Here is a 273,219-nt window from a genome sequence, read left to right on the forward strand (position 1 = left end):
AGTTAATGCCAGTCTCCTCGCCTCAACGACGGTAAAAAGACTGCTGCTGAAGAGGGCCCCGATATGCAGCCTGACAAAAGCACTTATCAGATCCAGCAAGGCTTGAAAATGCTGACGTGCAGACAAGATGTTGAAATGAAGTCAACTGGAAGGCACTGGATGCAATGTGTCACAGAATGTTTTATTCTCATTTGTTACTCATAGTAGAAATTGGTGCCTTCATCATGCACATTCTAATTAATGATAAAATAACAATGAAAAAATGATGTCTGCCTTACAAAACATTCCCTTTTATGTTCTGTTTTTTAATCTGCGAGTAAATACATCATCAAAACAACATGACTAAACCCTGAAATTACATGTTAACGCAGTTCTCTTTTGAAAGACATTTGGTTCATGCTGCACAGATACAGCCGCTGTTAAAAATCCAAAACTGGAGCTGGTGAGGATTAAGTGTGTTGCTCAAGGACACTTAAGAAGGACGGATGCTTTTTTGAATTCCTCAAGTGCATTAACTCAAGTACAGAATTTAAACACAAAATTGATGTACTTGAGCATTTTGATAAATTAATATACTTATAGGTCAGAGGGAAATGCTCTACTTCCACTATAATTATTACTAATAATCTAATCTAATGATTTTTTCATAGATTCCACCAACCTAAAGTACATAAAATTAGGGTTTAAATGATCAGTTGATATGTCAATTAGACAATCTAATCACGTTTTTATTGCTGAACATTTTCAACAGAACAGCTGCTCTAATGTAATAATTTATTTACAGTATTAACAGATACGAGATATGGACTTCTGGTTAGACAGAAGAAGCAGTTTAAAGATGTCACATTGGCCTCTGAGTAACAATAAGTTATCTTTGTTTTAAAACTAAATGATTAATTAACCAACAAAATAATCTGCAGTTTAATCTATTATGAAAATGATCAATAATTGTAGCCCGATGAAATAAAATGCAACTACTATTAAAAACAAGCTGGTAATGCATTAGCAAAAAATATCTGATATATATAGTAAAAATCGAAATCCATTATACTACCAACTCACTTTGCTGTGTCAATGTTAAAAAATAAAGAAATTAAGAGTCTCATAAGGAATTTGCAAAAACACCATAAACAAAGTGACAGAATTGGACGAGAAGGAGCAGCTGCAGAGAAAAAGTTAAGGTGGTGTCAAAATTGGCAGGAGAAAAGAGAGAAGAACAGAGAGCCAGAGGGAAGAACATATGAGGAGGAGTAAAGGATGGGGAAAGGAGGACGAAATAAATGTATTGATTGGCAGTCTTGAGTTGTTATAAAGCCTCCTTTTTCTGTTCACAGTTAACATTTGACATTTGAGGGGTTTGTTTACAAAGGGTAACTGAGTCAACTCTCAGTGCTAACAGTGAGTAAATCCCACTTGTGAAGGGAGATTAGCCGGAGATTTTCTCCTCCATTTATGTACAAGAGACTCTGATCTACTGGCCAGTGCGTTTAATACTGGAGATTATATGACTGGTCTTGAGATATCGAAGGCTTTACTGAAGGTTACGCTGATTCAAAGGACTAAAGAGAGCTTTTATTTGTTTTGTTAGCTTGTAAATGACCCACATATAGCACACATACACTGCCAGACCTCTTTCATGGAGTATCTCAGCAGAAATAAACCTGACCAGCAGATGTCCCTGTTGGCCTACAATACACAAACACGGTCTGCCATGTTGCAAGCCTTGCAATGGAAAGGAGGAGAAGAGAAATTGGATAATATATTTTTTCTCTCATAGAAAAACAAACACTTAAAGCATGTTAATGCTCACAGAAAATGTTTATGGTCCAATCCCAATAGCTGCGGTGTTAGAGGCACATAGATATTGAGTTTTGGCAAATTATTTTTGAAAATCAGGCACAAAATAATAACACTGATGACTGTGGGCAGTCATTTACTTCCATTAGAAGCATCTGGCTTAATTTGAAAGATAAAATTAACCCACACAACAATGCGCTGTAACTGGTCTGTTTTTTTTCTTCCACTCTGTAATTACGGGCTATTATGGGCTCCAATAGTACAGACTGGCCCTAATCAAATTAGGAAGACCTGTGACTCATTCACACACATCCTCACGTCAATGCGTGTATTCACAGGCACTACAATCAAGTGAGCACAAAATAAACACAAAATAAATCAAATTACTCACAAAGCTTTTGAGCATGAATAGAATAAATCTTGTCACTATACTGCACATTCATATCAGTCACATTTGTGTGCAGTTTGGATCAGGGTTTTACATTTTACTCCAAGTTTTGTATGAATTATAGATTATACATATTGATCAACCCATATGAAATCCCTTGCTGCTCAATTAACCTATCAACCCTTGATGATGTCCTTGTCCAATCTAACCAAGTTTTAATCTTAAAACCCTCAGGCAGTTTGTCAGCACCGGTTGGCTTCCTGTTTTCATGAATCCATTCAAGCTCTTTGGCACAGAGCAGCTCTACTCGACTTGATGGTGTTTGTCAAAATGAAGGTTTTCTCAAAGGGCATCCAGCAGTCATAAGGACACTTCTGTCACCATCCTCTGTTCCTTTAGTGACACATTTTTTCTATTTTGGTAACTGTTTCCTTCTCGCCTTATCCTCTCCTCAATAAAGACACAAACACACAGACACTAGTCCCTTTCTTGAAACCTTCCTTCCTTTTTATCTAATCTTCCATTTCTCCCTTTAACTACACACTCCCTCCCTCCCTTTCTTCCTTCCTCCCTTTCTTTTTCACCTCTTCCCCCTCCGTTTTCTTCAGTAGGGTTTGAACAGGAATGTTAGCAACACTATATCCATCTCCACAGTAATTCAAAAATAATTGTGCAAGTGCGTGGAGCTATTCATATAGATTCAAGATTCAGAGGTTTTATAAGCTACAGTGTATAAATTGCAATGAAATTCTTCTGACCCGAGCTATTAATATAGATTACCTATATTAATGTAAATAATATTGTTACGACTCCTTGACGATTAAAATGATACATAAAAGTATTTTTTACCAGTTATCTGCAGTGTTTAGTCAAATAATAGCTACACTTCCATGTTCTAGTTATCAATGCAGCCATCTACAGCAGCTGCAAGACACTTTTATGCAATTAAAAGTGACTGGAAGGGGTCTGAAGCCGACTCTCAGCTGCTCATGTTTGGTGTTAGCTATGGTCATTAAACTTAGGACTTCTGAAAGGGTAATTTGTCCTAAATACTAGTGTATATTTGATTTATTTCATAAATGAGCATGTGATAGCCAAAAGGCTCATTTGCAAATGTTGCCTCCTGATCAGAGTACATTGCAAATCGAACAACAAATAAAGCAAACAACATGTAACATTAGAACAACAGAGTGCAGCCAAGTAGCATGTTGAAGGAGATAGAAAGCATAGAGGTTTGAGGCAAGCGACATGCAAATTAAGGCATGTACAATGCAAGGAATTGAATCAAAACAATGCTGAGCAGACAATAAGCGCAAGCAGATGTGACATAATATAATCACATTATATTATTTTGTTGTACAATCACATTACACAACAACAGAAGTTCATTTGGAACCTCAAAGAACATTATGCATAGCAAAAACGGCCGGTTGCTAAATATTTGGCTAAACAAACAACAGCATGCACAATTTGATCAAAGTTTACAATTTAACATTTAATTCAGTCAGGGGAAGAAAAAAAATACAGTATAAAAACATACTGTGCTCAATTGTACACATAATGTCAACATTGTTTTCCCTTGTTTGAAAGTCTTATATATTTTCTTCCACAGGGTTTTACACATTTGACACCATCAGGCAAAGAAGTCATTTGTTATATCAGGATAATGAAAATATTAAAGGGGACCTATCATGCAAAATGCACTTTTTGATGTATTTTATATAAATATGTGTCCCCGGTGTGTCAGGGAACTCACGCAGCGTCATAAAATAAAACCCTCTCTCTTTTCCTCCGTAAACAAATCTCTAAAAACGGGGGTACAACGGAGCTGATCCAGATTTGCGTCCGATATGACGTAATATTGGAAATGCCCTGACTTTTTTGGACGTAATATGGTCGGTGTTTACATTAGCATCGCTAACACTCAGAGCTAACCTGTACTGGAGAGCATGTGTGTGAAGAAGCTGGATATAAAAAGGAACTCACTTGTGGTATAACCGGCAAGAGAGAAAGCTTTTTTTTATCAATTTCCTTTTCTTTTTTTTTTTAAAGCTTTATACCCCAAATCAGCACTTTTGAAACAGGAAGTGAAATAGAGGGATATGAGGCATGGCTAGAATGGGGGATCTGTTTGGTATTTTGAGCAAAACACTTCATAGACATGTTTTTTATATATTTGTATATATCTGAGACCTATGCTATTGCCTAAAAATAGCATGATAGGTGCACTTTAAGTCTGGTCTCCAACTAATAGGCTGAGACAGAATTGTGACGGATTACAGCTGCACTCAGGCGACTTGCTGCTCTGCATCATTGGGTTTCAAGGTTTTTATTTGTCATATACTGAACATGAAGTGCAGTGGAATACTTTTCCTCCTCAGGTAAAGTGCTCTTGAAATGAATATAAAAATACAATATGCCTATAAACTGGAGAGAGGGTGAGACACATTTGACTTGGGAGGAAATAAGACAACTGCTGAGCCATATAAAGACCGTGGCTCTTCAGGTGAGGAATCCAATAAAATAAAATGCAAAATGCACAACCCCAAATCACGTCATGCTTTAATATTAGGCTTGCTGGGTAAACTTGATGACATTTACAGCAGTGTGTTTTGAAATTATTATTGGATAAACATCAAGAAGGCCACTGCTGGGCACACTGAGTGCTGAGGTTCCTCATTATTTTATAAACCAAACGTAAAATACAGATTCTAAAATGAATGTTAGCCTTGATCAATGATTACACCCCAACAATGGAAATACATATCTTTTAATCCCCTTTTAAGCTTTATGTATGCCAAACCCACAAACATCTCTTAAATCATGGTCACACTAATGTCTTTAAATAAGACCTCTGTACCCAGTGTGAAAGTGGATTTGTTTTAGCTCTATGAATATTCCCATAATGTTATAAAAAAAAGGATATCAAATGATTACTTTCATAGCATGACATTTAAAAAAATACATATTTCAAAAATGTATATGCTCAATCTTACAAGGCTTCTTAATAATATGTATTGAATAGTTTTTTAATAAGACTATTGCATTTATAGTTGTATTAAGGATGAAGAGCACGCTTCCAAACAGTAAGATACAGGTATGTAAGGAAGAATGAGTGAGCAATTCATCCCACTGACTTGTACCTTACACATAAGTAATGTAGATAACACTATGGTTCATGAACAAGGGAAGTTACAACCGCAGCTCACAGTCTGGGTGTATCTGTCCAGTGAATCATACACAGACAGAGGAAGCATAACGTCATAAGGTAAAAACCCATTTTAGTGATAAGTTATTTTTTATGGCTGCAGTGTTTACCAGGATATCATGTGGACTCCAAAGTCTGTGAGAGAGGAGGGAGAGAGGAGAGGAGAGAGAGAGAGAGGAGAAGAGAGAGAGGAGAGAGAGAGGAGAGAGAGAGAGAGGAAGAGGAGGAGAGAGAGAGAGAGAGAGAGAGAGAGAGGAGAGAGAGAGAGAGAAAAAAAAAGAGGGAAAGTCTCACTCGTTTTCTGTTTTTCACCCGGAATACAAGCTGGAATAACACTGACTTTCCTGGAAATTCATGCATGATTGGTAAGTCTAGAAATAGTCTACCTTCGCTGGCCAGAAGCATTAACTTACAGTTTTGGATTTTTCACAATAGTAAGTTAACTGAAAAAAACATTTCATTATCAGCATTGTAACAAGATATGGACGTGTTTGTCGATTGAGCTGAAAGCCTAAAGTTTTTCGGCAGCCCGCGGCTCAACAGGTTGGTTGGTTTAATTCCATTATTCATTGTGATAAAGCGGCTCCAGGTTTCATAATATGAATGTGTGTTCCCGCTCTTTAGCAATGAAATCAGGGAGGCAAGGGTCATTACAGATAATTATATTGAACAATTAGCGTTGGATAAATAGCCTGTCCTATTCTGGTGCGATAAGGAGAGGTGTTCTGCTCAAATGCAGGGAAAACACGCAACAGTATTCCGTGAGTAGGCTAATATATTCCATAAATGTTAGTGTTGCGGAGACAGTTATAGTGTACATTTCAGAGGATATGAAACCAGTGAGAGAATATGTTTCCAATCACACATTTCAGCTCAGATCCATATTCAACGACAAAGAGATTCATCCAAGCTAATGATAAATAACGTTTCTACTTCTTGGGTGGATTCATTTCACACACATTTCTAGTATATGCTTAAAATATTATGCATAAATGTATAATACCGTATGTACAGGAGTTTCAGTTGTGCCTTCACGGTAATTGGTTCAAATGTGGCATAACAACTTCTTTATCACCACTCTAAAGCTTTGAGTGTTGGAATATATCAGTGTCTCTACCTGATTTAATTACATCTGTAAGGCTACTCAACATTCATCAACATCCACAGGATAGTGCCATAGTTTGTTAACTGCCTCCATTATGATCAGTCTCCCTGGCTTAGTTACATGTAATTATTGAATTTCGTGGAGCCACAAGATGTAAACACAGGGGATTGATGGGAGCAAGGAAATGTTAATACTCATTTTAATATCAATGATGACAGTTAGAGTGAGTCATACTCTGAGGATGCTCTAATAAAAAAAAACCTTGGATGGGAGGTGTTTTTTCAGACTAAGAACTCAACACTTTCTGTTTTTTATGAGTCATCTGTGAGTAAGCAGGCACACAAGAAAATTCATATCCTCTGGATAAATAGTGATGAAGTAGAGAATGGGGTTTTAATTTTTCGTTGGAGTTCTGTTCTAATCAATAAGGAAGGTGTTTCCTTCCTCCGTTCCCCTCCTTGAATTATCAAGATTTTGATTAGATATTTACATTTCAGTACATTTGCTTATTCATGACATGCCAAACCTACATGTCCATAATCTGTATTTTTCATTTATTTATCCATTCTGCAGGATGGCTTTTGCTGTCTACCGTGACGTGAGTTTGTTGTTGTTGTCAGAATTCAATATGAGAGGATGCTGGTGTTCTTCAAAAATCAGACATTTTTTGTCTTTGTTGGTCATGTTTCATACTTAGGTTTGAGTTAGTGTCCTTAAGAGACCAAATGACGTATTTTAAGGCAACGATTATCATAAAGTGAAGAGTCTATAGAAAAAAACCCAGCTGCCTCCATGGCAACAGGCTTATTTCACTCTTTTTAAATCAATACCCCAAAAGTTGAGATGATTGATCAGCTAAAGGTAGCTTATTGATATGTTCTAAAATGAGACTTTCTGCTGTGCTTTACAGATTTAAATATGTTATCAAATGTGGTTATTGCCTCCTTTCCTCCAAACAGACAGTGTGTCTGCTGTGTCGCTTATGCGCTCTGCCATCCTCCCCTTTGTGTGAGTGTTAAAGAAAGCCAGCTGGACAGCGAAAGAGAAAGAGCAAGAGCAAGAGATATTGGGGCCAATAAATACTGTACATACCAACAAAGGGAATAGGTTAACAGGATGTGACAAGCTGTATTTTTAACATTTATTAATTTGAGATAAGTTATTATAGGCGCAAATTACCCAGATTGTCTCTGTCTCGTTTCATACATTTGGCTGATAATGCTTTTACTTAGGCAGTATATTGAATACATTAATGTGTTGGTACTTTAATATTTCTTCCACTATTACAATAACATCTACTCTGTCTACCTCGCTGAAATGTTCAGAACCTATTAATGCACACATATTTTTCATTTCAAATCTTTACCTGCTTGACACAAGATGACACAAGATGTCAACACTTCCAAATGTGTGAGCAATGGGAATTTCCAGTTTGCACATCACACTTTAATAAGTTGTATATTAGACTATGATTGGCCTCCAAACACAGTTATTTATTCCAAAATCATGCTCACATTTGCATGTCTTATACAATCTTAAACTTTATGTTAATAGATATGATGTGAGACAAAGGGGTATCTGGAGTGCGTACTGTACCTACAGTACCAACACTGTTATACCTACCAGCCCACAAACTGTGAAGCTAAGACAGTAAACCGGTCTATTGAGGCAGACATCATGAGACTGGCTAAAATGAATGTGTGTTTTGAACATAACAGCAACTGTACCTTTACATTTTGTGTGAATAGGGACTTTAATTTTCAGTAGGAAGACAAATATATATGACACATTTGAATGTTCTTTGCTTTATGTTTTCCAGGTGCAATTTGGAATGAACTACAGATCAAGACCACAATGATTAACGCCTTAAACTGGATGATATCCCTCCTTTGACCAAACATATGAACTGGTAGTGAGGCTGTCAGTGAATGATCCAAACTGAGACATGAGTATGTTTTGGTGGACGGTTTAAAACACACTCTTCTACGATTATACAGGATATGACTGGATCTATAGGTGACAGTCTCACCTACCATGATGGAGTCCGGTCTGTCCCCTTCCACAGACCCTCTCCACCCTAACACACTAAGATATGTCAATAACAGCAACAGCAGCTGGAGTGGCCTCCTCGATGCAGAGGATCTGAGGAGCAATCACACCCTGACCCTCCATGGCCGCTTTCATAATGCCTTGCTGGGGGTCAGCCTGGGGTTTCTTTCCCTCCTCACCATCTTGATGAACTTGCTCGTCCTCTACGCAGTGAAGAAAGAGAAGAGCCTCCACACTGTCGGGAACCTCTACATTGTCAGCCTTTCTGTGGCAGATCTGATCGTAGGGACCACAGTCATGCCTCTAAACCTTGTGTATTTGTTGGAGGATGAATGGAAGTTGGGGCGGGCAGTCTGCCAATTTTGGCTTATTATGGACTATGTGGCTAGCACAGCATCAATTTTCAGCTTGTTTATTCTGTGTTTGGATCGGTACCGCTCTGTAAGACAGCCGCTTAAGTACCTGAAATATCGAACGCGAGGCAAAGCCACTGTGATGATTTCTGGAGCGTGGTTGCTGTCCATGATGTGGATTATTCCAATTTTAGGATGGAGGTCTTTCAGTCATGTAGACCTTAAACCTGAGGAGGAGAACAAGTGTGACACTGACTTCCGCTTTGTCACGTGGTTTAAGGTTGTAACTGCCGTCTTTAACTTCTACGTACCATCAATTTTGATGTTGTGGTTTTACACGCACATTTACTTGGCAGTACGGCAACATCTCAGAGACAGAGAGAGAATCATTAATCCGACTGACTCGTTTGGGGAAAATGAGAATGGACAAAATGCCCAGACGCCAGTAAAAAATGACCTCGAATTACCAAAGAGGGAATGTAACGTTCCAATGAAACTCTCTAAAAAACATCGCTTGTTGGACCAGAACACTCTAGATCAGCCATATTCCCTCGAAGATCTCGAAAGAACTAAAATATCTTTATCCAGAGCACACAGAAAAATTGGTGTCAAGTGCCAGCATACGTCGTTGCTAGCCATGACAACCAAACGATTCAGAATGGGAAAAAAGGTCAAAGGTTGCTCGTTGTCTCCTGAGGAGAAGCAGTCAGACACTGAGATTCCTCTGAATCAACCTGCAGTGCCACAGGACATTAACTGCCCAGAGGGGAATAATGAGAACAAAATTCAAGCGTCTTTAAATGAATGTCACGTGACAGTGACAAAGTCAGTGAGTGGTGTCTGTGATATCAACCAGGTTTCAGATGTGCAAAGATACACCTCTGGTCTCTACAACAACTACGACCCCAATCACACTCTGCCCTGGACCAAAGAAGAGGCTGAAGATGCCACATTGGAATCAGCAAATGCAGTGACTCTGAGACAGACGTGGCAAAGGTTTATTGACCAATCACGTCAGCGTATCCAAAGCCTGAGGATCCACAAGGAGCACAAGGCAGCCAAGCAATTGGGCTTTATAATTGCTGCTTTCTTGTTGTGTTGGATACCATACTTCATAGCTTTCATGGTCATGGCGTTCTGCAGAGAGTGTGTGCACCATGACCTTCACATGTTCACAATATGGCTAGGTTACATCAACTCCACTCTCAACCCTTTTATATACCCACTGTGCAATGGGAACTTCAAGCGAGTCTTCAAAAGTATTCTCAATATTTGATTGTGACTGATAGTTACATAATGAAGAAGTAGAATAGAATCATGGGGGTCAATGTGCTGCTGATATACACAGATACAGTATAGAGAAAACATCTGTTGCATCAATTCAATGTAGTAATCACCCATGGATACATGAGCTTTGTAAGTGCAGATGAAAACAATGTATTTTTCAGTTATTTTTGTTTGTTGTGAATCTTATTTTTTACAACTTTATTCCCCTTCAATTCCAACCCATGGCAACAGCTCGGGGAGATGTCTAACGTTAATGTTATTTATTTTGTCTATGTTGTGCTTATGATAACAAAGCATGTCTAAGACCAGAAATGCTAAATATCAAAATAATCTGATCTCTCACCCTTGGTGAAAAGGAATGTGAATCTAGTGTGTTTGCTCTGTGGTCCAGAGCGGAGGAAAACTGTGTACAAAAATGCATTTTTGAAGAAAAACATTTTATTTATTTGTATGCACTATAAATGGTACAGAGATGTAACATTATACATTCTATATTTAACATTTTACAAACATGCATTTGTGAGCAGTTTTTACACTGTTTCCTCATCATTAAAAAAGGATTTGGAACATTAATTTCCTTTCAAATCATCTGTTGAGCTGTTAGCAGGGAGGTTGATTTGGGATCTTCTCAGTTGAGTCTTTATTTTACCCTTTTTTATTAAACCTAAAAAAGATTTCATTGTGTTTTCACACATTAAAATAACGATGTTCATGATAATCTGTTAAAATCTTCTGGTCTTGTTTTATTTTGTCTGTGCTTTGTCAACTCTTTACTATTTTTGAGTCAAATGAGACTGAATGCCAAAGCGTTAACTTGAGATGTATATTTGCATTTACAGTATACACTATTTATACTCATACTGGCTTAATAGTGGGTTCGTCATACAGAACATTTTCACAGTCAACAAAAACCACTCTTACCAAAGAGGAACAAACAGGCCTTTTCAACTAATTGCTAACCTTTTTACACGCGTCTACTTGATGATGTGATTCAGCCGCTCTTTTCATGTCATTAGCCAAAGAACACCTCATGTCATTCCACAATGCTGAGGAAAAGCCACCATAAATGTAAGTCTCAGATATTGCATTTGTATTGATTCAAGCTTTACACCACAATTATGTCAGGCATTAGAAAAGGCTATGCCTGCAATCTTGTTGTGAATACAAAATCTAATGATGCTACACAAACATGTTACCACTCCCATAATGTTAAATCAATGTTTTCAGATTGTCTACCATGAGAGGCACACTCTGTATTTCAACTTGTGTGAATCAAAATAAGGCTGTAATACGTTAACATGCAACTCCAAGAAAATCTAGATCAAGAGAAAAAAATATATATCACCATATTCAGTGAACACAGATGGGTTGTGAGTCACTACTAAGCAAAATCAAACAAATCAGAGGGGGGTGGAACTGAGCTGGAAGAAGTGCGATTGCAATCTGTCATCTTTCCCATACATCTATATCAACAAGATGGAGCCACTAACTTTATCTCTATCTATTCTAACATTAGTTGTGAAATTCTACTATTACAAAATAACTTCTCACATATTCTTCTAAGATAGCTCAACTGCATATCCTGTCCCAGTCCCACAGTGCTCTCAACATGAGGCTGCTGAATGTTATGATGTACAATATTATGGGCATTTCTGCAAGAATGGTTTTTCCATTTGAAGACTTGTCACGATAAATTCCAGCTGCTATTCCGTTCCCACAGAGTTTCATTCCTGGCAAAATAGTGAAAATGTCTTGTCTGTAGTTTATAATAATCACATTCTCTTTTCATAACCCTCCTTGTTATGACTACCAAGGCATTTGAAGGATAGCAGTCACTTACAAAAGCTACAATTTAAATTGGGGCAATACTTAAGTCTTGTGCTGTGTTTTGAATATTGAATGATGTACACTGAATATATGAAGGTGACAAACATTGCACTATTAATTTTTCTGGGGGTCTTGGGGTCCCTGCTGCAGCAGTTACCATCCATTTCAGACTATAGAGCACAGCTTCATTGTTTTTTGTTGTTGTTGCTTTATGACGCAAAAAAAACATTATCTAACTGGCCTTAGGTTTTGTTCATGTCAACAAGTCAATGCTTTGATTAAACATACCTTAATTTAGGAATATGATCCATGTGAGTGCAATATAAAATGTTGCACCTTCAAAATGGGACATATCATTTTGTTAAAATGCTGGAGGTAAGGGGAAGTCGCCTGCATTGTCCAGTTGGTAATCCATCCTCGAATACATACACCTTTATATTCCTTAGGCAGCCTTCATTCGATCTGCAGTGAAATCACTCTGCACCGGCTGTGCCCTTGTTTCAATAATGGGGGTAACGGTGATGACTGGCTGGGCGTGGGCGCTACCCTGATAGATACTACACTGTAGGTTGCAAAAATGGCTAAGCATTGATTGAATTGTGCAAACATAGCAAGCACTTTAAGATTTGCCAAAACCAACACTAATGGTAAGAAAAGATGTAGAAAGGTGAATGGTAATGTAAAATATGGGCTGTTTGTTCAGTTGTACAAAAACCTTTTTCATTCTTACAAGTAGAAAGCTTGATTTGGGGGGCATGTCAAGCCTACAAGTGTAATAGCACTGGGCATATGGATGACATATCTTTAGATCTTCCTTCATTTGAGTGCTTAGAGGCACAGGCTGGCGTTAAAATAAAAGTTATTACATCATACCAAATCTTCTAGTATATTAGTGCAGAGCATAGGTGCTTTTCTTCTGTTGCTGTTATTCCAAGAAAGCCTGCCAAGCTATGATTAATGAGAAATTAAATGATCACCTTCAGTGTCCTCCTTCATTTATTTGAAAAGGAAACATAAGGAAGGACCTTTGCACCTTTTCCTAACAGGAAGAAATGTGTTACGTTTTATTTTGTGTCTGATCTATGGAGGGGGATTTACAGTTTATTGTCTGCCAAAAAACAAAGGTGCAGAGGGTCCAGTGTGCCACATTGAGGGTGTTAAAGACGTTACATTTATAACACTTGTTATAGAGATGGCCATTTTTAAAATGCATCATAGTAAATATTTACCCCTGTATTGTAGTGGGTATGGGTTTATAAGGTGTTTATTTATCTTGAGTACAGTTGCTTGATTCCACAGGATTTGTGGAATAAATGTTTATTTTATGTGATATGTAATAGCAGGAGTAGATTGCAGCTGATTTCACCACCAAATTAAAAAGCCCTTCCTACCTCCCCTTTAACTTCTGCAGGAAAACATGTATCTGTGACTTGTGCAAGTGTGTACTTAAATTAAATCATTCAATATGAAAAAGTGGCTTTTCTACTGTAAGTGAAATGAAGAGCAATCACAAAGGTAAGTGTGAAGGAGAGACTGACAATCAACTTTATCATATGAGCAACGGGAGAAAAGAAGATACCATATATTTTTGGATATGTATATGACAAATTCCAAATTATCTACAGAAATTGATCATAACATTAATTGAATTATAAGTATGTTTCTTTATTTTACTCAGATGTCTTTGATAAATATACAGGGAATAAATATTCATATTTTACTTACGTAAAAATACTTGTACCATAATGTGAAAATACTATATTACAATTGTACAGTTACATTTTTATTTGAAAATAGTACAAATATGCAAACATCAGGAAAATATAGTTAAAGTATTAAAGTCAAAAGTACTTAAAGGAGAAAACCCTCATCTTTGAGATGCTGTTACATTTTTTAAAGGAATACTGACTGAAATGATTGTCAACCAACTCATAGTCAAATAATTGTAATTATTACAAACCCTCATTTTCAAGTGTTTATATATTATATATAAGTATTAGCTTTCAAATAAATGTTGTAAAAAAAGTGCAATATCTCCCTCTGAAATGTTGTTGAGTAGAAGTAGTCACATTAAACAAAACACTCAGTACAACTTTGAACTTTATTTGTGTTTTGTAGCAATAACTAGTATATCAAATAAGTACTTAAGTACAGTGCTTGATACATTTCACCAGTGTAGTGACAACTAAACTGGACCAGATGGGACCGACATCATTTTCTGCCTCGACCAGCAGCTCCCAGTCTACTTCACTGTTAGATCATGGTTACATTCAACCTAATACAGCTCACACAATGTCACTGAACTTAAAACAACCAAACTGAATGTGCACATTAAAGGCTTTGAAAAAGCAGTCCATCATGGTGGGAAAGAAAATGTACATAGATTATAAGATTGAGATTGGATGTGATCATTTGAGATGTGGCTGAGTTCTGGATGCTTTGATTTAAGATTACTGGAAGGTGGAGATTGTTTAATAAGGAGTTGAGACCAGTGTTTAGACATTTACGATTCTGAGGGAGGATGACGGTGTGGGATCAAGGAGAGACAATAGCAATCTGGTATCAAAGGGGGCTGTATGTGTATTTGTTTTACACATTGTTATTTGTTTTATAATAGGAGTCTTGCTATGCTACCGTATTGCATTAATGAACCTCAAAATGGGAGGCCAACTGTCAAAAGAGAGTAAGGGGGACAGCGATAACCTGGATTGGATAGGAAGCATGAGGAGGTTAGATTTTTTTAAGGATCAGGTGATGTTGTTGGCTTTTACTGGCAATAGTCATAACGTGACTGATAGTATAACATAAAGTCTGAGAAAATGTACGCAAGTCTAGATGCAGAAAGGATATTTTCAAGTGGTGTAGGTGTTACCAGGATAGGTGAGCAGCAGCTGAGAGAGAAGGGGCATTCATGAGTTCAGTTATTAATATTTAATTGTGCTGGAGATTATAGTTGTAATCCAGTAGTTGGCAGTAATGCAGCATTTTGCAGGACGCCTTTATAACCCAGAGAAGAAGAACTACAACAACTAAAACTAGAATAGTGCGTTTTTGTGCAACTGTGTAGTTTGGAGACGGCCCCTAATGTCTCATAGTCCGGGGTCCAGGTGAAGCCTTTTACCGGTGGCTATTCTCAAGTAAAATGAGCTAGTAACTATTAGCTGATTTAACAACATGTTTGGCATCTGCACTTATTTCTTTAAGAATACATTACCGTTTCGTTTGTGACTTTTTTAAACCGGTTGTACTGGTGTAACGCCTGAGACACTTTCCTCCCGTGGCTCGCACCCAGTCTATGCTCACACCCTAACCTCACGAATACATCTGTTCAGTCCGACATGAAAAGAAACGGCGCGTATAAGGTTTTGTCCGTATTGTCGTTTTTCGTCGTGCTGCTGTTTATGTTTCTATTTTGGTTTTTTATATTTTACTCAATTACTCTTGCACCATAAGAAAGACTCAAGAGGTACACACACTGACGTTAGCATATGCTACACTGTGAGGCTACTTACCCACAATGCACAGCTCTGTTGACAAGTCCCGCGATCACATGATCACCTTCACCAGGAAGTAAGGATTTCTGGTAAGTGCACACACCTCAGCTAGTTATAGTTTCATAGATGAATTCATGTAAGCCAATGCATCTGGTTTGAGTTACAGGTATTTCGCATTGTGATTCGTGTCTTCATAGATAATCGTCGTGTGTACAACAAAACAAAAAACCCGTTAGAGCAGTTTAAGTTATCCCATCTTCTGCTTTCACTGGGGTCTGTTACAAACTGTGTAAAACTACAAATATATAATTTGTTTCTCAAGAGAAGATTATTTTAATGTGCTGGCAGTAGATTGCAATCAATAATGCCAGCTGCTACAGTTTGACAATAGCTATGTTTAGGGTTATAATATAACTGTCAAATCGAGTTAGCTTTACATGCGAAGTTCAAAATCACACATTCACCTACAAAGGCATTACAATGTATGTCACCCTACATCCTTATGCATCCTTGTCCTGTTGTGATTGATTTAAGCATTTATATATATTATATATATATAGCGTTTTGTAATCAATAGTAAGAGATGCATGGCATAACAAAAGCCAACCTTTCTTAAAACCAATGCACTGGTTGAGACATATATTATTTTTTTCAGTGCTATACCAATAGACTGTTTGCTGAATTGACTTAATTAGCTCACCATTTTATCTACACAAGTGAATACATTTGCGGTTTACTTCACTGGGTTGTATATTAAAACTGCACTATCAGAGGTCAGGATTATAATATGTTCTTGTTTTGTGCATGTGTTAAGCCCGTTAGTTTAATCATCAGAGGGAAATGCAACCGTTCTGAAAGTTTGTTGAGGTCACAACAGCTTATAGAGCCTGCAACTATTTTGTAACCGAAGACTGTTTAATTTCACAGATTGTCGTACTTGGCTGCTCAAACTGTTATTGAAGTGATGGCATCTGACACCAGTGAAGCAGCGTCCTCCACTCCAGACCTCAAGCTGCAGTTTGCTCCCTTCAGCAGCGCTCTGGAGGCCGGCTTCTGGCACCAGCTGACTCAGAAGAAACTCAACGACTACAGATTGGACGAAAGCCCCAAGTGTATCAAAGGATATTACTACAATGGTGATTAATCAGATCAGTTTTCGATGACTTTTATCTGGCTGTTGTTTTACTTTGACAATTTAAACAGTTCCGGAGGAATTTCGTAACCTGGATTAGTGAATTTTAAATAACAACTTTGAAAAATGGATGACTAATTTATTCACATTTCTGTCATATAGGTGACCCACTTGGTTTGCCCACTCGCCTGACATTGGAGTTCAGTGCATTTGAAGTGTAAGTATGATGAAGTATAGTGCGTATAAACCATGTAAGCTGTATCCTAACCCTAAGTTTAATGAATGTTTCAAATGTAAGTAAAAGTAATAAAAAAATAAAAGTTTTAAACACAATTTGGAACCTGCTACCACTCTCAAATTGACTGATGCCTATTTGAATTGAGTTGACAACAAGTTATTTAAGCTATGAATGGTTTCTCTTTCATATATCATTTTTAACTCTGCAATGGTTCAGAAATAAAGACACGTTTGCCTTCATCGTTTCAAGTCAAAATTGAATTTAGGTCAAATGATTCAATCTAATATTACTCAATCTTTTTAGCTTTCATAAAAGTTGAGTAATGTTTTTATTGGTACAGAATTATGAATTGGTCTACATTTTGGGTCCAAATCTATTTGGAACAGCTCTCCCCTTCCTGTTAATTGAAAACCTTAAATTAAGCTATATGTAGCATGTCAAAACAAACTTGTACAGTTAGTACTAACAATTGAATGCAAATATTCTGATGTGTTTTCCTGTCAGGGACGGTCCCACACCATCCCGTTGCTGTCCAACTGTTGGAACGCTGTATAACACCAACACACTTGATGCCTTTAAGACCTCCGATAAGAAGGCTCTGCTGGAGAAAGAGGCCAAGGAGGTAAAAGAAAAACATTGGGATTTTCACCCAGACATTCGCATACCAACATCTGTTAAGGAATTTTGGTAAAATAAAGACTAAATCACTAAGTTGTGCATTTGTTTACTTCCTTTTGCTTTGTAGATATGGGATGCTATACAGTCCGGGGCTGCATTGAAGGACCCGTCCATCCTCTGCAAATTCATCCTGCTGACCTTTGCAGTTAGTATAAACAGCATCTTATACATGTTTTGTTTTATATATTAATTACTTTGTGTTTGACTCTTTTAGCCATTTTTTTTATTTCTTTTTTTTCCCTCCAGGATTTGAAGAAGTACCACTTCTACTACTGGTTCTGCTTCCCTGCTCTTTGTTTCCCAGAGGGAATAAAGATTGTGAAACAGCCCGCTGCCCTAGAACAAGTTTTCTCAGCAAAACAGGTTGGCCTTTTTTAAAGATCGTTATACAATAACGGGAATGAACATTATCTCGTATTTTATCTTCCTCTTTTCTGAAATTGTAAAATATTTAAAAAAAAAAAAATTCTTGACACAACACGCACAAATGTTAATGCTCTTTACAAATTATAGATCTAATGTGTGAACTACTGTATAGTTAGGAGTTAATACTGTTGGCTGTTTTCCATAGAATACAAAAAAAAAACGTATTGGCCCTGAAATTCCAATATTATTTCCACTTGTCCAATTTTTTTACCAAATACCGCACGTTATTGCTAAAAAACTTTCTTAAGAAAATGAAATGGAGGCAGCTCCTAACAGTCTTGTTTAAATCTGCTTGGTCTGTCTAATAGTGTGTGGGTTATAGAATAGTATAATGATGTGAAATGAATGCTATTTCTCAGGTCAGTGGATCCAAGAAGTGAAAAGCCTCATTAAGAAAGTCTTAGAATGACTCATGAACAGCATGACTCCAACTGCAAGAGTCTGGTATACAGTACATGGGTAGAAACACCAAACAGTTACAGTGTATGTGTTCACTAAAACTCTTACCAAAGCCATGGCTGCCGTGTAATGAGAGCTATAATATCCTTTAAACCATGCTTTACTTTATATTACCAGTCAAATATGTCAGAATGTATGCTTTAGGAAATTATAATTATTTTGGGACTGCAGTGCCAGGTTCAGCGTAGATAAGTTCCTACCTGTTCCTGCTGCTTGGCTGACAATACATGTCTAACCCCTGAGCTGGGGGGCAGCTGTGGTCTTGATAGGCATTATGATTGCCATTCAAAAGCTCTCTCTCTATATGCATGTCAGTGTTTCCCCTAGGTTTACTGCTTTCGGGGGGTGCTGCCTGAGCGGGGGGGGTGGCGGCATTGGGATATATGTTTTTAAAATCCTCTGGAGCAGAGAGAGGCGCTGTGGATTATTGTTATTGATTAATGCATCAGCGTTTCTTAGGGTCAAAAACACTAAACTCACAACTTAAAATGAAAGCGTTTAGTTTATTTAATAAAAGAGCACATGTTCAATGTGAAAAATGACAGTAGACAGTAACACATTTTTTTTTAAACACCTTGAATTTCAGGGGGGGTGCGGGGCTCCGTTGGCGGGGCTCCGTTGGCGGGGCTCCGTTGGCGGGGCGCAGCGCCCTCCAAGACAATGGTAGGGGAAACACTGCATGTACAGCACCGATCTTATACTTTTAGCTGACTGCCTATGCTCTGTCTCAGATCACAGCCTTGCAGGATGCCTATGACTCAATGTGTATCAAAAAAGAGACCACTGCAGTGCCTTACTTCCTAATGAAGTACACAGAAGACACGGTTCAGATGGCTGCACTCAGTGACTGGGACACGTTCTTCACTGATACTAAGAAGGTACTACTTCATTTTGTGTTGTGGATAAATATTTTATGCAAGAGTATCATTTTTTTTATATAGGGACATTTTTTCCCAGCTTTCAAAGATGTCTGCTTTGTTGGATTGTTTTATACAGTACTTTATTTGACTGTATTTTTACAACACTCTCTCTCTCTCTCTCTCTCTCTCTCTCTCTCTCTCTCTCTCACTCACACACACAGACATACAGAATCCCTATTTGGTAAAGTAAACACACCTTGTTTGTTTTTTCTAGGTTACTGTGGGCGTCTACGATCCGTGTACTCTGTCTCAACATCCGGGCTGGCCTTTGAGAAATCTGCTGGTCCTCTTAGCTTACCAATGGTAATTCCCTTCTTTCTTGTGTGTGTGTTTTTTATGCTGGTAAAAGAAGAGGAAGTTCTCTAAAGGATTTTCTTTTTTTATAAACACATGCTGAGTTTGTGAATTTCACTGAGTGTTTTTCTGATTACATCGACTATTTTATTTAGGCACAACGCCACAGAAAGACAGGAAATGCCTGCTTAACTAATTTCCTGACTCTCAAGTGTAGTAAGCTGGTCTGATTTAAGATGTGATCTTCCAAAGTGAATGGCGATACTTGCATAGCTTTGTATCATTACAGAAAACTAAAATAACAGCTTCACTGGCACACTTATTCCTAACGGTGTTGTTGTTAGAGTTTCACACTTATGAGAATAATCAAAGCTGTACGATTGTGATGGTCCATTTTGCGCAATATCTTACATGTTGCTAAGTCATAGTTTTAAAACAAAAGTAATTCTTTCCAGACTATTATTTTGTGAAATGTTTAACCTTGCCTTTAGACATTTCAACATGACATGTCTAAAGGCAAGGTTAAACATTTCACAAAAACTATTTTATCCACCCAAAGATTAAGAATATTACTCAAAGATGGACAACTACATAGCACATTACGGCGCATACATGTATGTACGTCACCAAGGCTTTGTGCTTGTGATCATTGCAACAAGTAGTTAATCAAATGTCTGCCTTGTTAACACATGCCAGACCGATCTATGACACCTACAGTAGCACACAGCAGCTGCTGTCAATGGACACCATACTGTAGGCTTCCTAGTGGAAACACACAAACATAGCATGCAAAATGCATGGCATGGGAAGGCCATGCATTTTGGGATTCTTGAAACTCCTGATACTCACAAAGTATTTAGCCACTTAATGCTACACATTTTCTAAAATATTTGTTTCTATCAACTGAAGTTGTTATAAATGTTTCTGTCTGAACCACTGTTGTTTTGAAAGCAGGAGTGGTCTAGTAGCTGGAATCTGAGAGGGCATTTTGTACAACTCCAGCTGAACACACATGAGCCATCTTGTTTTGTGAACAGGAGTAACAGATTTTAATGCATTCTGTTACAGCTCATAAATTACTACAGTTGCTTACAGACTCAAGTGGTCGTGCACATGATGGTGGTATGTGGAAGCTTGTGTGGGCTTTGCAAAGCAATATATTTTTACTGAAGTATTTACAGAGAAGAAATGTGAGCACACCACGGATGAGTGAGTGCAAGTGCTTGGATCAAATGTTAAGTAATACATCTAAGAAAGAAATGTCTGAGCATTTCTTAAAATGTGTACACAGATGATTTAAACCAAATGGCATGCACTGTTGGTGTCATGCAGGCATTTTAATATCGTACTTTAGAGTTTATTTTGTGCAATGTTTTCTCAAGGTAATTCTATAGTTTAAAGGCTGCATGAAAGAAAAATCGAAAATTGGTCAAATTGCATCTGAGATTGTAAGAAACTATTTGAAAACATGACAGATGCAATATTAGGAAAGTAAAATTGTTCTGTTCGCCAATGGTGGGATCACTTAGACATCTAAAATACCCAACATGGTATTCTGTTTGTAACAAATGATGCGGCCTACTTGCATATATAATTTATTGTTGATTTATACAAGGCTTTCCTTAAAGGGTTTATTGCCCATCACATCTCATATTATCATTTGAGACAGTTCCTTATGTTGTTGCAAAACATATTATATCTGCTTTCTAGTACCATTAGAGAAGCCTGTAGTCAAGGCTTCTCTAATGGCCATCTATGACAAATCAATTATATCTCATATTAGTGTCCTCTATTACCAATAAATGCTGTGCTGTGCTTTTTTGTTATTAAGCATGTTTCTTTCCTAGACCCTGGGTTAATATCATTTATTTTTTCCGGTTTATAAGTGGAAAACAATCTTAATGCGCTTTACAGAGTTAGACATGCACACCGACAGACAAAAAGTAAAGGACCAACTAAATACATTTTCAAAAAAAAAGTTCATTCTTTAAATGTCCAATTGATATACAACAGAAGAGTATGTCACAATGTGATAACTATGATGTATTTCTAATCTTAAACAAGACCAAACTAGATATATCTCCAGATTGATCTTAAATATGTCTACATTACTTGATCATATAGCATCATCATCTGAGGTTGACAATAAATGATCAGTCGCTTCACATTTCATGACTGCCATTTCAATGAAGTTTAAAAATGTACATCATTTTTTTCCTTAGGGAGTTTGTTTTTTCCTGGCACTTGTGTTGCTTTGTTAGTGATATTTTTATTGCATAATTATTTTACATTTAAACAAAGAACTCCCACTGGGAGCAGTTTAGCAATAGTATGCCTTGCTACTAGTAGCTTATCAGCAGCAAATACAGATAAGCGCTTGTGCTCAGTATTGAGCTGCAGATTTGATCAAATACAAAACTTCATCAATCTTTTTTCTGTCAGTGTTAAACATAAACTGTTGATGTTGGCTGAGGTGGGTGAAGAAAGAATTATGATGTAGCCGCAAAGTCTCGCTTATTCAGTCTTTCCGCTGCAGTCTGATTGTGTAATGTGACTGGTCATTTAGTACCATATTAGGGGAAATGTGTTGTGTGGATTTGTGTTGATCATATTTGTGTGAGTGCTCAGTTATCAGTGTTGTGTCTTGCATTAGCAAGGGGAAACAGCATATTCAGTTATTAAGTTGTTTTTGTGAGATTTTTCTCATTTCTTGTTTACACTATAGATTCTAATTTGTGCATGCTGTGTTTTTTTTGTTGTTTGACTTTTGCATATCCCTTATTTTGGTTTGTTTGTGTGTTTTTCAGGGGCTCTAAGCTGGACACAGTGGAGGTGCTGTGTTTCAGGGACAGAACTCTGCAGGGCAGCCGCTCCATTCAGCACAGTGTCATCTTCCAGATAAAACTACCTGGGTTTCCCCTCAACTCAGGTAATTGTATTTCTTTAATGTTTGTGTGGTTTTATCCGTAGCAATGAATGTTTATTGCCAAGAAGATAATCACCCTAATTTACCAAAGTTACTCATTTATTTTCAGGTAAAAATCCTTTTTATCAAACAAAGCCCTGATTTCAATTTCACACTGCTCTACATTTCATCTAATGAACACATCTTTACATCAAGAATATGATTCAGGGAATTACATTTCCGCCTGTTTGCACTTTTTTGTTTGTATCCCTTCCACTCTGGATGGTAGCCACATTTAGGGATGTTTCACTGGCTGCTGCTGTAGGGTACAGACTTAGGCAAAGTCCCCCAAAGTAAAGCCAAAACATCTCGAGCGCCCCCTGGTGGCTGGCTGTTAGTTTAGGGAGCGCTTGATTTGACATGCAGCAGGTTTTCTATAGATAGAGCATGCATGTTAAATTCACTGTCACAATAACATGAATATACTTGTCAAATGCCGTGATCACAATGAATGTTTAATTATTGTGCAGCCCTAATCCGTCCATACTATGCTTCTGTGTTCTTCATAGCTTATTTTGCACTGACACTTTTTGCATCCTTTTGAAACCACACTAATCTCACACAGCCTTTCTATTATTCCTTTATCCTGTGAATAAGGCATGAAAGTAATTTTAAATGGTAATAGCAGCAAAGGGGGTGGAGGTTGTTGAGATCAGACGGCGTGTCTTTGTATACTTCGGTCTACCTCTTCAACACAGCGTTGCCTTTAATTGACTCACTGAGGACGTATTCATCCTACAACAAAATGATTCAGCCTTATTGTTTGATTGTGCATGGACAGATTTGGTATTGTTTCCAAATGGCTTAATAAGGATACCTCAGACACAACATGGTCAGTACTTGCCACGACCAAAAGTGGCTTACTATTTGGCAAGATTAAATACATTTCAAGTTAATTTACATTCACAATCCCATATGGTATAATTCAACACTATTTCATTTGTACAATCACACAGTAGAGAGAAATCAATTCTCATCCGCCCTCTTACTGTTGAAATGCTGTCAATACTTTTTTTAAATGAACTTTTCCTTCTTGAAAAATAATCTTCAAAGATGACAGAATAACAAGACACACAGCCGTGACATTTTCTTTAAGTGTTTTCAGATAACACAGGCATAAATGTCAGGGCTGCACACATCAAAACTTGAAAAAGAAAACAAACATTTTAGCAATTTTGTAATGTGGGCGATTATGGTTTTTCTTTTGTTTAAAACTGTCTCCACAACTCTCACTGTGTAATAGGTATTGTTATGCCTAATCAACTTGATCAATGTTCTGTTTTCACAGCGTGTCCCAAGAGCGTAGGTTGGGAGAAGAACCCAAAGGGGGCCATGGGTCCAAGGATGGTCAACCTCAGCGAATGCATGGACCCTAAAAGGTAATAACTACAAACAAAAAAATGTGTGAAAGGTGCAACAAAATGGACACTCATTACTTTGTGAACAAATGTCTTCCTTGGCTCTCTCCAGGCTTGCAGAGTCCTCAGTGGACCTGAACCTGAAGCTGATGAGATGGAGGCTGGTTCCTACCCTGGACCTGGACAAGGTGGTCTCCACAAAGTGCCTCCTGCTGGGGGCCGGGACTCTGGGCTGCAATGTAGCCAGGGCTCTCATGGTAAGAGTGGGAGGATAAAACTCAGATATATAGATTTTTGGATTCAAGCATGCAGGAATTTGACTGTGTGTTTCTAGAGCTGTGTTTGCTATGCTTTCTATGTGACATACTCATCAGAATCAATGCAATGGTGCAAATGAATGTCTGTGGTTATACCTGCAGATTGGAGTTTTACAGAATTGTTTTGTCGCTTGAATATTCTACCCTCCACAAAACTCCTCCAGAGTCTATTTTCAGTGAGCTAGCTCGACCTGAACCAATTAAATAGGATTGTATTGGATGACTAACTCTGAAAGACTTTTTTATTTCTCCCAGAATCTGTAAAAGTGAACACGATTTAAGTGGCAGCCTAACTTGTTGGAATAAAACAAAATCTCTTTAAAGATCAAAACATTCCTAACTAAAAAAACAACATTTTCAGATGATATACGACCAAGTCCAAGTCACTTTAATAGACTCCACTATCAAAAATACAAAGACAACTATAATATATTGCTTTCAAGGCTGCACCGGAAAAATAAGCGACATTTTTCTTTTTGTGCTCTCACTCTTCTGTTCTGTGGGCACTTATTATTACCCTCTGTCACTCAATGTGAACATGATGAATACCCTGGTGCAACTTAATTGATATGGTGGCTAGACCTTGTAACAATAGAGAGTGATTTTAATCAGAAAGCTAGAATAATTTAAGTCTGTGCTACCTGCACACTGATTTATTCATTATTCCAAAATGAATGGAAGCATTCATTTCTAAATGCACACTGAGAACATAACCTCCCGCTCATTGTCACTGAAGCTGCTAACAAAGTGTCAATAAATAGAGGTTCAAAATGATGTGATTAAAATATGAATGTTTTTTCTCCAGGGATGGGGAGTGAGACACATCACATTTGTAGACAACGCGAATATTTCATACTCCAATCCAGTCCGGCAGCCGCTCTATGAGTTTGAGGACTGTCTCGGAGGAGGGAAGTCCAAAGCCCTTGCAGCTGTGGACCGCCTCACCAAGATCTTTCCTGGTGTGGTGAGTACTTGAAGTCAAATACTAATGGCCAGGCTGTGGAATATGATCTCACATCATGTGGGGATCAATCATCCAAAATCCTACCCATCTGTCTTTGTTGGTTTAATACCTTCATTTGACAAGTGCTATGTTTCTATTTTTTGAATTTGTTGCAACAGCTCCTTTTTATATATATATCAGCATTGCCATTATAACAATCAAAATGTTGGTTGGGCTTATAATCCAATTCCCGTATAATCATATTCCTTTTTGATTAGTCATGGCTGTGATGTGCTCCTTGTATATTAATGCTGCAGTCTCATTCGTTTGTTGATTAATTAGTGGGTTCTCTGGGGGAGATGTTTTGCTACATTACTAAATGAAAAAACAGCCAAACACTCGAAACAGGGCTCCGTTTTAGTGCAAAACCATCACTTATTAAGCTACTTGTAAAAACAATGACGGATGCATATTTATGATGTGAATTATGGGAACATTTGTGTGAGGATGCATTCATGTTTATCAGAAGATGTAGGCAAGGCAAGGCACGGCAAGTTTATTTATATAGCACTTTTCAACACAAGGCAATTCAAAGTGCTTTACAAGAAATGAAAGAGATTAAGAAAATGGCATTTAAAATCAGTCATTAAAAAGAAAAGCTAATAAAATAAACATTAAAAGAAAAAATACATGGATAAAAGTTACAGTGCAGTCAATTAAACATTAAAAGAAAAAAGTACATGGATCAAAGTTACAGTGCAGTCTAAGATATGAATAGTTCAATTAAAAGCAGCGACAAAAAGAAAAGTCTTCAGCCTGGATTTAAAAGTAGTCAGAGTTGTAGCGGACCTGCAGGTTTCTGGGAGTTTGTTCCAGATGTTTGGAGCATAATAACTGAACGCTGCTTTACCATGTTTAGTTCTGACTCTGGGGACAGAAAGCTGACCAGTCCCTGAAGACCTGAGAGATCTGGATGGTTCATAATTTAGCAGGAGGTCAGAAATGTATTTTGGGCCTAAACCATTCAGTGCTTTATAAACCAGCAGCATGTAGGCAGTTCATAAGAGGTTGATTCGCTTACATTTTGCCTGCACTCAAATGTTATGTCATTCTGTGATTCAGTAAACCATTTGCTCAGTTGTAACAGCTTCTTGTGTAGCAGTTATTACACATGTTGATACTCTGGTACTTTAAATACACTTTGCCAAATACTTCTATACTTCTACTGAAGTATATATTTCCATCCAGAAATGGTACCTGTCATTGAGTATATTTAAAGGAGTGTATTGGTACTGCTAATACGCTAATGTAAATGATCTAAGTTCTCTTTCCCATACTGTTGTGATACCAGGAGGTGTTCCTATATATTGCCATACATTCAGTCAGCAGTTTTAGTTTTTTATAATGTTTTGAAGCATCACTTTGAAGTGTTGCAAACTCAAACATTTGGTATGCAATGTAGAGCTCAGTCTGAGGAACTGAACATTTTAACTCTGAGGCGCCTTGTGCCAGTCAAGCAGACGGCAGTTAGAAAACACCTGGTTAATCTTTATGTGAAAGCACTTAGAGACTCACTCACTGTCTGACCGGTAAACTATTATCGGATTTCCCTTGATCTTAGAAAGACTAAAGCCTCATATAAAAGTTGTACACCCTGCAGACTGTGACATCTCTGTAATAGGTTGTTCCTGAACATGATACAATGGGTCTGGATAATAGTCAGCAACAAGAATATGTCTTATGTCTTCCTTACGGCCCATTTACACACACGCACAAATAATTGGCATGTCATCAAATCTATATCCCTGTTACTTTGCTGCCCTTGTAATTTGTTCCTCTCCTTTTCTTCTGGGAATGACATGAAGTGAAGAACAGAAGGTTTAACACTTGATTGATGGCTCTGCTCTCATGATGTTTGTCTCGACAGTTCGTTTGTCCACAGGCAATACAAGCTGCACCCATACCTGCCCTTCTATTTTTCTGTGTGTGTGTGTGTGTGTGTGTGTGTGTGTGTGTGTGTGTGTGTGTGTGTGTGTGTGTGTGTGTGGTGTGTGTGTGTGTGTGTGTGTGTGTGTGTGTGTGTGTGTGTGTGTGTGTGTGTGTGTGTGTGTGTGTGTGTGTGTGTGTGTGTGTGTGTGTGTGTGTGTGTGTGTGTGTGTGTGTGTGTGTGTGTGTGTGTGTGTGTGTGTGTGTGTGTGTGTGTGTGTGTGTGTGTGGTGTGTGTGTGTGGTGTGTGTGTGTGTAGTGTGTTGTAGGGCTGTAGTGTGTGTGTGTGTGGTTGTGTGTGTTGTGTGTGATTGTGGTGTGTGTTGTGTGTGTGTGTGTGTTGTGTGTGTGTGTGTGTGTGTGTGTGTAGTGCTGTGTGTGTGTGCTGTTGTGTGTGTGTGTGTTCCTGCCTTGTTTTGCTACAAACAAGTGGCACCAGGGTGTGAAAGAAAGATACAAACTATGGACTCTGATAGCAGAGAGCACCCGATTGAACCGAGAGGAGTCGGTTCACACAAGGTCAAAATGTTGAAAAGGTCGTAAGCAGATTAATATTTTGTCTGCGGACAAATACCTGAATACCCTGACATTTAAAGGGTATTTTGTCGTGTTGGCACCAACCCCTTTTTTCCTCTTTTTACATGTTATCAACAGTGAGGTCAGAGCTGGTTGAAGTATCATTACATTACATTGCATTTAGCTGACGCTTTTGTCCAAAGCGACTTACAATAAGTACATTCGACCAGGAAGACACAACCTATCATCAACAGTGGCATCGTTGGATTATCATTGAGTGTTTTTTCTCCTTGGAGGGAGATATTTTTCCACAATGGGAATGATTTCTTTTTTTATTTCTTTGACTTGAAGTGTTTGTAGTGGAACTATGAATATGATTAACATCACTGCTCTACAACAAACTACCTACGCAATGCTTAGCAACACTTGCGTCAGAGTGCAATGTAAATTCCAGCCCGAGTTAACACTCCCACTCTTGACACATTTACAGCGAAGGCAGTGTGTAAATTCCTCTGATTCGGTAAAAGTGGCATTCCTTCTTGTTAAGATCTCACACCTCGTCTTTGCCCTTTTCTCTCCCTCTCTTCACTGTTCATTTACTCTTGACATTTAGTTTGCTCTGATGTCATTCCTGCAATCCCTGGAGATAATTATATATATATATATATTGAGGTTTGGCAATTGACAATAAAAGTAATTTCAGATTTCTTGTGGAGATTCAAGGTTTCCTTTTATACTTTCCTATCGACTTATACAGGAGAGTACATGTATGTGGACTCAGGTGTGTTATGGCCATGAGGTGAACAAATATTCCCCAGAGGGACAGTTCAGTGACTGCACCTGCTCTGCCATCACGTATCTGTCTAGACTAGCATCTCACTCAGCAGAGGCACATCAAAAGACCATTTTGGCTCTGCTCACTTTTTAGCTTCTGACCTGCTCACTAACAGCAGCTGATCCATTTTCTTTCCATAAAAAGACCCTATAGGACATCAAATGTTGAAGTACATTTTTGACACAATGTAGGTTTTTTTTGTTATCACTGTCAATAAGTAAGCAAGAGTGTTTTCAAAACCTTCCCAAACTTAACAATTTTGATTTCTAGATGCAACACTGTGGAATGTAAATGCTTGAGTGATTTTTAAATGTACTGTATGTATAATTCAAATACTTCAGATGTGGCATTTTGAATGGTTGATAATGTACAGCTATTGCAAATATAAAACCAAAAAGAACACATTATCTTCCATGGAAAAAAATAGTTGAATGCAAAAAGGACTACATTTGCACATGGAGCATTAATCTTCTAAGTGATGAGATCCGTTTCTAATTCCTTGTCTCCTTGTTTTTCCTCTTTGTCTCTGTCTACTTCCTCAGAATGCAGAGGGATTCAACATGAGCATCCCTATGCCTGGTCACCCAGTGAATTTCTCTGAGGCCACTCTTTCCCAGGCCCAGAAGGATGTCGAGCACCTGGAGAAGCTCATTTCAGAACACGACGTGATCTTCTTACTAATGGATACGAGGGAGAGCCGCTGGCTGCCCACAGTGATAGGTGCAAGCAAGAGGAAGGTAAGAACAACAGAACAGCCACACACACATTGACCAGCTTGGGGAGGAGCGAAATAACGTTTAAAAGTATTTTGGAGAGGGAAAAACTGTCATGATCATATTCTCAGGGGACAGATAATATCTTGTCCTAACAAAATGCACTTAGCCCACACAAATGCTTTTCCATCTTGCTTGTCAGTGCTTTTGTATTGGAGCCTCATTATCTCTAATAATGTGCTGTCCACCACCAAATGACAAATAGACAAACATTTGCAACTGACAATGATGGGGAACAACGATGACTCATCTATCACCTTAAGAATATTCAATTTACACTAATCATGTGGCCAGAAGCAGGATGTCAAATGCGTTGTTTCCTGTTAAGTGAATTGTTTCTAATTGTCTAGACAAAAACACAGCATTTAGTGTTAGAAAAAGATTTAGTTGATCCCCATCAATTGTGTCTGTTATTGTACTTTGATTTAAAAAATGCACATTAGTTTGATGGTGGTGCTTATGTTAATTCAATGGATCAGGACGGAGTCTTTCAACACTTTGCTCTAAGGATCAATGCAGCACTGTAACAGGAATCATGTATGACTTAGTAAACATTGTTCTTGTTTTCCTTACTTGAAGCTGGAAGTTGAACTTCACTTTTCTTCCAGGAAATTGAAATAGCTCGATACCTGTTTACCAGTTGAAATGATATTAGCTGCCAGGCAACGTGAAATAATGGAACTTTTTGTCATTCATTTGTAAAGCCCCTAGTGCTATCACGCTGCTATATTGCTAAATGCAGTGTTCTTTGGACCGCTGATTAGGTTTTCTCTCTGGCCAGCCCCGCTGAGAGGTTATTTGGCCATTTGTGCTGCGGGGCTGTCTCAGACTTCTCCGCAAATTGGCCTCATCATTTATTTCCGTTGCTTCCCCAAAAGTCTAGATGCTTTCAACATTGTAAAGAGCCTATTAATGTTTTGTATAATTTCTTTCTGAAACCATTGAACACATCACAACCATTTTAAATTGTATAAAACGACACATTTAGTTCATTTAATTTGGCTGAAATGTGTAGTGTGAGAGTTTGGGAGAAATATTAAGTATTCCTAATAAATCCAAAGCTATTCGTGACTTTTTTTTTTGTATTCATCGTGACTTGGTGTGATTGTTGTGTTTCCCCCTTTCAGCTTGTGATGAACGCCGCTCTAGGCTTTGACACATTTGTCGTGATGCGCCACGGCCTGAAGAAACCCCCCGTCAGTCAAAGTGTTTCTGCAGGGGCCGACTCCTCCACTTCCTGTTCTTCTGCCTCCTCTTCATCCTCCACACCCGCCGGCACAGCACCTACTGTCCCAGGATCCTCTCTGTTCTCCAACATCCCAGGGCACAAGCTGGGCTGCTACTTCTGCAACGATGTGGTGGCACCAGGAGATGTAAGGAGAACACATTGATACCAAGCATGCACTCAACTCACGTCACGAACAAACACACAGCCAAAACATTTGACACAAAAAAGGGAGAATTGTTTGACATGTTTTCTCCAATCAACACTCTTGGCAGTTTTCAGCAAAAGGTTCTGATAAACCATTTGAATGTTACCTCACCAGCACCCAATACTTTACTGATGCAGTTAGCAACTAGCTGGTAAACATAGTAGAGCCTTTAGCAGCTAAAGAGTCAGATATTTGTTTCAGTAGTTGGAGAAGATTCAAAACAGAGCTCAAAGGAGGGTGAATATTGTGTACTTACATTTTTCCACCGCCCAGAAGCACAAATTAAAGTAATGCAAATGTTGTGCTGTGCTAACACAGGATTAATATATTACATTTAGAATGTTGATGTTTGAGTTTAAAGCTTGATCTGTTCCCCAAACTATATTTGTATACTAACTATAATCTAAATAAGTATGCAGTTTGAAATTGCAAGGTTTATGGTATTTTTCTTTATTGTGAATACAGTTAAAACATTTCTGATATTCATTGTCATAAGCTGAACAACTGTACAATTTTAAAGTGCTATGTGAAATTGCAGGAAGGTGCCTGACACAGCCTTTCCTTTTTTCTTGCCACCCTGTGTACCATTTTTGTACCTTTTGACACTCTTTGTTTCTCTCTGTGGTCTTTTTCCCCTTCATGGCCTTTTGATTTGAGAGCATGAAAGCAATTCATCAGCTATTTAAGGACAGAGCAATTGGTTGGAAGCTGTGCTATTCAGCTCTGATTCCCATATAAATGCCGATGGCCGCAGCCCGCTGTCACAGGTCAGAGTAATATTAACATTTGAGTCAGAGTCACAGCCTGCTCTCGCTAAAGCTGAGCATGCTGAATGAATAGGAACTTATGGATAATGTCCCGAGAGTTGTCTGTGGATTGAAGTATAATGGTACAACAATGGAGGTTATCTATCACTGCTGTGTCTTTGATCAGTTCCTATTACAAAGTGAGACATGCTGTGAAGGAAACAAGCTAACATGCGTTTCTGTCTTAGTGTTTGTAGCCATGCTCGTGTTGTAGCTCTTTGGATCTTAGTTAGCCAAAAGTGGTCCACAGTGTAAAATCCAGACATTTAGTTTATGAGGTGTGATGCAATTTAGTTCAGAAATTGCACCCATTTATGCGAATAGCATGCATATTTAAAAGGCTACTTCACTGAAAGGACTCCATTACCAGTCATTTTGAAATAATTGCTCACTCAACCTCAGCCACTTTGGATAACAGCATCATCTATATCTGTTAGACATACATTTCAATGATTTCCTGCGTTCCAAAACACTTTATTTGTGATAAGCTAATTGCCCAAACTTTTTTCCTCCATTCCTTATTTTCGCCAAGCTCTTTCAGGATAAGTGGAAGGAACGTGGTGTCATGACTGCTCTTCTCACTGTTTATTGACTGTTGTTTACTTCTACCACTTGTTTTTTTGTAACCAGTCAACCAGGGATCGGACTCTGGATCAGCAGTGCACGGTCAGTAGACCAGGCCTGGCCATGATAGCTGGAGCCCTCGCTGTGGAGATGATGGTGTCCATACTGCAACACACTGAAGGGTAAGCACAGCACACTTATTTGTATTAGTAGTGATAGTAGTAGTACAACCATAGTATGGAGTCTCGAGTTGTACAATATGACCTAAAGCTTGCTTTGATTCAACAAGAAATAAAGACGTAAGGTAAGAAAGAGATATCAAACACTGTTTAAAACAAGTGTAGAAAATATATGTTCAATAGCTTAAACGCTTTACAGAGAACTACATTCAAAGTCTAGAGAATAAACCGAAACATACTTGATCATCCCTGTTTGCTTTATTGAAAATGTAAATGATGCACTTTTATTGATGGTTTCCTGTCTACTATCTCTGCGACAATCCAATGTTAGATTTAATGTACATTTAAAACAAGACCAATTGTATATGGCGAGTCACTGCCTTTCCTATTGCAACTCCTTAGTAAATAGAACTTGGTTCCAAAAGATTTTGTATCTAGTTTTGATTTATTTCTGAATAAAACTCTTAAAAAAGATCCTTGCTAACACAAACAGTCACTTTCTTTAGTGAGTCACCAGTAGGAGGTTAAAAGCAAAAAAGACTGCATTTATAAAGGGCTTCCTACTCTTAGCAAGAACTCAAAACACTTTTCAGCACAAGCCAATGCATACACTGGTGGCAGAGGCTACCATACAACTTGCCACCTGCTCCTCAGCGAATAACATTTACACGCACTAAAGCACCAATGGATGTGCCACTGGGAGAAAATATGGGGTTCAGTATTTTGCCCAAGGATAAAACCGCTCCCCTTCCGATTGGTGGACTTCCTCCTTTTGCCTTTGAGGTTGTGCTTCTAAAACGTTCAGCAAGCTTTACTTTGCTTTTTGATGGTGCCACCCTGCAGCTGAGGTCTTATATAATGCAGTTGTAGCACAGCTCCCTAAATGTACTCGAGGCCAACAACTTGTGTACACTGTAGAAGCTTTGTTGCCATTTATAATCAATCTTTCACTTTCATGCTCCAAAAGCTTGAACACTGATTCAGTCTGCTCTCAAGTTCACTTGTCAATCTGTAATTGCTCGATTTTCCCTACTCGTAAAAGTGCTTCTTTTTTCAAACACTGATGGGGATGTTTTCATGCTTATTAAATGTGCACAGAATGTGTCATTGTGGGAATGTAATTGTGTGTGCATGTGTCGGTGGAAGTCGTATGCTTGCTGGGGCTGATAAGACAGCTATTTTCTCTGAGTGTTTTGAGATGTTATAAGCCGTTGCAGAGCTACGCTGCCTATGCTGCATACAAAGCTTACAAAGCAATGAAGCGAAGGAGAAAATGTATGTAACTGTACCTCTATGGTTGTTTAACGCCTTCCTTTACATCAGGGGTGTCCAAACTACGGCCCGGGGGCCAGATACGCCCCGTTGTCCATTTCTAATTGGCTCAGCAAATTCTTAAAGTATAACGGTATATGGCCTCCACCTGAAACTCGTGCTTGTCTTATATTATACTTCTTAAATATATATGTGAGCCTATATTACACAGTAGTTTTCATGTGTTAATAAGCCCACTACTCAAAGACATTCAGTCAAGAGCTGACAACATGTTCTAACAAATCTTAGTTTTATTTCCATAACAAGCTTTAAATAGACCCTTCATATTTCCCCTTATTATAAGCAATCTGAGGCTTCTGTTTTAAGGGATGAGCTGCAACAGGATAACTGAAACCCTATGGAGAGCTGTGATGTTTCTTAAATCATATTCAAGTAGAAATATAATAATAATTGACCTACATTTGATTGATTTGGCTGAATTATAATTTAACCTATGAGGCAGTATACCTCACCTCTAGTGAGGGGCCCAGCCCTTTCTATGTTTTTCTGTATGTGGCCCTCAGTGAAAAGAGTTTAGGACACCCCTGCCTTACATGAAGATCTCCTCCTGCAACTGCCCTCTGTGTCCTTGTTTTTATTTCATAGCTGTTCTATTCCTTTCTTTCTTTTCCTTCATCTCTTTCTCCCTTTTAAAGCCATTACGGCAGCCTTATAAGAGCAACCATGGCCTTTAGAAATTGTCACTTAAGGATTCATTTTGTATCAATACGATGGCCACTTTGCAAAAACATTCTGAGGCCATTGTGTTGTTATCCTTGAGTCACATCTTTTAAGCCTGGGTAGATTTACTGGCAATCAGTTGCTCCCAGATCAAATCATGTTAAACTGTTTTTGGGCTTTCTTGGATCTCAATATTGGTCAAATTCACATCTTTTTTTTGGTATATAATGTAGATATACTACACCCCATGGATTATAAATAAAACCGTATGCATTAGTTTAAATGCTAGGCCAATACCTTTCATACAATATGATATGTAATGTTTAGGATTATTTTATTTTTTAAACAAGTTGATATAAGTATATAATGTACTCCCTCTTTTTCTCTATCCTCAGAGGCTATGCAATAGCCAGCAGCAGTGATGACAGGATGAATGAACCTCCCACCTCTCTGGGTCTAGTGCCACATCAGGTCAGACACACACACACACACACACACACACACACACACACACACACACACACACACACACACACACACACACACACACACACACACACACAAACACACATTAAAGCAGTGGCCACATATAGTACAGCGGATAAGCACAACAATTGTGCATTTTATGAGAAAAGCATGACATTTCTAGCATAGTTAGTGCATACCATAAGGTTTATTTTCAGATGTGGAGGGAAGTCAGATTTGACCTGTGAGGACCGTGAGAGGTCAAATCCAAGATGGCCGCCAGTCTCTCGGGTCAAATGTTCAAACACGCTTAATTTTGGAACCAAACATTGTAGAAAAACATTTAAGGTGTCATATCCAACTAAATTAGGGATGCCCAATCATTTGGTGATACTTTTGAGGTTGCCAGAAGAGCTGTATCTTCTCTCAATTGTGAAGGTTTTTCGGGTAGGTGGAGCATCTTCATTTAGAATATCATTTTTGAGTGACCATTACAATATATATATATTTATTTTTTTCAACTGAAGACAATGTCAGTGATTTGTTGACGTCTAAAAGGCTTAGCAAGGGGGATGGACTTTGAGATGTATCACATACTTGTTCTATGCATAAACTGACTGCAGTACAAACACAGTCAAAGCACAAAGCTATTTATTATTAAGTCTACAGTTAACAGTCCTACAATCAGTAAACACGACAGTGGGAAAAACAAAATAATAGGTGCTGTGACTGTGGAAGATGCTAATGCTAGGCTAACTGTAAACTGAAGCTAAAGGATGCTAATGCTTAGTTGAAGTGGGTGCCAGGACTGAGATAATCGGAAATGGTAAGCAGACTTCAGAAGCATTAGAGATCCTGCTTTAAAATATATCTCTTAAGAAAGCTGATAATTCTTAAAGGGAAAGTAGATGGCATAGCACAGAAAAGTCTCTCTCTGTAGGTCCTAGATACAGTATTTATAGCTTGTATTACTCATAGACTTAACCTACTAGAGTAGCAAAGCAACAAAGTATAACCACTAATAGTAATGTAGTGAAGTAGAAGCATAAAGCCTCTTTTACTTACAAGAACAAGTATCTATGTGTTTGAATGTATGCAATGTAGTTAAATACATCCAATGCAGCTTTTACATGTTCAGTCATGTTGTACTGAGTGCATGTGGTTTCTTACTGAGGTATTATTCTGCTACTATATTTGTGTACATCAGGTAAGTAGGTTCAATAGAATGCAGCCCTGATAAAGCATCACCACGAAGTGCATCTTGAAATGTACCACAGATTTGCGTTGCCACACCAACGACTTTAGTCAATGCGTCAGATAATCATTTGAAATAAGTTATATATATATTGCAGGGCTGTTATATTGCGCAGCACTATCTTTTATTTATTCAGTTCACATAATAGCAAAAACTGACCTTTACTCTTTAATACCACTCTTGGTTCAATGCAGCTTGTTCATAATGAAACAAGACTTGTAACCAAGGCCATGATTGACAGGACGTTCACTTTTTTAATTATTCAAAAAGGCAACAAGCAACAGCGCTCAACCCGGCATCGCTCAGCAACACTTTCAGTTTCCATCCGAGAGGCAAATCTTTCAGTAAATCTCCATTTAAACGTAACCGTTTCAATGCATGTTGCTAAAGATGCCACTGCTTGTCTAAGTACTTTTTTGTCAAAAATACCTTTATATGTTATTTTAAGTTAAACAGTGCATTTTATTGTAGGAACTGGTGTACACACAATAGAAGGCACACAATATTCTGAGAAGACGTAAAAGGAAACAGCTGTGAAAGGATAGGCAACCTTAAGAAATACATGGCATGTGATTGGACGAATGATCTGTCAATCGAACTATTGGAAAAAGCCAGTCTGACACGTGAATAGTTACACAACCCTGATTGTTCAATACAAATTGTAGTTTGGAAACAAAGGCATTACTTGATGCCTTAAACGATTGACTTTTGAGTGATCTCCAGCTAGGAAAGGTCTATTAGTACAGCAGATAAGCTCTCATATTATAACAATTGTGCATTTTATGAGAAAAGCATGACATTTCTAGCATAGTTAGTGCATACCATAAGGTTTATTTTCAGATGTGGAGGGAAGTCAGATTTGACCTGTGAGGACCGTGAGAGGTCAAATCCAAGATGGCCGCCAGTCTCTCGGGTCAAATGTTCAAACACGCTTAATTTTGGAACCAAACATTGTAGAAAAACATTTAAGGGTGTCATATCCAACTAAATTAGGGATGCCCAATCATTTGGTGATACTTTTGAGGTTGCCAGAATTCAAGAAAATGCATTTAGGTGAAAATAAAGGTAGAAATTGACCAAAAATAAGCTGTCAATCAGTTGAAATTTGCAAAATTGCAAATTATTTAGTGTGTGTGTGTGTGTGATATGAACTTATCATCAGCTAGATACATGACATCAAAGTAACAGTCAAATCCAAGATGGCCGCCAGTCCTCTGTGTTTAATGTCCACGTTTTTTTAAATGTTGGAACCAAACGATGTAGAAAATAATGTGTCATTTAATGTGTCATTTCCACCTAAATTGGGGATGCCCATTCATCTGATGATACTTTTGAGATCGCCAGAATTAAAGACAATTCATTTAGATCAAGGACAAGGTCAAATTACATAAAAAACTTTTGGATTCGACCTATGCAATATAGTGAAATGTGCTTCAATTTTTAAACTATAGGGATAATAATACAAAATAATAGATCCATGGTGCTAGTCTATTTTAATGATGATAATAATACAGATCTAAATCTAACAGTCTCCAGAACAGAAACATAGTGCAGTGCACTTCAGTGCAGCTTTGGCACACTTGCATCGTCCAGTGCCCCCTTTCTGGCAGCGACAGTGGATCAATTCATGGCACGATTTTTGATGCTTCAGGTAGAGTGGTCCAAAGTGGCTGCCACCCAGTTGTTTCCTCTGTCCAGCCCCAGTCAGACGGCTCTGGCATCTCTGGATCCAGGACCAATGCCTGGTTCCAACAGTTGGCCTGGTAGCAAGTGCGTTTGATGTGCTGCTTCAGTGCTGCCTGGGTTGGAGGAATGTTCTCTAGAGATCTAGACTTCTGTGTGAAGAGCTGTTTCCTGGCATCATTCACCTCCATGCTTTCACTGGTTCGGTCGTACATCAGCACCACAAATCGCTCCAGAAGTAACATTGATCCTTCACTGACCTCACTTGGCATGCATAGGAAGTGTCATGTGTGTGTGTGTGTGTGTGTGTGTGTGTGATGTGTGTGTGTGGTGTGTGTGGTGTGTGTGTGGTGTGTGTGTGTTGTTGTGTGTGTGATGTGTTGGTGTTGTGTGTGCTAGGTGTGTGTGGGTGGGTGTGGGTGTGTGTGTGTGGTGTGTGTGTGTGTGTGTGTGTGTGTGTGGTGTGTGTGTGTGTGTGATGTGTGTGATGTGTGTGATGTGTATGATGTGTATGATGTGTATGATGTGTGTGATGTGTGTGTGTGTGTGTGTGTGTGTGTGTGTGTGTGTGTTGTGTGGGCTGTGTGTGTTGTGTGTGATGGTGTGTGTGTGTGTGTAGTGTGTCTGTGTGGTGTTCGTGTCGCTGATGTTGGGTGTGTGTGTGTGTGGTGTGCTGGGTTGCTGTGTGTGGTGGTGTGGTGTTGTGGTGGTGCTGGTGTGGTGTGGTGGTGTGGTGTGGTGGGTGTCAGCCCCTGTGCCGCCGTTCTGTCTTGTGTATATCCCTGCTTCCAACTAACTGGGTATAGATGCATTCTCTGTAGAGTTCTATCTGATCGTGGTGTCCTAGTGATTGGTCAGGGTGGCTCTTCCACCAAGTCAGTGACACCTCTGCCATCAGCCTACACCAGGGGTCGGCAACCCCTGCCAATGTTGGCACGCGGCACCGTAACCAGTGGCACACTAGGAATAAGTGTGCAAAATATTTAAATTGTATTTTCGGATCATGAACGAGACCGCCGCCAGAGCGCGTGTCCCCGTTACCTGCAGAAGGAAGCCATGCACGCAGCACCGCCCCGCTCTCTTTCACTCCAGGCGACTTTCTGCCGCTTTTCTCCGTGGTGCAGTGCTGATCGTTTCACCACGGAGCACTTCACAAATTGCAGTAGGCCTACCCATAAGGAGCTGTACACATGCCGCAGTTTTTGCGTGGCTGTGTCTTTAAAGCCCAGTGGCGATCTACTCATCTCTCATCCAAATAATATGCTACAAAGGGGCGGACTGGCCATCTGTGTGTTGAACTTTCCTGTCGGCTCCCAGACCGTAGTCGAGGAGGGCAGAAGCAACAAGCTCAACAAGTTCAATAACCCACTTTAGCATAAATGACTGGAGAGAGGCGAGCTCTTCTTGGGAGGCCGTTGCATTTATTTAGCTGTTCTTCTGTTTCACAAAATACATCACAGACCTCTGTTTTTCTGCTTCCTCGTTTCACTTCCAGAAACATACACACGTTCCCTCACTGTCGCTCTACCATCCACACACACACATGCACAAGCCACACCTCTCTCTCTCTCTCTCTCTTGAAGGGACAGCGATCTCATCTCACTCTGCATGACCCTAAAATCACAACATGTGTCTTCTGGAGAATCACAGAACGGACGATCGTCCTTATTATTATGCCGTTTAAAGCAATTATTTAAATGTTATTGTTCAATTCGGCATAATACGTTGCGCTGACAGTTCCAGACACTGCTTCCCCGCAGCGAGGCTCCCCCCGCCCTCCTGCTGATAGTTCACGAGTGTCAAGCTCCTCAACCGCCCCTCCCCCCGTTGATAATTCTCGATCTCGTTGGCACGCTGATAAAAAATTTTTTTTAAAATGGCACTTCATATCAAAAAGGTTGCCGACCCCTGGCCTACACAATTGTGCCACCAGCAGCCCTAAAGACAAAGGTCTTCAGTGCGCTGGCTGTACAAGGTCCTGTGAGATCTCTCAACCTCCTGACTGCTGCAGCTGCCAAAGAAGATATGTATGCATGGCTCAGCAAAGTCAAGACAGCTGTTGAAAAGTCTACCATGGATGGCTGGATATTGTGGTCTGCCTACCACGCTGATGCGCACCAAGCTGTCTTCCCACCTGCAGCAATAACCGCACTATTGTCTCTGTTTCTTGACAATGCACACTCAGTGGCAATGATACGTCACTCCATGGACATCGTCAAGGCAGCAGTTCAGCACGTGAACCCTGGTCAGATTCCTGTCCTTGCAGCTGACCAACCACTGTATGCTCTTGCTAAGGAAGTCCAGTGGACCTGGCCAGCCACTTATGGAGAGGATCACTTTGTGATCATGTTCGGTGGTCTACACATTGAGATGGCCATGTTGAAGTTGCTGGGAGACTGGCTGGAAGACAGTGGCTGGACGAACACCCTGGTACAGGCTGACATTGCAAGTTCCGGAACAGCAAATTCCTTCATACATGCCAGCCATGTCACCAAGACCCGCCATGCGCACCAGCTCACAGCTGAAAGCCTTTATACACTCCTCCAACAAGCTTGCAGTGAAGACTGCACACCTGATGACTCTAATGCCATGCAACCTGATAGTCCGCCTTTTGAGGAGTGGTGCATACAGCGAGCAAAGGCCAGTGTCCACTTTGACTACTGGCTAAAGACCCTGTCATTTGAGCTTCTCTTGCTGCGGTACATCAGGTCACTTTGTGAAGGTAACTTCCAGCAGTACGTGGAATCCCTGACACAGATCATGCCCTGGATATTTGCCCTAGATCACACACACTACTCCAGATGGCTTTCCGTACACATCCGTGACATGATGACTCTCGCTGAAAAACATCCACATGTCACAGAATTCAAGTCTGGACAGTTTGTGGTGCACAAAACCAGCAACAAGTTCTCTGCCATGGCACTCGACCAGTGCCATGAGCAGAACAATGCAATGGTGAAAGGTTCTGGTGGGGCTATTGGACTGACTGGCAATCCAGGAGCACTTAGACGCTGGATGGTAGCAGGGCCAGAAATGTCCAGGATCACTACAGAGTTTGAGCAACAGCATAGTGCTAGTGACACTGGGCACCGTCATCACGAACAGCAACCTGGCGTACAAGCAGCATTTCTGAAGGAAGTTAAAGCACTTGTGACAGTGCTGGAAGAGATGGGAAATCCATTCCTAGAACACAGCCAAGATTTAGTCATTGACACAAGGGACATCATGGACATCAAAGTGGCTGAAACTGTGAGAAGGATTGAGACCCTTGGTGAGGAGCAGTACACCACGTTTGTGAAAGAGAGGCTAGAACAGTGTACAACACCTGTCACACAAACAATTCCAAAGAACAAGTTGCCACTGTTCAGTAGGCCACCGGTCAAGATGAAGTCGAAACAAAAGGCACAGCTTGCAGCACTGAAGAGTGACTGTGGTCTCTTTTCGAGGCTGTACATCTCCTGTCAAACACGAGATGGAGACATCGACAATTTCTTCTCCCATGAAAACCAGGGATCCCCACCAGCTCTGTCAACTGGAGGCAAAATTCGGATTGGGGTTAAAGCAGATCTACTTCGCTGCCTAGAATCAGATCTGCTTGAAAACAGTAGTGTACCTATGGCTGATGCAACAATTTTCGATGGTGCAGCTGTGGTTCAAATGTTAAATCCTGCAACATCAAGAACATTTCAAGAGTATGGAGATAGAGTGTTTGCACCAGTGGCGAACCGTGTCTATCACAACTGGACCTTCTGTAGACACACACACCTTCCTTCACCCTTTCACCGGGTGTGACACCATCTCTGCCTTCGCTGGCAGAGGGAAGAAGACTGCCTGGGAAACGTGGAAGTCTTTCCCAGAGGTGACTGGTGCTTTCAATGAACTCCTATGCATGCCAAGTGAGGTCAGTGAAGGATCAATGTTACTTCTGGAGCGATTTGTGGTGCTGATGTACGACCGAACCAGTGAAAGCATGGAGGTGAATGATGCCAGGAAACAGCTCTTCACACAGAAGTCTAGATCTCTAGAGAACATTCCTCCAACCCAGGCAGCACTGAAGCAGCACATCAAACGCACTTGCTACCAGGCCAACTGTTGGAACCAGGCATTGGTCCTGGATCCAGAGATGCCAGAGCCGTCTGACTGGGGCTGGACAGAGGAAACAACTGGGGTGGCAGCCACTTTGGACCACTCTACCTGAAGCATCAAAAATCGTGCCATGAATTGATCCACTGTCGCTGCCAGAAAGGGGGCACTGGACGATGCAAGTGTGCCAAAGCTGCACTGAAGTGCACTGCACTATGTTTCTGTTCTGGAGACTGTTAGATTTAGATCTGTATTATTATCATCATTAAAATAGACTAGCACCATGGATCTATTATTTTGTATTATTATCCCTATAGTTTAAAAATTGAAGCACATTTCACTATATTGCATAGGTCGAATCCAAAAGTTTTTTATGTAATTTGACCTTGTCCTTGATCTAAATGAATTGTCTTTAATTCTGGCGATCTCAAAAGTATCATCAGATGAATGGGCATCCCCAATTTAGGTGGAAATGACACATTAAATGACACATTATTTTCTACATCGTTTGGTTCCAACATTTAAAAAAACGTGGACATTAAACACAGAGGACTGGCGGCCATCTTGGATTTGACTGTTACTTTGATGTCATGTATCTAGCTGATGATAAGTTCATATCACACACACACACACACTAAATAATTTGCAATTTTGCAAATTTCAACTGATTGACAGCTTATTTTTGGTCAATTTCTACCTTTATTTTCACCTAAATGCATTTTCTTGAATTCTGGCAACCTCAAAAGTATCACCAAATGATTGGGCATCCCTAATTTAGTTGGATATGACACCTTAAATGTTTTTCTACAATGTTTGGTTCCAAAATTAAGCGTGTTTGAACATTTGACCCGAGAGACTGGCGGCCATCTTGGATTTGACCTCTCACGGTCCTCACAGGTCAAATCTGACTTCCCTCCACATCTGAAAATAAACCTTATGGTATGCACTAACTATGCTAGAAATGTCATGCTTTTCTCATAAAATGCACAATTGTTATAATATGAGAGCTTATCCGCTGTACTAATAGACCTTTCCTAGCTGGAGATCACTCAAAAGTCAATCGTTTAAGGCATCAAGTAATGCCTTTGTTTCCAAACTACAATTTGTATTGAACAATCAGGGTTGTGTAACTATTCACGTGTCAGACTGGCTTTTTCCAATAGTTCGATTGACAGATCATTCGTCCAATCACATGCCATGTATTTCTTAAGGTTGCCTATCCTTTCACAGCTGTTTCGTTTTACGTCTTCTCAGAATATTGTGTGCCTTCTATTGTGTGTACACCAGTTCCTACAATAAAATGCACTGTTTAACTTAAAATAACATATAAAGGTATTTTTGACAAAAAAGTACTTAGACAAGCAGTGGCATCTTTAGCAACATGCATTGAAACGGTTACGTTTAAATGGAGATTTACTGAAAGATTTGCCTCTCGGATGGAAACTGAAAGTGTTGCTGAGCGATGCCGGGTTGAGCGCTGTTGCTTGTTGCCTTTTTGAATAATTAAAAAAGTGAACGTCCTGTCAATCATGGCCTTGGTTACAAGTCTTGTTTCATTATGAACAAGCTGCATTGAACCAAGAGTGGTATTAAAGAGTAAAGGTCAGTTTTTGCTATTATGTGAACTGAATAAATAAAAGATAGTGCTGCGCAATATAACAGCCCTGCAATATATATATAACTTATTTCAAATGATTATCTGACGCATTGACTAAGTCGTTGGTGTGGCAACGCAAATCTGTGGTACATTTCAAGATGCACTTCGTGGTGATGCTTTATCAGGGCTGCATTCTATTGAACCTACTTACCTGATGTACACAAATATAGTAGCAGAATAATACCTCAGTAAGAAACCACATGCACTCAGTACAACATGACTGAACATGTAAAAGCTGCATTGGATGTATTTAACTACATTGCATACATTCAAACACATAGATACTTGTTCTTGTAAGTAAAAGAGGCTTTATGCTTCTACTTCACTACATTACTATTAGTGGTTATACTTTGTTGCTTTGCTACTCTAGTAGGTTAAGTCTATGAGTAATACAAGCTATAAATACTGTATCTAGGACCTACAGAGAGAGACTTTTCTGTGCTATGCCATCTACTTTCCCTTTAAGAATTATCAGCTTTCTTAAGAGATATATTTTAAAGCAGGATCTCTAATGCTTCTGAAGTCTGCTTACCATTTCCGATTATCTCAGTCCTGGCACCCACTTCAACTAAGCATTAGCATCCTTTAGCTTCAGTTTACAGTTAGCCTAGCATTAGCATCTTCCACAGTCACAGCACCTATTATTTTGTTTTTCCCACTGTCGTGTTTACTGATTGTAGGACTGTTAACTGTAGACTTAATAATAAATAGCTTTGTGCTTTGACTGTGTTTGTACTGCAGTCAGTTTATGCATAGAACAAGTATGTGATACATCTCAAAGTCCATCCCCCTTGCTAAGCCTTTTAGACGTCAACAAATCACTGACATTGTCTTCAGTTGAAAAAAAGAAATATATATATATTGTAATGGTCACTCAAAAATGATATTCTAAATGAAGATGCTCCACCTACCCGAAAAACCTTCACAATTGAGAGAAGATACAGCTCTGTGTTATATGACCAGAAACATGAATAGCCTACTATTAACTGTGAGAGGAAGACATTTTATAACATGCACTGTTGCTTTGCTTGTTTCTGTGTATTATCTATTAGAATGTATTCCATCCTATGAATTATGAAATTTGAAAGTAGAAATGGACCAAAGATAAGGTCGAGTGGCTCACCATAACTAGATTTTAAGCTGATGCCGCTGTTGCGGAGAGCAAAATTAAGTCAGTTTTTATAGATCGAGGAGCACTGGACGTCAGACCAGATTCAGCTGGAAGGAGTGGGTCAGGCTGCACTTTATTGAAGAAAACATAGCTCAATACATACACATGGTACATAGTGGACATCAGTGAGTTAGTTTGCTAAAACCTGAAGGGCTAGCCTGAATGTCTCGCCTCGTGTAGCCATTTTTCCATGGTCTGTCTTTTGGCCATTGTTTTTGTGTGTAGATTTTTAGATTGAAATAGGAACAGTCAATTATGTGGCGTGACTACTGCGTGTCAAGCACCAGATGGTTTACACAAAACCATCTGAGAAGCTGTGATTGGAAACAGTGTGGAAAAGGGAAGGCCTTTTAAAAATAAATTGGCAGGTGGCTGGATGAACCATCTGTCAATCAAACTCACACCCAAAGCCAGCAGTGTTAAGAGTGAAAACATATTTTCCATAGAGAGAAAAGCCTTGTTCTACTTTCAATGAAGACATGCTCTTCAGGTCTGATATAACTGATGCCATTGCAGCATCTACGCTAACTTCTTCAGCCGGTCAAAGTCACTAGTCTGTATATTTCTTTCACAAATACATTTTTATTTGGTTTGACAAAAAAACTGGTGCAAACTCAACTGTGACCAGTAGTATAAGACAACATACATGTGATTATAAAGACCCAAAAGGCGAATACATTATAATATTAAACACTGGAGTTAGTGGTAGCCAACAACTTTAGCTTGAAAAATGAATTGTCCAAGAATGCTTTTCTGTGTCCAAATACAAAATGAGTCGATAATATGCAGCTATCCAAGCTGTGCCCTTTTGCTAACTGACTGTTGCCACATACTCGAGTATCTCATCACCTCCATTTGCATCATCATCCATATTCATCAATCTGAAAATCTGAATATCTGCCATTTGTCACCTCCGCTGCTCGAGCTGCGTGTGCACGTGCATGAAGACGGCAAAGGCAAGGGAATAATATCATGATGACCACAGAGAGATAAATACTGGGTGGATAATATGCAGGAGGGTGTACATGCTTGGGTGTGTGTCTATTTTTCTATATAGCCGTCTTCAGTTCATACAACACTCTGCAGATGAATTATGTAGGCTTTCTTTTCCGTGGTGCCACACTGACAACTCGTGGTTATTTACAGAAACTACATGTAACGACATGGCATTTATCAAGTGTTGAAGATAAGAGTTCCAAATACAGGCTGAATAAAATTGTATTGATGCCACCACCTTGACCCATTTGTTATGTGTCTTTAAACTACCGGTATTCATCGCCATTCCTAAAACTAACAAAGCATTGTTTTGACCCTCTCTGCTGCCATATAATTCCTTTGTGCTTGCTTGGGTAAATTGGTGGATATAAGCACAAGTCAGATCACAATATCTGCATTATACATGCATCATTCTATAATTTGATGTTAAGAAAAATCTGTGGCTGATAATACTCGACCCTAACTGAAATCAAGTCAATTAATCTAATATAGAGCCTCAATTTAGATACAGAAAAATGATTTAGTGGGGGAAAAAATGGCAACAAGACAGACAGACATGCCAAATCTGCTATGTACCTAATAGACAAAAGTAACAAAAACACAATCAATAATAACAATAAAAAGATTGTAGTAACATGTATAAATAATGTTATTTCTGGAAGATGTCTAGCAACTTCCAGGTGCCGCCCATCATACACACATTCAGGATACTTTTTTAAAACTATGTATGCTTATTGTCACAGCTCAGGTCTTTATTCCAGTGCTCTCAATCAGTGAGGCAGTGAAGCTTATAAAGTCTTTTGAAAGTATGAATGTCACAAGTCCAACAGTGCACCTTGCAATACATTCATACTGTACCTGAACTCCTGAACTCAATGTAGTATATAAAGACAGTTTTATGTAGAGCGATTAGTTTGTTCTGGTCCATCTCACTTGCCCACTCTCGCCCCCTTGGTCTGACTCATCCATCCATTCAGCCCTCCATTTGTTCATTCATCCACTGGACATGTGCGCAGGCAGTTGTCCTCTCACATTAATGTTATATTTGTAATGCCTGCTACTGCAGATCATCTTTCAAGCCTTTTTATTCCTCCTGTATACCCCTAGATTTGGCCTTTTTGTAAGTTGAAATAATCAGTACAGAAATGGGAAGATGTAAAAAGACTAAAACAAATTAATAAAAACGTGGCAAAATGAAATAAGCCTCACTAACTGGAGCTCCTAAATCAATTTGAAATCTCTTGTAAGATGAACACTGTGTACACATTGTATTTTATTATCAGTCCCAGAGTTAGAGATGAACATCTTAACCTGATATCCTGAGATTACCATCCAGCCTGGGGGGAGTGTACATTTAGCCCCATGATGAGTTATTGAAATGGGGGTGCGTAAAGATTCATAGAGCACCCAGATCTCCTTTCCAAAAAGTCAAAGCTTTTCATTTCCTGTTAACTTTTCTCACAAATGTAAAAAATGTGTGTCTACTTCACCACCAGAGGGTGAGCTATTTCATGCTTCGGGCTGAGTGCGTCACCAGAAAACAGAATTTGAAAGATGTATTTAAAGAACACGTATGAATAGGGGAGAAGGAATGAGGCGCATTAAGAGATTTTTGGTGTTTAGTGGGATTTCAATGTGTTGCTAAACAGTTGTTAGTGTATGTACATGTGTAGAGGGGTTCTTTAGACAGTAATCACAGTAAATAACCATAATTACGGTAGCCATAAATTGGAGAGAAAGCTTTCAGCAGTGAGATGTGCTGAACATGTTTAACTGAAAATATGCACCAGAGGGCGCTCTCAGCATCATTTTGAAATACAAAAAATAGGAAAACTCAAACTGCCTCCAAACTTTTTAAGCACTTCAATGTTGATCTTTATACAGTTGCGTTCACTTTTTCTTACACGGAATAAATAACAAGAGTACTTTATTCTCAAAAAGAAGGACAGTTTCTGTCTGAAAGGCACATTCAATTCACTCAAATACTACATATTATCTTTCTCCTGATTTACCTTGTGTTTTCATCTCTTTATGGCTACAGGAACGTTTTTATGTTTACATAATGTCAATTAATGTGTGTATGAATGTGGTTTTGGAAAGAGATCGGCTCCGCTATTTTGCTCCTCAGTTTCATGTCAGTTTTTGACCTGTTGATTTCTCTTCCACAGATCCGGGGCTTTCTTTCAAGGTTTGACAATGTCCTGCCTGCAAGCATGGCCTTTGACAAATGCACCGCCTGCTCACCCATTGTAAGTACTAAGTAGCATACATTGTAACTGAATAGTTAAAATTATGTCTCATAATATCAATTTTATAAACAAGAATATGATTGAACAGTATAAGGAAGATTGACACCGATGCAAATAAGCTGGTTCTGATTTACTTATCCGATTCAATTCTGTTACTATGTAACAACATTGTTTTGAAACACAAATTGCAGCCTTAGCAGAAATATGGGGGAATCCCGTCTCTACCATTCAGTCAGTGGAGCTGTGTTGAAATGTTGTTCCTTGAGGAATACTGAAGAGACACACACACACACACACGCACACAAGCTGGTAAAACCATATGGTAACAATTAGGCAGCAGTTGCTCATTGATGTCAGTGACTGTCGTATGAGTGGAATTACCTCCCACCACTGCTGTGTGTCTGTGTGTGTGTGGGTGGGTGCATGCACATGTGAAGACGGCTTGTTGAAGGGTCCACATAACCCAAATCAGCCATGCAGGGTGGGAGAAATAGCCGTCGTGTCTTTTTACCGCGTTGTCATTGGTCCACGGCCAACTGGCAAATCATTGCCACAGGTGGCCTAGTGGTTAGCAGCGTCCAGTGCTGTGATTGGTTGGGCAATACTAGTGTAAGACCAGGGAGGGTCCCAAGTTAGAGAGGGAGAAAGTTAAAATAAAGAGGGGTGGGGGGGATTAGGAGAGGAAGTGCAGGGCTGAAGAAAGGGTGTTGTGATGAGTAGAGGGCTGGGTCTCTCTCTCTCTTTCTCTCCTGATCTCAATGCAGTCTTTGTGTCTATAAAGAGGTCATAAAGCCCCAGATCTATCACTTTCATGTGAAGACTGAGAAAGAGAGATAGAGAGGGGGAGGGAGCTGGCTAGCTTGTCCTCTAAAAGTTTTAAGTTTTTCTCCACCTACGCTGCTCCTGAAAAAGAAAGAAAGAAGTCTAAAGTTCCACTCCATCTTTAGGTGTCATGTTTCTGCCCGTGTGACTGATGAGATTATTCAGTCAGTGCAGAGGGTTCATGAAGTTTAATAGGGATTGGGCTAAAGCCTGTGTAGTCCGAAACAATGAACAACATGAGTAAGGAAAGACGATCCTCTGCCGAGGCAGGGATACAGGTTATGTAGTGAAATGTGTGAATATGTTTGATTTAGTTAATCCCACCCACACATATTCCCGCTCTGTTGTGCATTCGCTTATCACTCTTTTTCTTTTCTAAACAGCCTACTTTTTCTCCTACCCTCTCTTCCTCTCCTCTGTCTCACCTTCCTGCTCTCCCTCCCCCATATCTTTCCTCCCTTTGTGCGTCCCATCAGTCCGGTCATTGTAATGTGTGTGTGTGCGGCCTGTCTTTGGCGTGTGTGTGAGCCAGTGCATGTCTGTCTGTGTGTATTCCTGCTGCAGTCAGCTGTGTGCTGCCAGGTCACTATGGAAACAAAACAATTCAGCCCCTGTCTGGACTGGAGCGGTTCCTGTAGAGCTGGGGCTTTTTACTGTGTGTGTGCGTGTGTGGGTGTATGTGTGTGTGTCTTTGCATGTGTGTGTTTCCTAACTCTTTCTGGGGCTGCAAGCCAATAAAACAACACGCCACAAAGTAAATCACAGCTGACGTGGCTTTGTCTTAAACCATGCCAGACACCTCTTACTACAAATACTTGTACTAACACAACCAAATATTCTACCAGTATTAATAGCAAAACATTTTTTACATTTGTAATGACGCATATTGAACTGGTAACTGAAACATCTCAGGGTTTCTCTGTAAAGTTATTTTGAGCTTTAATATCTAGAGCTACTTAACATTAATCATCCTCATGTCACAGTTTGTCAAAAATGTAAACCTGATTTAAATGGGGAATGTCTTTTTCTATTGTTTTTTGGTTACATTTTGTATCCAGCATCTATCCCATTTAAATGTTATGGAAGTAAAAAACATTGTCAAAAAACCAAACCCTTTAAATAGATAGATGGATAGATGTATACGGCAGTGTCAAGTAATAAACAGTACAAATATTTAAAAAAAATACAAATATAATACAAATTTACATGCAAGTACATTTATTAAGAATAACAATAATTAAAAATGTAAAAAAATTAACATTAGCAGCAAGTATAACCGAACTACACTGAAACCGGCTATGAAATAGGTCTGCTCTTCAGTGTGTCCAAGTAAAGTGGCCCCCTTATGCTGCCTAATAATACATTTTAAATCGGAAACAAAGATGAATATAATTAGTTAGTTTATCAACCGAAAATGTTGATAAATGAAATCTATTCATTGTTAAAGTCTATGATAAAGCAAAATTATAAACGCTTTGTTCTTTAAACTTGCCAGATTTTAGGATTTCCTTTCCTCCTTCTAGATAATTGTAAATTAAATGTGTTACATTTTCAGATTGTTAGTCCATCAAAAAAAGCAATCTGAAAAGCTCAACCTGGGCTGTGGGAAATAATTGATATTAACCTTTGTACCAGCACACCTTTCACACTAGGTGCAATTCCTTCAAATGTCATAACTCATTTTAAATAAATTACCTGGTTGTACGGTAACTACAGAAATAACTACACATGCTTTCTCCTGTGAGATGGGCTAATTCTCCGGAATACCAAAAGGCCTAAGTGGTTACTCAATGAGTCAATAGAGAGTTTGTGCGTTTTAAAGACGAGGAGTTTAACCATACATGTTAATGGGGCTAGTCAAAGTCGTTGAATCACCAGGAAATGTTTACTCATAGTGTCACTTCATGGAAAAACCACTAACCACGAACATTTAAGCTTTTACATCATGCACTGATTTGCATTGACTATGTGACCGTTCATTGTAAAGCGGTTAAATACTTTGAAATATAAGAGTCAACTCCTGTGTTTCCTTTACGTTTACATTTCAAGTTCAAGCCTGTCTGAGCCATGAGGACCACCCAATGAATGTTTGATATGGATTCTACACCCCCACTCCGGCAAGCTCACACATATACAGCCTATAGTGTGGGATACTTCATATCCACAGTATGGATCCAGAAGCAACTTCAAAAATAATTCATCGCTACTGTCGAACAACGCCCTAGGGTAGAGATGTATGGGTCTCCATAAGGAAGGAAGCTTTAGGACAAGTGTATACATGTGTGTATACATGTGTGTAGCATTACATGTCATCTGTTGATGATTTTAAGTGTTGTGTATCTTGGATTAATCGGGGCTATCCGTGAACCGCATTTAATCCCTACTGAAACCCATCAGCGCCTGATTAACACATAGCAACATCTTGTGAAGTCACATACCGTATGTTCATGTTGTTATGGTATATTTCGCACAATGCTTTTCCAAAGTATGAATTATACAGATATAAGATACTGAAATCTAACCCTCTTAAGAAAAACTGCAAATAGTTTCAGTTCTGCATCAAAGTAAAGGTGCGAAACACCAAATGATGCCAATTTGAAAATATCTAAATAAATACAGCTTTTGAAAAAGGCAAAGTAATCTGCTTCAAATTCAACCAACCCCAACAGTTTTGAGTTGGAACATTTGATATTGTTTTTTATAATTATCTGAAACTTATATTGTAGTCACATTGTTAAGGTATGAAAAGTTAGTGGTCGCTTATGTATACTTGCGATATTGACATAAGCAAATGGTGTAACTTTGTGTCTGTGTGCGTTGCTTAGAGAACGTTTAATAACCTTATCACAAGACCATCACAGTTATCAAGTTGCATTCTGTGTCGCGAGGGTCTACGCATATTTCAACAAAGTGCATGTTGGCCGTTGGCGTCTCATGTAACGGATCCCGTGGATGGAAGTGGAAAATCAAAGAAATGAAAGAGGAAGAAGGAAAGAAAAGAGAGGTTGAAAAGATGATCGAGGGACACGTCAGTGTGTATTGTGTGCGGTGTGTCTGGCTCCGAGACTAGACGCCAGGTCAGTCTGCGAACACATACACAAACGCGCGCACACACACACATGCACAGACATTGATGCACACTGTGTGTTGATGTCTGAGGCAAAGGTAACCCTACACCTGCAGAGGAGGGTCTGTGTGCGTCCATGAAAGGATCGGCCAAGCTTAGAAAGGTAGTCGAGAGGTTAGAGCATCTGTGTGTGTGTTTTTGTGTGTGTGTGTGTTTTGGACAGAAGGTGTGGGTATTTGAAGTCAGATCTGGTAGGAGATCAAGGTAAACATGTCGGCTTGTCTTCAGAGGTGCTGAGTTGTGGTGATGGACCAGAGCAACAAGGCTGCATTTTTATTCTGAAACCAATAAAATATTTGTATCATTATCTGCTTTTGAGAGAGTGTTGCTCTTTGCCCTCTCATAATGTTTTAGTGGTTGTGTCGTGATGCATTAGCAAGACTCAGCCCTCCACTCAGAATAAACACATCAGGCTCAAAAAGGACTTTCACCAACTAAAAGCATACACTGTTTAGAAAGGAAAAAAACACATTGAAATGTCTTGTGCAATATGTAATGTTCTACTTGAAAATGCAGTAAACGGTGCTTTTATGCTTGATAAACCTCGCCTTCTTATCAGAGCCTTCGGGTAAATAACGTTAATGCCTTAAGCATCCGAATTTGCTGTTATGTAAATGTATAGCATTTAACAGGAAGATGCCTCATTAACAAAAACAACACTACATGTTTCAATTACTCTGTATGTTACAAATCCTTATGTTCATGCTTTTCTTTTTTCTCCAGGTCCTTGAGCACTATGAGAAGGAAGGTTTCAACTTCCTGTCCAATGTGTTTAATTCATCCCACTCCTTCCTGGAGGACCTGACAGGGCTAACCCTGCTGCACCAGGAGACACAGGCTGCAGAGGTAACACACACTCACACACCTGCACAGGTACACACACACACACACACACACACACACACACACACACACACACACACACACACACACACACACACACACACACACACATACATACATACATACCATACATACACACATAACCTGCTGCACTGAGACTCAGGCAGGTGTGTCAAAATGAACATGGATAAGGAAATAATGGCAGACATCATATTTAGTTACCTTTTTCTTAACCAAGTTTTACAACAGAATGTCAAAACATGTTTAGCTGTCTCGTCTAACTTTATGTATTTTGGTAGTGTTGATGGTTTGTTTGGTGTTTTGGGGAAAAATATATTTAGAGCAACTTCTAAACCTGACCGTAACACGAACAAATAAAACTCTGGGGAATTGATTTTCTGTCAGAGGTCACTAATAAATACAAATGCACCACAGAGGAAATGCACCAGGACAGATGCTGAGCTTCTCGAGATATTTTAATCTTAGTTACCACTTTTAAAACAAAGCGGAAGAGGTTGTGCTCCACTTTTCACACAATCACACTCTGCTTTTTGAAGTTTATGAAGGTAGGGATCGTGTAACCAAATAGATGAGTTCATCTCCAATTCCCAGATATTTGTATAGTGATATAATGAGATAACTTAAAAGTCTTAGTGGGTTTTTATCCCAGGCCTTCAAGTTCCTGAATTCTTCACAAGAGAGGGTTAAACAAAGTATTACAAGTGAGTTGGTGTAGCATCTGCAATATACGTTTAAGGGTTAAGGGTTTCAATGCGTGAAAATGCTTAGCGTGATGGAACTATGAGCTAGACCAGAAAAAGGGTCAGAAAGTGCACGGCTAGATGGAGCTTACCATGGAGTTTAATGTCCCTGGAAAGAACGAAACACAAAATCTTCAACCTGTTTTTCATCTTGTGAGAACTGAAACCTATTGAAAGGATTTAATTAGTAGTATTTTGCCTGTTAAATGTTTAATAGGAGCACTGTTTTTCTTTAAAGGCAGAGATATTTTTATCCTGTAACCTTGGTTTAATTATCCTGTTGCCATAGCAGCACAACGTTTATGTCTATGGAACAACTAGCAGCAAAAAGTTCCAACAAACATCCAGAAAACTTGGTGGTGGAATATGGGTGGTTTTCCTCAAGACTCCCCTCTGACATGAGACAGAAGGAGAGGTGTGTGTGTGTGTGTGTGTGTGTGTGTGTGTGTGTGTGTGTGTGTGTGTGTGTGTGTGTGTGTGTGTGTGTGTGTGTGTGTGTGTGTGTGTGTGTGTGTGTGTGTGTGTGTGTGTGTGTGTGTGTGTGTGTGTGTGTGTGTGTGTGTGTGTGTGTGTGTGTGTGTGTGTGTGTGATGTGTGTGTGTGTGTGTGTGTGTGTGTGTGTGTGTGTGTGTGTGTGTGTGTGTGTGTGTGTGTGTGTGTGTGTGTGTGTGTGTGTGTGTGTGTGTGTGTGTGTGTGTGTGTGTGTGTGTGTGTGGGGGGGGGGTTCTGCTGTTGCCGAGCTGTGGGAAAATCCCACGTACTTTCTCCCCAACTCCTTCTCATAACACACAGATGGAGGAGGGGAAAGCAGAGGAAAGCATGGACACGAGGGAAAAGAGGGGAAAAGGAGTGTAGATAACAGAAACATTTAAGGGAAAAATACGAGAAAATGGGAAAGAAAATAGGACAGGAGATTATAGAAGAAAGAAAGTAAGAGTTAGTAAAGAATATTTTGTCTTTAAATCCCTCATTTCCTCTCCTGATATCAATGGTTACCTCACCTCTATCATTCTCTTCATCTCTTGCAACCGTCCCTTCCCTCTCTCCCACCTCCCTCCCCTCACTCTCTCTCTGTTGATGAAGTGTGTTGAAGACTCTGGCGTAGTTTTCTTTCTCCTCGATCAGAAGATGGAGAGATTGTTTTGATTGCTCAGCCCACTAGCGCCAGAAGTCTTAGCGCCTGTTTCCTGTACACAGATTAGCTATTCCAAAAACTACTGCGCTTGGAGGACGTCCCTTTTTTTTTCCTATTCCAGGAAGGGACAGACGTTCTGCTCCTGCTCCTGAAAGCATATTATTACTTATGTCATGTGGGAGCCCACTAGAAACAGGCCTGTGGCTCATTTCGGAGCTTGATGCATATTTTCAGAAGAACCGACCTGAAATAATGATAATTCTTAATGTACAACAATTAAGGGTTTAAAGGGTCCTTGTGGGATACCTTGTGTACATGTTTGAATTGTATGCAGCTATGAGTCATCATCGTATGATGAATATCAGGCGTTTAGGAGGCTTTTCCTGTGTCCTTTAGTCCGGACTTTAAACTGTGTGTCAGCCTTATCACTTATGAGAAACACAATACAGTTTGTCATGTATAACCAAATGTTAGTGCATGCATGTATTACAGTGGATTTAAATGACTTTATTTGCATAATTTGTTATTTTTACGATGCTCTCTTCTTTAAAGAGCGTGCACTGAATTCATTATGTGTGTGTTTTTCACCATGCTAAACCATAATCTATGTCACCAGATAGCAGTACTATGTACTTATGGTCTATTTTGGGCGAGTTTGTAACCTGAGAACTACTTTTTATGTTGTCACCACAGGGTTTTGGGGTAGTTCAAGTTCGCTAAAAGTTTAGACTGACGAAAGCTGTGTGTGTGTGTGTGTGTGTGTGTGTGTGTGTGTGTGTGTGTGTGTGTGTGTGTGTGTGTGTGTGTGTGTGTGTGTGTGTGTGTGTGTGTGTGTGTGTGTCTGTGTGTGTGTGGTGTGTGTGTGGTGTGTGTGTGTGTGTGTGTGTGTGTGTGTGTGTGTGTGTGTGTGTGTGTGTGTGTGTGTGTGTGTGTGTGTGTGTGTGTGTGTGTGTGTGTGTGTGTGTGTGTGTGTGTGTGTGTGTGTGTGTGTGTGTGTGTGTGTGTGTGTTGTGTGTGTGGTGTGTGTGTGTGTGTGTGTGTGTGTGTGTGTGTGTGTGTGTGTGTGTGTGGTGTGTGTGTGTGTGTGTGTGTGTGTGTGTGTGTGTGTGTGTGTGTGGTGTGTGTGTGTGTGTGTGTGTGGTGTGTGTGTGTGTGTGTGTGTGGTGTGTGTGTGTGTGTGTGTGTGTGTGTGTGTGTGTGTGTGTGTGTGTGTGTAAATTAGTGTGAATGGTTTCTTTGTCAGATCGGCCCGATTGGGATTTCAAACTCTGGTTGGAGCTTGGCATTGTGGAAAGTGTACTATGAATCTGGCATCTGGCACATTAGTTGCATGTATTTTAGAGTCTAGCATGAAATGCTGTATCTTAGGTTTCACGAGTGTGGCAAGGAAAAACAAACATGACGAAATATTTCTAAATATTCATGGGATGATCTGTACGTGTACTGGCCCCTTTTATTCTACAATTTAGTATGGCCTGTTTCTGTGGTATACTTCAGTCCTTGTAACTGTTGCCTCCGCTCCACTGTCAGCCCCCACAGTTTAAAACCTCAGTATTCTGCAAACAAAGAGCCTGTCGGATCATCAACTGAAGCGTCCTTACCGGCGTCATTTGATTTTGTAAACGGAATAAAACAGACAATGTGAGTCATCCCTAAAACAACGTCAGACCAAAACAAACGCCCCAGAAAAATGTTTAAGTGACACAGCATTCTAGTATCTGTTATAATTATGGCTTTTAAAATATTTTAAAAGGATCTTGAAAAGCAGAGACAAATAATGTTGTCCTGCCAATAGTCGTTTTGTTCAGGCAAGAGGAGGCTATGATGACAAGTTCAGAATGTGGCCATTTGGTATAATTGTGTCCATCCATCCATCTTCTCCCGCTTATCCGTGGTCGGGTCGCGGGGGTAGCAGTTCCAGCAGAGAGCCCCAAACTTTCTTTTCCCTGGCGACATCAACCAGCTCTGACTGGGGGATCCCAAGGCGCTCCCAGGCCAGCGAAGAGATATAATCCCTCCACCTGGTCCTAGGTCTACCCCTTGGTCTCTTCCCAGCTGGACGTGCCTGGAACACCTCCCTAGGGAGGCGCCCAGGTGGCATCCTAACAATTGTGTAATTGTGTGAGGTTAGATATTTTTCTTCACTTTGGTTTGACAATTCAGATAGTTGGTCAAATGTTGTTAAGCATATACAACATTTAACAAATTAACCATCCAGAATGTAAACGCCAAAGCTAAGTGGTGTACCATATCTGAGTTCAGTTAACCCATTTAGATCAACCTCCAAAAGTGGTATTGGGGATTACCTCAACTGACCTCGGTAACCATTCAAACCAATGTTGAAGCATTATCTGAGTCGTAGTGCTGAGTGTTGTGTTGGTTGACTAGCCTTCCTGAGTGTGACCTCACTGTAGAGGTGTGGGTCAAACAAATCAACACACAAACCACTCAAATAGCCTGAAAGGAAGTGAGAGTCTGTACAGGATGAACCTCTCCTCTAACGCACCCACCCGTTGTCTTTTTTCTTTTCTTTGGCAGTTTAAATTATAAAAAAATACTGTATGTATTATCGATGTAGGCACATATAGGTGTTTGGCTAATCCTCATCATAAGAGGACAGAGGGCAAAGGAGAAGGATTTATAATACAAACACAATATATGGCAGTATTCACATAATAATGACGTATAATCTTTGCTTCATGTTTGCCGTAGTAATATAGCTATTGTAATGAGGGAAATTGTTATCTTTAATGTACTGTATATTTTTAACATAAGTACAATTTAGTGGCCATCACTTGGTTACATTTTTTTTAAAATATTACTGAGATTTCAGCCTTCAGAAAAAACCTACCACAGAACCATGCTGTTTAATCACTGCGTGGTGATCACTTTCCCGGTGCCGCTTTACTTGCTCATTCACATTATTTCCAAAAAAAGCCCATCATCGTTGGTCATATTACATATTCCTAATATTATTTTCAGTAAGCGATGCCATTTGCTCGTGTGTGTTCCCGCACATATGAATCTGTCTCATGTGAATTCTTCCTACAGAGGATGTGTGACCCCCTCAGCACAAAGGGTCTTTCTGCGGAGTTCATGTTCCACTCCCTTCCACCTACTCAAACTGAGCGCTGCCAGTAAGTCACAAGATAAAGACGTTTGCGTTGAACTCTGAGAAGAATGTGTCACTTGTCACACATTTGACACATGTTGAGTCACAGATCTGTAATTATGTTGTCCCATAGCTTCAGTAGAACACAGAGAGGGCTCCTATTGTGGATTTGAGTTGTTGAGGGTGTAACCTCTGTTTGTCCAACATGATCCTTTCGCTGTCGTATTTTGAAATGAAATCATTGTTAAATTACCTCAATCCTCGACTTTATAATAGGGGACCTTCCTGGAAGTGTCCAGGTCAAAGACTCCTTTGGGTATGGGGCCCCCAATTTGTTTATTATCTGATGCTCCAGATATCCAGGGCAACTTATCATGAGATCAAGGTCTTGCTCAAGAACTGTTCAACAAGACACATACAGCTGGGAGTATCGTTGCACATGGTGATTTAGTTTAAGGGCAATCTTTCCGCCAAGATTGTGTTACGAGATGATGCCCTAAGTTTGAACCGTACTTGACTTCCAAGTAACATTTTAAAGATAACCTGCGTCTTTGGTTAAAATCCAAGGTCCTCTGTTTGGCCTGATTCCAGTACACAGACGCAGCTCTTAGTCAAATATAGACCACTCTTTACTCCAGATGTGTGCGTTTGGCTTTTTGAAAGCAGTCTGTGCGCCATCAGATGCCACAAATCATCACCTTGAGTCACGCTAATGGCCCGGAGGAGCAGAGGTTACCCTGCTCTCTGCTCTACGTAAAACAGTGTGCTGATGATAAAGTTGATTTAGTTGTGTTGGCTCATCACCCGGCAGCTTGGAAAACAGACAGGCGCGAGCATGTCGACACACACACACACACACACACACACACACACACACACACACACACACACACACACACACACTTGAGCGTCAGAGGGCCTCATGTATGTCAGAGCTTTATCCAAACACAGCTACGGTTGCTACATGCTACAATTATTACCAGATGGACTCGGGGAAAAATATGAAGTCTGCTTTTTCATTAGCACACTGCGCACCCTCCTGTGGGAATCGGATTGAGAGGGAGAAAGAGAGAGTGGGGAGAGAGTGAGGGAGACATTTCAAAAATGGTTATTCATTTAATGCGCAATTGACCCTCGTTGACCACTTTCCCTCAATGGTTGTATATTTTAATTTTTTATTTCCTTCCATTACTTTCAAGGCCCCGTGTTTTTTTGTGTGTTGCTATGTTTTCATAACATGCAGTTTAATGTTAATGTCTGTTTGTGTCAAGGTCCCACCCTTTTTGTAATCTTACACTCGGGGGAGTATTAACATTGATTAAATGATCAAATAAAAAGTGATGACAGAATGAGGTCTAACCATCTCCCTAGGGCTGGGCGATATGGGGGAAATCTAATTTCACAATATTTTTGATCAAATACCCCTATAGATATTTTGACAATAGAAATGTTGACTCTTGGTGCTTTTTTCACAAAAATATTTACACATAAATAGTCATTAGTCAAGTTGATATATTGAGTAAAAAAGCCAATAATTTATCCACCAGGACTGTCTGATAAGTTCAGAGTATAACATCACTTACTTATACACATCATTAAGTGATTTTACAATATTACAATATCCAACCTCAAAGATTACATCAAAGCGTTTAAATTAAATCAACTTCTGCTTGGAGGAAACAAGAAAAAGCAAGTCACCTTGGCTGCCTTTTCTTCAATATTTGATGGTGTTTTATATATGAATAAACTCATCAAAATCATCAATAATCATCATATTCCTTCCTATTATACAGCATCAAATATGCAGTATGTGGCACTACACATGCATGAGATATAAACACGCCTTCTTTGCCTTGCCTTCTTTCTCTGTAAATGGGGTTGATGTCAAAAGCTAGTGTCACTCTGAAGTCTTAAACTTTAGCATTTCCAAAATGTAGTCCCTCTCAGTACCAACATCTTGTTTCAAGCAGAATGACCAGAGGACGTTGTTCCTTATCTTTTACCCACAGATATGTGAAATATGTGTACAGCTAAGCCCCACAACTAACTATTACATTTAATTAATAAATTACAGTCTGCAATAATATTAAATAATGTAAATGTAAACAACAACTACTAAAAAACAAATGGATTTTTCTAGTAAAATAATATCAATTGGGGAATTACCTTACATCATTTTCCTGTTTCTTCTCACGCTCTTTCAGTTAAATATACTGATGACCAAAGTAAAGTACACCTGTTTGCCAGTGCCATCTCTTAATACTGGTACTAAGCATGTGTGCATTTGTGTCCTGTATATATGCCAGCTATGCCTGCTTGATCTATCTATTTCCCTGCTAATAATACATGGGTGCTCTACTTGCAGGGATGCATGTCAGCTATGTAAAGACACATCACACCTCCCATGTTTCTGTAAATACATCCTCTCTCACTTCCTCTGGATGGCTGTCTGTCTCTCACACACACATGCACATACATGTTCAGCTGCACTATACATAGTTGGTCCAAATCTCCCTGGTTCTTACAGGCTAATTTCAGAAGCTTTATGTCAGTCTGTGGTTTGACTTACAACCCCACTTGCTAACCTTCCTAACCCATTTCTAAAAGTGTTTGAAGGTTTTCTCCATTACGGACGTGTGTGTATTTGGGTGAACAGATTCCTGGAGTCTTCACATTTTAACTTACCTCTCATGGTGTCCTCCCGTATTACAAATGACTTCTCCTGTTACAGAGAAACATTATATGAAATCTCTGGGACTCCCAAAGATGGCATGTATCACATCATTCTGTATTTACTGCACAGTATATAATGACAGTCATTGAAGATATTTTCTTCAGGTTCTTTTTCTGTGTTGTCCTTCTCATCTTGACCTCTTCACCCTGCTTTTCCCACATTTTTAGAGCACAACTGTCACATGAGCTTTCTGTGCTGTCCAGCTTCTGGCTAGAGTCACACGTACAATGTACATGTACAAAAAGCTAAATTGAATTTGGCTCAGGTAGACCAGCTATGTCATTATTCCTTTAATCACCGCCCTCCCGTTTCAGTTCCTGCAGCTGAGGTAATCTGAGTCTAGCATAGCTGTGCAGTGTTCCCCTCATTACAGGGTGCTATCTTAAGCCAAATACCAGTCACATATAAATACTCGATACATGCAGTACATCAAAAATAACAAATATTTAGACAGACGGTCAGTGTTAAGCTCCTCCGTAGGAAGATACAAATCTTACTATTTATTGCTCTCACAATTATCTTGAAGAGATTGAATAGCTGAAGAGGGTAGCGTGAAGATAAGCAGGTGATAAGTTCTGTTTGACCAGCACATTACTTCCCTACAGAGGGATGCTACTTTGGTGGGCGGTATATTATTAACGCACAGGCTGAAGCCGCTAAAGAAGTCTACTGTAGGTGGGGGGGCATGGGGGGGGAAAAGGGGACCCATGGCACCCAGGACAGCTGCCTTTTATCTTAAGCCCAAAGTGACCCATTCAGAATAACCAATCATTAATCATAGGGGAGTTATTTTCACAAGTCATATATTTGGACCTATAAAGCAGGCTTTTCCGTCACTACGTGGGAAAGTTGCAGCGGCCGCTCCTAAACACGGCCCCTCGTCCTGGCGCCACTCAGTCCAGAGTGATGCTGCTTCTGGCCTGGCAGCTGGCTGTGTGCACAGACAGACAGACAGACAGACAGACAGACAGACAGACAGACAGACAGACAGACAGACAGACAGACAGACAGACAGACAGACAGACAGACAGACAGACAGACAATTGAGGAGTAGTCAGAACGTCCCTGTTTAGCTCCCACTCTTCTTTCTCTTCAGTAGCTTTTATCAACTATTTCTGTCTCTGAGGCGGCTTTGCACTTTTAGAGTGGACTTACACTCCCTCCCTCCCTCACTCGCTCACTCACTCGCTCGCTCACTCATTCACTCGCTCACTCACTCACCTACTAATTCACTAGTTGTGATATTTTTACTGAGTGACAAAGGCCTATATTCTAGTATGATGCTCTTTATAAAAATCCATTATTATCACATGTTATATAATCCTCATTTTATATACCGTTTCTCTCCACCTTTATTAAAACAATGTTATACTTATACTAAGAACATGTTTTGGTGATGCCTTCAAACAGGGTCATGCTCACCTTGTTTACAAAAGAGCCCTGTTGAACAACTCATTGATAGTTCAAAAAAGAAGTTTGATAGTGTGAATCAATGGCTGATAGTTTAAAGTCTTCTTTAAATATGTTTGTTGTCTACCATTTTCTTGTTCTCTGTACTTATACCATTGTAATACAGAAGAAAACCCCAAATCATTTAATATTATTGAAAATTAGAACAAGTCTAGATTGAATTTCAGTTTGAAAGTTGTACAACAACTGACTTTATGCATTTTTGAATCTTGCATAGCCTGTTTCTAGCCTGCCTAGCTGGTCATAGGTAATCTGCCCTAGAGCTCTGGCCTGAAAAAGAATACATACACACACACACACACACACACACACACACACACACACACACACACACACACACACACACACACTTACATACACACATACACTCACTAATGCACGCACGCACGCGCGCACACACACACACACACACACACACACACACGCATGTACACACACACACACACACACACACTTACATACACACATACACTCACTAATGCACGCACGCACGCGCGCGCACACACACACACACACACACACACACACACACACACACACACACACACACACACACACACACACACACACACACACGCATGTACATCTGGCCACAATGCCAATTATCTTTTCCCCACATGGAAGACAGTGATAGCATCAAGCCTCTGGTTAATTACTCAACACAAACAGAAATGATATGGATACACGTACGCACATATGCACATTAATACCCCATTTCTCTGACTGACTAACACTTTTGCTCGTTAGACTGGCATAACTTCCTATTAAGACATTTACAAATCCACTGTATTGACGCACTATGGTATAAATATATAATAATAAATTAGTTGACAATAGTATGGTCTATTGAGCCTCATAGTACCCAATATGAAGTTCAAAACCTGGTGGCTGAATGCTTTTTACCCAAACTGTTGTAAATAGTTTGGGCTCGTTTGATCAACTAATCAACAGGTTTTGCATTCTCCAAATTATCTGCAACGGTTATCATTCCTGAAGTGTTCGGTTTCATTCTGAAAAAAAAATAGAAATGTGTCTTTGGTTTTTCAGAGGAAAGAAGTGTAATGAAAGACTGTGACTTCTGCTGCTCTGAGCATCAGATCAAAACATTGCCTTGACTGGTTTACTGGGCACTTTGCCGTCTTACCTCCTGTGAACTCCTCTGTCAAGTCACGTCAAGTCAGTTTAATCACAAAGCCCAATGTTACAAATCACACATTTCCCTCAGGGGACATTACAATCTGTACTGCATACAACACCATCTATCCTTTTCAACCCTGTCCTTGGATAAGTGAAAAAACAGCGTGAGTTCGTATGATAGTGTGTTTCAGGGCATGTTGCTTCATAGAGATTGGTTCATTTATGTTATTCACTCAGCCCCTAGAGAACTGACATTTTTACAAACAACAGATAACAAAGCAACACATTATTTTCATTTCAAAATGGTTATTCTCTCGAAGGGTGTTTATTACATTTGAGATGGAGAGTGTATGCATGTGTGTGCGTGTGTCTGCATATGCCCACGGGGCCCAACTAGCGTTTGATTGCGTCTCTGACCGCACGTGGCTTTGACTTTGACTCACGGCTCTAATTAAACCTAGGGCAGGTCTCAACTGGCAACACACACACACAAACACACACGCACACACAGGCACATACACACACACAAAACAACTCTGAAGTTGATCTGTTATTGCCATTTGGTTAGTTGCATGCTCAAAACAGTTCATTAGGTAGAGTTTATACACACACACACACACAGTAATGGGGCAACAGAACTAAATGCAGGCTTTGAAGAACACTTTTACAGCAATTGTGATACAAAGAGACAAGTCAGCGTCTTCATTGTGGTCATAAATAAGAGTAGATGATACAAAAATGTGCCGTCATTTGGAAACACTTCCAAAGCTACATGCTATGTTTCAGTATGTTATCAATTGTGTGTTTTTTTTTTTTACTTGTATGATAAATTGGTGTTATGAAACACTTGTATGACTCAGAAAATGTGTTGATAACCTTCCCTACTATACAGGAAATGTGTCAGAGGGAAATGGGGCCAGGAAGGGTTTCAGTGGGACAAAGGAAGAGGGAAGGGAAGAGAGCGATGGGGACTGACAGATTAAGTGAGAGAAAGAGCAGGAAAGCAGAACGAGAGAAAATCTAAACTTGTGAGGAGTGAAGAGGAGTCGGGGATGTGTAAGTTGACAGTTTAAGAGCAGTACATGAAAAGTGTGGGTCTCAGTCAAGGAAAAGAAGTGACCAGTTGAGAGAGAGTACTTACAAAAGACAGTAAGCCCGAGACATTAAAAACAGGCTACATGTTCAAGGAAAAGTTAAGGACACAGGGGGAGAGCTGTCCTAAAAAAGAGGGCGAACAGTCAGTCTTCGTCTCGGGAGAGCGACAGGACCCAGCTGTTGCTCTGCAGGCCACCACACCCAGCCGGGAGAGGCTCCATTTGTTTTTGTAGCTGGTCTTTATGACTCTGAGAGAAAAGAGGGAGAAAGGGGAGGTGGAGGCAGCAGCAGAGTCTGAAAGAGTACAGTTCCCTTAATGTAGTAATATGAGTGAGTGTTCACCTTTTATTAGGACATAGGAAGAGCTGGGAAAGGAAAGGAGGATGCTGCATCACTTCCTGGTTTGGCGTGTCTCTGTTTTGAGGTGTGGTTCCAAGGTTTTTGCTATCTGGGTCGGGTGCTGGTGCTTTGTTTGATCACCCTGAGACTCAGGAGTTTATGAAAACACAGCCAGGGGACGTGACCTCAGCTGGGACCTACAAACTAACTCTGTTCCCACCATATCTCCTCTAACCCATCTCTCTCCTCTTCTGTCAAATCACTTTCTCCCCCGGCCCCCCTAAAACCTTCCCTTTCCCTCTGAGGTCCCCTCTCTATCTTCAACCTCCTGCCCCTCTCAGGCTTCAGCTCCCTTCTCCCCTGTCAATCCCCATTTCTCTTATCTCCTCTCTTACCTGCCCTCTGCTCCTGATTTTAAAAACTAAAGGAGATGGAAGAACTTACTTTTAGAATATTCTTTTTAGTTTCTTAGATCAACAGTCTACATTATATTACGTGGCTGCCTCATACCATGAAGCGCATTGCTGTCAATTTGTAAAGTTAATAACAGTTTTGCCTCCCTGTTTAGCTGATGAGTTTACCTTTTGGCCCACATTGATAGCTGGAACAGCTGGAAAGTTATTTAGATGCTATATAAACAGTGCCTTTAAAAAAAAGTATTGTATTGTCTGTAGCAAAGCTAATATATATCTCATGCATCAGGGCAGGGGTTCCCAACCTTTTTTCCCAAGAGCCCCCCCAAATGACTCCTGTTGGAAGTTGCGCCCCCCCCCACCCCCACACACACACAAGGGGGGGGAAACAGCGGTAATTAAAGTTTAAAAGTCTCAAAAATGCTACAACTACTGTCACAAAGTATTTTGTTAAAGGAGGATGAAAGCGTAATTAAGGAGCACTATTGGAGTGACTTTGATGGTTATTGGACTCAGGATTAATTAATTTGGATTCCCGCTGTATGAAGAAATTAAAGGACGGCGCAGGTGGAAACAATTCACAAAGGGATTAAACTGTTTAAAACACATGCTCAAAGTAAGCCGGATTTTGCCGATGTGTTTATGTGGATTCAAAAGTCGTAAATAATCTACAAAATGGAGGAGACCGATCTGATCGGAGCAACTGTGACAAATAATCTGAAGCCGGCATGGACAATGACTATGTTTTAAAAATGCGCAAAGCCCGGTTTGGACACTTTACGGGCAGAAGAAACATTTCTATTAAAGAAACAATCATGTATTGCGTTACAATTATATGTAAAAAAAAATTTAAAAAAATAAAAAGTCTAAATATGATATTTGGCCTCAAATCATCTGAGGCCTGGTGCCTCCCCTGCAATCTTTGGGAACCACTGCATCAGGGCACTAGATCTCAATTGATAGCTCCATTTAAAAACACATTGAGCACTGGGTGACATATTCCTTAATTACTTTGGACTGTAGTTCATTTTGCCTCAATCCCAAAAACATGGTGCTGATATTGTAAATATCGGCAAGAGCAACACATGCCTGATCCTCAGCTTAAAAAATGGCCTCCAAATAGCGTGATACAGTATTTTTGAGACTATTTAATAAAGGCTTCACTGCACAACTGTTAAGGGACATTACCAAGTCTTTTTGGAGACTATATCCATCTCCATCTTCTTCCGCTTATCCGTGGTCGGGTCGCGGGGGTAGCAGTTCCAGCAGAGAGCCCCAAACTTTCTTTTCCCTGGTGACATCAACCAGCTCTGACTGGGGGATCCCAAGGCGCTCCCAGGCCAGCGAAGAGATATAATCCCTCCACCTGGTCCTAGGTCTACCCCTTGGTCTCTTCCCAGCTGGACGTGCCTGGAACACCTCCCTAGGGAGGCGCCCAGGTGGCATCCTAACTAGGTGCCCGAACCACCTCAACTGGCTCCTTTCGACGCGAAGGAGGAGCGGCTCAACTCCGAGTCCCTCCCTGATGACCGAACTTCTCACCTTATCCCTAAGGGAGACACCAGCCACCCTGCGGAGAAAACCCATCTCGGCCGCTTGTATCCACGATCTCGTTCTTTCGGTCATGACCCATCCTTCATGACCATAGGTGAGGGTAGGAACGAAAATGGCCCGGTAGACAGAGAGCTTTGCCTTCTGGCTCAGCTCCCTTTTCGTCACAACGGTGCGGTAAAGCGACTGCAGTACCGCTCCCGCTGCTCCGATTCTCCGGCCCATCTCACGCTCCATTGTTCCCTCACTCGAGAACAAGACCCCGAGATACTTGAACTCCTTCACTTGGGGTAAGGACTCATTCCCTACTTGAAGTGGACAGTCCATCGGTTTCCTGCTGAGAACCATGGCCTCAGATTTGGAGGTGCTGATCCTCATCCCAGCCGCTTCACACTCGGTTGCGAACCGATCCAGTGAGTGCTGAAGGTCGCAGACCGATGAAGCCATTAGAACCACATCATCTACAAAAAGCAGTGGTGCAATCCTTAGTCCACCGAACTGCAGACCACCTCCCCCATGACTACGCCTCGAAATCCGATCCATGTATATTACAAACAGGATTGGTGACAAAGCGCAGCCCTGGCGGAGGCCAACCCTCACCGGAAATGGGTCCGACTTACTGCCGAGGACCCGGACACAGCTCTCGCTTTGGGAGTACAGAGATTGGATGGCCCTGAGTAGAGACCCCCTCACCCCATACTCCCGCAGCACCTCCCACAGTAACTCCCTGGGAACTCGGTCATACGCCTTCTCCAAGTCTACAAAACACATGTAGACCGGATAAGCGTATTCCCAGGCCCCCTCCAGGATCCTTGCGAGAGTAAAAAGCTGATCCGTCGTTCCACGACCAGGACGGAATCCGCATTGTTCCTCCTCAATCTGAGGTTCGACAATCGGCCTGACCCTCCTTTCGAGTACCTTAGAGTAAACTTTCCCGGGGAGGCTGAGTAGTGTGATGCCTCTGTAATTGGCACACACCCTCTGATCCCCCTTTTTAAAAAGGGGGACCACCACCCCGGTCTGCCACTCCTTCGGTACTGTTTCCGACTTCCACGCAACGTTGATGAGACGTGTCAACCATGACAGTCCCTCAACACCCAGAGCCTTCAGCATTTCCGGGCGGATCTCATCCACCCCCGGGGCTTTGCCACTGTGGAGTTGTTTGACGACCTCAGTGACCTCCCCCCGGGAGATTGGTGTTGATCCCCCGTCATACTCCAGCTCTGCCTCTAACATAGAGGGCGGAGTTGTCGGGTTCAGGAGTTCCTCAAAGTGTTCCTTCCAACGCCCTAACACTCCATCAGTTGAGGTCAACAACGTCCCATCCTTACTGTACACAGCTTGGATGGTTCCCTGCTTCCCCCTCCTGAGGTGTCGGACAGTTTTCCAGAACAACTTTGGTGCCGCCCGAAAGTCCTTCTCCATGTCTTCTCCGAACTTCTCCCACACCCGCTGCTTTGCCTCGGCCACGGATGAGGCTGCTGCCCTTCGGGCCTGTCGGTACCTTGCAACTGCCTCGGGAGTCCCCCGGGATAACAAATCCCTGAAGGCCTCCTTCTTCAGTCGGACGGCTTCCCTGACCACCGGTGTCCACCAGGAGGTTCGAGGGTTACCGCCCCTTGAGGCACCTAGGACCTTGAGACCACAGCTCCCCGCCGCGGCTTCGGCAATAGAGGCTTTGAACACCGACCACTCTGGTTCAATGTCCCCAACCTCCACAGGAATGCCCGAAAAGCTCCGCCGGAGGTGTGAGTTGAAGGCCTCCTGAACTTGGGCCTCCTCCAGACGTTCCCAGTTCACCCGAACTACACGTTTGGGCTTACCAGGTCTATCCAGAGGCTTCCCCCGCCACTCGACCCAACTCACCACCAGATGGTGATCAGTTGACAACTCCGCCCCTCTCTTTACCCGAGTGTCCAAAACATACGGCCTCAGGTCCGATGATACGATAACGAAATCGATCATGGACCTTCTGCCTAGGGTGCTCTGGTACCACGTACACTTATGAGCATCCTTATGTTCGAACATGGTGTTTGTTATGGCCAATTCATGACTAGCACAGAAGTCCAGTAACAAACCACCACTCCGGTTCAGATCAGGGGGGCCGTTCCTCCCAATCACGCCCCTCCAAGTGTCTCCATCATTGCCCACATGTGCGTTGAAGTCTCCCAGCAAGATTAAAGAGTCCCCTTCAGGAGCCCCATACAGGACTCTTTCCAGGGTCTCCAAGAAGGCCGTATACTCTGAACTGCTGTTGGGTGCATAAGCACACACAACAGTCAGAGTTTTCCCCCCCATAACCCGCAGGCGTAGGGAGGCGACCCTCTCGTCCACTGGGGTAAACTCCAACAACGAAGCACCTAACCGGGGACTTGTGAGTATCCCCACACCCGCCCGGCGCCTCACACCTTGAGCAACTCCGGAGAAGAATAGAGTCCAACCCCTATCCAGAAGTAAGGTTCCAGAGCCGACGCTGTGCGTAGAGGTGAGCCCAACCAGATCCAACTGGTAACGCTCCACCTCCCGCACAAGCTCCGGCTCCTTCCCCCCCAGAGAGGTGACGTTCCACGTCCCCAAAGCCAGCTTCTGTCGCCCGGGTCTGGTCCGTCGAGACCCTCCGCTTTCACTGCCACCCTTCTGGCAGCGCACCCGACCCCATCGATGTTTCCCGTAGGTGGTGGGCCCGCGGGACGGAGAAGCGGAGGTGTTGCCCACGTTGCCTTTTCGGGCTGGGCCCGGCCGGGCTCCGTGGCAAGCCCGGCCACCAGACGCTCGCCGACGAGTCCTCCTTCTGGGCCTGGCTCCAGAAGGGGACCCCGGGCTTCCTCCGGGCCGGGTATCCTCACTTCTTAGTTTTTCTTTCATGAGGTCTTTTGAACCAATCTTAGTCTGGCCCCTTGCCTGAGACCAATTTGCCATGGGAGACCCTACCAGGAACACAAGGTTCCAGACAACACAGCCCCCAGGTTCATCAGGGCACACAAACCTCTCTACCACGGTAAGGTGCTGGTTCTTCAGAGAGGGGAGACTATATGCATTTGTAATATGTTTTTAAAAAATGACATATTTCTTAGGAACCAATGAGCTTGAGGCTGAGAGCCAGAGATTTGGTAGTGAAGCCTGAAACTGTTGAGGGATTGACAGGCTTTTTCCCCCCGACTTTGAAGTACAGAATAGCCATAAACACTTTTCATTTCCGACCCCATGCTCACATCCGTTTTCCATATGTGTCTACAGCCCATATCTACCATACTGTACAGCACATTTCCGTCACATCATAAAAAGTAACAGAAAAAAAACAGGTGTCTAATATGTGAAACACAAGTACGCAGAGTGATAACGTGTGATCAAACACTTTTTATGACACACATGAAGTCCATTAAGTTTAGATGTGGGTGTATGAATCAGTTTTGTATTTAACCCAGAGAACAGGACATAAAGTGATGAGAGAGCATATTAGTAAGGTGACCCTCCTCTTCCTGTTTCCACCCATCTCCTCTTCCTCTTCCTGCCTCCAGTCTCAGTGAATACAACGCGGACTCATACGCACACACATACGCACACAGGACCGACTCAGCTGTGGCCGGTTCACTGTGTTCCCCCCCGAGAGCTGTGGGCTGGAACAAAGAGGGCACAAGGGAGAACACACAAGGCTGCTGCAGGAAATGGAAGAACACACTATGTTTATTTGAAACACAGGAGGGGGAGAAAAGCTACCTTAAACTTTGTAATCTCAGTACAGACAAACTTTAATAGGTAGGAACATTTTAACGTGGGAAAAAGTCTAGATTTGGCTTAGTTTTCCTCAACGTAAGGAATAGCTTGTGTGGTGCAATGTGACAGGCTGCTATGTTATGTTGGGGTTTGAGTTATGGAGGCCTTGAGTAATTGAACTCGGATTACAATGTTTTTTTGGCAGAAAAGGCATCATAAATTGCAATTTCGGGCTCTACACGATCAGCTGTATAGTAGACTAGCTGCCCTTCCTGCGAGGACACACTTTATGATTGTTGAACACATCATAAAGTAGTTATTTTTCATGTGTTACGACCAAGAGCCTATTTTTCTGAAAACTTGATCACAGACTTTCTGAATCTCAACACTTGGAAATAGTGTGTGTGTGTCTTGGAAGTCTAGATTTTAAAGGCTTAAACAACCTTAAGGTCTGTTACCAGTTTCAGTCGACTCCCTCTACGTCCAAAATCAGACAAACCTACAGCTTGGAGTGTGGATCACACAGTCAGTCCCGACATATTGTATCCACTGAGGCATCTGGAACTACTTTATCAAATTAGTGTTTTTACTGCCAAGCAATATTGGCCAAAGCTCTGCGTATTGTGTGGAATTGTATACGCTGCCTGGAGACATTACTTTATTAAACAGAAGGCATTAGGAGCTTTAGAGTTCTTCAGTAGTATGTTTTTACTGTTGGATGGGTTTATATAGCCTCAAGTGGTAATGGGTAGAAAAAGAAAGCCTGAAAAAGCAACATGGAAAAAAGAATGACGGCCCTGTCACATGGACCTGTGTGACATAAAAGGTTTCACAGTGAGAATAATAAAAACAGAGATGACATAAACCACAACGGTCATTAATTAACTTTATTAACATTGATATCCTGGGTGGGATTGTACCATCTGCCTGTAAAATGCATTTCATTTGGCATCAAATCATATTCAATTGCTTTAATTGCACTCCATTACTAACAGCAGTATGTTTGTTAGGCCTGCATAACGTAACATACATTTAAAATCTTATTATGTATCCTATTCTTATTTACTGTACTGTGGCCTATTCTTTAGTAAACATGTGGTGCTTCCTCTCACCTCTATTTTCAAACAAGATTAGAATCTGATGTGGTTGATTTCAATCATTTCAGTGTACAGAGAAACGCCTAAAACCGAGTCCAAGTGCCTGCAGAGGACACATCAATTAGGACAACTTTTCAAGGCAATCTGTTTTAAGAATTGTACTCAAGACACTGTCTTTGAATCAGTGTGAGACGATGATTACTATGATACACTACAATACTAAGATTCTACAAGATAATACATGATTGTTCTTTGTCTCCACATGTATGAATGCTTTGTGCTTATGTTTGCTGCATAAAGCCATGACAAATGAAAGGGACAGAGTGGAGAAACAACAAGTGTAGCTGCCTCCATACAGGGGCCGAATGATTTGTTATAGTATTTTATTTTCTGTACGTTTCTCCCTTTTCTTCTCAATGGGGCAACGTCTGAGACACAGAGACTCAGGTTGCAGCTTCTATTCTTTTTCTAACTTGGTAAGTGATTTGACCTCTTGACCTTTCACCTTTGCTTTAAAAAGCCTCTGAATCCGGTGAAACCACCACGCTGTAGATTCCCGCCACGTTGTGCAGGAATGTTTGAGGGAAATTCAGGAATGTAGTGGGGAATGCAGCGTGCTTCAGCAGCAGTTGGAGTTACGTTGGGCCGCATGAGGTCATCTTCTCTGCCAAAAGTCTGTATGCAAATGCACTCATCAGTGTTTGTGTGTTACTGGAAGACAAATTAGGGTTTAACTTTAAAATCTTACTTAATCCTAGTGTGGGAAAACAGTGTGTCATGTTCCCGTAAAAATATCTGAATATTTATTTAACCAATTACATCACCTGCAAGGTTTCCTATCAATTGTGCAAGAGCCACAATAGATATGAAATGGAAGGCTACTGAATAATGAGGGCCTTTGGATAGACTTGTTTCCAGCTTGTTGTGAAACCCAAAATGACAAAACGACTGTTCCTGTCATTTTAGAATGACCCAGGTCCCAGAAACGATGTTACAGCTCATTGCCTTCCCAAGCTTTTTGTAAAGGTCATTGTGCCCTCCATCAGTTCTAATGAATAGTATATCCTTTTCTTTAGTTACTACTAGACTGCTGCATAGCTTACTGCAAGACATGCACTTCAGAAGATGAATAACAGAATCTACATATGAATAAAAACCAAAGATTCATCTCCAGCACAATGCAATATTTGTAGAGGTTCAGTAGAGATGCCAGTACCAGGGCACATGTGAGGATGCCAAGATATTGAATGAATGAATGAATGAAAACTTTATTACAGACTCAGGGTCCAGATAAAAGACAAGACATTACATATAATAAATTACATACACAGCATACAAATAATTAATAGTTTAAGAATAATTTAAATCAGTGTCCTACAAAGAGACGACTATACCAATGTCTCCACAGCTGCGATTGGTAGCGTGTAGTACTAAACCTTATGTTCGATAAGGCCAAGAGGATTTCATTATCAGAGTCATTAAGCCGGCAAATACATTTATACATGAGTTTTCTTAAAACAGCTTGTAGAGTATTGACTCCTGCAGCCACAAACATTTCACTTGCACTAGACCATCGAGGTCTCTTCAGCAATATTCTCATGGCATCATTATAAGCTACTTGAAGTTTCCGTAAACTTGCTTTTCTGTAGTTTGACCACAAATGTGCCGTATAGGGTGGTGTGCAATATGCTCTGAACAGAGACATCTTCACTCCATCTGTACACGCACTAAACTTACGTAGGGGAATGTTTGCTTGTGCATACATCATGCGGCATTGCCTATAAATATCTTCATCATCTGTCATTTGTTCTGTAATAAATTGTTCTATATTATATCAATGAGATTGAGAGTCTACGCCCATGATAGCAACTTTTTGGGACTGTACTCTATCTCAGTGATGCTTCGAGCTAACATGCTAACAGGCCTACAACGATAAGGATATTGATATTTGATGATTTTTAGCAGGTGTTATGTATACCATTTCAGTTGAGCTTGTCGGCATGCTTACATTTGCTAGTTACCACTGAACACAAAATACAGCAGACAGAAAGTAATTAATAGTTGTAATGGTGTTTGGTTACAAACATAGCATTCGATTAACAAACCTAATTAAAAGTGCTCAATATGAAAGGACAGGGCATCAGTGAAAGCCACACAATTGGATAACAAAGGTTTTCTACCGCATTAAAATGACAAAAGTGGCAAATTCTCATTAAATCCAATCTCTAGTGAACACACACCTGTTATCCTCAGGGCTCACCTTCAATAGATCAAACTCAAGCAATTCATTTTTTTCTATCTTCATTTGCCCACTCAAGCGTGTTCAGGTTCCAGCTAAACCAGAGAAAGAATTGTCCCTCAGACGCCCCTCAGGTGATAGAAGACCTTATCACGTCTTTTGTTCTTCAAAGAGCTGCCGTTTAACAGCTGAATACTCCTCCATACCGGAAACTGAATCCTCAGAAAGGCTACACCCAAACTACATTATTTATTCACCTCCCTGTGTGTGTGTGTGTGTGTGTGTGTGTGTGTGTGTGTGTGTGTGTGTGTGTGTGTGTGTGTGTGTGTGTGTGTGTGTGTGTGTGTGTGTGTGTGTGTGTGTGTGTGTGTGTGTGTGTGTGTGTGTGTGTGTGTGTGTGTGTGTGTGTGTGGTGTGTGTGTGTGTGTGTGTGTGTGTGTGTGTGTGTGTGTGTGTGTGTGTGTGTGTGTGTGTGTGTGTGTGTGTGTGTGTGTGTGTGTGTGTGTGTGTGTGTGTGTGTGTGTGTGTGTGTGTGTGTGTGTGTGGTGTGTGTGTGTGTGTGTGTGTGTGTGTGTGTGTGTGTGTGTGTGTGTGTGTGTGTGTGTGTGTGTGTGTGTGTGTGTGTGTGTGTGTGTGTGTGTGTGTGTGTGTGTGTGTGGTGTACAGGTGGATGAGTCATCATTTCATCGAAGTGTTTGAGTTTAACTTTACAATTTAAAATACATTATAAATTAAAAAAAGCCTGATCCTAAATAATGTTAACATTTCAAGGGAATAAAATATACAGAATTTTATTTTATGAAACCATCCGTCGTGTTTGAGCTGTATTGGTTAGGCAGGGTAAAAAGGAGTCAAGAGGAAAGATTAAGGAAGAAGAAGATGTGGAGGAAATACACATTTTTGTTTTCCCTAAGCTTGAATTGTCAGTGATTAACGTACATGGAGATCTGAAGAATGAACAACTCTGTTGTATCTCAAATGTCATTAACTTCAGAACAAGTTCCTCTCGTTGTGATGTAGCTGGGTGGGTCTTCCTCCCCCTTCAGGGCGTTAAGCCTGCCCTTGGGGGCTCTCATGAGAGGGGATGAAAGGGGAAATATGCCATCTCATTAACATAAATCCTCAAATGCATCCCCCTGGCTAACAGATGTCAGGTCATTTGTTAGAGGAAACAAACATTTCCGTAGCTGACACCCCTTGTGAAGTTTGCAGTAATTGCCCCGTGTTGATGTTTCAACAAGCTGATGATCATCAGGTTTCATCTGAAGATCAGACAGGAAGCACTTACACAGTTTAAGCTTTTCTGGATGTTAAAGGATCAGACTGTAAAGCTGTGGTGTGAAAGATCCCTACTAACCCCTGTGACAACTATTTACAATGTTCATGATTTGCATATATCTTGAGTGAGCCATCTTAAAAACATTTAGAAAGACTGAATACCATCAACTCTCTGCCACATATCCAATTTGTGATATTAAAAATCAACCATTTCTGAACAAAGGGTTTTATTTACTGTAGTGCTGAATAAATAACTTTTTCAGACATCTTAATGTCCCGAAATGTGAAGCCAGGTTTTGAATTAAGAAGTCACAAAGGCAGACCTACTGCTATTGAAAGCTTCCACATTACTTAAAAGGCTACAGAAGTTCAAGGTTGAGTATGCATAAAGACAGATTTATTATCTTTATTGAATTAATTAAAATAAATGTATGTGAAATGTTTGGAAGAAATATTGTTTCTTTGCAGTGCTGGGCCAATAAGAGATATCAACCCTCATACACCAACCATTAGTCAGACCCACACTCCCCTGCTACAGTACATTTTATTTTTTTAATCACTTAACTGAATGAATGTCCAGCAACACACTTGACATCCAGCCTAAAAGCAACTTATAAAGTGAACTTGAATTGGACTAAAATAACAATGCCGCACAAAAATGATGATTGGTGAGAACATGTTTTAGAAGTGTCACTGTAAAAACATAAGCAACTGTGCGACTTTAATATATGTAATTCAAATCAGTTTAAAAATCCATCAGTGATGCTGCCTCTGAAAACTGATCACTCATGACACTTAATGTCGTTTGCTTTTTTTTAACTCACAAACAGAATTATAGCATGACTGGATTTCTTCCTTTTTTCTTCAAACAGCAGCGGTGGGTTTATCCAGCAGCCATAAACCACGTCCCTCTGTGTGGTCCACTAATTGCACATCAGATGGAGCCGGCCTCCATGATGAAAGCTTGACTTTGCTCTTTGTGCTTTGGTGTCAGTTCTAATATGTGAAGCAGATGTGTGTTTAATATCAAAGCCCATCAGTGGTGGTGCTGCCTGGTTGAATGGCTTCAGGGGGAAGATCCCCACTGGGGCCACCCACACTTAGGATGTGTTCCTGTAAGTAGGCTCAGTATTTTGAATTTACTCGCCTCAAAGAAAACAATGTGCTTGCAAACTGCCTGAAAGGTTGCTTCTTGTTAAACTCTGATGCCGGAGCAAGTTTATTGTGGTTCTGCTGTCGGAAGCAGTGCTTTGACTCGAGCTTGCAGAATGATAAATATTACTGAGGACCCTCCTGCTGAGGCGTGTGTTGTGTTTTTGGGGGAACAATTATCAGAGGCAGCAGAGAGTTGGCTGACTGCACCCGCTAACCTCCTCTATCTGATCAGATCCCAGCCTTGTTTCAACCACTAGCCCGGATTATAGTTGTCATATCAGCCGGAGCCCAACTGATTACAAACACAAACACATTCACACAATGATTACATGCAGCTTACTGCGGGACTTTATGAAACATCCAGCAATCCTCTTTTTAACCTGCAGTGACTCAAGGTCCCGGAGTGATAAGGCTGCTTCAAAGTTAAAGATGTGTGTCCTCGATTGTGTGTCTGCCAATCCCTTTGAGGTGCTGTCATGGTGTGTGTGTGTGTTTGTGTGTCTGATTATGTGTGTGTGTGTGTGGCGTGGGGGTCCACCAGTAAGGACAGATACTGCATAATTCAAGCTAGGGTTGCAACTAACAATCAGTTTGGTGGTTTGTAATCTGTCAATGTTTTGTTTTTGTTTTTTTAAATAGTGAGAATGTACTGAGTTACAGTCCTCTGCACCCCCCCATGGTTCCTGTGCCGTTTACAACAATAACGGAAGATTTACCATTTGAATGTTTAATTTGTTATATTATGTCTTTGATTTCAGACAGAGGTAGAGCTGATTATATGTTACTTTTATTTTTGTTGGCTGAGAGGCCATTTCAGATAACCTTTTTTAGAAGCCATGAACAGTTGGCGATTTATGTGAAAGTCGTTCTCACAAACAGAGAGACAGACAGACAGAGCGATTGCTTGTCTTGTAGTTAGATTAGATTACTTGCACTACTATGACCCTATACTGTACCAAACCATGACCGTTTATGACTTTTTTATGACATGACGACATTGAGATTACTTGTTTCTACTGAGATTAAATTATATTACATTACATGTCATTTCTATTGACGCTTTTATCCAAAGCGACTTACATACATTCAATACTGTGGACAATCCCCACAGGAGCAATTTGGGGTGACGTGTCTTGCCCAGGGACACAACGACATGCTGACTGCAGTGGGACTCGAACTTGCTACCTCCTGATTCCAAGTCCAACACACACACACTGCCCACTGAGCCACAGCCTCCCGCTATATGCCGTACTTTGATTTTATTGACATCTTTTGTTGCATACTTTATTTTTACGACACAATATTTGCTTGTTGTCTCATGACTTTAAACATATTGTTTGCACGGCCTTGCAGAAATCAGCGTATGCATCACAGCATGAAAGGTTAATGGTTGAAAACATCCCAAGTACTCAGTCGTGCTTGAAAGAGTGTAGTAAAGTTTGTTGGCTTCAGTTTGCCCGAGCTATTCACGTTACATAAGGTCTTTCCCCCCTCTATACCCCCCCTCACCCCCTCTTTCATTTTGCACAAAAGATTTCTCAAAACACACACACACACACACACACACACACACACACACACACACACACACACACACAGCATCAGCGCGGCATGGCAGCCGTCCAGAGAGGGGCTCCAGTGTCGCTCTGTTTCAAAGAGCTCTTTGCTGTCCTTTTGAAGCTGGATCCCCGGCAGCAGTGGAGCAGAAACGGCCAGCTCTGATATGAGTTTGTGCCTCAGTCTCCACACTGTGAGAAAAGGCCTGCAGAAGTTCCAATAAAGATAACAACAACACAAAACAACACAGCCTGTTAAACTGTAGACTATTCAGGTTAACATGCAGAACAGGTGCAACAACTTTTTGAAGAGATTCTTCTCACGCTGAGGTTATAGCTCAAAGAATTTGGAACAGGAAGCCTTGTTGTTGCAACCTCCCTGGGGAAAGCAGATATTCATACTCGTAAGCTTCTGACAAAAACAATGACGAACCCAACTTGGTACCAAAAGCCCAGTTGAAAAACTGGATGAACTTCACACATTTCAATCAAATCAAATACAGTAATGGCGGCTCTTGGAAAGAAAGAAAATGAGCGTATTACCCTTAACTATTTCTAAAACCACACATTGTGAAAGTGACCATATTTCAAGTTTCACATAGGCTGTACTGGAGTCTTGTATAAAAGAAACTGTTTCAGATTACTGACCCATTTTCTTTTCAATTCAAAGAGCAGGATGTTTTGCTGTAATGCATCATCCCAAAGCTCAATCTGTTTCAGAATGGATAATGTGTTCATCGCTGTGTTGATGAGGCACACATTCAGTGAGGTTTGTACTGTTTATACTCAATTGAAGTCTCACATTGATTGCTCTGCATGAATCTGCCAAATGTGTTTCCACTGTTTCAATAACTGAGAGCTCTCCATGTGTGCAGAGACGGAGACACAGAGCAGAAACACAAAGTGTAAGAACGATCAGTCTTGGAAATCAGGGCAATGTTTTATTTTACAGTTCTGTTGTTCTCGGATGTTTTTTGAAGTATTCAGGAAAACACATATCTTCTACACATATCTCCTGAACTTCCCCACTCAATCCATCAAGACCCGAGCAGTTATATTATAAGTCCAAGGTAAGGCACGGGCCGGCGCATGTCGCTCAAAGGAATCCCTCGCCATATGAACTTTGACCCTTAGAAAGTAAAAACGAAGAGGCACAATGTGTCAACTCCCTTAGGATAGGTCTGAGGAACAGGGGTAGGAAAAGAGAAGTAAGAAACAGAGGAAGAGAGGCACAACGTGTCCACGTACATGCACTCTCCTAAAATAGTTTGAGGGAAAGGGGTGAAGAAATACAAAGTAAGAAACTGAAATGAAAAGGCACCACATTGCGTAAATGCTTCCCCTTAGAATAGGGTGGAAATTATGAGACAGGGACACAAGTGAAGAGGGACAAAAGAGAACCTTGACGTAATTGCACTCCCCAAAGGGAAATAAAGTAAAAAGTATAAGCAGAGAGGTCCAACGTGTCTACGTAAAAGCACTCTCCTGAAATAGTTTGAGGGAAAAGGGGTGAAAAAAGTTAAAATAAAAACAGAAATAGATAGTAAGACGTATAGGTAGAGAGGCACCACGTGTCTACGTAAATGCACTCTCCTAGAATAGTTTGAGTAAACGGGGTAGTAAGAAAGCAGTAAGAAACATTTTTGTAATTTTCTACCTATTTTAGAGGCTTTCCCTGAGAGAATGGGTCCATCTCAAACTATGTCAATATTTATTATTTGTTTTTTATTGAGAACTTGCTTTTCCTTACATGACGCGATATATAAATACACATCATGCTCACCTGTAGACATATTTAAACTTTAGCATGTTTACCTCACATGCTGCTCAATAACCAGGAAAGTTGGCTCTGGAAAGTTGAGATTTGTATTTCTAATTATTGAGGCAAATAACCTTCTTATTAAATGGCGACAATTATTGTCAGTTGCAGCCCCTTTTTTAGTTGTTTGTCTACATGGTTTGTGAATTTTTCTCTAATGATTTAATATGTTCTTTGTAAAGGCCTGTCAAAGAGAAACGCAACACTTTGTCTTGGTTTCTTTAAGTACGAGCTCCTAACAATACACCTGTCTCTGCATGCGTATTACCTGTGGAACGCACACAAACAAAACAAGTTGAAGTTAATGACACTGGTATTTCAGCTCTTTGAGTTGCGAAGCAGCACAATCAAAGGAATGCAGCATGTATGTGTCAAACTGTGTGTGTGTGTGTGTGTGTGTGTGTGTGTGTGTGTGTGTGTGTGTGTGTGTGTGTGTGTGTGTGTGTGTGTGTGTGTGTGTGTGTGTGTGTGTGTGTGTGTGTGTGTGTGTGTGTGTGTGTGTGTGTGTGTGTGTGTGTGTGTGTGTGTGTGTGTGTGTGTGTGTGTGTGTGTGTGTGTGTACACACTCAGAGCCATGAGTGTGTAACATTCCAGGCAGTATTAGAGGTATGTGAATTACGTCTTACAGAGAGAGAATGTGAGGAATCTGCTGCCATGAGAAGGCCGCTGTTGTTTACTGACACAGTAGTGAAAAGGAGTTGTGTGTGTGTGTCTCTGTGGGGGTGAGAGAGAGTCACATGCTGCTGTCACTTCCTGGTAAGAAACTTCTTAGCACTGATTGTGAGTAATTATTATCAAAGCTTTACTGTTGCGACTTACAAGCCACTTGTTTAGACCGGTCTGTGTGGTTATCTGTCGCCTCCTGTTTTTAAAATCAAATCAAACATGGTGTCTATTAGTAATCGTGTATTACATCAGTGCAGCCACGTTGACGTAAAGCAGTGGCTCACTCCATTCTGAGCCTGTGTTGGTCTGCATTGTATCGTATTACGATGTTGGAGATTTGTACTTAATATTTCTGGTTACTTATTTGTAGTTTTTATTAATGCATAGAAATGAAGTCAAAACAGCTGTTATTGCCATGCTTATGATGAATTATGACTGTTACATTCATACTGTACATACATCAGACATCTGAAGGTCACCTATTATGCAAAATCCACTTTTTCATGTCTTTTATACATAAACATGTATCTGTGTAAAGAGATTTGGAACGTTTTAGCAAAAAATATTCTCTCTCTTTCTCTCCTGATCCATTTATATAAAAGCTGGTCTGAAAATCAGCAGATTTTGGACATTTTGTGATGTCACAATGTTTTTGTTGGGTTGTGTAACCAGCCAATCACCAACCAAGTTAACACCCCCCCCCCACCTTATCACCTGAATCTCCTCCTAGAGCACCATTGTGTTTTATGAAACCAAACATCTTGAGAGATGAATTTAAAGGTACAGATACATAATTAGCACTTTTGAAACAGAGGGGTTTATGGGATGCTACAATGCATGATCTGTTTGGTGTTTTAAGCCAAACATTTCAGAGACATGTTTTTTGTATATCTGAGACCTATAATATATTGTAGAAAAATACTATAATATGGGACCTTTACTCACTGAGCAAATTGCACTGAAGACTGTAAGATGCAGCTAAAAGCCCCAGAAAGAACCTTGAGTTAGGACTGTAGAGTCGAACATTGTTTAGACAAAACTTCCATTAATTTGTTTCTTTCTCTGTTGTGTCTTTCCTCCTTAGATTTGGGATATGAGCGACGATGAGAGCATCTGAAGGACTGGAGAAACAAACCCCCCCCGATCCTTCAGCTTCTGTCTGATTTGGGTTTTTTAAGGATATGTACAAATGAAAAGGGCTTTGCGGGTGACAGTAGATTCACAGATACAACTCAAACCAAGCTAAACTACCAGGAATGCAGCTAAAATAAAAGCTATACAATTCCTATTAGCTCATTTGGATTCACGAGTAATATGGTTACAATTATAAACAATAAAAGTTTAACTGCTAAAGTATTCAGTGAATTTCTGTTTTCACTTTTACGTCAGTTCATTTTTCACTTTGTGAGTATTAAGCTGTTGTATTTAAGGGAGAATGTAGTTCCTATCTCTTCATGGTGTGTTATCAGTCACATTCACTCAATGTTTACCTGAGACAAAACACAACAAAACACTTGTATTAATGGGCTTTATTTTTGTCTTTAAAAAAAATCTCACCGACTAGACCCAGATTCAATCCCCCCCACCGTCTCTCCATCAACACATTTAATGGGTTTGCTGTGTCCTTTGGCAAGACGTTGACTAACAACATCTGTTCGCTCACTCGGAGTGCTTCAGATTGATTATTAAATTACAAAAACACAGTTGACAACTCAGCAAATCCATCCATCTCCCTGTGTGTTTACCGGAGACTGTGATACATACAGTGCAGTTAATAATAAAACTAGCTCATACTGTGCAACTGATGTGGAAATTTTTTACTGTTGCTATAGACAACCTGGAAGCTAAAACTGCACGGTTTAATATAAAAGAGCCGACGGACAAACTGAAGGTCTTTATGGTCTGTTAGTGGTGACGCTTGCATGTCTTTATCTGTTGCTTTTCTTACTGCTGTGTGATATTTCTCTGTACTGATTATATGTATGATACTTTCAGTGTGACGACATGTCAACAGCCGCCTTCATATGTATGGAAGATAATAAGTGCAACGTGAGAAAAATGGAACCTTCGTTTCAGAATTTGAAAAGTGATGTCAGAATTGTGAGAAATACAATTCCGGGATCATCCTGACCTCAGACTTGTTCCCGTTATGAATTTCTCAAAATTGAGATGGCATTTATAATTCTGACTTGGTTTTCAATGTTCTATTCTCAGTTGTTTTTGTCATGCTTTTTTTCTTCTGTAAGTATAACCAATGAATAAACGGTCTCTTTACTATTTGTTCTTCTGTGAGTGAGTTGCAATGAAAATATTGATTTGTGTGAAATTAATTATATTTGCTCATTGTAGCTGCATCTTCCACCCATTGTCTTTCAACACACACACACACACACACAGTGACGGGGGCCCACACAGTCAGACAGTGGTTTAAAAGCACTTTATTGTTCATCAAGGCTACTTTACGTACAAAAAAAGGTGGCCTGCCAAAACCTTTTTAGTAGAGACACAGAGCCACAAATCGACTGTAGTTTACTTGATACCATTTTTTTTTTACAGTTCAGAGTATTACTACCACTAAGTACATGCTACTTCCACTTCAAAAAGGACCAGGAAATTGTGGTACAGCCAAAGTAAAGACCAACTCCGCTTTGATTTATCTGCACAATTTTCATGTTGTTCACTTGGTTACAGATCAAAATGGCCTCCAGATGGGAAATGTCACATCAGATACAAGGGTGATGAACCAAAGCCTATTTTCAGACATGCAGACGATGAACTTGAGCACAACAAAAAGTATGAAAATGCAGTCAGGATTTTCACCAGTTCAGAATTCTGATTTCAGTGAAAAGCCAATCTGTTATCAAATGGACTGATGGTTCTCATTTGTAGCTCAGTTCCCATCTAAAACATCAAAATACCTTCAAAACCCAACATTTATAACCCTTACCCGCACATGTGGAAAACGTACTCGCCTGCTAGCCCATCACAATGTTGTTGTTATTATCTTTTCAATAGTTAAATGGAAATGGCCGGCAAGGCTCAATGGGCTAGTGGCAGGGTTATGTTCAATAGGCCTCTAAAAGGACAGACTCTTTTGTTCGGATGTCTCTGGAGTCACATGATCGAACACAAGTTAAATGATTGCAGGACATTGCAATGGAAGTAGCGATTGTCCCCGACACACCAGTGGCCTTATTGTGGTTTCATACGTTTGCTGTGTTCCTGCACTTGAACCTTTACTCTAACAAGACAAACTCTATAAACAAAAAAGATCAACTTTTTTCACAAAAAAGAAAATGCAATGATTACAATATAAGGACAGGAAAAAAACAATTAAATAGCTACATATCATTAACAAATTAATTGTTCCTCAAAAAATACCTACGATTTTTTTCTCTGTACATTCCTTACGCACAGCGTAATGATGGTCTTATAGTTACCTATTATAAAAAAGTATTTTTGTATTAAGTGATTTTCCTACAGCGTGTAGGGAGTGTGTGCCGAAGCAAAGAGAGAGCCTCCTACCTACAGGGTGGTAGTGAAATAATAAGGAGAAAGAAAAATAGAAAAACAAAATCCTCTGGACACTGAGCCCTTTTCCCTCGTGTTTTCTCACATGTTGCTTTCTACATCAAATATAAATCTGCTGAATCTGAGGGGGGAGGGCTGTGAGACCCTCAGTGGCAGCCGAACATCTCCTGGCTCACAGGTCGTGCTTACAGAAGCTCAGCTCCTGAAGCCCTGCTCCTCCCCGCTAAACATCTCCATCCAAACTCTGAAGCTGTCACAGAAAGCACATTTAGACTAAGAGTACTTATTCGTTTTGGAAATGATTCCACTGGGAGTGTCATTCTGATCGAACATGCTGTAAATCTCAATCTGATTCTACAACTGTCATTGTCAGTTTGCTTCAGTCTAGGATGGAATGTGTGGTCATTCTAGAACATGGGAGAAAGAGTACTTAACTGTGGTTACGGTCATTTTGATAAAGGATGAGTACATCCATCACAAACACATATGAACCGCGTCACCTTTCAGCCTCAGCGCAGAGACATGAAATCATTCTGTTCTTTGCTGCAGTATGACTCCCATCACTGTCTATTGTTACGGCCTCAGTATATTCTATGCTCCCAATGTTCTCAAAAAGGTGGTCTGTTTTTAAAAAGAAAGCTTATTTCTCCTTTTATTATCACATCAATTGTAACTCCGGGAAAGTGTCAGAAACCCAGTTGGCCGTGGCTGTTATGAGCTCTGTCTGTTGATAAGGAGAAACTGAGGCCTGTACTAAATTCCCTATAGGAGGAATGTATGCCACCTTGGCGCAGGCTCTTCAACAGTAAAAGGATTTGTGTCTCAACTGCAGCAGTCTAGCTTAACTGCAGATACAATACAAGGTTGTTCAAAAATGAAAGCATTGAATTAAAAAAGATCTGGACACCAAGTCAGGACAGAAAAGAGTCAACTGGTGAAGTATTAGAGCTGTGAGATCCGAATGTATCTAATTAACGTTTGTTTTAGCTCTTAAACATTAATAAGCTTACTATACAATACCCTGTTACTTGAAAGCATCATCGCATGCTAGACTATTCTATATTAAGTACTTTTAGTAATGCAGCAGTAATGGGAGTTAAGGCTGGTACCGAGGTGGTGACTTTAAGATGACACAGACTCATAAGAGTACATTTGATCTCAGGCTGCAGATGCTTTTCAGGAGAACAAGGCCTAGTTGACTATTTTTTGCTAATTTGGTGTCTCAGATCAGTCATGCTGAAGGTTGTAGCGTCCTGTACCACCGATGGATCAACATCTTAAGAAAACCTTTATGGGCTGCGTATCCCGAAAGCCATCTCAACACCAGGAAGATCTCCGCTCTGCTGCGGGAGCGACTGGTCGGTAGCGGCGCTGAGAAAGTTTTCGAGAAACGCAGCTCTCATCGTTACACAGAGCCTGTCCGGAGGCTGTCCCGCTATAGATGATTGTTACCATACTGATATTAATGGAAAACAAAATAATACAAAATTGTCATAATAACAATAATAATATGGAGTACGACTGACCCAGCAGTGAGTGTATAGTGTCTATGTCCGTTACTGACATCGAAAGAAGTAACAACTAACGTCTGAATGAAAAGGCTAATAGTAGTTAGGATTGAAATGCGGCTTAAAAACATTAATAGATACCAGCTATTAAAAAACAAAACAATAAAAAACATGCATCCGTAAAAAGCATTTTTTTCAAACCTTTGTAGAAATAGACCAAACCACAGTGTGTAGGAGAGGGAGGGGTAGCAGGGCGTATGTCAAATATAATTACAACACCCGTGTTCAAAGAGACACAAAAACCAAGGTGTGTGTGAAGAGATCGAAATAATCTTCTCTCCCCCGGTCCAGAAACCAGACTATTCCTCCCCCCCCAACCACAAAGTGACATGCAGCGTCACCTATCCCCTCATCACTGTCAGCAGTTAAGCCAGTGGAATACATCAAAGCTCATTGTTCAGCTACACTGACTCTGGTACAGCTGTGTTTCAGCCCTGAGCTGCTCTCATAATGCCTGTGATGTCCATCCACACTGCAGTTAACTGATCCCATAACCTGCCTGTGCTTGCAACTATTTGGCACCATTACCAATAATAAGCATGAAGCAGTTTACACCTGACGTTGTTCCTTAACTTCTCTTACTATGCAAGCGTGTGTTTGTAGTTAACAGCTATACTTAACATGCTGTGATGTGACCACATGTGCTTCATATTGAAGCGTGGGGTACCCACATGTGTGTTACGAAGGACATCTCTAACATGTTATACTGCCCAACCCCACTACTATGCATTTTTCATTAAACAAAAGCATAACAATGCTACTTTAAATGTCGTGCCAGGCCCAGGGTGAGAATATTCCCAGCTAGTCTTCAGATGAACTGTTGTTGAAATCTAATGGAGTTTTCTACTTGGGCAGGATGACAGCAGACTGTGTCAAATCAGCGTTATCAGCCCCATTAAAACCTTGATGTGTCACTCGTTACCCTCTATGGCAGCAGTGCAAGCTAAATGGATCAGCTAAGTATTCATACAGTAACAACACCAGCACAACACACACAGGGCAGAGGGAGAGAAGGATAGTGAGAGGATGAAAAGAGATACAAAACCGAGGGAGATCACATGATGGCTTCTTGTTGTTTTGTTTTCGAGGTGGGCGTTCATAAACATCGTCGAGGTTTCTTTGGTAGCACAGTGGGGTGGTTTGTGATGACTTTTCTCCAAAGTGTTCTCTTTTTCCAAAAGTCGGGCATCTCATAACGCAAAAAGCAGTACACAAAACTACTGTTAAAGAAACAAACAAACAGGATAAAGAAGAAAATTAATAATTAAAACATCGCCTTTCTCCTCTCTTTATGTACATAAAACTACAGACTCTTCGCTCAGCTCCAAGCTCGACATGCAGGGATGATGAATGATTGGACGGAGCAGCTTGATGCTCCGGTCGAGTCCCAAAGTCCAACCTCATCACTCATTATAGTCTGGCGTTACCACCAGAAGACAGAAGGGGGGGGAAACGTCCGTGTTGTTATTGCTTGATTCTCTATGAGTGCAGACTTGAGTTTTTTTTTGATGTTTTTAGCAGACCAGCAGGCAGGCATTCCCTCTGGGATGCTGGTGACAGAACAAAGTGACGAGGGCATGGGTTTTGGAGCCGAGATGATCGGGGGAGAGAAGGACAAATCCCTCTGAAACCCCGCCTCCTTCAGGAGACCACAGAAGGGGAGTGGTTGTGATTGACCATGTGGCTGTCGGGGGAGGAGTTTGGGCTGCTGCCGGACGACGAGGGGCTCCCCTTGTTTTTAATCTGCAGCCAGGTCTCGCCCAGCGCCTTGGCGAAGTGGTCGTCCACCGAGCCGGTGATGGACACAGAGTTGGAGGCGGTGGGCTCGGGCTCCTTGTAGTTCTTACCCAGACTGCGGCGGAAGTGCTCCTCAATCACCGGGTCGCAGGCTGTATTGGCTGAAACAGAGAGGAAAGGAAAGAGTGTTTAGTTCCCATAATCAAAACAGAAACATCTCTTAAACTCACTAATATAAAGTTCAGTGGGAGTTTTCTTTTGCCAAGCATCAGTTCAAACACTTCTAATGAGCATTTGAAGTCAACGGAAAACTCAGACACTCGGCTCCACTTTCTCATTGCGTTTTTATTTATTTTAAATCACCGTTTTAAATGTCATTGTTAACCTCAATGAGATCATAGGGATTTCACTAAGATCATAAAAATGGCCACAGTCGAGTGAAGCCACGGGAAACATGACCGACACACACAGGCGGGACGAATAAAAACAGACGTGTTTGGCTGAAGCCTCGAGTGACGAGATAACAGACGAGGTGATAAATAAAGAGTGTTGAAGCCTCTGAGACTCGCTGACCGAGAGCTGGGGGGATTTTTTTTTAGCATCACTAATTTTAGCAAGTCCGTCTGAATGTTAGGAGTATAAGCGGTTGTGTTTTGTCTGGAGGCTGATTTGCACTTGTGAAAAGGATTCCAACAAAGTGCACTTTATGGAAAACTATGATTTTAGGGACATATGTGGCCAGTACTTCATAACAATGGATTACAGAGGTTTGTCCACCCATCATGGTCTTTCTACAATAAACCTAAGTACTGAATCAATGAATACACTAGAATTTAGAGACGTAGGACGTGTCTGTCTTTCTGCTGTGTCTGGACTCACTGTTGATTCTTCTGTAGTTGTTAGCCAGGCTTGAGCAGCCGTTGTGGGACAGGTTGCAGTTGCGGTTGTTGGCTGGGGCGCATGTGATCACTGAAGGACGATTCTGAAACACAAAGTGTTGGGACATATTCAAGCAAAGAAAACGGACCAAAGGGAGGTGGAATGATAAATTGACCACAAGGGTTTGAAAATAGAACATCTATCCTCCCCACCATCCAAGGAGACTGGCTAATGAAAGCACACTGCTTAAATCTAGGGGGGGTTCTACATGGGTTGAGGTTTTACCCAACAATTTGAAAAAGATGTAGTCTGGTGCTCGAACCAGAGAAACAGGAAGTGCGGGTTACCTGCTGGCGTTCCACGGCGCTGACTGCGTGCGGCACTGTTGCCATAGCTGCCGTGCTGCTGCGTGCAGACTCCACCATGCTGTTTTTGGTGAGCGCCAGCGGCTGGTCCATCCCGGCTAAGCTAGCCAGATGGTGGTGGTGGTGGTGGTGGTGGTGGGCATGGCTGTAAAGGTGGTTGCCGTGGACTCCCAGAGCGCTGGGCACCATCACGCGCTCGATGGGGCTCCGGCTCTGGTCCTTGGACATGGGAGAGCTGCGGTAGTCTCCATTGGGTTTCCTGGAGGACAGAGGGACAGAAAGAGGAACATTATTGAACTGCTTTTTTTTCCTCTCACTCAGATTTGATTAGAAATGCACATTTAAAATATTTGTAGTTTACTGAGATGGCCCCTTATCAAATGTTTTTAAAACAGAAATCTGTGTGTTAGGGATGAGCGCAATACAAAAATAAAACAGCAGGCTGGTGGCAGATCGTGTATCTAATGGAAAAGATGAGCAGTGTGAAGAAAGGAATAAAGGCAGGTAGAAAGGGGCTCCGAGAAAGGGTTGAGGGCAAAGAGAGGTAAGCTAAACAAAAGACTGATTGTAGTACACACACAGACACACAGACACACACACACACACACACACACACACACACACACACACACACACACACACACACACACACACACACACACACACACTCTCTTTTCAGAATGCTGTAGGGTCTGATAAGACTATTTTGTACAAGCACATGCTCTCTCTCACGCACACACAATGTTTGCTGTTAATGAAGGAGGAAGGAACTCTAACTGTATCCAACATGGATGGGCTCCAAACGTCTCCCTGCACAGAGGGGCAAACAGGCACAAAGTTCAAAGCTGTGGAGTGGTTTCCTCAGAACAGCGTATCAACTGTATCTCCCCAGTGAGCCTGAAACCAGCTGCAATCACTGCTGTCCAATGGAAAAATCCAGCAGGGCTCCTACAGCACAGACACATGCAGAGGAGCTGCCTCTATCTGCATCTCAACACACTTTCATTTGCTAAAGTTGATCCATTCGTTTTTTACTCTACAACCATGAACTGAATACTAAAAGTAAAAAAAAAGTTAGGCTGCCACAGTTTCCATATGAAAGAGTTGTATTTCCCACCACAACAAAATCCCCCTCTCCAATCTGTGAGCTCACATTTTAATCATTGAAAAAGCAGCGATAAGGGGCAAGAGATTAAAGTAACGACAGTTGGACAAAACACAGATTTCAGCCTCTTTTTTCTCCAGCTCTAATGAAAAAGACTTGTTTGATTTGTAGAGAACTGGCGGCGCCTGATACCGTGCGCCATTGCTTCCAGTTTAACAGTAGCAATTATTTTTGCTCAGTGCATCAAATGTGGTCTGTGTTCTGTATGTGTTCAACTGTGTATTACACCCTGACTGCAGCTCCACGCCCCTCCTACAGTTTGAGGCCCAGTTTCAGGGAGCAAGATTTATTGCCTCTTACTATCTCTCCTTTTCTCCAACCTCAAAGCCACATGCATAACGACACAGCCATTCACAAATTAGAACTCACTGACTTCCTACTTCCTACACCGACATAAACACTTTACATACACACAAAAGCCTCCATTTGGAAAACAAAACAACGGTACATTGTACTATAAATAATAAGCTGCACTCAAAAATACAGGAAATTCCTTCGTTGTGCTTCAACAGATACTGTGCGGGAGCTTTTCTCCGGGAAAAGCCTGAATGTGAAGAGCGAAAAAGCTGCAGCTTATTTTAATTTTTTTGTTTCGATGCAAGACAAGAATTCAGGCAAACAGTTGTAGATCCATGTGACCAGGCAACCTGACTGCTGGGTCAAGCATCTGGAACCCACAGCAGCGTCCTCCACAAATAAATAGTCTCCACAGAATACAGAGAGGGAGAGAGGAAGAGCTGCCGAGAGGCGGGGGGGGGGGGCTGCATGTGAATGGTCCGGACCTCTACTATAAGAAAGAGTGAGGTCGATAGTTTCCTTCGTTTGTGCCGAGCTTACATTAGCAGAGACCCCCCTTTTCTTTTTACTCTCTTTGTCATTCTTTCTCTTTTCTCCTCACAATCCGCAGCAAACTTCCCGAGGGTTAAAGAGGGAGAGACTTGGCAGCGCTTTTAGAAACCCTGGCCAACCGCTCGCCAACGGGCTCCAATGTTTTCTCATAGTAGCATCAGTTATCTGTGTCGAAAAGTCAATAAATAACGGCCTTGTGGAGTACAGGTAAATATAATGAATTTGTTGTTTTAAATATTTGTATAGAACAAATTAACTTTTGTAACCTCCTGTAAAACTCTCTTATCGTCAAATATAAACAACCGGCAGATTACTTTAGAGGCAAACGGATAATAAAGCTCTCCCTCTCAGCAGCTGGGTATTGAGTTAGATTGTGGAAGTTGTTCCAAACTTTAATCATTGCCAAGGAGCAGGCATGCCCACATCCTCACACAAGAGGGGCCGTTGCAGGAGCCAGTGAACAGGATCAACAAATCCGACCAATGAATGGCGTAGCTGTCGAATCCACTGCCGTCCCCGCCCCTCCTCGCCTGATTGCCCACCAAACCCCGGACCGCAAGTCCATGCCAGGAATCGGGCATTCAAAACCGACCCTGAGTCTTTGTCTCTCATACTCACCTCTCAATTATGGTTAGGGTCGCAGCTGGGGAGAGAGGGAGAGGGCGGACAGCGAGGGAGACGCATGCGGGTGGTAACAAGGCTAGAGCTGAAGGGAGAGGGGTGCCATGTCTGGGGCTGGAGGAGAGGATGAGAGCTACAAGTGGGACAGGCAGAGAGAGGGGGCAAGACCCACGCTGAGGAGGGGGCAGACCGAGAGAAGCTCAGATATAAATGATGCTGGTATAGATTTTAGAGAAATGACTCAAATATACAGAAACCACCAGCACTCTGACTGCAGGCACAGTACAACTCCTATTTGTCCTTTAGCCTACAAAAAACGTAAAACCTCGCTTTGGTCCGTCTTCTTTACTTGAATATTTGCAAGGTTTTTCCCACCGGTTTGTTTTCATAATGAGAACCGTGTGACTGACATCAGAATAGATATTTTATTTCATTTCAAAGTTAGAGAGTCCAACCCTCAATACATAAATGATGGTCATATATCTTAAACAATCTTACAGCACACTGATCTGTCATTAAGGCCAGCCTTTTGAGTAACCCTTCACAATGACACCCTGTCTTTAAGTTAACCTCAAGTCAAAGATCATGACTGCGACCATGTTTGAGTGACTTGAGTGAACAAAGCACATAGTCAGCCCTGTGAAGTGTTTCTTAAAACAAGCCGCTTTCTTTGAGCTAACTTGTCCAATTGTCAAAATGGAAAGTGAATCAAACAAATAAACCCATAATGTTTAGCTTTATAGTAGACTGCCAATTTAGTGAGTTAGCTATATTTTACATTGAGGCAAAGATACAGGAGCTATAAAAGTTCCACGCCTTTTCTCACAATTGTCCTCTAGTCTTTTAGAGAAAACCTCACTGTAAATCTTGAGAGAGAGAGAGAGAGAGAGAGAGAGAGAGAGAGAGAGAGAGAGAGAGAGAGAGAGAGAGAGAGAGAGAGAGAGGAGAGAGAGAGAGAGAGAGAGAGAGAGAGAGAGAGAGAGAGAGAGAGAGAGAGAGAGAGACACACAGGAAACATCTGGGAAGAATCAGGGCGTAGAGAGGAGAAGACGACAAAAACTCAACCGCAGGTTACAACCAGGCCCGAGCTCTGCTGAAACCCACAAAATGGATATACACACAGAAAGTGAGCCACAGAGCCTACCCAAGCTATGTATATAAAGTATACAAACATTTCAGCACAGTTCACTCTGCTCAGTTCAAGTTTGAGTTGCGGGACTGAGCGGAAGTTAGCAATAATATTTGTATCCTTTAAAATAGAAGAGTCAAAAACCAGAGAAAATACACCTTACAGATGTGATTTACAGAGTAGTGTTGGAATAAATTGGTAATCGTTCTCGACATGGAACATGAAATGGAAATTATTCTTACAAAGAATTCTTGAAAACGGTTTGGTAAATCAGGCCAAACATCTACAACAAGCCAGATTCACACAGCCATTTCAAATCTTTTAGACTTCCACTCACGCAGCAATGCTGATAGAAGTCTAGCACATAATGGACGGTAAAGTGACTGCAGAGAAAGAGAACTGAAGAAAATCCTTTGTTATTAAAGCTGGAACAGATCGGATATGGGAACAACCATAACAAGCAGGCAAAGAAAACAACATGAGAACACACACACACACACACACACACACACAGGAAGAAAAAACACACGCTGTATGATACCCCTTTTTTTCTCACATGCTCCTACACTAAATAGTCCAGTACCATCAAGCGAGTAGCAATGACCTCACCTGGCTTGACCACACTCACACAAACCAAACGCAACTATACACACACACACACACACAGACTCCTCCTCTCTTATTTTCCCCCCAATTTGGCCTTTGGGGAAACTTCCATGAGAACAATTTACTGATGAAGTTCCCAGTAGAAGGCAGCTGCACGTTCTGTATGCTACAGTACTTACTGCAGCAAACTGGCTACACTGACTAAATGTAGCTTTCAGGGCCATTTTTAACAGAATTACGTTTGAGAGAATCATAAAATAAAAGCAAGGCAGAGAGAAAGATGAACAAAGTCGTGGTCAGTATGTCTTTTTGGAAATGCAGCCAGTAAGAGCATGAACAAAACATGAGAAAGAGGAAAAAAAGAACATTTGCTCCAAGCAATCCCCAGGTCAACTTGTCAGGTTCATCAAAGTCTGACTTAATGGTTTTTAAAATGTAATTCAGCTAAGCAACTTACTATACAGAAAATATACACAATACACTTGGTATATTATAATTGAAAAAAAAAATACACTTAGTTTCGATAAACATCAAAGACCTGAGAAAATCAACAGTGAGTCACATGTAACCAGGCTGCTGCATACACTTTCCTGCAGTCATATTCCCCAATTAAAACCCTATAAAAAGCCTTGCTCTGGGACCGGCTCCTATTCCTAAGGAGGAATGAAACAGCTGAGCTAGAGGACTCTTATTCTGGCGGCTCTACAACTGCAGAGCGGCGGGCAGGCAGCAGCAGGCTTCCAGCCCGCAGGCTCCAGTGGACAGGATAAGGCTTCTTTGTTCAAGACTCCTCCTACTCCTCAGAGAAAATGAGAAAGTATTGCCTCTGCTGCCTGACAAGGAGCCCTCTCACACACATGCACACACACAGATTATCACAGATGGGCAAGCACACATGCATGTACGGACAGCGCACACAACAACACGTGTGCATACCTGCAGTGGCTGCAGAAGGCCTCTGCAGACTCAGTACAAAGAGATTGTTTCCACATATCAGCCTGCAACTATAGGCCTATCGATGTGTTCAGACTTTTCTATGTAGAATTTACCATGCTATAAACTTTGTATTTATATTACAATAGTGACTTCACCATAAAACACTAAGATGGCTGAGAAGAATAAACTCAACCACATTTAATTCACAGCCGTTCGACAATATCAAAATCCCCTCATTTATCGTGCCCGTATCCAAGAGAAAAGCCTTGAGAGGGTTCAGAAAGTTTTGTTTTCCCCAGTCTATGCCTACGCTGACTCCAGCTTGTTATGATTGGCAGTAACCTGAGCTTCCTGCCGCTTAGCCCCGCCTCAAGTCTAAGGTGTCAGGTGCCTGTCTGAAATATGACTGAATTGAAAAGACAAAAGAACGCCTACTATAAGCCTTGTGACAGAAACGCACATCATTTAGCAACCTATGTTGTCAGCACAAGGGAAAACTGCCATTTAAGCAAAACAAAGGTGTTTCTTTTAAAGAGGAGAATGAACACAAAAGCTCCTGAACATGCAATAACAGTCTGAGCAGAGCAATCAGTGCAGACAAAAAAACAAGCTACACAGGCAGAAGCAGCCAGCAAAATCCAACAGCTAGAATGGTGTCAGATAACCATCTCTGGACATTTGAACTGAGTGTGTGCGTGTGCGTGCGTACGTGTGTGTGTGTGTGTGTACACATTTGGTGTGGTGAGGGGTGGCCTGGGTTTTTTCTCTAGCTTGTTGGCAAGCTGTTTCCAAAGAACTAAGTCCATCATTTTCAAATGAAACCTAATCACTGTTCCTACTATTGACAGCTGAGTTAAATGAAGCGGACGGCTCATGTATTTTAAATAAAGACAGCAAAGTACCCACCAGTGTTTTCTATAAAAGGCTGTTTTCACCACATTATTTTTAGCTTGACTTTTCCTGTAACAATAACCCATCATTCTCCAATTTGGTGTAATCACTGTTCTTTGGAAAGGCAGAAAAACAAGGAGGAAAAGTTTGTCAGAGGCCGCCTGACTGCAGGTTTAAACAAGTCTCTCAGAAGTTCCCTTTGCCAGGGAAAGCATGCCCTCAGAGAAACCTCAAATGAAATGACAAAAAAAGCGATGCATTTAGGATGGACCCGAGGCAAATGTTCTGCAACTACATCGTGATGAAGCTTCAGAAAAACCCCAGGGTTTAACTTCAAGTTGCAGCAAGTCAACAAGCAATTGACTTTTCTTGTGAAGAGAGTAACCAACAGTACCTGGAGCCAAATGACTTCCAAGGTCATAATTAAATTAAGATGAAATAAAGGGATTAAGGGTAATCACAGGTTAATTCTAGTAAATAATCATGCTACAATGAGCAGTTTGGAAAGCCATAAACATAGAGTTTTGAGTTCAGTTTTCCTTTGACAGAACCTACGTTTTACTCAACAAAATGGATGCATTTAGAAGCTGTGGCCAGGAGTTGCAACACCAACTGAAAGCTGATATGACAATAAGTCCCATTGTACTTTAGCAGACCAACTTATGAAATAAAACTCCAACTCGTGATACACGAGTTGGAGAAATTTGCTTATCAATGTATGCAGAAGTGAACCGCATCGTAAAGAGAGTGGAAAAACAACTAACACAACAGAAAGAACTCCAAGTGGGAAGATGGATTTACTGCCTGGTTAGAGTGTATAATGCTAATTCTCCCACCACTGACACATCCATAACAGACACAAGAAGTCAAGATGACTGCACTAATGTCAAGAAGACACACAAGCTAATCCTTTGTTACGTGAGGCCAGACAGTCACGAGATGAAGGAACAAAGACCCTCTCCCTGTGCCACTACAAGACTTCAATCAAAAGTCATAGAATTGCTACCTTTAACACAAGCCGTTGACAACAAATGGTGACAATAAACAACTGTTGCAATGACTTTGATGAGAATCACTGTAAAGCCCAGGATGATATCAGATGTATTGCAGACTATTGCTTCACCAATGAACTGCACATTTGCTATGACTGGCAGAGCTTTTGAGTTATGACTGCGCGATAGGAAAGAAGAGAATTTAGCTACGTGTTTGGAACATGTCAGCATAAAGAATATTTAGTCATGATTGGATTATTGTGCATGAGTGACTTGGGTACGTACTATGTCTGTGATTCGCTATTTTTTTTGTAATTGCTATGAAAAACAAAAACTGACTACAGACGCATATTTAACATAACAGTCTGAACGTGATCGAAACAAAAAAGGATGTTGGATGTTCCTTCAGACACTTGCTTAGTGTGCAAATGTGCAGCAAGTGTTTGTCCAAGCTCTCATGCATACATCTCTTAATCCAGGGCTTCCAGTATATCCATATCATCTCCCATTGTGCCACCTCCCAGCCATGTTGACTGACACACCTAACAATGCAATGAAAGTAGCAACATAAAAACAACAGCTGATCATTCCTCAAATTGCTTGTATTTCCAGCAACAGGACCTATTGAGGAATTAGCATGCATGCAGAACTGCACAGTTCCACATAACATCTCTGCAATAAATAGCATGGCCGGAGTCCCATGACTGACTCAGTCAAACCGAGAAAGAGAGTGTTGGGGGGGGGGGGGGGCTGCTGTGACTCCATTGACCCGGCCCCAGCAGTCCTTCACAGCCAATCAGCACACCAGAATCTGTGGAATCTCTGGAAGTGGGAATGTGGGAACGCTGGAGATGTGAGTAATCTCCCTGTTTTCAAGCTTCCAGAGATCTGCGGCTATAAGGAGAACTCTGTGGAGCCGGCTAAACCTGGCATAGCACCCCGGAGTCCAAACTGGGACTTCTGAGACAGCCTGCATGGGCAAAGTTTTACCTAGCGAGGAGCCCGCAAAACACGTGGCCAACAGAAACACTGAAGTTGGATTGACTTTAAAAACAGTGGGTCTAGTATGTGTGTAAATGTAGCTTCTAGACAGCAAGGTGGCCTTCTCAATGTTTGTGTGAGTGTCAGATAGACCGGGTGAAGGGATAGAAATATATATAAATAATTTCACTAGGGCCTCAGGAAATGAGCATCTATAAATAACGTTATTTTAAGCTCCTCATAATGGATTTTGTTAGATAGCGTATAAGTGCCAGTTGAGTGTGTGTACTCACAGCTGAGTGGCAAACAGGCGGCTCATCTTTGCCACATGCTCGTTGTCGTCCATGTCGCTGTCGCCCTGGTCCCCGCTTAGCTTCCTCTTGGTGGGGCTGATGGGAGGAGGACCCGTCCTGTGGTTGGAGATGGAGGAGGAAGAGGAGGAGGACGACGATGAGGAGGAGGATGAGGAAGAGGACAGGGACAGGGACTGGAGTCTGGGGTCGCCCCTCAGAGCTGCTTCACCTGAGGAGGGAGGGAGACAAGAGGTAGAAAGTTAATAATGACGTATGAGGCAGTACAACCATTATAAAAGATGAAAAGAAATGACAAAACCAGACTGAATTCAAAGTATAGCACCAACTACAGTTGACTTTACTGTGGTCACTTCAAACATGACTGAGTATGAACTGACAGTTAAGTCTGTCTACTGACATGCTTACGCTGCCAAAATGGCGCCTCGCCGTGGGTGTAAATGATGATAATTAGTTTAAAATGATGGTATTTTCAAGTAGAAGGCAACTGTTTTATTGCCACTTTAAACAAGCAACCACAAAAACGACTTCATGACAGCGTTACTATATACATGCTGTGTTCCAGCTCAAACTTTGGGTTTTGTTGATTTATACAGTTTGCTGAGTGAGGCACAAACCTCTGGCATACGCAGGAGAGTAAATAGTTGTGGATGGGTTCTGCATGCACGTCTGTGTGTGGTGCGAACTATTTCTCTGTGTGTGTCTGACTCTTTCTGCAAACCTCCAGTCTTGTCCTGGTACAGAAGCCTTACACAGCCGTCAGTGAGTGGGAGTAAGAGCAAAAGAGAATCAGGAAAACTACCACTGGCTCCGTCTCAGCGCGGGGACTTTCCACTGCTTCTGTCTCATGTGTGAGTCTGACTTTGCCCCAACAGAAACATAAAGCTCAGACTAGAACGCTGATTCCCATGTGCAGCTTTCTCTACAACTACTCCCTAAAAGAAACACGTTGTCCTGTTTTCATTTTCATACTACAAACATTACTCAAATGCAATGTTGATTATCTTAACGTAGAGTCAACTAAAAACTCCTACACAGCACAGTGGGAATTTAATTTACATATGAATACAAATGATATGACTTTATTTAAAGAGACGGAGCAAATATTTTCTGAGCCGTCTCAATTGCCATAGGACAACAATTAAATCATCCAGAAACCAACACACACACACACACACACACACACACACACACACACACACACACACACACACACACACACACACACACACACACACACACACACACACACACACACACACACACACACACACACACACACACACACACACACACACACACACACACACACACACACACACACACACACACACACACACACACACACACACACTCTCTCTCTCTCTCTGAAAGGCTTTGTACTGTTATAAAGTGTGCTCTCTGTTCCTCCACTCTTCCTATATGTATGTTTAGTTTTAGCATGGCCTCCCAAACACAGCAGCAGCTCCTCCCCTTTCTCTCTATCTCTGGCATGTTCCTGCTCGCCCCACTGTGAACCATAGCAACAAGGGTGACATCATTGTTTTTGGCAGGACAGAGGGTTGGCAATAAAAGAAGGGAGCCTGTGATACCACACTGGCCAATGAAAATCCAGGACACATAATAGCTTAGCAGAGGTTCAGAAGTGAAATGCTCAACAATAGGTGAATCTGTGAGTGCTTCCCCTGTGAAAAAACAAGACATGTGTCCTATAGAGTGACCTTGAGACCTTACGCCTGCAGCACCCCAATTATGGATTGGAAGTAACCAACCAACCATGATTCTCCTTACAGGAATAACTTTAGTTTTCTAACTAACTATCTTGGAAGAGAGGTGACAAAAAAAGCCTTCATGTAAGAACATCATGTAAGAAAAGTTCTTTGTTTAAAAAGCTACTTATAAACTAAGCAAACTGACCTGCTTAGGCATGCCTCCTAAACCATGGCAGAAGTGAATAGTAAAAGATAATCCAATTATAATGTGCACAGCAACAGGCAACATCAAATACAGAGATAGGCAAAAGCACCAAATGGCAATGCTTGAAATAATTCACGTCATTATTTTCTCTATCAATTCTATAGTTGTTTGGTAGAACAATAATATTGTACTCTTACAGGTAAACACTGTTTGTTGTTTTAAGCCAGCAGACTGCCTGGGGAAGGAGGACTGTAGCACAGAATTACAACTCCACTTTCCTTTCCCCTCTGCTCTCTCGGTTCATTTGGTCCACATGATCAAAGCCTGTTTCTCTTGACAGAACTTCAAACAGCTTGGAATCAGGATGAGATTGGATTACAAACAGAGGTACCCCTCTATCTCTTTATTCCCCTCTGGCTTTCTCCCTCTCTCCTTTCCCCCTTAAGACAGGATGAGTTCAAGCATGCCCTCTTCTCTCTCTGCGAAGCCGCAAAATGATTATTTTTGGCCGAGGTCCTCATGAACTTGGCCCTCTGTCCGTGGAGGTTTTAGGCTTTAAATACTCAAAAAGGACACACGAAAAAAGCTGTTGCATAAAAGCTCTTGTCTGCAGAGCTGAACTTTTAAACCGGATGTTGGATTGGTTTGATCTCTGACAGAGAAAGGAAAGGGGAGCAAGATAGAGGGACGAAGAGGGAAAGAAGTTGACGAAAGGACATGGCTTTGAGGAGGTTTTCAACCTTGTTTATTTGTTACTGCTCAGCAGCAAAAAGGGACAGTCAGCAGCATTCCCCTGCCTGCACCGCTCCCAGCCAGGCCTACGACTGATAGCAGCTTTACAGAAAGAGAAAGGGAGAGTGGGGAGAGAGACAACAGACAGACACAGAGAGAGAGAGGCGCAAAGTGATAAAGAGTTGCATAATGCATAAATCCTCCAATTCAGTCTGATCACACAACTGGCAAAACACAATCATTTCCAAAAACAGAATCAAGAGCACAGCTTGGTTGGAAAATGAAAGGATTTGGAATCAAATGGGGGCAAGCTTTGCTTTGCAGGAAATTGGAGCAGTTGTTTACAATGCTGAAGGCAACTTGGTATTGTAACAATGTGATTCTTTGTATATACACAGGGAAAGACAAGTCTAACAAGTAACATGTAATAATGTAATAATATCAGCATGACTACATGGTTTGAGTCCAGTCCTCCTTTCATGCTACCTGGCACCAGCACACTGATGGTCAGCACCTCAAAGCCAACTACAATAACTTCATTTCTTATATCCTGCAACTTGCTCCCAATTACCCTACATTATGCAAACCAAACCTATCTATCCACCCACCAACTGCAACAGAAGAAGGCAAGACTGGATGTGATTTTCTTAACACCTTCATTTACAGCAAACTGGGTCATAACATTGCATAACATGGACATTGTTACATCATGTAAACAAGCCGCGTATCTGTCAGTTTTGTACAAACGACTGCCACACGTTGCATAACTGGATACTGGAAAGGACATTAAATATAGCCAGCAACAGCAAGTAGGCCATTTTCAGCCCCCTGCGTTATTTGTTCAGCCACACAAAGACATCACCGAATTCTGATGTGTTTAGGTGTGTTGTAGAATTGATATGGTGCACCTGTTTTCTTCTAGCACTGTAAATCATGCTGTATGCCACTTTGCATCAGGATAGTGAAAATATTCAACACTTTATTTAAACTATTAATATGGTTATTCAAGTGTAGCATGAGCATTTATGTATGCATCTGTCCGGGAATGTATTTTGAGTGTGTGCTGATGCAATAACAAGTCAGAACACCCACCATATCACAAAGCTCCTCCGAACCCCTTCTTGGCTCAACATGTTTGAACATGAAGGGCTTTTCTTTCACTCTTTTTACTGGTTGGCTCTTTTCCCTCTCTTTCTATCTTTGTTTTCTTATCTTGAGGCACATGATGGAGTCCGTGTTTGGCGTAGTCAGCTAAAAGAACACACACGAAAACAATAGATGGGTAAACCGGAACCCTGAAGATATGTTCTTCCAAAGATAGAAAGAGAGCATTGTGTCTAAACACATCACACATAAGAGACACCCTGAGGATACAAGTATACAAATACCACTGGAAAGAAGTGTCCTGCCCACTTCACTCCTGTCATTTTCTTCACTAACAGACAGGATGAAATCTGAGAAAGGTGAATCTCTGTAGTGACACAGAGAAGCTTTCTGATTGGCTTCTGTCCCAGGCCAGGGGCCGCCTTCTCTGATGCACCATCATCGCACTGTGAGCTGCTGCTTCAGGGACATTTCACAAGTGCCTGAACCACTGAGTAAAACAAAAAAAAGCCACATGCCTGAAAGTAATCATTTTTCGTCAAACAGCTTGTCGAACAGGAATTACAGCCACACAACATTCTTGTTTCCCACACAGCATTGAAAACAGGAAAAAACAACAACTCCAAAGAGACCATAACCACATGCTCAAACACTTAACAAACATGTTCGCTGTTCCTGCTATACAATGTGACTCGTACACCTGGTAAACTGCTAAATGGTTTTCAGTTGTACGTCTTAGGAGTGCTATTAATCGTTCCTTATGACATTTAGAGAGGAGATGCTAACTGTGGCAGAGGAGCAGTGGGGGAAGACTAGGGTAATGAACAGAGGGAGAGAAGAGATGAATAAAAAGCTGATCAGTTAAAGGTGTTCCTCTGTGATGCTAGAACTTCTGTTTTTGGTATAAACCACCTTGTGTAGGGACTTAGAATTAGATTTAAAAGATATATAATTAGTTGCCGTGTATGTCAATAATGGACCATTTTAAGTGGTCCTTTTTGCTTTTCAATTCTGGAGTTGATTCTGCATGTTCAGAATCAGGGGCAGAGGAAGGAGGTCTTGTTTAGCCCCCGGAAAGACTGGATGATATTACAACGCCTGACATGTGAGCAGTAACTGCAGAGGACAGAAGTTACACTACTATTCCTGCGAGAAAATAAGTTGCAGTCCACACTGGGAAACTACAGCAAAATGAATAAGAGGTCAATCCAAACCATCTCACAAAAAGACAATGAGACAAATAAGTAAACAACACACAATCTGATTCAACTAAAGCCAGAATGATCATACAGTTAGATTGCCAAAGGTAGTTGTGAATGATAGAGAGCAGAAAGTCTGAATAACTGAGCAAATAGTAATACAGAGTGAGCCAGTGAGAGGACATCCATGAAATGCACACTTGTAGTCCATTAGTCCGCCTCTGATCTCAATCAATAGCCAGGTCTTCCTTTCGGGAAGCAGCCAATAGCTCAGAAATGAAAACACTGGCTTGAAGTAAGTTCAGTGAAACTTGAACAAAGTCTCGGACGGTAACTCACAGCGTTAACTGAGTTTAAAAACAAAGCAGCACAAACTTTTCACTCCACTTTACCTTCGTAGCAGAGAATGCCGATGTTGTTGTTCATTTTGTCCAGGTACTGGTAGTTTAACAGATCCATTTTCGTTAGTAGCATTTATCGAGTTTTTACCACAAAAAGACCAGCTTTTTTCTTCTTCTTCTCCTCTCAAGCTACGGTCAACAAGCTAAAGGCCCAGCCTCCAACTTTAGTTTAATTTATTTGTAAAACTTGAATAAAATAAACCCACAGAGAGACACCGAGTTGACACTTTTTTCGAAATATGTGTAAATGTATCGCGGTGATAAAGAGCAAACAAAAAGCGCCAGTTGTCCTCACAGCCAGCTGTAAGTCGACTGCACTGACACGCAGGCTATGCTCGGTATGACTGCTGGGCTGCAGCAGCAGCGGTTCCTCTGCTGTGAGAGAGGGGTACACTGCGCATGCGCACCAAATCCCTGGAGCGCCTCAAATATCAGGGATGTTTTACGCACAAGATCAGCCCCTCCAAACACATGCGGAGACCATGCAGTAATCCCATATCAAATGTATATGGGGGTATTACAAAGAAAAACCAGTACCAATGCACTGGTTACTCAAAGTTGAGATGCAGCAAGGAGTTCCTCTAGTAAAAAAAGTGAAAACAGACAAGATAAAAAAAAGTGCAATACAAGTAGGTTACGATGGCTAGAATCTTATCACTAAATGTACGTCCTTATAGGAATATTAGGCTATACTGATAGCAAAGAAGCTGTAAAGTCTGATAAATCGGTGTGAACTTGTCTGTATGGGAATAATGAAGGGATTGTTTTGCACGGTGAGAGGAAAAGGATTCCTGGAATCTATGCTTCTGCTTATTGTTTTTTTTTCCTAGGAAGTCTATTACTTTGGATTCTCCTCAATTAATATTGTTTTTTTTGTGTCAGGCTTGCAGAGGAAAATATACTTTGTGACCATCTGTTAAATATATTGATATTTAGTCTACATGATAAGATAACATAATTAATGAAGCATTATGTTATTATGTCATTATGTTATGTTATTATGTCAATATGTTATATGTGCGGTATGAAAACAAACATGTTTAAATTGCCAAGTCATTTTAACTATCTGGATATCAAAAGGGACCAAGGTCCAGTAAAGTCTCCTCAGTGCCACAGCGGTTCTCTCCTGCCCCCTGGTGCCTAACATCGGCTATACCCAGGTTTTGTTTTTAAAAAAGGGGACTGAGGTGAAAAAAGCAGGAGGCAAATGGGATGAAAAGAGGAACTATGAAATGTCATCATAGATCAGATGTGGAAAGAATTGAAGAACAGTTTACTCTAAGTATTTTAAAGACAACTTGAGAGCATGAGTTCATACAGAGAAACACATTTGCCATGTACGTGTTTTTGTGTGACATATAGCCAAAAAACACACAGAGCGGGAAATGAGAGGCGTTGTGACACGCTCTGATAACACACTAAAGTCAATGCAAACTCAATTTTGAGAAACCTAAACGAAAAGATAATTTTTCAAGCAGGTGTATTTACTTTGATATCCTGTGTGTTAAATCAAACCCAAAGATAGACAGACTGTTGGCCTCTAACATTCTCATACATCTAACCTACCTTCCCCTTCCCATCTTAATACCTCCCCCTTTCTTTCTCAAACACCCACAAGCACACGAATACACACAAAAGGCCTCGCCCCCTCCCCCACTAACTAACGGTGGCTCAGAACTAAGGAACATGGGTCTTGTCTCATTGGTTACCCATTGTTTCCAGTTTTGCACACAAAACACGGCTCAGTGCAGACAGAGAGTCCATTCACTGCCTGCTCCTGCTACAGCTGGTGCTGCAGCTTACAATTAATAACTCACAGCCTTAAACTCATAGCACTGCATCTAAGGAAGTAAGTGGCCAAAGCCGACATTTGTTGATCAACTCATTTTGCATTGTGTGATCAAATAAATAAATAGTGTTACAATGAAGTACGTCATTGTTTAGTGTTGCAACTTTCCAGGAAGAATAAACCACACATTTCTGATATCATAGCTGAAATGGATCAGGTGGCAAACATTGTGCATACATGCACACACAAAGCAGATTGTCACCTGAACAAATATTCCTGCAGTGGAGGACAGAAGACAGGCCCAGACCAGTGCCCCATATACATTTGAAGACAGATAATGGATCTGTTAAATGTTCTCAGACTAAAAATCTGCTAGTTAAAACAAAAAAGAAAGGCTTTCATTTCATGATGATCAATATGATACAACCCAGAGGGAATTCAAGTTAAGACTAAGAGTCAAGCCCGAAATATTCATTCATTATTATGATTTGACATTTGTACCTTTTATTGTAGGGTCATTCATTCTTTATATGTTTTATCAGTCAAAAAGGAACATACCAAATGTTTTTTAAGACATAGAAACAATTGAATCCTAATAAACCTTAAGACATTTCTGAAACTGAGAGCCAATGATATAACATTTCTCAGCAGCGAACCAACTACACCTCTTTTATTCCATATTGACAACAAAGGGAATGCTAGTAAAAATAAGAATACTGACTTTAAAAATTAAACATCAAGCAATGTTTCCATTATACATGTAAGTAAAATTTAACCATACTAAAACATACTTGTTATACATGTCAATTAACAATTAATTGACGGTTGCTTTTGTAAACCTTTGTATATCAAGAAGCTTAGTCTTGCTGCTGTGTGTTTCCCTATTTGCTTTACTGTACTAATTTGTTCTGCAATTATCACTAACACTTGACATCAAATGTACTTAAAAAGGAAACGCTCTCTAACACAGTGTCTTTGTTCTGGCCTGGCATGCTGTAAGGAGATTAATGGTTACACAAGAAGTTGGAGAAATTCCACCTCTTCTTTCCATAGGGATAAGTTGTTACACATGCTGTGGTAATAACCTTTTCTCCTCACTGTTTCCCTAGTCTTCTTTTCTTCATGACTCAGAAGTAAAGAGCTCACAGTGGGGCTGATGACCTATACTGATGTCCGCTATAGGACAAGGCAGGCTGTGGCATCACTGCTGTTTGAAAAACGTTGAGTATACACGTGAATGAATGCAAACGTTGTGGAAAAGGATAACTGCTGTACTAAACTTCATTTGACAAATAAACTCAAATGACCAAGGCAAAAGGTGCATTCACATGTGTCTCTTTGGTCCCATTTTCCAGAGTTGGGAAGTTGTTCTGCTTTCTTATGTGTGCTCATGACCTTTAATAATTAACATTCATTTGTAATGTGGAAATAACAAGAACACTAAAAGGAATACGTGTTGTATTTTATTGCTCTGAGTGTTCAAACGTGTTGATATCTGTTTCTGAGTTGCTGTTCAGACTTGATAAACTGATGACATGAATTTTCCCTGTATGAAACCGTTTTTTTCCGATTATTGCGACACCACATGAATGCAGCACAAATTCAATGAAACTTCAACAAAAATTCAGATGTTGAGAACAGACAAACAGATCAAGCCAAAAACATTACCTTCTTGGTGAACTAACAACAAAATAAGCTCATCTCTGTCCTTAAAACAAGTTATTCTTGGAGTTATAAATCAGGTTTGATCTTTACTCTAGAGCAGTGCTTCTCAAACTGTTTTCAGTAATGTACCCCCTTTGAAACATTTTCTCAGCCAAGTACCCCCTGACCGATCCCGATCATTTTTGATCGAAAAAGCCTATATAAATAATTACAATATAGTGATGTTCCCTCAGTGTGTGATGTATTAACTCCTTCGTGGTATGCATTACAACAAACTAAGGATATTTTCATTTTATGCATGAAAAAAAATAACATAACACTTTTTCCAAGGAGTTTTTCAATTTAAGTAATATGTTATTGTGAAAAACTATAAAAATACAATACACACATTTGACATGTTTATATGAGGACCCCCTTGGTGGTTCTAGGAATGTTTTATATAAAATTGTGTTTTCTATTTTACTTATTTTACTAAGATTATTTTTTTAATTAACCTTTTTTTAATTTTTTTTATCTCACGTACCCCCAGAGGTCCGCATACCCCCATTTGAGAATCACTGCTCTAGAGTACTTCTTTACTTTACTTTCAAAATGAATAGAGGATCTTTCAATGCCACCACCCATTCATTCATCTTTCATTTAGTTGTGTGGGTATACACCAGTCATCCATCTACAGCAGAGTATTCCTGCCTTCCTGTCATTATCCCCCTTACTTCCTGCCTGTCTATTTATCTAATCTATCATGCCAAGGTGCTACCACACCTACTGAATCTCCTGTAGTGTTGTGTGTCTCTCTGAACAGGTCTGGGCTTCTCCAGGGAGTGGGCGTGTCTTTATAACAACACCGCACAGGCCAGGTGGTGAATCATCCTAATGCTTTATTAACACGCTCCAATGTTGTGACACAAACATTGACAGGATAACACACCTTAGGATGATGGTAGAGTGTTACAAAACTAAAATGATTCTGACTTTCTCATCTTCTTTCAGTTTCATTCAGTGTTTCCTTTTCTCTACTTAACCATCTTTCTGCCATTTAAAAATGAATATAAGAGTCAAAACTTTTCTCTTAGGTTTTTCAAGTTGACCTAAAGGTTTATTATAAACAGGGTCAAAGAAGAAACACTTTCACACTGTTGCATATCGAAGGTCAAATCTTCAAACGTTATGGCACCCTCTGCTGAAATACTACCACACCATTACAGGCTTTGTTTACATGGTGACATCATGCATTGAAGACATGTATCCCCTCTGAAATGTGTTACCTGAGCTTTTGCTATCAGGGTGGACACTGAACTGTAGATTCTAAACAAACCTTGAGGGTATAAAAGGTTTGTTTGGACATATAAAGTCTACAAACAAAGACAGACCTGTATTACAAGTTATGGTACTTTAGGTTGCCGTTCCATGAACTTGAACTGTCTATTTTTAACCGTCTACAAGTCAAACGTTGAACGAAACCTGTACTGATTAATGATTGCACCTTTAAATGTCTATGCCTCTCAAATAGACTGGCATTACTTCTTAATGCAGTTTTGCGAAAGTGCTCTTACTTATTGATGGACATGTTTGAGTTACGTTTATGAGCACGTAGCCTAAGACACTTATACCATTATGTGATAGTCAAAACAGTTCTTGAATGGAGAGAACATCCATTACAAAGGGCTCCTGAGTGATTGGATAAAAACATCCACAGCAAACACTCCCTGAAGAGGAAATATCAGGTTGCTACACCGAAACAATGACAATGACAAGTGAAGCTATTCGTCATTTCCCATCTTTGTGTATAATATTTACATAAGTGCATTGTTAAGATAACCAGAGAGACCATTTTATTAACTGCGTAGGATGTGTGTTTTGTCTTATTTATTTTATATATTTAATTTGTTTTCACCTTACATTATTACTTTTTTTCACAAAACAATTCCAATGTCTGAACATTACAAAAAAGCTAAGATAATTTTTCTTTAACAGAGTGTACTTGCATTTCATGCTATTCTATCATTATTATATGATCGGCATACAATCTTGTCTTGACAACAATGTGTGTTACCGCAATGATTTGGTATTACAACACAGACTGACAAGTGTTTTTTAGCTAAGCGGTGATCGGTGTACAGCAGCATTCAGTCCACACAGATTGTCAGCTGGAATGTGGACCGCATGGTAAAGTGTTGTCAAGACATCGAAGTCATCCATGTCCTACTCTCCCTTATGGCCCATCTGTCTACAGAGAAAACTGTCTCACTCTTCTCTCAAACTGATCTGCTGTCTATCCTCGTAATTTCTGATCCCTGTTACGCTAATCTATCAATTTAACAAAGCACATATCTCACAATATATTATCAGAACATGACGCCTTTGTTAAATGTCCCTGTTTATTCACTTGTTTTCTCCAAATCTCTCCCTCTTTCCAGCCCCCTTTCCCAACTAGATTACTACATTTTTTTACAACCCAACCAAAACAAACATGAGGCAGACAGCTCTCACACTTGGGAGATACAGGGCCAGATATTTGCTGTGTGTTATTACAAGAATGCAACGGCCCGGAACGCTACTCAGATCTAAATGGGAGATGCAAATCTTTTTCTGAGCCGCAAGCTGACACTCAGATGGAGGGTTGCAAATGACAATCTCTTTCATTATCAATTCATCTGATGACTATTTTCTTGATTACTTGTTTGGTGTATTAAATGTCTATTGGTGTAAAAATAGACAAATTAAATCCAGTTTCTTGTGGTTAAACTTTAGAATAACTTCCATTTCTGCATATTATCTCCATTATAGGTGTAAAAATATATTGTGCGCAGCAGTGATGCCTGTTTTTAACAAAACACAATGAAAACAACAATATATTGTCTAACTTTGACATACAACAAATAAATGTTTCACTGGTCAATGTTTGTTTTGTTGCTAATTAAATGTAGAATTAGGCCTTTCAAATATAGCACCAAACAGATTTGATTTCATAATGAAAATGTATTTGTGCTTTTAAAGGCCAATGACAACGTTCTTGCTGAGCTACCAATTGGCTGATAACAAACTGACCCCAGGCAGGGGCTTGTCATTTATTGGCCAAGACAGCTCCTACGTAGGACAGCGGGCTCTGTGCCATTACCACTCATGTTCAGCTGTGCCTGGATCACAGCCTCGGCATGCTTAGATGTCGTCAACACAACCTTATCACTGGATGCCCATAATACAAATACTACACATACTTTTGTGATAGGAGTATGTTCACAGAGCACGCTCACGTCCTGTCCTTTTTTAAATAATTTATGATCTTGGAAAAAAATAATACCTTGAAACAAATTAATACTCTGAATCTCTTTTATACTGCATGCTTACGTTAATTTTTGAATACCTACCCATATGGGATAATAAAGACATTAATCAAATGAAATTGCTTCACAAATCACAAAGAAAACTCATTATGTCTCAGCAGGAATACTTTTGCTAGCATTATAAAAAGGTGAACTTTTCTTTGTGAGAGGCTTGCAATCCTGTTTCATTTCATTCTCAGTAACTATGGCAAATTCTATCAAAAAGAGAGGAATGTAAAGTATGTGTGGTCAGCTCAGCTCTGAGAAAAAGGTTCTCTCTAAGACAGCAGAGCTGGTATGGGACCGGCAAGCGTGGCATTTACTGAGAGCAAATGAGTTCTTTGACATTTTAGCCAATATTAAAAAAGTAGCCAGAGCGACCTCAAATACAAGAAAATATGAAGAGCACCCATAGAAATCTGAGCCGATGACAGTTTGACTCTGCTTAGGATGTTAGATGTACAGGTGGGAGAGAGAAGAAACATGTATGTATAACTTGGCATGTTTAGAGCGGTAGGCAACCCAGTTCTAGACTAAAAGATCAGATATCCACCTCAATACCTAACAGTGATACTTAACTTCAGATGAAAAGCATCAGCTGGGTGAAGAATGTGCACTACAGGAGACATACTGTATGGATTTCTGCACCCTCTTCAGGCCAATAATGGAGTTTGCAGAGACATTACAAGGTAGTTTACCATATCAAATTCTGGGCCAAAAATCACTTATATAGACATTCTGTAGATGGAACAACGAACAGCTGGTTAAAGCACATTTTCCAGCTCAACAGTAGTTTTTCAAAAGTATTAGTAGTATTTTAGCAAAGAAAATGCTCTTATCACACAGAAAAACAGCTAAATCTAACTGCTTTAGTCACAGTCCAAAAGAAAAATGCTTAGCAAACAAGGGTTGATTGTATTTAACCTTGTGATTGCAGCTGTGACCCTTTGACACTTGACCTTTGACCCATGGTGGCCCCTTGCCCCTACAATTCTTAATGGCCGCCCACTGAACCACAACGCTGACAAAGCAGTGACAATGACGTAAAGAGTGGTGTGTGTGTGTGTGTGTGTGTGTGTGTGTGTGTGTGTGTGTGTGTGTGTGTGTGTGTGTGTGTGTGTGTGTGTGTGTGTGTGTGTGTGTGTGTGTGTGTGTGTGTGTGTGTGTGTGTGTGTGTGGGTTAACAGACCAGTAACTAGAACTGCAGGGGGAAGTGTATGGAGAGGCAGAGAGGGTGAATGTTGGAGGAGGGTAAGACAACGAACGAGAGATAGACTGATGGTAAGTGAGGTGACTGGGAAGGCGTCACTTTCCATAAACATATTTGTATTCATGTCAAAGAGGCACTAAACTGCACTACAGTTTACATTTAGCATATAATCTGGAAACAGGTATAGGCTTTCTCCAAAAGTAATAAAATCCACCTACCAGCATCTCCAAAGCTCACTAATTATAAAAAAAATGTAATGACAGTGTTTCTTGGGCCAGTGAAGTGACTTCTTGGAGTCTTGCCATCAGTGTGATGTTGCCAGGCAACCAGCAGAATCATGCTAGCTGCAGCTCAATATTGAACAGACAGACGTGGGGATTGTTATCAATCGTCATCCAAAGATGTCAAACTCTTGCTTTAATACCTGTACGCAACAGTCCAGGATGATGCAAAGGCAAAACATTTCTATTGTATGCCAAAATGTGTAAACACTCACTGATAATATAATGAAAAGCTTATTACTTTGTCTAACATCATGGTGAAGTCAAAAGTCCACAAAATGAGCAAATTGACCAATATTCAACTGCTCAAGTTCAGGAAAAGTAGCTGCTGAATTTAATATGTTCTTACAAAAATCAAATGTGATATTGTTAGAACTGGCAATAAGTCAAATCCCCCTCCCCAGCAGAAGAAATGAAAGATAACCTGCCTTGTTAAAGTATTTTGTCATCTCTAACCATCACAAGAGAATTACAGCGCAACCACTGTGCCTCAGAAAGAGGAAAATATTCCTGCAGTAGTATCTCACTTACTGTAAATGATTCTGTGGTGACACAAAAAGATAAAGCAGGTCTGAGAGAACAAGAGCAGGGGTGTAACAATGAAGTCAGTGTTAAAGTGTTACCCTGCATATCGTCTAGGGGTGTAACGGTATCCGTATTCGTCCCGTACCGTCACGGTTCGGACGTCACGGTTCGGCACACGCAGTCACACGACGAATACGCCTTTTTTTTATGAGTGGGAAAAAAGTGTCATTCAGGGCAGTATCCATTACACTATATATAATCCAGGGGGCGGTATTGCGCCTAAAAGCTGTTTGCCAGCCGCCCTTAAACAACAAATGAAGAACAAGAAGAAACACAACAACAAAACGAACAAAATACAAGAAGAAGAAAAGTTAGTATGGCGATTTCAGATAACACACAGGAGCTAGAACCCACCTGCTTCTTTTAAATCAGCTGTGTGGGAACATTTCGGGTTCCCTGTGGACTACAATAACGATGGACTGTACGAGTGGTGGATCGGACGAGGACGGTGTGTCGGCGTTGTTCTACAGTGGTGCGGTATGCTAATGGTAACACACGCCAAACATGCTAAATCATATCAGAAGGCATCAGCCAGATTTGCCAATCACCGGAGCCCGGCCAAAGACAACAGCAGTTCAGCAGCTGATCCCCGCTGTTTTTATAAACCAATAGACATGAAAGCCGTGAGACCAAAATAAATAACTGAAGCTTTTGGCATATGTTTTTCAACGACTTTGCGCTCTTGAAACACTTTCTTATTATTTATGATGTCATATTTTCAAGACATTCTTTTTAGCTTTACAGCTTGATGAAACCTTTTTGTTTGACATCAGCCATTATAGATAATATGGCCATCTGAGTGTACTGTGTATGGTTTGTTTTTAACTGTTTAATACAGTTCATTATTAAAAAAAAGAGTTCTTTATTTTTAAACTGAAACTTGCACGACTGTTCAATCATAAATAACAACAAACCTGGAATTATGCATTTGGGACTTTTTTTTGCTTTTTCTTGTTGTACCGAACCGTACCGAACCGTGATCTCCAAACCGAGGTACAAACCGAACCGTGACTTCTGTGAACCGTTACACCCCTAATATCGTCTGTACATCACTTTGACCAACGCATCGATGACACCGTTAAAGCACTCGTAAAAATGTTGCTGATAACCAAGTTGTATATACTGCAGACGCCTTGAGCCCCTCCAAAAGATAACTCAAACACTGTCAACAGTTAATGACATCATACCTCATTTATCAATAAAACAGCAACAGGCACTGACTGGGGAGCTGATAGGGAAATGAGCAATAAAACACGGTGGAGTGAGACAATGGAGTGTGTAGCCTCCATTTTCATCTTTTATTGCATATCCATACACATTTGATGCCACACACACAAACTACAGCACGCATACACAACCATACTGAATGTCAGTGTGCTCTACAATGTCACTAATTATTTTTGATTCATGATGACAAAATACAGAACTGAGGACGTTAAAAGGACTGATAAGTAGTCCAGCTGTGCCATGGGACTAACCTTGCAGATGCAGAAGGACGTGCTGCTGACATTTCAATTCAATATGTTTTATTATCTATTTGTCATTAAGTGCCAGATGCAACACATATTACAAGTATTAATAACATGAGGGAGCTGTAGTAGATTTCTTCTCAGGCATTGTCAGTGCGATCAAAGAAGCTTGTATTTTTACTGCAAAAGAAAGACTGTTAAAAAATAAAGTTCATTTTAATTTTGTGTAAAAAACTGACAAGACTTCCCTACTTACACTTGCACAAGACAAGTGATAATAAGTCTGAATGGATCACTTTGCTTCAAATGTTTGTATACTTTTTAGAGCTGCTTACAGCTGCTACTATTAATGTCTGTCTTTAAGTGTTAACAGTACCACATGTGCTAAGCCTGACAGAAAGGGAATGACGTGAGACTGGATTGGACTTAAAAGTGAATTACTTGACTTGACCAAGCAAATCAAATTGTTCCTACAATAACATTGTTTAAGCGATGGCTAAATAGACAAATTCTATAAATCTTCAATCCTATAAAAACAGGAGTTTAGGCTGTTTAAATTGCATCAAAGCTCACCTTGTTATTGTTATTACTAGATTGGTAACTAATACCACACCATATGTTAAAGTGTAGGCCCTCTCAACTTCAAAACGCCTCAACAAGCCCTGCAGGGAGGATGATGAGTTACAGAGAAGGTGTTCTTACGCCATTATGTCTAGTTCCTTAACACCTGTGTTATGTTACCCTAAAAGCAATGGGAAATATCTGTCTGAAACGTGGACATGCTGGAGGGCTAACCCACTCCTTGTAGGAAAAGCTCCAAACACACCCAAAAAAAACAACCCATCACACCCACATGCATGAGTCCTTGGTCAAATTACCTCCCACTGAGAATACTGCTAGCCTCCAGCAAGGTTTTGACAAAATGCCATGATGCAAGCTCTCCAATTACACTTTCAGTGTTGATCTGACTATACACTAACACTACCGAGCATCAACAAGCTCTGACTAGTTTCTACTGCTGCCTAACACCACCCTTAAATACTAAACATCTGATTATCCAAGCTTGCAGTGATCCATATCCATACAAAACTTACATTGAGGATATCCATGATTGCATGGATATGCAATTACTTTTGAGATATTTGGCAGAGAAAATGTAAAACAAAATTGGCCTACTGATGTCACGAGAGTCAGATTCAGAGGAACATCAGAGAAAAAAGGTATACTATAATCTCGTGGCAACCATCAATCTCTGCACAGATTATCATCAGTCAAATCATTGTTGAGATAACACAGTTCCGGGCCAAAGTGGTGGATAAACAAACAGACCGAAATTACCAACCCAGATGCCAATCTTGAAATAAGCAATGCAATCCAAGACACACATCACACAACCAATACAGCCTTACAAAGAATTACATTTTAAGCTCAGGATGTGCCAACTTTCTAAAATAGATGTTGAATAAGGCTTGTTTGAATGTTTCACAGATGTACTCTATGGCGTTGTTGCATCACAAAGTAATTACTGTAAGGGGTTTCTATTATTTTGTTCACTATATGCAATACACAACTAAAAGTGTTCTTCAGCACAAGGTTGTGACAGAATATTGTAAAATGGTATGTTTTAATAGACGGCTTCCCTTCAACAAGAGCAAGGAAATAAACCATGGAAACCGTAACAATGGGGGGATTCTGTAAAGTGTGTGTATGTTTTCTCCAAACAAACAAGCAGGATTTAGCAGCATGTGTGTCTCTGCATGTGCCGAAGTAGAGCAGAGGGTACTGTACACATCTTAGCCAACCTTCTTCTCTTGGCACCGGTGACTCTTTACTGTAGTTCCTGTCAGAAACAAAGGTCCATATTCCATCTACAGTCCGGCCCCATTTGGAAAGACTGGCTTTGATCTCACATCCAAGACCCAACAAGCAGAGTTACGGTAAGATCACTGGTCATGTCTCTAAATGTATATTCAAAACAAATAAATGACTCTAAAACTGCTTTATTCAACAACAACAAAATAGAGTTGTAAACAAAGACACAACAGGCTCTGAGCTTGGCTGCAGTGCAACCCAGACTGTTTGAAATTTGATCTCAAATACAGGTTTGCTTCCAGGAAGGGTGGAGCGCACTGCAAGATCTTCCAAATATCCACCAAAATTGCTATGAAGGGGTGGCAGAAGGTATTAAGCATTTTCCACATTCACCATTAAATATAAGGCAAGGACTACTTCACTGCTTTTTTAGTTTGTGTGTAATTACTATGTATTCAAGGTCAGGACAATTTGACTTAAGACCTGTGATTACTGTTGTTCACCGACCTCCGACTGGAAGCTCACAGACAGCAGTATGTGTGTGTAAATGTGTGTGTGTGCAAAACGGCGTTAGTATGAAGTGGAGGGTGCTCAACTATCTAATACAAAATAAACTGACAAAGAACTGGCTGATACTGTAGTCTTTGTAGGAGAATATTAAATGTGAAATACAAATATTTCTTATATTATTTCATTACCTGAAAATTGTGCACATGAAGTGACGAGGTCTTTTCATCCCTGATTCTTGTGTATCAATCAATCAATGTTTATTTATATAGCCCAATATCACAAATGTTACATTTGTCTCAGTGGACTTCACAGTTTGTACAAAATATCAGTATGACAATACGACACCCTCTGTCCTTAGACCCTCACATCGTACAAGGAAAAACTTCCGGAGAAAACCCACAGTTGAAACTAGACTGTAAAGTAATGAGGCATACCTTGTAAAGTATTGTGTTTGCTTCGCTATGTTAAAACTGAAAAAATCCAGAAGGTTTTAAAAAGTACAAACTCTAATAAACACAGACAGAGTTTTTATTAAAGATAAGCAGTCTCAATGTATCCGGGCTGAGGCTAACAATTCTATTTTGGTAGAGTACTGTTTTCCACTTTAAAGCCAAGATGAGCGACTTTGGCGTATCAATCCATTATTCATGAACTGTAATTCAATTTCCCTCAAGACAGAATTTGTGTAATTTTCTGAGAAATTAATTTCCAATTTATAGTGATGGGTTATCTGCAGTAGTGCGTCTCAAGCTCTAAGTGTTTGTGAGTGCCGGCCCTTGGTCTTCCTGAGTTTGAGCGGCTGTTATGAAGGCAGGCCCGAGCCTCTCCCTGTTCTTGCTCTGGTATAAAGAGCTGCACAGGCAATCCAGAGGCTGCTCATAATGCAGACAGGTAGGCAGAGGTTATTGACTCAACAGCCTGTTGGCCTGGTTGCTAGTTTGGCAGACTAGCAGGTTGGTTAGTAGGTTGGTGCTCACCCATTTGTCCCGCACTATTGTGGAAACAGGTCGAGTGCATTGTCTTTGGACAAAGAGGCCATGCACGACCCACAACAAAAAGTGACATCAGCACAGAGGAAAAAACAATAACACTGCAGGGGAGCGAGGGAGCAGGGGAGGAGGGGAGGAGAGATCCCATGCCATTCCGCTCAAAAGTGCAAGGAAGCTGATATTCAGCTCATTTAAGCTGAAGTATTATGGGAACAAAACGATGACATGGGAGACGTTACAGCTGGAGCCCTTTCTTCATTTTCCCACTCTATTATTAAACAAGCAATTTTCCAACACGTTGCTCTTTTAAACACTGAATATCCCATGGTAATCAATTATCATGCAACTCCGAAAAGACAGACAACTTTAAATGAGGGACTTAAAGAAATGGTAGAAATGCACAGCTGTTAATATTAATTTCTCTTTTTAAAGTTCAGTACATGAATTGAGTTTTCTTTAAAAAACTCTAATGGTACTCTCTGACGCTTTTGTAGCTTCAAATTCTATCATTACAAACAAATCCACTTAAAAATAACACAAATGTTCCTAAATCAAAAAAAAAAATAAAGTAATGCACAGCCAGATAGCAATGACACACAATCTGCTAAGATCAGACAATACTATAAAGAAAGAAAACTCAACTGCGATTATCTTTGGCATAAACTAAGTGTTTTACTCTGCCAGCTATGGAGAGGCCCGCTGATAAGGGTTGGCCATTTCTTCTTAATCTAGGAAGGAATTTTTTTTCAAGCAAGTCCATAGACATGATTTAAGAGAGAATAAATGAAAAGCCAGAAGAAGACAGAGACAGGAGGTCTGAGAAGAAAATAAGAGAAAAGATTGAGCGGGATCAACCAGACAGCGCCACAGACACAATGTCAGAGACACAGAGTTGGAGACAGATAATGAGACAGAGATCCACCCAACCCTGATTCCAGTGAAAGCAGGTTAACACAAGCAAGCCGCTGAGTTAAAGCTAATGGCAGTTGAGGGCGGTTGGTCTTATTTGCCTGTGTATCTGCAACTGCAAGCTTGCACAGCACAAAGACGCCTATTGTCTAATGTCAGAAAACAGAGCCGAGGCTTATGGGTGAACATAATGTTGCACTTTATCAATAGCAACTCTAATCTCAGAAATCATTTGTCCACAGGGTAGCTTTTACACAGCGAGACAGAATGGGAGTAAAACTGCAGACACACAAACATAGGAGGAAGTGATAAAACTGATAAAACTTACTTTCCTCTTCATTGGCATGAACAAATGATGCTGCTCTTGACAGAACATCCAGTGGTGTCTCCATGCTTGGATGCCTATGGGACAGAGGGGAGGGCACTGTCAACATGTGTGGCTTTCATCTCTTAAACAACTAAAAAGTTAATATCTGATAGAGGCCAGTTTATTAAGAGCTCGAGTTGTAACATTTTAAACACATTCAGACACCAGAATCAATCAATATCTGAGTGTTGGTAGACACCAAATTGTTTGAGAAATAGCCTTTTTTTAATGAAAAAACATTTAACGAAATACGGTCAACCGATCAGTTCTTAATGTCTAAGGTCTAAGTAGAAGTCTTCCCTGATTTGCACAAACTAAATAACTGACTAAAACATTTGAAACAATTATTTTCACAGAGATATTTTACCAATGTATTTCTCAGTCGATTCATCCGTTAGAAAAATGTCATAACCATAATAGTTTTCCAGAGCCAATGTGACAAGAGGCTGGAATCAGTAGGCTACATGTTGGCTTTTAAAAATGGACTTTCACAATAATCAAAAATAGTTGTGGATAAGTATTCTGTTGAACAACCAATGGATTAATAAACTAAACTTGTTATACTTATTACACCTTGGCATAATGCTTCTCCAATTGTACTTTAGTTAAGTTTGAATGAAGAACTTATTCGTAGTAATGCTCCCTTTAAATTGTATGAATACTAGTTAATTGTTACTGTATAGTTTGTTTTAATAATTGTGACCTTCCTGTGAAAGTTAGACAGTCTGTCCTCCAAATAGTGTTAGCACTTTTGGGGATTTGTTTGTCCTTCAGTGCTGAGCCTTCAGTGTAGCTGTGCTATGAGGCATTTGTGGAGAAAACGCTTCAGCGCGCTTCTCTTCCCTCTTTCTGCATTCCTGAGATACCTTTCCCTCATTTCTACAGGAAAAAAGCGTTTTGAGAACGATAGCAATACGAACTTACTACTATTGCACATTCAGACTTAACTGCAAACGTTCCAGGTTTGTTGTCCTGTATCTCGTCACAACACGGCACGGTTTACTTGGTGCGCGCGAAGAAACGCCACAAACTGTTATAGGACCATGACTCGGGCAAAAATGAAAGCGATTATTATTATTAGCAGCAAGTGCGTCCACTTTTATTCCCACCAGTGCTGTAGGCTATCTATATCAGCCTGACTCAGTGCTTCCTCATCGGTCTTTTGAGATCTATCCAAAGAAACCTATCGCTTCTTAATTCAGTGATTAGTTTGACTCCTCTCCACAACAACCACAGAAGGGACACAAATCCCCAGATCCCTGGAGAAAAGCATGCTGTTTCCTGACATGAGAAAGTTAGGGAACCCGCAAATCTGCTCCACGTCGTGAATGAAATTTCAACCTTCGTAAAACGAGGCGGATATTATCCCAGCCATGTGTTTACAACGCTGTCTCCATACACATGCTGACTATTTCACAAACATAAACGGACTGAATTCGTAGCGTTGGACTCAAGAAAAAGAGCGCACTATCACCCTACAAACCCGAAACAAGTCAGTCAGACTTCATGTTAAGCAGCACATACCTCCTTCAAACGCCACTTTGGTATCGTCCAGTATGATAGTATCCACACAGGAAAACAAAAACAAGACGTATATTCCAACGACACAAAACAAAAAGCGGCGGTTACACGGGGCAGTACGAGGGGAGACAATAGTAGCAGAGCTGTCGGGACAAACTTGGTTGTAGGCTAAACGAGGAAGAGGAGGAGGTGGTGGAGGAGGGAGGAAGAGGAGGGAGGAAGAGGAGGGAGCAGGGCAGGAATGCCTGGAATGATGGAATTCAGTTCCTAGCAGGTGGTGAAAGTAAAGCGCGCTGATTGGTGGAGCACTGCAGCGATGATATCAGCATATATTATGTTAATGACGCATTGCATCACGTCCCCTGAAGGTTAGGCTGCTGTCACTGTTTACCCCTCAGGAGTCTGGTGAAACATTTAGCAGGTGATTAAGGAGAGCTCCCTCCCTTAACAGCCACGTTATAAGTCACTTATGTAGGCTATAAGCCAGTCAGTTAACCATCAACCTTTCAGTTTATTGTTTTAATCTTCCTTAGTTGTAATTCTTAAACTACATAGGCCTATTCTATTATAAATGATTGTGTCAATGTTAACATTTACACCACACATATATTCAGCCCCATACTTAGCTTTTATAATTAATATGAAATGGATAAGTAATAACACTATATTGTAGTTGTATGCAGTCATGTAATGGTGCTAATTAAGAAGTAATATCTGCTCACAACTACATTTATATTATAGTGCCGACTTATTTTGAATGTTTGATGACTTTATTTCACATTCTAGAGTGGTCATAATAGAGGTTGAATGATCCCATTCAGTGTTTAAGTGGAATATTAATCATGCATCACTGAGGTATTTTATCTTATGTTATAGGTTGTTTGGCCTAGTAAATACACAGAGATTCATTAAAAAGTGCAGTGAAAGAGAGAAGGACACAATCATTTAAGGGAATGTACCTGAAAGTTGGTGTCCGCAACTGAAGTCAGTTGTGAAGCATGACTCATGCAGAAGTTTCTAATTAAAAGGTGGAAAAAAAGAAAACAAGTAACAGGAAGTGGTGCTGTTTGTGTGATGGGATGAAGCAGGCCAGTGTATAAGTATGACAACACTGATTAAAAGAACATATTTTTTAATGGCCAATTTAATGGCCATTTTCGACATACATTAGGAGACCTGTCTTGTATTCAAAGCAACGAGTTATGACAATGATAGCTTTTTTCCAGTTTGAGACCATGCAGGGAATTATGCCTAAATTGCACTAAATTCAATACAGTGATTAGTATTGTCATTAATTACATCTGTGCTTTTCTTGCTATGAATTCTAAATATCTGTAGTAAAAAACGTCTATGAATATGATCAATTTTGACCAATTAATTGTTACCTTTTTTATTATAGTCAGAAAATACTAAAATAATGTTCTCAAAATAAATTTATAAAATGGTTGTTCACTTCAAATATGTCACTCTAGTTAGCTCTAAATTAATAACAGCAGGAATCCAAAATGAGTAATTCAAGAGAATCTAATGAGGAATAGGAATAATATATGACAGGCAATCCTTATGAAGTAGATGTTGATGACGTTTCAAAACATACAAGATATGATGTTCAGAATTGAAGCCACAAACCCTCTGTAACTAGTCCTTGCAATGTGCTTTAATACATTAAAATAAAACACTAAAACCTACTAAGAACAGAGTCATGCTAATTGATATCTAATAAATGTTTTATTAAATTCATATTTCAAAGACCACAGCAAGTTATCAGGAGGGAAAGTAATCAGAATTTCCGCATTAAAGACCTCCTGTTGTCTTAATGCCCTGCTTATAGCAAGGTGGCAGTGAAGTAATGAAAGATTGGAGGTCTTTGGAGTTAGTTTAGGATAAAAAGTGAGTGCCCACATCTGTAGACAGTTCAATAAAGCCCTCTCTCTGCAAAAGATGAAAGTGACCCACATAAATATCTTTTTAATCTCCAAGCTGCCCGTCATATGGCTGTCCACACAGAAAATGGATCTTAAACTATACCATAATTCAAAAGTGTCATTATGCGGAAAGGTTCGATCTGTAGAAACATTAAATGTCAGCCCTAATTCAGACAGGCTCTTGAAATGTCACCCTTTGTTCATACAACTTCTATGTATTGCATGATAAAGGGCAGTTAGTCTACACTTTTCAAACACAGACCCGCTCAGTGATCCCCTTCATGGAGGCTATAAGGTGATATAACAGGAGGTAAGTGTGTGATTCTTTCAGCAGTGTGTCAGGGTAAAAATGGAAGGATGGAAGTTCGTTGTTATGCGGACAGTTTATAGAGAAACAGCTGGTGAACAGACAGTATCAGGACATCTGTGAGACTGAAGGCTTCCTTCTCCAGCCCTTCCACATCTTCATCAGCTTCTTGGAGCTGTACGACACCGTCTTCCATAAGCCTGTGGAGGACATGCAGTACACTTAACTTTAACAAACACATTAAAGTAACACTATATTAAAACTATTCTTAATACATAGTGGAAGGCATCTTGATATTATAAATGTTTTCTTGCCGAGAGTTGGATGCTTAGATTGACAACCTTCTTGTATCTGTACAGCAGATATTAAGCTAGCCTGCAACCTGTTGGCTTAGCACAAAGACTGTGTAAAGGGGTACAAAACTAGCCTAATTCTGTCCAAACTTAATAAAATACACTTTCCATCACCTATTAAAACTATTAATTGTTACTTGAACACATTTTACATATTAAACAAATGTTTGTGCTGTTAAAGTGAATTTGTTACCTTTCGACAGAGCCAGGTGTGCTGTCTTTATTCTAAGCTAAGTGTTTTAGCTCCAATGTTAGCATACAAATATGAGAGTACTATTTATCTTCTTCTGTAACTCTGGGCATGCAAATAAATAAGTGTATTCCTTAAACTATGAGTGCTTACCAGCTGTAGCAATCCCTTTGATACTCTGTGTTATACTAGAGGTTTTCACTATAGATGAGATACCTGAGAAGAAGCAAAAACATTATTCATTTAAATCATTTGTAGCCTAATCCTACCTTATTTAATATTCACCGCACACGATATCACCCTTTATCTGTAGCATTTAGTGAATTTTAATGAAACATCCTAAGTATAATTCTCCTACTTTCTCTGCCTGCCTGCCCCTCTTTCTTTTCTACATCCATAACTGATTCTTTAGTCCGAACCTTGTTGAACGACAGCTCCGCAGTCCGGGTCCTGAGCCACCTGCAGCAGGATCTCCTCCACATCTCGGTTTTTCCCCGGAGGATCCACCAGCTTTGTAATCCTTTGCTGAAGGGTCCGAGGCAATGCCATCAGCTGGATAAACTGACCCTCTGGGCTTTTGTCAACCTGCAGGCACAAAAAAAAAGAAAGAAGAATAAACTTGAATGGCAGCCAGAGAGTTCAGACCACCATCGAGACCAGCGTGGTGCATTCAAATTCTCCTCAGAATGTCCCCATTTTCTTGAGTTGGGAACAACTTTGGTCTTCGTGAGCAAAGTGGATACAACAGGAATGTTCCAAAGGTTTTTTTTTGTATTCTATTGCTTGGAGCGTTTAAACAACGTGTTATTATTGTAGTTGTAAACTTGAGGGGTTTGTGCACAACACAACATGAAAGCAGCACAAATCCCCTACCAACAAATGAAACATAATAAATGCACCTGTCAAGTTATTCACATCCGCTCCAAAAGGTTATTGGTTTTTCCTTTGACTGTGCTACACCTTTTTAGCAAGTTTAATTAAAATATGGCCAGTAGTTTTCTTAATCCTACTGACAGTAGCTTGATAAATCAGCCACACAACGTTACTTCTTGGCGGTATAAATTAACACTGGCAGCACAATCCCAACTATCAGATCCACAGGTCTCTTGTGAGGAGTCAACAAAAATGTAGACCGATAACCAGAGTGCATTGTTATTGCAGATATTAATGCACATCAAGATAATCCAACTACTATGTTTAGTAGAAATTATTGTAGTGGGAGAAACTTTAAATACTCAACAATTAAAACATCACAGCCTTGCAACAAGATGCATGACTGAGAGAAATATTTGAGATAATACACTGCCAGTAGTCGGAAACATCATTGTACAAATTTAGAGTTGGTTTGTAATAAAATACACTTTCCATCACCTATTAAAACTATTAATTGTTACTTGAACACATTTGTATACATATTAAACAAATGTTTGTGTTCACTGTGCAAGTTGTGTTACTCACACACTTTACACCCTCCTAACCACTCATTCCTGTTTTTCCAGGCTAGTGTGATCAGTATGTACTTGGTAAAACGAGGAGTGGTGGAAAACTTAAAAAAAATTATGAAAATAAGATTAAACCTTACACCAATAACATGAAGAGAAATATGTACTCATGCCAATAAATGTGCAAACAGACACGTACACACATCTCCCATGTAATACTCATTAACACAGTAAGTCCCGCAGGTTATACCCTATTTAGAGTTTACTGCCAAGTCTTTGACAACACCTTGTACAACTCAGGTCAAAGCTTTGTTCCTATTTTCCCTGAAAAGGCAGGAATAATGTATTTTTTAAGTTAGTAAAGGGAAGCATTTTATGACAATGACAGCTTGTATGTTTTTGCAAATAGTTCTGTAACAGATCAGCAAGAGTTTCTAAAATATCACATTATTACATTTGAAATGCATTCTGTCAAGTTGGTCTTAAATCTCGGTTTATACATCAAATGCCTTGAAAATTCACAAAAGATTATTATGAAGAATTAACCGTAAGAGTAGCTATTCACATGGATATTTGAGACAGGCATTTTGAACAAGGAACAACTGAAGACAAAGCACATTGTTGCTCACATATCAGGAGAGATGATTAAAGTGTGATAGGTCAGCGCATTCGTGTGTGACATTCTTTACCTCCAGTTGCCCTTGTTGAGATTTGTACACCACTTGAGGGCAGTCCCGTAGGATGTTGCTGTACAGAATCCGGAAGTGCTGAATGTTGTCTTTGACGATATTAGCCACCTTGGATTTATCTTCTCCGATCACCATTCTAAAATCCCCTGAGAAGGCACAGACAAAATGTTTTCCCTTAATCGTTAAATACTTTACAGTTTTAATCTACTCTACGCTGTACTAAGATGAGATAAGATACGCTTTTATTGATCCCCAGAGGGTGTTTCAGGAGCATGGCTGTAACACACGCTGAGATATTAAACATCTGGTGTTCAGTTTCCAGTTTAAAAGAAATTAGTGATCCACGTTCATTACTTTACCTTCTGCTTCTGTAACTCATGAATCTATATGGTAACACTCCCTTTGTAAGCACATTCTTAGCATGTCAATATTTTATAGGAGCAACATTAACTGTCACATTATCTGTACAAATCAACCACATTAGTTGTGGGAAATAGAACCATCAGTCTTATAAATGTTATAGATACACCAGTCAACTGATTCAGAACCCTGCTGAGGGCACTGTACTTGCATTAATATCAAAAAGCCAAAAGAAACCGGATATAATTATCAGTTCTTTTTATAACAACAGTAATAAGTGTGTGTGCAAGTGGGAGAGAATTAGAAAAGTTAACTTAGTTTCACATCTCTGTCTGGACTCCTCTTCTCTGTAGAAGTAATACAACTGATTTGGTCATCTTGTGTTGAAGCCTGTATGCATCTTATGAATGTGTTTGATCTTCTTCCAGCTTTTGTCGTAGTACGAGCAAGTTACCAGCATAAGAGAGCCCAGCTATCTGCATGAAGAGGTCCTCCTCAGTGAAGCTCTCTGGCAGCATGAGGAAGGAGGCTGTCACAGCACTCTTCAGGTTGGCCACCAGAGCAGCACGGAGCTTTCCATTCTCATTCTGCAGCAGCATTTTCACCTGCGTGGGTACACAAAGATACACATGTTCATGGATGCAAACATCAACACACGTATGCAACACCTGAAGATTCAACTGAATAGGTATTGAAATGTGAAAATGTCTGTCAGGTATTCTTTAATGAAATGAACATTTAACTGTTATTTTGATTAACTTTTGTCAAAGAAAATGATTCATGATACTGACTGGTTTGTGAAGTCGTCCAGCAACATACATGGTCTTCCAGTGAATCAGGTCATCTATGAGGCACTCTGTACCTATCACACCATATTTGATGATCTAAAAGGGAGAGGAGAAGTTTATTAAAGTTAACAAAGTCTAGCTAGACAACAACAACAACAACACAACAACCTTGAATATAGTTTCAGGATGTGGAGGAAAAGGAAATGCATGTTATTTTTATGTATTCTTTCCTGATATGCTTTTATACTCAGCCGATTTCAGTTAGATTATTTATTCATGAAGATTGTACAAAGCTTTGGCAATACTGTATGTCATTATGGTCATGCTAATAAAGCTATTTGAAATAAAAAATAGAAGATCATTATTTCTGCTAAAAACCTTCTGCTGCTTAAATCAAACACTTAAATCCGACCAAACACAAGAACATGACTGCTTATGACACACATATGGAGAAATTATTATTAACAACATCTCGACAGCTTCTACATGAGAAAAAAAAGTCATTGTGGACTGTAGCGTTGGTGCAGAAAAAAGCATTAAATGTATAAAGCTAGAGAAGTCCTTTACCCTCCCGTCCACAGGCACCAGTGTGTTGTAGTATACAGACGCCCCATGGTCGTTTTGCACGGAGCTGATGGTTGTTGGCCCCAGCAGCTTGAGGATGGAGTAGTGTTTGCGATTCTGCAGCAGATTCATGGTGTGCCATGTCACTGGATCGTCCACAGCAAATACAAAATCAAGCATGTTTTTCTGAAAGCATTAAAACGTAAACACAACTGTATCACATTTTGTTGTTCAAGTAATTAAGATACATCTCTAACATTAACTGTAGTTTATCATCTTTCATTGGAATCATATTGAGATCCAATCATGTTCTGTTTTGCAAATTAATAAAACTGAGCAAATTCTACCACCACCAATGTTTATCACTTCATACACTTGGTACATATACTAAGCCTCAAATGTAAATGCCTTTCCCCTAAACATATGTACATTTCACTGTGTGTGTGTGTGTGTGTGTGTGTGTGTGTGTGTGGGGGGGGGGGGCTAAAACCCCACAAAGCCCTGTAACATGGGACAACAACAACAACAACAACAACGGAGTGCTGGAAATACATCACAAGAGATAAGTATCTCCTTCACTGAAAATGGACCATTAGTCGGACATGTATTTAAGCATTGGTATGCTAGATAGCCTGTAGTTCACTGTTGTACAATTAACTTACAGTGCAAGTTTAATGTTGTGATCAGAGTTCACAGTAATGTCACTTACCCCCATTTGACCTTGGTTGGTGCCTTGTTGTTTGAAAACGCCAGATCCATAAGCAAAAGCTAAACTGAAGTCTTGTGGAAACTGTGATAAGATCCGTCTGTAGACCACGCCGGTGTTATTTAGAGCTGGAATACTCATGTTGAACTAGTTGTAGATAGCTTTCCAGCAACAACACAAGCTCGTCTAAAAGCGGAGTAATCGACTAGATGAAGAGTAAAAAGAAGCTTCGGCCACATAAACTAAGAGATACATTTCAGACTGAAAGTATCAGTGCCAGTAAATACGACTGCATGCCTGAGAAGCACTCAAATTGAGACTTTTATCGTGCATCAGGTCAGTTTGTCAGCTGTGCGCTTGACAGTCGACTTAAATTGACGTCACTGTTCACGCTCCCGCCTGGAGGCTCATGGGAAATCGAGTTCGACATGGAAGGTAAGCAAACTGAGCCGTTAAACTGCGAAAATACCGACTATTTTTCGTGTTATTTTGCATGTAGTTGCGTTTATGATCGATTACACTTGCGATGTATATGCTGGGCAACACACTGCATCTTTTTACAACAGTTTTAGTACATTTTAACAGCTCTATATTCAACCAGCAGAGGGAGGTTTTCGACCAAGTTTAGCTAGGTGGAAATGAGGTAATGCTGATTTATATGGAGGGCCGTGTGCACTCAGATCAGAAGGTACCTGCAGCAGCCAGGGTCTGCTGTGTTGTGTTATGTGAAGTTCCACCAAAAGGAATAGTTAAAAAGGAGTTTTACTGAACTCTAGGAAGATTTGAAACCACATGGATTGTATTTCCTTCTCTTTTTACTTTTTGCTAACCTTTGTTGCACTTTGAATCGCCACGTGCTGAAATGTGGGGCAACAAAGTATTTAGTCAGCCACCAATTGTGCAAGTTCTCCCACTTAAAAAGATGAGAGAGGCCTGTAATTTTCATCCTAGGTATACCTCAACTATGAGAGACAAAATAAGAAAAAAAAATCCAGAAAATCACATGGTCTGATTTTTAAAGAATGTATTTGCAAATTATGGTGGAAAATAAGTATTTGGTCAATAACAAAAGTTAATCTCAATACTTTGTTATATACCCTTTGTTGGCAATGACAGAGATCAAACGTTTTCTGTAAGTCTTCACAAGGTTTTCACACACTGTTGCTGGTATTTTGGCCCATTCCTCCATGCAGATCTCCTCTAGAGCAGTGATGTTTTGGGGCTGTCGCTGGGCAACACAGACTTTCAACTCCCTCCAAAGATTTTCTATGGGGTTGAGATCTGGAGACTGGCTAGGCCACTCCAGGACCTTGAAATGCTTCTTACGAAGCCACTCCTTCGTTCCCCGGGCGGTGTGTTTGGGATCATTGTCATGCTGAAAGACCCAGCCCCATTTCATCTTCAATGCCCTTGCTGATGGAAGGAGGTTGTCACTCAAAATCTCACGATACATGGCCCCATTCATTCTTTCCTTTACACGGCTCAGTCGTCCTGGTCCCTTTGCAGAAAAACAGCCCCAAAGCATGATGTTTCCACCCCCATGTTTCATAGTAGGTATGGTGTTCTTTGGATGCAACTCAGCATTCTTTCTCCTCCAAACTCTAGTTGAGTTTTTACCAAAAAGTTCTATTTTGGTTTTATCTGACCATATGACATTCTCCCAATCCTCTTCTGGATCATCTAAATGCTCTCTAGCAAACTTCAGACGGGCCTGGACATGTACTGGCTTAAGCAGGGGGACACGTCTGACACCGAAGGGTTTGAGTCCCTGGCGGCATAGTGTGTTACTGATGGTAGCCTTTGTTACTCTGGTCCCAGCTCTCTGCAGGTCATTGACTAGGTCCCCCCGTGTGGTTCTGGGATTTTTGCTCACCGTTCTTGTGATCATTTTGACCCCACGGGGTGAGATCTTGCGTGGAGCCCCAGATCGAGGGAGATTATCAGTGGTCTTGTATGTCTTCCATTTTCTAATAATTGCTCCCACAGTTGATTTATTCACACCAAGCTGCTTACCTATTGCAGATTCAGTCTTCCCAGCCTGGTGCAGGTCTACAATTTAGTTTCTGGTGTCCTTTGACAGCTCTTTGGTCTTGGCCATAGTGGAGTTTGTAGGTGACCAAATACTTATTTTACAGAGGAATTTACCAATTAATTCATTAAAAATCCTACAATGTGATTTCCTGGATTCTTTCCCCCCATTCTGTCTCTCATAGTTGAAGTGTACCTAGGATGAAAATTACAGGCCTCTCTCATCTTTTTAAGTAGGAGAACTTGCACAATTAGTGGCTGACTAAATACTTGTTTGCCCCACTGTAAATAAAATTGCCTTGCCTTGCCTTTGTTATCTCATATAATAAATCACAATAGCTACATGTAAGGCGTTAACTTGACATTTTTAAAAGCCGGTTTTTGTTTGGGCTTTTCATTTAATTTCTATCCTCGAGTTTCATTTTCTTTAGAGTGTAAATGTTGTATTCCACTGTACATTTGATAAAAATCTATCTTCATGTATTTAATCATTATCACTTGATGGTAGTTATTGCTCTTGTTAAGATCACATTTTAGAGCAGTGTGTGGGGCTTGAAGTACTTTATTGTAAATCCTGTGAAACAATGAAAGCAAATACTGCGTTTAAACCTAGTGTGAAAAAACTATTCCTTTTATTTGACAACTTAAAAGATTGAACTTTGCCTAGAACCAAATAGCAGCTTTAAATCAAAAGACAGCAAGCACATCTTTGAAAGTTAAATCAATCTGGACTGAGTGTGAGATTCATCTGACTACTACTGCAGCCTTGCAATTCAAACAGGCTATAATCATTCTTCCCCCCTTCATAAACCGCCCATGTTAACATGTATTTGGATGAATTAATATTGAATGTAGTCTAATGACATTTAGCGATATGTCCGCAGAGCCTAATGGGATTGTCAAGAGTTGGACAAATATTATCTTCTCAGTCAATACTGTGAGCCAATGTTTCAGCTAAATGAATAATGATAAGGTCATGTCACTGAATCCTGACTAACACGCTCACTCTGTGAAAGTGCCTTCATTCAGCGACAGTGAAGCACCAGTGCAATTACAAATAAACATTTGTAAAATAGTTCATTATACTACATCCTCTTAATGTGGCATTAATGGTTATGCTCAGACAAGTACATGAATCCATATAAGCCTTGTGCTAGCTAGCCTACTGTCATTTCCTCCTCCCTGTATCTTCAAATTAATGTTGCTGTTATTTTGTGAATCTAGATCATCATCCTTATATGAGACATGATTTCATTTATGTTAAAGGAGTCAAACACTTTTTCAGTTTTCCGTTATTTTTGTGTGTGCAATTTGTGTTGTAACAGTAGTAGCATGTTGAAAAGTAAACTGACATGGCTGATTTAAAGCTGCAAAAACTGAATTTGGTTATTAATGAGTGACGTTGACATATAGCGTTATTAAGTTAATAAAGATGATATATTGACAAACAACTAGCACTCATTTATAGAGAGCAACATTATCGATCATTGGCAGTTTCTTGATGAGGTCCAATATTTACCCTTCTTTAGTTGGTTTAGGACTAACAGCTCCTGAGGGGAATATCAGGCTCTTTGGCTGCTTAATGCTACAAGGTGTTCACCAGCTGGTTGCTAACCTGTGTCTGCTCAGCTGCTTGCTGCTGAGCAGGTTGTGTTCAGAGGGTTTAAGGCTTTTTCCTTGATAACAGCTGCCTGCTGTGACTATGTACTATGCTTTAAGAGTGGTGGGAGGAACATAAAACAGCAAAGTTGTGGGCTGTAAAGCCACTGTAAACAGCATGCTGAATTCTGCTATAAGGCTCATTGGCCCCTTTCAAATGATCCATTGTATCATGGGTATTTTCCACAAAAAAAAAATTAAAGCTTTAACGAAACCACACACCATAGCCAACTGTGTTAATATAAGTGTAAATACCTTTCATATACAGTTTTGCAGCAATTCACTTATTTATGCACATGGGGTAATGGTCATAAACTCAGATAATGAGGCAAAATAAGTACAATACACATTTTCACAGATTTGACAGTTTTTTTAAGACATGTAATACAAAGTCCACCTCTATTATACTTTTGTAAAGCTGGTTCAGCGTCAACAAACTGGTTGCAAGAAAATTGACAAGAACAGAGGCTTTATTATAAATATCGTGAGAATCCTACCATCACACCTCAATCTTTCCTCACAGTGTTTGTGTGGGCCAGTGCGAAAAATGAAACTGAAGAGACCGGACTGAAAGAGAAGGTTGTCTTGTATCTTATCAAACTGAATAAATGTTTATGGTGATCGCGCTCGCGCATTGATTTTCTTATTTGAAGTGCTTTGGCCAATGTTTCCTTTCTGTAGATTAGTTGGAAAGTGGAACATGATTTACAGCTTACAGCCCCTCTCCTTGAGTTAGACTCGCCTCCACAGGAGCAGCTAATTTGGCTTGGCTTGGCAAAGACCCAGAAGGTAGTTTACTGCTGCTGTTACTACATAAATATCAGTCAGCCTCTTTAGAGGATTTTCAGAAGGCATAATGGAGGGTGCAGAGCAGACCTCTGCCAAAGGTGATTTCACATGTTCTTTGGATGGTCCCACATCATGAGTTTGGAAGAGGTTCTTCTGACTTTGGTTTGTTTCTGACATTTTAAGTAGTAACGTAGAAACGCTACAAAGAAGATGTGTTGTAGTTTTGTACTCAGGGTGTTTAAACTACACCTTGATATATGTATGAAAAATGTTCCGACTTAAGGGGGCATTCACGACAGTTTGCCTAGTTGGGAACTATTTTTGTTATACGTATCACAAGAATCTAGCACGCCTGCAAAGTTAACGAAAATAAAACATAATCTTTGTATCCTTGGTCCAGGCTTTTTCAACACATTTCATAACATTGGGGTAAACAGGTTTTCTGTTATCCTCCTGGTAGTCAAACTGAGCCGAAAACATGAACTCCTTGGCAGAGGTACAAGAAGATGAATACAGATTGAAGTGAATGCTGCTAATCCTCTGAGGCAATTAAACCGTCACCTGATAGTAAAGCCATAGTGAAGCACCATCTTGCTTACACACATGTCCGATGTGTGAATACAAACGTGTACACACATGCACTATAGGGGAATATTTTACGCCAGTTGCCATGGAGATTGCCCTTGCTTCTGATGCCTTGTTCTTGAACATCAAAAGAAATGCACCATTAACCACACACATCTTCTTTAGATACACAGCTGCTCCAGGCCCAGCAGAAGACACAAACACAAGCGGACACTCTTATCTTACTCCACTGAAGCAATCGGTCAGTGTGATTCATAATAAGAACGTCTGAAGCTAACACGCATGAGAGAGGACAATTAGACTTATAGTTTGTTACCATGATCTCCGATTGTTATGCACAAATGCTTAAAGTATTGTAAAGATCAGATTTGATGAGAAAACTTTGATACAGACTAATGCAATCATTGCTTATCTTTCATTTGCGTGGAGTAATCTGTTATATTTATGGTATGGACCATTGTGGTGTCGCATTGAAAAAGAATGGTGGAATCCAAATGTGTGTGATGTTGCGTGTAATATCATTGGTCGTGTTGTAGATATGCCAATCCCTTTTGAAAAATGCTGTTGTGTTTAATCTCTGCCTCGCCTGCTGCTGCACCGCTGACCTGAAAGCTTTGCTGTTACACCCCTAACTCCACCCCAGCATCCATCTAGTTGGGTGCCTGAAAACTAGCATGGCTTTTTTTTACCTTACATTGCTTGTGGTATAAAGTACGCTGATTCAACAGTCCATCAGTGACTTATTTTATTGTGCTTCCCGAACCAACTTGTATTGTCGCCATGGTCGTTTTCACTCTTGAATTTTGTGTTGTGTAAAAAGGCACCCTTCAAATATGTCTATAGCTCAAATCAGTCAGTCTATATTCAGCACTGCAACACAGAAGTCCATTTTGCTGTGTGTACAGGTGTTTTGGGGATTTGCTGCAGATATCTGAGTCGTGCGTGGGTGTTTTTAATCTTGTAACTCCATCAATCCATCCATCCATCCAACCAGCCAGCGGTGCTAAGGTTCATTCAGAGAGCCATCTTTCATAATAGCTCGGATGGTTCTACATCATTCCCTAAAGTAGCTTCAAAGGCTGGATAGATATTTAAATCCATGTTTTTTCTTCTTGTTTTTCAACTGAGTCATAGCGTAATCACTGATTTAATTTGAAATGCAAGAGGCACCGGGAGTTGACCTCTGTAATGGCCTAGCATAGCAAGAGCTTGTGTGAAGACAGGACTAGACTGTGAGTTTACATCATTATATAACCCTGTCGCTTCCTGGGTTGACTCCCCTGGGTTTTCATCAACCTGCGGTGTATCTGAGATGCCTCCCTGCCAGTTAGACTCCTATCCATTCTTCTTTACTCTTCTTTATTAACTGCCATACATATCAGAGTTATTTACCAATCGATAACATTTGGATTGAGTTGGAATTGAATTCATTCATTATTGTCAATGTTTGAATTTGCAATTACATGTGTGCCCCTGTACTGAGATTGTAGCATGTACTACAACATGTCACAAGCATTGACAGATGATGCCAGATGTTCACATAACCCAATAATATCAGATTGTTCTAAATCTCAAATCATCCAGTGAAGCCACAGGAGGTTGATCCCTGTCATACTGAACCACACACACACACACACACACTTGGGTATTTGCAGCAAATCCCCACGAGGCAGCATTTACCCAGGCCTGTGCACACACACACACACACACACACACACACACACACACACACACACACACACACACACACACACACACACACACACACAGGAATGAGAAATCATTAAATATAGTGTTGTATTTCTAAAATACTCATCCCATCTGCTGATCACATTCGTTTCTGAATAAATTAGTGTTTTTATAATGAGTCAACTCACTTGTTTGTGCAGAACGCTTAAAACGTAGTGAGGGCTGGATGTGTTTGTATGTCAGCATCTGTGTTTTTGTGTACACGACTACACGGCAGTGTGTGTATACGACACACATTTATTTGATGACGGCAGATTGAATATGTGTTATGAAGTGTCGTGTTTGTGTCCTGAAACATGTAGGGCAGGATGAGCTTAGTGTGTCGCTACAATTCACACTGCAGCGCTGTGACTCACTCGGCTCTCTGCTGGTTGACTGAACACACACACACACCCCCCCCACCACTCGCTGGGCTTGACTCATTGTGACTACAAATGTGCATCCTGCATGTTGTGCAAAAATATATAACAACACAGGTTTGTTTTTTGCAATATTCGACAGCATTGTATTTCGCTTTACCACTCTCTCACTTGAGTCCGATGGACGATTCATGTTCTGACACGTCTCTGGAGATTTCGTTTTCTATGACAAGAAAAGTGGGTTCACCTTTTTTCTGTCATCAGCACATTTTGTGTCACAAAGCATACATTTTGAAGCACCCTTAAAGAATGGTCTCACATAGATTTAAGAGCACAGTTCATCTCTGTCACAGTTTGATGTTCACCTGTTAAACCTTTCACATAAAGGGGTGAATAGAAAGAGTGTAGTTGCTGATGGAATACCGTGCCATTTTGTGCAGTCATCTGTACGCCACTCCCTCCTCTTCTGCGTGTAACAAACCCCAATGTGTGAGTCACTCAAAAATAGCTGAGGTTTGGAAGAGATAAGAGTGTTTTTCAGTAAAAACTGAAAGCAGCCTTTCAATGTCATAAAGGTCAAGGAATTCATCATTTCCATCAATTGAGATGGTGTCAGTGTAGAAAGTGGTTTGCTTCGAGGAATCTCAATGCTTGACGCTCTATGAGCAGTCAAATCTGATAAAGTGGTCGGAGAAAATGTCTTAATTAGTTAACACATATTTAAGAAGTCAAGATGGATCTACTGTAGCGCTGTATCATTTCTTCTCCTGCAGTCTTTCTGTTCTTCTTCATTTGTGGGATTTCTTCCTACTTGAATAATCCCCCTTCTTCCTCTTTTCTCCTCATCTTCTGTCTTTTTGTTACGCTTGGAGCTGTGTAGACACTACTGCTGCTGCTGCTGCTGGCATTTAGAAGAAGTGCTTTTCTCCTGCTCTGAAAGACTGACTGCGTAATGAAGCCAGGCATAGGAAGGAGATGTTTGTTTAAGAGTAATAAGTGAAATAGACAGATAAGCAAATAGCCCAAGCTGTAGAGTATTTCCTCTGAAGCTAGAAGGCATTTATGTATTTGAGCATGTGATTCGACATCCATGTCTCTAATTGTGTTCTGCTTGGGAGAGGACGTTTGCCAACAAAGTGACTCACTAGTTTAACAGATTTAGCCATTTTTAGCAATCTACCTCCCTACCTCAAGGAACTCCTCACCCCCCATACCTCCTTGCGGACCACCCGCTCCAGCAACTCCAACTTCCTCAAACCCCCCAGGACTAAGCTCCGTACTATGGGAGACCGGGCCTTCTGCTCGGCTGCTCCCAGTCTGTGGAACGCTCTCCCCGACCAAGTGAGAGCACCACAGACCGTGGAGGCTTTTAAAAAAGGCCTCAAAACCCATCTCTTCAAAAGAGCCTTTGCCTAGACCTTTTTATCACCCTTTTATTTATTTTTATTTTTGTATTGCTTTTTATTAATTCTACCGTGTTGTGTAATGTTTATTTATACTGTTCATGCTCACTACTTGTAGCACTTTGGGATTTTAAATCAAATATGAAGTGCTTTATAAATGGAACCCATTATTATTATTACCATTTTAATATCTGTGGATTATTTGCCACCATACATCCATTTCAGAGATCACATACTTGTCGCTACAGGGTCCTCGCTAGCATTGCTTCTATCCATGCCACCATTACCTCCATGTGCTGCTTTTTTAGAGCAATGCACATTATTGAGGAGCATCACGTTCCACTGGAGGGAATCATTAAGCCGCTGCAGAGGAATGAATCTGTGTCCCTGTCCCCTCTTCCTTTCTCCGTTTCCTGTTAATCTCTACTATGCTTCAGTGGTTTCATATCTGCCCTCCATTACTCCACATGCTTTGAATGACAACATATTGGCATAAGCGCATCCTCAGAAGGGGGATATGTGTTCAGCTCTATGAGAATGAATCCACTAAAAAACGTGTCAGCAGTGCCACAATGGCGGGAAAATGGACAAAGGAAAGACAGGTTGAGGAGGAGAGTAGAAAGATGGAGGGAAGGATGGTGGGAGAGGGAGGTGTGGTTTTCAGAGCAGGGTATCCATCCCTGAACTCCACCTTATGCGCGCTAGGAAACCCCCTTCCAGTGGCTGCACACGGCACGCAACGCTACAAGGCTGCAGCACGACACACTTACGCAGCCTATGATGTAGGAGGATGATGACAGAAGAGAGGAGTAGGCGAGGGGGGAGGGGGAGGCATCCAGTGAGTGTGGCAAGTGAGGGAGAGAGTGAGGGAAAGGGCAGAGTGAGAGGGTGAGATAAGCAGAGAGAGCAGCATCTCTGAGCACATTCAGCTCGCAGCAGCTCAGGAGGCAGGACGGCAGAGCAGAGGGGGGAGAACACCTGCCTAACCAAAGGGGGCGACAACACACCTCTCTCTCTCTCTTGGACACACCGCTCGAACGTCACAGACACGCATTTGTGAGGAGGCGTGAGGCTCAGAAGGAAGAACACTACACACACGCACGCTGTTTGCTGGCTTAGCTGTGCTGGGGAGAGCTGTCTCTTGAAGACTGGACCAGAGCTTTATCCATCGCTTCATCCATCTTCCTCTTCCTGCTTCCCATTCCTCCAACTCAGAAGCAGCTCTCCGTTACACACACCTCAATCATTTGGACTGATTTGCTCGCTGTCATTCATCCAACCTCTGGTCAGGGTCTCTCTCTGTAACCATCTCCGCCCCGTTTCACTCCAATCAGCCAAGAAATCAAGACACAGTGAGAAGCCGACCCTTCAACCGCAATCATGAACTTCCTCCGACGCCGTCTCTCTGACAGCAGCTTCATGTCCAACCTGCCCAATGGCTACATGTCAGACCTGCAGAGGGCAGACCCACCTGCCACCCCTCCGCCCACCGCCACCTCCCCTTCCCAGCCAGGTGGACCAGCAGCAGCGGTGCCAGCCCTGTCTCCTACCAAATCTCCATCCCCATCCCAGGCTCCAGCCAGCCCTGCTGTCCAGGAGCGCCGTATGAGCCAGGCGGCTCCGCAGCCCCAACAGGCCCCGTCTTCCTCCTCTTCCTCTGGCTTCTTCAGCTCCTTCAGCTCCATCAGCTCCATCACCAACGTGGTCAAACAGACGGCTGCGTCCGCCGCCGGGTTTGTGGAGCAGTCTGCTCCTTCTCCCTCACTCTCCAAGAAGTTCAAGATCCTGTTGGTCATCGATGAGCCGCAGCATGAGTGGTAAGTGACTTCACTGAGGGGTTATGGGAGTTGACTGATGGGAAGTTGGGTGGTTGTGCTAGCTGGCTTTTTATTTTACTGTTCAGATTTGGTGTGAAGAAATGTTTGGGTTATAGTCAGCCAGGAATATATTTTAAAAAATTGGAACACAAGTGCATTGGCTAAACGTTGACAGATACGTGAAATTGATATTAATCTTCCATTAATCCTTAAATAATGATCACATCCTTTTTGTTTGTGTGTCTTTGTATTTAAATGTTTTCCATCCTCTCCTTAAATAGAAAGTGTTTTATGTGAACCTTTCTGACGTCATGACTCATGTGCCTGCATGCTTATGTCTGTGAGCGAGTGTTAGGAGAGCTAGGAGTTATTGTTTCTATCCCTCGACAGCACACGTTGGATATGATCCTTATATCAACTCATACATCATTCAGAGTCGTAAAAGAGCAGATAGCTCTGAATAAAACATCACAAACACAAGCGAAATGTAAGCGCTTGGCAGTGTAATCATGTTTGCTCTCTTACTCACTGCCTGCTGTTTCTGCAAATCACTTTTTCAGGCTACAAAGGTTTTCCTGAGTCGATGTTGATCATGGATTTTACAGCCATTCATTGCTGTCATTATCTCAGTGTAGTTTCATTTCCTGTATCCCTGTATGTGTGATCAAGTGGCGACACGCGTGACCTTTCCATTTTGAATGGACCTTCTGGACCGTTGTAATGTTGCAATTATATTTGACTGTCCCACAAACGTATGTGATATGGTCAAAAGCAAAGCAGACAAGTAAGCAAGTGAACATTGAGTTGTGATTTCCCTTCTTTTTTATGTGAACTTGAGCCTGTGTGGAACGCTGGTTGGCCATATAATGTTGGAAGCTGACTCTACTTGCTGACTTCTACTGTTTAAAAAGGACTTTTTGTAGTGTGGATTGATTGTAAAATAATTTCCAACTCTACTTCAGTAAATGTTTGACACACAAATGTATTGAAACATGTTTGACTGCCCATAAAAAAATATATTAACAAATCCTTCTTTGGGAATTTGCCATTGTAGGTATCTGATCCTGAGATTTAAGTGTCAGCAAAATGTAAAATGCAAATGCCACTAACTGCATTCCCACTGCTACCCATTCTGGCTCCAAGTTCCATTCTCTTTAAATTGAGTATTGAAAGTCCACAATACTATCTATCTATAATCCTATTTGTATTACTGGCATTTGTTTTGGAATAAGGCGGTGCCATGCTTAATTGATGAAGCACTGTCTGAGTTACAGACACTGGTACACGAAACGGACTGAAAGCTTTTCACTGTAGTCAATATGACTTCCAACACAATCAGACCAGGATTAGCTCTATAATGCTACATCATGTGTGGACACATGCATGAGTGCTGAGGTTCCACGACACAGTACCTACTGAATGTAACTGGCAGCTCTGCATTATGGTAATCCTGTGTCTCTTGCTGAAAGTGTTTTGGTGGCTTATGGTTGGATGGCTGCCACCATCAGGATGTGTCTGCAGCTTACATTTAGAAAAGATGCAGTTGAATGCTTTGACTTTACTTAACAAAGTCCCCCTTGTAATAAATATGGAGGGGGCACTCATCAGAATTGCATAATCAGTATGTCTGATGTATAATGAGCTTTTTCAGGCTCTGATCATTTGAATTGTAAACTGTCAATGCTGAGAGGAGGGGCTAAGAGAGGTTTGTGTTTACTAACTCTTTTCACCTGCTAAACACATGAGCAACAGCAAACTACCGTACTGTGCCAGAGAAAAAACGTTTGAGAGTTTACTTTTAATAGCAGACCATGGTAATGATGACACCAATACCCCTAGGACGTAACTACCAATGGACTCCCAAGTCAGATGGGCCATCATTGTTTGTTTTTTAATTCTTACTCTGACTACTTGTCTTTTTTTTTATATAGCTTATTACTCCGTAGTTAGCTGCCTTTTTATATGGTTGTCATAAAAAAAATCTAAGTTAAAATAGTTCCTGTATCCTGTTGTTATTGAACCCGTTAATGGTCTAAGACCTTAAACAAAGTGATTGTAAGCACCACTAACAATGCTGTCACACAGGCTAAACAAAGAAAGATCAGATTTCTCAATTTGTTGTGACATACAGAATCCATATAGGTTTCATGTTTGCGGTGAATTCATGTGACAATGCAAACGTCTGTCAAGTGACTGCTGTAAAATAGAAACATGTTCAGGTTCTTGCAAAAGGACTCCAACATATGTTTCTACATTGCTGTCCTGGTCCGAACCAGATGCATTCATAAATATTAATGTAGATTCTTTGGGAGGAGGCAGACAGAGCTTCCTTAAAGCATCTGGGCCAGAGAGGTATTCTGCTAAATGATATTGATTTTCCACTCAGTTAAGAACAGGGCCTGACCCCCTGATCCCACCGGAAGCGTCTGCGCTGCGGCTGCGCCGCGCTGCGACCTCCTCCTGCGTCCTAACCCACCAGGCGCGTTTCAAAACGTTGCGGAAGCGGAGCGTCGTGTGTGCAGCCTCGCAGTTGTTGGATGAACATTCCACTTCCTGCCTGCGCTGCGCTGCGTCAAAAACAGGATTCATCCTATATTTTAGAAATTCCTTGCGGGGAGGAGCTTCTGGGATGCTTCGACCTGCGCTGCGCTGCGTTGCGTTGCGCTGCGTTGCGTTGCGTTGCGCTGCGTTGCGCTGCGTTGCGCTGCGCTGCGTTGCGCTGCGCTGCGTTGCGCTGCGCTGCGTTGCGCTGCGCTGCGCTGCGGCGTTTTTAGCGATCGCGGCCACTCTAGTCAATGGGTGCTATTCCACCAGACACGCTGCGCCGCGCTGCGCCGCGCTGCGCCGCGCTGCGCCGCGCTGCGCCGCGGCTCGAAGCGTCCCAGAAGCTCCTCGCCGCAAGGAATTTCTAAAATATAGGATGAATCCTATTTTTGACGCGGCGCAGCGCGCGCAGGCAGGAAGTGGAATGTTCATCCAACAACTGCGAGGCTGCACACACGACGCTCCGCTTCCGCAACGTTTTGAAACGCGCCTGGTGGGTTGGGACGCAGGAGGAGGTCGCAGCGCGGCGCAGCCGCAGCGCAGACGCTTCCAGTGGGATCAGGGGGTAACAGAAATGACCCTTCTGTAATGATTCTGTATGTCGTGCACATCAAGGCTAAACTTAGAAATATGGGAACCTCTCTGGTTTTCTGCACACACCAAAATAAGTACTTTGATGGATAGCATCAGCCTGAATGTATTTTTTGTTTAGAAACCAAACATAGACATACCATAACTGAATGTATCTCAGTTTACTGTACTGCTGGACCACACATCATCAGAATCGTATTACAAACAGTCATTTTACACCCAGACTAAGAAATTACAATCAGATTACACCTGTCAATTATGAACTAAAACATCATAATAAATGTTCCGTCACAGTGGTTGTGTTGATACATTTGCAGTGGATGATAGTGATAAGCAGAAATAGGATATTGTTTTCTCCTCATGTGTCTTCTTCTCCTTTAGTCCTGTGTAACTGCATTTGCCTTTTGCCAAAATAAAGCTCTTGTTTTTCCTTATTTAAAATTCCCTTTCTAAATATATCTATGCATCTTGAAATAGCCAGATAAAAAATACACATTCATGCAGTAAGAAACGTGTTTGTTCTCGATGAAACTGGCATCCCCTTTATTGTAGAAAGTAAGCAGTACACAATCACGTCTCTCTACATCTAATGGCTTATTCTCCGTGCTCTCAAATATCGTCTGTGCTGATATGACGGCTTACTCTGACTGTGCCACAAAAAGAGACCACAATGGAAGTCCAGCAAAAAAGGCCGTAAGATTTTTTTTTTTCCAGGCAATTCAGAGTGTGAGTGTGCATGTGTGTGTTCTAGCAGCCTCATGTAGTCCTTATGTAACAAACCCATGTTGGCGGGTGAGGGGATAGACAGTGTCCTCCAGGGCTTCTCAAGGTTACATCTGCACATAGCGGAGGATAAAGAAAGATAGAGATCTGTCTTAATCCTCCCCTCTCTGTCGTCAATATGAGACAATCTGGGAATCTCCATTATTTTTTTCGGGCGTCTAGGTGACGCTCTTTCCTGTTTATCTCGCCCTCTCTCTGTGTGTTTTTCTTCGCCTCTTTGCTTCCCGGCTCTCTGCCTTTCATCATGACACTGTTTCTGTGTGTGGCTCCAGAGAAAGTGCTCAGGGCTCCTGATGTGAGGAAGTAATGAGAAGAGACATGATGATTCAGCAGTTTCAGCCCAAAGGCCACATCTGCTCTCTCTCTCTCTCTTTTCCTCTCACTGCTCTCCCTCTCTTTATCCTTCTCTTTTGAATGTGCAGTTTTGTGCCCGAGTTCCAGTGAGCACATTTACCACCTATATTGCATAACTACCCATCAGAGCAGATTATTTGGGACTTTTTGATGACTCATGGTGGAGGGTTGTGTTGGTTTGACTGCAGGTTGACGCACAGTCCTCTGACGAGCAGGGTTCATGCTGAATGTCACATAATCTGCCTGCCGTTAAAGTTTTAACTGGCTGGTTTCTGAGCGCCTACTAATTAGCAAACGAGTGAAAACATTGAAATTGCTTCACAGAAGTGGTGGTGGTATAACCATTATGTTAATCAGTTATTCTCACTGCATAGTTTTTCCAAAAAGTGACTATAAAGCATATTAACTAGGGCCGGGACTTTAACGCGTTAATTAAGATTAATTAATTACACAAAAATTAACGCGTTAAAAAAATTAACGCATTTTAATCGCACTTATTTTTGCACCGCGGAACGTTTCTCACTGGATGAGTTTCAGGCGTACCGATTATACTGGAGCACCAACTAACGTTCATGACTTCAGACAACAACAAACCACAGTGAACAACAGTGGGAAATGTTGTTTTAAAAAACGGACGGATGGAAGCGTCGATAAGAGCACGGTTGTGTGCAAATTATGCAAAAAGGAATTCGCATATCACCGCAGCACATCAAGCCTCAAGTATCACCTCAATGCAAAACATATAGCAGCTAGCGTGGAAGCTAGCGTGGACGTTAGCCTCTTTTATCGCGTTCACACCAAAAAGAGCCGGTACTAAAATTAGTTCACCCCACGAAAGTCCCTGCTAGAGAGCAGGGACTTTCGTACGGCTCTCTTGTGAGAAGAGAGCTATATGTCTGATTGGCTGGGCGGATTGCAAATCACGCCCCGTAAAACTCCCAAAAAGTTTGTGAAGCCGCCATTGTCGCCATATCCTCGCATTAGCATTATTAGCATTAGCCCAGCGCAGAAACGCAGAGAGACTAACTTATGGCAACACAAAATAAAACATGGGAGCGGTGGAGATGAGGAGGTGTCGGCGTTCTGGCGATTTACTCGGAAGTCCCCAACTCCGGGGACTTCCGGCCGGGGACTTTGGGCGGCAGTATACGCCGTGAAGTGGTTTGCGGCCTGCCAGTAAACCCAAAGCAGAAGAAGAAGAAGTGACGTCAGCGGCTACATTTGCCTAATCCACCCCCAGGTTCAAAGAGTTCTCATGAACTAAATTCTCATGAACCTTTGTGGGAAAAGTACTGCGGTGTGAATACGCCTAATGGTATACTAAAATCCATGTGAAAAAAATTGCTTCTCACTGTTCTCAGGTCAAATATTTATATGTGATTAAAAATGCGATTAATTTCGATTAATTAATTACAAAGCCTCTAATTAATTAGATTAATTTTTTTAATCGAGTCCCGGCCCTAATATTAACTACAAAATAAAAAAGACATTGCTTTTATTGAATGATTTTAATTGGGATGTCAACGACCTGTATTTAATTTTAAAGAGCATTACATTTTGTTAGTTTGCTTGCATTCGTGCATGCACATCATTGTAATTTTCTCCATCGCTAGTGGAGACCAGAGTACACAGTGGGAGCAGGTGGGGAGGTGGAGCCACATATATCTCCATCAGTATCAAACACACACACACACGCACACACACACTGACTCTATTTCATCTTTCGTCATCAAATGATGAACAATGTTTTCCCACAGAGTTCAGCCTGCTGTAGCAATATGCTGCTTCTCATTTCCACTGACAGTTTACTATAGTACTCTGGTTTGTGAATAAAGCAGTTCATTGTTAAAGGTTACTTTCCTTCCTACAACAAACTCACACAAAGTTCATAAAAAGCAAAAAGGTAAAGATATTTTCAGGGTTGCTTGTGATTTGTGCTGGATGTAGTTTTTGACTTCATAGCAGTTACTAGGCATTATCGGTGGTTAACAAAATATATTATAGTTCTTTACTGCACACACACACACACACACACACACACACACACACACACACACACACACACACACACACACACACATACCATGTATACATCACTTCAGGGGACATTACATTGACTTACATGCATTTCCTGGAGACTTATCCTAACCTTAACCATAACCAACACATGCCTAACCCTTAACCTTACCCTAACCCTAATCCTAAACCTAACCAAGTCTTCACCCTAAAATTAATGATTCCCCTCATGGGGACCTCCAATTTGTCCCCATAAGGGAAGCCAGTCCCCACACGTGACTATGTAAACGGATGTAGGTCCCCACAAGTATAGTAATGCTAGACCACACACACACACACACACACACACACACACACACACACACACACACACACATGACCTTATTACATCTGGTGGCAATGACTTTATGGGGCCTTTTGGTTCACCCTCCTGAAGTCGTATACCTCTCAGCTGTTAACTAGACTGGTGTTATTTTCAACCCAAGGCAAGAGACCGAAACAACTCCAGGGTCAAATGTGTAAACTTGTAACTTTCAAAATAGGACTTGATGAATATAAGAATGTATATTTTAAGCCTGTATTGTGGTTGAAACTCCCTTTCAGGAATAATGAAAGCATTTATTATTTGTTCAATTGGTTATCATAATAGATGTTCCTTTTATATACCTTTTTAACTGACAGAAACCTTATTTAAGTAATGTATTACTAAGTGTTTCATTGAAATCATCACACAATTTATCCTTAACTTTAACTTTTGGTAATCAGAACCAGAATTCCTCACCTAACGGACCATGTTGTACCCAACCCTGACCAAACCTAAACATAGTGGTGGCAGATCAGAAAACTGTGATATTCGACTGTTTTGCCTATATTTGGATCAAAGTAGTTTGCCACTAAGAAACAACATTTGTCTTTTAGTTAAAACTGTGTTTTATCAGCTTTTTTTAACAAACATTGGAAAATAAATCATTCGCGTTTCAAGCAGATCCTATTGCCACGGTCATTTATTAACAGAACATGTTTTTGTAAATGAAATAATGTATTTGTCTTTGAACACTTGTATAGTCTTGTTTGCATGGTTGAACTATACACTGGTTTTATTGCAAGCTTTCATGATTAGCACTTTAATTAATGAGCTGTGTTGGGAGTACCTGATCAACAGAAGGCTTGGGTGACTGCAGATTTGTGGCACTGCCTGTATCAAAAGCGACTGACTAATAACCAGCATTAGGACTAATCTCTTAGGCTGTTTAGGACTAAAGATCACCCCGTCGTGTCGAGAAAAGCAGTGACCCTTTTAGCTCATTTAAATGCAAGAGGAAGCAAAAAATCCCCTCTGTGAATTGGTAATTAACATTTTGTCTTTATCATGACTGTGCTGTTTTGTTCCCGCTCTCCACTGTGGCAGAAATGTTAGGCAATTAGATATGCACATCAGTTACTGCCTGTGCTCCAAACACCTCAACAGGATGTTTAAGCGCTAAATTAATTTTGTTTGTAAAAATATTATTTGTCAAATAAACCACAGGCAGCTGCGTAGTCTGAATGAATTATGACTAATGAATTAAGGTTGGGCGAATGACACCACAAAGCTAACAAGGAGCAAAGCACATGACATTTAGAGGGATTTACACTGATCTTCCACCATAAATAAAGTTTTCTTCAATGACATGTAAGTGAACTGTAATAGAAAGGAACATATACAGTCTGATCCAAATGCAGACTGAGGACAGTACAGGTCCAGGTTTGTGTTAATAACAGTTGCTCAATGAGACGCTCAAAAATATGCTGTATGGACGACAAAATGAGCAGCAAAAGGCAGACATTGTGACTGACAGTCGTATACTGACTTACACACTACTTGTTCTACTATTTACGAGGGCTGTTATGCTATATATTTTAATCAAGATTGTCATAGTTCCATTACCGGCTGTAAATAAAATATATACTGAGTTAATGTATGTAAGCGCTTCATTTTGAAGTGCATTTCATGCTCATTAGTCATGTATAAATGATAAGGGCGTCGGGTGAAAGATTAAAGCCAGATATTTCAGTTTTGTATTTCTTTTCTAATCCAGCATGTTGACCTTGAAACAGACCTCTTCAGTCCTCTCCTTTTTAGAAAGCCTCTTCAGTGGGATGAAGAGCCACTTGTAATGAGCTAGGGCAGATCGGTCCAGAGGCAACTATCGGCGCTACACTAAAGCTTTCAACTTCGTCATAATATACTTGTTTTGCATTGAAGATATAGTTCATTTTAAAGTCACCAAAGAAAAATAGATTTCAGTAGAATTCATGACTTTTGTAATATTGCTTAAGATAAAAATGATGACACAGTCTGGCTCATTGAGATGTATTAAACAAACAGAGTGAGCTGTACTATCTGCGGTTTTGTTAAGGCTGTACAAAGGCGTGGAATTAAATGCACAATTCAGAGACAAACAAAGTATCAAAATAAAGTGTTTTAATGTAATCAGGTAACAACACATTGAATACATAAAGTAACAAAACAAACACTGAATAAACTGTCTAACCTATACTATCAAAAAACGACTTACTTAACCTAACTCTCTATGGACGATAACTCTGAGGACAATGACAAAAGATCTTAACGCTGGAATGCTTGGAACACACAAGACAATCTGGCAACGAAACAGGGGAAGACGAGAACTATATATACTAGACAGACAACACCAGGTGAAGACAATTTAGACAATCACAACAGCGGGAAAACAGACAAGTCAGGAAACGTACTTTAGACACATGAGGGTAGACTATCAAGACTATCAAAATAAAACAGGAACCTATCTAAACATAAAACCTAAACTAGGGAAGAATCTTTAGCAGAGCCGTCTACGCACAACAGGTTTGCAATAAAAAAATTATTTTGAACAATAATACAAAGAAACATGATTGTATTGATCGTGCCCTTAGTTCAGCTCATTGTTTTGGGTTTGGTGCTTCTCTGAGTCCTCTGCATTGTCCCAGTGATGATCCTGTTACTGTGCATGAGCCCCACAGATACCTAATAGAGCCATAAAAGAGACCAATCAGCAGAAATAGTCCACCGTTGCTATGGCAACAGGTAATCCTCAATTGAGAAATGTGTGGTAGAAAAGAGGCATTGATGTGATGTTACTATATACAAACGGTTTGCCTTGTACTTGTAGTTGTTCTCTGAGATGGACAAATAAATGTTACAATTATTAATTACATTTCTTAGCCGCATGCCAAAACTTGTACTTCTTAAACTGGTTATTAAAATCTTGCTTTCTTGCTATCTCTCTACAGCTCAAAGGTATATACATCAATAAGTTCAAAACATACATGCGTTGCCAGAAATGGAAGGACAATCATAAACTGACACGGCTGAATTTAATATGTTCAATGGCCAATATAGCTCTAATTTGAGTGTTTTATGAGGCTCTTTTTATTTTATTTATTGATAGCGTTTTATTTATTTTTGGGTCAGTAAACACCATGCAAAGAGCTATGGGGGGGCTATTCTATCAAAGTAGTCTATATGAAGCCTTGTCTATCCACACCAATGGTGTCTCTACTGGAACCATTTCCTACACCCTTGTGGAAGATGTAAAGCCTGTCATCATAAAAGAAGGCAAGATAAGATAACCATTTAAATATGGTGATAAAGTGTTACATTTCGAGAAAGGAGGGTTTATGAGAGTTACAACTTTGCCACAAAAATACAAATAAAATATATAACCCAATCACAAAATGTATCATAGAATAAAACAAAATGTCTACATGCTCATTGCCAAGGAGGTGAAAGGATTTTGCATTGGTGTTTGGTGCATGAAATATTATTTTGAACATTGACAAAGTCAAGCAAAAAGTAGAAGATGTCTAATGAAAGTATACAAATGAAACGCATTTTCTCCAATGTTGCGTAGGATCTGCAAAAATATTGATAGAACTTGAAATGCCTGTAGACAATGCTCCAACAAGAGCATTTGGGGAACAGATTAAAGATACTTGTTAATGAAAACATACTGCCAGTAGTAGAAAATATCCATCTCCATGACAACTGGATAACCATTCATCTGCTCATCGGCTACGTGCAATACGTTTGAAAGCCTCCAGAAATATTCCTTGAACTTGAGTTGTGATTGTTTTGTACATTTATTATTGTTTTAGTTGCGATGATGCAGGAGCGAGTGCGTCAAATATGAATATCCTCCTCTTCAAATGTTGTTTCTCTTTGTAGCCTACAGTTGGCTTTGACAAAACACGTAATATCTGGCATCTCATTCACAAACTCACACCTTTGACTGGCTGTAGGTTCTCTGCGAGATTGATTTATGTAGCACTTAAGAACTGTAGCTTTGACACAATCTCTACTGTGCACTTTGCTTTGAATCAGCGGCTACAATGCAGGCACTCTTATGTTTGCAGTCTCAAGTTGTGTATAAATATAACATTTTATATATAAAAATGGCAATTCCGTACGCGTCTTCCTGCTCCTACTGAAAATGAATTATTCTTTAGAAATAGCTTCTAAATTCCTTAATAAGTATTGTAGAAGTATATTGTGCCCATGGGGTTCAGAAGATGAATGACTATCCTCAGGACTTTAGGCATGGCTTTACTACCTGATTAATCACACATTTCTGATACAGTTCCTGCACAATATTACAGTAGAGGAGGCATCATTGACGTCACACACAGGGCATGATGTTGTTATTGTTTCCTTGTTATATGGACAGTTGTGTGTCAAGTGCTTGTTAACTCGACCACATAGTGCCACAGTGACGCGTCCTAAAACCCGGAAGTAAACTCCTTCCAGTTCCTTCGACAAAAACCAATGCAATTTCTCCATAGGATCTATAAATCATAAATCTATCGAAAATTATAAAAGTAGGGTACACATGTGGATATTATCCGGCTGAACAAAACGTGATCCGTCTCTTCAATTTGTGTCAACCACAGACCTTATTTCTAGCTATTTACCAAAATCCTATGGAGAAATTGCATTATTTTTTGTCGAAGGAACCAGAAGTGGTAAAATGCTAACTTATTTCCGGGTTTTAGGACGCGTCACTGTGGCACTCTATTGATCACAGGTCATGAGGGACAGCATCTTGTTTACAGCGTTCAGCATATTTTGTTTCTAACAAACACACACATCTATACCTAGAATGGAAAACGGGACTTGAAACAATGGTTTGGCAGTGTTACATAACTTCTTCCCAAAAAGGTGTTCATCTCAGATCTAACAGCCTCACACAGACACACACAGTCCAGCTTGTCGGTCATAGTTGCCATGGAAACACTAATTCGATTTTTTTCCATTGTACAGGCTGACACTGACACACAATATGTTCGGTATTGTTGTCTTCATTAGTATTGTGTTGCAGCCTCTTAAAAGTGTTCATAGTGCACCTCACAATAGCAAATTCTCTCAAAGGATAACCAGGGAAATTAAGTCAACCTTTCTTATGACATAGTGAATCTTTTTCCCTCTAATACCTGACCATTTGCTGTTTAGTAGTAACATCACCTGCATAATCCAAACCCCTCAAGCAAATGGAAATAGAGACAACGAAAAGTAAAGCAGTGTCAATGGTTGTGAAATTATTAGGTGAATAATGAGAGTACGGCTGTCAACAACTTGTCATAAGAGCAGGGTAGTGTTGTGACATTGATAAGAAGGGAATAGTTTGACGTTGAGTTAAATGGTAAAAGATTGCTTCAAAAAGTTGTCCATTATTAATATGAGCGTTGATGAGGGGGGGTTTGACAATCACAGAGAGGAGAGAATATGAAGGATACAGATGATGTTACAGCTGTCGAGTTGAGGCTAATATGCCAATATAAATATATAAAACCACTCTGTGAATTTGCAACCAAATATGATCGTGATCTGGTAAACACAACAATCTTTTTTCCTTTAATTCTTTTCGAAATTCATTGAGATGTTATGTTTTCAGTGAGTTTTCTGTAATATATTTAAACCCTAATTCAGATTAAAGTGCACCTATCATGCTATTTTTAGGCAATAGCATAGGTCTCAGATATATGAAAATATATAAAAAACATGTCTATGAAGTGTTTTGCTCAAAATAGCAAACAGATCACCCATTCTAGCCATGCCTCATATCCCTCTATTTCACCTCCTGTTTCAAAAGTGCTGATTTGGGGTATAAAGCTTCTTTTTTTTTAAATAAAGATTGATTAAAAAAAAATGAGGGGTCTGAGCTCATGCGGGAGATTCTACCGGCAGATACTGCCGTGATGAAACGCCATATCAAGGATTATCAAGGATTATTTCTGAAACAGTATGGGGCTCAAAGGCTTTCTCTCTTGCCGGTTATACCACAAGGTGAGTTCCTTTTTTATTTCCTGCTTCTTCACACACATGCTCAGTACAGGTTAGCTCTGAGTGTTAGCGATGCTAATGTAAACATGCACCGACCATATCATGTCCAAAACAGTCGGGCATTGTTTCTGATAGCAACGTTTCACATAGGGCCGTGGGTGTAAAGCCAGCCTACATTTCCGATATCACGTCGTATCGGACGCAAATCTGGATCAGCTCCGTTGCAGCCCCGTGTTTAGAGATTTGGGTACGGAGGAAAAGAGAGAGGGTTTTATTTTCTTCCCTGACACACCGGGGACACATATTTATGTATAAAAGACATACAAAAGTGCATTTTTTATGATAGGTCCCCTTTAAAACAAGAGCCCGTGTCATGCTTTTCCGGTTATTACCCGTCCCCTTGTGTGTTATGAAGGTTTTTATGCATGTAAACGGTCTGCAGAGTCAAAAGCCCTCAAAGTAAACCCTGTAGCGAGTAAAACTCTAACACAGTCTATGCTGCCCCAAAACGCCTCGTTGGAGATTTCTCATTTTCCATTGTTTACTTCCTGGGTACTCTGACGTGGGGATACCCAGAGGCCACACCCTCTGCCAGCATTTCACGAAGCAAAGCTTCCCAAACCTTTCAGCGATTCATGCCGGATATGTACAGCGTAGGGCACAGAAGAACGATGCTGTTCCTACTTTGTTTGGACCAGCGGGAGATTCGGGTCCACAACCTGTAAGTATTCATTGTTGTTTGTGTATTTATGATTTTTAAAACAAACAAGGTATCTACCACGACTGTTTAAATGGGTAAACGTTTTTCGGACTACTACGTTGTGATCGTGGAGAAATGCTCTCCGCAGACCCATGCTCACAGCGTTATAAACCTTTTTTTTTACTCAATATCAAGCCACACTTATTGTTTTTACTTCGGCTGTGAGTGTTTGTGTGTGCTCAGGATGAGTTTCGCTTGTTCTCGCTGTATCGCCGACCCGGAAACCTGTCCGCTCCTCGCAGCAGATCGCAGCAACGATCCTCTCAACGTCCCGACCAATCAGAGCACACTGGGCTCACAGAGAGGGGGGGGGCAGGAGCTCGAACAAGCCTTTTAGGACAGAGAGTGAATACCGGTGAATACACATACTTTACGGAGATGCTGTATGAAAAACCAATGTGAGTTTGGAAAATTGCACAGTATAAATCTATATATTTAATATTTTAGTATACCTCAACAATAGAATTATGATCAGTAGAAATGGCCATGACATGGGCCCTTTACGTCAAATGAATGTGTACCCCTTCTGTGGAAACACGACTGTATGAAAGGTCTTGACCACTGAATTTGTTTCAAACCTTAAAGAAAAAGTAGAAGAGAAAAGGTGAATAGATCTCTCCTTCGTGCCACCACTCTCTTTGTACGAGTGCTTCTTACATGAGGCCCAGTGTTCCCTGTGTCTAGCAGCTTATGACATTAAGTTACACTCTAATTGTACTGAAAGTACACATAATTTGATCAGCTCAGGAGTAGTGCAATACAATGAGATGACTTGGCTACGGCTTTTCCCCTTGAGCCAGCCCCATACCTAGAGCAGTGTCCTAAAATAAACTAAAAACGAAAGGCAAATGAGTCTGCTCTGTGATTAAACACAGAAATGAGGGCTACCCAAAGTAATTCGGAGTGAATCCCCTGTAGCAACATCTAGATGGATTCATTCTGCTCTGTGTATCCCTTTTGTCTGCTGGCTGCGAGAAAAGTAGCTTAGCCAGTTTCCCTCCATTAGGAAAGGGTCGATGTGAAGCAATGTTAGTTTGGGAAGTCAGCAGGGAATCTGGGGGTATCTGACATATAGAGGAAGCAAGAGTAATAGGGGGAAATAGAGAGAAAAGAAAGCAGACGGGAGAACAGAGGTAATGAGAAGCTGGTTACAAAGGAAGGGGCAGACATGAAAGAGAGGAGATCGGGGCTCTATGCTTTACATATTTCCCAGGAGTACAAATAAATCACAAAGGTTATTAAAACAATGTTTAACATACAGTGTGTGTGCATGTACTACTATCCTTGTGCGTGGAAGAAGACCCTAGTTAGTATTTCGATAGGAGCATCATGTGCTAACGTTGTTCTTAGCCGCCATGTTTACATTTAGTAAGCCGCCTTTGCAAGTTAGTGCAAAGTGCAAGGCCTGGTTAGTTGAACCTTGAGAATCCCCTACTCTCCTTGTCTGTTTTTAAATAATGGACTTATTTTTAGCGATGTCTTCAAGTTAAAAGTATCATACATGTTTGGTTGTTGTTTTTGCTTTACCTCACACTAACTGGATCATCACAGAAAACACTACTGTCATTGCGATTTGTGGAATTATAGGAGTTGTTTTAAGGATTAGCAGCAGGTGTGTGTACATTTATTTTTCTTTACCGAAATGATCAAATCTGAACTTGCACATACTGCTCTGGTTTCTATTTTTGGGGGCAAATGTGAGTTAAATACTGGCACAGTATAGCCCTAAAGACAGAGGGGAAGTGAGGTTATCAGGAAGGAAAGATCCCTGTTTCCCATCCATAACCATGAGCTGCTAATGGTGTAGAACAAGTAGCTGCATCAAGTAGGGCTCCAGGCGGTTCTCCTCTGGTAACCATCTCTCAGTTGCTTCTTCCCTCATTGCTGTCTCCTGCTGTCTCATTTCAATACATTGAGAGGCTTCCATCCATCATTGATCATATGGATTTAAATCCAGTCTGAGCCCCTGGCTGCTTGTTTCACTCCTGTTCCTGTTGCCCATACATTAGCTGCTCAGCGGGAACTTGTTTTGCAACAAAAATGTGATATATTCTTGAATTTATATGTGCATTTGCAATTTCATCCCACAGCCCATAAGACTGTTAAACACCTGAACTTCTGAAAGAACATACATAACATTCATCTGTTTGCAACTCATATATATCAATATTCCAATTACTGTATATAGACTATTCTGCAGTTTCGATTTTATTCCGTTTCTATTATATTCTATTTTGTTGTATTTACTTGTACTATTTTATCTGTTTATTGTGTTGGACTGTTGGAGGAGCCGGACCTAAGATGTTCATTGTCATAACTACACTAGATGCACACATGACAATAAAAGCCTTGAAACTTGAGCAATCATGACCAAAGAGTGTCTTGAATGATCTCGTTTCCACCTGGCCCCAGCAGCATAGAATAATCAACATAGTCACATAAAAACACACATCATTAATTAACAGCATTCACAATTTAAATGGGGAATGATTAAAAGAGAATATAATTAAAATAATTACATTTGTATTATAAAGGCATAGTGTTAATTGCTGTGTATGAATGTGTGCATTCAAAACACATTTTTTGCCAAGTCCAATACATGCTCCATGCAGGGATGAAGGAGATTATCCACATAAAAACATGTTGTATCCTCTAAAATCTCTCTTTAACTTTAGATTCCAAAACGGTTCTGCCAGTATATATATATGGAAAATATGGCAATTTCCTACAAGACTGCATTTTTTAGAAAACAATATGGGAATATTTGCTTTCGGCGAATGCACACACTTAAATCCATCTTCATCATTTTGATGCAAAACCACTATCATCAATATTGTCATATAGTGTCTGCACGTTGACTCACAGTTCACCTTCTTATAACGACTCGCTACCCAACCTCGCTGACATCAGTGGCGGGAAATGATACGCTTTAGCATTTCTGCACTGTAATATTAATCAGATAAAGTGTTTTCTGGAAGATGAAGTGGTTTAGGTAATGAGACAGCTCTGACCTTGGTTCTTCAGTGTTTTGTCATCACTGTCTGCAGCTGGCTATATAACACCAACACAGTACCACACAGCAGCAAGGACACTGCAGAGCTTACACTTACTATACAATACAGGAGCAGAACATGTCCACCATTAGTTTCGCAGCATTCACCATGAGTAGATGCTGCCTGAAACACGTTCCTCTCTCTCCAAATGCCACATTGTCAAGAAGCAGATTTCAGCTGATGGGGAGAAACAGGTTCTCAACCTCGTAAAAATATATTTAATGGGAGAAACATCTCACACATGCCTACAATAAAATGACACATTAATTTGAAAATAAAACATTCTAAATATAATAGAATGCATCTTCAATAATAATGAAATGTCTCTTAGAAAATGAGGAGCAGTATATGAAAGGGGTTTCAAATTCAAATAAACCAGCAGAGAAAATCTTGCTTGCGGGCATCAAGTTACCATTTAGCTAACATAAACCCTTGCAAATTAACAAAATGGCAGGTTAACCAAGTGTGTATCTGTTTTAATTTAATATTCACACAGCAAATTAGTTTCAAAAGGTCCTAAGACAGTTTCTGTCAGACTTCTAAAGTGAGGTTTGAAATGAAGTCGAGGGAAGGGTCAGACTGCTGACCTCTCTTATGCCCTAAACAAGGGCTGGCTCCACATCCTGTATGCCAAGAGGGGAAATGCACCGAGCTGCTGTCATAAGTCATCAAGGGTCAACCAGTGGTCTAAATAACCATCAACTCAGGGGAATTGTGACATTCAGCTAAACATGCATTTGGAAAAGGGAAACATCAAATAGAACAAAAAAATAAGGCACTGCTGATATGAAAAGAAATAGGATTTTTACAGCAAGATTAAAGACAGCTATAAGCAGGACTACGTGAATCTAGCTGTGACTTTAAATTCAGTGGCGGCTGAGTCGCTAGTCCGCCTGTAAGGGTTTAAGCAGCTGCAGCAGAGCGTCAAATAGTAATTCTCCAAGGTCTGAAATGATTCAGTTGACCAAAGTGCAGTGGTGCAATCTGGAAGGAAATAAAGCAAAGATAACACAGACTAAACATATTTTGTGCACTTCTACTCTTGCAAGGTCCTTAGACAAAATGAAAAGTGAAAAGCACATGACAATTTGCCTCACTTCCTTAAGGGAATCCACTGATTGCTACAATACCACTGAAATATCTTGATTTAATCCCAGATGGCCTTTTTTTTTTAAAGAGAACTGGAAAAAATGTCTACACTTACCCATAATGCCTCCGACCGTAACTGCAATTTGATCCTCATAAACATACAAACACATGATAAGCGTATTTGATTCCCTGTTTGTCTTTCATTTGCATGCACACACCACATATGGTGCATAGCTTGGTTATGACGTCCAGCACTGTGGTAGGTGTTGGTGTCAATATGGAGACATTAGAAACTGCAAAGAGACCGAGCAGGAGGCTGCTTCCTCTCAGCGCTCTGTATGAACACACACACACACACACACACACACACACACACACACACACACACACACACACACACACACACACACACACACACACACACACACACACACACACACACACACACACACACACACACACACACACACGTGAACACAGTAACATGCACATACTCACAGTAGCTGTAATGGGATGATGTTGTATCAGCTGAGTAAGTGTCAAGCCAAAATCTGCTTTCTGATGAATACAGTAACAAATTGCAACCCCTGCAGCCATGATCTGCAAATATAGTATTGTATAAATTATAGGGCTGCACAATATGAGGAAATATAAGTTGCAGTTTATCTTTACTTGTGATAAATAAATGAATATAATGTGTACTCAGTTCTGGCATTCTACAGTATAATAAAGAAAAACTGAAATTATTTTCAACATTGTTGCATTGGAAAATGAAATATTTTTAAACGGACACAAAAAGCTACCAAAAATAAATAAATAAATGACGATACATTTTAAAGTGCTGTTTGCTACTGATAGTATCTTTCATTTATCTAAAGAAAATCCACGAGTGTAATATCGCAGTCTTTCACCATGTGTTCATTGCTAAAGTTGACATAAAAGAACCGATATATTGTGCAGCCCAAGTATAAGTAAATATAGAATAAATAAGTGACATATTATGTAAGTATACTCTCTACATAATAAAATATTAAAGTATAAAGTGTTTACATTTATTTTTTCAATATTTTCCATAGACTAAAACACCTCAAACCATTTCGTCTCCCTGCTTCTTTTCACCGATGTTTCTAATTGAGAGTCTTGTCTACAAAAACATGCCTTTTATAAATCAATGGTTAAGTAATTAAACTACTGTATGTGATAGCTGGAAGCGGGTTTCACCACACCTCACCTAAGCTCTAAAAGAATAATTAACGCTACGCTAAACAAATCAGAAGAGAAATGGAAGAGGTTCTCGCCAAAGATGCCTTTTTTTTAATCTGCATTGTGAGGGCGGCTTCCTGTTCCCTGTAGATAAGTGTGTATGTACGTGTGTGGGTTTCCATATGTGCATGCACTGTAGGTGTGGACGTGTGTGGGTGGGTTTGCAGAGACATGCTGTGTGAGCTGAATGCTGCCTTCTGCATGTACATCCACCATTCACATGCCTGCGTTTCACACGACCTCAGGGGCGGTCACATGACCTGTCTCGGCAAGCACTTTTCTAAAATGGCTTAAAGAATTATGGCAGGAACGCGTCAACCTTTAGATAAATGTGTTTGTGTGTGCTGCATGAGTTGTGAACAGCAAACAAATCCTCTTTCCTGAGCTCGCCTCTAACTCCCACATTGAGGTTCTGCTGCTGCCGGCGGGGGGGTTGCAGTGTGTGCTGTGCTGAGCATGTATTTGCTTGCCGTTAGCGGGAGTAAAGAGCAGTGAAGAAGCTGTGGTGAAGTAGTGTCTAACTCTTTCCAACACTGCAGGAATCCTTAAAGCATTGACTTCAAACTAGCAGAGCCCCCCCCCCCCGTCTTAAGGCAGTAGTAAAGACCTCGACTCGATCATCTGCTTACTGCTTCAGCAGCTGCTGTTGGGTTTTCTGGAGTGATGCTGCTGTCTATTAGAAACCCCCGCAGTAACCCACTAGAGTTTGTTAGTTAGAGTGCAATAACAAGTCCATATATCATCCAAGAAACTGCTGTGAAGTGGTTCTCTCCTCAGGGTCATACTGAGATCCAGCCTCATCACAGATCTACGTTTGACTCTATTGACTTTTAGCCACAGGACCTGGATACTTTCTCTTAAATACCATTTCTCTCAAACCTGCTTGGTTTGCCCTTGTTTTAAAATGCACACCAATCTTTATCCTTCTCAACCCAGTGGCTATAAAGTGTCACACATTGTTGCCCCACGCAGTTCCCTGTGACAAAGAGCTATAATAAAAAGAGGAATGAGGCGGCCCAGAGGAGGAAATCATCTTCAAGCTAAATCGTTTTTTTCTCAAGTGCAGGAGAGTGTATTGCATTCCTAAAAATCCTCTTGAAGGGTCCGCATCTCTGCTCCTCACCTTTTACTAGAAAAGAGCAACCTGTACTGCATACCATTTTCTTTTTTAGATCTTTGGTTGCATTTCAAGGAATACAAGGGCAGGTTCTGAATAATGCTTCTCTTCTTTTATTTAATGAAGACTAACAAATGACTAATTTGCAGTTATTAAAGGTGAATCATTTAAGTAATGCTAAGCAGTCATATAACTGATTTACAGATGTAATGATTATATACAATTATTGTTCATATTATAAGGGGCTGAGAGGCAGGGTAGTGGGAGGCACCTACATTCCCAAGAGGTGGCTCCACACCCTCTCCCAATTAGCAGTATTGGGAGCAGGTGTGGAGACCCACACACCTGGTGCTAATCACTCCCTCGAGGGAGACAAAGCACACAGGCCGTTTCTCAATGTCGAGGAGGCTTGCTTGGTAGCACATGTATGCTGGGCATTTAAACAGTGATTCGGCGCCACTCGATGGCGTAGTATGCTTGAAATAGTGGCTCTGGAGCAGCCTTCCTCGACATTGAGAAACACCCACAGTAGAGTTGTTCAGTTGTGTGTGGCACATGGAGGGAGCAGGAGGCTCCCAGTGTAAGAAGACGTTTTGGTAAGCTGGTAAGTCGGTTAGTGGCCCGGCTACGTTAGCCTTTCTGTTTTGGAAGCAATTAAGCCTTTTTTGGATTTAAACACTGCCTCTGTCGTGATTGCTGCACTACCACTTTTCTCTTTTATCAGCCCAGTCCTGTTACAATATACAACAAACTAACATGATTAAAAAGGCAATTAAAAGAGCTACAAGTCCCAAAGATAGCAGAGTTTGGGGGGGAACATTCATCTTGTTTTATCCACTGGGACACTTACTCACACAGTGCCTGAATAATAATATTTTGCAGTTATCCCACATACACATTTGCCATTTATATTCATCTAATTCAATTTTTGTAATAATGCGCATTGATATAGTTTATCATAAATGTCTCACCCTACAAGTAATCCTCCCAGTTGACAGCTGATAATTGTCTTATTATTTGCACGCGGGAATTAAGTGTTACCATTTTGCATTGCCATGATAAAAGTAGAATTCCCGGCTTCGTAATTTTGAGATAATTCCTTATTAGTGACATACAGCCCAGAGGAAACATATGCTGGAATGAGGAGATGCAATTTATTTGTTGAAGCCCTTTGTTTCTAAACAGGAGTGAGCACTGAATATTTAGCATCAATGCCTAGTGGCCAATAAGTATGCAGGAAGTCTAATTACACGTCAAGCTTTAACAGAGAGGGGAGACAGAGGAGAGGAAAGGCAGAGGAGAAGATCATCTGTGTGTAGAGGCCAGGATTCAGGAGAGAAAAATAAAAAACATGATGAGAGGAGGCTGGACTGTGATGTCAGGTGTTTGTAAAATGGGAGTAAAGGATCATTTCTAGTGAATATAGGACATTAGGACTGCACATGTTTTAGAGTGGATCGTTGAATTCAGGCGTTAAAAAGATGGATAGACAGAATAATAGAAATAACAAAAGAAGGTAGAGGCGGGGGGAGATGCTCAGAAAGCAGCAAAGAGCATAAAAAGGCTCAGAAGGGGAAACTAATGGAGTTGGTTTAAAAGAGAAAGCCAGGTTAGTTCCAAATGGTAAATGGGAGGATTTGCGGCACGTGTCTCTGTCGTCTGACTGGGCACATGGCTGCCCCGGGGCACCGCTGCACTCAGCCGTGCCATGGCTCAAAGATCTCATACACACACGCACACACACACTATTCACAGACATATAAACACAGTGTGAGAGACTGACAGGAGGATGAGGGAGGAGATAGAGAGTGGACAGATGAATATTACGGTGTGGAAAGATGTCAAGTGAGGTAAGTAAGATAAAGCGTGAACGCCAGAGAGACGGAGGTAGATAGGAAGGCAGCAGGAAAATAGAGAGTAAGATACTCCAGCTGTACTGTATGTGTGCAGCAGATTCTGCAGCTTTGTTTTCATTGTTATTTATGCACAGGTGAGCCTTAGTACCCTGATTATTCAAAGCTCACATATATTTAATAGAGTGTGAGACAGTCTATTGGTCTCTAATGTAAGGCCACTAAATCTCAGAGGGACTAATACTGCCTCTGGCTTGTTGGGCTATAAAAGACTCACTATGTTTACACATAGCTTTACTGGCAGTCTACCAAGGTACTCTTATACTTACTCTTATTTATATGTATATTACCTATAACAACGTATCATTGACATTCTTTACATTCAGTGTGATACTCTTTTTTCTTTGAAACCCTTGCTGTCTATCTCTACCACACACACACACACACACACACACACACACACACACACACACACACACACACACACACACACACACAGTGCGGCCTCTCAGGGTGCAATTAATAATTTGCAGTGAACCGCAGAGGTCCTTGGTATAGCCATCATGTGAGAAGCCATTATGCAGAACAATGACAGAAGGAACCCACATTGAGGGGCTGAGCTGAACACCCCCAGTATGTCTTATGTCCTTTTTATTTATCCTCGGGATCCTGCAGTGTCCCTACGGATCAGGAGGACCTTAGATTGTTTCCATACTGTCAGTTTCGAGCTTCATAGCCATTTTCCAGTACCGAAGTGTGCTGGCCAGTTTTATTTTCAATTTAGCAGGAATGCTTCTTACTAATAATCAATAACATAAAGGTGGGGTAGGTAAGTTTGAGAAACCGGCTCTAGATACACTTTTTGTTATATTCCATGGAATGCTCTCAACATCCCGATAGCAATGAATATCTTAAGTGCTTTGACACAAAATCCATAAAAAAATGTCATCTGTGGAAGCCGTGACGCAGTAAAAAGCACGACCAATCATTTTAGCCGATGGGCTACCTGCCTGTCAACCTTCCATCTGTGCGCAAACTTATCTCGTGCCCTCATTAGTCATGTGCGCGTTTGTGTGTGTTGGAGTAGGGGCTATGTTACGTCCCCAGCTCGCTTAGGGTAAAAGGGAAGCAACACGAGACCAGGTGTTCTTGGTAAGAGGTTGATTTTAATAATAAACTCAAAATAAAGATGATATAACAAAAAATACAGGCTCTTAAAACCAGCTATCTGTTCAACATAACGCTCTACAAAAAGATGCAAATATGTTACGTCTCCAGCTCGCTTAGGGTAAAAGGGAAGCAACACGAGACCAGGTGTTCTTGGTAAGAGGTTGATTTTAATAATAAACTCCAAATAAAGATGATATAACAAAAAATACAGGCTCTTAAAACCAGCTATCTGTTCAACATAACGCTCCACAAAAAGAAGGCCACAGATTATCACAGTCATGGGCACTTAAGTCTAAAATAGTGAGGCGCCTCGCACAAGTTCGACGCCGTCACAACTCACAGAATACACACAAAACACACATCCTAACTAACCACTATAACAGAACTAACACAAAGCTACACAGAACATAAGGCGAGCACCGAGAGACGTCTGACACAGATTCAGACCTCTCCCGTCTAACTGAGATGCACACACTCTTGTAAGAGTCCCCGGAAGGTGTGGGCAGGGATTGGTGAGTCGGGCCCGACCTGCTCCAATCCAGATCTTCGGTCACGCCTACCGGAGGAGGGACAGGAAACTGGCATCCAATGGCGTCCGGGCAACGGCGGATCTCATATACATATTACATACACAGCTGAAAACAATCCTAGACAGGTTAACGAGCAGACAGCAGCAGCAGCCTGTAAGGAAGTGGCAGATTTTTTCCGGCTGTGTATTTTCAAATTCTAGCGCACTCGAGCTGGTTTTTCCAAAAGTACCTACCCCACCTTTAAAGTTAAGCATAATCAAAATATTGACATTTCAGTCTAATTGATTATTCGGTCGCTCACAGCGGTTGCCTGGAATAGACTCCAGAGTCTCATTCATGAGGTTAAATGTTTTCAATCTTTAATTTATACAGCCATGGCGTAGAGCAGTTTATGGTCAATTTTGGACCCAATCATACTAGTTACATTAGAATAATCTGTGTGTCCCTGCAAATCAGTGTTTCTCAAACTTTTTCATACCAAGGACCACTTAACCAATAAAAAAACACTCGCGGACCACCTAACTCCACAAATATCTAAAAACACATCGTTTTTTACAAATCGCCTGAAAATGGTACAAACAAGTGGCAACATGTGTGATGAAGGTGTTAAGCTCGCTCCATTCCTGAGATATTCCTGCGAGAGTGCGGAAAACTTAAATAAATAAATGTATTTCAAATGTGAAATGTTACCAATATACTCACGGACCACTAGGGGGCGCTCACGGACCACCAGTGGTCCACGGACCACACTTTGAGAATTACTGCTGCAAATGTACTATGACTGAAAGTGTTCTGTACTACTACTGTATATGCAGGGGTCCATGTTTACTTGTTGTGGCCTCTCAGGTTGCACCTGAGTGTTAGTGTGTGTAAAGTTATCAATTTCAGCTTAATACATTATACACTAAAGCAGGGTTGCAATGTCTTCAAATGTATGTGCCTATATTTTTGTTTTTATGTGTGCTTGTGTGGGTGTAATGTTTTTATTATCATGCAGTGATGAATGGTAACTTGCAGTTCCGGTTTAATCTCTATTAACCTCAACCACGCACCGGTTCAACACACTAAACTCATTAATCCATTAGAAATTGAAAGACAGCTCTTTCATGGTTTCCTTTCATATACTGTAACTCCCTCTCTCTGCTAACACTCTCTCTTGTCTTCTTTGTTCTCCACTCTCTCTCTGAAGCTTAAAAAGAATCAGGGAAGGGAAACAGAATGTAACTTAATCATCCATGTGGAGGCTATATTGTATAACCTTTAAAACTTGTTTGGATATGGATCTAGCATTTCACCAGTTTGATAGAGTATGAATCGCTGCAGATGCCCTGTAGTACTGTCTTTAAAGTGTTATCACTTACAGCCGCTGTACAACATGACCTGCGATGCATACAGACACTAAGACTGATCTTACATTACCTTTAGGAAGGTGGAGGTTATTATTAGCTGTAGAATTGGACTGCAGTATTTTAATCTAGGTGTTTGGTTACTGAGCTTAAAGATGTTGTTGATATCATCCTCATATACAGTATGTGTTTATTAAATGATATTGCAGTCATAGGTAACATAAATAAATTAAGATTTCTGAGGTCTGTAATTGCCGGATTGTGTGATTTAGGAATACATTATTGGCCTCCCCAACACTCGCCATTATTACTGGGCTGCTAATATTCGCTGCCTCACCTTCTGGCGCCACTTCTACCTTCAACCCAACAGGCCAGCGTGGACATCCTTGGAACTGGAGTCATGTGGTGATGTCTCACTTCCAGCACTCCTTGGGTCACCACTCAGTCAATTTTCGTCTAAGTTGATAGCTAATCCAGTTGTTCGGCATACCCTGAAAGTGTGGGTCCAGTTTAGGAGGTCTTTTGGTCACAAAGATTTCTCACTTCTGAGCCCTGTGGCTTCCAACCATCTTTTCGTTCCATCGAGACATGACTCCACCTTTCAGGACTGGCATGGGAAGGGTATCAGTCAATTTAAGGATATGTTTACAAATGGTAATTTCATGTCTTTCGACCAACTTTCAGAGAAATACAATCTACCTAAGACACATTTCTTTCGATATCTACAGGCTAGGCACTATGTGCGTTCTGTCTTGCCGTGTTTTTCTAAGGAACCGGATAGTAACCCTGTTGATATGTTCCTCTCCTTTAACCCAATGTCAGTATTAAGCTGGCTTGGGAACATGACCTGGGGCAGTCCCTGGATGATGACCTATGGGACACAATCCTCACATCAATTCATAAATCTTCACTCTGTGCAAGACACTGCCTTATACAGTTTAAGATAGTACACAGGGCGCATTTTTCAAAGGCTAAATTGTCCAGCTTCTTCCCAGATGTGAACCCTACTTGCGATAAATGTAAAAACAATGTTGCTACTCTCTTTCATATGTACTGGCTATGCCCCCGCCTATAGGAATTCTGGGTAGACGTTTTCCTTACCTTGCCCAACATCCTAAATCAAAAACTAGACCCGGACCCCCTGGTGGCTATGTTTGGTACAACCACTGTAGGTGTGCTGCACTTGACACCCTCGGAACGCCGCATGATTGCCTTTTCCTTGCTTCTGGCCAGACGTGCAATTCTACTTAAATGGAAGGACGCTACCCCGCCCACATGCAATCAATGGCTTCGGGACATAATGTCCTGCCTTAACTTAGAGAAGCTGCGCTTCTCAATCAGAGGCTCTGATGAGAAATTCTATAAGCCCTGGGGTCCCTTCTTGGCTTACTTTAATAATACCAAAGTAACTTGATGTGGTTACTTGGCCCTTGACATGAAAACAGTGTGACTCCATTTTAATATACAATAACATATAGTAATTATATTCTCTACTCTGGACAATGTGCTATATAATTAGTTTGATCATCCACTGGAACGGGGAGGGATGGGGAGTTTTTGGTTTTTGTTTTTTTTTCTATAAAATGTCTTCATTTTTTCTATGTAATGCTACATGTTTGCACAACTCACTGCATTGTGACACTGTTTTGGCCAATTTGTGGGATTTCTGTGTTGAACAAGAAAATTAATACAAATATTTTTAAGGAATACATTATTACTGTTATTAAGTAATAATCACGGATCTGCACTAAGAGAGCTCAGACTTGCAAAGGCATGACCTATCTTGCAATATTAACGAAAGTAACACATTTCCTATATCCGCCTCAAAAATGTAATGAGGTTTTTTTTGCCCATGCTACGGCCTTCCACCAACTTTCATGGAAAGGGGCCTGAAGACTTTTTTGTAACCGTAATGACCGACAACAAAACATGACCTCCTTGGTGTAGGTATTAACAGATCCAGATTAAAGAGCATTGCTTCACTACCATTCATCTGCATTATAAACATTACATGTCTTAACGGGATTGGGGGTGTTCTCTGTAAAACTGAGACACGGTTACAAAAAATGGTAGGGAAAATGTTCCTATCATTTTAGAAAGGATTATCGTTTCATCACGGAAGAGGTCTGCTGCCTCGAGCAGTAATCCATCAGTACATTTTTTCCTGGCACATACACGGTACACTACTAAGCCTTGCAAATTGCATCTGGGAGATGGTTGGCACATTAAGTAATCGGAGACACTTGAGATCCTGCAGATTTATATTGTGGACACGCACAGCAGCGATTCATGAGCAATATGCAAAATAAACAAAAGACTCAGGATAGTAGAGAGTGTATTTTGATTCGGGTCATAATGCTTAGTGGTACAGTAGTATCAACTAATTATTTAGGGAATACTTTCATTATAATATGGTTAACTTCAATAGCACTTAGATATATGAGTTTAAAGGTCCCCTATTACACTGTTGTTCATCAATATGTAATAGGTCTCAGATATATACAAAACATGTCTCTGAAATGTTTGGCTCCAAATACAAAACAGATCATGCATTGAAGCATCCCATAAACCCCTCTGTTTGAGCCCTGTTTCAAAAGTGCTGATTCTCTGTCTGTTACTTTAGATGAAAATAAGGTGCCACTCCCAACACCCCTCTGCGAGATATTTGGTTAAAAAGAACACAATAGGCGCTTTCATACCGGAGTACTTTTCCCCGTACTTTTCCCGTTTAGTTCCGATGGTTCCTGGGATTTTGCGTTCACACCAAAAAGAGAACTTAGTTCATGAGAACTTGTACCCCCTTTTTAGTGCCTGCTAGAGAGGTGGTACTTTCCTGGGAAGAAAAAAGTTCCAATTTCTGATTGGCTCGGCGAATTGCAAACCACGCCCCGTAAAACTCGGGAAAGTTTTTTTAAGCCGTATTTGCTGGCATTAGCATTATTAGCATTAGCATTAGCCCCGCGCACCAACGGAGAGAGAATAACTTATGGCAAGGCAAGTTAAGTTTATTTATATATCACTTTTCTGTACGCGACAATTCAAAGTGCTTTACAAAACAAATTAAAATTCTTTTTAGGAATAAATACATTAGAGCAACACAAAAAAACATGGGAGCGGTGGAGTGATGAGGAGGTTTCGGCGTTCTGGCGATTTACTCGGAACTCGGGACTCCCAGCAGCTTCTACTGAAGCCAGTCCCCAACTCCGGAGACTTCTGGCCGGGGACTTCGGGTGGCAGTATACGCCGTGAAGTTGTTTGCGGCCTGCCAGTAAACCCAAAGCAGAAGAAGAAGTGGCTTCATTTGCGTAATCTTCCCTTAGGGAACTTATTCCAGTGTGAACGCGATCAGCTCTTAGTTCCATGGGGGTACTAAGTGCTGGCAACTAAGTGCTGGGAACTAAGTACGGCAAAGTACTTGGTGTGAAAGTGGCTTATGGTGCTCTAGGAGGAGATCTAGGTGATAAGATGTGGGGGTGTTACCTTGGTTGTTTATTGGCTAATGGTTACACAAGCCAAAAAATCGTTATGACATCATAAAGTGGCCAAAATCTGCAGGTTTTTATATAAATGGATCAGGACAAAAAGTGAGTGAATATTTTTTCCTGAAACTTTCAGAATCTCTTTACACATAGGGGACACATGTTTATGTATAAAAGACATGGCAAAGTAGATTTTGCATAATAGGTGACCTTTTAATATGAGCACCATATTGGTAACGGAATTGTATACAGAGCCAAGTGGCTTATTAATCCCAGCCCCAACAGCACTGCAGCCATATTCCCATTTTTTACAGTTATTTGTGCGACCCTTCTGATCGTTCCGGTAAGGTGGAAAAGGTTTCACTTTGTGTTTCTCCAGCAATTGAAGAATCGACCGGAAAATGTCAAAGTCCTGGTTTACCCCCCAAACAACATATTGATAGCTTTATGTGCAATGGAGCAGTAAATTACCAAAGCTTGTAAGTTGTAACATTAATTTTCTTTTACTAGTATATCAATTTATGAGGTCTTTGCAATATAATATTTAAGTCAGTAGCAGAGGTTATTTGAGAGCTTTACTTTTGTTTGTTTTGATAATGTAGTTGGGTTTCGGTCTGATGAGTAACAGGGCAGGAAGACAACATGGGTAACAAGTTCAAATTGCAACGACAAGTAACAGCGGGAACCATTTAGTTTGTGCAGGTGCGGAACTGGTAATGCACATTAATGAGCAATAACACTTCTCATTTTGGTAATTTTATTTTGTTTGGTTGTTTTGTACTGTCGCTTATTTTTGTCAGGTTGGGTGTCCTAACTATACTCATTATGTGTTTATGTTGGTCAGGTGGTGAAGTATCGTTTTGGTTTTCCTCTGCATCAATCTCAATTCTGTGAAAGCACATTTGTGGATTTGTTTGGTGGCTGCGTGCACTGACCCCTCCAAAATCACAAATATGCTTTTGATGAATGGTGGGTTTTGTTTCCTTCTATTGATTTGACGTTTTTATCTTGAAGGTTTAAATGCATGTACAACTTTGTGGATAATATGAATGAGGAGTCCTGAGACCTAATTCAGTGTGTACTATTTGGAAATGTACTAGCAACATCATATGTTTTCTATTTGTGCTGTGGGACTGTGCACCTTCTTGACGAAGACAGGTTTTGCTGAGGCATTGCCAACTGGACTTCCCAAATGGCCCATTAGTCAAATGATTGCTGCTTCTAAAGATGGAGCCGACGTCACGAGGCATTGTTGGTGTCTGTCCAAGCTCCTCTTGGTGATAATGCATCCCCTCCTCCCACCATGTAAAGCATTCATCTGGCTCCAGCCACTCTTCAGATTGCACCATACTGTGTCAAGTAACAATGCTCTCGTTTTTATGATCGGCAAAATAGAAAAATAAGGCATGTCCCTTTCTAAAATAGTAGAGCCCTTCTCCTTCACATCAGGAATACAACATGTTTTTCCTAAAACAAGGTTGAAATCAGTCGGATAACAAGAGCATACTTGTCGTTTCCCAATTTCACAGCTTGTGTGATGACTAACTTGGATGGTTCAGGCATTATAGCGTATCGTTAGAATTTTTTAGACCATGAATGAGCTTTATAATGTTGTCTCTTGCCTTTTGGTTTCTACCTAACCATAAGGGAATTCTCTGTCTCTTTTAGCTTTTACCACAACTAAATTAGCCACATGTTACAGTAAAACAGCAATACCTTCACACAAGGGACTCATGTCTGACACACATGGTTGCCATTTCATGGGCCCATTAGTGTCTGAATAATTCTCATTGCAATAAGCACATGCTGTCATGCTTGAAATAGAGTGATGGCTACCTCTGTTAATTTTGTTTTCATTCACCTGGGCAATGTAACTTGAACATTTGTGTTTGGTGCTCTGACTATTAAGCAGGGCTAATGCGGTCAACTGTCTGTCCCTCTCTCTGTCTCTATGTCCCTCACAAAAAGGCAGTTTGGGGATTGGATGAACATGTGCGCACACACATGAAACCACACAAAGCAGTGCTACGCAGACTTTCTAAACAAAAGCAGAACAATAAGTGAGGTGATGACGACTCTCCAAACAGTCTATGTCAATTAGATAGTGATGAGTGTTTGAAGGCGTGTGCCATTTTAATTTGTATGTGTTAATATGTATGTGAGAAAAAGGGGGGAAGGCTTTACCTCATAAGGCGGTTGTTGTACATATGCTGAAAATAGATGCAACCCAGTAAATGAGCTTTGGATATCCACTGGGTGAATTTATGTAAAACAACTCAGTTTGCAATGGTTGAAGAGTGTTTATCTGCAGTGTATTTGGGGCAGCTGACTCCGATTTCTTTAAAACTCTAATCCTTAATTTGGCTACCGTGGTAACAGCAAGTGTTGTCTATTGTGTGAGTCGCAGATCTTAAGGAGTAACAAATACTTTGAGAAGCTACTCTTTCAGAAATACAACAAAGGAGCAACAGGTGTATTTGTGAACAGTGCAGCCAAACAAACTCATGCTGTTTTAATAAAGAAGTGGTGAGTTTTCATGCTATGAGAAAACACCATCTAGTTTGAGCTCACACAGAGCGATTATCTTTCCATACAACATCAGAGCAAAGGAAGGTGCTGGTGACCTTGCCGACGAGTTGGAGTCGTGCTCTCTGCTCGTTCTTGTTCCATTACATGCAATTATTACAGAACTGATCCTACGTCACAGATTGGTTTGGTGGTCTCTAGCAACTTTTCATGTCTGTAACAATGTCCTGATTAATCGGGATATCCAGACACCTGACTCACAACAGTTTTCATTAAGAACTATTTTCTTCTGATATATGGCACTAATTGTCTCGCTGTGCAGGAAGATGCCCCACTTCTCCTGTGACACCACATGAGGGCTCATCTTACCACCAAACAGAGTAGCAACATGAAAACCTGAATCAAGATAAAAATCCAGTTTTTATTCAAATGACATGTAAATGCTCCACAACGAGCCGACAGCAGATACAAACCCAACCTCGTTGCCAAGCGATGTTTCACTGACACCATTTGGGAGCTGACTTTTTGTCCAAGGTCTAATAGTCTGTATTGGTGTCAGTTTAAAATAGTTTTTTGAGTGCCAGTGTGTCCACCAGACAGAGCAGGACCAAAAAGGGCAACAGCTTAGAAGGACATCTGGACAAATTGCACATGAAGGGTCATTTATTCCAAGTCAGGACCAGGTTGTCTTCAGTCATTTATCTTCACTCCATTTTACTGCAGACAGACTTTGTATTAAACCACCATTACACCAGGAAGATCACTCACCTCAGTTCAGACTTGAATGGGAGATTATTCAGACTTTCACCGCCATCTTATCTCAAAGATCAGAGGCAATACTTTCGTGCTTGAAAATATATCACTCTTACTGTAAGCTTAAACATCTCCCTGCTACCGTGGGATCAAATTGTCGAACTGGTACAATTGAGGAATAGGATGTATGAGTCTGTGCAAGAGATATAATTGTTTTACTATTTAAAAGCCAGGTTTCACAGCTTTTCCAACACAAATGATCTGTGGAGAGTCCTTAGATTTAAACACCTATCTCCTAAGCTCTGAATCCACCTCAGCCTTTATGTTAAGAAATAATACATTCAGCAGGAATGGAAAGCCCAATCTTTCAAACTGAGAAAACCACTCACTTTTAATAGCCAACAACGACCGGAGGGTCTGTATCCTGGCAGTGCATGTATCTTACTTTTGTGAAGAAACAGATAAAAGGCAGACTTTGAGTTGACTTTGAGTTCAGCCTTTGAAATGTAAGACTGTGGTAGACGAGCTTTCTCTTGAGCATATCCTGTTGTGCATGATCACTTCTGTCAAATCCTTTGTTGTTGTTGCTTTGTGCTTAAATTAAATGTCAAACACACATCAGCAGATCCTGTGGCACAACTTTTAGTTGAAAGAGTAGAAATGTCAAATAAATAAGCAATAACCTTGGTCATGTCAATGCCTGGTGAAATAATTGTTGAGTTACAGGTATAGATTCGAGAACCCTCTCAACCCATCTCAAAACTGATGCATTGTTGAAATGTGCAATCTGACAGGGTCATCTGCATTTCAGCTGTTGAATATGCGTTACTAAAAATAATCTTATATAGAGCTGAAACAATTAGCCAATTATTCAAATTAGTCGTAAACAGTAACTCAATTTCCTATCTATTCTGATAATTGACCAATCGTTATTCTTACTCAGGGCTATGTAGGGAAGGCAATGTCGATCAGTCCGCCTCTTTCGTCCGGACTAATTTATTAAAAAAATTATTTAAAAGCATTAGCATATTGGTGTTAGCATTTAGCTCATAGCACCACTGTCTCTGTACAACCTGCACTGCAGCATGGCCATATATTGTTGTTCAGTTAAATCTTACTTTTAATCAAATAAAAACGATTTTGTATCATGAGAAACTATGAAAAACATTGACATTTACTAGAGGCAGAAATATTAGGCCATTAATCAGGAAGAAAATTGGCAGAAAAATTGATAATAAATATGTTTGGCCGTAATCTAATGTGTGTGCTTAAATGAAAATCCATCATAAATTCCCTGGCATGTATTTTAATAATAATAATACATTTCATTTCCAAGCGCTTTTTCAGGTGCTCAAAGACGCTTTACAGTGGTGATAAAACAAGATATAATAGAATACAAATGTTAAAACAGCAACACAACATAATTCACATATTAAAAGCCAGTCTGAAGAGGTGTGTTTTGGTCAGTGTTTTGAAGGTGGGGGGTGTATTGGTGTATTAGATGGTGTATTTCTGACTTCATTAGAGATGACAGAACTGAAACAGGCCTGCCTAATCAGGCAATTGTTTTTACCAGTCACAGAGGGTTTTCTGACCTAGCCAACAATTTGCATTAATGAGGAGGTTGGTTTTTCTTCTGCCTGGTGAACCCGTTTTGAAAGCATTCATGACCCACGTTTGCATGAAATTGTTCGGCTATGTCCCTCCTGCTTTCAAATTCAAAAGCTTTCATTGTCATTGTACAGAATACAACGAGATGTATAGTTACTGCTCCAGCGAGTGCTTTAAAAACAGACATGTTTAGATTAAAAGGTCTGACAGTTACGACCAGCAAGTAGTGCACACCGTTTTGGATCGTCATGTAGATGACCAGGATTAATAAATAAATGATTAAAATAGAATTATGATCAAATATATATGATACATATTACAGTATATACATAGAGACAGACCATGATTATTGCACGGTGGGGATATGGGGAGTTATTTTTGTGTGTTTAATGTCCTAATTGTGAAGGTAAACTTCTGTTGTTGCAATGTTGAGGTAGAATGAAGGAGTCTGGAACCGTTGTTAGCCAAAAGCACCGAGAGTTTATTGATCACAGTACATTAATTACATACGGCCGGGGAGATCACTTAGTTGCACACCGTCCCGTGTTTCACCAGCGATCTCTGAACCAAAAGACACAAAACATCTAACCAACACGAGGAGAGGCGGGCTTCCAGAAAGCCCGCGTATAATCAATAGCCGATGCGAGACAATGGTCTGCTTGTCTCAAAGAGATGCTGCCAGGTCTCAAACCCCCCACGGATATAGGAGAAGCGTTTGACCTGTGACCTCAACCTACAGAGGAGTCTTTGAGTGACTACAAGCAGATGTTTGCAGTATCACAGACTCTAAGGAATAATAAGAGATTCTATAAACAGATCAGATTAAAATATTCTCTTACACTAATGGCCCATGGGAAGAAACTGTTTGTGAGTCTGGAGGTGCGGGCTTTCAGTGAATGGTAGCGCCGGCCCGAGGGCAGCAGGTCGAACAGATGACGGGCTGGGTGGGATGAGTCCTTCAGGATGGAACTGGTCCTCCTGAGGCAGCGAGAGCTGGTGATGTCTTCCAGGGAGGAGCTAATTAGCGAACTGAACACTGAGTACCACTGCTTTCAGTCTGGATGGAAACAATACCGGCTAATTGACCATACCGGTCACACTTTGATTGGAGTGAGGGTAGAAAATTGACACTGTGGCACCAAAGCAGATAACAAGTACAAAGAAAATACATGTCCAAAAGTGTTATAATGCTGTTAACGGTCATTTCAACAGACTATGTAAGTCCCAGTGCATCATATTAAAATCAATTTGTAAAACATCCCTAACGTCCAATACGTCTACATTTTGGCTTTTTATGAATTCCCTTACTACCATCCCTTCTCTCAGTGGAGTGCACAGTTTAATGTAACTTCTGTTTTCTCTTGTTCATGTGCGTATACTTTGATATTAATGACTTCTTTCCAGGATTGGGCTGACACTACTGATCAATTTCACAGCCCCTCCCCAGCTTGCCTCTAAAATGTTTATACGAACTTTTAATCTAGCCATTGCAATTACACCTGGTTGACATGCATTACTGCTTTTAACGCATTAAATGTCTTAAGTGGGGATGAAATTAGAGATTGTTAGCGTTTTGAAAATCACTAACAGATTACTTTCTGTTACTTTTCTGTTCATGACATTAAAAAATGTTCCCTGTAAAAGTTTTGCATTCAAACTCAAATAATCATTTGAAGCACAATTAGCCTAGTGTATCAAAAGGGAAATAATGAGTTGCTAATTAGATGCTATGTGAAAGGATGCAGTAGGCAAATGTCTTAGATACTACAGGACAATCCTTGATGGAGACACTGCATTGTAGGGAGGGTCGCCTAGAAACAGCAGAAAGTACAGGTGGAAAGCTGCAGCATGAAGTAAAAAACAAAGCTTTTGAGTTCCAGGAACAAGATAAAAAGATACTTGTCACTCCTGCCTGTTTTCCAGGGATGAAAAGTGCAATAACTCTGCTTTCATTCTCACACAGACACAAAACCCACCCACTCTTAGCACACATCTCTGTGTTCAGTGAAGCCTCCAGAAAGCACTCGACTCTGCTGGTAGTTTCAAGGTGTTTCCTAGGAGAGCTTCTTTCAGTAAAGCAGGTGTGCTGTCAATGGGTGCTCCAAAACACACACACACATCACACATACACACATGTCTAGATGTGTGTGTCTACATCAGAGCACAGTCATTCGTCACAACAATGTAATACAACTACACGAACAAAGCTAAGACATACACACAATCACACTAATTTCTTAAGCAATGCTTACAAACGGTATGAATTGCAAAACCAGAAAATGAATGTTCCATGCATTTTTGTCTCGTAATATTGAAGTGACCAAGCAATATATTTATAATGATATTGCATATCGATGTACAATCGATATGTACATCGATTGTACATATCGAAATGCCTTATTGAAAATTGCCTTTCAATAAGGCACTTTAGAAAAGCATTTGTTTGTTCTATTAATGATCAAGTTATTTCTTAAGGCTTTATATATTCAAAATAAGCCATTAATGAGTAGTTTGCAAGATTTTGATTATACAAACACTGTGGACAGAGCTGGGTTTAAAAGTAAATGTAAACGTTGCGTATTAAAAGTAATGTGAGAGTCTAAAAGTAATAAGTGAAAGTAGGTATATTTACTCAAGCATGCTACTTTAAGATTTTAAGTATTTTAATTTGTTGCTACTTTTATAGTTCAATAATTGTATGTTAAGAATACACTTGATTGATTTGGTGAAATTCACAAGCTTACCGACATTATAAAAAGAAAAAAAACATTAGCTTTTCCCTTAAAAGCTGCAACATTAAGGTGATAAATGAACCCTCTATGGCATGACTTTTTATTTTGGGAGGAAAAAAATGTTTCACCATGTGTTTTAGGAGCTTAGGGGTCCCTGATATTATATCAATTATAAAATGTGACCTCACCCCTCAACCAGGGGTTGGTTTGTTGCCTCAGGGCAACACTGTGCTCTACGAGGGTATTGAAACACCAAGGATTTCTACAATTCAGAAGAAATAGAAAAAACAACTCTATATGAATTCAAAAGTGTGTGTGTGTGTGTGTGTGTGTGTGTGTGTGTATGTGTGTGTGTGTGTGTGTGTGTGTGTGTGTGTGTGTGTGTGTGTGTGTGTGTGTGTGTGTGTGTGTGTGTGTGTGTGTGTGTGTGTGTGTGTGTGTGTGTGTGGTGTGTGTGTGTGTGTGTGTGTGTGTGTGTGTGTGTGTGTGTGTGTGTGTGTGTGTGTGTGTGTGTGTGTGTGTCCATTTCCTGTAAATATCAGTAGATGATAAAAACATTGATTAGGTTTATCATGTTACAGCTGAGCACACTTGCAACACTATTGCCTGGAAAAAAGTGGTCCAAGTGGCACAGTGTTGCCCTGAGGCAACGAACAAAAAAACATAGTTTTAGATAATTAATAAATACATAGTAAGTCTTTAAACAATCAAATACTTCTTTACATATTCTTGCACATGCATGTGTTTTTTATTTTAAGTTGTGTACATTTACCAAGTGGTGGCCCTGAGTCCCCTGCAGTTTTGCTTGCAGAAAGGACTGCTCCACCCCCAGACAAAATGCCACACCCATATAATTCTCTCATTTTATTGGACACCAGCATGTCAGGTGACATTGTGTATATTTAAAAAACAAAAAATATTTAGAAGGCCAGTGTGAGGTCGAAAAAAGTGGTTTGTTGCCTGAGGGCAACAGTATGCCATATAGGGTTCAAATTGAAAAAATATAACATATTTATAGTATACTTGTATGTATGTTGTGCACAATGAGTACTTTTCCTTTTTCTATTGAATTACATATTGATAACTATTTTAACTAAAGTTCAGTGTTGAATAAAGGTATTTCACTGGTAAGTGTTTCCACACACTGGTAGAAAGTTATAATAGTTTTGAAAAGGTTATATTTCGGAAGGCAGAAGATGTGAAGGGAGAGATGTGTAACACATTGTATAGTTGCAGCCTTCAGTATTCGACACAACAGTTTCTACCAGACACACAGACGTGACATTCACACACAGACATGATGAATGTGTCGGGGAGGAGCAGACGCTTTATGATACCTGAACTCCTGCAGGGCCAGGAGGAGAGGGGGGAACGTGGCAGGAGGAGGTGTTACCGCCTCTTGTGCTGCGGCTGAATAATTCATGCGACATCTTCACCTCAGTGCCGAATACGTGAACAAATAGCTCTGATTTGAAGCTTTGTATGCTGTGCATGTTCACTCAGAGCTCTGGTCTTTCTGGCTTTAGTTCTTCGAAAGAAATGTACACAAAGGCACACTCAGACACTGAAGGACGAATGTCTCACTGATCGTCTGCTGGGAGAGAAAAAGTTGAAGATCAAAATGTCTGCGATTGTCTTTGTTGGAGCATCGAGTGTCTGATGAGTCTCTGAGCGAATGGTCTTACTCTGTATCGTCAGATGGCTGCCTTGTCTTGACACAGTTTCAAAACAAGCTAGGAAACATCAATTAGAGTGAACAATTAAAGTCCTGTCGAGCAAAGATGACTATTCTGGTATTAGAACACATAAGTTGCAATGTTTTCAATTCTCTGTTGGCCAGGAGTTTACATTACATTACATTTCATTTAGCTGATGCTCTTATCCAAAGCAACTTACAGTAAGTGCAACAAACCATAAAGAAACAAACTCAATCCAACAAGAAAAGTGAAGATATATTCGCTTCAAACAAGCCAAACCATTGTAAGTGCTTTTACATTAGTTTCAAATAGGCTTAACCCAGTGCAACATACTCTAGTGCAGGGGTGTCAAACTCAATTTCATCGCGGGCCACATTCGCATAAAGGTTGCACTCAAAGGGCCGGTTGTATAAATATATAATATATATATAAAAAAATGTATTATATTACTTTATTGCCTCTGAATTGGATTATTATCGGATAGGATAATAACTAATAACTAACTACGTCTGAAAGCAGAAGTCCAGGGCAAATAATTGCAAGTCTCTTCAATGCGCATGTCACAAAACGAGATGCATTGTGGGACATGTAGTTTATGGGCAACCTGCTTCTGTAAAGTGTCATGTAACCGTATAATAAACGTATTATATTCTTTGCAAGCTCTTGCGGGGCCACAGAGTTTGAGACCCCTGCTCTAGTGTATTTATTTAATGGCCAAGATACAAGCCAAGTAGGTGGGTTTTCACTTTACGACGGAAGATATGTCCTGATATCAGCCAGCTCGGTCCTCTGCCCCGTGTTACTCCTCCCTCTCTGCTCTCATCGTCATGCCCCCACCTGGTCATTGCAGCTATCCAAACGCTCCTGATATCTCCCACCGCACTAGCGCTGAGAGGACTGCTCTTACACGTTTTTTGCCCTTTCACCCCGCAGTCAGTCTTGTTCTACACAAATTGCCCCCCACGTGTGGATCTACTGTAGAGATGAAAAGGCCGGGCTTGTGTAATGTTGCCGTACCAGAGCCATTACACTGTGCCAGAACATGAAGATGGCCCTTTTTCATTTTCTCAAATCTGTTTGAGAAAATGGCTTTAGTTTATCTCTTGGCTTCTTTAATCGTGCCATTGATCTTTCCATTGATAGACAATTATGTCAATGCGCTGTTAACAGAGACTGATGAGTGCTCTCCTTTTTAAACACCACAGCTGCAGAGCAGGCCTCGCTCCATCATTTTTAACTCACTAAATCCATCAAAATGCAGTCTCTTTTTCAGGTATGGTTCATTTGTATGCATATAATCCATTAATGTCACATGGTGTTGAATTGATGAATTGATCATGATATCTGCCGAGGGGGGATTACAAAAAAAGATACATGTTGAGCAGAGGCACGTATCCCCATCAAAAGAACATCTCCTAAATGTGTGGGATTTGGGAAAAGACATTTCAGACTTTGAAAACCACCGATGTAAAGGGAAGTAGAGGATCATCTACAGCTATAATATTAGTTTAAAAAAAGGAAACACGATTACAAATAGCTAAGAAGTGTGGGAGAGAGTGATGAGGAAGGACACCTGTCATAATGTGATGTATCATGCAAATCAAGTGCAGCAGACTCAGTCAATATCCCTTGATAATGGAGTCTGTGAATTCTAATGTCAAACAGGACTTCAGTCCAAGTAAAACATGCCTATCAAAGATATTTCCTCGCGCTAATATTGAACATGTGATGGTGCTTTCAGAGATCCAGCATCTTTGTGTAGAAAACCAAGAGAATAGGGGAGCCAAATTAGATGCAGAAATTATAATTAGGATATAGCTGTAAATACAACACACATGTCCACACTGTAGCTATTGCACATTATGTTTGAGTTACCTATTTAATGCTTTTCTTTTCATGATTTGCAATACATGCTACTTTGTTTGTTATCTTTGTTTTCTCTGTCACTTTATCCTGTCATGGCTTGATTTTAAAGGCTTAATTTCTACTGGCCTATGTTTTGGTCTCAGACTCTTGGACTCCACAGATCAATAAGGAAAATGGGATCGAAGCAAATGACCCTGAGCAGAAATGGAGTCAACGGATCTAATCTGTCGCATTTAGCCCATCATAGAGCCTTTGGTCGTGTTGTTTTCAGCCTTGTTAGCTCCTTAAACACGCGTCACAGTTATTACTAAATACTTGTCCATCAAATGTATTGGACTTAACATGGATCAAATGTAATGTCATGATGCAGCTTTTCTTTTTTAAAGAAGGTGTTTAGAGTAGAAATGGAATCATGGTGCCCAAATTATTATAAAGTATATCCACACCAGCATGTTAAGATATCATGTTATTAGAGGTTCTCTTTTGCCAGAACTACGCTACATTGTCCTTTTTGGTAGGAATTAGTATTTGAATTGACCCTATCATTCTTTCATTCATATACTTATATCCAAGAAGTCAGGATTTCTCCTCCTCAAAAGCCCCATCTCCATCGCTCAGATGTTTTTCTGTGCCTGCTGGAGCCGCTGAGTTGAATAGATTTAAATCCACTTTTATCTGGGCTTCTCCGTAGAGCTTGAACTCATCAGTCTTTTCAGCTGCATTTGGGTAATGGCGAGTCTACGATCTAAATCTGTTTACAACCCTTGCCTGAGTAAACAAATCTGCAGCAGTAGTTTCTATAGAAACCTAAATTCTATCCACTTTATGCCAAGGCAATTTCATCAAAAAGATGACATAAAATGATTTAGTCTATCTCAAAAATTCATTTAAAGCACCTATTCATACATGTGTCTACTGTATATATTTTCAATTTCAATGTGTTTGTGTGAGTGGAATACCATCATTTCATTTTAGGGGAATAACACTGAAGTTATTAATCCAATGATGTCTACTCTTTTATTTCTCAGTAATAAGATAGCATACTTGTATCACATACACCGCAGGTATGCTTTAACAAAACATGTGGGTGTCGCTGAGGATCTATTAGCTCTTCTTATTATAGTAGTTTTTCACTTATAATCCTTTTTTTGCAATATTGAAAGTTTAGAAATAAAATTATATACAAGTGTTTAAGAGTTGCTTCCTCGTCAGATCATACACTAAACGTTCCTCAGTGAAGGAAACAGTGCTGACTTTTGTTTTCAGGGCTTCTTACAAGACACCAGTGGGTGATAGAAATTGAATACAGGGAACTGCGGGGATGACCTGTCAGAGATGATATTGCTTAACACTTCATAAAGTGGGCGATCCTGTGGCTAAATTGAAATCTATGGCAGTTTTAGCTGCCTCACGAAACTGAAATGATTATCTCACACCAGAAAGTTGATGAGTGATGGAATGGAGAGAAAACTTTCCTTCTCACTTTCTTCCCGCTGTGGAGGGTGAAGATTTGTCCTGAGGGTATTTTGTCGTAGAGCTTGTTGCTAAAGATTTACTGTATAGATTCACAGAAGTGTGAAACTTTTGGCGTAAACATTTATCTTATTCAGTCTGTAATGGATCCTATATATATATATCAAACGAGATTCCTTGTTGAAGCGCTGGTAAGGATAAGAGCACATTATTCAAGATTCAAGACTTTTATTGTCATTTGTGCATATCTCAAGTGTAGTTATGACAATGATAATCTTAGGTCACAGGCTCCTCCAACAATGCAACACAATAAAACATAAAATAGTGCAAGTAAATAAAATAGAATATGGTAAAGGTTGTGCTCTGCAGGTCGATGCACTGTGCTTGAAACTGCAGTAAAGGCTACAACAATAAGTATTTTTGTTGAATGATGTTTAATAGCTTACAGTTTGCTCATACTTTAGCTAGAACAACTTTATATGGCAATAAAATGTCACTAACCGCCTGTGTTGCTCGCCTCAAATGGAAGCAGTGCAGCTTTAAAGCATCGAAGAGATGTGCAGATGTCCTATAAAACAAGCTTCTGTCTCCCCACAAAATCAAGAAATATAAGGTTGTCTTTTATTGTTCCTGTGACGAGCATGTAAAGTACGCCCCATCTGTCTGCCGACTCGCTTTGCACATGGTGTGTTTCGCTAGCAGTATTCTGCTTGAAAGAATTAACTAAGGGAAGCTACATCAGCAGCCTGATGATAATTGTCCATTAGTGTGCTCTGACATCTTGTGTCTTTGTATTGTTTGGCATTGTGCACTGCAGATACTCAACACATGCTGACTGTGGAGCCTCTTTAGACACATTCAATTGCTATGGGATTAGAGATAGCTGATTTTTAAATACAATCCTATGAAAATGTATATGGGATTTTAAAATTAAAAAAGCAGAGAGTGAAAACATTTCTTTAACCACAGAGATGTGTTTTTCTTGTTTTTGTTTTAATGATAATGTCATCATCATGGCAGCATTGCAGTGTTTTCAAGCATCTGCCAATTATGAGTAAAAACACCACACGCTAACTAACAGAATGAAAGCGGTACTGAAAAAGATATATTGCCGTAATTACAAGGCCACCAATTTTGCTGGCGACTATTGATTGGTGGAAGTTACGGAGTCATACCCTCAGAGTGTCTCTTTCACAGATGGTCTGCTCCTAATGAACCAGACTAATAAGCCAGATGCCTTCGTGCTGTACCGCACAAGGCTTTGCGAGGTGATATGGAAGGAATGTTACATACATCTTTAATTGAGGACAAGGAGAGGATCCATGGTGACATGTACAATTCGATTTAACTTCCTATTGGATCCAATGACATGCCTGGAGGGGATACATTCATTTAATGGAGGACCTGTTGGAGTTGACATTTTACTCGCTGTACCACATTGTAGTTGGTGAAGGGTCAGTAACGTGAAGCAAAAAGAAGATGTAATTGACGTTAAACACTGTAAAAGTAGTTTTAATTATCAGCTAGCATGTATCCCATCCTTCTACATCATGTTTTTGCTTTATCTAGCTTCAGTGTATGGGGTTGTAATGGATGCTGTGCAAACCATCTGCAAACCATTTATAATGTTGTGTATAATGAGTCTTCCTGAGAATGTTGTGTGTTGCCTGGCAGCCTGTGCCTCTCTGCTTGAGTCATTCTCACTGTTGGTCCGTTTTTGTCTGTCTGCTCTCAATCTGTCTGCCTGTCTGTGTGTTTACTTGTACTTCATTTCTAAATCACTCTTAGAAACAATGGCAGCCAAGATATTAAGACATCAGACCGCTCTGTTATTGGATGCATTCATCATTCAAACGGCAAGACGGCATTTAGTATTGCAGCAGAACTCTAATTCGAATGTAATGCAACCACAAGCTATTGATAGTAATTGCCATTTTGGATTGGCTACATTGATATGCTGCACTGATCTCTTTTTTAAGCTGCTCATTAGAATGTGTGGCCTTTTTAAAAGCGACAAGCAGGCATCCATTTTCTTTCTTTAGTTTGTTCCAAAGGGTGTGTGACATCCAGTAGAGGGTAGCATAGAGTTTACAATGACAAACTGTGTCTCTTCTCTTCCAGGGCCAAAGTGTTTCGGGGAAAGAAGATCCTTGGTGACTACGACATCAAAGTGGAGCAGGTATCGTATTGATTTCTATAGACCTATGATGACACAGAATCATTTATTGAAGGTTGAGGGGGGTTCAGAACAGAGAGGAAAGTGAACTGACACCACATTCACCTCTGATATGAAAATGCATACGTTTGAACCGACTGATTGCTTTGTACAGAAAGTTAAAGTTCCAAAGAACTAAGAAACAGGGACGTGCACAGACATTTGGAGGGGCTATTGCTCTAAACTGGAAAAAGGGCCTCCCCCCGGAAAAAAAACACAAGACCTTTTGAAAATTGTAACTTGTTTTTGATGTAAAAGAAACCAAACGATTTTTACATTAACTAATTTGAAGAGTAATTCACATTATCATCTCATAACAAAATAAGCTAAGGTGACCAGGGACATTTTTTGTTTTGCGGTCCATATCTCATTAAAATATCTAATGTTAGTAACTATTAAAGACAAAATGGGGACAATTCTGTTCTAATGTAGTTTGCCAGACCATTGTAACTGCTGTGCAGTCCAGACATACTGATAAAATAGGGCCTCTAACTACTGTAATTAATGAAACCAGTTCAATACGCATTATTCTTATTCTTAACATTCTTTATGAGCGTTGGGTATCTAATTACTTATTTATTTAGGTGTTTTTTTGTAAATAACCGACGGTATCAAGAGGAAGTAAAGTCCCCTGGTTTGTCCCTTATACCCTAACTGCCATGAGACAACTCAAAATCAAGTTTCCAAAATCCGATACTGAGGTGGTCTTAACGCACCGGCAGATGACAGAGCTGACGAAGTGTGTTTCCCGTAGCGAGACGCTACAATACTAATTGTGGGCTTATCATGTTGATTCGGCCACAACAGAAAAAAGAAAAACAAACTCTCGCTCTCTCCAGAGGGGCAGGTCAGTCAAAAAGGCCAAACGGGCCGTTGCCCGGGCAACATTAGCCCGTACCTGTGCACGTCCCTGCTAAGAAATATATACTGGAAGGTGTTACTCCAGAAAAAAGAGTGAATACATGTGACATTGCTATGTTGTGGTTGCAGAGAAAGGAGGATAGGTGTGGCCTGTGATGGCAGCAGTTCTCCTGGACTGCACCAAAACTTAAACAACTATTAGATTGATACCCAAATGCACTTTTGTACAGATATTCTTTGTACGTGCCTATGGACGAGAAATCTTAATGACTTAGTGAACCCCTGAAGTTTCCGTTAACTCCAGCTAGAGATTAACATCTTTGGTTATTATTAAAATATCTGGAGATATAGGCATACTGAAATAATTTGTATAAGAAAATCTACAGATATTCTAGGTGTCCTTAGGGAAAAGTTCAGTTAAATCTACAGCGTTCCCCTGGTTATGAATAAAATGATGATGTTGCAAACTGTCTAAGCTTTAGACTACATTGTACAGCATTAATTAGCAAACGTTAGCATGCTAAAAGTACCTGTAAAGCATACAGCCTACCTGCTAAACATCAACATGCATTGTAACTGTGAGCATATTAGCATTGTACACATCAAATAGATTCTCTGCCAGGAATCTGTGTTACAGGTTTCAAACCATGTCTGCCCCATAGAAACTGCTGAGTGTTTTTGTTTTTTGCACTAGTCATCCTCAGCAAAAATGTAATTTGTGCTGTGCATTACACAATAATAAATATACATATAACACTTGTAAAACCATCAGTTCTTCCTTATCTTTTAAAGTGTGTGCCACTTATGGTTTCATATTGGTTGAACCATCCTATCCAGGAAACCAATTTCATTTTGCATTATTTGGTTAGTGCATAAAACTGAAATGAATATTTTCTGGGGTTGAAGGCCAAGCAGCTTCACAGCTAATAGATGTTGACAATGAAATTACGACCTCAAGCCTTCACACAGAAACAGAAATAGACACAAGAGGAGGCCGGAGTCGGCAGCTATGAGTCACAGACAAATCTTCAATTTGCAACCACACATGCATTATTCTACTCTCGAATAACAATATAGTTTATACAATAAAATAGATGTTTGTCACAATGTCAAAAATACAATGAGTATTATAACCGCTCATTGAAATGCTAAAGTGTTTCGTATCGCTTTCTATCACTGCTTCTGCAAAATACATTTTTAAAAGAGAAAATAATTTATTTACCAGTTTACCCATGTATGAAAATGATTAAAAAAAAGCTATACCCAGTATAAAAACAACTGTCATTATAGAAACAAGTTAAAATATAATGTCTTCTACAACAACCTTAACTATTTAGGGTAGAATTATTAGATATTCACACTTATTACTTACACACTTACGTACTTATTGTAAGTCGCTTTGGATAAAAGCGTCAGCTAAATGCAATGTAATGTAATGTAATGTAATATTCTGCTTATTCTTTATGAAATTTCTGTGTCTCGTGTTCTCTTTCCACTCTTGTAGGCCGAGTTTTCAGAGGTTAACCTCGTCTCTTATTCAAATGGAAACTGTAGCGTGGACATGCAAGTCATCAGGGGCGGGACCAAAGTGGTCAGGTCAGTAGCACACACACACACACACACACACACACACACACACACACACACACACACACACACACACACACACACACACACACACACACACACACACATTCCATAGAGATTAATTACAACCACAAAAAAAGCAACCAACCATTGACAATAAATCCAAAACCTACAACCTGAAGAACTTTGTGAAACTTTCCATAATTTGGAAGACATTTGGCTCTTTACAAAAAAGAATAATAACAACTTAGATTTATTTTTCAAACCCGAGCGCAGAGCTGCTGTATAACTCGTATGCATCAATTAAAGATGATCCAAATATATTTTTGGGGAAATCAAAATGATTCCTCTTTGAAATAAACTATTTGTCTACCGCAAGCTCTAAACAGTGGAAAGGACGGAGGCGTATGACCACAGTCATTACCCACAGACTGGCCCAGTGCAAACACGTGAACGCACTGTAAACCAGACAATCACACACCACAGACCACAGCGACACAGACATCAGCGCCCCCGCTGAAGACTGCCAGAGATTAAGTATACTCCCACTGCTCACCAACAAAACCAACAGGAAATAAAGACGGCAGCCTCAGACTGGTGATCAGCCTCGCTGCCCTGTAATTATGCTTTATGAACGGTTTGTCCTCAAATGTGCACCCACAAACACTGACCTGAGATAATGCAGATTCAGGGAAACTTCGATTTTTGGTTGGTAGACAAAAAGATTCACATTCATCTAACCCGACACTAGTATGTCTACAGAAGCTTTATTCTTTTAAATCAGAGCTCCTCGGAGACCTCCATAGTTGTATCATCGCCTCTGTCTCAGCCAAACAAGGACAAGCTGTGGAGAAAATGAATGCGTTTGCAAGATAATTATCTGTCTTGTTGTCTGCCAGCCTGAGTTCTTTGCAGTCTTTTACGACTTGGACGGTTTCAACTATCTTCAATTGTCTCGGTAATTACACTGTGTCTATCGATTTCAAGTCAAAGCAGTGATTTGCTAAGTAACCCTAACCAGGAAGACGATTTAATGTTTTCCAAACATGAGGCTAAATGTTATTCAGCTCCTGTCTACCTTCTTTATTGGCTTCATATCTGCAATTGAGATAACAAATATTAAGTAAAAACATCCACCAAGAGGAAACCACAACCCGACAATATAAATAAATATTTACTGTCAGCATGTTGTAAGTCGCTTTGGATAAAAGCGTCAGCTAAATGCAATGTAATGTAATGTAATGTAATGTTTAAGGAGAGGAAAAGGGAATGCATCATCACAAGGGTTATCATTTATTAATGATGACACAAAGTAATTTAAAGAATAAGTCAGGTATTATTTGATTTGATTTCCTCTTCTTACCAAATCCCTTGAAAACCAACAATGTTGTAGTCCGTCTCTCAACATCCTTTCTGTGGTGCTCAGTAGGCTTTTTAGGCCCCGGCCACACGAGGACGAAAACGGTCGTTTGCGTTACTGTTTGTTGTCATATAGACCGTTCGGCCACACGAGGACGACCGAATACGGCACGAAACGACTGCGGAAACGATAACGGGTCCCAAGGTGGATAGAACGGCATACGCAACGCTCTGGGGGGTCCAACGGCTCCGTGTGTACGCCCTATACGATCATTTTCTGATAATGATGAGGCAATAGCCCCGCCTCTCCCCACCTCTGCTGCTCACCCCCGCGTCAAAGTAAACTGCACACTGAATTCAGGTTATTTATCTTTCTCTCAATATGGACCTAAACGCGAGTGAAGTCTAATCTGACAGGACGGAGACACGCAGCTCTGCTCACCTGCAGCTCCTCCCGCTGTGATGCAGCGGTGAACGGAGCAAAACACACACTTCAAGTCAGATCATCACCCTTAGCTATTTTAATTACCTCTCAAACTACCTAAACTAGATATAAATATGTTTATTTTTACTGTCGGCCGGGTCACTCATTACTGGATCAGCTGCTGCATGAGACAGACACTGACGCTGTCCGAAGAGAGGGAGGAAAAAGAGAGGCTCCATGTATTTTATTATTATATTATATAGATTCGTTATTCATTTGTTTTAAAGCTCAATAAATAACAAAGAAGACCTTTGACCGGCACTTTTATAATTTTGTCCGGAAGATTTAAACTTTAATACACGTTGACTGGCGAAAAACTCTGCCCGGTTCCCTCGGCCCCCACCGCGGTGAATAAACAGAAGGGCAACCATGACAACCATGCTTCTTCGCTGCTTTTGTGGAGGAAGTTACAGCGCCACGTACAGGCTCCTGCATATGTACTGCAGCTTCTCCAGCGGTTGGAGCTAAACGGAGCTGTCTCGTGTGGACAGACACTATCCGGTGAATATTGCGTGTGGACGGAAGCCTGTTTGCGATTGCGTTTGCGTTAATCCTATGCGTTTAGCCGTTTTCGTCCTTGTGTGGCCGGGGCCTTAAAATATCCACCCTACATTTGAAGTATTCGGCAATACCCTGCTGTTTATTCTGGCATCATGTTGGCTAAAAGGTTCAGGACATTCAGGAAAAAAACACCCATGTACCGGGCAATAAAGAGTTCATCAGAAATAATCAAAGTAACGTCCACATATTATAATATAAGTTTCCTGGGCGCTGTAGTTTTTAGAAAATATTTTACTCAAAGAAAAGTGTCCACAATCATTTTAATGAGGCAATGCAACCTAGTGCAACGTTGTGACACTATGTCATGGTTTGCCTGGAAAACGCTTATTAAAATAAATTATGTGGCAATCCCCTGAGATTTCATGTAATAATGTCACATTTATTTTTTTCTGATACTTTACGACAAAATACCCAAAAAACGAATGCCATCAGCCTAGTTTTGATTTGTGTTCAGTGCTAATTAACAGATGTAAACATATCAATACAAAATATGAAACCATCGCAGAATCTGATGAGTGATGGGTCAAATAAAGTGAGTAATAGCAATACACATATATCCGCACACCCTAAAGCTCCCATCTGAATGATTTTAATGCTGCTGTGTAACAAACAAGCTCTTCCACAACAGTAAATAAAACACCTATTTACCAGCATGTGTGCACTGTGAGATTAAGCTTGTTAGCTTGTGAACATTTAGCTTAAAGCACTGCCGCTAGCAGGGGGCGCCGTAAGGGGGTGAAAAGTTAGAACGATTCTAAGGGCCCGTGACTGACAGGGGCCCAAACAATTTTAGAACATTAAGAAAAAAATGTTTAAGTAACCAATGTGATATATTTTCATGGGGCCCAAAATCCCTGGTGGCGCCCCTGGCAGCTATCATAACTGTACTATCATATCGGTTAAAAAAGCAAAGTGAAAGCTAGTGGGATGACTCTACCCCTGCTACTCACTGATTCATATTTGAATGGAGGGTCATCTTCGCTGCCTACTGTCAGCTATGAAGAGATATCAGTCACATTAGTCGCTGTGTCTCTCCAGCAGAGTCTTTTTATACTTTCCTGAAGAGTGTGATTAGTATTCTCTGTGCATGAAGAGCTGGTGGTGGCCACCGAGTGCCAAACTTTTCTCTCACCCCTCTTTATGTCTCTTTTACTCTGTATTATTTCCTCTGTCTCTTTTCTCTCACCTCTTCCCTTTCCTTCTCTACCTAACCTCACACTCCCACCTCTCTCATAGTCTGAGAGAAACGAAATAATAACAGGAGTCATGCCCTATCACTATCAACCCATCACTGAGCTGGATTCTGTTTTTGTCTTTAATCTGCGGGTCACTAATGAACTCAAGAGCTTCAGTTTTTAATATTTTGCTCTGGAGACTGATGGGTGGCGGTGGCTCAAGAGGTTGGCCATACACCTGTCGTAAAATCTGCTGTTCCATCTGGTAATGGATCATAAAACCCCACACATGGAACCTATTTCTGTCTGATAATGTTTACTTGTTAAGATCCATCCCTTATTTAACATTCTGAAAGCTATATCCCTGCCATCAATTTGTTGTTTTGCATCAGCCATGAGCTCTAATAGAGATGCACTTTCTTTGTTTTTTTACCTGGCAAGAGTGAACAAATGCTAATGTTAATTAGGGTTGCAAAGGGGCGGAACATTTCCGGAAAGTTTCCGTGGGAAGTTAAGCTGGGGGATTTTGGAAATATTTGATGCAAACTTAAACAAAAAACATGAGATTTCAACAGATTTTTTATTTTTTTTAAGTAGAACAGAACAAGTTTTAATTATTTGTTTCATTGAAGAACGAAAACAGGAATGTTGAGTTAAATATTACTCATCTGTGCATGTGATGGAGGAATGCACAGTGCCCGTAGGGGGTGTGGTCTCAATAGCCATGCAGTAAGCAGTGTGCTCTGGCATGGATATTCAAGTGTACTTGAATGGCATCTGTTTGTTTTAGTCAAGATTATGCTAAAATATACTTTCCCCAAATATATTTAAGTTCCCTATGAAGACCTTCAATTTTGAAAATTCCCAGTTTATTCCCATAAATTCCCATAAATTCCCATGGAAAGTTTCCATCTTTGAAAATTCCCGGGATTTTGCAACCCTAATGTCAATACTCTTTCTGAAAACACTATTTATAAAACAATATGAGCAGTGCCTGTTTACTAAAGATTGTGTGATGTTCATTATAACTACAGCCGCTCCCACTTGTCTTACTGAATGATGCATTACAACATAAAGGGTCATCCGTCATTTCTCTCAATATACTCTGCTTAATGTTGTTAAGATGCATAAGATCCAGGTCCACTGTCACGGTTTGAAAAGGTTAATTCACTTAGGAAAACATCTGGCATCATCAATGGGTAACAACCAACTGAATCACAACGTTTTGCAGCCAAACTCAATGTGCCGTAATGATGTGAAATTGCAATCTCCGAAGAGAAAGCCAGGAAAACAATTTCAAACATGAAGGGTTCACTTGTTTATTACATTTATTTTATGAATAATGATTCACATCATAGATATATTTTCCACTGATACTGAAAGTGATGCTTATAAAACTCCTATGATTTAATTGAATGTGTCATTTTCATTATAGATAATGGAAAAATAAATGTAACATCAATTACCCACTTCAGGCGTCATTTACCATCAGACTGGCTCCTGTGTGCCAGGAAAAGTAGATCTCTTTACTTAGCAATCCACAACAGAGAGCTGAGGATGGGCCGCTCCATTGTCTTTCTTCCTCAGTCCGATATAAGTTATTCATGTGGTCATAGACAGACTCATTCTCTCACTGCCTCTACCTTTCACTTGTGGCTTTGTGGGTTTTCCCGTTGCACCATGACCTTTAGTTAATGCCATCTCTTCTCTTTCTTCCACACAAAATGCAGGTCTGTAACATCAGCCAGATCCAAATGTCTGACTTTATGAAATATCAATACAATCTTGTGCCACAGGCTTCTCCAACAGAGCAACACAAAACACAGATAAACAGAAAAAATATAGTGCAAGTAAATAGTAATACAAAAAGTGAAATAGTGCAATAAGAGTCTATATGCAAGTTATTGAAATAGGATATATAGGTAAATAGATAAATGATTTAAAAAATAATTGTTAAGTAGCAGCCAGATGAATATTAGGGATGTTGTTTCAACTGTTCCGGCCCGTCCACACAGCGGCGTGCGTTGACGCTTCACCATTCACTTTGAATGGGGTGACGTCACTTTTCGCCAAACTGCATCGTGGGAAGCGACGTGGAGCGTTGCTGGCGTGGCTCGCTGCAAAAGTTGAGCAATGTTCAACTTTTGACGCCTCCGCAGAAGCGTCAGCCAATCGAATCATATGCCAGTACAAGCTCTAGCCAATCAAACCGCTGCTTGTGTGTCAGGGGCGGGAGATTCATGTGATTGGTTGTTGGTCGAGTTTCAGACACGCCTGCCGGCAAGCGTCAACGCACGCCGCTGTGTGGACGGGCCGTTCAGGTGTTTAACATATTTTGCTTCAACAGTTCAGGTGTTTAACAGTCTTATTGCCTGTGGGATGAAACTGAACCTGAACGTATGACTAAATAAAGAACCTTGAACCTTGACCCTTTTTTCTTTGACAATGTGAAATGAACTGGATTCATACAGTCATAAATGTAATTTTGTTGTGTATTGAGAAATACTTGTGTAAATGAGGTACAAAGTAACTAAATATGTATATACTTATTTCGACCTTATATCTTTGCATTCCAGGACTTTCAGGCCTGACTTCGTCTTGGTGCGCCAGCACGCCTTCAGCATGGCCCAGAACGAGGATTTTAGAAACCTGATCATTGGTCTGCAGTATGCGGGCATCCCCTCGGTCAACTCTCTGGATTCCATCTACAACCTCTGTGACAAACCTTGGGCTGTAAGCTATTTCAGCTAAACTAGGTTACACCTGCAAGAACCTAGAAAAAAGATGTATTAGCTATACTTTGCATTGAATAGATGTTTCAATATGTTTTAATGGAGCTTGTAGCTCTCAGTTTAAATTTGTATTAGGTTGACTCATGTCTTTTTCTTGGCTTCAAGCACAGTTACAATTATAACGATCTAGAAAAATGTCTCTGTTCTATGCTTTAAGTCACATTTAACTCTCTCCCTCTATTTCTCTCTTTCCATCTTCCTCCTCTCCACCAGTTCTCCCAGCTGACCAATAACCAGAAGAGGCTGGGTTCAGATAAGATCCCTCTCATTGATCAGACTTTCTACCCCAACTACAAAGACATGGTAATTGCATAATGTCAGAAACCAAGTTCTCATCAATGTACAGAATGTGTTGAGCCATAAAGTTTCAAAGTATCGTGTTTTTAGTTAACTATTTGTCTCAGGGCAGTGAGATGTTCTCTGAAAGCAGAACGTAATGTTGTCTGTAGATTTTTTTGGTATATCTCTGGTAAAAAAACATTGAATAATATTTTGAATCACTTCCAAACATGCCATTTACCCTTTTTGAGGTATAAATAACAACACTTTCTTCAGATAAGTGTTGCTATTTTTGTCACAAACATGTGTTGACATTTTATATGTGTCTTATAAGGTCATCTTTCAGTTACCTTATAAGACATATATAAAATGTAGTATGTAACTGTGTAACTCATGAGATAAGTGCCCTTGCTGATTCTCTTTATGCATTTTACTTACTATATTCACTAAAATGCCTTTAAAGTATAATATAGAGGTGAAGTATGAGTATTATTTTTTGAGTGCTTTTTCATTACTACTCTGTTGGAGATATTCGGAAACAGCAGCAACCCTTTGAAAAGCTCGAAAAGTCCTGTCATCTCTAAGCTGTCTTTGAAATACTGTAAATGATCATGTTTTGTAACATTTGGTTTGTGATGAGCAGAAAGAAAAAGTCAGTGTCACACTATTACATTGAGACATTTTATATACAATCTTTTTTGGTACATGGAAATAGAAAACTCTATAGACAGAAACAGAGACATAAATACAAACCCAAACCATTTTTTTCAGTATAAAACAAACGTGAAATTGTTTGATAGCGCTTCACTAAAGCTATATAGTTATTATGCATTATTATCATGTCATGTCATAAAAGCCTTCATTTAATTATTGAGCTATTTCCAAATAGTTTGATTTCACTGCACTATATTTTGCAGGTTACATTTAAGTATGTTATTGTTGAATGTGGGGCTTGCATGACTTTTGAATAGCGGCTCATGCATCACTAAGTAAGCAGTATTGCATTTCAATCTGTATCACTTTAGTGAAGTAATCCAGTAACAAGACAGGGGTCAATTCAGATTTGGGCATTTTAATAAATGTTGAGACATCATATCAAATAATGCCTATTAAACAACAATCAAACCACTAATTATACCTTATTCATATCAGTTATTTCTCTTTTTTGTTGGTTAATCTTTATCTTTTCTTGGACTTGTACATTGAGGAGAATCCACTTCCTGTTTATAAGTAGTTCAAAGACATTGAATTGAACCGTGTCCTGTTACCTCTTTTCCTCTAAGGAGCGGGGGCTTGGCCTCTACAGGTGGCAGTGCTGTTGTTAAATTGCTGGATTCGATTTTTTTGGCAAAGGAAATAGTACAACCAAGGAAACTAAACACACAAACCTCAAGATAACAACTTATACGCTATAAAACAAGAACGGGTTAGCCTTTCAAATGTTATTTCTTACTCAAGTACAATATTTACATTCTCAGCCGTTTGAGATTATAAACTGCGATGATTTAGATGTACAAGAATTATAGTCACATATAATGTGTCAAATCTTATCAAATTACTATTAATTGGAGAATGCCTGGTGTTGCTTTGCTTTATATACGTATATACAGTGCTTTTTCATATGCATGGGACTATTTTTTGATAATATATAAAGGAGAAATTCAACATCAGAATGTGTGGGATGTGTGGCAGTGCTGCAGTCAGCCTGCAAACAATTGGTAATGTTTGATTGCAGTGTGTGAAGTAAACTTTGCAGGATTGTGGCAGAAGTTGGCAGATTATTTCTGTTATTTTCCTCCTATTGTTTTACAGTAAATGTCCAACTTCCTCATACTTTCAGTAAATGCAAGCCTTTTGAAATGTATACATCAACAAAAATGAAGTCGTTAGTGTTTGCCAAGGTGATTAATTTACCTTCAGGCCATCAGAAATAAAGGAAAGATTCACTATGGTGTGAATCATTTGCAGTGGATGCTCTGCTGCTGATCTTATTTTGTGTGAGAGAAAATGACAGAGGAATTTCTAAAAGCCCATGCCGTTTACAACAATTTTCCTGAACTCTGCTAAACTCCCTTTTATATGAAAAAATAATTCAGCCACATTTATTTTTAACAAAATAACTTGCATGTCAAATTTGAGCTAAATAAGCAAAAGCAGGAAATGTTTCTCAGGACTTTGCAGGAGTTAAATGGAGTATACTGAACGTCAGAACTACAGGTCAAGGGTCAGCCAGGTCCAGGAAGTCTTTCTCGGGTGGGGGTCCACCCCGGTACCAGCCACAGGTCGTGTCAGAGCGACGGATACACGCATACTGCCGAGCCTGCTCTCCATTTAGGCTGTTATCCAGCAGCCAGTCCGTCCACAAGCACTCGTGTTCTCCTGTTGATGCACACGGCACTGTGTAGCAGGTGTTGATCTGTGGATACAATGTTTGAGTAGCCTCATTATTTGTTGCTAAAGTCTGCTTCGCATGTGTTAAGAACGAGAGTTTTGTTGGGTTACATTTGAAATACTGTTTCTCTATCGACACATGAAGCTATGAATGAGTGTTGATTGTGAAAAGAAAAAACGCTTTAAAGTTTTTCGTACTCAAATAGAGAAAAAGTTTGAGTGAGGGATGAGAAAAACAACTGTTTTGCAGTTTGTTTCTGGAGGTTACTCGAGGGCAGATTTATGACTGGGTCAAAGATAAATAGGAATGAATCAGAGATGGGGACTCGAGTTTGTGACTCGGACTCGAGTCGCACTTAAGTCGCACACACAGAGACTTCAGACTTGACTTGGACTCCTGCTCAAAAGACTTCGGACTCGACTTGGACTCGTGTTTTGGGACTCGTGAACAATCATTGTGTTTTCTATTTTTGGCGTATTAAAGGTGGGGTAGGTACGTTTGAGAAACCGGCTCGAGATCGCTCGAATTTGAAAATACACAACCGGAGAAAATCTGCCACTTCCTCACAGAGCCCCTCCTCCGACACACACGAACGCGCACATGACCAATGAGGGCACGAGATAAGTTTGTGCCCCGATGGGAGGCTGACAGGTTACTTAATCCAGTTACTTTAGCCGGGCCGGCTATCGGGATGTTAAGAGCATTCCATGGAATATAACAAAAAGTGTATCTCGAGCCGGTTTCTCAAACTTACCTACCCCACCTTTAACATTAACATTATGGTAACACCATGGCGACCGGCGGCACACCTGCAGCTGTACCGCTTGTAATTAGGTTCAACTATAAAAACTTCGAACAAAACGCCAGCGGCACCAACAAAAGGAGCGCACACTGCAAAGTATGCAATATTAAAATCAAGGATGCTGGTGCAACAACGTCAAATTTCATCAGGCACTTGAAAACTCACCCGGAGAGGTCAGTCACATTAACGCATATGGACGGTTAACAAACATGTTTAGCTCAGCATCAGCTATGTAATGTTAACTTAGCTTGCTACTAGCTTTGTAACTGAATATTTGAAAAGATGAGTGAATGTTTGCTTGTCACACTTGTTTGCGTTGAGTGGCGTTGACATCCAACTCTTGACATGACATAAAAAAGGTCGGTAACGTTAATCATTACGTTCCGCTGCCACCATCTACTGGCTAACGTTAAACGTAGAAAAATACATAGTTACATACATAAATACATCTGTCGGTTTATTGGCAGGTTACAGGTTTATTGTTGACCAAGTAACGTTAATGTTACAGGTTTATCAGGTTACCATTACACTGGGTTTGAGTGAGAGGATAGAGGAATATGTTTATTTATAGTAGACTTAAAAGATGTCATTAGAGACCCAGTGTAATTAAACAATACGGTTGCAGAGGTCAAATTTTAACATTTTTGTCCACTGGCCAAATGGCTAGCCTAGTGAATGTTGAAATTTTACCAGCCACTCAATAGATTGCCATTGTTATTTTTGGCTGGTGCGTGCAACATACAGTACCAGCCACTTGCATGATTTACCAGCATTTGGCTGGTAAATGGTGTTAATGGTAGATATCTCTTTTGGAACAGGTCATGTTTTAATATCACCAGTTCAGTATATTTCAGATAATATTGTAGCAATAGTTTTTTAGTTGCAAATGGCACAGAACAAATGTTTACTTTTAAGTACTTTTAACACAGTTTCCCTGCGGGGGATTAATAAAGTATTTGTGATACTGATTTCTGATTCTGAAGTGTTTTGCTTATAAGTTGTTTGCATTTAGCTAAAGTGTGATGTTTGTCCTCATATTGCATTGCAATAGCCTGTTTAAAGTGATCATATAACAAACAACTAATCAGTACTGATACTGTATGCTAATAGATCTAGGAGTGATAATAATACAGTAAATGCTTTGAATTTCTTAGATATAGCTGTGCAGTATTCTTAACAGACTGGATAGCAGCAGACAATAGAAGGCTTATTACAACCAGAAGAGACATGAGACTTTTATTTTTTAGAGACTTGACTTGGACTCGTGACCAAAGACTTGAGACTTGATCAAGTCTCACCCCACAAATACTTGAGACTTGACTTGGACTCGTGACCAAAGACTTGAGACTTGACTTGGACTTGCAAAAAAAGACTTGTGAACATCTCTGGAATGAATAGAGAACAAACAGTCCTTACTCACTCTGCATTCACAGCCCATCTGGTATCTGTAGTTGAGATTCTTCTTCTGTGACAAGGATAAGTTGTCCCAAGACTCTACGAGGTCGCACTGACCAATGGAAATTCTCCCATCACTCCACATACTTCCTGTTTTGGGACATCACAACACTTCTATTGAAAATGTCATCCTGCATTCAGTAGTTGTCTGGTTGTGTATTATATAACAGCCTATAGGATTATTATTTACAACAAAGCTATTATCTGTTCGCAGTTTATATAATTCAGGTTGCGTAATATAGTGAAGCTGTGAAATTTTTTTGAATTATCTTTCTTGCCAAGAGTTACATTAGAAAACTTAAAAAGAGGGAAATCAGCTAATTTGGTTCTTGTTGTTTTGTACAAACTTGATAAATGAGAAGGTGTTAGCTCTAAAGGGGATATTTTCTCCTTTTTCCAGTATGTATGCTAAGCTCAGCATGTCTGTGAGATGATTAAAAGTCTTCTGATTCTGATTCTAACTGAATGCAGTCTGCAGCATGTACCATACACACATGGAAGTCATATTGATCTTCTAACCTAACTCTTAGAAGAGTAGAGAAAAAGATAGACATATATTTCCCAAAAAGTTAAACTTTCTGTGGCCTTTTCCTACTAAAAGTGCGATATATAGATTGACCATTGCGTACTGTACCTGAAAGCAAATAGCCTGCTTTATTGTTGGAGTCCAGTTTGACTCCACACAGAGAGGAGAAGACTGGGGTGTACACGTACTGAATGTCCTTGGCCTTGTTGAAACCCTTAAACATCTGTACACAGAGAAACACAGGGAGAGATTGGAGAGGAAATAAGGGGGTACAAACCTGGACTAATACAATTTAAATACACTATATATGTGCCAACAATGCAAGCAGCAGCAATAATAATAGGACAATGTATATGTGTCTCCAAAAAGAAACCTTGTTGGATTCAGGGTGGGAACCTTTTTTGGTAGATGATTTTATTTGATAAGCTTGAGAGAAGGCAGAATATTTTCTTTAACATTGAGTGAAATTAATGTTGTAATGTTATCAAAAGTTGAACTCTCCAACTGTATATGTTGGTGTCTTGAGGGTTGTTCCCCTCGTGTGAATATAGTCCAAAATAGAAATAAAACTGGCTTTCTTTCATTTGAAGCAGACACTAATGGCCAGTATTCGTTCAAATGGAGATGGACCATTTTGTTTCTGGTGTGAATAAAGGTTTTGATCAATGGACCAATTAGATTTTGTTTTCCTTTCCTGACAGCGTAGCCAATGCCCACGTAATTATAGAGCTATACACCCATCAGCATAAACGGCAGCAATTATGCTTGCATGCAGCAGCTGTTAGTACTGTACAGAGATCTCACCTTGATCATTTTGATTTCATACTGGATCATCTTCATGTAAGGTGAGGAGCTGTTGCTAGGCGACACAATCTTCTCTCCGGAGATCTTTGCTCTTATCACTGACGGGAGAAGTAAAAAAGAAACAGAAATAAAAGAGTGTTGAGATTAATTGAAATGCCATAGGCAAGAAAAGATGGTGATTTACATGCAATAAGTATTCATGTTTACCATTAGTGGGTTACATGTTTCTCCTTCACTCTAGATTATCGATGGATAAATGTGTTATTTTCTTTCTTTATTCCCCTTCTCCTTCCTCCTTTATCATTTTGCTTGTCACTCGTCTTTCTCCCCACACAGACAGTGCAGCGATCCCTCTCAGTAGTGATACAGGATGTGTCCCTTCTCTCCTCTGGGAGGGAAATCAAAACCCACATGGAATAACAAGTAGCTCTCTGCTTGCACACTCCCATTAACTGACTCCACACACACACATTTATGAATACAGTATTTAACAAATACATACTAACACAAGCCAAACCGTGTCTGGCACAGAAGTGATTTAATATTATTTTATTCTGTACTTAAATGTAGTAAAAGGCTAAAGTAGCAGGCTAATTGGTCTGTGGTTCCTCAACAGGACATTTGAAGTCGTATCATTTTACAACCTCTCATTAAAGACAAAACCCTCATTACACTGAAGGTATTATTAATGTTGGATGTTTCAGTCCCACAAACCACAACATGCAGTTAACACTGCGCCAAATACAACAGTGTTATCCCAGACATACAGAACTGCTTTTTTCCTTCCATCACACCCATTAATCTGCACTTTTTGACATCTGCATGAGTCATTATGTTAACTGCCAAATTCATTTCACTGTCAAACATTTCCTTAAAACTAACAACACTGTTGTAGGTCAATCAATCACTCAAACATAATTAAGTGTACTATCAGGCCTATAGTTTTTACAGGTTATTGAAAAGTCCTACAGAGTGACTTTGAACATGGCAGACAGCTCCATTAGCTTGTATCTCACATTAACAGAAAAGCATTGGCACAGCAAAATAAAAGGCATAGAGTTGTATCATTAATCATCATTAGCCTAAAGGGAGAGTTAGGATTGTTTGAATGAAGTACTTATCCATTTTCAGCGAATAACCTACAGTAGATTGCGGTCTGCACGCCCTAAAGAAGCAGACAGGAGTTATTTAACATAATGAAATCTATTACTGTTGTGTCATGAACCGATTTTATTTGAAATCATGAACCCATTTTCAAAAATTACTACAATTTTCAAGTCAAAATGCGTCTCAAATAACCCTTTAAGTGCATTATGCGCCGTGTAAGAAGATAAAGCTAGACAGACTTAGCTCCAATAATAAATTGGTGGTGGAGCTTAGCAAAGACGATTGATTATGCTGTTGTATAGGCAACTAAGATGTAATTCACTCAAATATCCTTATTGTTTGACCTAGTTAGCAATGCAAATCTTACAGTAGGTTGACTGTCATGGCCTTTGATTATACAGTATTCTGTAGTATATAACTATTTACTTTTCTTGGCAAAAGAGAAAATGTGGTCCGCTCTAGATGCACCTGAGTGAGATAAAAACAGAGAAGGAAAGAAACAGAAGTGGAGCAACAGACCTTGGTAAAACCATGAACAAAGGCGTAAAAGCTACAGTATAAGAGAGGGAGAGAGAAAATGACCCTAACCCGCAACCTTTCTCACAGCCACCCAAACCATCCCCTTGTTTGAGCTTTCCGCCTCATCACATAACTACACCCTGGAGCTCAGTGTGTTCTTGGAAATTGGTTCAGGAGAAGAATATTATTTTCCTAGGCAAACACACAGGAAGTTAGGAAAGCAGGAAGACAAACAAACGGACGGACAGGAAGTTAATTGGAACTTGTATGAAGTGTAATAGTTTATTCATAGTGCACTGCGTCAACTGGTCCAATGACGGGTCTCTTTTGGAAAATATCAGACAGCACACAAAGCTAGCTTATATAGGGTAGAGTATGTCAGAAAACATGTGGCCTGCATCCAACTGTAGATTCATACAGATTGATTGATGCTGATAAGTTGCTCCAAGTAAAGTATAAAGCATCTTGAGCTTCTTCAAAAACTAACTTATATAATCAGGACACACAAGCCTGTAAACTCGCCTTTGTACAAGCAGCTGTGACCTAAACACCTCAAGCAAAAGTTAAAAATTCACTTTAATAAAATGCTTATTACATTGCAGTGGTGTGGATACACTTTCAGTAATAATTGTGCTGTTTAGCCATAGAGTATTGCACTTCAGTAGAATTTAGATGTGCTTGTCCTTTTCTTAAGTATTCTACCATACTTTATTTGAGTGAAATTAAATGTTTACTTCAATGCATATCTTTTTAAACAAAAGATTGTAGTATACCATGCAGGACAAGATTTTACATGCAAAGCATATGCCCAACACTTTGTTGTTTAGGTATTAAATATAACTAATTTAATAAGTTGTAACACTATAGCAGTTTGATTCCACAATCAGAGATAAGAATAAAGGTCTGTTTGTTATTAAACAATTGAAAACTGACATGTGGTCTCTGATAGACCTCAAACATATATTCAATATTATCTTACTTGTCGATAACTAAAACGTATACAATGTATCTGTGATCAGCCAAAGCTTCAAGTATACTCTGTAAGAACACTTGTTTGATGGTCAAAAAGCCCCACACCACACACACATACACACATACAAACACACACACACACACACACACCTTTTCAACATCCGATCAGTGGGCGCTGTGTCCAACCTTTCTATAACTTTTCAAAACCGATAATCAAACTCTCCGACTTTATACCGTGTTTGGCCAGCTGTTCAGAGGAGAAAAAGTAAGCTAGCTTTTATCCACATCATTATATAACATACAAACTAGTTCTGTTCAACAAACCCAGATACCAAAAGGATTGCTCTACTTGTATCTACTTGAAGTTTGAGCATCTGTTAGTCATATTCAAAACAAACGGCAAGTATTGTTTTATAGGCCTCTGACAAGTCTCCTTTTGAACCCTTAAACATCAGCACACCCTCCTCAACTACTATTACACTCCTGAATAAGCCTGTCATGCTCACATGAAAAATAACCACTTAACCAATGATGATAATCATATTATTGCCCTTTTTTGTTCATTTCAGCTCTTTGATCTGCACTTTGGCAAATGTAAAGTAGATTAAATGCTTTGGAGAAGTATCTTCCCCATACAAATGTTCCCATCTAAGCAGAATAATGACTCTTGATAATGGTTATAATCCACAACGGCATAACTGCGCTCGCAGGATCAAATAGTTGGCAGTGTGAGCATTGGCGGTATATCAGTGCAAAATGGATGGGCACAGAAGTTTCTATTGCCAATAATCCAAGAATAGCACAGTGATATTCACTATAGCAGATCATTGGTTTTAGTTGGATCCCCATCTAGGGATAATCATTTCTGTATTATGACATTTATTGTAGATTTTATAAGTATTGAATGAAAAGCCAAACTCAATTATTTCCATGGTTCTTGGGTCTTTCTTAAATGATTCTCTTGGCCCAGATTCTCCAAAATGTTTACTCCCCATGTAGACATATTTGAACTGCGCAGGCTAGGTTACCCACTCACTTCAGTTGCTGCAGCTGTTTGATTACCATGAACAGGACAGGCCCCCTGCTGAGGAAAAGTGGCTGTGCATCTTCCTCACAGCTACATAACCAAAGAGAAATATTGCAAACCATGAGAACTGATGTAGTAAGTAACTTCCCCCCTTCCTGATGAATCGGCACCCTTGTCATGCTCACAAAGCTGGACTGTCAGCGGGCTTTCACACTGATATTGTTAGTATGCAGACCATTAGACCAAGCCTATAGACATGGAAATGAAGTGGGGAGAGTGAGGGAAAGAAAGAGAGAGAGATGGAGTAGGCTGTGTTGGCATGGCTTGGCCTCTGTCCAACACACACACACTCACACTCATGCACACAATCTCAAATACACAAACACAGCCAGGGAATCGTCTAAGGTTTGTCCAGATGGGATATTACTCAGATGCACAGCTTTATTCAAAGGGCTCATCGACTCTCACAACACTGTCAGGTCACCTAAAGGCCACCACCAGCTTCAAAAACAACCAGGACAGTGTAGCAACCGATGCCAAGAGATGAAACGTTTTCTAAGACACAATTAGTGTGAGAGAGGGATTTTCCTTATTTGTTATTCATGGGTCCAACGATTTGTATCCTACCTGAAAAGAGCACGGACTCTTGTATCCATTCAGAGATAAACTTTTACATTCAAACTTAACAAAGACCGGTTCCCAAGCATAACCAGAGAAAATGGTATCAACGTACAATAAAAAACAATTTGACTATTTGTCCTGTCACACAGTTTACAATGATAACATTGAAGAAACGGTGCCTCTAATGATAGTAAGTAATATATTAAGTACATGTAATTGTTGGTTGGTAGCTAAATAATAATCATTAGCTTCACGGGTTGGTTGGAAGTTCTGTGTTTGACTGGCTTGGTCACAAACAGGATTTCTGAAAACATGCAACAGACTTGATTTCATGCTAAAGAAAATGCCCTGTTTTTGTACTGTAGTCTAGTATTACAGGCAGTCATTTATGATGGGGGAATTTAACTTCAAACTGATATTTGTTATTGACATGCCCCTATGGATGCTTACAGCAAGACAAACAACACATAGGTTATAATGGTTTTTAAATGTTTACCTACAATTGTATCTTTTATTTAGTTTGTAAGAGTAATAACTTTACTTCGATATACCAGGACAGACATGCTAACATTGCATTACACTCTGATAGCAACGTATTATGCGACTCCCACGCAGGGTCTAAATACTAGACAGTAGATGTCTTAGTCTTGAAGGAAGCTTTTCTAACCTTTAATCCCACAAAATAATGTAGTCGTTTGCTGCTCTGCTGTGGAAGTATTACCAGCAATGAAATCAACTTAAAATGATACTGTTTGCAGCTTACTTCCAGCACGAATTGCTTCGGTGTCTTGTTAAATAGTTTTGGGGTTCTTATGTTGCCAAAAAGAATGATAGAAGAAAATACCAGAAGAGGGATATAACAACTAGAGTGCTTTATAAGCATAGTTGCAAAAGTTGAGGCCTGGTTTAGGTGTAGTCTAACTCATAAGAGAAACACTGTGTATGTAAAACTCTGGCCTAATAACACTGCCCCATTCTCATTGTGTTCTCATAACCCAGATCTAATTTGGCGTTATGGTGGTTCTGAAAACAGGTCTCAGCCTCCATTTCAGACTGATTATTTGTATGAGACACATCTTCCGAGTACTTTGAAGGAACTGACCTATTTATACACCGGGGGACAAACAAACCAATTAGAAAAACAAGACAAAAATGCCATTAAAGCTATTTCTTCATCTACTTTCTCTTTTTGTCTGTCTCTCTTCTCTGCTGGAGTGTAACCTTTGACAGAAGCACATACTTCAGCTTTCCACAGTTGGGAGCCAAGTACTCAAAGTCAGAGCAGAGTGTTGGTTTTGGACTGAGCTTAGACAAGAAAGAACTGGATGATGGGGGGGGTGTCAGACAGATAGACAGGCAGACAACCCTGCAGACAAACAGACAGACAGATAGAAAGTATGCCAGGGGCCACTAGGCACTCGCTGTTTTTTTAGGGTTTGTTTTTACAGGGAAGAGAACAAGACGACTCAATTATGTAACTACGAAAAACAGATAGCAGGTTGTCCAGAATTCGAAAAAGTTACATTAACACTAATGGACATTAGTGCTTATTGCCATATAGGAAAAAGAGGGGCGGTCAGAAAAACTAGTATGAATGTGTAATTCTTATGAATATGATATGAAAGTTCACTTATGGACATTAATCCATAATCAGTGCCCTAACAATCCATATATGTTACATTTAGATGTCCTATATAATACTTAAATCACCGATATTTAGATAGTCAACGTTTTTCTGCAAAACTGATTAACAATTGGAAAAAGCCACAACAATAAAAACAATGATCAACATTTTTTTGTTTTCACATACAAAAAGCTCAGCCCTAAAGCTTTATAGAGTGTTTTTTTGTCGCAGTACATATTCTCAGAGGATTTCACTTCTTCCCCTCCCAGACAATCCAATGAAGTTGATCAAAAATCCAAATCAGAGTCCCATTCCTCCAGACTCCCATTTTAAAATCATAGACTGCCTTTTAAATGATTGCCTTCACAGTGAGTTCTCTATCTGTATTAAACACAGCAGCTTTTATACTCTTAAGTGAACAGAAATTAAATGGGTCTTCAGTTATTAACTCACCAATCTCAGCGCTGCAGAATAGCTGCTGTGGGTGTGCTGGGTGGCAGCTACATCCCTCCACAACCTCCTCCATGCCTGCACCAAGCAAAAGGAGAACCCAGAGGCCCAGACACGCACTCCGCTCCTGGGACAAGGCCATGATGACTGTGCCCGCTCCACCACTCGATGAACGCTGTGCAACCTTCTTCTGATCCTGTTAAGTTCCACGGGAAAAGCAGATCAGGCAGCAACAGGGGAAGGAACAGATAGAAGAGTTGAAGTGGTGGGATTAGCTCTGCTGAGCTCAAAGGCAGCTGTGGATAAAAAATGTTTTCATAAGTTTAAAAACACCTCTAATTTCAAGCCGGAGAAAATGGCTCGAGTTGAAGAGAAGGCTGCTGCTGCTGCTGCCACTGCTCTCTCTTTCTCTCTGTCTCTCTCCCTCTCTGGAGACAACACACAGAGAAACTTACAATAGCCGGATCCCCTCACACTCTGGTCTTGAATGCTGAGAGGGTCGCACACAGGGAGTCTCTTATGTACTCAACAATTTAGGGACCTCCTCAAACGCAGGGGGAAAAAAACGACCATCCTTTGCCTCTTCTTGTAACCCTCTTTTGATGTCCTCCCTCTCCTCCCATTGGCTGCCAGAGCTGCATTCAAGCAGTTAGTCATGAAAATTAAGACCAATTAAAGTGTTGTTGGGCAGGTTTTTAAGCATAAATACAAATTAGAAGTGTTCTTTTCAGATGAATCACACATCAGTGAATTGAGCAATAAATGGAAACGATAATCATAAAAAAAATACGGTCTCTAGAGTACAAATATTGCTGTTTGGAGGGAAACTGCTGCAATTTCATCTCAACACAGCACTTTAGGAGCAATGTTTAAAAGTAGACATCTTATTGCATGTGAGCCCATTTAAAAAGAAACAGCAGTAAAGACAGAAATAATTTTTAAATGATAGTCTGTAGCTAAAACCTTACCAGATGTACAAACATATCAGAGGCAGTGTAATGTTGTATTACATTCTACAACAATTTGAATGTTGCACGGCACTCAATTCTATGTTTAAATGTAATATTTGTTGAAGTAAATCAGTCATCAGGCGGACGTACAATTATCCTAACATAGTGAAACATTTACTTGTTCATTGTTCGTCTAGCGTCCAGAAACAGCCCTCCAAATGTATGTTAATGCTGCTCAGTGTCAGATGGTTGATATACTGTATTTATATATAATACGATAATTAATTAATGTAGGTTCAAATCTCTTTTCTTGCACAGTAACTAAGGAGCCATCACCTCCTGGCAGATCTATATAAACTCTAAATTATTTGTTGAGATTGTCATGTTTTGCAATGCTAGACCCATAAGGACCTACTTATCTTCATAAACCTGTAAACGGATGATATTGTTCTTCACAGCCACTCATTTTTCACAACTGGTTCTTTCCGGTGTGTATGAGGTCATTCTTGGTATTCATCATTATTCACCCTTCAAATATTCTATTGCTTTTCAGATTACATCTCCAAGTTTCCCAGTGGTGGTGAAGATAGGACACGCCCACTCTGGAATGGGAAAGGTAATTAATTCAATTTAAAATGCTAAAGTTAGTGATGTTACTACATGAATGATTAACCACCTACACTAACATTGATCCAACAGTGATGTCTTGTTTGAATGGAAGACATGTATCAGTAAAATAAGGGAACACGGTTTATTATCGGTCGGTCTTTAAAATCCCTTTTTGTGCCAAGAGATAGCTGAATACTCCGACAAACATACCTCTTAATGTCCATCTGTTTTTCTTTACTCTTCATTCTTTTATGACTGCAGCATACCTTTTTATTCTCCCTCAGTCCTTGTGTTGTCCTTTTGTTGTGCTGGTATTGATTAACAACTGTGTTAATATTTTCTGGGTGAGGTGTTTAACCTCTTTTCACCACTTCTCATCGATCCACCATACATCGTTCCCCTGGACTGCTCAATCTGATATTTTCCCCCCGCTGTGTAACTGGGCCTTTCTTTATTTCTTTATCCTCCCCCCACATCACTCACAGACCTCTGTTCGACTACAGAGCCATTCTCTGTTTATCAGCGATCAAAAAAGAGGGTCCTTCCTGATAAATACTCTACAGTGTTGTTTGTATTATTGTGAATCTCACTTTTAGGACACTGAAACTACATCAGATAGCATCACTTATTTCTTCTCCATGCTCCATATTGATCCAAGTATTTTAATTAGGTCTGCATTATTGACGATGTGCCATTATGCAAGTCACAATCGACACTAGAAATGCAATCTTCATGTTTTTGTTACCTAGCTAGCATTTTTATGTTTAATTAACACAAGGACTGGAAGAAGGGGGTTCTATGTTTGAAGTGAACAGAAGTCTGTTTTTCATTTGTGAGCCTTAGAGGGGCTGATTTAGACAGAGCCAAGCTAGCTGTTTAGCCCTCCGCCCCTTCTCTATGCTAAGCTAACTGTTGATCTGTTTAGCTCTAGCTTCATATTTAAGGGGCAGACATAAGGGTGGTATCAACCGTGTTGCCCTTATTACAAAAATGGAACATTTACAATCTCTGATGGAAAATAAGATCTATCAGAATCAGGTTTATTATTATAGTAAAATATAACAGTATTTACATTGCAATGTATGGCTTTCCTTTTAATAATTTGTGTTTTTCAAGGTCAAAGTGGACAATATGAGTGATTTCCAGGACATTGCCAGCGTGGTGGCCATCACTCAGACCTACTGCACCACGGAGCCATTTATAGATGCCAAATACGACATCAGGGTCCAGAAAATCGGCGCTGACTACAAAGCATACATGTGTGTGATCTCATCTTTTACTTAGAGTTTTCTTTAGCCTATTATGTGTGTTCTATATACCTGAACTTCAACATGTAATTGTGACAGTAATCCAATTGAAACCATTTTTTTCATAAATGTCTTAATTTTTTTATCGTAATAGTGAGCAACAGCACCATCAGAAGGCCAACAAGGATAGTCAAACATACATGCTATCACTTGCATCAAGTTTCTAGGGACCCTATACACACAATTATGATTTTAAATAATGTGTGACATTTTCTTTTGGAATGCTTTTCAAATAGTTTAAGGAATACCAGCAAATTGAGTGCTTAACTGGATAACTTGAAATGAATTAGACAGGGTGTGTTTCAGTACCTAGTTGCTGTGTGTAAACCTGTGCATACACTGTAGTATCTTTACCTGGATGGTGATCAGCCTGATAACCTGCAGCTGTGCCCGTTGCCTGAATCTCTATTACCTTTTTTTGCAATTTGTCTGTAATGATTTAACACACAATTTCCTCTCTTCCTCCAGGCGAACATCCATCTCTGGTAATTGGAAGAGTAACACCGGATCTGCCATGTTGGAACAAGTAGCCATGACTGACAAGTGAGCACCGCTTCCACATTAGTGATGCTCCGGCTGCCTTTGTGTCGCACACTTAACTGTTAGTCACTATGTGCTCTCACAGCAGATTCATTGGGCTGAAACCAGTTCACATGGGCAAACACAGATGTTTGGAAATCAGCTTGTGATTGTAGATGATTTGGCTAAGGACATTTCAATTTTTACATTGAGCTGCTTTGTTCATACTTACAATTTGGATTGTAGACCTTTGCAAACAGTGTTGTTTTATTTTTACTTTTAACAGCAGTTACAGATAATAATTCAAATAAAAACAATAATAATGCATGCCGGATTACTGGCAAGCCTTAAAGAGATACTAAATGCAATTCTAAATAACAACAATTGAGTTGTATGATGTTTAGTGTCGCTAAATAGCTAAAAATGGATGCACCGGAAGCTTCCATTGTATCAGAAGCAAGCATGTATCTCACAAAGTCAGAAGCCCCCTACAGAATAAGGTGTTTTCCACTTTCCCTCATTAAAGTTAATCTTGCCATCCATTAAAATACCTTAATGCCACAATGTAAATCCAGAAACCATTATAATCTAAATCTTCTTTAATCTGTGAGAGTTTAAACAGAGTACAGTTAGACTTTAAACCTTACAAATGTAATTTTAAATGATCTGTAGACAAAGTAAAATACCTGCACATTAGATTGTCCTTTTGGACAGTATTGATATTTCAGTTTTGCCCTAGTGTGCTTGTCTTAGTTATTAAGAGTGCAACTGTGATGGACCTCTTTACAGCTGCCAAAGCCAGCAGCAGCAACCTTATGTTATGTTACACCTTTACTCTGACTTACCTTGCTAAAGTTATACACAAGTCAATATTTCGTATGAACTAGTGTCCAAGGACCATCATTTTTCAGAACAAGCAAAATGGTGTAAGGAAGGTAACGTTCTTACCTTCACTGCATGTTGTGCTTTATACCTGCAGCTCTTCTTGACCCACTGCACACTTAGCAACTCAGCATTGTTGTACACACATTAGTGGTACCCTATGTGTTTTCTTTACCATTTGTTGTTAACAGACTACTCTTTGTAGAACTAATCCAGTTGTGCTTGATGACAGGTATAAACTGTGGGTTGATGCCTGCTCAGAGATCTTCGGAGGGCTGGATATTTGTGCCGTCAAAGCCATCTGTGGCAAGGATGGTAATGACTACATTACTGAGGTAAGAAAAAACACTCCAAGAAGGGAGGGAGAGAACTCTTATTTGACTGCTGCCGTATTATCACTGTATTTACCTCCAGCTTTCATTAACAAAGCTGTTGACATCAGCCTGTTGTAGTTGCGTTTCATAAGAAGGCAAATATGGTCTTTAAATCTTAAATTAAGCATGTCTAGCCTAATTTACACTAGTGGGGCCTTAGCTTGTCTGGCTGGAATTATTATTATATTATTAGTTTCATAACTAACATCTGGTGTTAGTTTAAGTTTAAGGTTACCTGTATCTGTTATCTATTGCCCACCTCTCTTGGTCTCCTGCCCCTATTGTCTTTCACTTTTTTCTAACTTCTCAGGGGATAAGCTTTTATTTGGTCTTTGGCAGCAAAACTCACTGTGATAACTGGTAGAGTTAAATCTGAAAAGCAGGTCATGGGGTTAAAGCCATGCTCATTGCCCAAGGTTGTATGGGGCTAGTGTGCAGCGATGACTGAGACAAGGTTAAGGTTCAGATACAAGCTCAGAAAAAGAAACTGGATCAGACTCTGGCAGATATTCAGAAGTTCAGACTCAGATTGAGAGAGAGCCTCGAAGAAGAGTTTAGACTCGGACAGAGAGAAACTCAACTTTAAACAGAGTTGGGTTCAGGCCCAAAGTGAGACACAGGCTAAGACAGAGCAAGATTGAGCCCAAATGAAGAAACAAGAAGAAACAGAGACTGATAGAGGAACAGAAACTCTAAAAAAATGGATTGCTGGCCAACGAGAGGCCTGCAGGTGGGATCCTAGTGGAGTCTCAGGAGTGCTGGGTAGTCCAGGCACCAAAGTTATGGGCAGTAAAGTAACAAGAGAATACATCCCAGGAACCAGCCAAGATATACTCACACCCAAGAGCATTCAAGTTGATTTAAATCAAAAGTAAGTATAGCTTACAAATGATCCTTGCCAGGCGCTTCACCTCGGCTCCTGGGAACAAGACTGCAGATGCTAAAAGGCATTGTTGACTTTCAGGAAAATGGCACAGAAATACAAGGCCATGATGCAGGTAGAAGGCTAGCCAACAAGGAATTAAGCAGTGAGCTGGTCAAAAAGGAAGCTCTGGAAATAACAGGAATGAAAAAACACTGGAGAAAAAAACACAGCCTGAGGACCTGAGGGACTCATTTGGCCACAGGATTGAGCTGATTAGAGGCCAAGATTTCGGCCAGCTTAAGGAGCAACTGAACAAGCCAAAAGATGGAGAGCTGCTTCTCTCTTGATGCATTTTGGCAGTAACCGCAGAGCCACTCAATGGTGTGGGTCATCTCAGCCCACTTGGAAAAAGTTGGGGCCGTTTTTGCCAAATTTCATGCAGCTGGCACCGAGTGGCTGGACCAAAATATAAACAGTGATACGGCACATATGGTTAGCGTGGCAATGGAGGAACATTTTAGCTTAACTTATGATTATGAAGTAAATGTTGATTGCACATTGTAAATAATGGCACCATCTGTATTTTGATTGGTTCCCTATAAGCATCACCTTCAATATACAATTGTGTCTGCCTCTGGGTTTCGACCTGGTGACTATAAACACATGATTTACGGCCCAAAATGGGAAGAGAATAGCACTTGATTTGTGCATATACTTATAAAAGTAATAAAAATAATAACGCAAAGCTTTTTAGTCTGCACCAAAAGGGCAAACTCATTATTGCTCCCACATTGTCACGGATATTACAGCTACACTTTCTCTGTTGTTACCCTTCACAGTAAAAGCCCTAGACATATACACTGCTGCCTACCAGAGAGCATTTTCAAAAGGAGCAACTCAACAAAACAGTTTGTTCTACTTACAGAACTAAGCTAAAGGGTGTTCTTTCCTGCTTTGATCACAGCAGATACATTAGATCAGGCTTCCTATTTCTAGGGTTGTTTCTTGCTTTGGACAGTAATGTAAGCCAACCTGCTTGTGGTAGCCATATTGCTAACGATATATAAACAAGTGGATTGATCGACTGAAATCCATTTGTTCTTGAGACAGAGCCTAAATCAAAAATACCACTTGGAAACATAATGGGGGAGGAAGAAGTCTGTTCCCAATTAAATACAGTTTGCTATGTTGTCAATAAATACGCTTTTAGTTTGACTGGCACTTAAAGAGGCAAACACATCCGCTGGTGCTGTGATGGGGCACCAGACAATTATAAAGAGATGGGACCTGAGGACATCAGACGTCTGGCAGGGGTTGAAACTCAACTCAAGGAGGACATTGAGAGGAGAATGGAGGCATGACAAAGTTTGAACAATTACGAGAACAAATCCAAGTGAGACAGTCTGAGGCTGAAGAGGATAGAGGTGGACATGATGTAGGAGCCACAATGAGCCTGCGTTTTCCAGGCAATAATCTAAACATCCCACTTACACTTTGAAGTATGCTGAATGTCAAAAATAATCAGCACTTCGGTGAAAGGTAGATTAGATAGGAAAAATGTGAAAGACATGTATTCTCTGAGTCATCTCCACTGGATAAGTGTTTTGGTTTTTATAATGATGCTATACAATTGCTGAGTTCCAGTACATGGATGTTGTCATAATATCATTTTCTGTCTTATCTGGCATATTTTTGTATATTTTTTCACATATTTGAAAACAAAACACTTAGTTTTCCAAACCAAAGTATCCATGAAAACCTTGACCATATAAACCAAAACTGTTCTGACCATAAAACATCAAATCTAAACAAATATATACAACCTGGTAGAAGATGCAATCGTATAAAAACTACCAGAAAGCTTTGTCCAAACATGATGTGTTGACCTCTGTGCTGTTCTTTGTTTTTCTCGGCTAACTCTTTTTCTAGTATGGGTCAACAACATTATAGCGATGTCACTTCTCAATAAAGAAGGCCCACACTTTCTGATACGTTATCTGTGTCCTGTTTGTGCAGGTTGTGGGTTCTTCTATGCAGCTAATCGGTGACCACCAGGCAGAGGACCGTCAGCTCATCTCAGACGTGGTGCTGGCTAAGATGAACCAAGCCCTGGTCACAAGGTCATCTAGTGCTTCCCGCTCTCCGGCTCGCTCCCCTCAGGGCCAGAAGCCGACTACTGTGCAGCCCCAACAGGTAGAGGCTGATATAAAACCAGCGTAATGTAAAAACCTAAGCCACACCTATTTTACACGCCGGTTGTGGCTATGTGTTAAAAAAAAATGCGCAGGTCTTAGATTTTAGTATCAGTCACTGTGTAACTTGTCAAAATGAATAGCTACACAACACAAGCTACTTTATTGGTTAGCTTGTTGAACAATTGAATAGTTCAGTTCATTTTACAGACACCCACAGACAGGCTATATCAAAGTATTCATTTGTTATTGATAATTATTTCATAGCCTAAGTTTTATAGAAGAACAATTCATGCTGTGCTAAACAAATTGATTTCCATTTTTGTTGAGGCAGACTTTTATGCGGAAGGAATTAAAGGCCTGTCCCAATTATACGCTGTTAAAAGTGATGAAAACAAACAAAAGTTATGCCAATTATTACAATTTTACATTATCTCTGAGGGATGACTCAAAATAATTATCTAAATGACACATGCTCATACAAAATGTGCTTACATTTTCCTGTGAGTATAAGGAAAGGCATGTTCATAATCCAACAGGTCTGCAGGAAAGTTACTTTGGTGTAGCGTTTCACATTTAACAGCTGATTCTTTTACTAAAACCTGCTTAACCTTGTTTGCCTTTCTTTCCCATTCTCTGTCTCTCACAAATGATCTTACGTCTTCTGTTTTTCTCTCATCTGTCTTCCACTCTCTCTCAGAGCGCTGTCCCTAAGGAGGGACTGCCAGATCCAAACAGGACCTCGGGCCAGCGCCCTCAACCTCAAGGTTGTCTGACCACTGTTCTCCATTGTAATACAAGTGCTTCCACTGTAGGGCCAAAGTATGTGTAGGGAAAGTCTCACTTCACCCATCTAAAGAGATTTCTCTGAAATGAAGCATCCAGTACTTGAAAGAGACATTTTCTAATGTTAGTAAAGATTACTAAAAAGAACCCAAGAAACAACAGGTTATTACTGAAAAGAGATAAAGAAGGTTGATCTCTCTTAACAGAACCAATGCTAGAAATGTTCCCTCGTTTCAGACTTTGTGCAAACTTGCTGCTGTGCTGTAGCTTCATGTTTAAGTTTATTTGGATGTTTGGATTATTTTTCCCAAATTGTCAAACGATTCCTTTAAGACTAAGAGCAATTTGTATTTTATCTGCATCCTTATCTCTGTGCCTTGAAACTAAACTAGTACATTGTCCAAGAAAAGAATATGACCTTGCTGTCTGTGTGAGCTACGTCTGTGTCTCTCTTTGACACAAGACTAAGAAGTGAATACAGTTCACTCCAGGCAGTTAACCAGCCTGTGGCCTTTATTTGCAGCCATAGCGTTCGTGTTGACTGTGGTGATTTTGTGCTCAGGGATGCTGCGTTAAACTAAATGTGCCTACTAAAAGCAGTTATCAAACATCATATAACATGGTAAATGAACAAAACCATTATCACATGTTTGTTTATTTACTTGAATTAGGTTTTTTAATTCTGCATGGATATGGCAAATGCCATTACTTATTGTCATGTTCAATTTGTTTTTCTGGTTGGTTTAGGGAGGCTGCCATTTAATGTTTTACAGGAGTTAGATTTGATCATGTGCCAACAGTGTTGAGATTTTAAGATATTCAAATAGGATTGCAGTTTAATTTATTTTTATTTTAATCTAACACTGAGAAAATGTATTTCACGGTTGCAGATTAGCCTATTTATAGAGAGATGTTTTTCTTTTTTAGTATGCATTCTGATATTAAATGTAAAATATCTTCATAAATACGCTGCACATGATCACTGTTCAAGTTCTGGTCAGCTCGGAATGTTTAATGGCTTTTCAATCTTTCTTACCATAATAAGTTCTGTACATATAGTGCAAGTTTATGGTATATACAAATAGATAGAAAGAAAGGCCACTTTGCAAAAACTGAATGTTTAGTGAAAAACAGCCTGTTTTTTGTTGTTGTAAATTAACCCCTCATTGTTCTGTGTTATAATACCTGAGACAAGACAAAGGGGCTTTACACGGTACACAATACATATTTTTCTTGGCTAATACAAACCTGCTTGGGTGATTAATGAAGAGTTTCAATGTAAAGAAGCATATTTTTCTGTCTTTGCATGTTCATTTCCAAATTTGCTTGGATCCATATAACTGATTTGATCATATTTGATCTTAAGACCATCTGGTAATACATAATAGTTTGTTCTTCTCTGTCTTAATCTGTCCTGATTTACATGAAGAGGTTTGATGTAGCACACGTTAGAGGCTTACCCAGTTTGTTGAGTTGCATCCTCTTTAGATAAAGCAGCCAAGTGATTACAAATATGAATTATATTATATTATATAAATATAATTAATATATAATCAAAAATTAACAAATAATCCATGGTTTGCATCCAAGCAAATATATATTTGATCACCCTTTACTAATCATGTTGTACAAATAGTATTTCCTTTGGTTTTTATGCGATGTGAATTCCAAGCAACCATTAGGGAAAACATAAGACTCATAGCCATTTGCTGCAGCTTCCTTTACAGTAATGACTAAATGGCAATGTGTGGGATAAATTTCCATCAAGTATTTCTTGTGGTCATATCATGTGATCATGGTTATCATTTCATTTAAAATAAAGTGTTATGTTAATTAAGTTAGCATACTTTTATACACTTTCCATGCTGTCTACAAAGACAACTCAATATATACTTTATGTTGGAGGATATCATTTAGATACCCACCTATAATTCTGACCAGGAAAATGAATCAGTCATTGGAAACTCGTCCCTGTCCAGTCACTTCCTACTCAGCATGTACTGCATGTGTTTCTTTTCTGCTGCGTGATAGCCAGGTTGCTTTGCTGCCTGAGTTTGAGTCCACAATTGATGCCATTGTTGTTTCTCCTGTTTGTATCATCTCTTCCTTTGTTCTTTACATTTTTTCATTTACATCTCTGACATTTTCCTTTCCTCCCTTCATGTCGTTTTCACCACACTACTGGTCACATGATTTTTGCATAAAAGCAACCAATACTTGGCATGAAGGACTTGTCACCTTCTCTTAGCCGTTGATCTGCCGCCACCTGCTGGTTGTTAATGCAGTCCAAATATTCAGAGCCTGCTTTGCTCCAGTTTGTTCTTGACAGATGAGTTGGTTAGAGTGCTTTGAATGTGAAAAGTTGTTATGTGAATGAGCATGTCGAGACTCAAGCTCATTCCCTGGCCTATATCATGTTCTGCTTTGGTCTTTTGGTGAGGGTTAGTCAGTGCCTTGATTTCAAACTGCTGCACAAAAAGAAAACTGGTGCTAGATGAAAAAATATGCCTATGTATTAATTTCCTTTACTTTATTTTGGCTTTTTAGCTCGTCTTGCCTGTATGCGTTGTATGATCATTCAAGTTGAATCTGATACATTTATATTTTAATCCTTTAGGTGCACCAGTGAAAGCACAGAGTGTGGATACACCATCAGAGTCGGCAAAGAGAGCGTCTGAACCGGTACCAAAGCCCAGCCAGGCCCAGAAACCTAGCCCAGGGCCAGTTCAGAAAGCAGCTCAGGCTCAGAAGGCCCCGGTCCAGAGGGCCGCCTCGGTCACAAGGCCTCCAGTGCCGAGGCCTCCTCCCCCAATGCTGAGAGCCACTTCTGTCGCAAAGTCAGCCCCAGATTCTTCCTCTACCCCAGCCAAAGCTTCACCACCATCCCCAGCTAGAGCAGCCGCTCCACGCTCTCCTCCAACCAAAGTAGCAGCCCCAGTCCCAGCACCAGCTCCAGCACCTGCCACTGCCACTGCCCCAGCCCCTGCCCCAGCCTCCCCCTCAGCCTCAGCTCCTACCACAGAGCAGCCCAAGCCCCAGCCTCAGGGCTCCCCATCCCCAGCTCCTGGCAAACCAAAAGAGCTGCCACCCAAACCCACACCACCTGCAAAGCCAATCCCTCCAATTCGCAGGAATTCAAAGCCGCATATCCAGCCAAAGCCACAAACCCCGCCCCCTGTCAAAGCTTTACCTAAACCCCAGCCCACTGCCCCAGCAGATGCCTCCGCAGCCCCTGCCCCAGCACAGGTTCAGTCCCCTCCTCAGGCAGAGTCTACGGCTAAGGCTCAGCCACAGGCCATGCCGGCCTCTCCTTCCCAAAACCCAGAGCCTGTCCCAGCTGAAGATGCAGAGGCCCCTGCTGAGGGCGAGGCCGCTGTGGACGAACAACCAGGATCCCAGCCAAAAACCCACCCTCTTCTGAAGTAAGAGCCGTCTTGTCAGCACAATGGGCCATACTTTGTGATTTAAATACAAAACTGATTTAAATATCTAAATCCTTTCTTTGATAATTTATCAAAAATATTTGTTATTTTCAAAGTGTCTTTTAAGTGTTCCAGTCCAACTGGTAACCTACTGAAACTATGAAATACACACTTTGTTTTAGCCCTCACTATTTAGCATATATAAGCAGTATATAAAGATATAATATGTGGTTTATTATAAAATCCTTTTAAGCAGATGTAAGGTCCATTTTCTTTTTGTTGATGTATGAGTCAGCGACTTTAAGTCCTCTCTATTAATTGCTTGGTAGTATATTAACGACAATAGTAAAACACATTTCATAGGAAGTTATTATTCTAATGACTTGAACATTTCCTTATATCTGCTTATATCTAAATAATGTGTTATAAACAATATATTAAATGTTCATATATTGCTTATAATCAATGGGGGGAGGGGGGTAAAGTACAATGTCAACATTTAAGAATGTTTTCAAAGATCATTGTACAATATAGTGTTTTTGACTACCCTCCTTACTTTTCCCTCTAACTTACTTTATTTACTGCGTCCCGTCCTTCCTGCTCTCCCTCCTCGCCCATTTGCTCTCCCCCCTCCCTTTTCCCTCCCTCCTCCCTTCCCAGTAAGTCCCAGTCCCTGACCAATGCCTTCAACGCCTTCAGCGACTCCTCTTTCTTCCGCGGGGCCCCGAGCACCGGAGGTGACGGCCAAGACGAGGAAAAGGCTGAGACCATTCGCAATCTCCGAAAGTCCTTCGCCAGCCTTTTCTCTGACTAGACACAGCCAAACTGTAGTCAGTCCCTTTTGGATCCTGGCCCCCCCTTTTACTGTTGGCCAGTGATGACTTGATTGATATTAAATGTGAACAAGTCTGAGATTAAACTTTGTGTGTTAACTGTACTGTATCCCCTCTGTCCTGGTACCCTCTTCCTCCCCACTTTCAAATACTCTGTGTGAGTGACAGTGAGGCCTGCTGGGTAGGATATTCAGAGAATGATGCTTTGCCAGAATTATTGGACTGAAGGAGTTACGTCATTGATATAGACAAGTATAGCATAACAACATATTTATTTTTCCCAGAGCAAACTTTAAGGAACTGTTTCTGAAGTAAATAAAAAGATAATTAGAGACTACAGATGAAATGTACATACAGTATATATATATAAATATAAAGTAAATGAATACAAATATATATCACTTTAAAAGGGAGATAAGCCACTTATAGGAAATAAATAGTGAAATATTTTCACTTAGCTTTTGTCAATGACATAACTCTTTCATTAAGTGGCTGGGTTCTTACACATTGTGAAAAATGTGATGAAAAATCAGATTTTTGACGTTTTATGGTTTCCCCCGCAGTGAATACGTTTTGGTCAGTGAGTAAAAAAGAAAAAAAACGACTGGGGATTTTTTTGATGGGTAAATCAAGCTGTTGTGTCTCTTGGCAAAATGACTAATGGGCTCGTCATTGCTGCCCCCTTTTTGTCTAAATGCCTTGAAGTTCAATGTCATGTTAGGGAGTCCGAAATATGTGTATGTTCATCCGTGTTCAATTGTTATGCATGGCTCCTCCAATTGCTCAGTGTGACTTTTGGAGAAGAAGGTGAACTCTATCATTGTTGAGCCCTACGTTGCCTCTCTCTCTCGCTCTCTCTCTCTCTCTAGATGTTGTAGCTTTATTGTGAACATGTTTTCAATTCAGCTACGTTTGTTAGCTGTGCAGACCTGGGTCGATTACAAATTGAGATTCATTCCTTCACTTCAAGTGTTTGATTAAGTATTGCAGGCAGGATTTAATGCCAATGGTTTGAGAATATTGGTGACTGAACAATCAATCCTGATAAGTAACTGAATGCATTTCAAAGAGTAAAAAGACACATCTGTAGCTGTGACTGGTGATTTCTTGTTTCACCTCTGTGTAGATCTATCAACAGTATTGTAATGTAATGATTATTCTCATGAAGACATTGAGACAGTAGTGCAATAACACCTCAACTTAACTGTTGAGTACTGTCACCCTATTATAAATATAAATACATACAGGATATGTATCTGTTACCTTACTCTTACATTCCCTTTAAGATTCCTTTCAATCACAACTTTCCAGGTTGCTTTTTACCGCAGATATTACACTGGTTTTCAGATGAATATGCCATGTTTAACTGTTGGTTTCTGTGATTAATCCTTTTTGTGTTGTGGGACTGAATTTAAGGCAACCTGGAATGAATCCAGTGCGATGACTGGTCATTTTCAGCTCAGTTGCTGCATTTCAAGATCATATGTGTACAAAAAAAGAAAAAATATCTCAAAATGTAAGAACCGCTAATCAACCTGTCTGATGATCCATTTCCAGTACTACGTTGCAAGTGATTTAAAACATATTGTATTTGTATGTGAGTGTCATCTCAGGAGTTTATTTTTTGTAATATATTGATTGATTTATATTTTTGAGGCTCCATATTTATGGTAAAGTATATATTGTTTGTTTTGTATTGTGTTTTTATTCGTAACACAATACTGCTTTGCATGATCTGGTGACTGATGTTTTTTTCTGTACAGATAAAAGTTAATAAAGATGTGGTTCCATCATTCCACTCATTCATTAAATACAATTAATGCTTTTTATTTTACAATGTTTTATTCTAAGGACCACATAGTAAAGATCGGATTCATTTGTAAGGTTTTTAAGTAAGGTTAACTAATTAGAATGAACGTTTTTAATACAACAAAAGTTTGCAGTTTGTGATTTCACTTCATCAATGTGATTTATATATATATATGCCAGTATTCAACCAACTGCAACATTTATTCTTACATATACAAACAGTATATCTTAAAATATGTCACTGAATCAGCTAAGTTTTTCTGACACTAAGTCTTCCTTATTATCTCCACTCAAGTGTTTGTAAGGCATTTTCTGCTTGTTTGTTTCTTCATTGAGCTTTATCTCATGCACACCGTCAGGTCTAATTGGATCACATGATGTTGAGCTCGTGATTGTATGCCATGAGGTCATCACATCTTTTATTTGACAATAGCAAAGGTATGTTGTAATGCTAAATGGGGAACTTCCCTTAGTTGCCGCCCTCCAGAGCTTTCACAGCGTAAGGTCAACGACGGCTCTATTTGTTCTTTGAGTCTGCTTAATATTTCATTGATATATTTAGAAGGGAAAGCATTGAAATCGAACTTTATTTTCTATGGTTTGATTGATATATGTTGCTGTCACAATTCACCCCATTAGTTGATTTCTAATAGTTACATTTTGGGTTCTACATCTTGATCAAAGCAGAAAAAAGTGAAAGTCCTTAGATATCAACAGGCCAACTTCAAGGAGTTGCTAACATAGGTCAAACATTCAGAATTACAGTTATATTTCATTGGTTGTGTGCTACTCAATGGAGAGATGGATTCAACTACTCATCCTGGCCAGCAGGTGTCACTACTTAGATATAGAAATCCTCTATGGGACCCTTCAATTGGGCTGATTGAGCACATTGGCTCAATGTTTCTAGTCGTTGCAAAAGCTGCCACCTTGGTACCTCAGAGAGTCTCTCTCACTGACTTTACTGCCATCAACCTCTTATCTCTTTTTGCCATTAAAATACGTTATATTTATATTTAAATCATTTAACATATCTGGATTGATGTTGTTCTGTTATTTAATTGCCAAGCCTTTAATTTGCCTGGCATATGCGGGTTAAAAACAACCACTGATATCAATATGGGCACTATTATATGGTTACTATAATTATTATATAGTGGAAAGGTTATACGGTGGCAAATGTAATGATATAGATAATCATTGTTATTGTATTGTTTTGTTCAGAATAACCAAACAGCATTGACCTCCCCTTCATGCACACATACAAAGCACATATTTAATATTCAATGAAAAACACCTGAGTTTGTCAGGTAAATTAAACTTTCAATATGTGTCACTTAAGGTGTTTCACTATGTCAGAAACCTCGTCATTTACACTTGAAGCTTTGAAAGGACTTTCGTTGTAAAGAAATATAGTGATGATGAGAAACAAATTCACAGATCCTCTCGCTCACACTCTTTGTACAATGTACAAGATAGACGGAAGAAACACGCTCTGTTTCTGGGTCCATGGGACGATCAGTCATGCAGAGATCTGTGGGAACGTGTCCATCAAACTGCTCATATGGGACATGGACGTGGGTGGCTAACGCACCAAAGCAAGACAAACCCTGTTTGTCTTGGTGCTCATCCCAACAAGCTGAAGCCAAGCTGAGAGCAAGCAAAGACTTAATTTTGCATAAAGGACCAATTAGTACTTTGGTTAAACATTGAACCCTAAGACAAGGTTCTTAAATCACCTATATGTTTGAGGATGGGAAGAAAAGCTAACCAATTTGGCCTATTTCCTATTATCAAGAGCCAACACTGATTTTAAATAACATTTTTTGTCACTACAGATTGATTTTGAACAGTTTGCTCTCCTCTCTGGCCTGAAAACAATGTATGTTCCACTTTATAATAATGACGGTGTCAAGACAGTAGTAGGAGAGTCTTGCACAGATAAACAAGCACTTACATGATAAAAAATGTAGATACCAGAGCTCCAGCCCCCTGGGAGTCAACTGTATAAACAATCAGAAGTTATTGCTCAGGATTGCTTGCTGTTTTTTGTAACAGGAAAACTCTCCAGGGCTTCAAGTTTTTTAGTTAAGTGCATATAAATTATGTGTGGGGACTGGAGGACTGTTACACATGTGAGAGAGATTCTGATGTGTGTCTACAGTATGTGTGAACAAGCTAAGTTTGCCAGAGCTGTCTTAGTTCAGTTCACAGAGTTATGATAGATCAAAGGGAGCTGAAATCAAGCTGACTGCTGCACAGTGGAAGTAGCATGATTGAACTACACTGACATCTTGCTGCTTTAAAAAGGTGATCACACAAGACTGTCAAATCTGTCTAAATCACTAAAGAATGCAGAACGTCATAGGCTGGTGAAGTGACACAGACATAAAGCATGAAAAAATGGCAACAGATACACTGTTTTGTGTTGTGTCATTTGCAGAGGTATAGATAATGGGAAACATTTGTTTACCAGGCTTCTTTTGCTGCACATTGTGTGTGCTACCGGAAGTTTAAAACCAAAGTAAGCCAGAATCAGTCAAACAAATAGCTAGTAGATGTTAGTGTATGGTTTAGGGTTAGAAATAGCGTGAGGTTGAGGTTGGGGTTAGTCTGAGGTCTGTAAACCTACAGATATAGGCCTATAGAACAGAGGCTATTTGTTGTGCATATATTTGCACATGATATAGTAGTAACTATGAGCTTAAATTGTTGACTGTCGAGATTTGAAATATATATATATTTATATTTTTAAGAAACTTCTACCAGGTCAACTTTTAATTGTGACTTATTTAAGATTGTGTTAACCACTAGAGAACAGGCTGTGCTCTACCAAAGTCAGTGAACACTTATAGTTTACTTGACTTCGGCCAGTGGTGTAGTGTTTTTATTTTTTACTGGGTGGACGCTATTGTAATGAGGTGCAGGGCACAGGGCACTCACAAAACGGGCAGACAGGTCTACAGAAAGAAACTACTGGTATGCTTAGTCCTACTTTAGTTACTGTACTGTAGGCCTACTGCAAAAAGCAGACGGCGCTGCGCTCAACACACAAAACCATGGACACACCGTGACCGGCACATAAATTACATCAATAATTTATAGGCCTAAATTGCATAAATGCTTGAGCTACAGTATTGCGTTCTTGAGGGAAAGAGCTGCAGCAAAATCGGCGGGCGGCTAGCTGGTGGTGACACCCTGGGCTCACGAGCGTGATGACGAATCATAATTGTTTTAAGGAAATTGTTTTTATTTTTTATTATAATATTACAAGCAATACTAAGACACATTGGGAGAAATACACCTTAGAAAAATTATTTACTTTATTGACAAGAATTTGCTCAGAGTAATAAACTAGCTTATTAAAAAGGCGGGAATGGTGGAAGCAGTAACTTTGAGTCTTTGTAGCTTGCCTGGCAACAGCTCATGGCCTTTATATACGGTCTATGCTCATGGTCCATTGCACTTCTGGCTTTATTCGGTTATTCTACTGTTATTAAAAAAACTAAATAGAAAGACGTAGATTGTTGAGCTCTTGGAAAACTGTTAGGCGGATAATGTTACCCTGGCTTTCAGACAGTTAATTAGCAAACATAAGTAAGCCATCTCCTGACTTCAGCTACGTTTAGCCTCATTATTAGCATGATTTCGACACACAATATTTTGAGATAAATAATGTTTGTCATTTTCATTCTCAATCATTGTGAGATACTAGCCTATCATTATTTTTGAAAAAGTTTCCCACTATTATCACTTACAAGAGTTGCTTTTTTCTGTTTTCCTATTGTTTTTTAGTTTATTTATTATATTAGGCCTATAATGTTAGCTTAACATTAGCTAATGCTCAAAAGAAAGATATCATATGAGCTTTTCCCAACATGTTGAACTACTCCTTTATTAAATTGGCAATACACACAAATCAGTGTCCAACATTAATTTAACAAGCGATCAAACAAATAAGTTATATATCTTTTACTTCTGATTTGAGCTTACGCCAAAGAGTGGACAGAACAGCTAATGGGTAATTTGATGCCTCTGCTGTGTCCTCGGGATCCCGGGCGAGTGGTGTTCGACAGGAGGGAGGAGAGAGAGAGGCAGACACCAGCAGCAGCAGCAGCAGCAGAAACCTCGACAGCACACAGACCTCAACACCCAGACACCACGCTCCTGTGCAAGCCACGAGACGACACCACGGTTCTCTAAGGCTGACACGCAAATCCACGCAAAAGAAGACGGCGATCCACCTTCCAAAAGCAAGTGGGCTCTTCTGCTCCAAAACAGAGAACAGGTTAGTCACCTTCCGCTCGGTTCACAGTTTGCAGCGATGCGAGTTTCGTCACTGCTGCGTAATTGTTAACGCAATGCATACACAGTTATTTAAACTGCTAACACAGAGTCTGCATTGGATATATATTACACAATCGGGAAGTTATATTAAGTAATCAGGCTTGTTTTCTGGGAACAAAATATTATTTGAATTAAAATGTAGCCTACTGACAGAGAGAAAGTTAAAACAGGAAACCTTTTGATTCATCCATCCTCAAATTCTCCTCTTTCACTGAGACTGCCGGATGTCTTATGTCCATGTGGACACGTTTTGGCTTTTTGACAGACCATCAGTGGCATAGTGGGTGGTGATGGTGATGGTGGTAGTGGGCGGTCACAGGACTGACAGTCTGGCACACAGTCAGGTGCTGATCCACAGTGAGTCTGAGTGCCACAGTGAAAGTGTGAGTTTGACATGCAAACACCGGGCAGAAATTTAAACGATCAAAGCGGTCACAACTTCTTAGGTGAGTAGCTACAAGAGACTTTGTATGTGTCACTTACGCTTTTTAAAAAGTTATTAGTCAATTCTAATGGGTGACTCTTTTTGAATTTGTATATATTCTTCTCTAATGCCTTTATTCTCAGTATCATGTGAGGGATGTTTGGATATTGCACAACACCCAAAGTAGTTCTATGTTTTTTTAACTGACTGGAACATCTTGGTCGTGACTCAGCAACATTGTGGACACATGTTCAGGCCACCACTGATTTCTCTCTGAGGTTTGCTGTGTGGCTCGTAGGTAGCTGATGTTAACTTGTGTTATCTTTATTATAATATGATCATGGCACCTGGAAACAGAACTGGACAGCTTGTTGAACAAGACTCAGAATGTCATTGCCAACAGTGAGTGTAGTTGTTCAGACATTCAAGTCTCTCTTTGTTTTGATCCTCATGTCAATAATGTGATTGTGAGCAATCAGAGAGAATTTTCAGAGACCCAATTTGCTATTCAAAACTAATGTTTTACATATTAAAAGGAATTTAAGCTTTTTTTTCAGACTAGTTAAATATATTATAATATTATTGTTGCTTACCTTCGAGGCAGCCATTAGTGTAAAACTATTTCCCTTTGCTATAGATTAAAATCATAATTTGCTTGGGATATATACGTATATCCCACAGTATTACGTTTGCTTTAATTTTTGTCACATTTTATGTTGTAGCTGAAAGTGCATACGACACTACATAACCGCACAGTAATACATCTTATTGCAAAGTTATACTTCATTTTTTAAAGATAAACGCATAATGATTAAGGAACAGGCATATTACCCATCAAACTGATGCAATACACTTGGAGGCGTGTATCAGAATGATAAAATGGGTTTTATAGGATTAGGAAATAGGAAAACATTTAAATGTCATCTCTCATTTAACTTGGCAATTGTAAAGGAGAAGACATATGATACATTTTTGCTTGAGAAATCTCTATTTTGGAGAAGTTATAAAAGGTCATTCTTATAAATAACAATGCTCATCCAGACTAAGGTCATGATATACCTTTCACATTGATAACTAGTTTTCTTAACTTAAAAATAGTGTTGTGCATAGTTGTTCCTATGTAATGATGACCTGTGTTTGAGTTTCTTTGAGTCTGACTGCCTGACTGAGTGTGCTGATACAGCACAGTGTGTCAGTGAGTTTTAGCTTTTCAAGTTATACAATTCCTAAAGAGATGTGTGTGAGTGAATGACTGAGACAGATTTGGACTTTGCTCTGTTGTCATAAATGAAAGGAGTGCCTCGAGATACCATGCTATGTTTATGTTGTCCCTCGCACGGCATGAAAGCCATATTTAACTCTCTGCAGACAACAGACTTACACAAAAGCTTTGTTTGACTTGGTGTAAAGACCAAATTCAAAGACCACACCAGTATTTATTGGTTTGTGAAAATCCATGTTTATTTAAAAATACTAGCAACAAATAGTCAAGGTCGTCTACAATGCAGTTGATCACAGTTGCTTTAATACATATATATAATACCTCTGTTAGAGCTGATCAGTATCACTGAATAAAAAAAGAAGGACATTTTTTTAACTGCACATTTGAATCTGCATAAATAATATAGAAAGAGAGTGGCACACTCCGGTTCAGCCCACATAAACGTAACCACTGTTGCCTCCACACACCACCGACATCCTGGTTTGTTTACAATAATTCAGCTTTTCTCATTGTTACTGTGAACTTTTCCAAAAGAAGATTGTATTTTATGAAAGGACATTGAGACCATGTTTGACAGAATGTTATGCTCATTGGTTGTTTTGTTTGTTTTTAAATTGCGTGTAATTATTAATCTAAGGCCATTCAGTTCACTGTCTACTCACAGCGATATTTTATGCTGGATTTAATCATCAAACTAAATGTGCCAAACAAGCTGTACAGTCTGTACTATTAGCAAATCATTTGTATCTCCATCTATGTCAAATCACAATGTCCTGTCATCGTCTCAGTACGTCTTACAAACCATCTTTGAGGATCTATGTACAGTTTTTAATATAATCAACCAATCAAAATAAATGTTATATTTTAAATAAGAAAATGTACCTCAGGGGGCTTTACAATCTGTACAGGAAACAACCTTAGACCCTCGCAGCACACAAGGAAAATTGAATTAACTTCATCTAAAAAAAACTAACCTCAGGGAGAGGAATCCCTCTCCATGATGGACAGACGTGTAACACATGTCGTGCGTTAAGAAAAAACATGATTATAAAATTACAACATAAACGAAACAGCAACAATTATAATATGAACACAGATCAAAATGATTGTTGCCAATAACAAAACAATAACTGCCTTAAAATAAGACTAATAAAAGCAATAGCAACGGAAGAGCATGATTACATTTTTTTTATTTCTGCAGTATTATAGTAAGATCTTACATCCTAACTTTTGAAAAATGACTTCGTTTTTTCCTTCTTTTTTTAATATACTGTTACACCAGTTGAACATTTTGGCTCTTTCTTAACAAAACGTTGTGGAGAGATCCCGCTTCAGTCTCTTAACACCTGCCGTGAGAAGTGACTCATGCCAGGGCAAAGTCAAAGCATGTTTTCAGTTCTCACCTCTTTACGCTTTGTTGTGCGTAGATGCAGTCTGGGTCTGGATGAGACATGAATTATAATGAAATGCGTGGTGCTTGTGCCATATCCACACAGCATACATTTACAAAAACATCCATTTTTCCAACACTGTCACTTATAAGTGTTAGTATTTACATCCTTTTGCATGCAATGCCGTTTGCTTGACAAACACTGGTTGGATGTTGTATAGCAGTGTCGTGAAGAAGCACATGTTGCCCTCTTTAAAGTAAAGTTACAGCAACAAAAGTAAGAAATGTTTCTGTTCGGTTGCCGTTTTCTTGAAAAAATACATAATAAAGGCTGTTTTAACTTATTGCACCCTTCCCTTGCACTAGCTTTGAATTTTGAACATTAAAATAAGGACTCCACCTATCACTTATTTTCATTGACTTGACTGTAGGTGTACTGCAACTGTGTAAGAGACGAGACTGTGATTTGTTGTAAAGTCAGTGTTTTCATTTCTAAACAATTACCTTAGTAAATACAATAATATAAATGGTGGCCAAAAAAGGAATGTAAACTTAAAGATAATTTTAGCTCCTTTCGTGCTTAAGCGTATATCTTCACAAATATTTTCCTTTTTAATTTGAGTTACTATAATAAAAAGGAGGTTTTTTGGTAATTCACATGCGCACACAAAAACGCAAAGACCCACGCCGATCCTAATACAAAAAATAAATATATACTCTCATACAATTATGAGATGAGTTTAATTTTCCGATGAACTTTAACATAGATATTAGTCAACAGACAGTAGGGATGTCAAGCAACCTTTGTCCTAATTTCTCTTTTAGAAAGATGTGGGAGCAAACGGCAGCTCCTCAGGTCAGAACCTCGGCCAAGAGGGAATTTCAGACTGACTCAGACTCTACGTGGGTTTACTGGATGTGGCACTGGTTGAGACATCACTAGTTCACGTCTTGCTAAGAGTGATGTATGATGTTTTTTAGTTGCCCCCTCAATTACATTGGCTAATAAATGTTAAATGTCAAAGGATAGAAGAAATGAAACAGGAACAAACATGGTTAATAAATATACTTTTCCCTCTTTCACAAAACCTTTTTTCTCTTCTTTTCATCACATTTGTCCTTGTAATTAAGACTCCTTTATACTTGAATTCAGTTTGCTTAACAGCAGACAAAAATACTTTGATTTAAATCCTTATTACATGCTTTGATGTATTTGTTTTCTGAAAAGGCCAAAAAAACAACAACCTCAACCCTCTAAGCTCTTCACAAGCAGAGTATCCTCTCACTGTTACTACTGACACTTAAGCCTCTTTTACACAGCAACCCTGACATTTCTCAAAAGAGCGGTATGCACGGAGTTAATGACATAAAATCGTCTTTACCTTTTCCTATTTGTAGCAATAGGAAAGGGTAAATGTACTTATTGTAAGTCGCTTTGGATAAAAGCGTCAGCTAAATGCAATGTAATGTAATGTAGCACTCATTCCATTTAAAGTCTGATTTAGCCCATATATGAATAGAGTAACTCAATGTTTCGAGAATTCACCGAGTGCATTGCCGTGTTTATGAGGCTGATGCTAAAGCGAAATAGGACTATCAGTCTTTAGCGTAAACAAGTAACTTACACGAAAAACACCAGCAAACATTTTGTATCTTTAGAGACAATGTCTGTTATTTGCCCCTTGCATTTATGTTATCCAGGGCCAATGCCCAAATTGCTCGGCAAATTCAAGGAACGGTAAGAGACTGGGTTGTTATTGGGCATATGATGAACCGGCTATGTAACCGCAACGTTTATTCATCCTGTCCAGCCTCCTTACCCCTCGCCCAAACCTACCTGAGTATTTCTGATAGTTGAGAACACTTCTGACATCTTCAGCTGTGTGCTAGTGAATGGTTTAGTGGACTCCATTTATATATTCATTTATAAGGCGCTTTATTCAGTATCCTTTACCTTCCTCAAAGCACTTTACATTTACAAGTCATCATTCACCCATTCACACCCTGTTTAAGCAGAAGCAGGGTGCCATACAAGGTGCCACTGCTCAAGGAAGCTCAAATGTAAATGTTTGCCATACCAGCAGGAGCAATTTGGTGTTAAGTATCTATCTTTCATATAGCTTTACTAAGCTAATTACAACCTTCATTGAAACCTTCCTCTTTAGGCAATTCTGAATCAATCTCTTTTGCATAGACCTTTCCTTGCACACGTGATTACACAATGTTCTGTGGATGAGAGTCACTTCATGTGTTGTTTTGTTATTGTTCAGTTAAACAGCAACTGTGGGGCGGGCAGCTCACTCCAGTCTTTTCCTCTTCACTTCGAGGAACAGGTTATGACCCTTCCCACGTTGCACCTCTCCCTCTTCCGACTGTGTTGCGTTCCTATTGCGTATTACTTCAAGTCACTGTCAAAACATAAGTCTAGCTATCAATCTTCCCCACAGCAATTTCTCTCTCGACTCCCACAGCTGAGATCACACTTACATGAATTGATCATTAACAGTTGTGACAGCCTCATACAAGACAATTGTATAGTGAGTCCTTTGTTTATCTACTATCCGTCTTTCTTTGTCATCTTTTTTTCCATCGTTACCCTTGTGTACTTAACGATACAACACCTCTCAGGCTCAGAGGTGTGTGTGTCTGTCATTGTGCAAGACAAATATATCATAAGGTGTTACCCCGAACTATGCACTGTTTATGCTCTGCACATGTGTCCTCGTACACATTTGTCATTTAGTGTGACATCATGGCACATACATGTGTTTGCGGCATGTGTGTGTGTGTGTGTGTGTGTGTGTGTGCATGCATGTGGCCTTGACAGCATGCATCACTCCTTCCCCTTATCCAGTGAGGAAGCTCTTGGGGCTCAAGAGACTCATCAACCATTAACTCATAACTATTTAAAGGAATTGGGAGAGAGTTCATGGCCTCAGATTATTGTTAAAACTGCTGATTCCCAGAGCCTGCACACACACACACACACACACACACACACACACACACACACACACACACACACACACACACACACACACACACACACACACACACACACACACACACACTGTGATATTATTAAAAAATATCACAAAGGAAATAATGGTGCATGTTCTGGGGTGACAAGCCAAACACCTCCTAGAGTCTTTCCTGTCAACACTGAAAAAGGAGTTTCTGAAAATCTTCACCCCAGTCCGAATCTTGAAAAAGACGTACAAAAAGATACATTCCTAATTGTTGACAGTCAGGAGGTAAAATCATACTATTAATTTAATGTTAAGAATTATTTCTCTCTTGATTTATAGTTGATTTACAGTTTGACCAAGTTAAAGAAAAGTGCCACAGCTCAGTTAAAGGAATAGTTCAACATTTCTTGTGCTATGTTTAGGCCTATTCACTTTCTTGCTAAGAAATAGATGAGAAGAACGTAACACTTTTTCTCACCAAAAAACATGAAGTGGCTACGCGATGACAGCTTAATGGTTAGCAACATCCAGCAAAAATACGCAATGTCTAGTGATTTTTTAAATGTGAACACAGACTTTAGCTTGCAGTAAAGCTAAGTCAGCGAAGCTCACCGGAGGTGAAGTCTGAGTAAAGAGGCGTACGTCCATGTTTACAACTGAGAGTTCAAATGCTTTTTTGATCACTTTGAGCACTTGTCACTGGGTGTTGTTTTGGATATTATAGTCTAATTATGGTTAAATTGTTAAGTTGTATATACAGACATACAACAATTGAAAACTCGATGCACAGAAACACAAGTCTCCTGGTAGAGGGAAAACCGTTGTACGATAAGATCTGATTGTTCATATTTCACAGTTTGTTCCCACACATAAGTATTCTCACATGCAGTTTCATATTGTACCTTAGGCTTATGTTTGATGTTTGACGATTGTGTTTAAGTACTGCTTCATGGTGGTTCATCTCTCGTAGTGTGGGCACAATATTGTGAGCCTTTTGGTAACATTAACATGACCTAGAGATGGCCCACAAGCAAGAAGTCACGTCAATGTTTACATCAAATACTTCTAGTTTTAAAGGTTACTACATCTTAACATCTCAAAATGTTTTTTGTGTGTTAATCTTTTTCGAAACGGCTAACTTGGAAAACCTGCGGTCCAAAAATGTTTCTAATTGTCTCTGCATGGCTGGAAGGATATTTGTTTAGGGGCACACTTGTGAGTGAAAGCTTCTGTCAAGCTAATGCTAGCCCACTTGACCCCACCTGTCCAACCGTAACACGTTTGAGACAACAAAAACACTTGTGAGGGAAAAATGATGGCTGCATACAGGCTGAGACTCTCTGTCTCTAAATAGTTTTTTAGTCAGTCCGTCTCTTCTTTCTCACTTCCTTGATAAGTGTTTGAGTTTTTAGTTGAAGGGTTTTTTGAGGTTAACCATTTGTTACATACGGTAGTTTTCTGCGCATCCCTCTATTGTCACGTAACTTATGCACTTATGGAAATGAGGACAGACATTTCCCATTGTCAAACCCATTAGGAAGAAACCACTTCTCCTTTGTTTGGGCTGAAAACGTTTTTGAAAAAGTCTGCATATTTTATTGAGTAGAATTAAAACTATTATGAGGAGGCAGAAGTGAGTGCCTCACTCCTCACATCCACACTGAGTAACTGAGCGGAGAGAAGTGCAACCAGAGAGGCATGACGAGGTCGCCTGTCAGAGTGAAGCAACAGGAAATCTTCTGCATCTGATGTCTACCACCTCACACACACACACACACACACACACACACACACACACACACACACACACACACACACACACACACACACACACACACACACACACACACACACACACACAAACACACACACAGACAGGAGAGCGCAGAAATGCAAGAAAACATTTTAGGCATTAAGCACACATACACAATTAGAAATATAATCTGTTGGATTACTCTGAGAGGAGCGCACAAAAACGAGTAAGAAAATACACAAACACACACACAATCACATCAACACACACACAATCACATCAACACACACACACACACACATACACACACACACACACACACACACACACATACACACACACACACACACACACACACACACACACACATACACACACACACACACACACAAAGACCACATGATAGTTAGCTTTTTGAACTTCTGCTGAGCCCAGACTCTGCAGAGAGAAAATGTGTCTGTAGTTCCCTTTCTACTGGTCATCACTTCCTGAGGAAAAGGCATGACCACACAACACACAAGTCCCTCTTCTCCTGTCACTGTCACTTGGTTGCTGGTCCGTGAACTGATGCTGAATTCTCTGAATGTAAGCAGGAGAAACAGGGTGAGTTGACAGTCCTTTATCGTGTGTGTGTGTGTGTGTGTGTGTGTGTGTGTGTGTGTGTGTGTGTGTGTGTGTGTGTGTGTGTGTGTGTGTGTGTGTGTGTGTGTGTGTGTGTGTGTGTGTGTGTGTGTGTGTGTGTGTGTGTGTGTGTGTGTGTGTGTGCTACAATGAATACTTACACCAGTCTCCTGCTACATTTCATATCGTCTATAGGCTGTCAGATGGCCACAATACATCCATTTGTACTTTTAAGCGTGTGGTGTGTCTATTTCCACTTCAAAAATCACTGAGATAACATGTCTCGGACAGTTTTGTTCAATATGGAAGCTTGTCTGAGGATGTGTGAGATGTTGGTGATATTAAGAAGCACGATTAAGCTAAAAACAAACAGCATCCAAACAGCCTAATTAGCAAAAGACTTATCACCAACTAGGTCATGTGAGGTGATATTATTCATGTGCCTCAGACAGTCCTCTGTCATATTCTTTGTGTTCTTTTTTGTTTGTTGTGTAAAGGCACAAACCAGGTGCTCCTAAATAAAGACGTTTAAGTTAGATTTAGACATGAAGCTGCTGTTATAGTAATATCTTCAACAGTATGTCTAACCTGTGTGTGCATGTTTTTTTTAATGTCAGCTGAAAGGATTATTTTCTTTAATTTGTGCCCATCTGTAAAACATGTTGCCTCCCCCTAAATCTGACCTCTGGTTGACCTGATGTTTATCGTTGCTACACTTTCCTAGCTTTGGAAGCTGAAAGACAAAAAATGGATAAGAAATCAAATAGAAATCAGAGAGTGAGTGCTGCTTTACTCGAAGCTCTGCCAAGCAGACAGACATTATGGTATCTAACCGCCCACTGTGCCGAGCTTTGAAGTTTCATGAGTAAATTCAGTACCAACCTAGCAAGTGGGTTTTCAGGTGAGAGTAGACTCTCGTTTCTGTCGAGAGGGCAGTCCAGACCTCTGGCTGACACTTTGGTTGAGCTTGGTTTTTCCATTACTCTCGTGTTTGATCATGTATGAGCAGAAGGGGAAGGCCCTTCTGGTAATTCTGCCAATAGTGGCTTCACACCACAAGAGTCAGAAAAATGGGTTGATTTCCCAAAGAGTTAGGTAGGCAGCTTTTTTATAATACATACTGACACTGAGCCAAAAATCAGCTATTTACAAATAAAGCCCAGCATTTGCACAACATTTCATTTGTCTGTGTCTTCATTATGCAGGACAAACCAAGCAGAAATCGAGCACTTTTTTATTTTTCAAAGAAATTGTGGCGAGTGTGAGGCAGGCGTGCAGGCGGGCATATCTCTGTTTTCATCACCGACACTGAACCACATTCGGTTTTTACATGAAGAGGTCAGGAAGTCACAAAGGGCTGTGCACTAACTCTCACTCTCTCTCTCTCTCCATCTCTCTCTCTCTCTCTCTCTCTCTCTCTCTCTCTCTCTCTCTCTCTCTCTCTCTCTCTCTCTCTCTCTCTCTCTCTCTCTGTCACACATACACATGTATATACACGACACAACTGTGATAACACAAATGGCTTACTGTGCAGAAAAAAACATTAGCGAAAAAAGCCAGCCTTCTTTTGAGGGGAAATCTGCAACATGTCTTTGTGTCAGGATGTTCTGAAGGCAGCAGTAAGAAAACAAATGTCTTAAGATGAGCTAAATTAATCAGCTTTTTTAAAGGGCACATATTTATATATACCTACATGCAGTTCACTTCACTTCACTTGCAATAGTATAAAAGCCACATTTTCTTCTAGCAACCCAAATAACTTCCAGCAACTATGTCACAATATCAAAAAGTGTTTCCAACAGTAGTTTCGTTCGAGCGACTGTCTCTCTGTCACTCTGACATTAACGGTGTAGTTCTCACCCTCATAGAGTGAGCATAGTTTTGATTTAAACAGAGAGGATAAAGCCTCAGAATGCTGCGGGGCAGGTTTTGTCTTTGTCTCTCACTTCATAAATATACCAGAACGGCTTCTGTGTTTGCTTCTCTCATGCCCTTAACTAGTCCTCACCCTGTAAATGTTCTTTGCTTGACAGTTAAAGTAGTTAATGTGTAGGCGTTTACAGTAGTCAGAGTCTTGTACCCCCTCGGAAACTTGTGATGCTACTGGATTGGCAGGGTCTATTCACTGTGAGTTCTTTGCTTTCTCGTCGTCTTTTTTTCTCAGTATTTTCACTCTTTTGAGTTTCATGTTTCCTGATAGAAAGCTACATTTCCTAAATGCAATGAAACTCCACATTCAAAGGTACAAAAAGGACTTCAGACACTTTCTGTGCACAAATATGATCCATGGCCTTTGCATAAATCCATTTTTGGACACAATTTGATGCTGTCCTGAAGAAATATGAAAGTTAAAAAACATTTCATTGGTTTTGCAACTTTGTCCCTGAAGGAAAGATTTCACATCTTTCGGTTTGAGTTATTATTTTTTTTCTGGACTGCTGCTTTCAGACTTGGAGTGCTACCGTATTCCCTCTTGTGACATTAACATTACATTATATTTTGTTTCCTGATCAAGCTGTTGTTGGTCAGTCTTTTGTTCAACCCACTCCCACTTTAATTAATATCTCTTTACATTTAAAGATCCTTAAAGCTTTTGCTTGAAAAGGTTGTTATTCTTTACTGTATTTGTCTGCTTGTACACACACATACGCACACCATCCCGCCTCGTCAGTACAGTAGCTTGCCAGACCTGCCTGCCAGTTAACCGTTGGCCTTTTGTTATTATGTCATGACTGAGGCAATAGCTGATAGAAAGCACTCCTACACGCTATACTTTTACCTGGAAGACAAGTTTTAACAAGTGGAAATCTGAGAACTGGCAGGAGACACCGGCATACATGTCACGCACGTGCTCACACACACGCACAGACATCTTTGCAAACACAAAACTCACTACATAAACCTTACTAATCATCTGTCACTTTTTACAATGTCTGACTCACGGATACAAACATGTTGTATTCAATAGATTTTCTTCAACAGCGCTTTACCCAGGAAACAAGTTACAGTATAAACTTGTTTTCACCTTTGATTACGACATGATTTAAGCACTTTGGTTTAACTGCCAACTGCAGCCGCCTACCTTTTTTACTCTCTAATATAGTCTTTAATAGCCTGCTGAGTACAGAGCATGAATGTTCTAACACAAGGGTTTTTTTCTTGAAGGCTCTGGGGTGCAGTTTGATTTCTGGAACTCGCTCTATGTAACCCCTTTTCACTTGATCTCTTTCGCCCTTTAGCTCTCTCTCCCACTAGATTTCTCTCTCCTTATGATAACTGGATGCCAACCAGAACACAAGTCGCTCCACTGCTTCTTCTATTTTAGGTTCGGATTGAATGGCAACTGGCCAACAAATGGAAAAATAACCAGGTTTCTCTGGTTATTAATAGTCAGCGTATTCCCCCTCTGCTGCTTCCAAGACAGTGGAAGCTGCAATCTGCAAACACACACACACACACACACACACACACTAACTCTGTCTTTCTCTTGTTCTGAAACAATGTCACAGTCGGTGTGAATTTTAAGTGGATCCCCTACTTATTTTTGTTGCCACGGTCGAACAAGTAAAAAGGAAACCATAAGTAGAGAGAAGAGGATGTTTGCTGCACAGGGATGTTTTGCCAAGTAATTTGGAGCCATTTCAAGCCCTACCTGGTGCTGCTGTGCCATCCGACTATTGCTATTTTAGTTACGTATTGTTGCATAATTCATCGAATTCTTTGTTACATATTTTTCCAAATCAGGCACTCGAGGTTGATTAGAGGAGGTTTATTTTGAGACTCGTATTGGTTACAAAAGGTTGGCAGGCAAGGCGGTTCAGTGTACAGACCTTTTACTTAAATAATTATTTATACCCTAGTTTGTCTTTTCCTTTTCAGAGTGTCTTTAGTTTAAATCAAGGTCAGGATCCAAGCATGGCTTCCTCCTTTTTTTTTTTTTTTTAAATGAAAGAAGCGTGGGAATGTTTCCAGTATTGAATTTCAGAAAGGCATACGGGACGCAGACTTCACTCCCAAGAAAAAGTATTCTGCCTTTAAATGTAGCATGAGAGAACTTTTAATTAAACCAGAACGAAAATCATAATATTTTTAGGATAAGTCTGGTTTATTTTCTGCTTTTCCTCTAGACCTTTCATAAAGTCTTACTGACAAAAATCATGGCAGTATCCAAACCCTGGTGATTTGTATTCCTCTGTACCACAGAGCTCCAGTGTGGACCTTAAACTGTGAAAAAACACATACATCCACCACACAGACGCACTGTATTGGTTCCTTCATTACGCTGAACATTGGCATTGGTTCCTCAGACACCATCCTGCTGAATTACGGTTCGGTATAGCGACATATCTTGCCAAAATGTACCTTATCAACTAGATCTTCTACTGATTTATACATCACCAAACAACTTTGCACAAACGTTCCCTGATATTAGAGCACGGTTTGCTTACGTGTGGACTATAGTAACCTCTGATGATTGGACTTTGACAACCTCGGCTCATTCCTCTCTCCAATAATGTGTTACCAACTAAGTTAGTTATTCGAAAGATTAAAGAGCTTTCATTCATTTATATCAACAAATAACTGAATATCTAGAGTGGGCTGTTAAAAAACAAGTTTCCAAGACTTTCTAAATGTTGATTAAGCTAATTTTGGATATTAGGATTTCTCTGAACAGAAGAAGGGTATGATGCAAGTGACATTCTTCTTCCTATGAAAATCCCATGAAAACTCCTAAATCAACAATAAATTGATCTAACAGTATTTTATGTGGATCATAAAACATATCAGTGAACCACACAAGTGCCCTGGCTGACTTGCTCCTTCATTATGATGATCAGTTTTGTCAATCCAAGTATTGTCCTGCTGCTATAAAAACTTGCCTTGGCACCAAATCCACAGCAAGAAATAGTGTCCAATTTTTACATTTATTATTTAGCCTACTGTTCAACCAAACTATAAACATCTGAACTGTCTCCAAAGATTTACAAATAACGATAAATCACTAAGCGTTAAAAGGTTTAATGTTTCAGCAATTTTCCACGCAACCACAGATCCTAAATAACAATCTGTAACACATTTCAACATTCAGAAGCAACAGTCTGTCCCTCTTTAAAAGCTAAAATCCTAAATCATTGGCCCCAGACAGACTGAGAGGCTCAAACTGTCCTGCTCTCTGTGTCCTTTGTTGGGCAATCACATGGCGAGCCACCCAAACATCAGCAGCAGGAGAAGATGTTTTGAGGAGAAAAAGACTTTCCTCAGTGCCAGAGTTCGCCTTGTACTCGCTGTGACACAATCCGCCTCCCTGTTTACCAGATAACAAACTCACTGCAGGAACACACTCATGATGGTTTGGATTGGGTGTGAATGCATGGGTATGATTTGCGCTTTTTCAAACAACTAATTTTATCATTAACTCTATGTTCAACGTAGCATGTCTATATATTTATTGTCGTCTCCTCTGATTCCCTTATCTTCTTCATCTCATTCGTTCTCTCAAAGTGTTCCTCTTCCTCCCCTCCCCTCTCTTGTTCTTTAAGAGTTGTTTTCTTTTAACAAGGCCACATATGGTCTACAAAGAATATTGCATCAGCAGCTGTCCCTTCACTGCTTCCTCTCTCTCCGCAGCAGACATGGTGGACACGCAGCAACTCCTCTCCTGGCCTGTTAGTTTCAGTCTGAGCGCCGTGGACCTGTCAGAGCTGGACGACAGCTCCCACTCCCTTGACATGAAGCATTTGTCCACGTTAGACTATGCCTCCATCTCCTCCTCCTCCATCCAGTCCTCCCTGTCTCCCCCGCTCGTATCCTCCATCTCCTCTGCCTGTGGGGCCTATGACCCCAGCCCGCCGCAACACGAAGAACAACTGACCAACATGGACTACACAAACATGCACAGCTACAGGATGGAGGCTGACACGCACAGTGAGTACAGTCTGTGTAGTGAACCAGGGATAACTCAAATCATCCAGTTTCTTCATGCTTATTAAATGCTAATAAAGCTTAGCAGCAAAATTCACTTGCAGAAGTTTCAGAAACTGAGTGGGCATAGAAAGGTTTTAATGTGAAAACACTTACAATACACATAACAGGCACAACATTTACAGAGTTTGTGAAAGTATTCATTTGTACCTGTGCTTAAACATGAGAACAGTGATGGCCAATATAGTGCTATGTTTAAATAGCACCAAACATGAATATTGTAATAAGAGGTGAACATTTTCCGTTTGTCTGCCTACTTTTTTTTTTTGCTGTCAGATTTGATAAAGCTTGAGCCGGAGTCGCCGCCGCAGTACTCCGACAGTCCCGTGTTCTCAAAGCTCACGGACGAAACGTCGGCGTCAGCACTAAACATCGAGTGTCGTGTGTGTGGAGACAAAGCTTCGGGGTTTCACTATGGCGTCCACGCCTGTGAGGGCTGTAAGGTAGGACTGAAATAAATCAGATGTACACATGAAAATTAGATGTATAAACAAGTGTTTAAAACAGTTGATTACATCATACTATGGTGGCAACTAGTAACTATATTGATTCTCAAATAATCTGTAGATTATTTTCACAATCAAACAGGTTCCCTTTGATTTTTTATGTAGTTCAACTGCAAAAATTCTCTATACTAAAAGAAAAATAAATGTGCCATTCTGTCGACTTCAGCTCAATATTCTACTTCACACTGAGCAGCCTTCCTTTTTGCTTTTCGAGGCTACAGATATCTCCTACTTGAGAATATATTATACAGTATGTCAGGGTCATTTTACTGTTAGCATAGCTTGACTGTCAGAATTGATGTTAAGTTTTCAAAGGAATTGTTTGGACAAAATCATCACTTTTTTGTCTTTATTTCTTCCTTTCCTTAGAAATTCTGGCAAGATGCTTATTATGGCTTATATTGTAAAAAAATGCCCCCCTATATATTTTTTTATGCCAGGAATTTGCTTTGCTTGTAACACATTTGACTGCAGATGGTTAAGTTTTGTTTCTATGCCAGTCTTTCATTTTCTGTCACCATGTGTCACTCTCGGGTGAAACGTGTTGATGGAATAAATAATTCTGTAATGCATTTTTTTCCTCTTTTTCAAGTCTAACCACAAGCCCCATACACTTTCCACTCTGCGCGGGCTCAGCACAGGCCCATAAGCTCTGTGTGTGTTGTCTGTCAGGGTATAAATAACTAATAGAGTGTGGGGGAAGTTTCACACATATTTCCACTTTCTTTGAAACTCTGAGGGGCAATAAGAAGAGGAGCTATTGTATGGTGACATGTTAGAACAAATTACTTGGTATGCTTTTCTTTTGTTTACTGTAGTTTCAAGAAGTTTTTGAGTTTTCAAGAAGACTGAATTTGTTCAGATAAGTTGGTATTAAAGCTACTATACACACTGTGTTTATTTCACCCTTCAAACTTTTTAGAAAATTCACCTCTAAACCTAAGAGTTTTAAAAGAAAAATGTATATTTGGTCCAATTAGATGACTTAATACAAATTTCGATTTAGCATTAATTATTAACATAATATTAATAAAAAGGTTCACAATGAAACCTCTACAAAACCTTGACAGGCACCACTTTCTGAAGTAACTCAATGCAGAACATGAACTACGTTACTCAATGATATTGTCTTTTGTTATTTTTGTCAGAAATGCCATGAAAAGACCCAAAACAACCATAGTGATACTTAAAAGTACTGTCTGTGCAGCCAAAGCCTGATATATCTAATCCCTCCAAAGATTGTTAGAAACACACCAGTGAACCAGTGACATGTTCTTTATTACCAAGAACACTGGCACTGAGGTTTATTTTGACTCTATATAACATATGCATAAACAACAAGCAATAAGACTCCCTCCAACAATTATGTTTTTATTATATACAAATAAAATCATGCTGGTGACAAAAAACAAGAGTCTATGACATAAAATAAGAAAAATTGGTTTCAGTTTATGAGATCGTTATGCGAGATGTTAACACTGATATGTGAGATAACATGCCAATTTTTCAGATCAATTAAAGAAAGAAAAAATGGTGGGGGTATTTATTTGTGTTTATGTATGACCTCAGAGATGTGGGCACTTACTACAATCTTCCCTTGGCCAGCTTCAATATATTTGAACTTTTTCCTGTGTGAATGAATATGTACCTTGCAGAGCCTTGGCCTTATGTTGTAAATGTATATGCGTAATGAGGAATAAATAGGTTTTTAAAACTTATATACACACACATTGTTTTGGGGTGTTTGCTTATTAAACTATCTAACAAATACAATATAAATACATTATTAACACTACATTTGACATGGCAGGAAGTGGAGAAGTTGAGAAACAGGATAACTCATTGTTGGTTTTGTTTGGTTCATTGGTTTGTTGAAAATAAGTGAAATACAGAATGTATCTAGGCTTATTATAAAATACTACTATAAACAACCACTAAGCCCTGACTGTGACCATAGGCATGAACCAACACCTATATGACACTGTCAGGACTGTTAGATTTAATACAAGACACAAGTCACACTGTACCTCAGAGGCTGGGAGAAGGTAAGGTACAGCGGCCATTGTTCTGCTCGAGTCCCAGGGGAGACTCACCAGAAGAGGGGGTCAGCCAAGCAGGCAAACACTTAATTGTTTCACAACAGCAAACATTCTTTATTGAGGTGGAGCCTTGACCCCCTTTGACTTCCTTCTTTAAATAACCTACAAATAAAAGAGGGACATCTGTGGATCATAGGAAAGCAGATGCCAAACACCCCAGCTTTCACGTATTTGAATCAAAGAAGCATACAATTCAATTCTGCTTGTAAAGCCCTCAAGTTTTTCTATTCATCCCTCCATTTACTCTCTTAGTCAGTGTAGACAAACACCACAGCCGTCAATAAACCTGTGTGTAGGAGTGTGTTGGCAGGTTGACCATTGCTACATAGTTACTAGCTGAGATAAGCTCGAGTCTTATGGCTCCTTTGGTCCTAAGGTTGAAAACACACAAATCCACCCTGAAACACAATCTGCTTTAAAACACACTCGTGGGCAGAGTGATTGACTTCCTCGCAGATTAGAAACAGCCAGGTATCTAATCTGCATCTATCCGCCAATAGATGCTCTGGGGAGCGCCTACACAAACCACAAACTTAAATCAGGTGATGCTTTATTCTTGTGTATAATTAAGGCACACGCAATGCTAGGAAAAACATTGTTCTTTACCTCTCTATCCATGTCTTATTTGCCATCAAAAATAGTCTATTAATCCTATTTTTGTATCATTTTTCTCCGACTCAGTTTTATTAAAAGCATTAAAATTAACAAAGAGCAAATGCTTAACAAAGTGTGATATTTTTAGTGAAGCTATCTGAACTAATTTTCTCTCTTCTCTTACCTCTAGGGTTTCTTCAGACGTACTATCAGGTTAAAGTTGGTGTACGATCATTGTGATCTTCACTGTCGCATTCACAAGAAGTCCCGCAACAAATGCCAATACTGTCGCTTCCAGAAGTGCCTCAATGTCGGCATGTCACACAACGGTAAGATGTTCATACTGTCACACACCTTACACCTCAGTGTTCAATCACAGTATGTACGATGTGCTTGATCCGTATGGAGATAAACAAACAAAGCTTAACTACGAGAAGAGATCTAAAGTTCAGGTTCTGTACATTCAGGTGTTTTTATTTTCTTGCACCCTCATTTACGCTCACTATAAATAAGCAGACGTAGCTCAAAAAGCAAGATCTTCTTTGAAATTGTGGCTCAGGAAACATCTTCTTGCAGACCAACTCCTTTGATGCCCTCTAAAAGCGAGAGATACACCTTCACCACACTGCTGCCCATTTTGGTCTTTGAGGTGTGTTGGTAATATATGCAGCATCAGCAGGCTGCTGTATATATTGCTTGTTGCTTCCGCTGTGGCTTTCGACCCGTATCGTATGATTCAGTTCCCAGCACTCTTGCCATGTACCTGCCAGCCCAAAGGCATTATTGAAAATGAAATACGGTAAAGGCTAACTGTTCTACTGTAGTTAATGTCACAGTATTAAATAGTGTGGTGAATTTGCCAGAATTTGCCAGGATAAAATGCCTTTTTGTATTTGTTCCCCAACAAATATTTCTCCTTAAAATACCATAAGATTTCAATTCAAACATTTTCCTTAAATACTTTATAAGCTTAAAAAAGAGCTACAGTACAGCTTGCCATTCACAAACAATTGCTATGATAATTTTTAAATGATTACAAAACAGGTTTCCACACAAACTGATAACATCATTTGTAAATGTGTCCAATCAAATGAAATGAGCACATCCACATCTCAAAGTGAGCCATTGTACACCGACATGTTTCCATCTATAAACTCCAGATCAGGGTAGAGATGCACAGAATACAGCCTCAGTCCTAGTAACTGCACAACAGTATGGTAACACAGTTCATTTGTTTGAACTTATTTGAACTTTGCCCTCTGCACTGCCTGACAAGCTGAAGTTTTCAGACAACATCACCCTGTCAGTTCAAGAGAAATCACATACTGTACATACAACTCATTTATTTGCCATCATTGTGACAGTGCACTTGTAGTTTTGTTTTGTTAGCATTTGATGGCCACTGAAGTGCATTGACTGGCACGACTGTAGCATGTTTTGATATGAAGGACTGGGCCTCTGCAGGTGAGTTTCAGCACAGACCTGCGACTGTGTGGGCGTGCACAGGTTGCACTTGATTGACCAGAGGGAGGGACAACTTGAAACGTTCCCTCTTTTGATATATGAACTTTATGACCTATGAAAATTCTGAGCATAGTGGGGCTCAATTTAAATCTTAAAGTCTGTAAGTAAAAGGTTGGTAGAACCCTTTTGGTGGGGACCCTCCTATTTCCTTACTGCTGCTTGACTCTTGCAGCCTGCCTGAGATTGTTTTCATGGAGTGCGTTAGTTTTGAGAAAGGGCTTTCCAGTTAGAGCTTTTTATAAGGAATTGTTGGTAGTTTGATCCCTAATGTTAGCCATGAATTGCTTTTGCTTGTAGGGAGGTATTATCTCATCTCATGGTGGTGGTAATACTGCATTGTTTGCTTCCTCGGACAAACATGTTAGTGTGTTTGTCTTTCAAGCTGACCTTAAGGATAGGTGACTGGTCCACACAGACCTGGCGCCAGAACAAATCTACAGAGAGGGCATATGATTTTCATGAGAGGGCACACAAAACCGTCATGCAGAGGTGGGGACTCGAGTCACATGACTTGACTCGAGTCAGACTCGAGTCGCATATCTTTTGACTTGAGACTTGCTTGACTAACATTGATAAAAGACTTGACTTGACTTTGACTTGGTATTCATGACTTGAGACTTGACTTAAGCTTGAGATAGATGACTTGAAAGGACTTGACTGTTTACAATTAAATATTTGCATTTGTTTTTGTAGAGAGATATTACGTTTCGTTTTTTCTAAAAACATGATTATAGCGCAGTGCGCGCAAACCTGGCAACCCACTAGAAGGCAGGAGTGTCAGTTAACATGGCAGCAGCTAGCTTTACTCCACAAATAGTGAAGTTTGGATTCAAGGATTATTTTGTCGATGACGGTAATAAGAAGAGAACAGCGATATGCAGGGTGGAAACTGGGCTTATTCATCAGAATTTCGTATGACTTGACTTGACTTGCTTGACCTGAGCAATGACTTGACTTGACTTGCTTGACTCTCACCACAGTGACTTGGGACTTGCTTGATACTTGTAGGTCAAGACTTGCGACTTGCTCATGACTTGCACATGTAGGACTTACTCCCACCTCTGCCGTCATGTGCCCCGGCCAGTGTCGACGCCAGAGATTTTCTTTTGGGGGTGCTGTGGGGTAGCTTGACGTTTCATAGAGGGTGCTCAAACATGTAGGGTTTCCCATTAATGTACCGGCGCTACAGTGGAATGTTCTACTGGCTGCAACACTCCCCACATGCACATACACATGCACAGTACACCTGTGACTGTTACAATGAAGGCTCGATAATCAACTCACGGCATATAGGTAAGCAGGGGTAAAGTGCTATTTTCAGGGGGGTGGACCTATCCTCCTCTAGGGGGGTCCGGGGGCAAGCTTTTAATATTGAAGTTAAAAGCATCAATCTGGTGCACTTTGAGAGCAAAATTAAGAGATCTATGGATACATCTCTCAACACCCATATGAAACAGAACTGTAAATAGATTTTCTATTTCTTTATGGATATTTTACAAATCACTCCCCTTTTAAACTGTATTCTTGTTTTACTGTCATATAGTATTTCATACTTGTATTTCATTTATTACTCTTATATTACTATCTGACATCACATACATCGTAGCATTAAAGTTCAGTTTATTTATAATTTTTTTTTAAATTATATATATTTTTTAATTTGTTATAAATAATAAAAAACGTGTTTATTGGGGGAGGGCAGGAATGTCAAATGGGAGGGCCTGGTCCACATTTCAAAGGTTTACACACTGTCAGGATGTGTGGGCGTTATAATCTGCATATACAGCTCCACAATGGATGTTAATCCACACATCGGCAGCCCAGTTTAGCACGTTATTTCTAGTTTAAATATACAGTTTGTTGGTTGAATACAGATTATGCATTCTTAACAAAGACACTTGCTTTGCATCTAAAGTGAGCATATTTCTTTCCCCATATTTTATCCTATTCTATATTCTAGATGGAAATGTATTTTTCTACATGAATGGGTTGAACTGCTATAATAGGATAATGGGTTCATACTAGAAACTACATTAGTTAGTTTCTTCCTGCCGCTTTATCTCTCCTCCTGACCCTCCTTCTCTTATACCACGCAGGGTTCGGGTGCTTGAAATCCTTGAAAATGCTTGAAATTTGACGTGGTGTTTTCAAGGTTGGGAAAGTGCTTGAATTTTGGGAATGGTGCTTGAAATTGAGATAAAGTGCTTGAAAATGTAAATGCTTTACTTTTACAATAAATTGCTGTCTGACTGAATAGTTCGCTTTTTAGATTAAAAGAAAAGAATTGCTTCGCTTCTACATAAAACAGCTCCGCTGCGGCCTTCCCGCGCTATGCGCGCGACCTGCAAGTGTTTGTGTTACGTGTGACCTGGGCATTCTGATGAGAGGGATAGATGACTGTGTGCCAGGAGGTTGCAGTTTCAACGAGCGTTGGCTAGCAGAAGACAAATACAAGCCATGGCTAAAACGAGGGTCAAGCCCACGAGTAGCCTCCTGCAAAATTTGCAAAAATAACGATGCGAGAGTCTGCGCTGACGAGCCACATGAAAGGTACGCCGGAGTAGAGCATTTTAGATTAGGCTAACGTTGCATGTTATGTTTGTTTAAGCTAACGTTAGCGAGCTGAATAGCGAACTCGATTGAGGGATAATAATAATTGCAGGGGACAATCATTTCAGAGGAGCGTACCTATGTTATGTGCGTTACAGTCGCCATCGTGTGGTGTTCAGAGGATGAAGCACTCACGGCATTTCGTGTTATAGTCACGAAATATAATCTCTTGATTCGACACAGAGCGATTTTGAAAGCAATGTATTTCTACTGGTAGTATGTTTCGTGCCTAAACCAAATGTGACTTGCTCTCTCGAAATCAGTCACATTGACCCGAAGACACATTTTCGTTTGTATTACTGGTCTGGGGGAAGCTCGCGAGTGTGTTTGTGTATTTTTGCGTTTGTGTACCGGGGAAACACTCACAAGAAACACCGGCTGTTGTTATGCTTGCTGTGATGTTACATTAGTCCGTTCTCTGCTGGTAATTAATATGCCGTCACAAGCTTCAAAGTTGTATTTATCATCTGAATTTGCCGAAACAAGTTTAATATTCTGAAAGCCAAGACTTTGTTTATTTGAAAACAGATTTAAAAATTAAAATTGAAGTATTATACAAGTAAAACTACATTTTGCTTTAATCCCATGTAATTGTAGAATGAACACAGTCTTCCTTTGATGAAGTCAGGTGTCTTGAGTAGTCAGCATTACCTACAAATCATTGTACACATTTGTAAATATTATTTTCCACTTGTTACCATTGTGAGTCTATTTTTATGCAGCTCTGTGTGATTTTGTGGCTACAATTCAGACTAATACGCTACCAGAGGTAGAAAAAGTACTCGATCTTGTTCTTGAGTAAACGTAGAAGTACCAGAGTGTAGGAATACTCTGTCACAGTAAAAGTCCTGCATTCAAAATGTTCCTCAAGTGAAAGTAGAAAAGTATTATCATCCAAATCTAGTTAAAGTACCGACAGTAAAAGTAGTCACTGTGCAGATTTGTCCATTTCAGAATAATATATATGATATGTTTTATAATGATTGATCATGAAAGTGTTCTCAAAACTGGTAAAGGTGCAGCTAGTTTGAATGACTTTGTATACTGCAGGGAGCTTGTGGATTTACTCCAGGTGGAACTAAAGATTTAACAATTAGATTTCACATCATTCATCCTGATCTGTAAAGTAACTAAAGGTATTAAATACATGTAGTGGAGTAGAAGTACACCATGTACCTCTGAACTGTAGTGGAGTAGAAGTACACCATGTACCTCTGAACTGTAGTGGAGTAGAAGTACACCATGTACCTCTGAACTGTAGAGGAGTAGAAGTACACCATGTACCTCTGACTTGTGTTTACTGCCAACCTAAAAGTACCTCAAAAATAGTAATCAATAATGTATTGAAAAGTTATTTGGCTGATTGTTTTATATTGGCTCAGACAGGTTATATGGGACATACAGATGGGTCACTCATTTTGAAATATTAAACTTAATTTTCTTTTCTTTAATTTTTCATCCTCGTGTAGAAGGCTATCACGAAACACACATTTGGTTGTTTATCGCATAAAGAACATCTGATTTAATGTGAGGTAGGGAAATAATCATTTGAGTATGTGTATATAAATATGTAATTTACAACAGCTGTAAGATGCTTGAAAAGCTGGAAAATGCACCTTGAAAATGCTTGAAAAGTGCTTGAATTTTACTTTGGAAAAGGTGTAAGAACCCTGACCACGCTACTGTTATGTCATAAGGCACAGCCGGTTCTTTGAAAGTTTGCTCTGTGTGGGTTTTTAATTTATCAATGATTGTCATCTCAGAGTACATGGACCACAACTGATTTCTCCAAGCTGCTGTGTCACCGCTGTGGGCTGGTTGCCAGTTTGTGCTAGGGCAACTTTAGTTTGTATTCATTTGCTTAAGGTGTGCATTCATCACACAGTCAGCATTACACAATCACATAGCATTAGAAGCTGGGCCCGGGCTTCAATGGAAGATAATTAATGACTTCCTCTAACAGTAAAAAAAAGAGTTTCATTCCATTTCACAACTTAGTATCAAATGTCCGTTGGTAATATAATAAAATGTTTTCCCTACATCTTATTTAAGATCTAGATTATATACCTACTGTATGTCAAGTATTTAGCAACTTGAATAAACAATTTTAAACTTAAAGGGGACCTATCATGCAAAATGCACTTAGTGATGTATTTTATACATAAATATGTGTCGGGGAACTCACGCAGCGTCAGAAAATAAAACCCTCTCTCTTTTCCTCCGTACCCAAATCTTTTAAAAACGGGTGTACAACGAGCGGATACAGATTTGCTGCCGATCTGACCCACAGAAAGTTGCTATCAGAAACAATGCCTGACGTGTTTTGGATATCTTTGTTTACATTAGCAAGCCTCGCTAACACTCAGAGCTAACCTGTACTGTAGAGCACATGTGTTTAAAAAGCAGGAAATAAAAAAAGGAACTCACCTTGTGATCATCAATCAATCAATCAATGTTTATTTATATAGCCCAATATCACAAATGTTACATTTGTCTCAGTGGACTTCACAGTTTGTACAGAATATCAGTAGGACAATACGACACCCTCTGTCCTTTGACCCTCACATCGTACAAGGAAAAACCTCCGGAGAAAACCCACAGTTTAAAGGGAAATATGGGAAAAACCTCAGGGAGAGCAACAGAGGAGGGATCCCTCTCCCAGGACAGACAGACGTGCAATAGATGCCGTGTGTAAATTGAAAAGATAATACATTTGCAACATAGGTAGTCCAAATGTTTGGAAATGCATGTGTGTATAATAAGAAGATGAATCCACGAGGATATCCATCCAGGACTTATGATCCAGGATCACAGCCACGACTCAAGATCCAGGGCTCGCGATCCAGCACACAGGACCGCAGCAACAGGATCATCCATGACTCCGGATCCCGGCGTATATAGACACCAAAAAGAAAGAAATTTGGGGAAGCTGGGTTAATCGGAACATGAGAGTACACAGGTATAGACAGAGAGAAGGAAGAAGTAAGATGTCCCCCGACAAACTAAGCCTATATCAGCAAAACTAGGGGCTGAATCTAATCAGCCCTAACTATAAGCTTTATCAAAAAGGAAGGTCTTAAGCGCACTTTTAAAAAACGGATAGGGTGTCTGCCACCCGAACACAAACTGGAAGCTGATTCCACAAATGTGGAGCTTGATAAGAAAAGGCTCTGGCTCCCATTGTACTTTTAGAGGCTCTAGGAACAACCAACAACCCTGCATTCTTGGAACGCAATGCCCTAGTAGGACAGTAGGGTATAATGAGTTATTTAAGGTAAGATGGCACCTGCCCATTAAGGGCTTTGTAGGCGAGAAGAAGAATTTTAAATTATATCCTGTGTTCTATAGGGAGCCAGTGTAAGGCAGCCAGAACAGGAGTAATGTGGTCCCTTTTCCTAACTCTGGTTAGTACACATGCTGCAGCATTTTGAATCAGCTGAAGCGACTTGACTGACTTCTTGGTACACCCTGATAATAAAGAGTTACAATAATCCAGCCTTGAAGTAACAAATGCATGGACTAGTTTCTCTGCATCGTTTTGAGGCAAGATATGCCTGATTTTTGCAATGTTACGTAGATGGAAGTAGGCGGTCCTTGAAATTGATTTTATGTGGGCGTTAAAGGATACATCCTGATCAAATATAACACCAAGATTCCTTACAGTCTCACTGGAGGCCAAATTAATGCCATCCATAGTCAGTATATCTTTAGATAATTTGTTTCGTAGATTCTTCGGGCCAAGTACAATAACTTCAGTTTTGGTCGTGTTTAACATCAAAAAGTTTAAGGTCATCCACGTTTTTAAGTCCTTGAGGCAGTCTTGAATTTTATTTAGATGATTAATTTCATCAGTCTTGATTGATAAATATAGTTGAGTATCATCCGCATAACAATGAAAATGTACAGAATGATTCCTTATAATATTGCCTAACGGAAGCATATATAATGTGAACAAAATAGGTCCGAGCACTGAGCCCTGTGGCACTCCATGGCTAACTTTGGTTTGCGTGGAAGATTCATCATTGACATGCACAAACTGAGAGTGTTCAGATAGATAGGACCTAAACCAGTCTAAAGCAGTTCCCTGTATGCCAACTAAGTGCTCTAGTCTTTGCAATAGGATATCATGGTCGATATTATCAAATGCAGCACTGAGATCGAGCAAAACAAGAATAGAGACAAGTCCCTTGTCTGAGGCTATTAGAATGTAATTTGTGACTTTAACCAGAGCTGTCTCTGTGCTATGATGTGTTCTAAAGCCAGACTGAAAATCTTCAAATAAATCATTGTTTTTTGAGTAATCACACAACTGTTTTGTTGAGATAAACCCGCAAGAGAAAAAGCATTTGAGCTCCATACTATTTCAGAAATAATTCTTGACGTGGTTTAAACAGGATGGCGTTTTATCACAACCGAATTTAACTTTATCTTCTGTAGAATTCTGATCAGGCATTAGCTCCGCCTCCTCTTCTTCTTCTTCTTTTTTCAAGCTAAGGACCCAAGATCCGCGTTTTTCTAACAACCTATCCACTTTGAAATGGACCTGGCTCTGTTGTAAGTTATTTGTAAATGCTCAATGTAATAAAACCTCCTGCAACAGCTGGAGAAAGGGAGGAAAGAGAGACTTGTGTAAATATGTAAGATCGTTTTTCAGGTTTTTTATGAGCTGTGTAAACATCATAACCAATAAATAATACACACGCCTATTATTAAAGAGAAGTACATATAATAAGTGCTTGATCCGACACGCCTCATAAAATCATAGGAGGAATAGTTGCCAATGAATGAGCTGCAACTAGAGAAGTTGTCTGAGCAGTAGTTGCATGTCAATTAAATTCAGAAAGCTTTGATTTCCCTGTGATTCCCTACAAACGTATAGACATTTCACCCATCTGAAATCAGTCTCTCCATATATTAATGCCATTTATTGTATAACAAGTTGTTTGTTTGCTGTAGATAGCAGGTCATTTTGTGGATATTAGCTGGTCGATCTGGTTCATTGATCACTGTCCAAACATACGAGATGTGATAAAGAAATTAAACAACCATGGCGGCAACCATGTATATCTATACTTTAGTGTATACATTCACTCCAATGCCACATTAGCAGCTTAACAGCCAGTGTTGCAGGAGCTTTGCCTGCATTTTAGATATCACGCTAAATGGCTTTGGAATGCTAAACTTTGTGAGTGGATTTTGTGAGCATGGCATACAGTAACATGTTTTTGAGTTGAATGTTAAATATAGACTGTTCGTTTTTCATGTTGTTTTGGATAATTTTCTGGTTTTGGATAACTTGACAGCAGGAAGAAAAACACTAAGAGTTTGTTGGTTATCTTAAAATATTAAGAAAAGTGTTGAGAAATGTCAAAAGGTGGCTACATGTAACATTTAGTTTGTTATGTACAAATGTGTGTTCATCTGTATTATTATTCTTGTTTACAGTGTGTTTCTGTGTGTACTCTTATATCCTGTGTCTACGTGTGTCCATCTGTGCGCTAATGTGTGTTTCCGTCTGTCGGTTTTCTTCCGCAGCCATTCGCTTTGGCCGGATGCCTCAGGCGGAGAAGGAGAAACTTCTAGCTGAGTTCTCCTCTGACATGGTGCACATGCACCCGGAGGCAGCTGATCTGAGGGCTCTGGCCCGGCATCTGTACGAGTCCTATCTGAAAAACTTCCCCCTCACCAAGGCCAAGGCCAGGGCCATCCTCTCTGGGAAGACCGGAGACAATGCGGTAAGCACCACTGCCTTAAATCTATTCAGTTTCTTCTTTTTTTTAAAGGTGGGGGAGTGCTCCATATCGCTTGCATAAGCCAAATACCTTTTATTGAATCTTCTACTGGAGGAGCGCTTTGGTAGCCGAGTGGTTACAGCACATGCCATTTAACCGCAGCGGTTTCTATTCCAGCCTCGGGTCCTTTGTTGCACGTCATTCTCACTCTCTCCCCAGTTTCTAGATCTGTCAGGTCAGATAAAAGCAGAAATGGCAACAAAAAAAGGTCAGAAAATATGTTTCATATCAGTCTGGGAAATATCATAAGAAACACATTTGTACATTTATACTGTCCATGATGACAAAAAGACAGACGGAATTTGATACTATAACTATGAAAAATGTATCTTCACTTACACATTAATTATATCACAAAATGACCACAATTCTCTCCCATGTGCAGCTTTAAGTTTTACATGAATAAGCAGATCGATGGGAAAAAATAATACATGTTTGACGTGAAGAAGTAGCTTTTTACTTCAAATAGTTCAACGTTATATCACATTAGGTCTTTTCAGGCTGTTAATGCTGCTCAAACAGGAACAGTGGATTGACTGCTTTTACATGCCTTGGCTGTTATCAAACACATCAGATTACAGCGGTCAAGCTATGCAACAGGATACAGTAATGACTTCAACATGGCTACTCAACATGTCAAACTAATTTGTGGACTGTAGGAAAACATGTTGGACAAAAGAATGAAAATGTGAGATATCATCTGTATTAGCTCGTAAGGTTTTGCAATATGAGATCTCAGTATTCTAAGGAGACCTAATCAGCAAATCCACATCAACTTAAATGCAAGTGGCAGACAGAAAACTGTGGTGTATATTTATTAATGATCAACAGTTTGTTTCTGATGATGACTTTAGTCTTGTGGTTCATCTCAGAAATACTGTCATGATACCGTTATTAAACGTAGGTTTTAAATAAGGTCTTCCTTTGAAAGTATTTGAATATAAATGTCATTAAGTACTGTTCATCAGTGCAGTGAGGTGTAGTTAAAATCTGAGTCTAAGCTGAAAACTATTAAGTAAATGCAGTGAGTCAAATGGCCAGCAGCTTTTGATTGGTGCAACTTAGCAGTGAATCAAACACTTACAAACACATTACCATTTCATCTAAATAAAGTTTGGATTTGAATAGTGTGACTGCAAATGATACCAAAATGTCAAATGCATATATATTGCCCTCAAAATGAGTTTTTTATCTTTCCTCTTTTTATTCCTGTTGTTTCCTCTCCCAGTGAAGTCAGATGAGTTCATGGTCACTCCGCCTCTCTGCAGTCTGATTGTTTTGACTGTTCACTTCAGCGATAGCAGCCACATGGCACCGCATAATCTGTTGGTTTGAGGAAGTCTTGGTTTGTTTACTAAACCACAGTCAATAATTATCTCTTTAGTACAATATTTACATTTGTTTACGTGTGGGGCCTTGATACGAATAGATTTTTTAAATCAACATTTAACTCCAGCTGCACCATTAGAAATATAGCAACTAGAACTAAACCGTTTTTACATTTCTTAAATAAATACTTACTTACTACATTTCTTTTTTTATCTGGCAACATCTAGCTTAAGTTAGTTACCATTAGTCAACTTAGACAACTGCTCACCAAGTACAGTATGTGGAAGCCAAAAGGAGCAAGGGTTAGTTTTAACCAATACATAGGAATTCAACCTCGGTACTGTTAGAGAATAAATGGGTTTTTTCTTTTTCAAAAGTACTATAAGTGATTTGTTTTCAGATCGGGGCCCTGATCTTCTCTACAAACTCAGATGTGAGCTAATAGTTGATTACTGCACAAGCATCACATACTGTATATATCTGATTCCATCACATTATTTGTTTGCTGTAATTCCCTTTTCTATGTCTTGAACTTTTCACCTCTTGAAAAGGAAGATTTAAGTATTTGAACGGCACTATTCGTCATTCAGGCTGGTGCATGTCTTTGTCAGTGTTTCAATAAAGAGTAAGAGCGACTTTAACTTAGTTATGCTTCATTTACCTGGAAATGTTGTTTTTGTCTGCCACCGACTGCAGTAAAGATGTATTTGCTTTGTCCGTCGGATGTATGAGATGTGTAGTGTTTCCTTTTTCTGTTCTGATGAATGAGCCGTGATCAAAGTGCACACACAGTGCATTACATAGCTCACGTGTCCTCAGAAAACCTGCGAGGAGCTGCTCTTCCATCTATGTTTTCCTTTTCCACCGGCTCTTTTCTCACCTGCAATCGTCTCTCTTCTTATTTCTCTACCTGCAGCCTTTTGTCATCCATGACATGAAGTCTCTAATGGAAGGAGAACAGTTTATTAATTGTAGGCAGATCCCCATAAAGGAACACCACCACCAGCAGCAGCAGACCTCCGCCCTAGCAGCTGGACTTGGAGGTTAGAAACACAATAACGTCATGATGTGGAGATGTTAGAAAGTCTGTTTTGGTATAATTCTCTTTCTTATCACTAAATATATATCAAACCCAATAAGTAAAATGTACTCTAACAATGTTACCTTCCTTGTTTAAATGCCTTCAAACTTTGGCTGCTCTTTGCACATTCAACTGAAACGCCTCATAAGGGACTTAAGTTTCTTTCTGTGCATATCTCATCTGAATCCAGGCATCACAGGAGCTCACCAGGGGTCAGAGTATGGCTTTCTCGGAATGACGAGCATCCGCGAAGAGAGACCCGAAGACGCTTTGGAGCTGCGTTTTTTCCACAGCTGTCAGTCACGTTCGGCCGAAGCAGTGAGAGAAATTACGGAGTTTGCAAAGAGTATCCCAGGGTTCAGCGAACTGGACCTCAATGATCAGGTGAGAAACATGAAGACTGCTGCTAATCCATTCTGTCGACATGTGAAGTTTCTTACAAACTATCACTTCTAAAGATCTGATGAACATCAACCCTTCACCCTTTCCCAGGTAACTTTGCTGAAGTACGGTGTCATTGAGGTCCTAATCATCATGATGGCGCCTCTGATGAACAAAGACGGGACCTTGATCTCCTACGGACAGATCTTCATGACGCGGGAGTTCCTCAAGAGTCTCAGGAAACCTTTCAGTCAAATGATGGAGCCCAAGTTTGAGTTCTCAGTCAAGTTCAACATGCTGGAGCTGGACGACAGCGAAATGGCGCTGTTTCTGGCTGTCATCATCCTCAGCGGGGGTGAGTGGTGTTCCCACAGGATATGTTGGAGATGTCATAGATCATAGGAGAGGAGTTTAGAGGTTTCATTTGATCCCATACTCAAGTCTGTCATTTAACATGGAGCTGCAGCCATGACAGATAGAATAGAATGGGAGGGATGAAACCCCTCTTTAATGGTCACACATGCAGAGCACACAGCACACACATTGAAATGTGGCCTCTGCATTTAACCCATCCTAGTACCAGGAGTCTAGTACTAGGAGCAGTGAGCAGCTATTGTACAGCGCCCGGGGAGCAATGGGAGTGGGGGGGGAAGGGGGGTGTCCGGTGCCTTGCTCACGGCAGGGCCCAGGAGGTGAACTGAGACCTCTCCAAGTAGCAGTCCACACTCCATATTTAAGTCTGTTCGGGGACTTGACCCGACGACCCTACGGCTCACAGTCCAAGCCCCTACTGACTGAGCCACTGCCGGACGAGAGAGAGTTGTAATAAGTTACATATTAGCATTACAGTCTTTATATTAAATGTTATCAGTGGAATAAAAAGTTATTTAATGATTGTTTCACTGTGGTTACATTGTAAAACACAAATAAATGCACACACACTTCTGCACATTTAAAATGTTGCATGTCAATAAAACTGACAGACCAGTGGCAGCACACAGCGGAGAACATTAAAACACTGATACTGATCAACGAGGCATAACGTTATTTACACTCATCATTCTAACTTATCAATATTAAAGTAAAGTATTTTTTAGGAACTAATGGTATAAAATGTAAACTTTTGTATGCGTGTGTAACAGCAAAGCGACCTCCCTCACACCCTTTGTGGTTTACTGGTTAGCGTGAGGCCTCTTGATAAAGGTCTGGCCTTGAACCTAATGAGGGAGAACAATCGGACATTCAGGTCAATTATTTATAGAAATGACAAAGATTAGAGCTTGCAATAAAGATAAGAAGGCTTTGTAAACAGCAATAATACAGCTAGGGCAGGTAATACGGGTCAGCTAAATTAAGGGCTTTAATAGATATTTAATCAGTCACAAGTATGTCCCTGATATATCCTCTCTGTAACACATGTAGACCGCCCGGGCCTGCTGAACGTGAAGCCCATCGAGCAGCTTCAGGAGACGGTGCTCCACTCTCTGGAGCTGCAGCTGAAGCTGAACCACCCCATCTCTCTGCAGCTGTTCGCCAAGCTGCTGCAGAAGATGACCGACCTGCGTCAGATCGTCACCGACCACGTGCACCTCATACAGCTGCTGAAGAAGACGGAGGTGGACATGTGCTTACACCCTCTGCTGCAGGAGATCATGAAGGACTTGTATTAGAACTCCACAGGAGAAAAAAGGACCAAGCGGAGAAAGAGAAATAAAAGAGAGATTAAAGACATTTTATTCTTAAAATCATGACTTGTGAAATGATGACGATGAAGCACTTTGTGCTGACGATGTGTTGAAATAAAGGGAGGTAGCCAGGCTGGATGACTGAGAAAGGAAGAATATGAGGAAGAACAGGACATTTGAAATTGAGGAAAGAAAGACAAATTGTCTTGACAGCAGCATGTGCGTTGAGCGATTGCTGATTCTGGACATTTTGTGAACGAGTAAGCTGCCAAGTTAAATACCAAACTGCCACCTATTGCACCGATTACTAACTTTCTTTTTGGCAACCCAAAGCTTCAATGGTGAATGCGCAAAGCAGCCTGCTTCAAGTGCCTTCAGCAGAAATCACTGTGAATATTCTTACACCACATGTCACACAGTGGAGTATGTGTTGTTCGTGTGCAGCTTATCTACATGTTGCGTTACAACCTTCCTAGGCAGCAGCAGTGTGTACATGCTCCGGAACCTCTGAACGCACACAAAACAATGCAGAGTCCTTTTTGTTTGTGGCATCAGGGTGAGGGTGCTATCTTTTTTAATCAGCTTTATCCAAAGAAAGAAATCAGATTAATGCCTGTAACATATTTTTGTCTCAGCCACCTGCAGAAACTGTGAGAAAGTATGAAGCTAACAAGGCACATTACCTTTTTTGTTTGCTAAGAAACAGTATATGCCATATTGTGCCTCTAAGATTTGATGTTTGACATATTTCTTGTGGATTGAATGCAATTTAAAAATGATATATTAAAAATGTATATTGTATGTCTATTCGTATGTGTTATTGTTGTATGGATGAAATTGTCTGCTTCACATCCTTTTTTTTAATTATATATTCTTAAGAAGTGGTTGAGTTATAATTTTTACTATGAAATTATTTTTTCTATGCAAAATGTCTCCTATGTCTGATCAATCAGATGTTGTTGTTGTTGTTGTTGTTTTATGGGATGGGGGGGGAGTGCTGCCAAACGAATTGTATTAATACCAGCGGCGGGGAAAAAATAAATTTGTTGTAAATAAAATATTTTCTAACTTTTCATTCGAAGTCTGTCTCTTCCTAAAAGTTGTCTCAGTAGGCGTGCCCTGAGAAAATGATTTCTTAATGATGTCCTTAAAAACTTTCCAGTCACCCAGACTGGAAATGTGTTTCACAGTCATTACATCAGCTGTCATCAGTGTCTCTTACCAAACACAAATCTGAACTCTGCTGAACCGTGCCAGAAAGCAAAGTCTGCGTATTCACATTTGATCGGCAAGCTGGAGGTGGTGTTATTTTCCACAGTTCAAAGTTTTACGGATGTGCTGGGTTTTTTTTATTTGGTAGCACCAGCTTGTATGCCCTATTTTTTATTAATATGAATTTAAAGAGAGAGCTGAAGAGAAATGGGCTAAAGGCGGGACTTGTTTGGAGTCAAACTCAGGACGATTTACACATCAGGTCACCTCAACACACAGCGCAGGTTCACTGACACAGAGCCATCTTTTATCTGGCTTTTGGTCAAGTCTGTCAAACCCACAGAAGATGCTTCTCTTCACCTGAGGGATATAAACTGAATATATACAATCCACCCTTCGGGATCAACCCCTACAAATGTAAGGATGATTGTGAATTAGATTTTAGTTAGTCGATGCTATTGAACCTAAAGAAACACATATGGGCTTTAAACAATATACAGTATGATACACTGTAAGGGTGTAATCTTTTTTTTGAGATTATAGTGTTTGTAAACATTTATCAATTATTTTAATGATCAGATATCTGTAGAATAATTATTAGGTTGGAAAAACAACACACAATCAGAAAGTTACATTAAAACATACATATGTTATCTGAAACTTCTTCTGAATCCTTATCTGATTAATCAGAAACGTGTCATCTGATATTACATTATATGAAACAAAAAAATATTTTTGAAACAGGAATATGTTACTGAAGTCAAGGGTAAGGTGATATTGGACTCTTTTCTTTTCTTTAAGTATATACTTGGGCCTTTTTCAAATGATAACTGCTTGTAAATGCGCTACAACGTCCCAAAATACTTACATTAGAAAAAATGAGCTCCACTTTAAAAAATATGCAAATATAAAAACACATACGTGCCAAAGAAAAAAACATATTTACCAACTTGACCCTGTCAGCTACTGTATAAGTCTAAACAAAAATGGCGGTTAACAATGAGGAGGAATATGTGTGAGCTATAAAAGAAGAAAAAGACGAAAAGGAGAAAGCTAGGCCGTGAGAATGTAGCAGATTAAGGAGGAGTATTGCCCCTAAAAATAAGCCTTAGAGTTGGCAGATGATGGGGGGGGATTTCTGGCTCTGACCCGGATGGTCCTGTTGGATGGTTGTTGATGATGATGGTAATTAAATGTGTTATTTTTGTCAAGTCAGCATATCCTCACTTTGTTACAGCCGGCCTCTGCTGACCAAACCTTGCCAAGATTCCTCAGTAAATCTGCCAAACAAAATGTTCATAAAGTATTTTTCTGCAGTTTTCTGTCCACACAGAGTCCAAAGATAGCGACTTTGATTTACACAAGGAAGTTTTGTTTTTATTTTTGCTCCTTAAGAAACAGCAGCTACCATTTTTTATTCTCTTTTGTTTAACTATCACAAAGGAATTGTACTCCCATCAGGGTGTGACACCTGATATGTGTGTCCTTGCAAAAGGCTTGTTTCTGAAGCGATACACCTGCTACTGAAAAAAAACAAAGCTCTGGAGAAATAGCTGTGTTTAATCTGGTGTTTGTAAAGAAAACAATTTAGGAATTTATATTATTCTTTAGGAATGTATATTTAGTTTCAGTAGAATAATTAATGGTGATACCCTGGCTTGAGCCTGCAAGGGGATATGTATTACAATGTAAAACTATTCTATAGTGTGAAAAGAAGTGTCGATGCACTACTGTATATGTTCAGCATTTCACTGATGATTGGTATTTTAAAATGTTGATTGTCTTTTTCTCTTGTCCTACAATATTATCAATGTCAATAGTACACTTTTGTAAATATGAATGCTCCTCGAAATATGAATTTTACCATCTGAAAAAGTATACGTATGGTATATGTTTGATAGATTTTAAATTGTTTTATTGAGGAAAATAACAAAACCAGTTCACTGGATTGGAATAAACATTGTTGATTTAGTTTGCTGATCAAACATGAACAACCATTACCTTGATGAGAAAGTATTAATAAAAAAAACCATTATCACTCTTGTGACATGACGGTTTTTTCCACCCACCGACATTTTTCAGACATGGTGTTGCTTCACCTGTAACTGGCAGAGCTCATCACGATACCTTTGTCAGGTAGATATTTTCCAAATGATTCACACATTCACATGCAGTTGAATGTAATGTGATAACCTGTAATCTGTTCTGTCACACTGTATGACTCAAAATAAAACATGTCATTCCTAATTAGTTGGTTCAAGTGAAAGGATTTATCTTTTTAATCTCTAATTGCTGTGTAACTTTTTTTCATTTCAACATAACTTTGAGAGATTGAGGAGAGCATTTAGACAAAAAGTGGCTTTTTTTTAAATATCTTTGCGCTGGCGGGAAGATCTGGGGATTCAATCTGAAACACCAATAATTCATTTAAAAAAGAAAGAAAGGAGCTTCAAAACATTTCATTATGTGGCTAAATTGGGTGTTTATTGTTTTATTTTTGTTGAGAGTTTGAGGAAAAGATTATTTTGTTCTCATGTCTGAATATTCTTTCTTTGGATGGACACTATAATTTTTTTTTTTTTTACTATGTTCAATCTGAATTTACTTTAAAATAAAAACAAATCTATATTGATTCTGACTTTTCTACATCCAACTCACAGGTTTATCATTGCTTTGAGAAAAAAGATTATTAATTTACCCCTTTTAGAAGTGAAGATATAGTCATTTGTTCTGGGAATGTCATTTTCGAGCCTGAAACCTGAAAAACAGGCTTGGGGCTTAACTGGTTAATCTATCTCCTTATCTAACTTTTTTGGAAAAAAGGTAAATAATGCTGCCACCAACACATTTTCAATATCTCTCAAAATGTCATGTCTTTTTTTCAAGCAACTAAGCTGGTAACTGCCTGATTTAAACCAACTAACTCGTCAACTAACTTATCTACTGTATGTAGCTCAAGTGAGGCCTTACAGTGGTGGTGACCCGGGTCCCTTTAGCCTAGTTTAACCCAGGCAGCACATCCACAGGGAGGATCGCAGTGTGCCAGTGAGAAGGCAAAAAGTCTTGATTTTTCACCCACAGTCATGCAGTCCAAGAGAGGTGGGGGCTAAGGATTCATCCTGTAAGATTCATTTTAGGGACCTCTATTGATCGATTAAAAAAAAATGATAACAAACGTATGAATCTGTGTTCTTCTAACATTGTTTCCAAATGCAAAAAGGTTCTTCTTTTTCGGGGGGGTACAATAAGATTTGACCAAACCTCACTTCTGAACTTAAATGATGGGTAATATATTGTTTGATAGACATGCCTGGTGTCGTGTAAAGTAGTGTAATATCTCCCTCTGCAGGATGGAAACAGTTACTGAAGCTCACAGCAGGGATCTTTCTTCTGCCAGAGCCTAATCTAATTATTACAGATTGTTCACAAACATACATCAATTTGGAGGAATTGCAGCACCCCATGGCTGTTTTATTGTTTCAGCTGGTTGAGCTGTAGAGAGAGAGGAACAATAAAGCCAATAACAATAAAGTAGTTGTCAGGACTGTGAGGGAGGAAAGGTTGCCGAGGTGATATAGTTAACAGGCCAGCCCAATTCCTTCACATGGTCTCCTGGAGTAATTGGACGTAGAAAAAGTTCAAGCTGGATGCTTCACAACATTTTTTTAGGAAATCCTGATTCGTTTTTGGCCTTTATGAGGGAATTTGGTCAATACAAGAAACACTCAAAAAGTATCCATTACCATGATATACCGTTACTTGCTTGTGAGAGTAAAGAAAAACTACAAACCACATTAAACATGCATGGTGTCAATGATTCGCATTAGAATTACCATTCTGATTAGGACCTTGTCTGGCACTCGTGTCATGGGACAGGTTTTTATGCGATCATGTACTATGTCATGTCTACCAAATCAATGCAACACTGTTATACTACGCTGCACAAGTAGGATACATCTCTTTTATCATATAATTTAATGAGACTTAGGAGGTCTTTATTCAAAGTGATTTAATCCAATTAATTGATCAAAAATGAATTTAGAGGTTTTCTGTTATGTCTCGAAGTCTTGCAAACATTTTGAGAATGATCTGCTCATAGTCTGGGTTCTTGAACGATCTGCAGTTTCATAGTCTGTACAGGGAGCAGAAAGGCATAAGAGAACATGATGCAGAAATGAAAAATTCAGCACATAACATCGTATACAAACTTCATTTTCAAGCAACATATTAGTTCATGTTTTTACATACAGAATCCAATGTTTCATGCAATTTCAGAAAAAAGTGACCATCTTTAGGGTCAGGACACACACGAAGACAAATCATATTTCTCGAATAAAAACATTGAACGTCTATTGGGAGATATTAAGTCTGTGTGTTAGTGTGTGTGTCTAATACTCCTGCACTGAGTTCAACACCAGGACATTATGAATACCATGACAGTCAAAGAAAAGTAAACCTGATGTGTTCCTATAAGCAGGAAACTAGCCAAAAATGATAGCCACAAAATGTATAACATGCACACTGTGATGTTATGAGAGGGTGCATCAAAGATGGAAGATACACTCCCAGTGGATGCACTAAAGAGTACAAATCTCCAGTGCACCAAGTGTCTGTGTGTACAAACATATTTTGAGATTGACAATAAAGTTGACTTTAACTAAAGATCCTGACCTCACAACACATTTGTATGTATAGCATAATTTTACCCATATAAGTCTGAATTTCACTTTTTCACAAAAACCAAGACACACATCTTGAACATGGATTTCAGATGGGTTTTCTTCTATTATATATGAATATACTATTTATCATTTCTTAGTGAAAGGTATACTTTCTTATCAATAGCTCCCAGGTTGTCATGATTTCAGTTGTGTGTAGAGTTTCCTGTTTTATTTTGAAATTCCGTTCTCCTTGTGTCTTGACTCGTCTTCTTTCCTGTGTTTTCCCTCTTGTGCTTGATTGTCTGATTGTGTTTCACCTCCCCTCTCCAGCTGTATGTTGGCTTGTGAAAAACCTTGTGTATTTAGTCACTTTTCCCTTGTGTTCCTTATTGGGTCATCGTCGTTGTCCTCATGTTTGGTTCCTGATTTCACTTCATTCCCATGGATGTTCCTGTTTCCCTTGTCTGCCCTCATGCGTCCTCCTTGTTCGTTCTAGTTTTGTTAATAAAAGCTCACCTTGTCTTAACATTCCCATACCTGCCAACAGCTTCCAGGTCAAATGACCAAGTGACTCCAAATCAATGCAACACTGTTATACTACGCTGCACAAGTAGGATACACCTCTTTTATCATATCATTTACTGAGACATAGGAGGTCTTTATTCAAAGTGATTTAATCCAATTAATTGATCAAAATTAATTTTGAGAATTTAGTCTGGGTCAGGGCCTGACCAATTTGCCGCCCAAGGCAAGATTTTAGCTGGCGCCCCCCCCCCCCCAAAAAAATGCAGACACTCACTATGACTCGCGCATACATGCACGTGCACGGTTGTGGCATGACCACCAAAACAGAAAGATATGAACACAAGATGTGTTCAAATGTATTTAGTATCCTATCCATTTGAACATGATTTAAGAGGTGGACCTAACATCCTCTAGGGGGGTCCGAGGGCATGCTCCCCCAGGAAGATTTTTTTTAAATATTGAAGTTAAAAGCATCAATCTGGTGCACTTTGAGAGCACAATTAAGAGATCTATGGATACATCTCTCAACATCCATATGAAACAGAACTGTAAGCAGATTTTCTTTTTATTTCTGGATATTTTACAAATCACTCCCCTTTTAAACTGTATTCTTGTTTATTAATTACAACTTTTTTTTACTGTCATATAGTATTTTATATGTTTTTCATCTATTCTCTTATTTTTTTATAACTATAATGATCATATAAAGCTATACCTTTACCTCACTGAGCTGAGGTTATCAGAGCCGCTCAGTCTTTCAGGAGAGAGCTCTCTAAAGCTCTCCCCCCCGCGGCCGCTTACACAGTAAATTCCAATGTTAATAAAAGCACACAGAAGCTGTATACGTTTTTTGGGAGTTTGATTTCTTTTAAATTAACACTAAAACAAAATTAAAACCTGTAATTGCACACTAAAACCATTATTTAAAAAAAAAAGAACTATTTCACATAAACCTCTGGTTTTTACTGGGGCTGGGGCAGTTCAACTTGATTTTTTTGGGGGGGGGGGTGCGCCATAGTTTATGGGCGCCGTACGCAATATAGGCGTAATTATGTTAGTATAAGATAATAAGATGTACTTTGTTGATCCAAAATCGGGAAATTGTGTTGTTATGAAATTTAAAAATATATTTTTTTCATTTCTAACTTTTTTTCCCCCCCAATTTTTGGCGCCCTCGATGGGTTGATGCGCCCTTAGCATTCGCCTATACTGCCTATGCCGAGGGCCGGCCCTGGTGTGGGTTCTTGAACGATCTGCAGTTAGTCTGTGGGAGCAGAAACAAAGGCATAAGAGAACATGATGCAGAAATAAAAAATTCAGTATACATAACATCGTATACAAAGTTTACATTTTTTAAAGAAAGGACAGGCAACGTCAATTGTTTATACTGACGACATGCCTATTGTTAAGATACATTTATATCATTACTCAAGTCCTTCTCTTATGTTAAATCTGATAGGTGTCTCACCATGAACTGAGCTTAAAATCACCAGATCATACAAGCCGAGGCACTCTGCCTGTGTCCTAAACTCCTTCAGCTCAGCAGCATTGATGGTGTCTCTCCTGCCTGGTGAGGATTGAACATATTTGAAATAAAGGCCTTGAAAATACATTATGTCTACGAGAACATACAGTATCACTTTATGATATCATTATCACAAGGTTAAAATTCCCATTTGTCCTTTTCTTTTGGTTTACGACCAAATACCTGCAAAACTAATCACAATCTCATGAGTCTCAGTTAAAGGTAGGGTAGGTAAGAATGGGGAAACAAGCTCGAGTGCGCTAGAATTTGAAAGTACGCTGCCGAAAAAAATCTGTGGCCCTTTCTCATTTCTCTAACTCAGCGACGTGCAGTCAGGGGAGGCAGAGCCTCACCTGTCATACTCCAATGTACGGAAAAAAAACTAAAGAAAAACTAAATAGTAATAATAATAAAATGTCTCCACTGATCTGTGTTGTAAATGTGATTTATGTATGATTCCAATCGCTTTTTATAGTCAAAATCAGCAAATTTGACGAGCTCTGCTACAACTACGGGTTAAGAAATATGTACTATATAATGTGATCAATAATAATGTAAAACAAACTACGTATAACTACCACATTATAACTGAGTGAATGTAAAATGTAAGTATACAGTTATGAAGACATATCTGGCATTTCCACTGGGTGACTAATTTACCATCTCACAACACTCCTAAAATAACATTACTTTCTGAAGCACAATCTCAAAATCTCAAATCTCAAATTAGATCTATTGTCCATCTATATTTTGATTATTATTTAATGGAAACTGTCCATAATCAAAGAGTCACTCGAAGTCAATCAAATACTTATTTCACTTCAGGGTGATAGCAGGAGACCCCATCTAGTCAATCAGAGAAAATCAGGACAATCTGATGTAGAGTTTAAAAATAAAATACTTTTGAAATCTCATATATGAGCTATAATCCCTCTGTTTTTAGATAAGAATAAAACAAAAACTATCCAGTGTCAAATACTTATTTCACATCAGGGTGATAGCAGGACACCCCATCTAGTCACTCAGAGAGAATCTGGACAATCTGATGTACAGTTTCAAAATAAAAGACCTTTGAGGTCTCATATATGAGCTATCGTCCTTCTGTTTGCATCCAACAGTTCAAATGTTCGAATTACATTGAACCAGAATTCTCCCCCTTTTTTCTTTAACAGTGAAGAACATTGGATATGTTAATGATATATACGATACAATATACTTTATTGTCCCCGTAAGGAAATTTGTTCTGGACTCCGTCCTGCAGTTCAGCATACATGTACATATACAAACATAGTGGACATTAAGAGACATACACATATCATCAGTCATACACCGTTTGAACAAACACAAGACGCACATACTGACAATGGCGACCTATTGCACAACCCCTCATGGCCAACATTTAAAAAATACTTTTCATTACATTTGACTAAATTTCATTTCATGTGAATGTTAAGAAGCTTAATCGACATAGGTAGGAATGAGTGCTTATAGCGGTTCAGCCTGCTCTTGGGAACCCTGAATCTTCTACCAGAAGGTAGGAGCTGGAATTCTGAGTGGAGTATGTGGGTGGGATCAGACACAATTTTGTTTGCCTGTCTGATAATGGACTGCTCGTATATGTTTTGGAGAGATGGGTGTTTTTTTAACCCCCATAATTTTCATAGCAGTCTGTACCAGGCGAGCGATCTGTGACTTTGACTGCACTGTCAAGTTACCATACCAGGCAGTAATACCATACCTCATGATGCTCTCCAACACTGCATGATAGAACAGTAACATGAACTTCTGGTCGACTCCGAAAGCCCGGAGTCGACGCAGAAAGTACAATCGCTGTTGAAGTCTAGAGCACAGACCTTGAACATGCGCCTTCCAGCTGAGTGTATTATCTAGATGGACACCAAGGTACTTATAGGAGCTGACCTGAGTTATGGGTTCATTGTGGATAACCACCGGCCTAAGGTCACCCACTGCCTTTGGGTCCCACACATAGGTCCCACACCATCTCCTCAGTCTTCTTCACATTCAGCACTAGATGGTTAAAATCACACCACTGCACAAATCTCTCTATTTCAGAGTGATAAGCCGATGAACTGCTGCCTTTGTGCATTAAGCCAAGGATGGCTGTATCATCTGAGAATTTGATGATATAATTCTCCGGGTGGATTCTCGTACAGTCGTTTGTGTACAGTGTGAAGAGGACTGGGGAGCTCACACAAACCGCAAAACTCAAAATGTCCCCGGTTTATTATTATTTGTTAATTTTGAAAATCTGGTCACCTTAACCTAGACTGCAAATACAATTGGGGAGTGGACCTCACCTCCTCTAGGAGGGTCCTCACCTCCTCTAGTGGGGTCCGGGGGCATGTTCCCCCGCAAAGATTTTTTTTTAAATATTGAAGTTAAAAGCATCAATCTGGTGTACTTTGCGAGCAAAATTAAGAGATATATGGATACATCTCTCAACATCCATATGAAACAGAACTGTAAACAGATTTTCTATTTCTTTATAGATATTTTACAAATCACTCCCCTTTTAAAACAAACCGTTTGAGACCCACTGAGATAACTAGACTAAAGTTAACTATCTAAACATTGAGAGAGTCCTTTACTTCACCTGAGCTGAGGTCTGACAGGAGAGAGTTCTCCCTCCACCTTGTTGTTGAAAAAGCTCCTTATATCCGTTAGCTTGGCTAGCTAGCACCAGATGCTAACCACAGCGATCTCCGGTAGATAACCACCGGTGCGCTCTCTCTCTCTCGCTCGCGCACGCACACAAAATGGCTCGTGCCACACACACACAGAGCAGAGCTTGAATGAAACACAGAGACAGACCCAAGTAAGCTACTTGTACTCACAAGGCCTATTATGTGCAGAATCCTTCTCGCTTTCAGGTGGTTTTGATTGAGTGTTACGACCCTGGGTCGTTATGTTGTTTGTATGCAGGTATTTTCTTCCTCCTCCTGTGTCTGTGGCTGCGTATGAGTGAACAGGTGGTGCCTGGTAGCTGATTGGAGGCCCTCGACAGGCTGATTGGTCCACCTGGGGAGACGGGAGGATATTTAACTGCAGCCGTGCAGTTCCTCGGCCGCTCTCTCTTACCTCATTCACACCAACGCAACTCCGGTTCAAGCCCCGTGCTAGAGCTTTTCAGGTTCAGAACCGGTTCTTCGGTTTAGCTCCGGCTCTTTTCACACTGCCCAGAGTCCGACTGGTGCTGCGTCATTGCGTCATCGTTTGCGTCATGACGTAACTGTTTACGTGCCTGCTTCATAAAGCCAAACCGCGCGGAAACCCCTCACAGCTAACACCGACAACAACAACACCAATGGCTGATTTTGCTCCAGCTTCCTCTGTACCTCTTCAGAAGACCAGATTCCCAGTAAGTAGTAGGTCTCTTCAGTGGACCACTGCTGCTTGTTAAGTTTGTCCATCGTTGTGTACAAACTGGATACAACGCCGGCTTTTTGTTGTTGTTCAGGAGTTGATCCCGCCCCTGCTCCCGCCTCGACGTAACGGCCCATCTACACTACAGGCGTCAAAAAATGCTTTCAACGCTTCGCCCATTCATTTGAATGGGGTGGCGTAGGATATTTTCAAACTTCGCCGAACTGCATTGTGGGTAGCATGGCAAGGCGTTGCAAGCATCGCGAGCGTCTATCGGCGTCAAAAGTTGAACAATGTTCAACTTTTGAGGCTCGATGCTTGCTCGAAGCTGGCGTCAGCCAATCAAATCCCGTTTTTGCAATTCCCGCCAGTACAAGCGCTAGCCAATCAAACCGCGTGCAAGCTGGGAGAGCCAGACCGCAGTTCATTTCCTCATATTCCAAACGAGAAATTACGGTAGCAAATCACCCGGTTCTTTCCGACCAGAACTATTTACCGGGATACAAACCGGAGGAACCAGGCATGGAGGGAGGTGGCAGAGACAGTGGGTGAAACTGGTAGGTTTTCGCCTGTTTGGGGATTTTATATCCAGTTTACTTCGTTTTAACATTGCTATTGCTTTGTATGTCGGGGGCGGGAGATTCATGTGATTGGTTGTTGGTCGCGTTGCTCGCAAAAAATCGCCAAGCTTCAGACACGCCCAGCTTCAAGATTTGTTGATGCCTGTAGTGTAGACGGGCCGTAAGCGTGATGTATGCGGTGCTTTTGCTCTGGCCGGACAATTTTTTGGTGGTTGAAACGAACCGGATTCCGGAGCTAAGAGGCTGCTCCGCTGCGGTGTGAAGAGGAAAACCCGGTGCTTTTCAAGCTCCAGCTCCGAACCGGTGTTGTGCCATAGATTGAAGCCTTGCCGTAGATTGAAGCAGGGTCGGCGTCATGGGGGGTCATTCGCGGGCCATGCCCCCCCAAATGAGTCACTGTGCCCCCCCAACGCAGGGTGGGCAAGCCTTGCCACTTTGCCGTTTAAAAAAAAAAAATCATATAAGTGAAAACGTTTCCACTAAAGGTTTTTTGTGTGAAATACATCAGAAATAAATAATACAAATATGAAACACAGCCTGAGGTGTGCTCACTGCTGCTCTCTGATTGGTGTGTTGCTTGACCAATGACCCCCGACTTTTTTGTTGTTATCATTACGTGGCTGTGTGTTTAGATGAAAGCCCAGTGGCAATCTGTTAATCTGTTACACTGATTATACAGTAAAGCCATCGAAAATAATATGATATACAGTACAGTACAAGTAGCCTACTTCTGGGTCTCTGTGTTTCATTCAAGCTCGGCTCTCTGTGTGTGTGGCACGAGCGCATTTTGTGAGTGCGCGAGCGGTAACGTGGAATGTTATTGTTAGCATCTGGTTAGCTAGCTATGCTAACGGATATAAAGGGCTGTTTCTACACCAAGGTGGAGGAGAGAGTCCTCTCCTGTCAGACTGAGAGGATCTTATAACGTCAGCTCAATGAGGTAAGGACTCTCTCAGTATTTAGATAGTTAACGTTAGTGTAGGTTATCTCAGTGGGTCTCAAACGGTTTGGTCACCATTTATGTAAACAAGTATTTGCGAGGAATAGGCTACCTTTATATGATCATATAGTTATTTAAGAGAATAAATGAAAAACGGGTATGAAATACTATAGGACACAAGAATACAGTTTAAAAGGGGAGTGATTAGTAAAATATCCATAAAGAAAAAGTAAATCTGTGTACAGTTCTGTTTCATATGGATGTTGAGAGATGTAGGCTATCCATAGATCTCTTCATTTTGCTCTCAAAGTGCACCAGATTGATGCATTTAACTTCAATATTTTAAAAATAATCTTCCCGGGGGAGCATGCCCCCAGACCCTCCTAGAGGAGCTTAGGTCCACCCCCACCTAAAACCAGTGCTGGAATTGGGCCGGTACTCACCGGTACGCAGTACCGGCACTTCTGGTTCTGACCCATGGAGTACCGGCACTTCTTGCTCAGTACCGGCATGCTGGCGGTACTCCGGTACTCATGCACCGTGCCAGTACTCAACACTCTCCCGCCGTTCTTATTATACATCCATATATATATATACAGCCGCCCGGTACTCAGTAGATGCGTCATGAGGTGCCGAACGGACATTCTCATCGCTCTAACCGCTGGAGTTTCACAGCGGCTGTCAGCTGTTTACTCCTGTCATTCAAACAGAACGTGCTGGAGAGGGGGCGGGGCTTATCTTCTCCATGTAAATACTGTGGTGGAAACGACTATGTCAAAATTAACCTATTTGACCGTGATTTAATAGTAATACACGTTTCAAAATAATAATAATAATAATAATAATAATAATGCCGAAGTAACAACATACTGAAAACTGTTAGTAAAACCATGTTTTAATGCTTTACAATTTACATACCTAGATGCACTTGTGTTGTGTTTATGCAGTGCAACTCCCACCCAGTGGGTGGCTATGTAGAGTGATAGAACAGAGCAGGCACGCCCCCGAGAGAAGGAAAGCAAGTCACGTCACAAATTAGCATTTCTAAAATGTTAGCGTGGATTAATAAAAGTGCAAAAAGACAGCGGTTGTCGCCGGAAGAAACTTCAAATACAGAGAATGCTGTGCCTGTGTTGGAAATTGTGTCTGATGGCGAGCTTTCTTTGGTTGATCCTCCTGCTCCAAGTTCTAGTGCATTAGCATTAGCACTAGCTCCGCCGCCTCCTCCAGAGCCTCTAACGTTAGCTGCTGCTGGCGAAACTGCCACCACCAACACCGGGCAAAGCGATGCACCTGACTGCTGGACAACGGACCAGGTGCAATATTTTTGCAAGACCAATGCATGGCTCCTTCTTAAAGATAAGAAGCTAGGATGTCGGATATGCAGAGATGTCAAATCTTTGGGAATACACACTGGACAAGGACTGAAACTGTCAACTGAATGGGGTGAGTGTGCAGTGTCTCATTTCGGTGTTGACAAGGGCAAACAACAAGCTAGCCTGAGAAAAAAAATCAAAGAACATAAAGAATCACAAGCCCATGTAAAAGCTGCTGACATCCTTACATCTGCTTCATGTGAAACTATTCAACATCAAGTGCAGTCTATGCATAAATCTGAATTAGACACCACTATCAGAGTTTTTCGAACGGCATATAAAATTGGCAAACATAGCCGGCCATTCACAGACATGCCAATTGATTTGAATGTACAGAAACTGAATGGGCTGAACGTGGGCAGGGTTTTGCACTCCAATAAAACCTGTGGCGAAATCATCGACCACATAGCTCATGAGCTGAAGAAAAAAATGGCAAAAGACATTACAGAAAACCAAAGAAAACTCTGTGTTTTGGTCGATGAATCTACCACTATTAGTGGTAAAACGGTGCTTGTTGTGTGTCTACGCTCAGCATTAGCTGATGCTGAGCCCGAAACGTTTTTTTGGGAGCTGATCGAGTTGGATGGAACAACGGCTGATGACATCACAAAGGCGTTAATGGAGTGTCGTGGAAGAGATTTTAACGAGGACTTTTTAGGTCAGTGTTTCGTTTATTTTGCATGTGATGGGGCTTCAGTCATGCTAGGGAAGAGAACAGGCGTTGCTACCCAGTTGTGTAGTAAATTCCCAAGCCTGTTTGTGTGGCACTGCTCCAATCATCGTCTAGAGCTGGCAGTTGGGGATGTGGTCAAGGAGGTCTCAGGGCTCAATCATTTCCAGATCTTTTTTGACAAACTCTATTCCTTGTTCCATGCCTCCCCCAAAAATCAGAGGCAGTTAGCGCAGTGTGCGCAAGCAGTCGGACAGCGTCTCCTGGTGATAGGGCGTGTTTTGTCCATCCGCTGGGTGGCTTCAAGTGAAAGGAGCGTCAGAGCAGTCTGGGAAAACTACCGAGTGCTTCATGATCACTTCACAAATGCTGCAAACGACACGAGCAGGGATTCCAGAGACAGAGCAAAGTACAAGGGCCTGGATGATGTGCTCACATCTGCAACGTTTGTCAGCAATCTGGGACTGATGTACGATGCGCTCACAGAGCTCAGCGACCTCTCTCGGCAACTCCAAAAAAGAGAGATGACACTACCTACAGCAGATAGGCTCTTAACTCGAGAAATACGAGTTTTTGAATCCATGGTCACCATGCCTGGCCCACACATGACTACAGTTCATACAGCTCTAGCTGAGAAGTCCTTCAAGGGTGTTGCCCTGCGTGAGAATGGCAGGCTTGTACAGATTCATGCAGGTCAGTTTTTCCGCAGTATGGTAGAGAATCTGAGACACAGAATGACTTCCACAACCTCCTCTCATGTCAGCACAAGAGAAATCCCATTACATGGCCGGGAGGCCCGGGACAATCAGCTAATCCAGGACATGAAAGTTATCCATCCTGGAAGTTGGCCTGAAGAGGAGTTAGACGTACAGTATGGGGACGTAGAGGTGCTACGTTTGTGCGAAGTGCTGAAAGTGGACAGAAGAGAGACTGTTCAGGGCTTTCGCGAATACAAGGAAACCAGGGCATCCCGTACACCTGCTGCCATGGAGCCTCTACTGAAAGCAGTCCGAACCATCGCTGTCTCCACTAGTGAGTGTGAGCGGGCATTCAGCTGCATGAACGATATCCTTACTGCAAAAAGGAATGCTCTCTCTGTCAGCCGACTGTCCAGCCTGGTTTTCATTAAATGTAATGGACCATCACTAGGACAGTTCAATCCGGAACAGTATGTGAGGTCCTGGCTGGCAAAGGGAAGGAGAAGTGCTGATGAAAGAGCCTGTCCAGCTCCAGCCCCTGATACTGATGTCCCCAAGGCCTTCTGGAGCCTTTTCTAACAATGTGAAGTATATTGCAAAGCAGCTCACCCAGTGAGAAGACTTTTGGCATAATGTGCCGATTTGTACAGATCCTGGAGATAGAAGGACTTCAGACCAACCAGGGAGTTATCTGATCAGCTTGGTGTTCAATGTAACTCTTTACCATGGCTCAGACTTTGTTACTTGCAGTTACAGTTTCTCATTTTAGATTGTGCAAATTTTGCATTTGTTTTTACTAGGGCCGGGACTTTAACGCGTTAATTAAGATTAATTAATTACACAAAAATTAACGCGTTAAAAAAATTAACGCATTTTAATCGCACTTATTTTTGCACAGCGGAACGTTTCTCACTGGATGAGTTTCAGGCGTACCGATTATACTGGAGCACCAACTAACGTTCATGACTTCAGACAACAACAAACCACAGTGAACAACAGTGGGAAATGTTGTTTTAAAAAACGGACGGATGGAAGCGTCGATAAGAGCACGGTTGTGTGCAAATTATGCAAAAAGGAATTCGCATATCACCGCAGCACATCAAGCCTCAAGTATCACCTCAATGCAAAACATATAGCAGCTAGCGTGGACGTTAGCCTCTTTTATCGCGTTCACACCAAAAAGAGCCGGTACTAAAATTAGTTAATGAGAACCTTTTTACCCCCACGAAAGTCCCTGCTAGAGAGCAGAGAGCTGCTAGAGAGCAGGGACTTTCGTACGGCTCTCTTGTGAGAAAAGAGCTATATTTCTGATTGGCTGGGCGGATTGCAAACCACGCCCCGTAAAACTCCCAAAAAGTGTTGTGAAGCCGCCATTTTATTATCCTCGCATTAGCATTATTAGCATTAGCCCAGCGCAGAAACGCAGAGAGACTAACTTATGGCAACACAAAATAAAACATGGGAGCGGTGGAGATGAGGAGGTGTCGGCGTTCTGGCGATTTACTCGGAAGGCTGCTGGGACTCCCAGCAGCTTCTACTGAAGCCAGTCCCCAACTCCGGGGACTTCCGGCCGGGGACTTTGGGCGGCAGTATACGCCGTGAAGTGGTTTGCTGCCTGCCAGTAAACCCAAAGCAGAAGAAGAAGAAGTGACGTCAGCGGCTTCATTTGCCTAATCCACCCCCAGGTTCAAAGAGTTCTCATGAACTAAATTCTCATGAACCTTTGTGGGAAAAGTACTGCGGTGTGAATGCGCCTAATGGTATACTAAAATCCATGTGAAAAAAAATTGCTTCTCACTGTTCTTAGGTCAAATATGTATATGCGATTAAAAATGCGATTAATTTCGATTAATTAATTACAAAGCCTCTAATTAATTAGATTAATTTTTTTAATCGAGTCTCGGCCCTAGTTTTTACATGTTCTTTGTTCATGCTCTTTATCATTTTTCTGAGTTGGAAAGTTAGATTGCATCATAGTTTACTTTATACATATTTGTATTCTTCAGTGGTGAAGTATATTGCAAAGCAGCTCAGCCATGTGAGAAGACTTTTGGCACTTTTTCGTTTTTCGTTTTCTGAGTTGGAAAGTTAGATTGCATTCAAAATGTACAGAAATACTTAATTTTGTTAAAGCTTTTTATAAAAAATGCTTCTGACCAGAGCTTTGTTTCCTTGTCATTAATGTTGAACACCACCAGAGGGGCTCTCACCTGAAAGGTCTCTGCTTCATGTGTCTTCAGCAGAAGATCTAGACTTTGATTGCTATATTTTCAGTTAATATTGACCTTACTGAGCTTTAGCCATATCCGCTGCCTATCATAAAAAATGTTAAGTACAGTGAACCTTTCTAAAATATACAGTAGTAAAGAGACAAACCCACCAGCATTATAGTAGCCAAATTCTTGTTTGTGGGCTGTATATATAAAATTGACTTGAAAAAGTTGCTGATTTTAGAGTACTGGCACCTTTTTCATTCCAATTCAAGCACTGCCTAAAACATGTTCACATGGATAGGATACTAAATACATTTGCACACTTTATATGGTGGCCTATGTCCATATGTTTCTGTTTTGGTGGTCGTGCCACAACCGTGCATGTATGCACAAGTCATAGGTGCGCTATAAAATAGCACTACACCCCTGCAATGTGTGTGAAAGACAACAGACTTTACAGCATGTTTTTTTAAATTGAAGTTGCGTTGGTGTTTGTGTGTTGGTTGTTGACGGCAGTGTGTGCCCCCCCTTGGTAAATGATTGCCCCCCCATTTGATTTGTTCTAGAGCCGACCCTGGATTGAAGTCCTGGGCTGCTTCTCAGGTCGATTAAATGAAATCCTTGCTTCCCTCACTTGCGTCGTTTCCCTGCGTTTAGTCCCTCCCACCAGGGAAGCATGGAGGGACGCAAGGAAACCACGAGAAGCAGGGAAATGAGTTTTAAGAGCAATGGGACGTCCTTTTCTCTGGAGCGTCACGTGAAGCGACGTCCGTTTGTGATGACGCTGCACAGCTGTTCGTCTGGCAGCAGCTCTGTCCCCGTTATTTCCACAAACACCCCCGCCTCTGTTAGTACACATTTACTGACACAAACATTATCATCTGTTGTAGATCCAAATACATGAAATAAAATAAGAAGTCATTCTCAAAAAAGATAAACGCCATTTTTAAAATGTATTTAAACGAACAATAGTTTGATTAATATTGATTAGAATGCACAATAGAAATAAAATAATTGAGAGAAGGAAAAGAGATATGTTATCTATCAAAACCCAGTTAGATTAACATTCATTGGATTGCACACTTTGTTTGTTTGTGTGGATATGTAGCAAATTAACATTTTAAATAGCACTTAATGACTGACTGAATGGAAATGACAATAAATGAAAATGTAAAACGAAAAAAGCGATCATGAAAATGTTTCCAAAAAATGAATAAATGATTTTTGACCACTTTGTTGTTCAGATATATCACATATTTGTAACTAAATGATACATGAATTGAAACAAAACATGGTATAGACTGAGGATTGACTCCCGTGAGGTTCATGTATTTTCTTCACTCTGCTCTCATGTCAAGAAGCATCAGATCAGTGCATGCACTGCCTCGTCCAATCAGTGAGCGATACACAGTAAGGGGGTTGATTGATTGATTGATTGATTGAAAAGTTTATTAACAGCTTGTATATTGGGTACAGTACAGTACAGCTCAAAACATACAATTGTTAAGGGGATGCAGACCAGAGAAAGACTTTCGTCTTGTTTACATCAGGGTCCCCCATTTCCAATTCATCATGTCATTTAAGACATATAAGACATATTTGACATACAGATGGCTTATTTACAATTTACATACAGGTGGTTTTTTTACATACAGATTGCTTGTTTACAATTTTCATTTTAGATTTCGTTCTAATACATCCTAACCGGACATTTAAGACATACCAAGTCTACAGATATACAGTTAGTAACAGAGTCTAAAATGCGAGTATATACATAGATGGGGGGGGGGGGGGAAGCTGTCCATTGAACGACAGGTTGAGATTTGTACCATTACCGGGGCCAGTTTTGCAATGCTCTCCCCCGAAGGTGCTCTTTAAGAGAGGTTTTGAAGGTAAGTATAGTTTTACTTTCCTTTACAGTTGTGGGAAGAGCGTTCCACCTTGATGTGGCATAATTGCGAAACGTGTATTCCCCCTTTTTTGTGCCAAATCTGGGTTTCACATGATTTGTGGAGCTCCCTCTGGTGTTATGGTCATGGTATTCCTTGACCTTTGGGAAGAATTTTGACATGTACATGGGTACCATAGAGGTGTAGTGGATCTTGTAGACCAGGCCCATTGCAAGTAGCTGTACTCTGTCGTCTACTCTAAGCCATCCTAGGTTGTCAAAGTGGGCAGAGGTGAGGTGGGTTCTAGATGAAAGGTCAAGCAGTAGTCTGACCAGTTTATTTTGCGATGTTTGAAGTTTTATTTTTAGCGCCTTGGAGGTGCTATGGTACCATGACGTGCAAGCATAGTCATAGTACCCTTGAATGAGTGCTCCTGCCAGAGTTTTCAGGGTGTTTTTGTTTACCAGAGAGGAGATCCGGTATAGGAATCTAGTTCTTTGATTGACTTTTTTTATTACATTGGATGCCATTTTGTCACAGGAGAGGTTTGCCTCAAGAATAGATCCTAGGTATGTAATTTCCTTCTTACTTGTGACAATAATGTCGCCCACTGCAACTGAGAAGTCGTCAGATTTGCTGAGATTATGTTTCGAACCGAAACGGATCGTTTTCTCCTGTTTACGTTAATGTAGGTAAGAAGCTTGTATATTTATTTTTTCCTCTCGGTTAGGTAAGATTTTCAGTTGTAAGGTTTGTTTTCTTTTAGTTGGTTTTGCTACTCCTGTTTGTTTTTGTATATTGTTTTTTTTAAGTGAACGACGGGAGCCGGCTCGCGCCCGCGAACGAGCCGTTTTTTTTTTTGTTGCGGAGGGATCTAGATCGGCATAAAGGCATATTATGCAATGTGCACATTATCCCGCTTATTACATGGCCACATTCTCAACAAATTAACGACATGACTCCCAATATTAATTGAAATGCTTTTATGGATTTAGAAAATCATTTTATTGATTTATTGAGTTGTATGTATTTAAATTGACATGCATCCACTAAGAAAAATAGTCCATTGTTACTGTTTCAACTAACGTAGCAAAGGCAGGAACTGCTTCGAGTGTTTTTGAGGAGCTTTTTGATTACAGATTTGAAAACATCGTTGCTTGCTTTAAAAGTAGCGCAATTCATTATGTCAACTATCCCTGCCCTATTGCCAAAGTAACTGGCAACTGAATATTGTGTCGCCGTTTTATGTCTATGTCTGGACCGCTGCGTAAAAAGGAGGGTTTCTGCCCCATTACTTCTCTTCTTACTTCAATAAGAATAAAACACGGAGGAGGGAGATCTCTTTTTCTCCCCCTCTTCTGACAGCCCAGCAGCTGATCTCAGAGCACGCTGCCCTCTCCTGCAGGGGGGCGTGGTCAGCTGCAGCTCACATAATCATATATATACTTTATATAGATATGGCCATACAATATATTGTTCAAATATAGCATGATAGGTCCACTTTAAGTAATACAAGACAGAATGATGATGATGATCTCCGCGCTACAGCTGCTCCGTGCATGCATGCAGGTGACATGTAATATCCAAGGATTAGAGACGGTTGGATGCTGCTGTTTTGAGCATTGCAATATATTTATTTTCACTATGTTATTTATTTATGATTATCCTTAGGCTCAGCAAAGATTTGATGTCAGCTGTTGCTGTCTTTTTTTCCTATAGCTAATAGTTACTGAAATAGAGCCCTGCTGTTTTGTCAGGGCCTTTTCTTTAAATATAATTTTAAAATGTCGATACAGTAGCCCCTTTTTTTAAATAGTTTTCATAGGTGTTGCTATCTGTTTTGTGTAGCGTGGTTCGACAAGCAAGTCAGTGCATTCATTGGGTGGTATCAGAGAGTTGCACGTGTCTGTAAATGCAATGAAAACATTTGGCCACAGCAAATCATTTATATTAAACATGTCATTTTTACTTTTGAATACTTCCGTACAAAGGATGTATTGAATAATTTAAGTGATATATGTGTGTACACATATAAATCATTAGTCAAAACAGGGCTACATTTGATTTAATTAAAAGGTATAATATGTGGTAAACTGAAGAGCCGTTTGGGAGCCGAAAGAGCCGGCTCTTCT

At 40.1% G+C, this 273,219-nt stretch overlaps 7 protein-coding genes across 17 annotated transcripts; 4 read left to right on the forward strand and 3 right to left on the reverse strand.

Moving 5' to 3' along the window:
• The first annotated feature begins 5,664 nt into the window (after positions 1–5,664).
• On the forward strand, positions 5,665–10,905 carry hrh1 (histamine receptor H1). 4 transcript variants are annotated; one of them, XM_034219265.1, is made up of 3 exons: positions 5,687–5,758; positions 7,072–7,096; positions 8,318–10,905. In XM_034219265.1, exon 3 carries the CDS (start codon positions 8,533–8,535, stop codon positions 10,174–10,176), a length of 1,644 nt encoding a protein of 547 aa, XP_034075156.1. In that variant the 5' UTR covers positions 5,687–5,758; positions 7,072–7,096; positions 8,318–8,532; the 3' UTR covers positions 10,177–10,905. The 4 variants fall into 4 exon arrangements, with proteins under 4 accessions (XP_034075155.1, XP_034075156.1, XP_034075154.1 ...); XM_034219264.1 differs by lacking the exon at positions 7,072–7,096 and having other exon boundaries at positions 5,665–5,758; XM_034219263.1 differs by lacking the exon at positions 7,072–7,096 and having other exon boundaries at positions 5,718–5,827.
• Positions 10,906–15,048: 4,143 nt separating this feature from the next.
• On the forward strand, positions 15,049–82,221 carry atg7 (ATG7 autophagy related 7 homolog (S. cerevisiae)). 5 transcript variants are annotated; one of them, XM_034219222.1, is made up of 21 exons: positions 15,049–15,597; positions 16,436–16,644; positions 16,803–16,857; positions 17,383–17,500; positions 17,624–17,701; positions 17,803–17,919; positions 19,173–19,319; positions 19,576–19,664; positions 22,463–22,584; positions 23,909–23,999; positions 24,091–24,235; positions 25,101–25,259; positions 29,118–29,312; positions 30,476–30,721; positions 32,218–32,333; positions 34,718–34,793; positions 47,801–47,881; positions 52,554–52,676; positions 78,130–78,228; positions 78,335–78,364; positions 81,029–82,221. In XM_034219222.1, exons 2-21 carry the CDS (start codon positions 16,473–16,475, stop codon positions 81,059–81,061), a joined length of 2,292 nt encoding a protein of 763 aa, XP_034075113.1. In that variant the 5' UTR covers positions 15,049–15,597; positions 16,436–16,472; the 3' UTR covers positions 81,062–82,221. The 5 variants fall into 5 exon arrangements, with proteins under 5 accessions (XP_034075113.1, XP_034075115.1, XP_034075117.1 ...); XM_034219223.1 differs by lacking the exon at positions 15,049–15,597 and adding an exon at positions 15,618–15,674; XM_034219224.1 differs by lacking the exons at positions 78,130–78,228; positions 78,335–78,364 and having other exon boundaries at positions 15,050–15,597; positions 52,554–52,703.
• A 141-nt stretch (positions 82,222–82,362) lies between these two features.
• On the reverse strand, positions 82,363–118,498 carry vgll4b (vestigial-like family member 4b). Of its 2 annotated transcripts, XM_034219228.1 has the most exons (6): positions 118,292–118,498; positions 116,729–116,802; positions 96,488–96,716; positions 88,007–88,283; positions 87,660–87,762; positions 82,363–86,941 (listed from the first exon to the last, which is right to left on the reverse strand). In XM_034219228.1, exons 2-6 carry the CDS (start codon positions 116,790–116,792, stop codon positions 86,685–86,687), a joined length of 930 nt encoding a protein of 309 aa, XP_034075119.1. In that variant the 5' UTR covers positions 116,793–116,802; positions 118,292–118,498; the 3' UTR covers positions 82,363–86,684. The 2 variants fall into 2 exon arrangements, with proteins under 2 accessions (XP_034075119.1, XP_034075118.1); XM_034219227.1 differs by lacking the exons at positions 116,729–116,802; positions 118,292–118,498 and adding an exon at positions 101,850–102,210.
• Positions 118,499–119,662: 1,164 nt separating this feature from the next.
• Positions 119,663–125,902, reverse strand: tamm41 (TAM41 mitochondrial translocator assembly and maintenance homolog). The gene is made up of 8 exons (XM_034219383.1): positions 125,616–125,902; positions 124,910–125,092; positions 124,346–124,438; positions 124,009–124,159; positions 123,195–123,340; positions 121,483–121,648; positions 121,217–121,279; positions 119,663–120,720 (listed from the first exon to the last, which is right to left on the reverse strand). The coding sequence occupies exons 1-8, from the start codon at positions 125,751–125,753 to the stop codon at positions 120,629–120,631; spliced, it is 1,032 nt and encodes a 343-aa protein (XP_034075274.1). The 5' UTR covers positions 125,754–125,902; the 3' UTR covers positions 119,663–120,628.
• Positions 125,853–215,111, forward strand: syn2b (synapsin IIb). Of its 2 annotated transcripts, none has more exons than XM_034219382.1 (13): positions 125,853–126,047; positions 179,066–179,123; positions 181,525–181,616; positions 187,763–187,919; positions 188,192–188,281; positions 202,060–202,122; positions 203,232–203,374; positions 203,891–203,965; positions 205,056–205,158; positions 208,079–208,255; positions 208,955–209,021; positions 211,658–212,462; positions 213,123–215,111. In XM_034219382.1, exons 1-13 carry the CDS (start codon positions 126,022–126,024, stop codon positions 213,274–213,276), a joined length of 2,010 nt encoding a protein of 669 aa, XP_034075273.1. In that variant the 5' UTR covers positions 125,853–126,021; the 3' UTR covers positions 213,277–215,111. The 2 variants fall into 2 exon arrangements, with proteins under 2 accessions (XP_034075273.1, XP_034075272.1); XM_034219381.1 differs by lacking the exon at positions 125,853–126,047 and adding an exon at positions 135,038–136,001.
• LOC117548234 (metalloproteinase inhibitor 4-like) lies at positions 188,925–201,057 on the reverse strand. Of its 2 annotated transcripts, XM_034219384.1 has the most exons (6): positions 200,890–201,050; positions 200,560–200,752; positions 194,237–194,334; positions 193,541–193,655; positions 192,872–192,996; positions 188,925–190,673 (listed from the first exon to the last, which is right to left on the reverse strand). In XM_034219384.1, the coding sequence occupies exons 2-6, from the start codon at positions 200,696–200,698 to the stop codon at positions 190,476–190,478; spliced, it is 675 nt and encodes a 224-aa protein (XP_034075275.1). In that variant the 5' UTR covers positions 200,699–200,752; positions 200,890–201,050; the 3' UTR covers positions 188,925–190,475. The 2 variants fall into 2 exon arrangements, with proteins under 2 accessions (XP_034075275.1, XP_034075276.1); XM_034219385.1 differs by having other exon boundaries at positions 192,868–192,996; positions 200,560–201,057.
• A 4,710-nt stretch (positions 215,112–219,821) lies between the features above and the next one.
• On the forward strand, positions 219,822–252,494 carry pparg (peroxisome proliferator-activated receptor gamma). The gene is made up of 9 exons (XM_034219177.1): positions 219,822–219,897; positions 233,459–233,755; positions 234,089–234,255; positions 237,202–237,340; positions 246,681–246,880; positions 249,183–249,309; positions 249,538–249,731; positions 249,840–250,083; positions 251,151–252,494. The coding sequence occupies exons 1-9, from the start codon at positions 219,846–219,848 to the stop codon at positions 251,396–251,398; spliced, it is 1,668 nt and encodes a 555-aa protein (XP_034075068.1). The 5' UTR covers positions 219,822–219,845; the 3' UTR covers positions 251,399–252,494.
• Positions 252,495–273,219: the final 20,725 nt, after the last annotated feature.

Source organism: Gymnodraco acuticeps, unplaced genomic scaffold (assembly GCF_902827175.1).
Source record: "Gymnodraco acuticeps unplaced genomic scaffold, fGymAcu1.1, whole genome shotgun sequence".
Lineage (NCBI taxonomy): Eukaryota > Metazoa > Chordata > Actinopteri > Perciformes > Bathydraconidae > Gymnodraco > Gymnodraco acuticeps.

Bases quoted from the DNA above. Each gene is read 5' to 3' on its own strand.
- hrh1 (XM_034219264.1), top strand. From the start codon at position 8,533: ATGATGGAGTCCGGTCTGTCCCCTTCCACAGACCCTCTCCACCCTAAC.
- atg7 (XM_034219222.1), top strand. From the start codon at position 16,473: ATGGCATCTGACACCAGTGAAGCAGCGTCCTCCACTCCAGACCTCAAG. The intron at 16,858-17,382 runs GTAAGTATGATG...TTTTCCTGTCAG, and splicing joins GAGTTCAGTGCATTTGAAGT to GGACGGTCCCACACCATCCC. The intron at 19,665-22,462 runs GTAATTCCCTTC...TGTGTTTTTCAG, and splicing joins GTCCTCTTAGCTTACCAATG to GGGCTCTAAGCTGGACACAG.
- vgll4b (XM_034219227.1), bottom strand. From the start codon at position 101,931: ATGCTACTAACGAAAATGGATCTGTTAAACTACCAGTACCTGGACAAA. The intron at 87,763-88,006 runs GTAACCCGCACT...TTTGTGTTTCAG, and splicing joins GCGCCGTGGAACGCCAGCAG to AATCGTCCTTCAGTGATCAC. The intron at 86,942-87,659 runs GTGAGTCCAGAC...TCTCTGTTTCAG, and splicing joins CAACTACAGAAGAATCAACA to CCAATACAGCCTGCGACCCG.
- tamm41 (XM_034219383.1), bottom strand. From the start codon at position 125,753: ATGAGTATTCCAGCTCTAAATAACACCGGCGTGGTCTACAGACGGATC. The intron at 125,093-125,615 runs GTAAGTGACATT...TAATGCTTTCAG, and splicing joins CCAACCAAGGTCAAATGGGG to AAAAACATGCTTGATTTTGT. The intron at 123,341-124,008 runs GTAACTTGCTCG...GTGCCTTCTCAG, and splicing joins AGCTGGGCTCTCTTATGCTG to GGGATTTTAGAATGGTGATC.
- syn2b (XM_034219381.1), top strand. From the start codon at position 135,565: ATGAACTTCCTCCGACGCCGTCTCTCTGACAGCAGCTTCATGTCCAAC. The intron at 205,159-208,078 runs GTAAGAAAAAAC...CTGTTTGTGCAG, and splicing joins GTAATGACTACATTACTGAG to GTTGTGGGTTCTTCTATGCA. The intron at 209,022-211,657 runs GTTGTCTGACCA...TTAATCCTTTAG, and splicing joins CCAGCGCCCTCAACCTCAAG to GTGCACCAGTGAAAGCACAG.
- LOC117548234 (XM_034219384.1), bottom strand. From the start codon at position 200,698: ATGGCCTTGTCCCAGGAGCGGAGTGCGTGTCTGGGCCTCTGGGTTCTC. The intron at 193,656-194,236 runs GTGAGATCTCTG...CTCTGTGTACAG, and splicing joins ATGAAATCAAAATGATCAAG to ATGTTTAAGGGTTTCAACAA. The intron at 190,674-192,871 runs GTGAGTAAGGAC...TTGTATCCACAG, and splicing joins AGATGGGCTGTGAATGCAGA to ATCAACACCTGCTACACAGT.
- pparg (XM_034219177.1), top strand. From the start codon at position 219,846: ATGCAAACACCGGGCAGAAATTTAAACGATCAAAGCGGTCACAACTTC. The intron at 233,756-234,088 runs GTGAGTACAGTC...TTTTGCTGTCAG, and splicing joins GATGGAGGCTGACACGCACA to ATTTGATAAAGCTTGAGCCG. The intron at 250,084-251,150 runs GTGAGTGGTGTT...TAACACATGTAG, and splicing joins TGTCATCATCCTCAGCGGGG to ACCGCCCGGGCCTGCTGAAC.